Source organism: Neofelis nebulosa, chromosome 7 (genome assembly GCF_028018385.1).
Source record: "Neofelis nebulosa isolate mNeoNeb1 chromosome 7, mNeoNeb1.pri, whole genome shotgun sequence".
Classification (NCBI taxonomy): Eukaryota; Metazoa; Chordata; class Mammalia; order Carnivora; family Felidae; genus Neofelis; species Neofelis nebulosa.
Window position 1 is genome coordinate 4985476 of NC_080788.1, and position 281932 is coordinate 5267407.

The window sequence follows — 281932 nt, forward strand, 5'->3', positions numbered from 1 at the left end:
CTCTGACTCTCCCCTGACTACCACCGACCGTTCTTCCCGGGTGGGCCTGCCGGTTTTATACACCACGACTCACTCGGAAACATTTCCTTTCCATCTCACTGTGCCCGCAGGAGCAAGTTTCATTTTTCCAAAGGCTGCATCCAATTCGCTTCACTCCGTGACCGTGCGGTTTTGTGGAGGGCCTGACCCACCACAGGGGCTAAACATCGGCCAGCTTGTGGGCCGGGAGGCGGTGCTTGACTGTCTCCCACAGGAGAGTTGGAAAGATGGTCGTAAGGGTGGGGACTTTTGTCAGCCACCCCACCTCGAGGGAAGGGAGAAACACCAGGGTCTCCCACCTCGGAGGAGAAGAGCAGTGAGCGAGCGGACCCAGGGACAGATCCTATAATTCCGAGAGATGGTGACGACAATGGCACCGGCTGAGGGCTTCACGTCCGGGAGTGTGGCATGTGCCAGCCTGTGCTAAGAGTGCTACCTGCACTGTCTCCATTAACCCTTACAATAACCCAGCGAGATACTGGTCACCGTTGCCCCCTCCCTGTCCTCCATGGGGTGTGTGAGGAGGGAGCCAGCACCATTAAATGGAACAACCATCGAGAAGCTGAATGGCCCGAGGTAGAACCGGGGGCCACTGTGCTACGTGTTCGCATTTGGGAGCTCTGAGCCGGCCCTCGAGGTGCCCACCCGGTGTCTCCACCTCACCGACTGCTTGGCCGACGGGATGGATCAGAGTCTATGCAGTGGGACACCTGAATGTCTTCGGTACATTCCTTAGTTTGAGATGGGGATTCTCGTCCGAGGGAGTTATGAGGGGGAAGGGTGGTCTTGGCAGAGGGGAGGGAGGAAGGGATACAGAATCAGGCAGGGGTGAAAAAGCAAAGAGCATGGTCTTGACTAGAGTCTGGCTTTAGTTTGATCCCACAGCAAAACTCTGGAACACAAACTTGCCCATAGGTTAGTCACACCTTGAGGCCAGGCCTGGCCAGGCCAGTCAGTCACGGACCAAGGACAGGGAAGGGATTAGGAGGGATTTTGCCTCTCAGCTGAGGCGACTTCCTTTCGACTCAGAGCACTTCTTTGGACATGGGGTAGTGGTGAGCTAACTAACCCACAGCCCCTGGGAGATGGGTCCCCACAGAAAAGGGGGCCTGGGCAGGGCCCCAGAAGCATCCACTGCAGGTGAGACACGATTGGCTCTGTGGCACCCCTCACGCCCAGGCTGCTGGAAGCAGGGTGCTGGCCGCTGTGGAATGCCCCAGGCACGGGCCCATGCCAAAACGGAGTCTCCTTTCCATAGGTACTCTGCCTGCCTCAGGGGGGGTCTCAGGACCCTGGGTTTGTCCACAGCCTTGTCGCAATGAGAGTTCTCATGGCAGCGGGGTGGGGTTGGTGGGACCAAAGACGTTTAGTGTGAAACCAGGGTGTTTTAACCTGGTCAGAAAGGATAGCCAGTTGAATCCTCAGGGATCCATCCCATACTGGACCCGGATGTTCTGTTCAAGTCATTAAACAGCCAGTGGCCAGAGGAGTTGACTAGACCACTGCCTCAGGCCAGGAACACAGACACTCATCTCCTGTTGTGACTCTAACATCTGGGCATGCGTGGCAAAGGCCAGGAGTGTCCTTCGTCTGCATGGGTGGCGTCTCCTGAGGCTGAGTGTGTGGTATAGCTACTATTCCTCAAGGAAGGAGCCATTTGTGACCCACGTCAGTTCTGAGGTCAGAGGACAGCGCCTCTGGTGTCATTGGGGGCAGGGGGGAGCGCCTCCTACCCTGAGCAACTCCAGCTAGGCAACCACGCCTCCTGCACACAGATACTCCCGGGGGCTGATTTCCACCAATGTCATTTTAGCATCGTAATCCAACAGTGGAAATCAAAGTTGCCCGGCTGGATGGGATATGATCCAATTCCTGATAGGCGGTTCCTGAGGCAGAAGGAGTTGGGGTCCCTCTGCAGGCATTTTTGCGTCAGGTAAGAGCCACATTAATGACCAACAGAGTTAATTTATTTTATTTTATTTTTTTTTATGTTTTTTTATTTTATTTTTGAGACAGAGAGAGACAGCATGAACAGGGGAGGGTCAGCGAGAGGGAGACACAGAATCTGAAACAGGCTCCAGGCTCTGAGCTGTCAGCACAGAGCCCGATGCGGGGCTCGAACTCACAGACCGCGAGATCATGACCTGAGCCAAAGTCGGCCGCTTAACCGACTGAGCCACCCAGGCGCCCCCAACAGAGTTAATTTAAAGGAAGGTCACCACCGGACAGTCTCAGGGAGACCAGTGCCACCCCACCCCCACCCCAGACAACTGCAGACAGACCGTCCTTGTCTATTGACGTCTGGTAGCTACGTCTACGAGTAAAATAGGTGAATGATAGATAAATGAATGGGTAGATGGATAGATAGATGATTGACAGATAAAAGTATACAGATGCTATTTTTTATTTTCGACTTCAGACAGTCTCTGTTGACTCTGCTATAGAAAACCCAGATTCGGTTCTCCGATGCTTGACGGCTGCATTACCATTTTGACTCTTCCTTTCATGCCGTTGCACTTGGGGTCAATTACTACCGCTTGAGTTAGCAGGGCAGAGAGTTGGAGGAGAGCTTTGACATCATCCTACAGCTTCCATGCCAGCCCCGGGTGGACCGTGTCCAGATCTCCTAATGCCCACGGCCTTCTTCCTGAGGAAGAAGTTGTCTTGCTTAGGACTGCTGTCACATGAGGCCTTCTCTGTTGTGTCCATAACAGCGGATCCTAACCGATGTACCACTGCTCTCAGCGTCCAGTGCAAATGTCCCTCCCTGGCTTAGCCCTGCCCCTCTCGGAGCCTCATATCGCAATACCACAGTCCTCTTTACCAGGCACTAGCCACATGAGCTTTCACTCCATGCCTCTGATACGAGCCGCGAGGAACTACCAAGCCACTCAGAGTGGCTCCGGAGAGCCCCAGTCTCACTTGGGTCCCACATCCTGCTGGCATTCTCTTCCATTCTTCTGCTTGGTAGTTCTCCACACATATATTCGCCATTACACATTTATTGGTGGGTTTGTTGGAGGTTTGCCTCCCCCACTAGACCGTAAGCTCTCTCGGGGAGGAGTCTAGGTCTGTTTTGTTCACTTTGATGTACCCAGAACATAGAATTGTCGCATATAATTGGCAGTCTCTAAGCACTAGTAAAAGGACTCAAACAACAATGAGGAGCTCAGTTCAGAGAATTTAAGCAAGATGCTCCAACCCCTATGGCTAGGAAAGCTGGATTTGAACTGAACTTTGTCTTACGTGTTTTTTCTAAGCCTGTCAAACAACTTCTGGGAATCTGGTTTCCCTTGAGCGACTCTTCCTTTCAGAAGAAGGGAAGAATTCGCTTTTCAGCTTACCACAAGTGTCCCGTCTCCCGGATGGTTAAATTTCTCATTAAAAATTAGCGAGGGGCACCTGGGTGGCGCCGTTGGTTAAAGTGTCAGGCTCTTGGTTTCAGCTCAGGGCATGATCTCATAGTTCATGCATTTGAGCCCCGCGGGGGACTTTGTGCTGACAGCGGGAGCCTGCTTGGGATTCTCTCTCTCTCCCTCTGTCTGCCCCTCTCCCTGCTCGTGCACGCTCTCTCTCAAAAATTAATAAACTTTAAAAAAGTTAGTGAGATGGGTTTTCAGTGTGCAAATCTCCTTTTCCCATAAATGAGACAGCCTCCCTGAGTTTTATCTCAAGTCACTGAGACCCAAACCCTGCCTCACATTACACTGTCGATCTGCCAATAACCAGAATGCACGCTCAACATAGCTCCGGGGACGCGCAGCAGAGTCCGGTCGGGAAAAAGAAGAGATACCCCCAGAAGAAACTGTATGAACTAGCTAATATGCCTTGTCAAAAACCATAGGGAAAATCTATGGGGACTTTTAAAAGGCTTTTGGACCAAGAGAGGTGGAATATAATTGTGGTTCAGGTGATATTTATTGATATGTTTGCTCACTGGAGATTCTACATTGCATGTAGGAGCCCACACAGCTTGATACGGTTTTTATCCTTAGGGGGTGGTGGAGGTGGGGGGTGAATAATCCAAGTCTGGACCAAATGTTGAGCCATGCTGAATTATATTTTTCAAAGGACCAAATATCCGAGAAAGCAGGAAATCACAGATGTCAGGAAACAAGAATGCTTTATTGGGTCCCTTGCATGCGTCCAGCCCATCCATCCTCTCACTGTCCCCTGACAGGCCCCAGAAGATGGTCTCGCTCCTTGCCATGAGAAATACATGTGCGGGGCGCTCCTGGCTTTCCTCTCTAGTCTGGAAGGCTGGTTGGAAGAGATGCTGTGAAAACGAGCTTCCTGATCTCAGAAGCAGAGATAGATACAAGGAACAAAGTAGATGAGTCATCAAAATGGTCATGGGCATGGAAGCCAGACCCCTGGCTGTGGCTAATCGATCACCGGGTCCCAGGAATGAAAAAGACCAGACAGTCCCTAAGATATCACCTAGTTGTTACCGTAACCAAAGACTTCTGGTTGGGCAGACAGGTCTGTCTCAAGCTGCCAAGGTCACGTCAAAACCTCCTACTAATTTCCAGACCTTCAATGGAGAGCAAGTCAAACATCTTGGAAGGGAAACCTTACTTTGACACTTAGATATATATTGCGAGCCTTCCTTGGCCTTCCCCAAAGGGATCTGTGTCCATTTATCTGGGAACTAGACAAGGAAAGGGAAAATATCCAAACGTGGGGAGAGGGGTTCTGTAAGACACTGGCTCCAAGCCATGGCCATTTTCTGGGGACAACAGAAAAGTATGCGACCTGTCAACCAATGGGGATGATTACTAAACCAAATTTGCACCAGAGTAAACACACTGGAACCTCAAAGGCAACCAAGGATTATTTTGAGTGAAGAGCTGAAATGGATATGTTTTTGAAATAGGCATCGCTCCCACACTGGCGCTCTGATGTGTGGGGTGAGAGCAACAGAATAGGACAGGACAAGCACAAGCCATTGGAATCCCCCTCTCTACCAAAACGGTAAATCGAAAGCAGGACCGCATTCCTAGGGGCAATGTAGAAATTAGTGTAGCTATCAAGACCTTGAGGGGGAAGTCATAGCAATGCCTACCACAGGTCAGCTGGGCCAGTGCAAAACACCGAGAGGTCTCCGGATTGCCTCAAGTTTTAAAAAGTGATGTCTCCAATGGCAGGTGCTGTTCCAGAGACGGTCTTCCTGCTAAAGCAAGTTCGTCCAGCACTTGGTATGAATCCTTTGATCTAGTGAATTCATGGTTTTCTTCTACTTTGATGAACAAAGAACGTCAGAAACGATTCATCTTCACTTGGCCTGGGGTATATTGCTCTGCTGTCCTGGCTTAAAGGTACAGAACATCTCAGCCGTCCAGCTCTGTGGCTCAGCCAGCTCACAGGGACGCTGCCCTCACCGCCACCACATTCCCTCACACTGATGGCATCACGCTGATAGAGCCTGGAGGTCAGCAGTGTCCCTACGTGCCTTGAGAAGACATATGTGAGTCAGAGGTGGGAGACAAATCACGTGGAAAAAAAAAAAAAAGGTCTTGATAAAGTTCCTGGGGGTGAAGGGGTCTGATTAGGTCAGAATATTTTCCCCCATAGTGTAGAACAAGTGAGTGCATTTCGAATCCCTTACCACGAAGACCCAATTCCAGGCGAAAATGCCATGTTAGGGCATCTTGTTCCAACCCGCGTGCTCACTGACCCAGAAGGCCACCGGCTTTGGGGTGGGCCCCGAGCAGGTTCTCCGGTGGGGAGAGACTTTAGTACAAATGGTTCTCCTACCAGGCCACGTGACGGGACAAATGTCGTGCCTGAGGTATCTGTCCGTCTGTGGTGTATTGGGGAACCATGTGGGGCCTGTGGCCCAGCACAGCATAATGATGCTTCTGGCAAGTCCTAACAAGCATGGCAGGGGAACCCAGGGTTCAGAACCAAGTGTTGCTCTGGCCAATAAGTAACCCTTATCCTTTTGAGACAGGGTCCTCCGGCTTGCCACCAGGCTCTGGGGCAGCCTAAATGCTCAGCTACAGCATAGCAAGTGGCCTCACGAACCGGGTTATCTGAAGCACCCAGCCATAGTGAGCCATGTCCAGAAGCACTCCATCATTAAGGGGATGCTCTGAAGGCACAAGTGTGGCCGCGTGTGTGAGTGCCTCACTCATCCTCCCACGATGCCCCCTCCTGCCCTGCTCCTCAGGTCCCCCTTCCCCCCCCCCGCCCCCGGTCTATACCTATCACCTCAAGGGGGCAGGGTTTGTCTTGACCACTATGGGTCCTTCATATCCGGCTTTGCATTGACTTTCCTTCTCCAACATGCCTCTCTTACCGTCATCACCCATGGAATTCTCGAATGCTGTAAACGTCACTGTGGCATCCCCACACAGTGCCTTCAACCCAAGGATGCACTTTACAGCAAAAGTAAAGTAATGGGTTGATGCCTGTGGCATTCCCTCATCTTGTCGGGGTCCCCACAGTCCAGAAGCAGTCAGCTTCATGATATGGTGAGATAGTTTGCCGAAAACTCAGTGATGGCCCGGGTTGAGAAACGATACCTTGAAAGGTTGGGCCAGACCCACAGGATGTCGCATAGGCTCTGAACTGGCAACCGAGTCATGGTATTAGGTCGCTCTCACAGGCTGGGAAGCAGGGTGGAGATGTGCTGTCACCACATCTCATTACTCTTCACATACCTGAGCTTTGGGATGAGGCTTTAGTCTCCAAGGAGACACATCCTCAAAATGTCATAATAAGCTGAATTAGAAGCTAAGGCACCTGATCATTTCAGGCTCCTTAAACCTCTGAGAACACATAACAAGAGGTTGTGGGAGTCATAAGATGGTTAACGTTATCGAGGGAAAATACTGTCGCTACATAAAAGGAGGCGGGGGCACAGGTGGATGTGGGGTGAGTCCTAGGGTGCCCCCCCTACTGCCAGGTCCTATGGTAAATAAACGCCCACCACGCAGGCAGGACCACCGAGGAGCTGGACTTCTGAAGTTTTGGGTCACGCCGACGGGCAAAGCAACCCTCGTCATGAACACTTGTTCTCATGACCTATTCTGGAAATGGACTGCAGCCTTTACCCATGCTTCCTTTCTTGCTGGGTCCAAGGACTTGGGTTGAATACAGTTACCTTCACCACTTAATCCACAGGTCACAGAATTTCAAAATGGAATTATATAAAAGAGAGAAGAGTGTCACTAGTGACGCTGGACTTGGGACAATGGTAGCCCTGGTCACTACCCCTTGGACTTAGTCATTGGATGTGACCTTGAATGGTCTCCCCAAGCAGAGAGGAAGTTGTTCTTGGTTGTATATGAGAGAGTCGTGATACATCGGGTGGGGAAGAACAGTGTGTGTGTGTGTGTGTGTGTGTGTGTGTGTGTGTCTTTGTTGCTGCCACCAAGCCTTTCCTACCGTTCCATTCTCCACCATCCTTCTGGTAAGTATCCCTATGCTTTGGGAAACTGCCGCTGCCCTGCTCCATGATGCCCTGAGCTCTAGGACAGGAATCTGAATCTTGCGTGAAGGGAATCCCATTGGAACCAATGGGTGGTTGGTGAGTAGAGTAGCTCTGAAGCTACTCCTCAAAGCCAATCATCAGCTATTCCTTTGGTTCTTGGAGCTGCCCCAACACCTTTCCCACAAACCCCTTCTCCTTGCTTAAGTTGGTCAGAGTCCATTTCTGTGGCGCAAAATCCAAGAAACCTAACGCAAAGAGGCTCCTTTGATACCCCCTCATGTATCTTTGCCTCCAACAGCGGTCAACTCAGAGTCTGGCACAAAGCAGGTGCTCAGTGTATGTCTGTTGAATGAATGGATGAATGAATAATATTCCAACTCTCAGTTCACCAAGGTGGTCTGGATATACAGACTGGGAGGGTTGGGGGCACACTGGGACAAGAGGAAAAGGTGGGGAGAGTCACCTGAGCACAAGATGAGGTAGAGGTCAGAAATGTCAAAACGGAGGGGCACAAATGACAGGCAAGAAAAGGCCTAGGTGGTGGCATGGGGTTGTTTGAGAACAAGAAGTCTCTGCACCTGGGGAAGCAGGAAACGGTCAGCGGGCGGCTGAGAGGCGGATGCTGGTTGTGTCCTGAGCTGGCCTCGTTGCCGTGGAGAGAGCCAGACACACTGGGCATCTCCCCAAGGCCTCCAGTTTTGTTCTTCCTTCCTGGGTTCCTTCCTTTGTGTTCCTCTTCCAAAGGAAGGAACAATTCCAAAGGCCTCAGTCCCCAGGACCCTGTTCAGGGACACAGCCATCAGCCTCGTCGTGCAAGAAGCACAGACTGTCTAGCCGTGGCCACAAAAGGCTGAGACTGAACGTCAATCCAGGAGCCAAACCCTGGGTTCATCATTCCAGAGGGCCCAGGGGCTGCAGGATCCCCTCAGAGCACCTGCCTGGGGAGAGGGGACCCTGACTCCGTATACCCACAACCACACCAGATAAGGGCAAGTGGGGTACACAGTTGCTGCCTTTATTGCATTCCAAAGGGAGCAGACTAGCATCAGACCCATCCCGCCCCAGGCCTCAAGGAGGGGCCCTCGGGAAGGACCCAGGGTGCTGGGCTGAGCACAGCAGTTCCTCGGGGGCCCCTATGTGAAGCCCAGAGCTGGAGCCCCAGGATCGAGAGCTAATGGCTGGGGGCACACGTCCTGGTTCCCAGGCACAGAGACTCCCCTCCACCCCAGCACGCGGGTGGGCTTTGCCCTTCCTGCAACTCCCAAGGGCGTTCCCCCCACACCACCCCCCGGAGAAGAGCCTAGCCCTCCGGCCCCGGTCTAGAGGGGATGTGAAATTCACTGTGACTGCGTCTCCTTTCCGTATGGAGCACAAGGTCCCTCCAAGTCAACACCTTCCCTCTGGCCACAGCCGATGACGCAACCCTCATGCCACTTCTCGCCTCACAGGCAAGGGGTCTGGGAGAGGCTGGGGAGGAATCTGGCTGGTGGAGCCCCTGGGCATGGGGACGCTCAGGGAGGCAGCGGAGGCAGGACGGCGGGCTGTGACAGGGCTCAAAGCTGGGGATGGAGATCGGGGTGCGGGAGCAGAGGATTCAGGGGAGTGAGTGTCTGCGTGCTGGGAGAAGGAAGGGCATGAACACACGTCACCAAAGACCACGGCACAGGAACACGACAGGCTCTGGAAGGGCACTGAGCCCCACGTGGGCTCAGTGACCGGTTAGTTGTAGGACAAGCTGGGAAGAATGAAGCCACGTAGCTGGAAAGAGAGTCACCAGGCCAGACACGGCTGGGGCAGTCTGGAACCCCGAGGACAGGTCGGGGCCAAGCAAAGGAGAAGGGTAAAGGCTGGCCCGCGTGCCCCCAGGGTACAACATTCACCGCAGGGTCCGGCAGGGCGGGGGGCTGGGTGCGGAGCTCATGCAGAGGACTCGGGAGCCTCCGGCAGTGGCCAGTGTAAACTTCAAGAAGGGCCTGGGCCACCAGACACTTGGGGCTGCGGTCTGGGAGCCTCGGGTGACGCTGGCACCAGGAGAGGCCACTGGGTGCCACGCACAAAAGCCGTCTGCTGAGGAGCGGATCGAGGAGAGGCTGCCCAGAGAGGCCCCCGAGTGGTGCCTCCCCGGTGCACCTTCCCTGGTTAGTTCCGTATTGGGCAAGTCTCCATCAGTTCAAGCTGCTTCCTTGTTGGTCTGCTGCGGGGCGGAGGCCCCGAGCCTCCCGTGGGGGGCTACCGCATGCCCTGGGCCTTGAGGCCGCCCTCTTGGATGGGAGGCTGTCCCAGTAACTGGGTGGTGAGTGCCTCTGAGGCCTGAGGGGCGGCCTTGGAGCTTGGAGTATTCTTCCGGGTGCCCTGGGGACTGGGGGGGCCTTTCCTCTGGGGCTGAGGACTCAGCTGGGCGCCCTTCCTGCCAGTAGATGGACTCTTGGAGCCTTTGGCCTTGGCTTGAGGGTGGGTGGCCTCGGGGCCCTTGAGGGGTTTTAGCCCCAGCATCTCACAGAAGGTGTTGCACTGGTGGGAAGAGGCAAACTGGTCCAGCAGGGCCGGGAAGCAGCTCTCCTTGAGGCCTTGGTATCTGCAGCCAAACAGGAAGAGCTGAGTGGGAGCTCCCCCCAGAGTGAGAGCCCTTGGGGGGCCTACTCTGGGGTGGCCAGGGCCAGGGTGTCACGCCCTACCCTTTCAGGGGGGCTGGGAGTCCAGCTGGGCACTACCTCACGGGGCAGCATCCCAAACCTCAATTTTAAACTGAGGCCTCCTTACGCCGCGGCCCAGGAACTCATCACGTCCACGCTAATCGGTGTGCGGATGACCTACCTTTTCAGTATTAAGTAGAGCAGACTCCACATCACCACTTTCCTCCCAGGGCCCTTCTCATCTGCGCCCCGATGAGCTTTCTCAAGCGAGAAGAAAGAGGAGCCCGGGGCTGCAGGTGAGCAGGTGAGCCTGTGTGCGGGCGTCAGTACTGCTGGTCCAGGGGCACCTGGGGGGCTCAGTCGGTTAAAGCGTCCGACTTCAGCTCAGGTCATGAGCTCATGGTTCATGGGTCCGAGCCCCATATGGGGCTCTGTGCTGACCGCTCAGAGCCTGGAGCCTGCTTCCGATTCTGTCTCCTTTCTCTCTGCCCCTCCCCCACTCATGCTCTGTCTCTCTCTCTCTCTCTCTCTCTCAAAAATAAAATAAATGTTAAAAAAATAAATTTAAAAAATGCTTCTGGTCCAGACCTGGGGTCAGGGGCACGGGGGTGGGGGACGGTCAGCAGTCCCTGGGACATTACTATACGGCCGCCAGGGCAGCTAGGACCATTCGGCCACAGGCCCAGTACCTCAGGGATGGAGAACCAGAAGACCTTTGACAATTTCACACCCCGAGAAGATTCTCAGAGGGCCTCCTGTCCCCGAGAACCACTCACCCTCGTAGTTTGGTAGCAATCTGCACATCAGTCATCTTCCAATCAACCCCTGGAAAGAGAGAGAGCTGGGAGTTGAGCAGCCCGGGCCGGTTCCAGGGCCCCCACCTCTCCAAGATGGGTATCATTGGGCAGGAACTTGCCAGGGTTCAGGGCACGCCATCACCTCTGACCTGTATCACAGGCGGTGTGGGCAACTCCATGTTGTTAGTGGCAATAATATCCCATTTTCACGGGTGAGGAGATAGACTCAGAGGTAAGGGACCAAAGCAAGGTCACGTTCATTCATTCATTCGATAACTGAGCACTGACCATGGGCCGTGGCCACTGGGTCAAAGTAAAAGTTCAGTTTTTCTTACTCCTAGATCCCAAACTCTTCCAGCTGTTCAATCCTGCCCCAGTTGGATCACCCTAGGCCACAAACTGGGCTGGCCTCTGGCTCTGAGCTAACCGTTGCTCCTTCCTCTTACCAGATTGGCCTGTCTGGGCAAGAGCGAGGAGGCGGAACATGAAAGTCAGTCAGGCTGGCCCAGCAGAAAAGTAACACTGGATGAGACTGGCTTCCACGTACTCACACAGACAGCAGGCAAGCATCCACACAGGACTAGAGGAAGGCAGTGTTGGGAGAACAGACACGGAGGAACGGGCCCCACCCTGGCCAGTCCACCCAGCATCCCAGCGTCCAACGTTAGAGTAGGAACCTCTCCCCACTTTCCAACTGTCTGGTCACACCCTTGCGGGAACCCGCCTGTCACTAGCAGGGCTCAGTGCTGCATGTGACAGAGGGACACATGCGTGGGCCTGAGAGGCGGGCACACCCAGACTGATTTCAGCCCCATCCCTTCCAAGCTGCGAGAACTACCTCCAACCCTCAGCTGTAAGAGTGGGGCAATGCTGCCCACCTCGCCGGGGTATTGAGAGCATCATGGGGTGTGCAGGGCTCTGATTTAGTGTCTGAAACACAGGGGTCATACAGGAGGCGTTAATCTGTCTGTCATTTCTCTCTCAGGACCATCACCTTGCACTCTGCCCCACACTAGCCATGATCCCTTACGTTGGCACAGAATTTCAGTTTGCAGAAGGTGCCCGTGGACACCACCTCACTCAGGCCTCGCAGCCAGTCTGGGAGGCAAGGAGGATACTGTCACCCCTTGGGGGGGAAAGGGTGGTGAAACTCAGGGAGATTAAGGGGCCCACTCTGTCTGTGCTTTGGCTTTCCCTTGAGTTTACAGAGACCAGCAGAAAAGCCATGAGGTGTAGACTAAAGCCTAATTTCTCCGACCCCCAGCTCTTCCTACTACATTGCATGATCATCTATACTACTAGAAACTAGTATACTTATCACAGCTTCCTGAGGACAGTAATGATTCCCCATTCGCCTTTTTAGCTTCCCGATGTTGGGTAGATGTTGGATGGATGGAAGGAAGGATGGATGGAGTCAACAAACAGAATGAATGACAATAGCTTAATGTGCTACCAGTACCCCCCCCCCCCCGCAATATACAGAATTATATATACAATATTTGCAGTGCAGTTCAATCCCAACGAAAAGCACACTTGAGCCGGTTTTCTGTCTCCGGCCCTTGGTTTTCTCACTAATGCACACTGGGGACTAGATGAGGTCATGTGTGATATTCCCCGCATCCCTTTCCTCCCACTGTAGAGAAAATCTCTTTTCCTCCCCCCTGCCTGGTTCTGGTTAGCGAGTAAGTAGGCCTGGGAAGGACTGATCAGGAAAAGGAGGAGGATTTGTGCTTTGCTGGCCTTTGTTGGAGGGGGAAGTCTGAGTAATGGGAGAGATAGAAATAAAAGGAAGCCAGAGAGACTAAGTTGGTTCACATCATAAAGAGCTAACAAAGTAGAGGAGGAAGAGGAGGAAGAGGAGGAGGAGGAAAGGAAGAGAGAAAGGAGTAGGATAGGAGGGGGGAGGAGGGAGAGGGAAAGGAAAAGGAAGAGAGGGAAGGAAAGAGGAGGGGGAGGAGGATGGGAAGAGGAGGAGGGGAAGGAGGAGGAAGAGAGAAGAGGAAGAAAGGAGAGGAAGGAGGAGGAGGGGGAGGAGGAGGAGGGGAGGGAAGGAGGAGGGGGAGGAAGAGGAAAAGAGAAGGAGGAGGAGAGGAGGTGAGGGGGAGAGGGGGAAGGGTAAGAGGAAGGGAGGAAAGGATGGAGGAGGAGGAAGAAAAGGAAGAGGAAGGAAGGAGAGGAAGGAGAAGTAGTGAGAAGAGGAGGGGGAAGAGGAAGGGAGGGGAAGGAGGGCAGGGAGGAGGAGGAGGAGGAGGAGGAGGAGGAGGAAGGACGGGAAGAAAGAGGAAGGGAGGAGAGGAAGGAGGAGGGGAAGGAAGAGGAAGAGGTGAGAGGGAGGAGGTGGGGGAGGAGGGCGCAAGGGGAGGAGGGGAAGGAAGGAGAGGAGGGAGAAGGGGCAGTAAGCTAGTGAGCGAGGATGGAGGGGAGAGTTTGGGAAGTAGGAAGAGGGGGAAAGTCCAGAGCAAAGCTGGAGGGAAAGGAGGACGGGAGATTCTGAAAAGGTGGTCGTGGCGTTTTAATTAGCCCCCACATAACGTTCTTTGAAATCCATTCCTTTTTCATTTTAACGGGAGCCTGGAGCCTGCTCCTTTATGCCCCTGCCCTTACAGAGCAGGCTGCGCGAGGCCCGGCGGGTGTCAAGGCCGCCCACAACACGGCGCCTGCCGCGTCCTACTCCACGAGGTCGCGGTGAAAAGCCAAGGCGAAGAAATAGGAGAGCGCATGCGCCGGCCCCGCCCGCCCTCTTGCACCCGCGCAGGCGCACCCCCCCCCACGCGCTCTCCTACCTGCCAGATCCGTGACGAGGAAGCTGCCGTTCGTCCACAGGTAGAGCCAGTGCTGGAAGGTCTGGCATTTCTGCCTGACCTCAGAGCTGCTAGGTGCCTCCGGAGCCGCGGCCGGAGCCGCGGCGCAGCCCCATTCCCGCGAGCAGTAGGGCTGCAGGGGCTTGCCCAGATCCTCCTCCAGGGTGGCATACGGGATATTGTTTGCGGGCCGGTAGATGAGATACAGTGGGAGGATCCTAAACATAGTTCCACTGTGCTGTGAGCAGGAAGGATGGCCCGAGAGACTCCTCCCTCCATCTCAGCTATCTTTACCCTTGGATCGCAAAGGAGGGCCCTTCCGAGAAGGGAATTGTCAGCCCTGACGCCAAAGGACAGAAAGAGAGCGGAGCTCCGCCCTGAGTTCAGGAAAGGAAATGGGGGCCGTTGGCTTCAGAGTCCTTGTCCGTTCTCCGAGGTCAGCGGGGTTAGAACCCAACGGTGCCATGGCCCCAGGAGGACGGGCTTGGGTGAGGGACCAAGACCAGTATGTGTCAAACGGAAAGGATCACCTCCAGAGAGGATTCGGCCAGACTGCTCAGCGCCAACCAGACCCCGGTATTCGAGTCAAGAGTTCAGGCCTCAACATGGAAACGATGACCATTTCTAGCTGACTCCTACGAGGCCCTGCACTGACGCTGTCTGCCCACCCAACAGTCCTGGCCAGGGTGCCTGGAAGTCTGGCCTACCCTCTCCCCTTCCGAGAGTCCCAGAATCTGCTGTGTGGAATTCTGCAACCCAGCCAACAGGGTGGGGAGCTAAGGGGTGGGGAGTTCTGCAGAAGAGCAAGCAGAGGCTTTTCTAAAGTGGGCAGTTAATCTGGAGGTGTTTATTTCTAGATTTCGTGGGACCATTGAGCAGAGCGTGGGGTTAGATGAGGGCCCATTTGCACAAGCCCCCCACCCCCACCCCCCAGGGGCCGTGAAATCACTGTTCTGGGCCGAAGCTCCAGTCAATGGGTCTGAGACTGCATGACCCCCTCTCTGTGTACTTACTCGGGCACCTCCCCAAAGCCGGGTGCCGCCTGGGCTTCGGCCGCAAAGATCTTGCAGTACTCCCGACTCATGTTCTGGATCTTGCATCCCTGTGGATTGAGGAGAACCAAATCCGGTCAGCAAGGAAGCTCTCCTGTTCTCCATCATGTCCGGCTCTAAGCGGGAGGGCCGCCCACCAGAGGACTGCAGGGAGGATTCCAGGCCTGGGGAGGGGGGTGGTTCATGCCTCCCCTGCTCCCTACTCTGCAGCTCATTGTTCTCATTTGCAAAACAAGAGGCCTCAGGCCTGTTTTCAAAGTGGTTTCCAAACTGCGTTTCCCGGAGCCAAAGGTGGCAGGGCCCCGTGGGCCACGCTTTGGGTTGTGAGGGAGACCTAGACTGTCCACCCCACCCAGTCACTCTCCTTTCACCTCACACACAGGCTCCCATGCAAGATATGTGTGAGGGTAACAGGAAAGGTTTCTGCTCCAAAAATATGGTTTGAAAACAATGGCCCCAAAGACAGAGCCTGGGCTAAGTCTCAGGCTCTCCTCAAGACCCATCCCAGGAGCCTCATGAGGTTGACGCTGAGATGGTCTGTGCCCCACACTGGGCCTCCCAACAGGACCTGAGCCGGGAGGGGGAGGAGGGGAAAGAGCGGAAGGAGGGAAGGGGGATGGGGCGCAGTACCTGGATGGTGACGTCGTAGTTTCTGCCCAGGAGAGAAGTCTCGCTGCTGGGCCCAAACACAAGCAGGCTGGACACCTTGATGATGCACGTGCGGCCTGACTCGAAGATGGGCTCCAGCCCATAGATGACCTTGGCCTGGGAGGCCTTCCGAAGGCCATACCCATGTCCACCCCCTCGTAGCTCCTCGCTCACCAGGCGCCCAAAGAGTTTGTCCCCCCAGCAGCCCGAGTCGGCCAGACCCTTCGCAAACACCATGGGGGTCATCTCAATCTCCTCTCCAACTGAAGGGGAACAGGAAACGTAGAAAACTGGAAGTTCCCGCCCAACTGAGGTCGCCCTCTTCTGCAGGGCAGGAAGAGGCCAGAACCATCTCCTGCCCACCATGCTGGCGCGCCCACTCTCCGTGCATTCCTGCTCTTGGGGTGTATGCACGCCACGGGTCCCAAACCGGACCGTGAACCCCCGAGGGCAGGACTGTGTCTGACACAGCCCCCATTGTGTAACAGTGCGTGAGTGTACCCACACATCACAAGGACTCTGTCAGTGTCTGGAGGGGAGGGGGGTTCCGTGGACATCACAATTGGTACACGATACCAGAATTCCTTTATTTTGGAATTAGGTGTTTTGCTCAAATGAAGAAATGTCTCCATCTCAAGCAACATGTTTGACTGGAACAGAAAGTCTGCAGGACCAATCCAGCCCTGGCGCTCAAACTGTGATCCCTAAAAACCATTTCCCTCTAAAAGGAACCAGAGCTCCCTAAAGAAACAGTCGATTCCAGGTCTGTGGCAGGAAGGATACTCGACGGACCTGACCTACCTTGTCCGACCAGAGAGCAAAGAAGCTACAAAAATGACCGGAGGCCAACCTCCAAGAAGGACACAGGAGCCAACCTCCCAAAGGGGCTTCCATTGGCCCAAATCAGACAATCTTACCAACTAAACACAATGGTTTATACAATGTGGTGAACGTACCAAATATGTTTTAAAAATACTCATAATTGTAGTTTAAAAAATACTCATTCCTCCCTCAAAAAACCCCTCGATCTCACTGGTGACCTTTGGGGGATGCTAGGACACCATCTCAGGGCAACCAAATAACAGAAGAAATCAACTGATGAATGAAGAAGTGACAGAATTAAAATACTCTAGCTGTAAATCCTAATGAAATAATGGATTTAGGTAATAATTGGTAATTGCAAAAACCCCTAGGTAACAAGTATCGGGTACAGTTTTTAAACTTTTCCAAGGGACAGATCAGGCAGAAACAACTGAATGAAGGCAGGAATCAATGTTACTAAAGTATGACAAGCTTTCTGTGCCTCCAGATAGGATGCGAAAGGAAAGACACGGCACGTCTATGAAGTGTTCTTACCCCCTCCCCCCAAAAGTGCACCTGAATCTGACCAAGCTCTTGCTCTAATTACAAGTTTTTGTGGGTTTTTTTAATGTTTATTTTTGAGAGAGAGAGAGAGAGAGAGACAGAGTATGAGTGGGGGAGGGGCAAAGGGAGGAAGACACAGAATCTGAAGCAGGCTCCGGGCTCTGAGCTGTCAGCACAGAGCCCGATGCGGGGCTCGAACCCACGGACCAAGAGATCATGACCTGAGCCAAAGTCGGGACGCTTAACCGACTGAGCCATCCAGGCGTCCTGATCTAATTATAAGTTTAAGGGAAGCACATGAGTAGAAGAATGTGTGAAATGGTGTTAAATCAACAAAATCTAGAGCGTAAGCAACTCTACGCATCAAGCAACTTCAACAAATAAATGGCAAAAAAAAAGGGGAACGACGAAGAACAGTCCTATATTAAGAGACTTAACATAGATCAGCCCAAAGTGGTGAGTGGTTCCTAATCCGAGTAAACCAACACCTGGGAGACAACTGGGGAAACGCAATCGGATGTTTGAGGACATTCAAGAACTACTACGAAGCTTTTAGGTGTGGGGTTGTATTTGGTACCGAATAAACTTGACAACGAACAGAGGCACTAGTTCAGTGACTGGCTGATCAAATGAGTGAATGAATGAATGAATGAATGAATGAGTGCACTCGGTGGCAGTGAAGCTCTAAACACCTACCATCAGCTGCCTTTGCAGTGCTGACCCTTAGTGCGTCTCGGACAGAAGCCTCACAGACTCTTCCCCTCATGTTTGGGGAAATGCCTTATAACTTGGGGCCGTCACAATCACCAGACAGCCTACTGAAAATGCAGTTTTCCTGGGTCCTTCCGCAGACATTACGATTAAGGGTATCTGCGGCAGGGCCCAAGAAACTGAAACGTTAGCAGCCGTGCTGTGCGCATCCGATGCAGGGACCCACAGAGCACCGTGAGAAGCTCCGGGAAGGGAGCAAGCAGGCTAAGGTATGTCCTAGCGGCCAGTCCTGCCCTTGATCAAGGGCTCCGACGTGGGCCAAGGGCACAAGGCTGGATTCATTTCCTGTGCAAGGGCCTCTTAGCCACTCCTCCTCCCCACCCCATCTTCCCCACCCCACCCCACCCCCCTCCGGAGCCCTATCCTAAACTAGGAGGCAAAGGGCAGCTGGTGTGGAGGTAAACTTGACATTTGGAATGGATCCCGCGTATTTAAAAGAAGGCCCTCCCTGTGGACCGCAGGGGTAGGGGTGAAGGCCCGCCCACTCCTCCCCTGGGGTGGGGGCACCATACCTTCGCCTTCTTCTCTGGAGACGAATCCTGACAACACTGGAGAAAAAGAAGAGGAAGCAGCCACCCTTAGGCTGGCTGCCTGCACCGTCTCTACAGAGATGACCGTCGCCCTCCCGCAGGGGACGCACCGGGCCGGGAGCCCAGGAGGGGCGCGCTCACCCTCGGGGCTGAGGCAGAAGTCCGTAGAGGCTGAGCCGTGCTCATTGTGGATGGTGCATCGGTACACGCCGCAGTCCACGGGGGACGCCTGCACGATGGCCAAGGCCGCTGGGCCCTCGTCCCCTGCACTGCAGGGAGGGAGACCCTCCCCGTGAGGACCATGGCCACGCGCAGCCCAGGGCCAGACTGTGGTCCCCGGGACCCTCCCACCCTGCCCTCAGACGCTGCCGGGGACCCCGGCACCGAGAGCTCAGGCGGGCGGCCAGACGTGCCGCGGTTAAGAGCTGGGCCTGGGTCACACAGGTCTGGTCCGCAGTCCCGATCCTTGCTAGCTGCGTGACTATGGGCAAGGGACTTAATACTACTGAGCCTCAATTTTCTCCTCTCTGCTAAGGAAATACTAGAACTCCCCCCCACCACTGGGTTACTGTGAGCAGAAGATGGGGGGCACAGACCCAAAGTGTGAGGACGATGCCCCACCCTGCTAGCGCCATAACCAGGGAGTCGGTCAGTGGAGGCACTACCCAGCCGGCTCACCTCCTGCCCACCTCGCCCACTGGGCGCTGATCCTTGGCCCAAGTCAAGACGGAGTCACTCAGAATGTTGAAAAACTGACACCAGAGCTTCAGGCTGCCGGAGGCATCAGGAAACTGCTCTACCCGAATCTTCCGGATCACCTGTGGGGCTGAGAGCAGGGGCCCAGTTGAGAGAGACAAGCCACTTCTCCTCGGTTGTGCCCTCGCTGGTCCCACGCCAGCTTCCCTGGCCCTACGCACCTGTCCTGGTGGGACAGGTGAGGGAAAACAGGATTCAGGCTTCCACACAAACACACTGCTTCCTGGTCCCCAGCTGCGTCCCTCCCCTCCTCCCCCCCCCCCCAATATTGCTCTGACTCCGAATCACACAGCCGAACTGGAAAGTTCCCACTTCTGTGCCCCTCCCCCAGGCCTGGGGGAGCCTCAGAGCGGAGGACACACAGCAGTTAGGAGAGGACCCCGCCCTCGTGGGGAGCACAGCATAATGTGCATTCTTGAATCACTGCGTCATATACCTGAAACTCATGTGACGGCGTGTGTCAACTAAAATTACAAAAAAAATTTTCTTTAAGTTTATTTTGAGAGAGACAGCATGAGCTGTAGTGGGGAGGGGCAAGAGAAAGAATTCCAAGCAGGCTCCACGGTGTCAGCGTGCAGCCCGACGTGGGGCTTGAACCCACGAACTGGGAGACGGCGACCTGAGCCGAAACCACGAGTCGGACACTGAACCAACCGGGCCACCCAGGCGCCCCGGGTGTCAACTAAAATTTTAAAAAATGAAAAAACAGAAAACAAAATCCATGAGAGATTAAACAGATGAATGGAAAGCAGAAACAGAAAACCCAGATTACCAGAATCAGCAATTGCCATACCAGAATCATGTCCGTACAGAGCCATCAGATGGTAGACACTATGGCAACTGTCTGTCTGACAGGTGAAAAGGGAGAATTCACTGGAGGGACACTAGCTGGGAAAGCCCACTCAAGAAGAAACAGATTTTACACGAATGGCCTTAATATCTATTAGAGGAACTGAGTTCACTAAAAACAGCAAAGAAACAAAACACAAAGTTTTTTTCTCAAAAGCTCTTGTGGCATTAAAAAAAGAGAGAGGGGGGCACCTGGGTGGCTCAGATGGCTCAGCGTCCAACTCCTGATTTCAGCTCAGGTCACGATCTCACGGTTCATGAGTTCGAGCTCCGAGTTGGGCTCCGTGCTGACAGCTTGGAGCCTGCTTGGGATTCCCTCCCTCCCTCTCTCTCTCTGCCCCTCCCCCACTTGTGCTCTCTCTCTCTCTCTCTCTCTCTCTCTTAAAATAAATAAACTTTTTTAAAAAGAGAGAGAGAGAGAAGAACTTCAATGTGGGCTCTAGGCCCGCCTCTGAATCCCAGCCCCTCCTGCTCAGGACTCATGTGACAATTCTGCACAGAGGGGATGGTGGGGATGTTGGCGCTCCACCTAGAGCACCGTGGGAGCCAGGCCCCATCTGAGGACCTGATTTCTTCTATCCCACTTCCCTCCCGATGGTCCACAGCTGGTGCTATTCCCAATCCCGAGGGGCAGAGCCAGGACAAGAACGAGGTCTCTAGGACTCCACGACCGGTGGGGTCATTACAGGAGAACGCCCTCAGTAACCCCTCTGGGGCTCGTGTTCCCCCCTGCGGGGCGCTCTCCCCGCATCACTCTCCTGGGAGGCCGGCCCCCACCCTCCCCACTGCTCACCTTTTAGCAGCTCTTTGGCTTTCCTGGCTTTGGCCGGGGTGTCCTGCTTGCCTTCCTCCGGGGCCAGCTCTGCGTCCAGGCCGCTGGCCTCCTCGGGCCGCGGCACCTCCAGCATGCCTGCCTTCCTGCCCTGGGTAGGGGAGCGTTTCTCCCGCCCGGGAGTCCCCGGGGACCCGGGCGCGAGGCCCTTCCTGAGCCCCCGGGGGGAGACTGTGGGGCTCTCCCTTTCTTCAGGTTTGGCCGCCTCCCCATCTCCTACCGCTCTGACCTTGGGGAGAAATCTCTTCCTCCGGGCCCCCAGAGCTAGTTCCTCGGGTGTGGCTGCAGGGAGACCTGTCAGAGCCTCCCCTGGGGCCTCCTCCTCTCGGAAGGCTTCCTGGGCCCCTCTGTCTGCTGAGAGTGGTCCCTGACCAGAGGCCGTGTGCCCACCTGCCTCCCCCAGCGGCCCCCCCATGCTGCTCTCCTGGGACGTCCCCAGGAGCCCAGGCCCCTCGAGGGAAACCTCTCCCTCGCCCTCACTGGATCCTTCTGAGGCCAGCCCAGGGCCCTCCTCCTCACCCACCACGATGGCAGGGACGGTGAGGGTGCTGGGCCCAGGGCCCCGGGCTGCGGCCAGGGCCTGGCGGCCGGCCTGCACCTCGCGGTCCAGGAGGCCGGTGAGGCGGCGGGAGGTGCAGGGGCTCAGCATCAGGGTCTGTGCGCTCTGCACGAGATGGTTGTTCTCCACGCGCTCCAGGATGCGCCTGGACGTCCTGGGGCTCAGACCAGCCACTTCCACGTTGGGGACCAGAGTGGGTGAGGGCACCGGAGCCCCGCTGGCAGCCCCCTCCTGGGACTCTGCGCCCCCGCCCCCCGTCTCTGTGCTGGATAGCTGCAGCAGCAGGAGCAAGTAATTCTTCAGGGAGTCTATGAGGCCAGGGTCGCAGCCGCGGGGTCCTGGGGGCCTCCCCTCCACATCTGGCCCCTGGGCGCAGGCCCCCTCGCTGTCGGCTGCCGCGGTTGCTTGTGGGTGACTCTGGGCGGGGGTCCCTGGCCCCAGGTGCAGTGGCGGGGCTGACCTCAGCAAGGCCTGGTCCCCAGAGGGCGGGAAGGCAGTGGCACTTAGGTGCTGAGAGGTCGGAGTGCCGGGCCGTGCCTCCTGAGAGCTCTGGGTCAGGCCCGGCCCCGGGAGAGAGGGCAGAGTGGGCACCTCCGGGCTCCTGCCAGCCGGAGGACAGCCACCCACATCCACAGACGGCACTGCCCCCGGCTGCTCCTCCTTGGGGCACGGGATGAGACCATCCTCTGGCTTGCCCTTGACCGGGCCCGACCACTCAGGCCCTTGGCATCTCACCCCTCCCCGCTGCTCCAACCCCCCCTGGGGAGGCTGCTGTGCTGGGAGCTTGGGGCCACCTGCTGGGGCACCCGGCACAGCCGTCTCCTCAGATCTGAGCACAAGACCAGGTTCTTCTGGGACAGAGGACCCTTCTGGGGTCTGTTCAAAACACTCAATAATCTGGGGAGACTGCGGACCCTCTGAAGGTGGGCGTTCAGGGGCTCTGGACTGTGGGCTGAGGCTGGTCACGGATCCCTTCTCTGACTGACCTTTTATGGCTGCGGACATGCTCCCCTCTGACCGTGTCCCCTTGTCTTCCTGGATCCTTCTCTCTTCCTGCGTCCTCTCGTCTGCCTGCGTCCTTTCCACCTGCGTTCCTTCCCTTCCCTGTGCCACCACATCCTCCTGGGAACTCCTGGCTGACGCCGTCCTCTCACTGTCTTGTGGCTCAGTGTCCACCTGTGGCTCCCTATCTGCCTGTGTCCTCTGGGTCGTTTGTGTTCTGTCTCCCTGGGTCCTCCTAGCCACCTGCCTCTTCCCGTCCGCCTCTGTATTCTTCTTGCCTCCGGCTTGCTGGTCAGCAGATGTCATCCTCTGATCCACCCGGGTCTCTGTGTCCATGGGCTCGATGACGCCCTGGCTTCTGGAGGAGACCGTACTGGCGCTGTTACTGGCCAGCATGGTAGGAGCCGGGTTTGCCTGGGATTCCGGGACCTGAGCAACACGGACAAAAGCGAGAACTTGGCTACATGTGCCTTAGGATCCCTTTCACCCTGGCCTCCCAGCCTGCTCTGACCTCATCCAGAAGTGCCCTGACGGGAATCCCGCCACCTGCTTCCTCAGGCCTGCTAAGCACACGTGATCAAAGTCCCAAGCCCGCCCACCCCGATCCCTGACGCCAAGAGTCTGGACCAAGGAGTATCCAGAATCCAGGTCTCGCTCTGGCCCTTCCCACCTCTCCCCAAAGAAACCCTGCCTTTCCCGAAAGACATTGCTCTTGTGTCATCCCACCCCTCACCCCTGCCATTTGGAGGAGGGTATCCTCTCTCCGGGGCTTCTGAGCAATCGATCTGCCCCTCTTTTTTGGCACTAACGGCCAGCGAATAGAATTATGGGAAAAATGGGAGGGAGCCAAAGGGTCTCCCCATAGTGGCCTCAGTGACAGCATCCACCATTAACGCTGAGCGAGTGACATCCAGACAGAGAAGGTGAAAGTAAAGATGAATGCCACCTGTGGCAGAAAAGTCAGTCAAACATTGTGCTATTGCCCTTTTGAACACCCACTATTCGCAAAGCACTCTGCTAGGTCCCTACTTATTATATACATATTGCCTCACTCCTCACAATATGAAACTGTTGTGAGCATTATTTCCATTTTAGAGATAAGAATACTAATGGCTGAGGGAGAAAGTGATCGTCCACTGTCAGAGAGTGAGCAGGACAGGTTAGCTGAGAAGGCGTGTCTAGCTTCAAATCCCACATTCTCGTCTCTGAGACAGGAATGGTGCCCAAATAAAATTGAAGGGTTTCTGGTCTAAACATGGTGGCGTCAGACAGTGATTTGCCTCTTTTCCTCCTGATTACGATCAAAATCAACAAAGTGAACAAGAAAATAAAAGCAAACTTCATGCTGATTCATAGGGGCACATGTACCCCCATGTCTCTAGCAGCACTTTCAACAATAGCCAAATGATGGAAAGAGCCTAAATGTCCATCAACTGACAAACGGATAAAGAAGATGTGGTTTACATACACGATGGGATACTACCTGGCAATGAGAAAGAATGAAATCCTGCCATTTGCAGCAACGTGGATGGAACTGAAGGATATTATGCTGAGTGACATAACTCAGGCAGAGAAGGACAGATATCATATGTTTTCACTCATATGTGGAACTTGAGAAACTTAACAGAAGACCATGGGGGAAGGGACGGGGAAAAAAATAGTTTCAAACAGAGAGGGAGGCAAACCATAAGAGACTCTTAAATACAGAGAACAAACGGAGGGTTTATGGGGGGGGGGGCGAGGGAGAGAGGAAAATGGGTGATGGGCATTGAGGAGGGCACTTGTTGGGATGAGCACCGGGGGTTGTATGTAAGCGATGAATCACGAGAATCTACCCCCAAAACCAAGAGCACACTGTATACACAGGGAACGGAGAGTAGAACACCCCATAGCAGCAATCTCAGACAACACCAGCAAAAACACGCTGCTGAAGCGGAATCCTGAACATCTCTAGGCTCGGAGAATGGCTTTTGCACACACAGGGATTTAAGGAATATCGTTCCCGTGAGCCCCGCTGGAGGAAACTACCAGAGAACACATTGCAAACCAAAAGGTGATTAGGGAAAGAACTGGTGGGGAGCATCAAATACTTATTAACCATAGAACCGAGACGAAAACCGGAGGGGTTTAGAGTAACAGAGCAAAATGTGAGTGCTGCATGCCCAGACCCGGCAGAGATTATATAACGCGTACAAAAATGGAAGGAGGAAGAAGGTGAGTGGATAAGCTCCTTGACTGTATCACCTACACAAACCAGGAGCCAAAGGTTTACTCAGAGCTGAAAAACCAGGTGATAGAAATACAGGATTTTTAACTAAACAGAGATAATCACCACAGTAAAATGTGGGGGCTAATACAAGATAGAAAATGACAGGGGAAAAGGGTAATGGAAACACTTTATCATAGCTCATCATAAAAAAATTAAGACACCGGGGAATGCCTGGGTGGCTCAGTCAGTTAAGCGTCCAACTTGGGCTCAGGTCATGATCTCGTGGTCCATGGGTTTGAGCCCCGCATCGGGCTCTGTGCTGACAGCTCGGAGCCTGGAGCCTGCTTCTGAGTCTGTGTCTCCCTCTTTCTCTGCCCCTCCCCTGCTCACGCTGTCTCTCTCTGTCTCTCAAAAATAAATAAATGTAAAAATAAGAAAGAAAGAAAGAAAGAAAGAAAGAAAGAAAGAAAGAAAGAAAGAAAGAAAGAAAGAAGGAAGGAAGGAAGGAAGGAAGGAAGGAAGGAAGGAAGGAAGGAAGGAAGGAAGGAAAGAAAGAAAGAAAGAAAGAAAGAAAGAAAGAAAGAAAGAAAGAAAGAAAGGAAGGAAGGAAGGAAGGAAGGAAGGAAGGAAGGAAGGAAGGAAGGAAGGAAGGAAGAAAGAAAGGAAGAAAGAAAGAACCTTCAGTTAATTCCTGGTGTTCTAGGAATTAGGAACCACTAACATGGACATGAAAACTATAAAGAAAATGCTAACTTTTCACACAAGACTGATGAGAACAGAGCTTTCATGTTTTTCAGAACAGATTTTATTTTTTGGTAATCTCTACACCCAACATGGGGCCCGAACTCACAACCCCAAGCCCAAAAATCGCACGCTCCACCAGCTGAGCCAGCCAGGTACCCCCAGAGGTTTTGATTAAAGTTATCTTCACTCCCCCATCCCCAAGCCTGATCAGTCCCTGAGTCCCAGTGAAGCTACTTCCTCGGTGTCTCAATATCCATCGCCTTCTCTGTCTCCACTGCCGACTGCCTAAACCACGCTGCCAACAATTCTGTCTCGCCTAGACACCTGCAAAGCCTCCTGACTGGCATTCGTGACCCTCGCCTTTGCCTCTGCTCAACACCTACCCTCACTGCAGCCCAAGTGATCTTACCAAAATACAAATCGGATTGTGACACTCCCCTGCTTAAACACCTCTCAAGGGCTTATCATCATTTACAGGATAAAGCCTAAAGCCCGTGCCTCAAAGAGCAAAAAGTTTAAGAACATTCTGTTGGCCAGGGAAGGGGGAAACAGGTGTCAGCACAGCCTCTACGGACAGTGATTTGGCATCATCGAATAAAACTAAAAACGCTTATACTCTTTTAAATTGCTTTTTAATCTTTATTTGTTTTTGAGAGAGAGAGAGAGAGACAGAGAGCGAGTGGGGGAAGACATAGAATCTAAAGCAGGCTCCAGGCTCTGAGGTGTCAGCACAGAGCCTGACACAGGGCTTGAACTCACGAACCGTGAGATCATGACCTGAGCTGAAGTCGGATGCTTAACCGACTGAGCCACCCACATGCCCCGAAACACTTATACACTTTGACCCAACAGTTCCATTATGAGGAATTTATCCTATAGCTATACAAGATAGATACATAAATGCAGATGGACTTATATACAAGGATATTCACTGCAGCACAGTTTATAACAGCAAAAGACTAGAAATTACCTAAATTCCATCCACACAGAACAGATCCAGTGAATTATGGTACATCCATATTCCAAATAAATAAATATCCAAGTAGAGGGGTGCCTGGGTGGTTCAGACAGTTGAGTGTCTGACTTCTCGTTTCAGCTCAAGTCATGATCTGGCAGTTCATGGGTTCAAGCCCCACATGGGGCCCTATGCTGTCAGTGCAGAGCCTGCTTTGGACCCTCAGTCCCCCTCTCTCTGCCCCTCCCCTGCTTGTGCTGTCTCAAAAATAAATAAACATTTTTTAAAAAACAAAAAAATAGGGGCATCTGGATGGCTCAGTCGGTTAAGCATCTGACTCTTGGTTTCAGCTCAGGTCATGATCTCACGGTTTGTGAGTCTGAGTCCCACATTGGGCTCTGTGCTGACAGTGCAGAACTTGCTTGGGATTCTGTCTCTCTGCCCCTTCCCTGCTATGTTCTCTCTCTCTCTCTCTCTCTCTCCCCCTCTCCCTCTCTCGAAATAAATAAATAAATAAATAAACAAACAAACAAATAAGAAAGGAAGGTGTGGACAGAAGGTACAATATGCAATCTTTTTGCAGCAAATATACAGACACACACACATATTTTTAAATGCATAGAAAATAGTTCTGGAAGGATGCCCAAGAAACCAGTTCTGGCAACTGACTTCGGGAAGAGGAACAGGATGGGGGGGGGGGGGTGGCGAGGCAGGGAATTGAGGAAGACCATATTCTCCATATACCTTTTCCACTTTTAAAATTTTATACCATGTGCACATGACACGTATTTCAGCAATTTTCAATTTAAAGCCAAAATAAGTAAATAAAACCTCGCGTGATCAACGATGCCCCTCCTTCCGCAAGGATCCCATCTCTCTCTCTGGGTTCATCTCTTGGGTCTCTCTGCCCAACACCAAGTTACTGTACTGACTACAGGGTGGTTTTGTAACTACTTTGTGTATTTGTTCTCTAGGGGACAGTCTCAGCCTTCTCCTCACTCACCTGAAGGACTTCTCATCCTTGAAGACCGCGCTCAAGTTTCTTCTCTTCTTTGAAGACTGCGAGTTCCCTCCTCCACCTCACCCCACCCTCCAAAAAGTTAGTGGCTTCCTACCCTAAGCACCCATGGCAAACATACCTAATTTATCAGTATGCCCTCATTCTGCGTCGTACTTGTTTGTTTCATGCATGTGTCACCTGCTAATGTGTAAACTCTTCCCCTCTGAAGAGGTGGACCCAGCAGTGTCTCAGAGTTAGAGACTTGGTGCTCAGTAACTATATGATGAATGATCAGTTGGATACTTTCTGGACACTTCTGCAAAAGCTGACCTCTCTAAACACTGTGGGGTGTGTGTGTGTGTGTGTGTGTGTGTGTGTGTGTGTGTGTGTGTCTACATTTGGAACTATGTGGAGATACAAGGACTGTTGTGTATTCCTTTAAAATAACCACTGTGTGAGCAGTGGCGGACCCAGCCGGTTCTGTGTGAGCTTCTTCACCACAAAGAACATCCGTAGGTTTAATTTTCCATCCTTACTGTCTTCCTCATAAATTCTCAGAGATTAAGGACTCAGTCTGATTCACCTTTGCATCCTGCACAGACTCAAGCACATAGGAGGATCCAGGAATCAACCACTGACTGAGAAGTACTATAGATTCTAACCCTCAAGAAGGGGCGTGGCCCTGGAGCGATGGTTTGGGGAAGCCAAGGGCGGTGGGGAGGGGCGCAGAGCAAAACCAGAAGGTTAACAGGAATGGTGAGGGCAGTGCCTAGGATCTGGAATCTCCTTCTCCTGAAACCCAGACCCAGAGCTGATACTGAGGTTTCATCATTTTTAAACGTTTGGTAGAACTGCCAGTAAAACTATCTGGCCCTAACAATTTCTTTTTTGGAAGATTTTTGACTACAAATTTTATTTCTGTAACAGTTGTAGGGTTATTCAAGTTGTCTCATTGTTTGCATGAGTTTTGGTAGTTTGTGGTTTTTAAAGAACGGGTCTGTTGCATCTAAGTTTTTGAACTATGTGCACAGTTTTTCATAGTAGCCCTTTATTATCTTTTCAATAGCTGCAGGGTCTCTCGTGATACCACCTGTCATTCTTTGATTATTACTATTATTATTATTATTATTATTATTAGAGAGAGCGAACACAAGCAAGCCTGGGAGAGGTGCAGACGGAAAGAGAGAGAGAACCTCAAGCAGGCTCCAAGCTCAGTATAGAGCATGCCACGGGGCTCAATCCCACATCCCTGGGATCATGACCTGAGCCGAAATCAAGAATCGGACGGTCAACCCGACTGAGCCAGCCAGGCATCCTGACCTTTCATTCTTTTTTTTTTTTTTAATCTTTATTGAGGTATTAATTGACAAAAATGCTATAATTTAAGGTGTACAGCTTATTGTTTTGATACACCTACATACAGCGAAAGGATCACCAGTCAATCAAGCCTTTCTTTCATTCTTGGTGCTGGTCATTTGTGTCTTCTCCCATTTTTTTTCTTTGTGAGTCTTGCTAGAAGTTTATCAATATTATTGATTTTTTTTTTCAAATAACCAGATTTTGGTTTAATTTATTTTCTCCACAGCTTTTCTGTTTTCAATGTCATCATTTTTCTGCTCTTTTCTTTATTATCTCTTTCCTTCCTGTTTCGGGTTTACTTTAATCTTCTCTTTCTAGTGTCTCAACATGGGAGTTTAGATTTTGACTTTAGACCTTTCTTCTTTTCTAATATAAATATTTAATGCTATAAATTTTCCTCAAAACACTGATTTAGTGGCATCCAAAATTTTGATGTGTTGTATTTTCGTTTTGATTCAGTTAAAAATATTTTCCAGGGTGCCTGGGTGGCTTAGTCAGTTAAGTTTCCGACTCTGACTCAGGTCATGAGCTCACAGTTTGTGGGTTCGAGCCTTGAATTGGGGTCTGTGCTGACAGCTCAGAGCCTGAAGCCTGCTTTGGATTCTGTGTCTCCCTCTCTTTCTGTCCCTCCCCAGCTCATGCACATGCGCTCACTCGCTCTCTCTCTCTCTCTCTCAAAAATAAATAAACATTTAAAAAAATGTTTGATATTTTCCAATTGTCCTTAAGACTTTCCGCTTTGCTGTGAGAATGTATCATAAATATTTTAAAGTGTTTGGAGACTTTCCTATTATCTTTCTGTCCTTGATTTGTAACTTAATTCCATTTTGGTCAGAGAACATACTTTGTATGATTTCAATTATTTTATATTTGTTAAGGTTTGTTGATGATCCAGGATATGATCTACTTTGGTAAATGTTTTACATTCACTTGAAAAGCATGAGTATTCTGTTGTCACATGGAGTATTCTAGGAGTCTGTTAAACCCAGTTGGTTGATAATGCTGTTCAGCCTCTTTTCTATTCTTATTCTTACAGATTTTCTGTCTACTGTGATTACTGAGAGAATGTTTAAGTTTCCAACTGTAATGGCTGATTTGTTTGTTTTTCCTTCCAGCTCTTCATATATTTGGAAGCTCTGTTGTTAGAGGCAAACACATTTTTTTAAATTATGTTTTCTTGAATGGACCTTTTTCTCATTATGTAATTCACTATTTTGCCCCAGTAATTTTCTTTGCTCTGGAGTCTATTTTGTCTGAAATTAATATGGTCACTCCAGTTTTCAACTGATTACTGTTTGTGTAGTGTATATTTTCTATTATTTTACTTTTGACTTACTTATATCATCATAATTGAAGTCAATTTCTTATAAAAAGCATAGAGCTGGGAATGTTTTCGACCCATTCTCTCAATGTCTTTGTGTGTTTAGACCACTTATATTTAATATAATTATTTATATGTTTGCATTTAGGTCAACTATGTTATTATTTGTTTTCTATTTGTTTCCTCTGTTCTTTCCTTCCTTTGTTTCCCCCTTCCTATCTTCTTTTAGATTATTTGAACATTTTTAGTATTCCACTTTAATTTATATACTGTGAATTTTTTTTTTTTTTAAAGTAGGCTCCATGCCCAGCATGGAGCCCAATACAGGGCATGAACTCACAACCCTGAGATCAAGGCCTGAGCTGAGATCGAGAGTCAGATGCTCAACCAACCGAGCCAGTCAGGCACATCTATTGTGGTTTTTACTATATTTCTTTGTACAGTACTTTAATTGCTGCCCTAGGGCTAACAATATATATACTTAACTTCTCAGAGACTAGAGTCAGTATTTTACCTCTTCAAGTGAGATGTAGTGATTTTTGCCACCATATAGGTCCCTTACTTCTCCTGTTTCTATTGTATGTCTACCCAGACATTTAGCATTTCTGTTATTCTTCTTTCTTTCCTGATGATACACGTTCCCTTCTGGTACCATTTCCCTTCCATAAGAAAAACGTACTTTAGCAATTCTTTTAGAACAGGTCTGTCAGTGAGTTAGTCTTGTAGCTTTCTCTTATCTGGTACTCTTTACTTCACCTCCAATACTGAAAGACATTTTGACTGAATGTAGACTTATAGAATGAAAGTCTTCTCATTCAGCAGGTCTATTATTCCACTTCCTTTTGACCTCCATGGTTCCTAATGAGAAATCTGTAGTCATTTCAACCATTGTTCCCCTATAAATAATGTGTTTTCATTGATTACTCTCAAGATTTTTGCATTGTCTTCACTTCTCAGCAATCTGATTACTGTTTCTTAGCAGGGAATTCTGTGGGCATATCTTTTTTTTTTAATGTTTATTTATTTTTGAAGGAAAGAGAGACAGAGTGTGAGTGGGGGAGGGGCAGAGAAAGAGGGAGACACATAATCCGAAGCAGGCTCCAGGCTCTGAGCTGTCAGCACAGAGCCCGACATGGGGCTTGAACTCACAAAGTGTAAGATCATGGTCTGAACCAAAGTTGGACGCTCAACCAACTGAGCCACCCAGGCGCCCCTGCAGGCATACCTTATTTGGGATTAACTGAACTTCTTGTCTGTAGATTTGTGTCTTTTGCCAAATTTGGGAAGTTCTCAACCATTTTTCATTCTTTTTTTTTTTTTTTTTTTTATGTACCACACTTTCTTCTCTCCTTGGTTTCCAATGACACAAACATTAGATGTTTTGATATTGTACCACAGGTCCCTGAAGCTCTATTTATTTCTTTTTCCTATCTTTTCCCCCTCTCTGTTATTCACATTAAATAATTTCTGTTGATGTATCTTCAAGGTCACTGACCTTTTCCTGTCATCTTCACTCTGCTATTATGCCCAGCCAGGAAGTGTCTTCATTTCAGTTATTGCACTTTTCTGCTCTGAAATCAAAATTTGGTTCTTTGTACCCTGTATTTCTTTGCAGAGACTTCCTATGTTTCCATTTATTTCCAGAGTATTTACCCTTACATTTTGTCACATTTTTATAGTAGCTGATTTTAAGTCAGACAATTCCAACAGTGCTGCCATCTTGACATTGGCATTCTGTAACCCTCTTTTCCCAGGCAAGGTGAGATTTCCAGGCTTTTCATAGGCCAAGTAATTTTCATTGTATCCTAGGCATTTTGAATATCATGAGACGCTGGTTCTTATATAAACCCTATGGATAATGTTAATATTTGTGTCTTATCAGATGATCAATCTACTTGGTTGTGTTCAGGCTGCAAGTTCCATTCAGCCTTTTGAAGTTCTAGTGTCAATGCCAGTTCCATTTATCAAAGCCTTTGCAGGGCTATTCAGATCTATCTGGTGGGTATGCCACCCAGTGGCCGGTCTGGGATTTGAATGATAGTTTTTTAGTTCCACTGTCAAACTTTTTGATACACGGGCCAAAACTAGATCCATGCATGCACGAATAGCTTGGGAACAAGCCCAGGAACTTATAAACAGCTTAAGAAGTCACTTCCCAAATGTTCCTTCTCCATGATTTCCCCTGTACTTCCTGGGTCCATAGGGCCCCCTTTTTCAGCCTTCTGGCCAGATAGCTGGGGCTTCATTTTCTCCTCTCTGTCACATATTTGCACAAAGGAACCTGTGTCCTAGGCCAGGAAGAGACTCAAAAGAGAGCAAGAGGGAGAGCGAGAGAGAAAGCAACAGAAATTCATCCTACCCTCTTGGAGACCACAGCTTCTCTGAATAAAGGAAAGATTCCCCTCCCTCAAAGTTTGACACCTATGGCCTCTTACTGTCACTACCAGCAGATTCCTTTCCTATTCCTCAAGCCTGATCTCGAGTAGAGGGCTTCTCCTAAAGTAAAGCTGATGCTTACTTCTGAGCTTCTGATTGCATTAAGACCAGGCCAGAGAATAGTCGACTTAAGAAACAAACAAACAAACAATCAAACAAAATAGTAAACACTGCTGGTTCTGGGGTACTTTGAATTCTGGTCTTCTTCCCCAATCTACCTGCTCCTGTTTGCTTATCAAAGGCATCAAATGGTCCCACCATGCATTCTGTCCAAGTTGTTAGCTGTATTCAAGGGGAGACACGGGGTGAGTGTGTTTGCTCCGTCTCATTCAGAACTGGAAGTGCTATACCCATAACAACTAGCTTCATACTAGTCATTGTATTTTTCAGTTCTGGATTTCTAGTTGGTTGGTTTTTAAGTCTATGCCACTTTTTAAAGTTTCTAGTTCTCTGAAATTTTCAATCTTGTTTTTTTGTTTGTTTGTTTGTTTTACCTTCTTTGAATACAGGAAAAAGAGTCTTAGTTTTATAGTTCATGTCTAATAATTCCAAACGTTAGAAAAGTTGGAACCCCCATGGACACATTATATTATCTGCTGGTTTTGCTACTTCTTTTTCACATTTTCCTCTCGTGGTGTGCCTGCTTATCTTCATTTGGAGGCCAAGTGTTAATTTTTTTCACATTTATTCATTTTTGAGAGTGAGAGAGACAATGCATGAGCAGGGGAGGGGCAGACAGCAAGGGAGACACAGAATCAGAAACAGGCTCCAGGCTCTGAGCTGTCAGCACAGAGTCCGACGCAGGGCTTGAACTCACAGACCGCGAGATCATGGCCTGAGCTGAAGTCGGACTCTTAACCGACTGAGCCACCCAGGCGCCCCAGTTGCCAAATATTATATTTGAAGTGCTTTTTAAAAATAATTTGAGGCCAGGGGCGCCTGGATGGCTCAGCCAGTTAAGCATCTGACTCTTGATTTTGGCTTAGGTCATGCTCTCACAGCTTGTGGGATTGAGCCCCGTGTAGGGCTGCACACTGATGGCACAGAGCCTGCTTGGGATTCTCTCTCCTTCTCTCTCTGCCCCTCCCCTGCTTGTGCTCACTCTCTCTCAAAATAAATAAATGAACTTTAAAAAATAATTTGAGTCTTAAAGTGATACTATTGTCCTCCAGATGATTTTCGCTTCTTCCAGGTGCTTGAAGGCACCAGGTGTCTTGAATCACCTTAACCTAACTTCAGGGATTGGGATATGTGTTTGTCACCTGAGTAACTTAGAGCTAAACCTCAATCCCTGTGTGGGTAATTTACTTCTGGCTCACTGTTCCTTCAGGGTCCCAACCCAAAGACCAGGGGGTTGACCAGGGCTACTAGTCTTGAGACCACAGATGCCAACCTTTGTGTCCCTAGTCCCATAAGGCTGTGTCTAAAACACTGCTGAGTCTCTCATTCTCCTCTCCTGGAGTGGCAAACAGCTGCTATGACAAACACTGGGTTTGTCACCATTCTGGATTTCCATTTTGTCCCATATCCTGGGTTGCTAACCCTTCACTTTGTCCTTTACTTGCTGTCCTCTGTAGGGAAATTGGTCTGAACTAGCTAACCTAGCACTACTGGAAGCTGATATTCAATAAATGTTAGTTCCCCCTCCTTTCCGTCTCATGCTCGAGCCTAGGTGATGTTACAGTTCATGCTAAACCAACCAAAGCAGAATACAAGACAGAAGAGAAGAAAAAGTGTTGAGACGCTTTGAAAGCATCTGGGCATTAAGACTAGGATAGGAAGAGCTGCATTCCTGGGCTAGCCCACCATCTTACTTTTGCTTCATGCTCCCTGTCCTTCCCAGAATGGCTTCCTTCCTCTCTCCCACCTATCTGAACTCTTTCAACCTGGGGATATCATAGACACTCTTCCAGATCAGAAAAATTCTAGCTGATGCTTTTCTACTATGGTATTTCCAGCAATGAATCCTGTACATGCTGCCAACCAGCCTGGCCACGTCCCAGATGCCTTCCCTGGTCCTACTTCACCCTCCTTCCCTGGAAACCTACTGCAGTAACCATTCACCACACCCTCTGTCCTTGTGGTTTGGTGTAAGTCTAATGCCCTCGATTCACCAGATAATTCCTTGAGGCAAGGATCATGCCCCTCCTCAAGTCCCCCCTCTCAGAAAATACTTGTATTCACGTATTCTCTGAAAACCAAAGATGCCTGATTATGGGAGGGGAGTTTCCAAATCTCGGTATGATCATCCCCAAGTCTGAGATCGCAAGATGTTCAGCAGTGCTCTCCCATGTCTACACTGTCCCCTCCAAAGACCTGGGAAGATGGGGCATTCCACCATGTCCCCACACTCCAGTACCTCAGCTCCAGAGATCTAAGCCAGTCTCAGAAAATATCTCAGGTTAGGGCACTAACAAGCAGCCTTTGAGGATACTGGAGGCCAGTTCCCACTCATTAAGTACCTTCAGGGAAGATTGCTTCTGCCTGGGGAAAGAGCTGTCTACACAGCATTACTGGGCTTAGGGGCAGGGGAGCATGATGTCTAGACATTCTTAACAACCCAAGAGGCCTCAGTCCCAGCACCTGCTCCTCATCCATATCCAATATGGAAGCCTCATCTAAACTGTCAGAGATGTCCCCTATCTCCAGGAAAGGAAATCAAGACAAAGAAGGGGAGCAGTGGCATCAGAGCCCCGAGTCAAGATCCTTCAAGCACTAACCCTAACAAGAGACATGCTGAGCCCGTATGAAGGAAACATCAGAACTTAAAAAGAGGTATGAAAGAGGCTTGAATAGTGGAAAGGAATACCATGCCGTCAGGTGAGAAAGCTAAATATTAAGATATGGATTTTTCCAAATTAATTCTTATACTTACTATAATCCCAATCAGAATGCCAATGATATAGAGACAGAAAGCACGTTAGTGGTTGCCTGGGTCTGGGGGTGGGGACACGGGTAAGCTGCAAAAAGGAACAGGGATCTTTTTGGGCTGATGGAAATGTTCGAAAATGGGATTGTGGTAATGCCTGCATAACTGTAAGTTGTGTATATTGCACATTTGAACTAGGTGAATGTTATAGTATATATATGACATCCCAATAATGCTGATTAAAATATATATCTAGCAAGTTTTACTAAAAGATCGTTCCAAATGCAAATTGCACTTCCGTTTTCCAAGATTTAACAGGCTTTTGATCTTGTGAAAAACAGCTTATCACTTTTTAAAATGTGATTTAAAAAAAAAAAAAGGTAAATATAGAGGTACCAAAAAACTGGTATGTGGGAATTTAAAGAATTTCAAATAGTGATTCTATAGTTTTCCTAGAGGAATGAACAAGAGAGAATAGCTAAGAAAATTTTAAAAGAAGTCTAAGAGGGTTGCTTTGCCAGAAATTAAAGCTACGATCATTCAAACAAGGCCATTCGGTTGTAAGAATCAACAAACACATTAACAGATTAGGATGAGTATATACACAGGAACTAAAAGCGGCCTTAATGTGTATAAAAATTAGTATGTAAAGAAAGAATCACAAACTAATAGCTAAGAATTAAATATTCCACAAATGATACTGGGGGAATTACCTACTTGCTAACTAAAAATCGAGCTGGAAACTGATGCTATGTTATATACTCAAATCAATTCCGGGTTAATTTAAAATCAAATGAAGACATTCAAAAAACAAAAAATTACTTGAAATGTTGACGAATACTTAATGAACCTTAGAACAGGGAAGGAATGCATAACCTATGAAAGAAATGGTTAAAATATCCATATTGTGGCACATTATTGCAACCATTAAAGTTTTCTGGATAATTTTTAGAAACCATGAGATGCTCATGAAATACTGAGAAGTGAAGAAACCAGGTTATAAAACTGACTCAGAAGAACAGCACACATTACATTTTAAAAACAATAAAACTACATATACAGAAAGGTTGGTACATACACCAAGAGGCTTCTGGGTGCTGGAACTATAGGTGAATTGTTACTTTCTCCCTCAAACTTGTAGGGTTCCCCCCTCCCCATATTTTTCACCATGACCATGGGTTTCTTTCATAATCAGAAAAATAAGGGTTTTTTTTTAAGACTTGGGAGAATAAGAATATGAAAAAACATGGGGCGCCTGGGTGGCTCAGTCGGTTAAGCAACCGACTTTGGCTCAGGTCACGATCTTGCAGTTCATGGATTTGAGCCCCGCATGGGGTTCTGTGCAGACAGCTCGGAGCCTGGAGCCTGCTTGGGATTCTGTGTCTCCCTCTCTCTCTCTCTCTCTCTGCCCCTCCCCAGCTCATTCTCTCTCTCTCTCTCTCTCTCTCTCTCTCTCTCTCAAAAATAAACACACATAAAAACAAACAAAAAGAATATGAAAAAACAATCAAATTCGGCCACTAAAAAGCAGCAGCTTCAACATGCACATAGATGTTAAATGTGTTTCTCACATGTGTGATCTATTTCACAAATTTTTAAAGCACAGAAGAATGAAAGGCACACAAGCATTTTGTGGGAACAGTGGGACTGGTGCACCTGTCCCTCCTGAGAGGCAAGGAGGGCCCTGCCAGGAGGTGCAGCCGGCCCGGCTGTGGCGTCCCCACCCCTGTGGGCGGGGAGGCCACCTTCACTCAGACTTGGCTGCGGGCCTGGTCACTTCCCAAATGAGCTCCCTCGGGGCCCCTGAGGGCCATCCCTGCAGCAAGGCCCTCCTGTCCAGCCTGAGGACTGTCAGGCACACAGAGTAGCCCTGGCTGGGCCACTAGGAAGTCACCACACCGGCTGCCAACATCTCCAGAGACCAAGCATGAGGGATGAGTCATGAACAGACTGAGTCTGGTTTGAGGTTCACTCCACCCCCAAACCCGCTGAACTACTGTCCCCACAGACTCACTCAGCACCACTGAAAGAAAACCAGTTCCCCTGATCACCCTTAAAACTGATCTCTCCCTGGGGTGCCTGGGTGGTTCAGTGTATTGGGCATCTGACTCTCGATTTCAGCTCAGGTCATGATCTCACGCTTCATGAGTTCGAGCCCGATTCAGGCTCTGCGCTGACAGCATAGAGCCTGCTTGAGATTCTCTCTCTCCCTCTCTCTCTGCCCCTCCCATGCACCCTCTCTCTCTCAAAATAAATAAATAACTTAAAAAAAAAAACCAAAACCTGTCTCTCCCTCCTTTCCCGATGGAAGTTCTCTCCATGGGAAAGGCAGCCCCCACCCAACCCCGTTGTCCGTGAAGCACCCCTTCCCTGTGCCCTCCATGAGGTCTGGGGGCAGGTGGCTTGTCCCTTCTGTCGTCTGCCCTGGCTTTTGAAACGCCCTTCCTTTCTGCCACTCAGAAGGAATACTGTTCACTGTAAAACCGCCTGCCGAAACTCCTGTGAAATAGCAACTGCCCTCTGCTCCCTGAAACAAGATTAGCACGGACCAAATGGGAGAGTTTCTTCTGTAGCGCCTCTCAACCCTGTCCCTCCCCGGTCCCCAAACTCCTTAATGCTGTCGCCCCCCTGCCTCTCTCTTTGAAGAGTGGATACCCCCATCCCTACCTCCACACAAAACATCACCTTCCCTCTGCTGGCTACCCGACCCCTGAAAATGATGGCACTCCTGTTCCCACATGGAAGAGTTAGCATCTATATCCCTCATGGTAGTTATCTTTTATCTCCTGCCATTTATTTAGTTCTTAATATGCATCCGGCCCTGTGCTGAGCACAGACTCTCAGTAGCCTTATGAAGCAGGTAGTATTTTTATTCTGATTTTACAACGTGCCCAAATCACAAAATGTTAAGCATATAATCAGCTTAAGCCAGAATTTCCTGGACAGTTGCTATATGTTTTTTATTTACTTATTTTGAGAGACAGCAAGCAGGGGGAGGGGCAGAGAGAGGGAGAGAGAGAATCCCAAGCAGGCTCTGCTCTGTCAGCACAGAGCCCAGTGCGGGGCTTGAACTCACCAACTGTGAGATGGTGACCTGAGCCGAAGTCGGACACTTAACCGACTGAGCCACCCAGGCGCCTCTGATATATATTTTTTTAATGTTTTTTTTTTAAGTTTATTTATTTATTTTTGGGAGAGACAGATACAGTGCAAGTGGGGGAGGAGCTGAGGGAGAGAGGGGGAGGGAGAGAGAGACAGAGACAGAGACACAGAGAGAGAATCCCAAGCAGGCTCCGAGCTGCCGGCACCTATGCAGGGCTCGAACCCACCAACAGTTGATATTTTTAAAAATCTTCTGCTAAGCATCCAGGTCGAGACCCCCTGCACACTACAGTGCCCTCCTGTTCCTCAGTCTCCCCACGAAACGCTGCTGCCTCAGTATAGCCCACAGAAAACTCTCCACAGGCTCTTTCCCCACCAAAGAACATCATTTTCCTATCCCTCCCTCTGGGACACGGTCCCTTGGCCGTGAGCCCCCATGCTGTCAGAGGAGAGGGTCAGAGTCAAGCTGTGCTGCCCTCAGGCCTGGCATCTGGAGATTGGCTGGAGTGAGGGCCAGGCCTGTGGTCCCCTGCTCCTGGCGGGCACTCCATCACCACCTCACCCCCTTCTATAAATAGCCCACTGCTCGCTGGCCGCCGAGCTGCTGGAGCAGGAGTTTCCATGAGGTCAGCTTCCCAGAGCAGCCTCTAGGCACCCAACACCCACACTTACCTCTCCTGGAGTCCTGTGGCCTCCTCGCCCCTGCAGGGGGCTGTCCCGGGTGCCGTGTCTCCGCCGGGCAGGGGGTGTGGGCACTTGGGCAGAGGCCTGAGGTGAGGCCTTGCCTAAGGGTTCTGGAGCCTGGCCCAGCGAAGAATCGGGCATGCTGTCGGTGGCAGGCTCCTCTTTGGGCTTTGGCGGAGCAAATCTCCTCCTGTTGAAAGGCCTAGTCGGCTGAGGGGCTGAGGATGGGGGCTGGCCAGGGGCAGCAGGCCCCCTTTCACCCCCGGCCTCGCTGGGTACCTTCCCCGAGGACGTCTCTCCGGGCGCCCGGCCACTTGGGGCCTGGGGCCCCTCCTTCCCCTGAGGCCTGCCCCCCCGGGTACTCTCCAGATACATGTCCTTCAGGGAGAAATACCCTTCCTGGTCTGCGCCTGGGGCGGGGGCCTTCTGGGCCCGGTCCGGAGTGCCCACAGCCGCGTCTGGCTTCCTGGGGCCATCCACTCCCGAGGACGCAGGCCCCCGTGCAGCCCTGCCTCTGGGCCGGGTCTGAACCTGCTCCACGTTCACGGGCCCCTGTGTCCCCGGGGGCTCAGGCTTGTCTGAACTCGGGGCACGGTTTTCAGAAGAACGGTGGCTTCGAGCTGCCTTCTCTAACTCTGGCTTCCGCAGACCTTGCTTAGGTTCCTCGTCTTTCTTTTTCTTCTTGGCCCCAGACTCCTTCTGGGGGGCTCTCTGAGGCGCCAGCTCCATGGCCTCATAGATGTACGTCAACAGGCCGTGCTCCCCATCCTCCCCGTTCTCCGGGACAGCCTCCCCGTTGGTGGTCACCTCTCCGGGCACAAAGCTGTTGATCAGCCCCAAACCGGGGTGCCCACCAGGCTCGGTCTCTTCCACCTGCCACGCCGCCGGGGTCCCGTCCTCAGCCTCCTCGGTCGGGCCCGGGGGCACAGGCACCTCAGCCCCGCTCAGCCGCCGCTTCCGCTGGAAGCGGTCGGGGCTGAGCTTCCGCAGGGTGTCGGCATCTCCCGCCACCTCCTTCCTGGGCTTCCAGCTCTGCTCGATCTCCCGCAACTTTGCCGCAGCCTTGCGCTTCAGCTTGGCGAACCAGCGCTGGTGGATCTTGTACTCGGTCATGGTGCCAACCTCCAGGACCCCCGAGCAGGACACGATGCCCTTGGTGTTCCGGGCAGACGCCTGGTAGATGGCCGCATCTTCCTCCTGACACCTAGACATAGGAGCAGGAGATGCCGACCCGGCCTTCCTGCCAGGCGAGAGGCCCCACGCCCCACAGCCAGCGCCTCCCGGAGCTGAGCACGCTGCCCTGCCCCCCACGGGTCCCGCCCTGAGCGCCACTCCCCCCCCCCCCAGACATCACCATGTCATCCAACGTACAGATAGGGAAACCGAGGCCGGCACCAGGGAGGGAGCTGGCCCAGGTCATGCTGTTCCAGGAGGGGATTAGACTTGGGGCCTAGGAGAGCTCCTTCAGAAGCAGGTGACCCGCATAGCCCCCTTGTGAAGTAAGGATGACACAGGAGCCTTTTTTTGGCAGCTGACCTCATGGAAAATGTTTCTACGGGGCAGGACCTCCTCTGGTTGTGCTCCACTCTCGGGCTGTCAGAAACGCTCCTGCCCCGGCCAGAGGGGATCCCAGGCACCGGTGGGCAGACACGCCTCGCCAGCAGCAGGTTCGACTCCGCAGCAGAAACCACCCCCACCCTCCTCCACCCCTGGATCCCGCCTGGGCATCTGCGTCCAGGTGGGCCCACTTCTGACGGGGCCACAGGACCCTCAGGCAACCTGAGAGGCCGCTTTCCCCTCACCTGTAGAGCTGCAGTGTGTGACGGTTGCCCTGATGCATGATCTCGTATTTCGGCAAGCCACAGTAGCGATCTAGCTGGACGTCATCCTTGTACCAGGTCACCTCCGGCTCTGGGTATCCTACGAAGGGGGCAGGAGACCGGGTTGCGGGAAGACCAGTTCCAAAGCAGCAGAAGGGGAGCACAGAATGCCCCGGCTTCCCTGGACCACCGGAAGCACCTGGGCTGGCCCGCCTGCCCCACCCGCCGGAAGAGAAGGGCTATCATTTGGCTTAACTCATTTGCAGAAGCCAGGCCACGTCAAGGCTGAAAACTGTGCCCGCTTCAGCAGCTGGAAGGCAAAGAGGGAGGAGAAACTTCCTCGCTTCCTGGTAAGAAGGGAAGCAAGAAGTTTCCAGAAAGCCTTGGCTGGTAGAGATAAGCCTCCTTCCTTCAGCGTCCTGTTCCACATCCTCAACCGCGGTCACAGCTCTATCCTCAGAGATGCCCCCGCCAGTACCCCAACACCAAGAGCCCTCCTACTTCCTGCCCAGGTTGCTGAGCTGCTGGTATTATTTGATGACACGGCTAAAACACACCCATCCACCCATCCATCCACTCATCATCCATCCATCCCTAACTCCCTACCTGCTCCCACTGCCGTGAGGCTGACCAAGGTGTCTCCCCAGCCCCTCTCCCGGCAGGGGGGGGGGGGCTTCTGGGAGAGCTTCCAACTGTCAGAGTCACGGTCCCTGCCTCCATCCCCACGTGGCTGAGGGGTCCGGTGATGGACACCAATCAGCTAATCCAATCCAGTTATTTGACCTAGGTTTTAGGAATCAAGACCTCGAGACACTCTACCCTTGGGTCTGGAACTGTAACCTCAAAGGAGGGGGCAGCCCCGTTGTCCTCACAGACCAGCCTAGAGCAAGATGGAAAGATGAAGCTCGTATTCAGAACAGAATAAGAGATCAGAGACAGACAGACAGTCTCAACACCCTTCCAAATATTGAGTCCACGCCTCACGTGGACACAGCTGCACTCCTCAGTCCCACAAGAAGCCCGTCTAGCCTTCCGTGAACTCGGCTTCATTTTTTTTTTTTAATTTTGTTTAAAGAGACAGAGTGTGAGTGGGGAAGGGGCAGAGAGAGAGAGAGAGAGGGAGACATAGAATCTGAAACAGACTCCAGGCTCCAAGCTGTCAGCACAGAGCCTGAGACGGGGATTGAACCCACGAACCGAGAGATCATGACCTGAGCCAGAGTCAGACGCTTAAAAAACTGAGCCACCAGGCACCCCGCCTGCTTCATTTCTTAAGCTGACGCCAAGTGATTTCCACTATTTATGAGAACTCAGAGACCCCTAACACACACGCCCTCCAACATATGTATTCTGTGTGTGCTGACTGCCAAGAGAGGATTATAAAGATATAGAACGTCACCACCAGGGTCTCTGCTCTCTGGGAACCCACCGAACAGTAGAAAAGATCACACGGGGCTCACCTGCTCTGTCTGCCCTGCCGTCTCCGGGTAAACTGCCCACACTCCTACCTCCAGCCGACCCCACTGGATCCCATCTCCTCCTGCCTCGTCAAGGACATCTCTCCAACAGTCGCTCCTGCCCCCTCCCGTGTCATCGAACCATTCCCCTCTACTACACGACTCCCGGAGGCATGCAAGCCTGCTGTATGGATTTCACAGAAAAGTGCTCGGAAGTACCATCCGAACTCTGTCTCCTCTCCCTCCCCATCCAGTTGGGCTTCTGTGCTCCCAGGCGGCAGCAAAACTGTTCCTGTCGAGGTCGCTCACGACTCACACATTGGCCAAATCTACCGGCAATTCCTTTTTTTTTTTTAATGTTTATTTTTGAGACAGAGAGACAGAGCAGGGGAGGGGCAGAGAGGGAGACACAGAATCCGAAGCAGGGTCCAGGCTCTGAGCTGTCGGCACAGAGCCCAAAGCGGGGCTTGAACTCATGAACCGTGAGATGGCGACCTGAGCCGAAGTCGGACGCTGAACCCACTGAGCCCCCCCAGCCGCCCCCAACTGGCAATTCTCGTGCCTCATCTACCGAATCTGTCAGCATTGCCCCCCCACCCCCGCTCCATTTCCTGAAAACTTTTCCTCACTCTTATGGAGTGCTCTTCCTCTTTCCTCGTCTGTTTCTTCTCCTAGACCCATGTCCCATGAGGGCAGGAATCCTATCCTCTTTACTGCTATATCACCGCCACCTAAGATCGTGCCTGGCACGTAATAGTTACTTAATAAAACCCTGCTGGATGAGTGAGTAAAGGAGTGAGTGAGGACACGAGCAAACAAACAAGCAAGGGACAGATGGGGAGGGTGTGCCTGACGTAGGAACCGTAACAGTACGGTGTGGGGGTGGAAAGCAGAGGACACGCCGGGGAACGTACAGGAACAGGGAGCAAGGGAGGCGAGGCGGCAGCTGAGGCGGCCAGGAACAAACTCTGGGCAACCCTGACTGTAAAGTGAACCCCATGTTTCCACTGTGAGCTAAAGTCCCTGGTTACATCACCGCGTGTGGCCGGGGCCAGCACAGGTGTCCTCACCATCCTGTGTGATGATCTCATCCCTCCGAGAGCCCAGCTCAGAGCCTCCCTGCCCCATGATCTGCCCAGTAGGGCCTCAGGGTCCAGGGCACCTGAGTCCAGTCAAGCTGGGGCAAGGAGGGAGATACTGAATGGGCCTCACAGCCCGAAGGCGGAGGCCTCAGCCCCCGTGCCGTCCTTGGGGTGCCTCTTCGAAACACGGGGGCCAACCTGACAGCTTAGGGCTCCCTGGCAACAACGGGTTTGGACAGAAAACATCTCCTTGTCCCCTGGATGATACGAACTGTCTTCCAAAACACACAAAGGCAGGAAAGGTCCTTCCTTCCGAGCGGCCCACGCGTGTGCCCACAGGCAGGCATGCGCACACGGATACAAGCTGTAGCCAGGGACACCCCCTCTCCCCCCGCTGTGGTGCTGCAGGCCGGGACCTCTGCCTCACAGCCGGCAGGCCCGAGTCTGGAACACCAGCCCGGGGACTTGCAACCTTGTCCCCACCATCCCCAGTTTGAGAAGCTCAGATTGAAGAGAGAAATAACGACGGATGTCAATGTAGAGTTTTCAAAGAGCTTTCAAATGTAGTTTCGTTTGGCCCTCCTGTGAAAACAGCTGCCAAACATTTATTGAGGACTTTCTCTGTGCCAGCTACTGAGCTGAACGTTCTTCGTGCGTCATCTCGTCGGATCCTACACAGATCCTACGGGAACGTACTGTTATTAATCCCAGGTGTAAAAGATGAGGAAATCCAGGCCCGTGAAATTAAGGCCTCTGCCCCAAACCATCCAGCTGATACGCAGAAGACCCAAATTCAAATCCCTCTTTTCTACAAAACAGGCAGGTCAGGCGTTTCAACCCCTGTTTTCCACAAGAGGAAGGTGAGGCTCTGGGAAGCAAAGGAACTTAGCCAGGGTCACAAAGTTGGCACATGACAAGGCACGTGGCTTTTCCATTTCCTTCTACCAGCGCCCTTTCCAGTGAGGACTGCGGGACCAATATGTAAGTGTTTATCCCCAGGAGTCATTACACTGGACTCATTTCTCTACGAAAGGGCCTTTTTCAGGAATGTGGTTCTGTCTAAAGGCTCAGTCCTCTTCCTCCTCCTGCCCCAACGTCTGTGCGTGCACACACACACACACACACACACACACACACACACCAACATAAAATCCAGAGTCGGGGCACCTGGATGGCTCAGTTGGTTAAGCATCCGACTTCAGCTCAGGGCATGATCTTATGGTTTCTGAGTTCGAGGCCTGTGCCAGGCTTTGTGCTGACAGCTCAGAGCTTGGAGCCTGCTTCAAATTCTGTCTCCTTCTCTCTGCCCCTCCCCCGCGCGCGCACGCTCTCTCTCTCTCTCTCTCTCTCTCTCTGTCTCTCTTAAAAATAAATAAACATTTAGGGCACCTGGGTGGCTCAGTTGGTTAAGCACCTGACTTCGGCTCAGGTCAAGATCTCACAGTCAGTGAGTTCGAGCCCCGTGTGGGGCTCTGTGCTGACAGCTCAGACGACGATGGACAACCTCAAGGACACCAGCATTCTGGCCAGAGGGGCCCTGGGGGAGACAGCAGCCAGAAGGCCGAGTCAAGGCGAGCTAAGCCCCCATACGCCCACTCTGAGGGGGAAGAGCCTCAGGGCTGTCCATCCCTTCTCCAGGACCCCGAGGGCTTCCCTCAGAGCTCCACGAGCAGGACAACCGGCACAGACCCCTCTCCCTCACGTGCTGTTAGGTTCGGACCCACCGGAAAGTATCACCTGTCCCTGGCAGGGCCCTGGTGGGGCTGACTCATCACCACCTAGCTCAGGGGATGCCAGCAGCAGGGTGGGAGGCAGACAGGCACGTGTGGTCACTCCTTCCCCACACACACCAGCCGGGAGCACCACACGAGTCCCACAGGGAGGCCAGTCTCAGCCATAGGTCTATCCACCATCTACCTCTCCAGGTTGGGAGACCCAGCCCCTGTCTCCTTTGTTCTCTGATCTTTCTGCATCCCCCTTTGCCCTCCCCTTTCTTCCCCATACAGTCCACATTTTCTCCTTGCTCACTGGAAATAGGCTTACTTACTACGGTGATCGCAGAGACCCCTTCCCTAATCTGCTACATAAAACTCAGGTGACCCGAGATTGCTTGGGGGGGAAGGGGCAACAGCGGGGAGGAGGAAGTTAGTTACAATAGAGGACTGAGGTATGGATGTTAGACACAGCTAGAGCCCTGGAAATCCCACAGCCCCAAGTGGGAGCACTGTAGACCCGAGCATGACAGGTGCTCCCGAGCAGAAAGGAGACCACGGTCATCTGGTGGTCTCATGAGACATGGATGTTGTCTCAACTGAGGGGATAAAAGTTTGCTCCTTTGGGTGGGGCTTAAAACAGGGCAAAGCCTCGTGATGACATCGGAGGCACTTAATAAAATGCCCCAGGAGTCTGTAAGTCAGGATCCTGTCTGGCTTCTCCACTTTGCTCTCAGAGTCCATGGCTCCGAAGGGCAGAATGGAAGAGGGAGAGGAGGGAGAGCCGTCCCTGGTGCCAGCCCCTCTCCGGTGGCCCAAGGCCCCTGCAGCAGCATCCGGGCTTGCTCCAGAGAGACCCGGTGTGCTAGCTTTGTGCTCTACCCTCTCAGATCTCACAGGCTTCTTGGAGGGAGAGATGTGCGAGCAGGAAAACAGATATCACCAGAGCTCTCGGTGGAAGTGCTGGAGATGATGTCCTAGAGGATAAGCCTTTTGGGCTGGACTTGGAAAGATGAGAAGGAATTTTCCAGGCAAAGGAGTAGGCTTCTAGGTAAAAAGACAGAGTGAAAACTCTGTCTACAAAACCCACTACAAGTACTCTAAAGAGATTTTGTATTAAAAGATGTGAGACCACAGGGACGGGGAGAACAGGTGAGGCGAGCAGAAGGAGGAACAATAGTTTGAAGGTCGGAAAGCAGATGGACAAGCAGAAACTGACTCCGCAGACCCGGGACAGCTGGCCTCTTAGGCAGCAGCGGGGGAACGGAGAGCTACCCTTTGAACACGGGCGCATAAGTGCTGGCAACCACTTGCGGGGAAGGGGAAGGAGGAGAGATTATAAATTGCTTGAAAAGCGATCAGATCTCTGGATCCCCTCACCCCGTCCATACCACCCAGGTAACGGCTCCTCCCCCCTACGCATGGCCAAAGGTGAGCTTGATTATCTGGAAAGGTAAAACTTTAGCCTGAGGGTAAGCCAGCACTGCTGAGGGCATGACTACTCCAGGGAAAACAGAAAAATGTGATGACTGTGCATAAAATAAATGCTCTCTCGCGAGAGCCCACCCAACCCTCTAATCTGAATCTGCACAGTTCCCGGAACATCTTTACCCTCCGGGCAAGATACGGGAAGAGCATTCACTAGGGACTCTAGCCAGTCCACGATGAAGGAATTAAAGAAACTTACTTTGTCAGTTCCAATGCTGCCAGATCCCAACCTACAACGAAGCCCCAGGTTTTCAGGCCCCTCCCACTTGCTCAGAACTACCAGCTTTTTAGTCTTCACTCTTAACCACTGCCTGACAGCCAAAGACCCCTAGGTATCTAGGAAAGCCTATACATAGAAGATGAAGGACCAAAACCATTAAGTTAAACTAAAAAAAAAAGCAAATTGGAAGAAACCCAAGCTATGCAGGGAGAAGGAAATTTTAGAAAGCCATCATTACTAGTCTCAGAGATCTAAAAGAAGACATTACATTCATAAAGAAAATACGATACCACAGTAAGAAAATTTTTAAGGAGCTCTTAGAAATTAAAAACCCAGTGAAAGGGGTGCCTGGGTGGCTCAGTCAGTTGACCGTCAACTTTGGCTCGGGTCATGACCTGGTGGTTCTTGAGTTCGAGCCCCAAGTTGGGCTCTGTGGTGACAGCTCAGAGACTGGAACCTGCTTCAGACTCTGTGTGTGTGTGTCTCTCTCTCTCTGCGCCTCCCCTGTTTGCATTCTTTCTCTCTCTCTCTCTCTCTCCCTCTCTCGTTCTCTCTCACTCAAAAATAAATTCAAATAAGTAAACATTAAAAAATTATAAACATTAAAAAAAACAGTGGAAGAGTTGAAAGATAACACTGAGGCAATCTGGAAAGTGGAGCAAAAAAGACGAATCAATAAAAGGGGGAAGAAAGAACAAGAAAATAAAAGAATGAGTCTAGGGAAGCAGATATTCACATAACAAGAGTTCCAGAAAGAAAGAACAGAGAAAACAGGAGGAAGAAACCAACATCACAGTAATCTCAAATTTCCCAGAACTAGAGGCCATTGGTTACCAGATTGAAAGTGTCCAAGCATGCTCCAGGATGAAAAGACACCCATATCAAGATACATCATTCTGAAATACCAGAACATTCTTACAAGCCTCCAGAGAGGAAAAATAAGTTTCCTGCAAAGAGTGAGGAATAAGAACCGTCTTCCTGCTCTGAATGCTAACACTGGGAGCAAGAAGGCAATGCAGCAATGTCTTCAAAATTCTGAAGGACAATTATTTTCAACTTAGAATCTAGACCCAGCCTGTTAAGTTTCTCAGGACCCATGATGGGGGGTGGGAGGGAGGGGAGGGTGGGTGATGGGCATTGAGGAGGGCACCTGTTGGGATGAGCACTGGGTGTTGTATGGAAACCAATTTGACAATAAATTTCATATATTTAAAAATAATAATAATAAAAATAAATTGAGTGTTTAGACCATACAAAAAAAAAAAAAGAATCTAGACCCAGCCAAACTCCCCATCAAGAGTAAAATAGAAAGAGGGGCGCCAGGGTGGCTCAGTCAGCTAAGCGTCCGACTTCAGCTCAGGTCATGATCTCATAGTCTGTGAGTTCCAGCCCCACATCAGGCTCGGTGCTGATGGCTCAGAGCCTGGAGCTTGCTTCCGATTCTGTGTCTCCCCCTCTCTCTGCCCCTCCCCTATTCACATTCTGTCTCTCTCTCTGCCTCTCAAAAAATAAATGTTGAAAAAAATTTTATTTAAAAAGAGTAAAATATAAAGAGGGGAAAAAAAAACCATCCTCAGACAGAAGTTGTCTAACATTTACTTCCCACGTATTCTGCCTAGGAAGCTACCAAAACAAGAATGCAAATCAAGAAAAACATGGAATATAGAAAACGGGAAACCCATCACAGGAGAGAGGTAAAGGGAATGTGTAGGATGATGGTAAAGGGAGATCCCAGGATGCCAATCTGCGTCAGATGCCCGGAACAACTGTATCACCCTGGAGCAGAATGGCTCAAACGAGAGGCAGGTGGAGGGCTCGCCATCACCATGCCTCCCGCTGTCGTGCCACCCGGGGTAGAACAGCTTTTTCACCTGATGAAACTACTGGAGGATGTAGGTCAGTAAAGCCGGAGAGTAAACCCAGAAAAAAGGATGACATGGGATCCAGGAACCTGACTCAAACCCAGGAGAAAGGCCAAGGGAAACCCCGGGATAACAGCTGGGTATGGGACCTAAAAGGCCGCCAGTTCAGACAGAAGAACGGTGATCTCCAAAAGGGGTGTCCCCAAGGAAAGCAGCTAACAAGAGTACCGATGGCACTGACCTTGCAGAAAAGTGTTTTGGGTTTTTTTTTTTTTTTTGGTTTTTTTTTGGCAGAAAAGTGTTTTGTTGTTTTTTTTTCAATTTTTTTTTTCAACGTTTTTTATTTATTTTTTGGGACAGAGAGAGACAGAGCATGAATGGGGGAGGGTCAGAGAGAGAGGGAGACACAGAATCGGAAACAGGCTCCAGGCTCCGAGCCCATCAGCCCAGAGCCCGACGCGGGGCTCGAACTCACGGACCTCGAGATCGTGACCTGGCTGAAGTCGGACGCTTAACCGACTGCGCCACCCAGGTGCCCCAAGCAGAAAAGTGTTTTAAGAGGCTATCGGATGGGATAAGAAAAAGCAGCAATACACAGCAAAAAAACCAATTCGGTGAAAAATTAAAGAAAGTACTAACTTGAGTAAAGACAAAAGAAAGTAACATAGTATACTACAACGTTGGTATGAATAATATCTCATAGAAACAAGATAAACAGTAAATATTCACTCAAACAAAAATCATGATACAACCACGTTGAGAAGGTAAGTGAAGAGAAACAGAAGAAATGAAGATAGAGAGAGCCAATTCGCTATCTACCATAACAGGAAGACCAGACAGCAGGAAACTCCGAAGTCCCCAAAGTAAGCCGTGGTCACATACTATTCAGCATCGTGGAAATGCAGACACCAGAAGAAACAGCTGAAAGGTGAAAACGGTTGCTTCTGGAAAGACAAGTTGGGGCGGGGGGGGTGGGCGGATCTTTTGTATTTTGATACGTGCCTTTTAGTATAACGCAAACACTTACACTATGTGCTTGTATTAATTTGATCAAATAAAAATTAATTTCCTCTGAAAGGAAGGATTAAGGACTTTCTGGAGGGGGAAAACAGCTCATGTAAGAGCACAGATCTGTGAAAGAGTCGGGTTTTTCAGAATACCGTCAGTATCACGGTCACGTAGCAGGCATCAGTCAGATGCCTTAGAGAGCAGTAGTTACCTCCTCCTCGCACGTCACCTAACCTACTTTGGCTTCCTTCTCCGTAAAACTTGACTAATAATAGCACTTATTTCACCAGGTTTTGTCAGAATCCAATGACAATGGAGACAGATGAATGTTGCAAAATGTGTTACGCTGTACAAAGGTAAGGAATAGATGCACACCTCTGTGTCCCCTGGAACAGACGGTGTTCTCAGCCTGGCGCTCAGAGGGTTCTGGGTAAGGGTGGGAACTGCCCAGCAGAAGCCGATCCCAGAGAAGCTGTTTAGCTGCTGGCTGGGCCAGACAGGTGCCCCGGAATCAGGGCACGTCACAGTTGGAAACCACCAATGCCCTTGATTTACTGGGAAAAAAAAAATGGGCTCTCGGAGGGAACCTTGACCTGGGCCCGTTGGCAGACGGCTGCACAGCTGGGAGGGGTAGTCCTGCAGGCCCGCCAGCAGGTCAAGGTGGTGCAACAGGAGACCCTGCTGGGAGGTCTGGAGGAGAGGCACTCCTCAGAGACGGCTTTCCAGTACTATCACCCCACCAGCCTCCTCTTCCAAGGAGTATCACTCTACTCCCTGTTCTGCCAAGTCCCACCATGGAGCTCAGAGAAACGCAAATAATAATAGGCTTAATTTCCAACACTTGTATGGTACTAACTGTAGCCAGGCGCCATTCCAAAGATCTCGCAGGTCTTGACGCATTCGGCCCCACAATAACCCTAGGAGGTTCGCGCTGTGGTCATCCCTGCCTCACAGATGAGGCGCTGAGAGGTTACGCAAGGTTAGGCAACCTCTTCGGTATCACATAACTGGAAAGGGGATGAGCCAGCATCCCAGCCAGCCGGTCCCTCTCCAGGGTCTGCAGTCAGAATCGTGATACATCACCGTCTCTCAGGCTTGAGATTCACAAGCCTCAGACTACTCAGCTTAAAATGGGGATCTTTGGGAAGATTGCCTCCAAAACCTCTTTTGGAGTGTCTGGGTGGCTCAGTCGGTTGAGCGTCCCTCTCTTGATTTTGGCTCAGGTCATGATTTCACAGTTTGTGGGGTCGAGCCTCACATTGGGCTCTGTGTTGGCATCGCGGAGCCTGCTTGGGATTCTCTTTCTCTCTCTCTCTCTCTCTCTGCCCTCCCCTTCTCTCACTCTCTAAATAAATAAATAAATAAATAAATAAATAAATAAATAAATAACCTCAGGGCACCCTGGTGGCTCAGTTGGTTAAGCATCCGAGTTCGGCTCAGGTCATGATCTTGCAGTTCTTGAGTTCGAGCCCCACATCAGGCTCCCTCACTCACACGCTCACTCACTCTCTCTTTCTCTTAAAAATAAATATTTTTTGGGGCGCCTGGGTGGTTCAGTCGGTTAAGCGACCGACTTCGGTCGAGATCAGGTCATGATCTCATGGTCCATGAGTTCGAGTCCCACGTCGGGCTCTGTGCAGACAGCTCAGAGCCTGGATCCTATTTCGGATTCTGTGTCTCCCTCTCTCTGACCCTCCCCCGTTCATGCTCTGTCTCTCTCTGTCTCAAAAATAAATAAATGTTAAAAAATAAAAAAAAAGCGAAAAAATAAAAATAAACATTTTTTAAACATTAAAAAAAAAACCTCTTTCAATTGGACAGCTTCTTTCCTTGGAGCTAAGATTCATTAATCGTATGTCTAAGGGTAACGAACTACACTGAAGGTAGGCTTTTGAAGAGAAGCAGGCTGTAGATGTGGCTCCAGAATGGGAGGAGAAAGGGACCCCAGCTGACGCGGGGAGACTAAGCTGGAGAGAAAGCTAAGAAACAAATGTCAACTTGCACAGTTTTGTGCACACAGCCAACCCCCTCCACGCCCGTCCCCACAGCCCCTTTGGACCCTCCTGTGTGCTGTGACCCTGGTGTGGCTCGTACGGATGGCCTCATTACCTGTGACGATGCAGGTGAACCTGACGTCGCTGTCCTCGGACACAGCCCGGGACTTGAGCGTGGTCTCGAACAGCGGCTGGGTCTCCTCTGTTAGCTGCGCGATGATGGAGCAGAAGGTGCTCCTACGAAAGGCAAAGAACGATTCAGAGCGGCTCTCCCCCCGCCAGCATCTCCGCTGGTGTCCAATCTGGACCGGTGTTGTCCAAAGCAGCTTAAATCTTACCACGTCCATCCACCATCCTGTGGCCACGGCCCCAGTACCTGAGCAAGTCTTTCTTCAAGGGAGCCAGATCTCTTGGCCACACTGGGGACAGGGGTGGTACCAAGGGGCTGAACAGAATCCCGATACAGACCCATTCCAATAGGCAGGCTTCTGACCATGGGCCAGGATCCTAAGCATGCCAAACCACCAGCCCTGCCGTCCCCTTCCCATCCTTATCGGAAGGCCTTGCTTCACCCTCGACCATCTATCTCCAGGAAAGCTCGCACACGGGGGAGGCACACACATGGATAGGTCCGGCCTCAGAGACGGGGACCCCAGCACAGCAGAGCTTCCATTCATGCTAAAGAGGGAAAAGCCAGTCAACTCTCAAGGACACACAGCTCAGGGGCCTCTCCTAAAGGTTGCGCTCAGAAGAAAAGGCCCTGAATTTATGAGCAAAGACCGGAGTAGAGGAAGAAGAAGCCAGCCAATTCCAGGGGTCTAGACCCAAAGGTAGACTCCAATTCACAGGGGTGTCAGGAAAGAGAGTCCGCTCTTGGGGTCCATCCCCGGACACCACGTGCTCAGGTGAATACATGGCGGCCAGCTCCAAGACCGACCAGCACGACCGCCAAACCATCAACAGATCCGTTCCTGCAAAAGCCAGGACATGTAGTTCCATAGGGACAATCCGCCTCCCAGAATTCAAGGGCATTTGCGGGCTCGCTGAGTCCAGCACAGACTCACCGACGCTGCTCAGCATGTACGGTCCTCTCCTTCCTGGGCACGGGAAGCAAACCACTGTGCCAAACCCTTTCACGGGCCAGCAGAGACACAACGCGTCCCGAGGCGTGAAGCGTAACCACACGGCCGGGTTGTGTGGTGCACAAGCCGTGCCCAGCCCCCCCCTCCCCCTCCCCCTCCCCACTCACACACCCCGTGGTGAGCAGCAGTGAGGACCAGGAGGGGAGAAGTGAAGAGAAGCAGGGGGAACTGGAGACAGACAGACAAAACATTCAAAGCTGTCTTTCTCTGTGCCTCGGAGGAGGGGCAGCCACCTGGGCAATGCGTCTGCCCGCGACCTCTCCGCCAGGGGCAGGGGAGTGTCCGTGGGAACACGGCAAAGAGGACTTTTGCGGGGAGGGCGTCCACATTCAACTCAACATTTCTGTGGGTGGCATTCTGGACTAGAGTTTGAGGAGAAAGGTGATATCCCAGGAAGAGCATCCGGGATCAGGTAAGATTCTGGACCAACAGGGGTCCAGCCGTGGTGTCTCCAGGGGAATGCAGACACCTGGGCCTCCGGGGAACTGACGGGAGCCCTCGCCCACAAAGACTGCCCAGAAAGGGGACCCTAAGCTCTCACGCACCTGAACGCTTGAACTGGGTGTGCGGTCGGGGTTCCGTAACACCCGCTGTGATACTCTCATCTGGACCTCCCCTATCGTGCTCTGCCTTTCCCTTTACCCCACTCCGGTACAGAGGGCCCTTCAACTCCCTGACACTCAGGAGACACAACATCTGAACACGGTTCTTGCTGTTCTCAAACCGACCGCATATTTCTGGCTGGGGAATACCAAATCGCAACCAACCGTTTCCAGAGGAAAGTGCCATGCCAAAAGGCATCGGGCTTCCAGGCTTCTGCAGCTAATTCAGAACATCCCTAATTACGTCCTCCCTGCAAAACCAGAATCCTATCTTACTCAGAAGCATGAGCCTGGATCTAATGCTCAGCTTAGGCTCTTAAGGATGAAGCTACTTGGGCAAGTCTAAGGAAATAAGCTACTGGAAAGAGAAAAGGAGGAAATTATGCTTCAAGGAAATTTTCTTCGGGTGTTCATGCTAGATATTCAGTAGCAGGTAGTTATTTGATTTCATTACTTCTCTTGAATGGGGAAGTACACTCATCTTCCCAAGGCCACTAGGTTCTAAGTTATATTAGAGAAAATGCTTGCATTGGAAACTCATGCATAACTGCCAAAAGGCATGACTAGATGAACACCCTCTGCGGGGTGGGGCTGGGGTGCGTTAGGGCAGGGAGAGTCACTGCATATGCGGTCAAGGTCCACCCGCTTTCTGTCCCCATCCTTCAGACCACTTGGAGAGACTCTGAGCAGGGCTGCTTCCAGTCTCCTGGAAAGCCAGAAGTCCACACATCTGGAAACAGTCTGGTCCCACCCTGACACCTCCAAGTCCTTCCAACTCTGTGACTTCATAAGGATAGCACAGCCTAACTAATCACGTGTTTCTAAAGAACACCAGAACCGTGGGCTTATCACAATGCGCAAAGGACCCTAACTGCGCCCTTAGACTTGGTTCTTTATCTTGCTTTAAAGAAACTTCCAAGGTCCTTTCTCTGTTAGCACTCACCGCTCCCCTCTGAGTTGATTGTGATCCCCTCCCCTCCTCCCCCTCCAGATCATCAACCAACCCAGAACAAAGGCTCTTTGACGTTCTCCTATATCAAAGGAAACTGTACAGGGTAGGCGCTAATCATGTCGGTAGACATGATTAGCTACTCAGAGACCAGTTGCCTTCTCAGAAACCTTTCTCTGTGTAAAGAAACCGTAGGCAACTCTCCCCAGACCTACCAGAGTCTGGGATGGGGCCCAAGGGGTGGGAGATATCCAGGAAATGTTCCGACTTTTATGATAGAAGTCAGTTCAGCCCGTGGGAGAAAGCTGTCCCCAGCTCGGGAGGCAAGAGAACAGGCACTCGATGGGCGAACCCCGACTGTGAGCCTGATGCTCAGGTCCTGCCTGGCTCTGGAGCAGATTCCGAGACCAGGCGAAGGTAGGCATACGCTAACGTGGTATTCCCGGACCTCAAAGAGTTCATAGTCTCGCAGGGATGGAGAGAGCCCAAAGGGAGGGAAATTGGAGAGAGAAAGAGGTGGTAGAAAGAGAAGAGACTGAGAGGGAAACGCTGAAGTCATTAGCCTTGCGTCAGAAGATAGACAATGAGGTGTCAAATCTAGACAGCGGATTACAAACACCGCAGACACCTAGGATGGGTCAGTGGGTCACATGGCTGGTGGCTCTCTGTCCTGGCCCCATGGTGCCTCTCCCGGGGGCACAGACATACAGTAACAGGCATCTGGGGAAGCCTTGCCTATTTCTGGGTCCCAGGAAGCCTTTCAGCGGTCCATGCAGGCGTCAACTCTGGCCCCTGTGAGACCCACGCTCACATGAGTGCCCTCTCACACCTCCCCCCCTTCCCGCCCTCCGGCCCTCCCCTCACCCCATGCAGCCCCATTAGTGCACAAGCAGTCACCCGGAGGCCCTTCAGTGCCCAGACCCGAGAGAAAAAGGCAGTCAGAGAAATGTAATGCAATGTGCGTTTACCTTCCAGAGCTGGGGTGAGACAACCGGTTGCTTGATAAGCTAAGCGAAAACAGCAAATGGAATCATTAGGCCAGAAGAGCAAGGAGAGGAGGCAAAACCAACAACAGTTTGCAGGGTATTAATTGGCCACCATCTGGGGCCCGGAGGCCTTTCTATTAAAAGGGACCAGCTGTCTTAGTTGGCCTGCTCCAGTTAGCAAGTGGCCTCACCACCAGGCACACCGGTGTATCTGAAACGGAGAGCTCGTTAAATGCGGCAGAGTCCAGGGGAATGGTTAGGCAGGAAGGAAGGCCCCGTGGGGCTGCGCTTGGAGAAAAATGTGTCCCAGGCCACTTGGGTCACTGCCCCCAAGAGAGGGGCTCATGGCTGCCTGGAGCGTGTCCCCACCCCACAGCACACCAGCCTGGGGGCAGCCAAAACACACTTTGGCTTTTGGGGGGAGCAGAGCCCCCATTCCTAGAAATCCCCTAACGGGCTAGGAAGGAGACAGGTGGCTTGGAGGACGCCCATTAATAGGTTAAAGTACAGTTAAAGGGGCCACACAAGGCAAACCAGCTGGAAGAGAGAAGAGGAGAAAAACAAAGCAGTTAATTCAGCAGGAGCCAGGAGGCACCCAGCTCGGTCAGACCAGCACAAGGGCCCATTATGTCTAGGGGCCCTGATCACCCCTCCTGCCCCGGGTGGCTGAAAGGGGACACTAGCTGGGGGCTGCGGATCCACCCAGGGAGACCACCCCACCCGCCCCTCCCTCCACCTTTCTTCACACAGACACCTCCAGGCGAGGCCACCCCCTCCACTCTGAATTGCCTTCAGCTGCCCCTATGAGGACAGGGATGGTCTGTCCCCTTTATAACCCAAAACCCAACCTCAACCTCTACCCCAAATCACGGCTTCCTCTCAGGGTGTGTGGCCACCTCCAGCATCCTCCCAAACTCCAAACCGTAAATGTGCCATTTTGGACCCCTCCCTCTCCTCCAGGTCCCAAATCCAGCCGGTCAACAATTCTCGGCCCTGCTTTCTTCCTTTCGCTCTACCCCTGCTGTCGTGTTCTGATCGAGACCCCCACGGCTCCAAATCCGATGACCACCTCAGCCCCCTTCTCCTTCGCCCCTCATATCACAGCACTTCCCTGAAAAAAATGTGACAGTCCCCCCCGCCCCCCGCCATTATACATTACACTGAGTCTCAACTCCTTAACTGGGCGTGCAAGGCCCTCCCTGATCTGCTCACACACCCCCTATGACTATCGTTCTCTCCTTCCCAATACCATGTTCCACTGGAACCAGACCTGTCCCTAACTGCCACGGACATGTCCACGCCCGGCCTCTGAGCCCATCCTTCTGGCCTCCTTGCTTGGAAAGCCCTCCCTCCTTCCTGCTGCCCACCGAGCCTTCAGACCTAGCTCTTTTTGTAGCTTCCATACTCCTAGCACAGTGCTCAGCTGACCGCAGCCATTCAACAGCTGTTTTGTGGAAGGGAGAGAGAAGAGAGTGAGAGAGAGGGCAAGAAGGTAGAGAGAGGGAAGGCAAACACATCTCTCAAAAAGGAAGGGTGCCGCCCCCCAGAGGGAGCTGCTGCTCCAGAAAAGATGGAAAGAGCGAGAACGCAGCTGCCTCTGCTCAGAGCTTTAAAAATCCTCTGGAGGCCGCGTGGGCAGAACCTCTCATGGTTCCCAGACACTGGCCAAGTCCATCCTTTCCTGACCATGAACTTCCTTTGCCTTTCACCTCATAATTGAGAGATTTGTCCTCTGGTGGGTCTGGATTTCTTCCCTGGGAAGGAGAGGGAGAGAATCAGCTCTCTAATTCCAAGAGGAGAATGACAGGTGCCACCTGCAAGGAGATAAGGGACTGAGCTGCGATGGTGACCCCCTCCCTGGCTCTCTCTAGGGCTGCTCTGTTCCCTGTCCTGCGCTCTCCGGGCTTCACCCCTACGCTGTCAGCCAGATCCGGCAGGAGGAATCCTGTGCCACGGAGGCAGCTTATCTTCAGAAAGTGGGAGCGCTGCCCATGCCCTGCCAACTGGGCCAAAGCTAGGCTTAGGGCCCCATCCAGGCAGGAAACTCTCCCTTTACCGCCTGTGAGGAGGTCAGAATCAGGGGCACCAAACGCTCGTGCAGAAAGCCCTGGAACAGTTCTTAGTGCCACCTTCATTTTACAGGATGGGAATTCAGGGCCCAAGAAGGAAAGGCCTCTTGGTAGAGAAGGAAAAGTGAGCCTGGAGGGAGCCAGGACTGGCTGTGGAACCCGGGGCCTCCCATTCTTCTTGGCTTTCACATATTCTGGGATGTAAAAGGCCCTTGGAAAGTCCTAGCCTGATGCCTCAGTTTCCCTGAAAGCCTGAGACAACCTGCCTGACCTAAGCGGGACAGAAGAGGTGTTCCAAAGCTGTCTGTAGCAAACACCATAGCTTCTGCTGTTCCTCTGAGCCCCCTTGGGCCAGGGTCTCCAAGAAACGGGGGGACAGAGACTCCTAAAGCTTCCGAGTGTCTCTCGGAAGGTAGTTAGTCATAACTAGACCCACCCGACTATACCTCCTTAACCTGCTCCAGCCTACCCCTGCCCCATCTTCTACAGGGATGAGGCCCTAGGGGCTGGACGCCCTAGGAGGCTGGGCCTATAGTTTGCTGGGACCGTCCACATGCTGGAACTCTGCCCCCAGCGGGCGTTACAAATATCCTTGAGCTGACTACTGACTGGAAACCACTTCAGGGCTGTGGATTCAGGGGAGGGGAGGTATGCGCAGGGATCCAGGCTCTAGACCTGGACCAAAGCTTCCCGTGGCCCAGCCCCCAGCCCAGCTGTCCATCGGTCCCCAAGGGGCAGCCCGTCCTCACAAGGGCCCGTGAGAACAATGCCTCGTGAGCTCCATGCATAGAGGGAGACCCAGAAAATGGTGGTGCCAAGAGTGAGTGGAACAGAACTTGCCTCTCAGTCAGGACTCTGGGATAGTCAGGGTTCATGTGGGCTGGAGCCAAGGACAGCTGGCAAAGTCCTCAAGGGACCCTCTTTCTCCTTCATGTCTTGGGCCCTCTTCCCATCCCCAAGGCAGTCAGGCTGTTCTGAGGGACAGAAGACTGCATGGCTGCCTGCTCTAATGCAAGAATCAGGCCTTGCTAGAGAAGTGGGAACTGCCGCCCCTCCTCTCCCCAACACAGCCCCATTCACATCCACACTCTCCCCTCTTTGGCCAGAGGCTTTTCCGGAGGTGAGATCAGTCTGGCCCTCCTTGTCCCTCAGGACCTGTCGGGGTCTGTAGCCAGCTGGCAGGGGCAAAACCGGGTCCACAGGCCCGGACTAGAAAACCCTCTCTCACACCGCCCCAGCCCTGCCTCCTCCAAATGCTTGACGCAAGGAGTATCCTTTTAAGAGCATTCTCATTTAGGTTCAGGGGGCTTGAACCAGTCACTCCCATCCCACCTGCAGTTCTCAGGCCGGCCCACTGCTTTGTACTCATGGGTTAGGCAATTAAAATGTATCTACCATCAAGGTAGGTGTCCACTCTCCAGCTTTTTCTCTAACAGTCCAGATCCACTGTCTTCCCCATTCTGCCTGGTTTTCAAGCCGCCCCTGCTTCCCTCCCTCCCTCACTGCCTCTCTTCTATTTGTTCTGCCGTATTGACAAAGGCCAGATGCAGGAGGCAAAGCCCAGGCAAGTCACTGTGACAAGCGGGAGACAAGAGTGACGCTCCTACAAGCAAGTCAGCTTCCCCCCACAGGCTGGAGTAAATGTCCCAGGTTCATTCCAGCTTTTCCGTAGAGTCAATGGTTAGGAGGAAGGGGCATTCTTTCCTGGCAGCCAGGGGCCTTGTCCAGTCTGACTCAGTCACCGATGCCAGCCCTCAGCCCTGCCCCAGACATGTGACACCATTTGACGAGTTTTATGCAGAAACCGGTTCCGGTTACATTTGAACTTTTCCAACTCCAAGGTCAACAGAACTCAGCCAATTCACGAGGAAGCGCCTGGGACTTTTCCTGAACGTCCTTGATGCCTGTTTTGGTGCTGTTTTAGGAACGGAGGACAAGAGGTCCCCAGACAGCTTCTCAGAGGAGTGGCTGTTTTCTGCATAACCCACAGGAAGCCAAGTTCTGGGGCTGTGACACAGCCACTGTCCCAACAGCCAACCATCACGGTTCCCTTTGGGAAACAGGCTCCAGAGTTGGAGGGAAACTGACCTGCCCAGAGGGGGCAGGAAATGTCCGTCTCCATGGCAGTACATGTGTCCCTGGGTGTCCACCTGCCACGTAGTGCTCCTATGCCTCTCTACTGACCGACCGTGTGTCTTTGTCTGTGGGTAGTCTAGCTCCTAAAACAAAGAGAGCAGCCACACCTCTCACTCTTGACAGAGGAGCAAAGGGCTCATGGCCGGACCCCTCCCTTGGCATCCCGCTCCCCCAACCTGGGCAGGGCAACTGGCTCCCCTCGGAACCCCAAGCTCTGACTCTTCAGACAGGGCCGACCTCACCCCACCTCATCCCCCCGCCCCCCTTCACCTCACCAGCCCCACAGAGATCCTGGGGAAGACCACAGCCCCGGGCCCAGAGGAAGAACCCATCTGCCCAGAAAGAAGAACCTTAATTTTTTCCTGGTGAACACCACCCCCAACACCACCACCCCGAGCTAAGTATCCCCCACTGCGGGGGTCCCCCTAGCGCCCCCCTCCCATCTCTCCGGTCCCCCCACCCCCTGAGTACTCTCCCCACCCTTCTAGCCAGGGAGGAATTTCAGCCACTCCGGTCCCTTATCCCCTTATCGCTCACTGTGGAATCCGAGGCCAGGGAGGAGCCGGTGCGGGGTGAGGGTGCGGGTGGGACCGTGGGCCCCGAGGGAGGAAGGGAGGGGACAGAAGGGAGGCCTTCGGGGCCCCGCGAGACCTCCCCCTGAGTGGGGCCCTGCTCCTCTCTCTGCCCGAGGCCCGTGGGCCCTGAGGGGTCAGGACAAGAGGAGCCGCGAGGGGCCTCAGGGCCACTGCGCCTGGACCCGAGAGGCGGGCGCCCGGGTGCCATCGAGGGTCCCGCCGCCGGCCCCCCACCAACCACCCCACCCCCACCCCCCGGCGCGCCGCTCACCTGGTCTCGGGCCTCACGCTGAGCAGGTAGCTGCGGCTGGCCGGGCTGGGGATCCACACCGGCCCGTCGTCCTCGCCGTCGCCGCCCGCCCCGGAGCGCCAGCCCGCGCCCCAGCCGTGGCCGGGGTCCCTGCGCGACCCCATCCCGCCGCCGGCCGCTGCCGCGCCCCGCTCGCCAGGCCCCTGCCCCGCCGGCCGCCGCTCCCGCCCGCGGCTGACGCGCGCCCCTATTTATAGCCCCGCGGCCCGGGCCGTCGTCACCTGCTGCTGTCCCTCCCCCGGCCCCGGGCCGGCGAGCGCGGCCTCCGAGGCGCAGGGGGGCGCCGGGCCTCGCCCGAGGGCCCGACGCCTCCCGGCCCGTCCGCTCCCCGGGTCCCGGCCCCGCGCGCGCCCCCGAGCCGCCCCGGCGTCGTCGGGGCCCGGCCCCGGGAGGCCTCCCGCTGTGCCCCAGCTCCCACGCCCCGGGACCCCGGCTTCCCGCCAACCTTCCTTCCCCGCCCCCCACCCCCCACCCCTTCGCAACCCTGCAAGCGCGGGCTCCGCCGAAGGTGCGGACGCCCCCGGGGAGCTGCGGGCCCGGCAAGCGGCGTGGGCGCCCAGGGGGTCCGGGATCGGCCCCCTTCTCCTTGCTGACAGCCCGGCTGCCCCTCGCCTCGGACTGCAGTCCCCCCCCTTAGGCAGACCCACCTGTCTCCGTCGAGTGACCCCGGGAGGTCAGAGCTCCCCCGGGTGCGTCTTGTGTTCCTGTCCATTATCCAGCATGGACGAAGGGCTCAAAACCCACTGGCAGAATAATTGCAGCTCCTTCTCCACCCAGCCTCGGTTTCCCAGCACCCGTGGGGGGAATGGCGGCGTCCTGACGCCCAGAACACAATTTAACCGGGCGGCGATTCCCAGAGCAAGGTTGTAAGCACTGCCTAAACCTGGTTCTAAATGTTGGGAGTGACCAACATTTATCCATCCTTCTTTCTCCTTTTTCCATGAAAGCACTTTATGGAGGAAGTGCCTGGAGCTGGATGGCTATGGTCATTAGGAACTTGGAGCAAAGGAGGGGGGCGCCTGGGTGGCTCATTCTGTCAAGCGTCAGGCTTCCGCTCAGGTCATGACCTGACGGTTCATACTTCAGCTCGGGTCATGACCTGACGGTTCATACTTCAGTTCAGGTCATGACCTCACGGCTCATGAGTTCGAGCCCCACGTAGGGCTCTGTGCTGATAGCTCAGAGCCTGGAGCCTGCTTTGATTTCTGTGTCTCCCTCTCTCTCTCTACCCCTCCCCTCCCCCAGTTGTGCGCTCACTCTCTCTCTCTCAAAAATAAACACTTAAAAAATTAAAATAAAATACATTTTAAAAAGAAGTTTGGAACAAAGGAGTACAACCCCTCTGTCCTAGAAGCTGCATCCGTGTACCTTCCCCGTCCTTTTGGAAATGGCCCTTCCCCCACTCTCACTGTGTGATTCCGAGGTGAACCCATCCCTGGCCTCAATCGGCTGACGCAAGCCACCCTATTCATGGTACCTATCTCCCTGACCACAAAGGGAAGCATCACACCCAAGCCAAGCCAAGCCGATCAGGGCTCTTCACGAAAATGTTTTTAACTGGAATTGGGAGAGAAGAGCAGTCTCTCTGTGCTGGAAAGCTGGGAGCTGGGAGGTCTCTGACAGAGAGAAGCAAAGCAAGGGGCTCAGAGTCCTGGCGGCTTCCAGGTACATTGTGTTCCTGAGATCCGGCTTTGTCTCTGGCCTTCTTGCGGGTTGGCAGTTCAAACATTTCTCGGAATCGGGGTACCCAAAAAGCTCTTCCTTTGCTCACGCCCCTTCAAACGAGGCTTCTGTTGGAATGTGAGTCCTGACCAATACCAAGGCGGTTTCTCCTCGTGAGCCCAAGTCCATCTCCCAGCCACATGTCCCCATTTATCCTTGTTGTTGGCTCTCCCTGCAGGTGCACATATCAGAATCTCTTCAGGCAGCTACGGGACGCTCCTCCAAGTCTTTGGAAGCTTGCTGGAAGTTTTGGGTCATTTGTTTAAGCTGTGTGAACACCTGTGGATCAGGCTAGGGCAGTGTGATGCAGGCAGAAGCCACAGGATCCGTGATTCCAGGAACCTTTTGTCAAATAGGAAAGACTGGCATATGGACAAAATGCGGTGAAGGTGAAATGCACAATTATAAAACTAGGCAGAGGGGGAGCATAAAAATATAGAGCAAAGAATGGGCTGCCAGGGGTTTGGGTTGGGACAGTTTACGAGGCAGTAAAGCTTGAGGATTTCGAAAATTGCATCGGTGCTCACCAAGTCGACTGGGGGACAGCAGAAGGATAGACAGACGAGTCCAGATGGAGGGACTAGTGTGGACAAAGATAGGGAGGTGCACAATAACCCGGTGGGCATGTTGCTCAAGTGTAAAGGAGATGGGGGAAATGGACAATTAGGCAGGGCCAGTTCCAGAAGTTTCCGTCTGGTACACTGAGGAACCTAGACTTCCCTTCGAGCCCATCTCTCACAGGACCACGGATGTGGTCCCGCTAGTCACCCTGGTGGCCCTCCAATTTATCAATTTCCTTTTGAAGATGTGACCCACACAGAGGTCACCCCACAGCAGCCTAGAATTGAATTAGCACCTCTCTGGGTGTGTGCCCCACGCCCTAGCAACGGCTTTGCCGCAGCCAAATGATTTCATTGATCCTGAGCCCGTGCATGTTCAGCGTGAACCACCGCTCACCTAAGTCCTTCTTCCCACTCCTGCTTGTAAAGTCTTTTTTACCCTAAGGGCAAACTTGTACCTTTTTCCAGTTAAAGCTCACCTTCTTATTCTTAATCTCGCACTCCCTCTCCTCCTTGTCTGAACCGTTTCGGGTTCTGTTCCTGCCATCTGGTGTCCTTCCAGCTTCTTGTGGCTGTCTGCCAATTTAATAAGCAAGACTTTCATGAGGATGGGGGCAGAGCCATGGAAGGGGTGCTGACACACCCAGGGATGGAGAGGTCAGAAAGGCACAATCTCTTTCCTCTCTAAGCTTACAGTCTAGCCGGAGAGAGAAAGGGCACGTCGAGCGGTGTCAACCAAGTCCGAGGCTGGGAGTCCAGCCTCTCTCTAGCCGGGAGGCTGGAGACTCAGGTTCTAATTCTCCTCTGCCGCTGAGTGTGACCTTGGGCAATGGCTCCCCATCCCTGAGTGTGAGCTTTCCCCTTTGGAAAGAGAAGTGAGGCGTTCCCTTTACGATCCTGGAGGTCGTAGGTGTTCATTCAGCAAGGGTTTGCTAAGTACATGCTGACTCCTGCACTCCAGGCATCGTGCCAGGCGCTGAGGGTACAGGGATGAATGTTCTAGTCTGGACCCTGGAGAACCTCTCCAGCGGAAGAAAGATAGAACCTCTGATAGAAGTTTGCACGTGGTGCTGAAAGAGCACAGAGAAGCTCATGCCGTGGTTTTGCATCTGGAAATAACTGTCATCCAAGGTTTGCTATTGGATGCGCCCTGATGAAGTGTTGCAGGAATCTGTTAGTGGTGCCAGGATCCTCTCACCCGGTTGTTCTGAACTTCCCGGGGCCCTAGAGTAACCGGGTGCTTGCAGTAGGAAAATCTTGGGCTACTGCTTTTTTTGTTTGTGTTTTTAACGGTTTTTTTTTTTTTTTTTCATTTTGAGAAAGAGAGAATGCAAGTGGGGAAGAGGCAGAGAGAGAGGGAGAGAGAATCCCGAGCAAGCTCCACAGTGACAGCGCAGAGCCCGACGCGGGGCTTGATCTCACAAACCAGGAGATCATAACCTGAGCCGAAGTCGAGAGTCGGGTGCTTAACCGACTGAGCCACCCAGGCGCCCCTTGGGCTACTGATAATTAACGTTTTTAGCTCAGCAATGATGGGGGAAGTTGTTCCCTGTCCAAGAATGGCAGGGTCTCCCAGGACACTCTGACCCAATTACATTAGCCCCTCTCATCGAGGCGTAGAAGAGTTTGAACACACCTTTTGTTCCGACTTAGTTCCACTTCTTCCCCTTCTTACTCAGCTCTCTTTCTTCCAACACTGACAAAAGTCAGAGAGAACAATCCACTCTCCTTTGAAGCACTGGCCAAAAGCACACATCACCCAACATTTATTAGCTATCAGGACACCATTCCACACTCCTCACCATCTTCCCCCTGAACTTACTGAGCTCGGGCCACCGCACGGTGAGTGTCACTGTGTACCAGGCTCCGGTCCCCTGCCATCATCCCTGCCTTTCTAATAACTCAGCCAACACACTGGCAGCAGGTCCGCCTAGCTCATCCTCTCAGAGACCTTCACCCTCACTTCCTGTAGCAACCCAATCAAATGCCATACCTTGAACCCAGTCAGAGGAATTTCTCCAGCTCTAAAATGCCGTTTTTGGGGCGCCTGGGCGGCTCAGTCGGTCAAGCGTCCGACTTCGGCTCAGGTCACGATCTCGCGGTCCTCGAGTCCGAGCCCCGCGTCGGGCTCTGGGCTGACGGCTCAGAGCCTGGAGCCTGTTTCAGATTCTGTATTTCCCTCTCTCTCTGCCCCTCCCCCGTTCATGCTGTGTCTCTCTCTGTCTCAAAAATAAATAAACGTTAAAAAAAAAATTAAAAAAATAAATAAATAAAATGCCATTTTGTTATTATCTTTCCACCTACGAAGCCTGCCCTCTGCCTTAGGGCAACTCCAGACTCCCAGCCCCCCCGACTTCTCCACTCATGAGTTTCTTCTTGGCTTCTTTATCCTCCTCACCCCATCCCTGTCGACACACAGGCATAGCATGGGGTAGACAATAACTTCAACTACAACTACACTCTCCTCAGGGATCCCCTTTCCCTTGCCCCTTGACCTTCTACTCACTCTCCCTTGCTGGTTCCTAACCTGGGATCTGGCCGCGGCTTCTTGCTCCCAGTCTGGCCAAACTTTCTGGTTTCCAACCTGAGTCTGATCTCAGGCAACTTGGCAATCCCTTCCCAATTCCCCAAGCTGACCTTCTCCTTTCCCTACAGCCATGGTTCCAAACAAGCTCCAACCTCCCCATCCCCCTCCTCGCTTGCAATGGTCAGCAGGGAAAAGTGGGAGCATCGGACAAGAACTTCAGCTTTGAAGGAGGGCAGGCTATCTCCATCATCTCTGAGTCATACTAACCTCTGCTTCAAAACGTATATTGTTCTTTCCAGGGCTCTCGAACTTCTGCTCCGTCAGCTCTCCCTGCCCTCCCCCTGCCCGGCCTCCTTCCCCACCACCCACGAGGGCGACAAAATGTTTGCTTTTCCTGGACATGTTCACCCCAACTCTCCCTTCCCTCCCTGCCTCCGCATCTCAAAAGAGCTCGAAGGAAATCAGGCGCATCATCAAGCAGTAACGAGTTGCCAGAATTGGGTTATAAAGTGCAAGCTTTGGCCTTCTGGAGCGGACACAGACCAATGGCCGGAGCCAGGCCCGCCCAGCAAGAGTGGCCAGATGCCAGTCCCTGAGTGCGACAGTGGTGCTCCTGGGGGTCAGAGCCGGCTCCCTGGCCTGGAGCAGGGACACGCCTGAGTGGCAGAACATGTGGCCCCAGCCATGTGGAGGGGAGGAAACGAGGGAGTGGGGGCAGGGGGTGGGGCGGGGATTACCCAGAGTCGGCAGGAAGGGGACAGGGTCATCCTGTAGTAACCCCTCCACCTCTCACTGGGAATACGCTACTCCTCAGGCAGCCCGTTTCATTTCCAAGAGGATTTTCCTTTTATCGAGTCTAATTCTGTTCTGCCCTCTGAGGCCACGCAGAGGAAGTGTGACTGGTCACAGAACACTTCTTGACGAGATTTCGAGTTCCTTCAATAGCTCCTTGAATGAGATGGCACCGAGGGCCCTACACCAGACTGGGTGCTCCCCGCTGCGAACACGCCTGCTTTGCCAGAGTCCACCTTAAGCTACCGTGCCGTTAACCTTACGCCGCACACGTGAGCTCTTCCGGGCTCCGTACCACCATCACCAATGTCATTCTGCTCAATAGACTGTCAAGATCTTATTTTGCTGTATGGACTCAGGCTGAAGTAGCCTTTCCCACAAGCCATGGCACAGGGATTGAGTTCAGAGGTCAGTGAGACCTTCCTTATGAAGCCACGTCGGCTTCCACGCCGTGCTTCCGAGCCCCCCAGGCCTGTGGCCCCTCTTCAGGGCAAGTCATTAATAGCACGATAAGTTAATCGAACACATGTCCACCCCTCCAGTTTCTTCTTTCTGTTTTTCCTTCCTTTGATTCCATTCATTTTAAAGGTCTTAGCCCTGAGCTCAACAAAGCCCTGGATTGTGGCTGGTCCTGCCCTCCCGTGAGGCCCTATCGCTGAAGCTGTCCTTCCGGCAAGCCAATCTGCAGTGCTCTGGATGGCTTGTCTGGCCTTCCCCCAAGGGCCCTCAGAGCTCCCATCTCAGGCAGTTGAGCCCCTGACCCTGGAGGGTGGAGATCCTGGGCCCTCCATTCCTGGGTGAGCTGGCCACTCTGGCTGGCACTCCAGGGACTGGAGAAGTGGCCACATCTGCGCTGGAGTAAGTGGACCCCAATTAGAGGATTACTGGCTACAAGAAGCCACTCCTGATTCTGGTTTGATTGGAAGGGGAATTTGGGACCTGGGTAGAGCTGCCCCAGCAGGGTGCCCTCCCCAATGCACCTACTCTTATTCCACAGCAGCCCTGTCCAGGATAAGGCAATCACGAGATGAGAGGGTGACTCTGTGGTCAGGGGACAGGTCACTAAGGCCCAGGACACAAACGCCACACCTTCAGAGAGACCAGGAGAGCCACCGCACCCACCCCACCCCCACCTCCAGCCCAGGCCTTTCCTGGTCTTCTTACAGCAGGAGCAGGTAGGTCCTTCTCCTCCCCTTCAAGTCTTTCTCTAAGGAACCTCGTGTGTCTCAGCCAGCCCTCCATTCCACAACAGCCACATCTCACCGTCCATTCACAACTGTTACTACCTCTCAGCAACAGCAGCTGCCAGGACTGCTCACCCACGGGACACCACGGATCATTTTTAAGATCATTTTCCAGCTTGCTGGCACCCACCATGTTTGCCTGTAATGGACCACTCCTAGTGTGTGAGCCCGTCACCACCACCACCCTTGCCCACCCGCAAAGTCAAGTGCCATCTCCAGGCTCTAAACCCTCCAGCTGCCAAAACTCTCCTGCCTGCCCTCCACAACTTTCTGCCCTTTCCTTGCCAGCCCCTCCCCCTTCCCCTCCTCAGCTGCCACTCCCCACCCCTCCCAACCCCACTTGGAAATCATATTCAAAGCCCTCCTCCATAGACAACAGAGCTTCTCAGGACGCAAAACCTACCCTCCTCCTCAGATACAAAAAATATTCAGTCCTGTCTATGCACCATGGGTCCTAGGGAGAAATTCCAAGCAAATTGGTCTAAGGACCAGAAAGTCCCAGAGGAAAATGGGAATTGTATACACAGTGTGCCGTGGGCTATAACTGAAAGAGGGGGGCTGAGAAACAGTGGAGCTTCTCAGTTTCATAAATGAATGCCCCATCAAGGAGCAGCTGAACCACTCTCAAGCATCAAAGGCATGAACTATCCCCATCTTCATAGAAAATAGAGGCAAAAGACACACACACACACGTGTATATATGTATGTAAACACACACATATATATACACTACACACACACGTGTATATATACATACACACGTGTGTATATGAATATATATATACACACGCGCATACACACATATATACACACGCATGCACGTGTGTGTATGTACATATACACACGTGCATATGAATACATATATACACACGCATATGAATACATATATACACATGTGTATACACACACGCATACACACATATATACACGCGCGCACACACGTGTATATACACATGTGTATATACATGCATACACACACACATATATACATACGTATACACACACGCGTGTGTGTATACGTACATATACACACACGCGTGTGTATATATGTATACACACACAAATACCACGCCCACCTATGAAACGATGGTGCTGCCGGACCTCTGTCATGTGAGCACATGCCAGGATGGGGGCTTTTCCCAATCAGAACTAACCTAAATGGCTTTATCATCCCTTTGCCCCATTTTCCATACAATCAATCATATAGATATTGACTTTTTTAGTATTCATGCACTAAAAACTCAATTTCAATTTGCAATAATAAATATAAAAATAAGAGCATTTTCAAAGGCCAATGCACTACACAATGAACTAGCTCAAGAACTCATCTGCACCTAGGTCCCTAATGAAAAGACACCTAGGGAACAGAGGGATCTGAAGATGCTTCTGAATTATCACGTGAATGGTTCAAACTTGGAAAGGCCTGACAAAAGCCCAAAGAAAGATACTTAGAGAAGAGCCAGACTCTGTCTGAAAAAGCATAAATCTGATGGAAATGATAATAGAAACAAATGCAAACAAGTGATACTGCCTTTGAGGGGAGAGGGTGGAGAGGGATTTCCATTTTTTGTGCGTGACTAAGGACCAAAAGTCAATAAATAAATAAAACAATTGAAAAGGAGAAGAAATGCAGTTAAGAGTTCTTGCCTTTAGGGAGCTCTCCTCTCTTTGATATAAACCTATAAGGAACAAGAAGGTAAAATCTAGCCCAGCTCAGGATCCTCAGAGATTTAAGCCACCACCCCCCCCCCCCCATTTGACAGATGGGAGTATTGAGGCCAAGAAAGATCAAACAACTTAGTTATAGAGCTTCTGGTTTCTAGTCACTGGCTTTCTTCATTCTAGCACATTGCCAGGGGGTTCAGTCAAGGAAGTAGGGGTAACCCCCTGAGGAAATAATTCTGCAGAAGCAAAAGTCTGTATGCCCGGGACTCTTCCTTGCACTGACGAAGAGGGAGATTTATTAAATGTTAAACAGGAAACGGGTTAAGTAAATTATGTTGATTTGAAAATGATTACAATGATTGAAAATGAGGATTTAAGGGCTATGTAGAAACACGGAAAATGCCCAGATACAATGTTAAGTAGAAAAAAGTAGGGTACAGAATCAGAGGCAATGTGGTGCTGCTCACACCTGAGTGAATCCCAGCATTGCCTGCAACGAGCTCTGTGGCCTTAGGGAAATTACTCAACCATTCTGAACCTCCAAAGAATCCCAGTGTTTTGAGTTTTGAGCCTACATAAGAGAATGAATGGAAGAATAATGTCTGTCATATGGAAATTTTCAATTTCCGGTTGTTACCATAATCATATCATATTCAGCTATGAGCTGAACAAGAGTCCAGTTGGAAAAGCGGTTGGAAAGAACTGGAAACTGATAAGGCAGTAATAAAAACAAATGCAAAAGTAAGATGGGATTATAAATACACATGTTTTTTATTTTCTCTAACAATGTGATGTCATTTTCCAATAAGAAAAATGCATTTAAAAAAAAGAAAGAAAGAAAAGATAAAGGCATTTTAAATAGGGACCTCAAAAAAAAAAATCCTATTCTTGGGACCTGGCTCCAAGTTTGCTCCTTCCTCCAGAGGGGCCCAAGGTTCCCAACACCTGGTTCCTAAGGCTGCTGTGGCATCTGTTCATGGAAAAGGTCAAGAATGGCCTGGATCCCTTGGAAAACACGGCCCCGGGGAAGGAGGGCGGGTAATTGAAGGGGTGATGACACGGCACATCCTAGAATCTAGAACATTCTGTCTTGCTCAGAGTAGACCCTGAGACAACTTTGTAGCGACCAGTTGAATCAGACTCTTTCATTCCCACGTGCATACGTGCGTGTACTCACTCACTCACTCACTCACTCACTCACTCGAACACTCTTGGGACCGCTACGGTTTGCAAGGAACCGTGTGAGGAGCTTTCAAAGAATTAGACTGACCCACTGGATGAATTTGAAACAATCTCCATTGCGGAAGTGGAAAAAAAAAAAAAAAAGCAAGCTTCAGAACACTGCATAGAATGCTACCATTTGTATTAAAAATAGATATATAAATATACATATTTATAAACTTGTAAATGCATAGAATTGCTCAGAAAGGGTACACAGGATCTAGGTAACAGTGATTAGTTCTGGAGGCGGGCTGGGGAACTGAAGGCTGACCTCCGATAGGAAGCTTACTTTCCATTGTATACTCACTCTTTTGTATTGTTTGGATGTCTTACCGTGTAAATGTATTAATTTTTCAAAACAACAACAAAAAATTTAAAAACGAGTTAAAGAAAGTGCGCCCAGAGCGGAATATACAGTGGTGAACAGGGCAAGCAGGGGTTCCTCTGTCTCAGGGAAGGCAGAGTTTGTCGAGAACTCGCTAAGCCACAACTGTGAAGTTTTCAAAACCAGACTGTTTACATAAGGTAAGGGAACAGTTCTTTCTACACCAATTATAGTAATTCAGCACATCATTTTACAGAGATAAAGCAGTTGGAAAATAAATACGAGTCATTTGTCAAGCCTTAGAGTGTATTAAGTTGTAGTTTCTACAAGGGTGGGGCTCTTATCTGTTTAACTTGATCGGCAGAGTGTTCACTCCGGCTAATGTGCAGATAAGTGCTTGTTACAGCAAGCGTTTTCTGATGATAACAAACGATATGATAGCACACCCATTAAAAACGTCTGAAAAAAAGAAAAGATCGGAAGATATTGGACCCTGAGGGAACCATGTTTTCTGGGATGGTCCCCCCGGCCCGCCCCGAAAAACAGTCTTCAAATGCAAGATGTACCCCAATGTGAATGGAAGGTCGGGGAAACACTGCCTGGGCTGCAGAACGTCATGCACGGAAGTTTCGTGCAGGGCTCTCCTTGGGGTGACTTGGCACAGACTGACTGCAAAGAGAACCTGGCGCTCCGTGGGGTACCCGACCACAGGGGAGGTAGGAAGACAGGTGTGTGGGTGGCTGCGGAGTGCCACTGAGCTGGTGGCCAGCCAAAGCAGCCGGGGCACTGAGGAGGCACAGGGATCGACACCGTGGACTTGAGGATCCCGTGGGCTTGACTCGGCACCAGCACTTACAGGCGGCCCAGCGGGTTATTTGACCTCTCGGAGCCTCGGTTTTCTTTCTGTGAGATCCTCGTGAGGACTAGACGGAAACCACCGGAAAGTATTTAGCAAGATGCGGGGCGCGCTAGCAGGGTCTGAAGTGCCATCGTTGTCAGTGTTGCTACATGATGGATACGTGTCCCGGGCAAGTTATCGCTGACCATCCGCATCCAAGCCTGAACAGCAGGTGAGGTGCGCCCCACCCTCCGTGCCCTAAAGGCAAGAATCCCTTACGTTCATGTAGTGTTTCACGAACTTAGAAAAGGTCCCACAGTCCTCATCCCACAAAAGCCTGTGAAGCGAGATGGAGGGGAGTCACCAGGACTATTTGGAAGCGGGGTGGGTTTGCTAAGAGCCGATTAGGGGCGGAACCCAGGCTGTGGCCCAGGCTTCCTGGCGAGCAGCTCGGTCTTTTCACCACACACCACTCCTGGGAAAGAGAGCTGGATGTGGGTCAGGACAGGTGGTCATCGAGGCTGCGAGGTCACTACCCCCTCCCCCACTCCACCCACCGCTACTTCTGAGCAGGAAGAGAGGCAACAATCCATGTCAAACCCTTCTCAGGGCCTCCTCTGTGATCCGTCCCTGCGAATGGACCATGGGGGGCAGGGCGGGCCCCGCAGCGGAACCAGGAAAGGGATGACAGCCCACATGGGGTGGCCTCAGTGTCTGCAGGTGGCTGGATCGGGCCCAGCTTGCCTCACTGCCTGCCTGGGAAGCAGGGACGGCAGGGTCTGAAAAGGAGGCGGGCTCTTAGCGGTTCCCCGTGCCGTTCACATTTCCACCGGCATCTGACAGAAAATGTACCTTTTTTCAATTGTGAAAGGTCAGGCGTATTTATCTGACAACTGATAGTGCCTCCCTTGAAAGAGCACCTGTAAGAACTCAGCCAGCACCCACCTCCCTCTGCTGCAATGGACGCCACCGGACCAGCCCCACACCCCGGCCGTGCAGGGCTGCAGCCACGGCTTGGGTCAGAGCTCAGAGGTCGCCTCCACAGGGCCCCGACTCTGCCAGCAGTGAAGAGGGCCCAGCCTCCCGTCTGATCCCGAATCTCCACACCAGAGAGGTCCCTGTGGCAGCAGCAACAGCAAGGCCTCCCGAACACAAGGTAACTACAGAACATCCCCCACCCCCACCCCTGCTGTCCTCCCCACCCCCCCCCCCCCCCCCCCCCGCTCCGCCCCACGGCCACCGGTTTGTAGGAAAGAGAGAGGCGCCCGGAACATTTCAATGGGCCCTAATGCCAAGGCTGCTGACCCCGGGGAGGCCTTGCAGGTGACGCCTGACCAGTACAAAGACCCTCCCCTCACACCCTTGCAAGGTTTCTAGAGGACCAAGTTCCGAGCCGCTGGTTTCCTAACCACGGCTCCAAGAAATCTGGGGCGGACCTTCCTGGGACGGCAGGACACTGCTCTCCCCCAGAGATGGGACAGTGACAGAAGTGTGGGAGAGACTCTTACACGCAGCAGGGTAGGGCCAGGCTCACCTGAAGAGGAATACAAGAGCCCACCTGCATGGTAAGAAGAGTTTTTATTTGAAATATAGTCTGAGCAACATGAGTATAGCCAGGAGGAGGAGGGGCCGGCCTGCCCAGAGCGGCGGCCTCTCTAATGGCACAGGAGCGAGAGTACAAAGATCCCAGTGTCCGTGTGCCCCCAAGCCCACTTGTCAGGAAAGGCGGAACAGCAGCAGAACAGGGGCGCACGGCTCCTTCTGAAGGGGGTGTGCCTCTCGGTGCCTGCCTGCCTGGGCCGCGGCGCCTGCCCTCCCGGGGTCCAAACGCCAGTGTGCTGCACAACCTTCTCCCACCCGCACAGACAGGAGGGGCCCGGGTGACAATTCTCCAGGACCGTTTTTGGGGGAAAAGAATCCGAGAAGACAGGAAGGAAGGGCAGGGTGATTGAGAGCCCTCCGCAGGCCAGCCCGGGCGGAGCTCCCCAGAAGGACCGCGCCGGCAGCCTCACCCCCTCCTCCGGCTCCGGCTCCGGCTCCGCTGGCAGGAAGCAGAGCGGCCCGTCTGCAGCCCGCGAGAGCTCCCAGGAGAGCCCCGGCTGCAGGCAGCGGGCGGGGACCTCCCGGAAGAGCACAGCGCCCAGGGGTTTCAGGCCAAGACGTATGCGGCCTGGGGTTGGGAGGACACAGACAAGAGCTGGGGTACCAAGAAGCAGCACAAAGCCATAAATAACAGAAGCAAATTCAGAGCTGTCAGCGTCCCGGGTGACCGCACACTGCCCGGGGCTGGGGGACACCCAGACCCCACAGCTCAGGGCGGGCACTGCTCCAGGGCACACCGGGGCAGAGCCTCATATCTCCCACCGTCCCCGTGGCAGACGGAGGACGCCCGGGGCACCCCTCCGGCCACGCACGCTGCCACGCCTCTGGTCACACCTGAGGGGATGGAGCGTGGCTGTCCTGGTCCTGAGAGGCCTGTGGTTGACTCTGAGCGTCCTGGGCTCCGTCCTCCTCAGGAGCCGGGCCTGGCGACCTCGCCTCTGTGTCGCCCAACAAAGGCTCTCCGGCACCTTCTTCCAGTCCGTTCTCCCTGGTCTCCATGGACACTTCCTCCCCGGAGCCCTCCTCTGGCTCCGCGGCCTCCGCCACCGCCTCCGCGTCCTCCTCCTCCTCCTCCTCCTCCTCCTCCTCCTCCTCCTCCTCCTGGTCTCTCACCTTGTGGACGATGTAGAGGTGGCGGCTGAGGGAGCTGGCAGAGGTGTAGCACAGGCCGCAGAGGAGACACTGGGCCGTGGAGCTGTCCGCCTGGTGCTGAGGTATGTGGCTCTGAAACTCGAGCCCCGAGTCTGTGGCAAAGCTACATTTCGCACACTGGAACAGGGACTTGTGCCTTTTGGTGGAAGAGACGGCCGCGCCATTGCTGGTGCCCGGAGCGTCCCCGGCTCCGCTGCCCGGTCTCTTCAGATGGCTCACCTGGAGGGGGAGGCAGGGTGAGTGGGGTCCCAGCCCAGCCCGAGCCCCCCAGAGCTGAGCTGCACACCTGAACGGTGCAGCCCCCACACTCGCAGAATCACCCCCCCCCCTCCCAGGCCAGGCTCGCCCTGGCCCCGAACTCGGTTTAGATCTGGTTTCTTTCAGGTTTTTCTGTTGGCTGGTGCTTTGTCTAATGTAACGTATGTGTGCGGCCCCACATTCCAAAGATACGGGACGGGCATGTTCTCTGCTCTCCAGAGAACACCCTGCCACCTGGCTTCTGAGGCCCCTCCAAGAGAGAGTCTCTGTGTGCACAAAGATAAAACTGTCATCTCTGGGGCACCTGGGTGGCTCACTCAGCTAAGCATCAACTCTTGGTTTCTGCTCAGGCCATGATTTCAAGGTTCATGAGATGGAGCCCCACGTCGATCTCTCCCTCTCTGTCCCCTCCCCCCACCACCACGTGCTCTCTGTCTCTCTCTCTCTCTTTCAAAACAAATGAACATTTCAAAAAGTTTTTTAAAAAGACTGTTGTTTTCTACAAAATGATAGCACTACATGCACACTCTTCCTCCCCCTGCTTTTTCTACTTAATGACACGTGTTGGCCATCGTCTGCATGAGGGCATACACAGAGCCTTCCTTCCTCTAACACTGGCAATGACGAAGCGTCCCCGCTGGCAGACATTTAGTTGTGTCCCGTCATTATCACTGCACACAGCCCTGCAGCGAAGATCCTTGCACACACCTCCTCAGGCGCGAGGCCGAAGCTACAGGGCAGACAAACCCTAGGGACGGAATGATGGCTCCAAGGGCACGTGCATTTGGAGGGGGGGTGTGCGTTTTAATCACAGGCAGATGTTGCCAGAATGTCAACTGACACCCCACCTGCTCTGTGCGGAAGGGCCTGCCGACCAACGCCCTCCCTGAGTGGCCGAGAAGGAACGCCCTGGAAGTCCAGGTGGCTCTCAAACTCCCCCCAACATGCCTGACCCTCTGAGGAGCAGCCCTCCCCACCCTGGAGCAGGAAGGGCCTACAGTGGAGGGGGACCAAGCGGTTCTAGAAGTTCAGCAGAAATAATGGGAATAGGGCACGAAATGGGGGCAAGGTCACGGGACGAGGGCCCAGGCTGGCAGGGGTCTGCACCCAGCCCCTCCCACAACGACTGTGTGTGTGTGTGTGTGTGTGTGTGTGTGTGTGTGTGTGTAAGAGAGACACTCACTGCCGTCCTCGCCTGACAGGCAGCCCTGCCCTTCCCCCTGACCCAGGACTAGTGGGGCAGAAACAGGACAGTGAGTGTGAACGCACTCCAGTGTCCACACAACATGACACACAGCTGAGGAAAGCATCCCAGTGACAGGGAAACCACAGGAACAAAAGGCTGATGGGCGGTCTCACAGATCTTCGTCCCTGTCCTTTACCTGCATGCAGTCTCCAGGTGGGTCACGCGTGACTAGAGAATGGCCTACATTGAGGGAAGCTGTGGCTGCTGGTTGCTCCCCGGAGCCCTCCTGCTGGCCCTGCAGCTCAGGGGGCTCACTGAGCAGGCGCCTCCAGGGGCAGGGGCCCCCGCACTCACCTGAGGGGAATGTCCACCCGGAGGTCTGACTTTGGACGTCTGGCTCAAATCAGGGTTTCTGATACCATGCATAAGGCTGATGTGGCTCTCCAGAAGGGAGGGCCGAGGAAAGCTGGGGCTGTCCTCTGTGCAGTACCTGCAGCCGAAGAGACTGTGTAAGAGGACAGGCTCCGAGCACCCCTGGCAGGAGCTGAAGCTGCTCCTGGCTCCAGGGGAGAGTCTGGAGCAGGCAGAGAGCTGGCTGGGTGGTCATCGGGCTGGCTGGGCAGTGCTGGGCTCCCAGAGAAGGTCAGCTGACGAGCCGGCCAAGGTGGCAGACAACAACAGCAGGTCTCACAGTATCTGTGCTGGCCCTAAGCCAGGTCAGCAAGGAAGAGGCCAGGCTATGTCCCAAAGCACAGACACGATGCGGAAGCCTCTCGGCCAGACGGGGCACAGTGACACCGCCAGCCCTCCGTCAGAGCAGCGGGCAGTGCAGCCCAGGGTCAGGGAGGTACGAAGGGGGAGGGCTCAGGGGCCAGCGGGTTCTAGAAGCTGGTTCCCTACCGGCCCTGCCTTCTGACTTAGCCACAGCGTTTTCCCATTAGAAACCCGCTCATATCATCTTGCTTCAGACCCCTGATCTCACAGCAGAGAAAAGCCCTGGACAGACTTTTTGAATTTCAGGCCTCCCGGCTCCCACCTCCAGGGACTCACCCGCAAGTGTAGACTTTCTTCACGGTGTCGTGGTTGTTGCGGATGTGTTTGCGCAGGCTGTTGGGGGTGTGGAAGGACTGCTCACACTGCCGACACGGGTACCGCTTCAACGTCTACGGGAGATGACGGGATGCAAAGCATCAGAACCGTAAGACGGTTCTGGGTATATCTTTCTACTTGGGTGACGCAGGCAGAAAGGGGGTGCCCCAAAGACCTCGGGATCTGTGGTACCCACCCTGCCCCAAGCACCAGGAACCCTAAGGGGTCAGCCACACAAGGGGGCTCTGAGCCCACAGACGTCCAGAGAGTCCTGGCACTGCACTGTGACGACGTGACGACACTGACCCGACCGTGGCTCTTCTTCATGTGGGACACGTAGTTCTCCCGATCAGGAACCCACTCCTGACACTCCTGGCAGGTCCAGCCAGTGTTCCTCAGCCGGGGCCTGGCCTCGGTCCTGCGATGGGCCTCGGGCCTGCCCCAGCGGCCGGAGGGCAGGGAGCTGCCCCGAGCGGCCACGCTGGCGGCCGGGGGCTCGGTGGGAACTCGAGAGCCAGGCCGGCTCGAGGCCGTGTCCGACGAAGACTGGAGGCTGGACAGCTCGTCCACGTTTCGGGGAACACCGTGGGTGCTCTGGGGATGGGGAGAGCGATTACTGACTGGGCGAGGGGAAAGGTGCACAGAATCAGACCCCCCGGCCTGAGGAGCGTGTCCTCCTCCCCAGCCTCCTTCCCTAGGGCACCCCACCTTGACGTGCTGCATCAACTCCGGCTTCTGCAGGAACAGCAGTGGGCACTCAGGGCACTTGAAGACGCCCACCTGCGTCTTGCTGGCATTCTGATAAAAATGCTGCTGAATGTGTCTCTTCTTGTTGAAGACCATTTCACAGGAGCACTTATAAATGAGCCTGATGAGACAAGCCCCAGGGCGTGAGGTGGCCAGGCTCTTGTGGGCACAACCTCCACCCCCACTCTGCTCTCTCTGAAACGGGGTCCACTCCGGGGAAACACTACTCTGAGCCGATGTGGATGCTCCCCTGCCTCAGGATGTCTTCAGTGACCTCCAGGCACCTCTTCCGCCAGCCCCGGCTCCCTGGTCCGTCCCGGAACCTCCCCCCCACCGTAGCACCTAGGCCACTGAGCTCCACCCCACGGGCCTGCTGACCCTGGAGCTGCACTCACTGGGAGGGTCTGTGGGGCTGGGTGGGGTGCTGAGAGGCGCTGTGGTCCGCGGTGCTGCTGGCAGTCTTGAAGGCCATGGGGCAGAATGCACATTTGTGGAAAACCTGGCAGTGTCGCTCCTGGATGTGGCTTTTCAGCAAGGCCAAGGTCAGGTGGACGACCCCGCAGTGGATGCACCTGGATGACAGGAGGGGGCGGGGGTGTCAGACCCAGAAGCAGCACTGGTAAGGGAGGGATGGAGAGCAGGGACAGAGCCATCTCCGGGACTCTCTGTGTCCCCCTCCCTTGGGCACTGTCTTCCATCCTCCACACCTATGTCCTGAGAGCCTGCCTGCTGCCATCTGGCACAGTGCGGTCACCCAGGACACCCAAGCCCAAGGCTGTGCCTGGTAGAGAAGGGGGGAGAAACCCGCCCCTCCCCTCACCGGCCAGAGGCTATGCTTGTGCAAACCAAATGTCTGAGCCCAGCTGAGAGAAGCTGGCGGGAACGGAGAGGGAGAGGAATGGTTCCAAAAGGACATAAACAGCATCCTTTGAAGTGTGACACGACGGCAGGGGTCCAAGGGAAACTTCGGGAGGAGGCTACAGGAAGCCTGTGCCTTCCCACAGGCTGGTACCCAACGTGCAGGGACGGCCACTTAATAAAAAGTGCAGCTAGAAATGCGGCGCTCAGCACGGCAACAAGCACATTCAAACACACAGCCCTCAAAGCCCAGGACGGAACCCTCCAGAGCCTGTCCGGGGAGCTTCAGGGGCGGCGGGAACGCTCTACGCTGTACTGGCCACATGGCAAGCGGATCTAAATAAAATAAAATAAGACACAGTGGCCAGTCACGCTGGCCACACGTCAAGGGCTCCACAGCCAGATGTCGCTGGTACCATTCTGCGTTGTGGGGCTCATGCCTGTCACAGTGTCTCCTTGGTGGCACAGTGGATAACTTTTTACTTCTTCTCCCAGGTTGTATTTCCTGAGCTTTGTTGGGTGAATATATCACTTGTATAATGAATGAACAGTCTTAGGCCATTTTTTCTGAAACGGGGGCATTCTGAAACTTTCAACTTCAAAACCTCTCTCTATAAACACCACCTCTTCTTTTCGCAGGATCATGGGACCATGTGACCTCCATGCATCCTGCATCCATTCCAGTCCCTAGGCACACGCCCAGGTCTCCCCTCCATGAGAAAACATCTTCCCTGCTCCTAGCCACTCCTCTCAAGATAACTTCTCTCTTCCTTTCGTTGCAGTATTTCCTGACCCCATAACGCTGACATCCCCGTAAGCACTAGAAGAGAGGCTATTGCTTTACTGAAAAGAAGGACATGGGGGTGCCTGGGTGGCTCAGTCGGTTGGGCGTCCGACTTCGGCTCAGGTCACGATCTCGCGGTCCGTGAGTTCGAGCCCCGCGTCGGGCTCTGGGCTGACGGCTCGGAGCCCGGAGCCTGCTTCCGATTCTGTGTCTCCCTCTCTCTCTGCCCCTCCCCGGTTCATGCTCTGTCTCTCTCTGTCTCAAAAATAAATAAAACGTTAAAAAAAATTTTTTAAAAAGAAAAAAAGGACATGGCTTCACTTAAAAATTCTTTGGCTCCCAAATATAACCCCTCAGTCCAGTACGTTAGCCCATTTTCACAGTCCACATAAATCATCACAGAATCCTTTTGTGTGCATTTAGGGGGGTGGGCGGGAGATGGGACCACCTTTGCGAGCTTAATCAGTTACGAGAAGCAACCCAAAGAACCAGAAAGCTGTTGGCAGTGATCTCTGAGGTGCACTCACTAGTAAATCTGTACATTCTTTAAATTGTTTCTAATGCAAACTACTGAATTATATTTTCTTTTCTCTCCTGCTAAACAAAATAGTGACCAACTTCTAGCACACAGAAGTACTTCCATACCATAAGGCATCATAAGGAGGAAAAAAGTCCACACATTTCCAAATTCATCCAAAGTGGCCGAGTATACCTGACATGTAGAAAGAATCTTAAGTAACCATATTTGTGCAGTTTGACCAAACTTCAGCAGGAGGAATATACTCTTCAAAAATGCAATGGAAAATCCATTCTATTTACCTTATAGACATTCTTCAAAGAAACCTCAATGAAAGTAAAAACATGAAGGTTTAAAGGGACATACATCAGCTTCAGTGAAAGACTGAATCAAGTAGGGTTTACAAATTGATGAAAAAGCACTCAGAAGACAAATCTGACCCCACAACACAGCTCTTCACCAATTTTTTAAGAGAACATAGATAATTATGGAATCATATGTTGCGAAATATGTAAAATTTTTCTAAATTTTTTTTTAAATTTTAAATTTAAAATTTTTTTAATTTTTTAAATTTTAATTTTTTTTTAATTTTTCTAAAATTTTTTTCTAAAAACAAAGAGTAGTAAAATACTTAATTGTCCTAATAATCACAAATAAGAAAATGACATATCATTAAGAACAATCTAAATTTGCTCCTTTATGACATCATTGGTCGCTCTCCAAATTTTCAACAAAGAGCAGAATAATTTATATAATTCTAAAATATGTATATAATGTATATACCCCTTTTACATAAAATACATACACATAAAACACATACAAAATGTACAGGACTTTGACAATGTCTTCAAGAAAAAGCAAAAATAATACAAAACAAAGTAATATTGTAAAACCCAATGAAATGGAACATAGTAGGTACATTTTCAGAATTTACTAAAAAATATAATACCCACACGATGGGAGAAAATATTTGCAAATCATGTATCTGACAAGGGACTTTTACCCAGAGTATACAAAGAACTCTTATAACTCAACAGTAAGACAATTAATAATCCAATTTAAAAATGTGAAAAACGGGGGCGCCTGGGTGGCGCAGTCGGTTAAGCGTCCGACTTCAGCCAGGTCACGATCTCGCGGTCCGTGAGTTCGAGCCCCGCGTCAGGCTCTGGGCTGATGGCTCGGAGCCTGGAGCCTGTTTCCGATTCTGTGTCTCCCTCTCTCTCTCTGTCCCTCCCCCGTTCATGCTCTGTCTCTCTCTGTCCCAAAAATAAAAAAATAAACGTTGAAAAAAAAAAAAATTAAAAAAAAAAATGTGAAAAACGACATTTCTCCAAAGAAGATACACAAATACCAAACAGAAAAGATGCTCAACACCACGAGCCATTAGGAAAATGGAAATCAAAACCATAATGAGACACCACTTTATACCCACAGGGATGGCTATCAGAAGTCAGACCATAACAAATGCCGGTGAGGATGCAGAGAAACCAAACATCTACCCTGCTGGCAGGAAGATAAAAATGGTGCAACCATTTTTTAAAACAGTCCGGCAGCTCCTCAAAAAGTTAAACGTAGAGTTAGCAGTTGACCCAGGTATTCTAGTCCTAGGTATATACCCAAAAGAACTGAAAACGTATGTCCACACAATAACTTACAAGGGAATGTTCATCAGCGGCATTATTCGTAACAGCCAAAAAGGTGGAAACCCAAGTACCCATCAACTGGTAAACGGATGAACAAACTGTGGTGTATATACATATACAATGGAACACCATTCAGCCACAAAAAAAGAATGAAATGCTGATATATTACAATATGCATGAATCTTGGCTAAGTAAGACTACATATTATATGATTCCATTTCTATGAAATGTCCCAAAGAAGCAAATATAGGAGCAGAAAATAAATTAGTGTTAGGGGTGGGGGAATGGAAGGGTTATGAATGTAGAGTTTCTTTTTGGATGATAAAAATGTTCTAAAATCTGTGGTGGTGACTATACAGCTCTGTAAATATACAAAAAACCATTGAGTTGTACCCTTTAAAATGGGTGAATTGTATGGTGTGTGAATTATGTCTAAATAAAGCTAATACAAAAAATATATGTGAATAGTTGAAGATCTTAAGTGCCACGAATACTATGTTAGCATACACATCTTCTGAGTTCAACCACGGATCACCGAAGATTTTACTGTCAAAACCGTCAGTAAGCCATCTGGCTGAATCGCATTACATTTGTGTCTGACATTCCTTACAAGAAGGCTTGATAAACTGAATTGCTTTTGAGACACTATGTTTCCTTTTAGTCTTACAGAAGAAAGTAAAACAAAACATTGAATTAAGAGACAAAAAAAAAAAGCCATGAATCCATCGATGCTATTAGAAATGCCTTGGATTTAAGATTCAAGGACAAAAACCCAAGCATTGCTTGCATTTTTATTGGGCTGGATTTGATCTTGGAGCAAGCAGCACACGCTGAAGTCAAAGTTGGAAAGGTGTTTTCAAATGTTACACCACACTGTAAAAACACACATTCAGGTGTTTAGTTTAACAATGTGGCCCGGGGGGCGCGTGCCTGGCTGGCTCATTGGGTGGAGCACACAACTCTTGATCTTGGGGTCGCGAGTTCGAGCCCCACGTTGGGAGCAGAGATTACTTATAAGAACAAAAATGGGCTGGGAGCTGCCGAGCACTGCTCCTCTGCAGCATGGTGGTGAGGGCTGTGTGACCCCCTGCTCTGTCCCGCTCCTCCGGCACAGCAGCTTCTCCACTTCCCTAACGTGCACGAGAAACTACTCCACATTTCAACATGCTTCCACCAAGACAGAAGCCTGGGAGTCGCCACTCGCCCCTCCCCACTCTCAGCCCGGTCTACCAGCTCCCATCAAGCTCTAATGCTTTACTCCCTAAAGCCTTCCCGGACCCATCTTCTCTCTGTCCCCACAGCCAGAGTGCTCGGTGCTTCATCTGGACTATCACACTCCCCCCTCAGCCAGCCTCCGGGCTCTCCCCTCTCAAGCACACACGTCAGCTCCCCAGAGGGATCTTCCTGAAGCACAGGCCTGCAGGGACCACCGCCCTGCTACAAATCTATCTGTAGCCCCTCACTGTCCCCTGGAGAAAGTCTAAACGTCTGCCAAGGAATATAAGGTCTTGCCTGGGCCTGGCCCTTCCAATGCGTTAGTCTCTTTTCTCTCCCCCTCCCCCGCCCAGTTCATCTCCACCCCGCCTCTACAGAAATGCCTTCTACAGGACGCATGGTCCCTGTAACCTTCTCTGTGCTGGATAACACACGGAGACGCTCTCCCCTTTTCTTTGGCCTGAAAACCTCCTAATATCTCCACTCTGAGGCTGTCCTGACCGCTCCTCTCCTGGGGCACTTCCCGTTCTGAGTTATAGTCACCTGGGCAGCTTTGTGACCCATCAGACAGAAGCCCCTGGGTCCTGAGTGTCTGGCATGCTAGTAAAGGCAATAATAAGTACTCAGAAAGAAAGTTACTAAATTAACTAAATCAATATTTTTTTTTACTACCAAAGAGAAGAAAACCTTGCTAAATTGGTGCCGAACTAACTTTCAGATGTGAAAGTTATTAAGTAAACACATCAGAAGATGTAGAAACTCTCAAATGCAATAAATCAGTAAAGGGGGCCCAACTGAGCTGATGTAGAAGTTACAGACCGATGAGTCTGGGAGGGAGTATTCTTCCCCATTTTGATCTTTTTCCTGAAAATGACTTCTTGCCTACATTTATTTGACACATGGTGGGGGGGGGGGGGTGAGATTCAGTTTAAAATAGAGTTTTCTTGGTTTTACTTTGAGACTGATCACTTTTTCCATCGTCAGGTTTTGCTGGTTTCTAACAAACTGACAAAAACTAGTCAACATAAAGACACCAGAGCTCTTTGGGTTTGGTGTCTTGCAGTTCCATTTGGTAATGGAAATTGAGAACATCTGAAGTACGACAATTAGGAAACGTATTATCATGATGGCACTGTAAATTTAATATGCCAAACACAGAAGCTTTATCAGCAAATCAACTTTATATACTTTTAAAAAGCAAACGAGGGGCGCGCCTGGGTGGGTCAGTCAGTTGGGCGTCCAACTTCTGCTCAGGTCATGATCTCGCGGTTCGTGAGTTCGAGCCCCGCGTCGGGCTCTGTGCTGACAGCCTGGAGCCTGGAGCCTGCTTCGGATTCTGGGTCTCCCTCTCTCTCTGCCCCTCCCCTGCTCTCTCTCTCTCTCTCTCTCTCTCTCTATCCCTCAAAAAGTAAATAAACATTAAAAAATAAAAGTCAAACTAATCTCCCCAAAACTTCTCCTTTAAAGCTACATTTTAATGTTTAATTTTAGCTCTTTATTCTTGTCCCCCTTTCTCTTCTTGTTCTCTACCACATGAAAATGCCTGTCTCTATACCAATCGACATCACTGTCGGATGAGGTGGGATCCCAGGCCCCTGAAGACCGAAGGTCATGCTGGAGCACGCTCTGGCCCAGGAGCAGGACCAGCGCGGGGCAGCACCCACCTGTAGCCCACCTTGCGGGCGTAGTGCAAGCAGTTCTCCTTCACGTGGGTCTGGAAGTAGGCCGAGCGACAGAGGGCCCCGCACTCCGGGCAGCAGTAGGGGGACTTGTGGGCGTGGATCCGCTGGTGGGCACAGAAGCTGCACTGGTTGGGCAGCAGCATCTGGCACACCTGGCAGGTCTAAGAGAAAACACCAAGAAAGCCGTTCACGCGGGTGCCGCAGGCTCACGGCTCTCCAAGCGCCGCGGTCTGGCTCCCCTGCAGCGTGGGTCAGAACAGCCCCCTCCCCCCGCCGGGCTCTCCTCCCACCGTCCTAGGACCCTCGGGGCCCCTGGGCCTCGTGACAGGTGTCGACCTGACGCCCAAGCAAGCTTCGCCTCTCACCTTATTCGTCAGAGACAGGGCTGACGCTACATTCCCACAGACCAGTCCCGCTTCTAGGACTGCGAGTGTTTCTTCCCTCAGGCCGAGCAGAAGACCAGCTTTTCCCCTCCAGAGGCCAAAGGCGCTTCCCGAAGCCTCAGACCCCACTACGCTCCCAGAACCGCCAGGGCCTCCGCCCTCGCTCAGCAGAGGCAGTTCCTGCGTGACACCGCTAGCCCGTTCAGGGACTTCCAGAGCAGACCTGATGGGCTCTCGGAAGCCCCCGGGCCAGGCGGCCGAGTGGCCTTGCCAGCGCCCGCTCCCTCGGCCGGGTTCGCCCGCGCAGGCGCGTGTCCTGAGCCGCAGCCGACCACACACACCTGCGGGAAAGGGCAGGACGGGCAACGGCTCCTTCGCTCCCAGACTCGGGAGAGAACCTGGGGGGAGGAAAGTCCTGCGGCCGCCCCCTGACGCCCTCGTGGGCACAGCCCCTCTAGTGGGCACAGCCCCGGGGGAAGCAGCAGACTGAGCTGGCGCCCGAGGCAGGGGCCCTTCTGGGTCGGAAGGAAAGCGCCGCACTCGCTCCTCGCTGCGGGGGGCCACTGACCTGGGCCCAGAGTTGTTCAGAGGGCCAGGTCGTTGGGGAAGACAGGAAAACCAAAATCCAGAACGTGGAGCCTCTACAGGACATACCACCCAGTTTTTTCAACAAACAGATTTCAAGGGAAAAACAGAGAGAGAAAGGGAAGTTACAGATTAAAAGAAGTTTAAGAGAAATTTTCAAATCGCAAGGTAGAGCACTTATTTGGATCCTGATTCAAGCAAGCCAACTGTAAAAGAAATGAGACAATCAGAGAGACTTGAACACTAACTTGGTGATAATATTGGGAAGTTTGACATTTAATATTAAAGTTTGATAAGAAGAAGAAATTATCATTATGATTCATTTTGAGATGTGATGATATCATGTCTGTGGTTTTGGGGGAGGAACCTCATGTTTTATAGATACATACTGAACTATTATAGATATGGTGATGCTGGGATTTGTTTAAAAATAATCCGGGGGGGGGGGGTGGTTAGAAAATACATAAAACAAGATGGACCAGGAGTTGATAATTGTTAATACAGGGTTCGTTATGCCATTCTGTCCACTTTTATATGTGTTTGGGACATTCCATAATAAAAAGGCTTTAAAAAAATTTTTAAAGTATTATTTTCGATGTAGAACAGTAATTAAGCTGCACCCTTCTGTGTAAGAGACGGAGGAAGATGACCTCACACACACACACACACACACACACACACACACACACACAGGCACACGCATGCACACGCACAGACATACCGATACGTATTTGTAAAACAGAGCCATGGAAAGATAAACTGCAAGTGAACAGAAATGGTTACATATGGGGCAGGAGGGAACAGAGTGAAAGGGACAGAGACAGACGCAAGACTTCAGGGTGGACTCTGTCATACCGTTTTTAAGTTTGGAATCACAAAAATGTTTTACATAGTTTTAAAATAATAAAAAATTAAACTAAGTAAACAAAAGCATTCCCTAAAAATTGAAAATCAGAAACGAAATAATCTAACAATGTATCAAGCTGGTGACATCACCACATAGAAAAAAATAACTGTTCCCAGTGTGACCTTTAAAACACAGCATTGGGGCGCTTGGGTGGCTCAGTGGGGTAAGCATCCAACTTCGGCTCAGGCCGTGATCGCACAGTTCGTGAGTTCGAGCCCCGCGTCAGGCTCTGCACTGATAGCTCGGAGCCTGGAGCCCGCTTCAGATTCTGTGTCTCCCGCTCTCTCTGCCCCTCCCCCCCTCAAAAACAAATGTCAAAAAAATTTTAAACACAGCATATTGACTTATACATCTTAATGTGATCTAAGAGCAAAAAGAACTGGAAACACATCTTCAATTTTATTCGGTTGTTCTAACATTAGAAATAATATTGGTATTGATATTTTGAACTTTATGTGTATGTATGTGTGGTAGGAAAATCTTAGGAACCAAGATTTTCCGTATAAAATCGGTTACGTAAAAACTCTGATTTGGGGCACCTGGCCAGCTCAGTCGGTAGAGCACACGACTCAATCTCGGGGTCATGACTTCGAGTCCCACGTAGAGTGTAGAGACTACTTAAAGAAATAAAACTTTAAAAATACATGCATACTGACAACCATACAATAAAAAAAAACATATACTTCTTAGCTCAGGCCACAGCAAAAGCCTAGTAGCAGATGTACCCAGCGAGCACCTCTGGCGTCCAGAAGGGGACTCCTAAGCACCATTCCTCACTTCGAGATCCCTGGTTCCTCAGAAGGACGGCCGACTCCTAGTTCAGCACAAGAAACGCGCCCAGTACATCTTTTGGGGGCTGAAAGTAAGGAAGCTTCTCAGGCTTTACGAGTTCACGTCCGGAGGGTGCAGGAACCAGCCTGACGGGGCCCCACGACCAAAGACGTGGAAAAGTGACTGACCCCAACATACCAAACACGTGAAAACCACTGGTTCCATGACAACGGCAGAGGAGGCCACCTCACACCCACTAGGACGCCTCCCATCAAAGGCAAACAGACGCACAAACAAAACAGAAAAAGGTGTTGGGGAGGATGTGGAGAGACTGGAACCCTCGTGCCCTGTTGGCGGGAATGTGAAATGATGCAGCCGCCATGGAAAATGGCATTGGGGGGGGAGGGGGCGGGGATCCGTAAAAATTCTGAAAGAGAGTTTGCCCCTGGTCTAGCCATTCTACTTTTTTTTTTTTATTTTTCTTTTTAATGTTTATTTATTTTTGAGAGACAGAGAGAGACAGAGAATGAGTGAGGGAGGGGTAGAGAGAGAGGGAGACACAGAATCTGAAGCAGGCTCCAGACTGGAGCTGTCAGCATAGAGCCTGATGTGGGGCTTGAACTCATGAGCTGTGAGATCACGACCTGAGCCGAGGTCGGACGTCCAACTGACTGAGCCACCCAGGTGCCCCCTAGCCGTTCTACTTCTGTGTACACACCCAAAAGAACTGAAAGCAAGATCCCCGAAAGATGCGTGTCCACCGCGTTCACGGCCGCGTTCTTGCCGATAGCCAAGAGGTGGAAGCGGCCCGAGCGGCCGTCAGGGGATGAACGGAGAGACAGAGGTGGTCTAAACACACAGTGGAGGGCCAGGCAGCCTCAAAAAGGAAGGAAACGCGGTCACGTGCTACAATACAGCCGAGCCTTGAGGACACCATGCTAAGCGCGGTAGGTCAGCTGGGTAACTGAAAAAACCCGTCCTGTGTGATTCCATTCGTACGAGGTACAGAGTAGTCGAATTCGTAGAAACGGAGAGTAGAAGGGTGGTTGCGAGGGGCAGGTGGGAGGGGGGAAGGGGGAGTTGTTTCGTGGGCATAGAGTTTCAGTTTCGCAAGATGAAAAGAGTTCTGGAAATTGATTGCACCGCGGTGTGAACGTACTTAATGCTACTGAACTGCACACTTAAAGAAAGGGGTAAAGATGGTAAACTCTAGGCTATGTGTGTTTCACCACAATTTTTTAAAATAACAGAAAATCGTGGGGCGCCCGGGTGGCTCAGCAGGCTGAGCATCTGACTTCAGCTCAGGTCACCATCTCACGGTCCGTGAGTTCGAGCCCCGCGTCGGGCTCTGTGCTGACGTCTCGGGGCCCGGAGCCTGCTTCCCCTTCTGTGTCTCCCCCCACCTCTCTCCCTCTCTCTCTCTGCCCCTCCCCCGCTCACACTCTGTGTCTCCCCCTCTCTCTCAAAAATAAACAAACATTTTCACAATCTCGCGGTCTGTGGGTTCGAGCCCCGCGTCGGGCTCTGGGCCGACGGCTCGGAGCCCGGAGCCTGTTTCCGATTCTGTGTCTCCCTCTCTCTCTGCCCCTCCCCCGTTCATGCTCTGTCTCTCTCTGTCCCAAAAATAAAAAAAAATAAAAATAAATAAAAATTAAAAAAAGTTGAAAAAAAAAAGAAAAAGAAACAAGCATTAAAAAAATAAAAAACAGAAAATCTTAACACCCTACTTGAGATTGTTTGGGCATCCACTCACTACTGCAAATACTGTTAACTAAGGGAAACAAATTAAGTATATATCCCATTTTCCAACATAAGCTATATTTCAAGGTAACCAAATAGCCCTCATCAAAGAGGAAAAGATACTTCATACAGAACTCCAGCTAACAACTGAGGAAGAAATAATAAAATTACAAAACACCCTAATGCAACTCCTAATAAAATGACTGACTCCAGGAGCAATTGTTAATGGATACTAAAAGAATTACACGAAGTGTAGGGAACGGCACAATGAAGGCATCAGAGCATCGCCACCTGGACTCACTGTTCATACCGAGCATCGTCAAAACAGAGGCAGGCAGGGACTCTGTGCCTCCCTGAAGTCAAGAAATACAAAAGGCACGGTAGTCCCCTCCTCAAAACTGCCAATTTCTAGTCTACCCCATAAGATAGGGCATATTGAAGAACAAATTAATTGTATGAGGAAGCACCGGTCAAAGCCAGAATTGTCCTGGAAAATTCCCAGGGCCCAGGGACCTGTTTCTTCAGGAAATCAGGGACATGAAAAGTAAGTGGGGGAGGGGGTCTGGGGGGGTGGAGTGGGAAACAGTGCTGTTCTAGAGTGAGAAATGTAAAAGACATAAATGAATGTTAACACGTGGGTCCACGTTTGGATCCCCATTCAAAACAAGCCCAACTGTAAAAAGACAGTTTTCGATACAAAAGGAAAATTCGCGTAGGCGAATGAATGTTATTCATTTTGTTAGAGGTGACAATGATACTATAGCTACGTAAAAGCTTAAGACCAAGAAAAAATAGTCTCTCTGTGCTGACATCCTGCCCAACAAGGCCACATGGAACACCAGAAGCCCTCTGGCCCCGCAGAGGCCGGCACACCCAGGGAGAGCTCGCAAGGCCCTCCTGCTGCTCCTGCACCAGTGAAGCCCGTCTCCCCCCTCCCCGCATGTGGCCTGAAGCCTGGCTACTGTCTCGGGAGACTCAAGTCCCCCAGCCAACAAGGCTAGGTTTGGATCCCAGACCTCAAACCTTACCCTCTGCCTAAGACTCGGAGACCACACTTAACGGCGGGACTCCTCGTGAGGGATTTGAGCTGGGCTGAGAGAAGCCCGACGGCCTTCCTGGCTACCCTCTCCCTTCTTGTCCGGGGGACCTCTGGTCCAGCTCCCACCAGAGGAGAGCGACACACAGAAGAAGCAGGATGGGAAGGATGTCAGCCGGGGACCCTATACCCTGACGTCTTCCTGCACGGATTTTAGAAGGCGGGTGAAGAACAGTGTGGAAAAACACCAAGCATCAGAACTCTGCGGAAAATGGTTCTGATCACATGACCTAGAAGAAGAGGTCCTGGCCCGAGTCAGCCATGTGGGGACAGCCAGAAGACCAAAGCCCCCGGGGAAAGGGGCCGGGGTCGCCACACTCCATCGGACTCACCAGAAGCAGAATGCAAACTGAGGGGAAAAGGCACAGAGGAGAGACAACAGCCACCCCACAGCACCTCGCTGGCCCCGCCCCGGGGGCTGCAGAAGGTCGACAGGCCACCAAACTCCACCACTCCTCTCCTCCGGCCACTGAGCTGAGCGCACTTTGCACTTTCTGGCACCTTCGTTCCCAGTACTCGGAACACCCCGGCCCCTCCCCCTCCTCCAGACTCTTCTCCAGGGTCCAACTCAATCCTCCTGTCATTCCCCACGGCCCCCGCCCTCTGCCTGGCGCCTCCTCGCGTCAGTCCCTCTCAGGCACTCTGTGCAACCTCGTCTACAAGCCTGTCAGCCCCAACCTCCGTCTGCCTCTGCCTCACATTGTAGCAGGGGTGAGCCCTGCCCCCGCTGAGCCGCGGGAAGCCCTGGAGGAGGGGTGTGACTCCCTCCCCACCCCCCACAGCACCCCTGTGCTCCGCGGGGGACGGGGCGCACAGTGCGCACAGGGAACACCTGTAGAGAGCTCGTGGGCCACCAAACGGGTGTGCGGCCCCTGCTGGACTAAAGTAGAAAGAGCTGCTTTGCTCTCCTCCCAGGCCTCTGTGGTCCTGGCTTAGGGAGGCTGGGTGAGGGGCTGGGCTTGGCTAGGTCGTGAAGGGAGTCACCTGGAGGAGGAAGGAGAGAGCCTTCTGGAGGCACGTCTGGAGGCCTGCTTTCACAGGGCCTCGTGAACACAGACAGCCACCGACACAGCCCAGACAAACACCACTCTCGTCAAGAGCTGGAACACGCACGTACGCGTGGCTGCTCTCCTGGAGTGGGAGGACACAGAAGGGAGAGGCCCCAGAAGCTTCTGCCACAGCCTGCGTTCCGGGCCACTCTCCTTCCCCAGCCCGACCTTGGGGAACAGCTCAGGGGTGACGTGGTTCCGAGAGCACGGGCCGTGGTACCGGGCGGCGAGGCCCCCACGCGTCCCCAAGCTCTCCGGGCACGTGAGAACACTGTGTGGACCCCTCCCAGGGACCTGGGGGCCGCCAGCAGAGACCCACCCAGCGGAGGGGGGGCTGAGTGGCCACAGATACAGCGGGCAAACCTTCAGAGTCTCCCCGGGGGGGGGCGGGGGGGGGGGACCCTTCCCCCAATAAACACCAAGCACTATGCATTCAGGAGGGTCACTAACCATCAGGCCAGACGTCCTCTTCTAAGACTCCTAAGATGCCACCAGTGCCCCCGCATCAATGAGCTTTCCTCCATGCCCAATCATGGAGCTCGTGTAAACCAGGGGCCGACGGCCAGCGCAGGAAGGGTCTGCTTACCAGCCCCTCGGTCTCCTCCGTCGTTCTCTGGAAATGCGCAGCCATGGCCATGTAGTCGCGTATCTGCCTGTGACACTCGAGACACTTGATCCCGTGCCGGATGAGCCTCACGGGGTCCGGGTAGAGCGGCAGAGCCGGAAGGGCCGGGCCGGCACCGCCCGGAGCCGGGCCGTGTTTGGGGGAAGCGGGGGCGGCGGGGGCGGCGGCGGGGGCGGCCGGGGCCGGGGAGTTCGCGGGGGCGGCCGCGAACATCTGGTCCACAGAGATGGGCTTCACGAGCAGCTGCGAGCACTGCATGACGAGCCCCTTGCTCTTGTGGTCGCGGGCGTGCCGGAGCAGGCTGCACTTGTTGAAGAAGAGAAGCGTCTGGGAGCACAGCGTGCACAGCACCTCGATGTGGACGCTCCGCCGGCCGTAGTGCTGGCTCAGGCTCTTCTCTAAGGCAAACGCGTCCCCACACTCCAGGCAGCAGTACCCGCTGGCCGGCACGTGGATCCTGCTGTCCGCGGGCGGGCTGAGATTGGGCGCGTAGAGGGGCACGGGGTTGGAGCTGTGGAGGACCTTGTTGAAGACCTCCACGGCCAGCGGGGCGGCCTTCTTCACCTGGTGGACCAGGGGCACGGACATCTGCGTGAGCTGCGGCTGGCTCCGCCGCTGCGCGGAGGACTTGGCCGTGACTGACGCGGCGACGCTGTGGGGGACCAGGTTCAGGTTGGCCAGGTGCACGGCCTTGGGCAGGAGGCTGGCGGGGGCCGGCGCGGACGCCTGAGGCGCCGCGCTCTGCTGCTGCTTCCTGCCCGTCTGCGGGCCGGGGGCAGCCCCCTTTGGGGCCCGAGCCCCGGAGCTGCAGCAGGAAGACGAAGATTCGCTGGCCTTCGGCGCGCTCTCGTCCCCCTTCTTGTCACCCTGGGGGCTCCCGGCGTTTGCGCCCGCCTCAGGAGAGCGCTCCACCGCCGGCAAGGCCGTGACCTCATCCTCTGGCACCTCGGGGGCCTCGGCAACGGCACTCCCTAGAGGGGACCCAACGGGGGACTTACTGGGATCGTCAGGGTCCGGCAGGATCCTCGTGACGGTCCGTTTGATTTCCCCCGATGACGTCTTAATGGTTTTGATCCTGACTTTGGGAATTGCTGGTGGGGAGCTGGCAGCCACCGAAGGGGAGCCTTTGCTGCTGCTGTCACTGCAGATGCTCCGAGGGCTGTCCGAGGGCTTGATACTCTTTCTAGTGGCCTCCAGGGGGCTCCGGGGACTCTTTGGTGACTTGGGCATTTTGGGGCTGCCTTTGGAGCCCTCTTTAGCGGGCCCTGAGGGTTCCTTTGTGTGGCCAGGCTGATCCTCCTTGGTGACACTGGCCACTCTTTTGGCCTGCAGGGCCACCAAGGCTGCGACACAAGAGGACAGCTTGGAATGAGCTGGCTTCAGACGCTGCCTAGGGGGGACTGACGAGCAGGTGCCGAGCTCCAGGGCAAGCCCCTTAGGCTCTCCAATACTGTTGCTGGGGTGGCTGTTGAATTCCAAAGCTTCCCCAAAGAATCGACTGGCATCCAGCTCCTTGTGAGGCTCCCCCACCTTCTGCCCACCTCGCTCGTGTTCCTGCTGACTCCCCAAGGGCAGAGGTTCTGGCTTGGGCTCTTTCTTACAAAAGTGATCAAACATATGCAGCTCTGGGACCGGAAACTTTGCCAGAGCCTCCAGGACTGGGCCCCCCACAGGCCCACACCCAGGAGGGGGTGGAAAATAACCGTCAGAGTGCTTGGGCTTCATTCCAAACCCATTATCTTTGATGGCATCCTCAGGTTCTGGGCTGGAGATTGGACTGAACTGGTTAAAGGTCGGTAACGGCTCTGACTTGGAAGGTTCTAGCTTGCCGGGGAAACTCCTGGCACTGTCGCCATTCATGAAAGTTGAATCAAATTTCCCACAGTTGTGACCCAGGTTGTGGGGATCTGGAGGCAGGTCTGAGCCCCGGAATCCATTGTGGAGGAGGCTGGGAGCGATGTGGTCCTTCTCTGCTTCGAACGACTCCTGGCGGCTGGTGTTCTTGACGATGACACTCACGGCCGGCACATCTGAGGCTGATCCTGAGTGAGACAAGGACACGCTCTCATCCATACACATGCCTGCGGGTTTGAGGGGACTCTCATTGTCCTCACTGGGGGTCTGGATGGCCTCCTTGGCATCAAGGCTGGTGGGATCTGGGATGTCAAAGGCAGCCAGAAGGTCATCAAAATCTGGAGTTTTCATATCCCCCATGGCTGGATGCTGGCAGGGGCTACAACAGAAGCAGAACAGGATCAGTGATCCCCGGGCTCCCCCTGGACTCTGTTCGGCATCATCTTCATCACACGCCCATCACACTAACACACACGCACACAGCCGGGGTGCACACACGTGAACCCCATGGCTGAGTTTTACCCCAACAGGTTTCCAAAATGCTGGGGACATTGGGGGACGGATGGAAAGAGAAGTTTACACGCAGTGACAAGGCCACCTGGCCGGCCCTAAACATCAATACCTGGAAATTCCTAGCTGGTTGCATAGCCAAAAGGAGAAAACGCTCGTATCGCGCCCCTCAATTTCTCAGGGACTAGCGTGACTCCCTAAGCACGTGCGCTAGTAAAAACCCAATCACCGAGACCTAAAAACAAACTAAAAGAAAAATCGAGAAAACAAAGGTATGGCTCAGCGCCTCCTTTCTTTAGAAATCTTCCGATTCATATATGAGACTTGGCGAGGACTTCTGCTAATTTGCCTCCTACTATTTAATCATGAATTTTGTATAGCTTTGTGTTTTTTGTTGCACGAATTCAGTCAAATCTAAGATGATTTGCTACTGCCAGGATGTATGCTGTCTCATAAATAAACTAAACTCCAGCAAATTGTATCACCTCTCAGGCCCTTTTTTCTCTAGTTAGTGTCTGCTTGCCGTAATTTTCACCTAAAACTGTTATTGGCTGGTAGGTGGACCACTAAATGTGAGGTGCAGGATGACTCTCAAAACGGCAACCACATGGTCCTCAGATGGGCTGGAGAACAGTCTTGGGGAAGCCCCAAATTTCATTTTAACTTAATACTCAAAGACAAGATCCACCTGTCTCCTTCATGCTCCGGAGAAGGAAAACTATGGCCCTGCTGTGACAGGAAACCCAGGGCCCTAGGAAAGAGGCCCTCTGTCAGGACATCACTGTGACACTCACACTCAGATGAAACAGAAGCTAGCTGGTTCCCACCTGCTGGAAAGAGGAAGAAAAACCCCACCATCTCCCTTGTTCAGCCCACAACTCCCGCGTCTGCTTCGGCATCCCGGAGCCTCGCTTGCCTGCACATTTCTTACACGTTTATACTGAAAACCTGTCTGGATGAAGAGAGACATGATTCTTAGCAAGCAGGAGAGTAGCTGCACAGAACCAGTTACGTGACAAATCCTCGGGTCCAGGGACCCCAAGGCCCATGTTCTTATCCTCACAACAAAAATTCCCAAAAGCTGTATACGGAAATATGCAGTATGATTAAAACAACACAAAAGGGACAAACACGCACAAAAGAATCTAAATGTCCGAGAACAGAGGGTGATTAAATCATTGACAGACTATTATGGCAGCCAATAAAAATCCTAATTATGAAATTCATATAGCAACATGGAAAACTTAGTGATAGTGTTGGAGCCCCTGTCTGGCTCAGTCAGTGGAGAGTGCAACTCTTGATCTCAGAGTTGTGAGTTCAAGCCCCATGGTGGGTGTAGAGATTACTTAAAAAGAAAAAATCTTTAAAAAAATTACTTGGGGCACCTGGGTGGCTCAGTCAGTTCTAAGTGTCCAGCTCTTGATTTTGGCTCAGGTCATGATCTTGCAGTTCATGAGTTCAAGCCTCACAATGGGCTCTGCGCTCACAGCAAGGAGCCTGCTTAGAATTCTCTCCCTCCCCCTCTCTCTGCCTCTCTCCCTCCCTCCCTCCCCCAACTCTCTCTCAAAATAGATAAATATACTTTTAAAAAATTACTTACAGTGTTGTTAAAAAATTAATAGAAAATGCTATTAATACAAAGTTAAAGTTAAGTTAAAAACTTAATACAAAAATGCCGCTAGACTATAGCCATGTAAAACTAAGTATGCAGTTGAGCCAAGATTAAAAGAAAGAGAAAAATAATTTGTAGGGTGGTGGGATTACTGGCGGGTTATTTTTTCAAAACTCTTTTTTGTGCTGATAGATTGCATTTATAATTTTAAAAGTGGGATATAAACAGGGCAGCGGGTGACGGGGGGGGGGGGGGAATACTTAGAACCATGAGGGAGCAGGTGGCATAGCACAGGTGTATCTGTTACCACCTCCTGGGACCCACAGTTTCGCAGCTTTGGTCTCTTGCCCCTCCCCCAACCCCCAACAAAACATATCTGCCTACTTGAGAGTTCTTACAGAAAATGAAAAATACCTTCTGCTCTGGGAATATATCTAATTATGGTAGATAATAATAAAGTGAAATACCAATTATCTACACTAAATATGGGCTGGCGGAATATCTTTCAAATGTGATGTAAAGTTCCTGGACACAAACGACTGTCTCCTGGAAATAGGAGCCCATAAGCAAGGGGAACAGACTGGGTACTGTGCAAAGCACTGGCACCCCAATACCAAGTCCCCCACTATGCAGGCTGGTGCTAACTGTAAGGAAACACCTCTGTGATGTCCGTGTGTGTTTATTTCCTTCCCCCTCCCACCCCCACCCCCACTTTGTGCAGTCTAGAGGGAAAAAAAAAAAAGAGATGGAAGGAGAAGGGCAGAATAGACCGGTCTTTTTACGGAGCTGAGACCAGCACACGAGGGAGGAGAGGAAGTGGTTGGTGGTGTGTGTGAGGGTAACGTGAGGTCACAGGAGCTTAAAGCAGAGAGAGATTACATCAGAAGAAAGCCAGGTCCTCCACATCGGGGAATCTCAGAGACGGGCTGAGATCGGTCAGGGGGAAGGTGAGGTAACTTTTGCAGGGAAATGGGGTGGCTGCTCGACAGCAGAAGCAGGAAAAACCTTTATAACCTTTGGACCTTAAATACCAAAGCTGACACTTTTAAAAGCCAAAGATCAAGTCCTGTTTTCTATTTACTTGTAGTAGGGAAACCAAAACCAGCAGCAATCAGTAACGGTGAATAAGGGGCTAACGGTGTACCTGTTTCCATTTCTCTAAACCTTGCTCTAAAGTAAGCATCACATTGCTTATAAGTAGAATATAGAAACTAATCAAAATGTAACCTATCATAAAAGCAAAGGAAGAAAAAGACTACCAACAAAAAGTTCTACTCGCCAAAAACCTGCCAGCACAAGGTTCAAAGACAAACAACAAACCAGCAGGAATATGTGCAACACAACAGTTACCATCATTAATGTCTTTACTACAGAAAAGGCTCTTACGAAGCAGTAAGTAAGAGATAAGCAGCCCACTTAGAAAATGAGCAAAGGTGGCGAGCACATAATGAAGAAAAACACAAGTGGACAGCTATTCCATAAAAAAAAGCTGCTACTTCCCAAGAAATTAGAGGAATACAAATTAAAATAATGAGAAGCCATTTTGGCTTACCAAATTGACCCAAGTTTTAAAAAATAATAATTCCCAATATTGGCAGAGATGTAGCAAAAGAGGCATTTTGAAGGAAGTATAAATTGATACAATTTGTCTTAGCAGCAAGTTAGCGATGCCTACATAAGGCTCAATAGTTCCACTCCCAGGGGCGCCTGGGTGGCTCAGATGAGTGTCCGACTTCGGCTCAGGTCATGATCTCACGGTTCGTGAGTTCGAGCCCCAGGTCAGGCTCTGTGCTGACGGCTCAGAGCCTGGAGCCTGCTTCCGATTCTGTGTCTCCCTCTCTCTGCCCCTCCCCCGCTCATGCTCTGTCTGTCTCTCTCTCTCTCTGTCAAAAATAAATATTTTTAAAAATAAAAAAAAAACAGTTCTACTCCCAGAAATGTGATATTTGCATGTCGCAAAGATAATCATTGCAGAATTTTTTATAACAAAAGTATTTCATGACAAAAAATGAGACACAACCAAAGTTCCAACAACAGAAAGCTGGTTCAATAAATTACGGTATATTAACACAATTAAATACTAGACATCATGATAAGACAATATTTATGTCTATGAGAAATGCTCCTGATACAACGTGGAGGCAGGGGAGGACGCTGTAGTGTATACATGGTACAATCTCTACTTAAAACAAAAAATTTTAACGTACGGTTTTTATGAAAAAGGCTAGAGAAACATTCTAAAATCTTAAAAGTATCTCAATAGATGATGAGATTCTTTTCTTTCATTTATCTGCATTTTCAAATTATTTATTCAAACTATTTCATGTTGTACTGCTTATGTAGTTTCATTAAATTACATTTTTTAATATAAAAAAGAAGAAAAGGGACACCTGGGTGGCTCAGTAGGCTGACCGCCCAACTCTTGACTTCGTCTCAGGTCATGATCCCAGGGTCGTGGGACTGAGCCCCATATGGGGCTCTGCACTGAGTGTGGGGCCTGTTTGAGATTCCCTCTCCCTCCCTCTCCCCACTCACACGTGCACTCTAAGCAAAAATAAAAAAATAGGGGCGCCTGGGTGGCTCAGTCAGTTGAACGTCTGACTTTGGCTCAGGTCATGATCTCGCAGTTTGTGAGTTCGAGCCCCATGTTGGGCTCTGTGCTGACAGCTCAGAGCCTGGAGCCTGCTTTAGGTTCTGTGTCCCCCTCTCTCTCTTCCCCTCCCTCGCTCAAGCTCTGTCTCCCCCTGTCTCAAAAATAAGTAAACGTTAAAAAAAAATTTTAAAGGAAAGATAAAAAATAAAGAAAGAAGAAATTAGGGAGGCCAAAACACTTGAGAAGCTTCTTACAGAGGACTCCAAAAATCACTAATATAAAATTCTCGAAGCACATCTGGCATGACTCAGCAGGGGACTGCCAGCTAGAAAACTGGTGAAACAACTTAATTAAAATAGAAAGTGTGGTCAAGACGTAAAGCATCGGCGTGCCGGCGTCTGCAGCCCATCTCGGGCTGGGAAGCGCAAACCTCAGACCTGCTCTGCCGGGGGACAGCCTTTGGGACCAGAGCCTGGTTATGGCCTCTGCCCCGTGTCCACCAACACCAGCCCAGACACCTGGCGCGGCCCAGAGAGCACCGGCTGGGCTCACCGCGCAGCATCTGGACGGGCTAACGCCAGGCCTGGTGAGCCCACCAGTTCTCTGTGGCCTAGGCTAACCGTGCGACATTATGTGCAATCCCGTGCGGGTAAAGAGCAAGTCCAGGACTGTCAGACTGACGCCATATCCTCTCTAAAGAAGTTTCTCCTCAGGAAAGTAAATATAAATCCCCATTTTTTTTTTTTTATTATAGGGTCTACTACTTGACCAAGAAATTTTATCAAACACTTAAGTAAATATGTCAGTGGATGAGAGGGGGAACACCTTAACCCTGGAAGGGCCTCAGGAGGCCTGATCAGCCTATTAGAATTCTTTGAGGGGATATAAACAATATGATTATGGCAGAACTAGTAGGCAGAACCCCTATAGACTTTAAACGCCATATTTCACCAAAAACAATTTTAAAAACCGAATGCCATAGAACTTGGGTGAATGAATGTTGTATGCGTGTGTGCTGTGTTTGTGATTGTCATTTATGAGGAACCGTGAACAGTGGAGTTTCTAACCCACTGACCAGTTCAAGACAAGCTTAATGCTTTCATAAATTACCTAGAATGGTAGATCCCAACCCACAGGTAGTCCCAATGACCGTCATATCCACACAGGTAGTCCCAATGACCACCCATTAAAAACACCACCACGGAGCACCTGGGTGGCTCAGTCTGTTAAGCATCCAACTTCAGCTCAAATCATGATCTTGTGGTTCATGGGTTTGAGCCTCACATTAAGCTCTGTGCTGACAGCTCAGAGCCTGGAGTCTGCTTCAGATTCCATGCCTCCCTCTCTCTCTGCCCTCCCCCGCTCACACTCTGTCTCTCTCTCTCTTTCTCAAAAATAAACATAAAAAATAAAATAAAATAAAATAAAATAAAATAAAATAAAATAAAATAAAATAAAATAAACACCACTACTGAATGAGGGTATGTAAAAAATTAATTTAACTTCATTTATTTATTTTGAGAGAGAGAGAGAGAGAGAGAGAGAGAGAGAGAATCCCAAGCAGGCTCCACATTATCAGCACAGAGCTCAACATGGGCCTTGATCTCATGAACCATGAGCCAAAATCAAGAATCAGATGCTGAACTAAGCCACCAAGGAGCCCTGAAAAAATTAATTTAAAAAGGAGGTCTCAAATTAAAAATAGACCTACCCTATGACCCAGCAGTAGCACTGCTAGGAATTTACCCAAGGGATACAGGAGTGCTGATGCACAGGGGCACTTGTACCCTAGTGTTTATAGCAGCACTTTCAACAATAGCCAAATTACAGAAGGATCCTAGATGTCCGTCAACTGACGAGTGGACAAAGAAATTGTGGTTTATATACACAATGGAATACTATGCGGCAATGAGAAAGAAATGAAATCTGGCTATTTGCAGCAATGTGGATGGAACTGGAAGGTATTATGCTGAGTGAAATAAGTCAGGCAGAGAAAGACAGACACCATATGTCTTCACTCATATGTGGATTCTGAAAAACTCAGCAGAGGACCAGCGGGGAGGGGAAGGGGGAAAGAAAAAGTTACAGAGAGGGAAGGAGGCAAACCATAAGAGACTCTTAAAAACCGAGAATAAACTGAGGGTCGGTAGGGGGTGGGAGGGAGGGGAAAGTGGGTGATGGCCATTGAGGAAGGCACCTGTTGGGATGAGCACTGGGTGTTGTATGGAAACCAATTTGACAATAAATTTCATGAAAAAAAGAAGAAGAAAAAAAAACAAAGAAAAAGGACATCTCACTGCAGCGCCTGGGGAGCTCAGTCAGTTAAGCATGCAACTCTTGATTTCAGTTCAGGTCATGAGCTCACAGTTCATGGGATTGAGCCCTCCATCAGGCTCTGTGCTGATGGTGAAGTGTGCTTGGGATTCTCTCTCCCTCTCCTTTCCCTCTGACCCTCCCCTGCTCATGCCCGCGCTTGCTCTCTCTCTCTCTCTCTCTCTCAAAATAAATAAATAAACATTTTTAAAAATTTCTAAAGGAGGTCTTAGGGCACCTGGATGGCTCAGTTAAGCATCCAAGTCTTGATTTCAGCTCAGATCATGATCTCACAGTTTGTGAGTTCAAGCCCTAGCATCGGGCTCTGTACTGATGGTGTGGAGCCTACTTGGGATTCTCTCTCTCCCTGTCTCTCTGCCTGTGCTCTGTCTCTCTCCCTCTCTCAAAATAAATAAATAAACCTAAAAGAAATAAAAAGGAGGTCTCATATTCAAAATGCTTTGGGAACCAATGATCTAGCAGAATATTAGGCTATAAGCTTCAGGAGGGAAGAGGCCTGTCTCATTAATCACTGCATTCTCCATTAGGTACTCAATAAATATATTGTGAAGCAATAAAGTGAAACCTTCAAGATTGTAAATAGCCTTAAAACTGTTCCAGAAATCAAAATCAAAATTAAAAGACAACAAGTTCTCAGGAGGCTGTATGAATGGGTGAAATTATGGCAAAGGAGCATCACTGGAGGCCAATTTGGTGAAGGGACATTTAGGAAAATGCAACCTTAATGACACTTTTAGAATAATGGGTTCTAAGCTAAGCAGTTCGATAAAGAGGCTTGGCCATCAGCTCAGACTATTCCCTGAAGACACCACGTTGCATGTTTTCTCACCAAATGCCCAGAAAACATGGGGCTTTATTAGAAAGAATACTGGGAACAACACACAACTTGTGATCTCGCCCTTTTTCAGAACCGCCCGGTGTCCACAGCTCCATGTGCTGTTCAGTTGTGGTTCCCTTTCTTAAGAAAGGCATACCAGAGTCAGAAAAGGTCCTAAGAAACAAGAACGAAGTTATCAAGTAGATAGAGGAGCTTTCTAGTAAGAGCTTACAGATTAGAACTCTTTAATTCTGGAGAGACGAAGGTTTGGGAAAAGGGGGAGGATAAGTCACATACAGATTTGTTCATCAAACCTTAAAATACTACAGAGGAGAGGGGCACCTGGGTGGCTCAGTCAGTTAAGCATCTGATTTCCGCTCAGGTCATGATCTCACAGTTCATGAGTTCGAGCCCCACATCGGGTGAGCCCCACTTCTCTCTCTCTCTCTCTCTCTCTCTCTCTCTCTGCCCTTCACTCACTTGTGCGCTCTCTCTCTCTTTCACAAATACTAGAGAGAAGAGAGAAGCATTCTGAAGTTTGAAATAAAAGATATAGACAGACAAGAAATAACTGCCCACTAGTCAGAAACATACTGAAGTTGTTATAGGTAAAATATATACATGTAGTAACATCCATACTTATTTGGATCTAGAAATTTAAAAAAAAAAAAAAAAGGCTCTGAGGAACTAAGAAGAAGGGATTGTCACTAAACCTATGAGCTTCCTTTCCCTCAGCACCAACGCTTTTGAATTTCAAATTAACATTAAACTTGGTCATCTGTTTCTTTTAACAACACTAAGTTCAGTAATGGTAGATTAATAAAAGTTCAGAAACAGGACACCCAGGGGGCAGAGGCACTCCAAAAGCATTATGAAAAATTGGATCTCGGGACACCTGTGTGGCTCAGTTGGTTGGGCCTCCAACTCTTGGTTTCGGCTCAGATCATGATCTCACACTTCGTGAGATCAGGTCCCGGGGTTGGGCTCTGTGCTGACAGAGAGGAGCCCTATGTGGGATTCTCTCTCTCTGCCCCTCCCCTACTGACACACACACACACACACACACACACACACACACACACACACTCTCTCTCTCTCTCTCTCTCTCTCTCTCTCTTTGTCTCTCTCAAAATAAATAAACTTAAAAAAAAAAAAAGAAAAGAAAAATTGGATCTCTAGTCAGTATATCGTTTAATGAGCCAAGGAAGCAAATAACATGTTCCAGATTTATACAATGAAAGTTAAAGGCAGCAAGATTCAAGGAACATTGGACTGGGAACCACAAATTCAGTTTCCTCGAATTTGCCACCGCTTGTTGGATGATGTCTAGAAGGATGGATGTGTGTATGTTTTCCAACCTGTGGGTAAACTCTTTATCCTGCTTCCACATGACTGAATGTGGCTTACACGCTGATATAATCTGTGTTCAATCACTGTTATAATGGTTTAGAGTTTACAAAGGGGTAAGTGGAAGTTACCCTCAGCTTTCTACTTTAGAAGGAGCATTCCAGAGGAAACGGAGCAAAGACTAATCCAAGCTGTCTGATGCACAGAGAAAGTGCGTGCGGCCACGCTTACTCAGGACAGGCTGAGACCAGAAGGTACCTGAGCTGGTTGCCAGACGGGGGAAGTTCTGTCGCAGGAAAGGAAGCTGGGCAAGGGGAAAGAGAACGAGCGAGCGAGCGAGCTGCTGCTCCTGGGGTTGTCAGAAGCTTTAGTCTGGACTCAGGTTAAACGGTGATGAGAGAAAGACACTGAGCCCATGGGAGGTAGAGAAGGGAACTCAGGGAAATCTAATGACCTGGGAAAGGTCCCACATTCCTGGACCCAGAATGAAGCCCCAGGCCAGGAACAGGAGAGCTAAAAGAGGAACAAACTGGGAAGCATGAGAAGGGCTTTCACCCCTATCCCATCACAGTCACCCAGGAGGAGATCTCAGGCAGGCTTCAGTTTATGATGTAAAATTAAACTAACTCGAAGGATCTCTGAGTCCCCTACAACTATTGGATTTCTACACAAAACTTAGCTCCTAAAGTGGACCAGTGACTCTCTACCATAGACCTGTCACTGCCCTCCCGAACACGGGTCTCAGCGATCCCAAGGCACAGATGTTCTGAGTCAGTCAGTAGCCAGTGTCTCATTTCACGAGACACCTGGTATTTGAATCATCAGCAAAGCACAGCCCAAAGAGATGCTCAGCAGTAAAAGAAAGCAGGTGCCAGCGGACGGTGGACCCAGGCGAAATGGCAAAGCTTTTCACTTGTCTTCTTCTTCATCTGGTCTTAGCCCCCTTCAACGCACACTCCACCACAGCGGTTGCTGTGAAACATCTATCTGATCACAGAGACGTCCTGCTCACGGTGCCGGTCACCTGCAGGAGAGAGCTCCAAGCCTCCGCCCAGAGGGAGAGCCCACTCCCATCTGGTCTGCGCCCACCTCTCCAGCCACTTCCCAGGGTGGTTCTCGCAGACTCCCTCCCGACGACAGAATACCTGATGGCCCACCGCACTGGCCCCAGACAGTGCCTGAGCACTGCTCTGCCCCAGGAGCCCCTCCTCTGCCCGCCTCCTCTGAGAGCTGTGACTCCAGACCTCTGCCCTCCTCCTCCTCCTCCGCCCCCCTTCCGCCATGGCGGCACTTCCCGCAGCGGGATGGGGTCCTGGGTTTACTCATCGGTCTCTAAGCCTCTCCAGAGCTAGGGTCATGTCCTTCACCTCTATTTCTGAGACCCCAACACAGCTGGTCCGCAGGGACAAGCAAGCTGTCACTGCTCACTCCGGCCCAGGACAGGTCCTCAGCGCCTCCCCAAACCCCGCTGGCCCTGCCCCGAGGCAGCTTCCCCTCCCCCTCCAGGCCCTTCCGCCCAAGCAAAACTCCCACTTCCCGGGGAGAGAGTCATATCGCAAACATTCTAACAGGACTCACAGGATGTTAGAGCTGAAGGGGACCTCAGAAATGATCTGGTCCAGTGGCTTCCAAATACACGTCTGCAGATTGCTCCTGGACTGACTGCAAAAGAATAACATGGGGAGTGACTTTAACACAGAGTCCCAGGCTCCTACTAGGAGACTGCGACTCAGCAAGTCTGGGAGGGATCCCCGCGTGTTTGTGAAGCCTCCCGGTTGACTCCAGCGCCCTGGCCTCGTCCACCCTCTTCATCTTTACGTGGACAACCTGGGCTCCGAAAGGAAAAGCTCAGGGCGCCCAGCTGGCTCGGTGGAGCAGGCGACTCTCCACCTCGGGGCTGTGAGCTGAGCCCCAGGTTGGGTGTATGGATTGCTTAAAAATAAAATCTTGAAAGGGAAGGAAAGGAAAGGAAAGGAAAGGAAAGGAAAGGAAAGGGGAGGGGAGGGGAGGGGAGGGGAGGGGAGGGGAGGGGAGGGGAGGGGAGGGGAGGGGAGGGGAGGGGAGGGGAGGGGAGGGGAGGGGAGGGAAGGGAAGGGAAGGGAAGGGAAGGGAAGGGAAGGGAGAAGAGAAGAGGGGAGAAGAGAAGAGAAGAGAAGAGAAGAGAAGGGAAGGGAAGGGAAGGGAAGGGAGAAGAGAAGAGAAGAGAAGAGAAGAGAAGAGAAGAGAAGAGAAGAGAAGAGAAGAGAAGAGAAGAGAAGAGAAGAGAAGAGAAGAGAAGAGAAAAAAGAAAAGAGAGGGAGGGAGGGAGGGAGGGAGGAGAGAAGGAGAAGTTCACACACCAAACATTGACCCAATGCCAGGAATGGTGCCTGGCACTGAGGACACAAAGGGAAAGCCCAGACCCTGCTCTTGAGTGCCCCCACACACGACCCACTGGAAAGCCCGGCCGCCATGAAACTGGGGGTGCCACGGAAGGCCAACAAGGGCACTGCTTTCCCACTGGCAAGGAAGGGAGAGGGACTTTGTCTGAGTGGGGTCACCTCAGTGCGCTCCCCTGGGCTCCCTTCTGTGTCCCTCACTCCTTTGAGGGCACAATTTACTTTTGCTGTAGTTATTTCAGTAAATATTCCCTCTTCTGCTGTCTTATAAGCCCCTCAACAGGCACTCACTAAATTATTAAACCAATATCCTCTCAATTCAAGGTTTGGGTTTCTCCTTGGATAGGCATGTCAAAGATAATATGTCCAGAGTCTAACTCTCAATTTCCCGTGGCTTAGGTTGGGCATCCGTGAGTCCTCTCACCACCAGACCCTGCAACCAATCCAAGAGCAAATCCGGTCAAATGTTCCTTCAAAACATCTCCAAATGCAACCGTTTCCTGCCTCCAGCCAGATTGCTGCTCTAGAAACACCCACCAGGGGCGCCTGGGTGGCTCAGTCAGTGAAGCATCTGACTTCAGCTCAGTCATGATCTCAGGGTTTGTGAGTTTGAACCCCACATCAGGCTCACTGCTGTCAGCACAGAGCCCGCTTCAGATCCTCTGTCTCCCTCTCTCTCTGCCCCTCCCCTGCTGGTGCATGCACTCTCTCTCAAAACTAAACATTAAAAAAAAAAAAAAAAAAAACCATCAGATCACATTCCTCCTGTCCTTGAACCCCTTCAACACGGTCCCATCTCACACAGAGCGACCTCCGGCCATCACCGCAGCCTCCATGGCCAGGAGGGTCTAAGTGCCCCGTCTCCCACACCTGTCTCTGTCACACAGTTGGCTCGGGCACACACAGGCCTCTGCCCTGTTCCTCAAACACACCCCTGCTCAGAGCCTTTTAATCTACTGTTCCCTCTGCTAGGACTGCCCTTCCCCTCAGATCTTGAGAGGCTCACTGCTCACTTCCATCCAGTCTTTACTCAAATGTCCTTTTGTCAGAAGCCTCCTGTGACCAGTGTATGTAACGTCCCAGTCCCCACCCTCACGGTCACACCATCAATCTCTGTCCTTTACTTGTTTTTTCTTCAAAGCCCTTCCCACCACCTGACACACCGCATAATTGCTCATGTCTTCATTGTCTCTTTTTAAGGTCCAGTGTGTTTACTGGAAGGTAATCCACCATTAGAAAGGGGGAATGATTTGACAGGCTCATCCGTCCAGAACTCACATTGCTCAAGGAGAGCCATGGAATCCTAAGCAGGTTTATTACTAGTCAAGAAGTTGGCAAGTTTGCAACGTTATTTGTGTTTCACTTTTTAAAATTCCTTCATAAACAGAGAGACCTTGAGCGGTTGGTGGGGCCTTGCCAGTGGGAAGGGGTCTGCCCAGAGTAGCACGTGGCCATGAATCCTGGGCTCCTACATGGCTGATTAAGTGAAAATGCTGAATCGGTGGAAGGGGTCTACTGGCCAACATCCCCACAATAAGGTCACTCATCTTGAGGATGGAAACAGTGTGACATCAGTAGAAACGGAGGGCTACCTCTGGGCAGGGCACAGGGTAGACTTAAGTCTTAAGAAAAGGGGACACAACTCTGTGAATATACTAAAAATCATTCAGTTGTGTGCTTTAAATGGGTGAATTGCATGGGGTGCCTGGGTGGCTCAGTCGGTTGAGCATCTGACTTCAGCTCAGGTCATGATCTCACGGTGTGTGAGTTCGAGCCCCGCGTCGGGCTCTGTGCTGACAGCTCAGAGCCTGGAGCCTGCTTCAGATTCTGTGTCTCCCTCTCTCTCTGCCCCTCCCCTGCTCATGCTCTGTCTCTCTCTGTCTCAAAAATAAATAGAAACATTAAAAAAAATTTTTTTTTAATAAATAAATAAATGGGTGAATTGCATGGCATGTGAATCTTATCTCAAAAAAACTGTGGTTTTTTTTTTTTTTTTTTTAAGATAAAAAGAGGGGATAAAACTGGAGGGAGTCGGGATTAGGCAGCACCCGACAGCTCACTGAGATGATAGAAATGGAAACTGGGGCGCCTGGGTGGCGCAGTCGGTTAAGCGTCCGACTTCAGCCAGGTCACGATCTCGCGGTCCGTGAGTTCGAGCCCCGCGTCGGGCTCTGGGCCGACGGCTCGGAGCCTGGAGCCTGTTTCTGATTCTGTGTCTCCCTCTCTCTCTGCCCCTCCCCCGTTCATGCTCTGTCTCTCTCTGTCCCAAAAATAAATTAAAAAACGTTGAAAAAAAAAAAAAAAAAAAAAGAAATGGAAACTAGGTATAGACAAAAACAAAGTTTAAACGGAGCTGAGAACTGAGACAAAAACTGATACTCTGTAACCTGCGCCCCCTTTCCCTTTCATTACTTGCAAAGAGATCTCAGCACTAACTGGGCACTGCATTTTGTTAGAAAGGAACAGAACAGAGACTAAGAAGCAAGAGGGACAGGACTCCTCCTTGATCACACGGCCTCCTCCTCAAGGAGTCCCTCCCACTGAGTTTTGTAAAAGCATCATCTCCTAGTAGTAGGGACGCCCAAAATTAAACAAAGAGCTGGTAGCCTCAGACCTGTTGGGAACCAAGCCTCCACTCCCTGAACAAAAGGGCCCCAGCCAAGAAAACGTGGCCATTCTGCAGGATTACTTTTTCCTCATTTCTGGCACCCTCGTGTTTGGGGGCTCTGTGTATATTCTGGGTCTCATCTACCACAAGCAAAGTGAGGTCCCAGAGATTCCAAAACCAAAAGGTTTTCAGGGGGCAGGGGTGAGGAGGTGGGAGCAAGGAACATGCTATTACTCTTGGGGTATCTCTGTGGTTCCCTTCTCTCTCTCTCTCTCTCTCTCTCTCTCTCTCTCTCTCTCTCTCTCTCACACACACACACACACACACACACACACACACACACACACACACATCTTCTTCCTCCCTCTTCTCTCCTTCCCCTCTCAACAGAGACCAGGTGGGGGCACCTGGGTGGCTCAGTCGGTTAAGCGGCCGACTTCGGCCCAGGTCATGATCTCACAGTTCATGGGTTCCAGCCCCGCATCGGGCTCTGTGCTGACAGCTCGGAGCCTGGAGCCTGCTCCAGATGCTGTGTCTCCCCCCTCTCTCCCCCTTCCCTCTCCCCTCCCCTGCTCATTCTCCCTCTCTCTCTCTCAAAAATAAATAAAAACATTAATAAATAAACAAACAGAGACCGGGTGGGCTCTTTCACCATGGCTCCTCAGACCAAGGGCAGTCAGCCTTCTTCAGGAAAGCGAGGCACCAGCCAAGGCAGCTTTTTACCAACAAGGCAATATGGCAACAGATCCGACATCCGGGTGCCCAACGGTGTGCCTGCTGTATGTGCCCCTGACATTCCAAGGGGACAGCAGAGAACAGGTATCTAAAGAAACACCTCTGTGTGCCTTTCTACCACCAGACAAAATGGAATATTAAAATTCCTTATCTTTTTAAGACACGTAATAAAATATTTACAGACAGAATGATGTGATATCTGGGATTTGTCTCGAAATGACACAGAGCAGGAGGAAAGGGCAGGGAGGGTTTTTATGAATGAAACAAGATTTGCCACAAACAACTCCTGGATGTGGGCGAGGAGCACATGGACGTTTATCTGTTATTTTCTCTATGTGTGTATACTTTTGCCCTCTCAGGGCCAGACCCTTGCCTAGTGGACCCTGTGAGTCCAGGTAGATAACCACCAATGTCACACCCACTAGGATGGCCATTATTTTAAAAAAGAAGGAAAGAACAAGGGTCGGCGAGGGCGTGGAGAAGTTAGAACCCTTGTGCGTTGCCGGTAGGAATAAAAAAAGGTGCAGCCGCTAAGGAAAACAATACAGTGGTTCCTAATGAAAATTAAACATAGAATTACCATGCGATTTAGCTACTCTGCCTCTGGGTATATACCCAAAAGAACTGAACGCAAGGTCTCAAGGAGTAATCTTTATACCCACGTTCACAGCAGCATTGTTCACGATACCCAGAAAATGAAAGCAACCGTGTCCATCAATAGATGAATGGATAAACCAAATGTGATATAAACAGGCAATGGAATATTATTCAGCCTTAAAAAGGCTTAAAGTCCTGACACATGCTACAGCATGGATGAACCCTGAGGACATCATGCTAAGTGAAAACAGCCAGGTGTAAAAGGACAAATAGCGTATGATTTCGCCTAGGAATCCAGGCTCCCTAGAGTAGTCAAGGTCATGAAGGCAGGAAGTACGACAGTGCGTACCAGGGGTTGAGGGGAGAGAGGACAGGGAGTTAGTGTTTCATGGGTACAGGGTTTCATTCTGGGATGATGAAAGATTCTGGAGGGTGGTGATGGCTGTACCATCGTGAACGTACTGGAGGCTACCGAACAGTGCACTGAAAAATGGTTAAGATGGTCAGTGTCTTTACGTATATCTGGCCACAGTTTAAAAAACAAAACACAACACCGAGGAACATAAAGACGTCACTTGTGTCTCTTCAAGGCCAGCTCAGGTCAGCCTAGACATCATACCTCAGAGAGGTTCTCAAAACAAGGGTGTGGTGAGCGTTGCTGGGAGTGTGGAGCTATGGAGAAAGGCATAACATCTGCCTAGGCACATGTTTTCCAAACACTACCTAAGGAAAGAAACAAAAGAAGATGTTTTTTAATAGGCCTGACGGCAAATGTCTAAGTTAAGGTGCTAATCACAATAATAAAAGTCTAGGTCAGACCCTGAGAAAACTCTCCAAACGTAAACTCAAAGCCCCATACTCAAAGATAAAACTTCTGCGGGCCCCAGACCATCTGCCCTCCCCGGCCATGATGTGGTGGTTCAGAGCACAGACTCTGCCCGGGTTCCAACCTCAGCCACGCTCACTAGCCATTTGACCTACGGAGGTTTGCTCACATCTGTGTCCCAGTTTCCCCATATGTAAAATGGGAAACTGTTGTAGGGACTCAGTGAGTTAACATTTGTAAAGTTCTTACAACACTGCCTTCAACACAGCAAATGCATGTGTTTGTTAAGTATTATGCCACAACGTCAGAGTGCCCCAGCAGGCTGCTGGATCCCCAAACGTCAGGCTGCTTGGAAGCACACACAGGGGACAGAGACAAGGGAAGGGAAGGCCGGCTACCCCTCCACACAGCTCAGGAGGCCTGCTGGAGCGGAGGAAGAGGGCCCAGGAGTGGGCAGAGGGACCGCAGCAGACATGTGGGGGGGGGGGGGGGACAGTCACAGGTGGGGAGGAGCAGGAAGGGCAAGCACTGGGGAGGGGGAAAGAATGACAGAAGATACCAAAAAGCTGGCAGAACCCATTTTTTTTAAACTCGGTGATCTTCACGGTCACCGAGCATCAGAACCACCTCAGAACTTTAGAAACTCCTTCACGCTCGGCCACAACACCCTGAAACGTGGGTTTAATCGGCCAGCGGGGAGAAACTGGGTACTGGCCCCTCGGCTCTGTGAGCCCACAAATGACAGAACGAAAAGTCACATTTCAAATTCTGCTCACGTGCACTCTTAATTCTGCATTCCCTCGCTTGACTTCATTTCTGTCTTAACTTTGAAAGGCTAGCATTTACTTGGGATTCTAAAGAGAGATAGAGACAATATTAATGGAAAAATTTAGAAGGGAAAGGAGGGAAACGCACTGTCTCAATTCTACAGAAGGGAAACAAAAACTTTCCCCCCTGAACTTTCTTTTTCTTATTGGAACATCACAGTTCAAAACGTAAACTGAGAAGCAGACACTGTGCTACCCCAATGAGGACAAAGGTCAGAGACCGGGGCGCCGGGTAGGTGGGTGTTTTACACAAGATGTCCCAAGCAAGTTAGCTCCAGGGTGCCCCCGTCAACGTGCCTGGTCATTCACTCCAGGTTAACCTTAGCCTGCAGCCACTGGGTTCTGTCAGGTTACTCAAACTGTCCCCTGTAGCCAGGAACCCAGTTGGCTACAGAGAGAGGCCGGCAAACCCCAGCATCAGGCTTCACTGACCCAGGCTGGCTGCCCCCTCCACCCCACCCCAGTCACCCTACAACCCTTGGATTTACAGAAGCTTTACAGTTTATAAACCATGATTCCCACTTCACAAGGAACCCACCAGTGAGTGGCAGAGCCAAGAAAAACGCTCAGGCTCCCGTCCGCCCCCCAAGGACCAAGCTGTCCTTCCACCGGGAACTCTGAACTGGGAGGTCGGATTTCACGTTTACATTTTCCATCGCCCTCTCTTCCCAGGGTGCCACTGGAGATGGCGCACGTCTCCCTTCAACCTGCCGTCGAGACATTCGCTGCGACCCTTGCCGTAACTATGGCGCACCTGAGGGTGTTGTAAGACCCAGATCAGAAAACGGTGTCCTAGAACATCGTTCTCATTAGAGGGTCGTCCAACTCCAACACCTGAAAGATTAGGAACTGCCAGAGCCAGAGAGACTCCAGAAAACCATTAAATTTAAGCCACTGACTCTACAAGCAAGGAAACCAAGGCCAGAGAGGTAAGGTAATGAAATGAGATAAAGTACATAAACCGAGGAGTTTTTATTACTGTGAAAGATTTTTGTTGTTCCTGGCAAGGGGACTGGCCCTCCGTCCAAGAGGGCCTCGAGTCTCTCACTCACAGTTACCCGTTCCAATGTCTCCATCAAGTACCAGGGACAAGGCTTATTTAAATATCCTTAAAGGAGTGATTCTGGGTCTGGATGCACATTAGAAACACCTTGGGAGCACTGCTAATCCTAAAGCCCACATCAGGCCAATTGAATCAGAAGCTTTAGGGGCAGGGCCAGGCATTTTTTAAAACCACCACAGGGTGACAGGTGTTTCTGGGGCTGAGAACCATGGTCTGTGGACCAAAGCATGGTCCCGACTTCTGGGCCTACCTGGAAATGGACTACGTAGCAGTGGAGTGAGCCCAGGAACCTGAAGCTGTGACAGCTACCTGGTGGTTACAGAACAATGGCATCGGCCTCACATGAGTCCTAGAAATGGCACATGTGCTCCAGGTGACCCCAGAGTCCTAGATGGACTAGAAGCTGGCCCGAGAGAGGCTTCCAGATGATTCAGACCCCCAACACCCACTCTTAGCCAAGAGCCACTGCAGAAGCCCCCCGGCCTCAATACTGGCAGCCAGGGTGACGCTTCCAGAAAGAAGGGGGAGTCCGCCGTGGCTCTGCACAGCTACTCCAGGCCTCCCATCTCATTCAGGTCCCCAGTAGGATTTACAAGCCCAGTAGGACCACTCAGGCCTCCTCTCCCATACTTTCCCCACCTCACTCCGGCCCCAGCCACACTGCCCTCCTTGCTGCTCATCCTGAAACCCCTCAAGCTTTCTGGGGCTTCAAGGACTTTGTCTCTTGTTTTTCTCTCTACCCTGCTTGCTCCTCCCTCAGATATCTGCATGGTCCTCTCTCCCACTCCTGCAGATCTCTGCTCAGGTGTCTTTTTATCAGTGAGACGTCCCTGACTTCTGTATTTAAAACAGAAAATCTGCCTCCACACCCAAACCTCCATCCCTGCTTTGTTTTTCTCCATAAGACTTTTCACCCTCTCTCATACTTTATTTTTACTTGTTATCTATAAGCCTACACACACTAGAATATGAGCCCCATGAAGGTAAGATTTTTGTTTGTTTCCCAGGGCCTAAGATAGTGCCTGGCACATAGCAGGCACTCAAACACTTATTCTAGGAATGAACACATCAGAAACGCCAATCTCAAAACATAACTTGTACCAAAAGATCTCAGAGAAGCTGATGATACCAAAATCACTCCTCCACTGATCTCATCTTGGCAAAAGCCTTTTTAAAAACAGGCTAGAGGCCTAATGAAACAGAAACCATTTAGAAATAAGTATTTCCAGTCAATTAATTCAATCCAAATGGGTTTGTGAGTCAAAGACAATTTGTTTTGAGAAACAGATAAAACTATGGAGACAGAAACTGAACTTGAAAGAAGGTGATCGAACAAATGGATTTCAGATACTCCTCTGGTATGTGTGTAGTTTCGGAAGAAAAGCCAGGAGTACGGACAGCCACTCTCAGACAGCAGAGCAGGAAGAGAAGAAAGGCTCCAGTCCCGGGTCACAGCCTGTGAGCGCAGGCCCGGTGCAGGATACGACCTCACACCACCAGGCCCATCGACCTCCTGAACCTAAGGAGGACCCTTCCCTTCCCCTTTCTCCTACTTACACCCACCTGCTTCCAAAACTCATCTGAAGCAACGGACAATACTTTGAGCTCTACCAAGTCGGGAGTGCTGGACGCCCTTGTCAGGGCAGCCACACAGAAGCTGGGGAGCATCCTGCCACGGCCACGTCTCCCTGAGGTCATCTGCTCCACATCCTTACCCTTGTCGCCTCTTTCCTCACCCCCTCAGACGCTCCCAACGGTCGTCCCGCGTGTCTCCCGAAGACCAGTCTTCCCCAAACACCACTTTCCTCAGGTCACTCACTTTTCTCAACAGCCTCATGTGGTTTCCTCTAGCCTACCACAGCTCCAGCCTCGGGCCAGGCTTTTGACAACGTTCACGTGCTAGGCCGAGGCCAAGTCGACCGACTTTATATTTCACCAGGTGCTTCTGCACCTGCCTCAAACCACCAAATCACGGCCTTCCCCTTCAACGCAGCAGTAAGAGAGAAGATTGCAGAGACCGATCAACCTGAATCAAGTCTCTAATCAACGTCCCCGCCAAGAGCATCCCCACTCTCCACACCATCCACGCCCGTTCTTTCCCTCCAGCTTCTAGCCACACCGTCCTTTCCCGCTCCATTTCCACCACACACACACACACACACACACACACACACACACACACACACACACACACTGTGCTCACGCATGCACACGTACTCATTCCGTAATAGTAACTGTGCACCTGCTATGTGCCAGGTCCCTGCCCATGAGGTGCTGACATTCCACAGGATGGAGACACACAGACACTGACAGGCAGATGCATGATGTCAAGGAGCCCTACAACCTTCCTCAACAGGAGCTCCTCAACTGAAATCAGAAATCGGAGTAACTGCATTTTTAATTCTGAAAAAAGTGAGAGAGCAAGCCACATGAACAGTGGGGAGAAGAGGTTTGGGGCAGACAGAAGAGCAGGTGGAAAGGCCCTGAAGCAGGAAAGTGCCTGGCGCAGGCAAGGAGCCCACACCAGAGTAGAGGGAGCCAGAGGAGACGGGGGAGGAGGCAGACCACGGAGGGCCCATGGCAAGGGCTGACTCTTGCGCTTGGAAGGAAGGTTTCGGGAGGACGTGGGGAGAGGAAACACACTCTGACTTACCCTGGAAAAGAATCACCCCCCCCGCCCCCCGCTGCCTCTCATTTCAGCCATCTATCACGAGGAATGAAATTATGGCAGATTTGTTCTCCCCTTGAACGTTCCAAAATTTTCCAGTGAGAATTGTATTGTTTTTTAAATGAAGGAGAAAACAATCTTCCCAACCCTTTAAGACTCAGCCCAAAGTCCATGTCTGCCTCAAGGCCCCCCTGGCCCAGGGCTAGGACTGTGCCCATGCTGCCCCCTCGGCCCCAGGACGACCGGGGTGACCCCATAGTTAGCGGGACCTACACGCGGCAACTCGTGTGCATGGAAGTTTCCGGTGCTGCCCTCGCTGCTCTCCTGCCATGTGGGAGTCTGTCCCTTCGGACACTCTTGCCCCCAAGTGCCTGCCTGGGTCCCAGTCTTCCTCTCAGTTGACTTAATTAATTCTTGGTAATTAAAGCTACTATTTGGTGATGAACCGCTAAGAGTCTGACCTCTCCCAGGGGGGTGTAAATATTTTAAAAGGGGAGTCCAAGTGGAAATGCAAAAGCCTTAGACTCGGAGGCCTGGGGCTGTAATGATGGGACGACAGCACTGGGTGCATATTTTGTGGGTAGCTGGCTACCTTCTCCTGAAGGGTTCAGGTGCTTGGAGAAGCAGCAAAGGGAGACAAGGGAAGAAATGAAAGATGAGACTACATCATCGCCGCCACCTCCCTCCTCCCAGAGGGCCATCCAATCCATTTTGGGTACCAGAGAATGTTCCCCAGAGGTAACCCCAGCCATCTCAGAGGGGTGGCCTGTGTGAAAGTAACCACCACCCTCAGAAAGAAAAGCCCCCTCAAGACACGTCTGGTCTGGAAGCAAAGTGTTCTCTAATTGCTTTCAGTGGGGTAACTCCTTGAGGGCAAAGTTCATCTCACATGAGTCTTTTATGTGCCACAGGGCGCCCAGCTCTGGGTTGGACCCAGGGTAGGCCTTTCATAAGCAACTGGAGATTACTGATCGATGATGGCCCAGTTGCAGAAAGACTCCACAGGATTTTAAATACAAGTAAACATTCTAATTAAGAATAATGGTAGAATTAATCACACATCTAATATTTTTAAGGGCCTGAAGATTTATAGCCTTAATGAAGTCGCAGACAGTGAAGTGGTTTTTACAACTCGGCCGGTTCAGCTCAGGTCTGCAGAGTCTGTGTAACAAGGCAGAGAGCAGCCCCTGCCCATGCAGACGAGAGCCTCGACTGGGCCAAGCCCCAGAAGAATCTGAACAGCTGCTCACTGCCCACCCCTGGGCTCCCTTCTCTGAAAATGCCAAACCTCTGCCTCAGACGTGTTCTCAGGCCCTGGAATAACCCTGAGAGGCCTGCAGTTACAATGGACACCTGCCTTCAAAACCTCTCTCGGGTCTCACTCTGCCCTTTGGCTTGCTAAGAAACAACTTCAACTTTAGCAGGTGAATTGGCAGGGGGGAGTAGAACGCTGTAAACCGCAGCAAGCCGGGGAACACAGGTGGAGCCAGAACCCACTCCACCAGCTCACGTTCAACTCCAGCCTGCCAAGGGCAGCGTCGGTAAGATGCTCCTATGCTCAAAGGCTGGATGAAAATGAGGAAGAAGAAGCCACCCCTCCCCCGCGTCACACCCAGAATGACCTGAACCCCCAGAAGCAGGGAAATCCTAGGAATGCACGTGAGGCTCACACACGGGAACCCCTGTCTTTACAGTTCCATGACCCCCACCCGCCGGCCCCGGTCGTAACACCAAGGCCTCGAGCATCCCCCCCCCCCCCCCAAATAGACATGCGGGAGACTGAGCCTGTGGACCACGGAAGAAGGCCTGGAGGCCGCACCCAGAGGAGTGATTTCTTTAAAAGCATTCCTGAAGAGGGGACTCCCTCCTTTCCTTTCCGAATCTCCTGGACACTCACTCCGTCTGTTAATTGTGCTCTATCTTCAATAAACTCTGCTTTCACCTCCAAAAAAATAAAAAATAAAAATAAGAAAATAAAAGCCCTCCTGAAGAAAACACCCAGCCAAGTCACCCTCCAATCACTCCTCCCAGATGGCGCGGCCCTGGCCCTCAGGGCTCAGGGCCCCTCCCAGTCAGAGGTCCCAGCCCAGGTCACCTCCCCTCTAACAGAGGCACCGGCCCCGGAGTGAGGGGGGGGGGGGGGGCTTGGAGGGACACAGCCCCGGGGAGTGTGAGTTTTTGCTTTAGGGCCTTCAACGTTTATCTCCCAAGTGAAAATAGACTCACTGATTATTTGTTTTTGTAAAGATGATCTGTAAATCTGTAGAAAATTCAAGTGACAGGCAAAACTAGAAACAAAAGTAAAAAACCGCCAGACCCCACACCACTCAGAGGGAAGGAGATCTCACAGTAAACTCTGCTCTGTGGACAGGAGGGGGGGTCCATTCTGAGGCAAACTAGAGGGTGGTAGGTCTTGATTCTCTGGAGAAGCCCGGAGATTTAGTTGTGCCCAAGGCCCTTAACGCCACCTCTGGACTTCTCGGAGCATTTTCCGGGGCAGGTGGGGAGGGCGCCCTCCAATCACGGTAGAACCCTCGCAAATAGAGGTAACAAAGTTATACAGACCTGAACCCCTGCATCCCCACGTGCTGATTGGAGGCCTGGAGTTAATCTGTCCAGCAGAGGTACTCCTTTTTCTCACTCAATATTGTGGCAGTCTCTCCACAATCAATCACCAGCATAGACAACATCAGCCTTCTCGTCCCCTGGAATGTGTCAATGAGAAAAGCGGCCACGATTCCTACTTGGTGCAACACCTTCAGAATCTCAAGCAGAGAGTGTAAAGGACTCACCCAAAGTCATACAGTGAACAGAGGACAGCCCAGAAGTGCTGACGGGTTTGAAGAATGACTTTGTGGTGACACCAAACTCGAAAGGTGTTCATTAACTTTTCTTCGAGTCATAAAAAGGATCAGATATGTCATTTCAACACACATACACACTTCCCACTTCAAATAAAAGTCAACGGTTGGCTGAGGCAGCACTCTCGTCTCCTAAAACATTTCTTGAAATTAATTAGCTAATGGATCTCACGCCCAACACTCCTAGAACATGAAGGGGGAGAACACTGGACCAGATGCCCAGAAATGGAAACAGACACAGATTTTCGTGTACATGCAATCACTTCACCTCATGGATGTCAACACTCAGAATTCTCTCCTATTCAGGATGTTCCTAATTTTGTAGCCAAAGAGAAAGTCAAAACCAAGTTACGTAGAAAGACAGAGTTGGAGACAAAGATATAACACAAACACTAAATTATTCAAATGTTAACAGTGGTTCTAGGTTATAGGATTTATCAGTCAGTTCTGTTTCTTTTGTATACCTGCGGCCCCTAAATTTTCTACAGGAAAGTGCTTGTGTAATTATTTTTAGAGTTTTAAAATAAAAATAATTAGTCCACAACCTAGGTTGGTCTATTTGGATTTTATTTTTCACTACAGAAAAGCACAAACTCAAAACTCGAGGGGATCCACCACTCTTCCCAGTTTTGCACAAGTAGAGACAAGTGTGAGGATGAGACCCAGGCCCCGCGAAGACTCACTCCGGTCCAGTAGGAAAGCTCACCGTGACCAGGCGGAGTAGAGGGCAGGCATTACCGCTTTCTTTTCCGTCTCCAACGTGTAGGGAAGATGAACATTCTAAACTAATCTCTCCTCAAGTGCAACCAAGAGTTCACAGACCTCTGCCCCCAGAACAATTTCCAATGCATCTGTCCACAACCACCCTTTAGTTTCAAGACTACCCACACCACTTAGAATCTGCATACCGCTTCTAAGGAACCCCCTTTTCCGGTATTTTATTTCTAAAAGAGTTATTCCTCCTCTTCCTTAAGATTCACTAACGTATGATCCAACCCACAGGATACAGAATCATCCATTCTATCAATGAATAATCATGGTCGGCCATGCTGTACGGAGCTTAAGTAAAGATTATGTTAACAAAAAGGATGGGTTTTCATGGGCCTGAGGAAAACAGACAGGAATTGAGGAGCAAGATTTTGTTAAAATGTCTCAGCCCTGGCCAGAGGGGGTGGGGTGCGGTGGGGAGGGAGGTGGCCAGAGGACAGAACATCTGTCATTCTGCAGTTTCATTTCTCATGGCCAGTTAATACCCTGAGTTTATGCATCAGTCTCTTCCAAGTTTGGTTAGTGAGTCAGTCTGCCTGGATCCAATCAGCTCCAAGTGCCTTACAAAACTGAATTTCGGGTCTACAAAACTGAGAACCAGATCCTGAAACATAGTGATCCCACTGAAATAAAGCCACCCCCAGGATGACATCTGTCTCCACTCTCTAACTCCAACACCCGTCATGGTGTGTATTTGATGTGTCTAATACTCTCTGATGTATCTAATACTCATCTAATACCCTCCATGGCTTGTAGGATAAAATCCAAACTTGACCCGCCTTTCACAGCTCCAACTCAGCTTTCCAGCCTCCTACCCAAACAAGCCAAGCCTCTCAAGGCTCCATGCTTTCATACATAGCTCTCTCTACCTAGAATGTCCTTTGGCCAGTCTTACTTGCCTACAAAACTCCTTTGCTTCCTCCAAAGCCCAGTTCAAAATTCACTTCTGCCCTGAAGCCTTCCCTACTCCCCCAGGCATTTAGTTCTTACAGCTTATAACAGCTAACTACAGGTGCGTTAGAGAACTTAAGTACATTGTGCTTCATCTGTTTCAATATCTGACCTACCTCTGGATACCCTGAACTTCTGCAGAGAAGAAACTCACTTTGTATCCATAAGTCCTAGCACAGTGTCAAGAATGAAAGGTGAGATCAATGTTGAAAGGTTGATCAGGTGGAACACTGGCATTAAGTCGTTTGGAGGAAAAGGGAGGGGAAAAGAGTCTCACAAAATCTGAGAATTAAATTATCCGTATAGTGAATCTCATCCAAAGTGACCGCAATATGGTTAAGAGGCAACATGAAAGTTTTAAAAATTTAAGTAATAATAGCAACTAACATTTGAGATGAGTGCTATGGCTTGGTTAATTTGATGCACACAACAGTCCTGTGAGGTAGGTACTTTTATCTGCATTTAAGCTGGGTAAAGCTTGAGGCCTTTCCAAAAAGGAAACTGAGGCACACAAGAGATCAAACTCAAAATCATTCCCTTAGCAAGTGGCAGAAGCAACCAGTAGTCTGGTTCCAGAGCCACTGGGCTCTGGGATCAGGAAGACCTGGGTTTGAATTCAGATTATGTTACAAATGTGGTTTCTGGATAAGTCATCTAACCCCTCAGGAATTGTTTCCTGTCCCTTCTGCGCTCGTGTCTGTAAAGGGGCAGGACAAGCCCTTTCTCTCAAACTGCAGAGGAGTAAGTCAAATATGATGTTTGCCAAAGTCTCCCAAATTGTTTCTCCCGTCTAGCAGGCGCTCCATAAATGCTAACTCGTCTTCCTTTCCCTTCCTAAAAGCTGCACAAAGTAGACTCTGAGGGAAAAGCTCTCTCCTAAACTACTCTGAAGGCTTTTCGCTTTTCTGAGGCAGATCAAATAGTTAGGCCCTCAACACAGAAAGCCTCTCCTTACCTGCTTATCTCAAAGTCCATTCCCCAGACAGAGGCCAGAGACCTTTTAGAATGTAAATGTCATCATGTCAATCACTTAAAACCCTCCAAAGGTCCCTAATTTCACTGGAGATACAAACCAGAGTTAGAGGGGGGAGGCATTCTGTCCGCAGGGCCCCCTGTGATCTCCCTCACCTCTCTACAGACTTACCTCCCCTCTCCTTTTCCCCCTCCAGCCACGCAGGCCTCTTTCGCTTCCTCCAACTTGCCAAGCTCCGTGCTGCTCCACACATGGTTAACTCTTAACCCTCCTTCGGGTCTCACCCCAGACGTCACTTCCTCAGGGAAGCCCTCCCTAAGCCCCCAAATCAAATCAAGGCCCATTACTCTTACCACTCTCTTCATCTTTCCTTCCTTGTGCTCATCACTGTTTGAAATGATTAGTTTACCACTTCCTTCAGAGTTGTATTCAAAAGACACCTTCTTAGAAGGCCTTCCCAGGGTACTTGAATGCAAATTCAACCCCCACCCAACATCTCATATCCTCCTTCCCTATTTTCTTTTTATCCTTTAGCATTTAGCCCCTTTTAACAGGCTTTTTTTTTTTTTTTTGAACTATATCCTTTACTTTCCTGTCCTCCCTCCCCCTCTCCCCTCTCCGCCCTGAAATGAAAGCTCCAGAAGGGCAGTTATTTCTGCTTGCTTTCTTCACAGCATCGAAAACAATGCCCGGCACATGTTTGTTGACAAACATTTGGCGCTGAATGAAATTTCAAGATTACTTATTTTTGGGCTTTCTCACTAGGCTACGAGCTCAAGCTACAACATATCTTTCTGCTTTACCACCGTCCTCCCAACACCTAGTCCCGTGCCCGGCACGTAATAAGTGCTCAATAAAAATTTACTGACTGAATCAAAGCCACGACCATTGGGGAAAAATGGGCAAAATATGTGTGCTGGCACCATTAGCTTCCTCCTCTCTTTCACTGTGTGATGTACCTGTGAGTTTGAGGAAACAGACCCATGAAATCCCAGCAGGCACCCACCAGGCCAGGCATCTGTCTGTCCACATCCTGTATGCTCAGCCACACTGTACACACAAGCAGATGCACCCTACAGGCCGTACATGAACACAGAGCTGAAGGCAAGGGGGCCAACCCTAGGCCCAGCACCCATCTCACCCCCAAGTCCTATTCTAGGCTAGTCCTGGGTGCCAGACATGCTTCCCTGGGTGGGCCGGTGGATTTATTCCAATCCAGGACTTTTAATGCCACCTCTGGCCTACTCAAAAAAAAAGTTAAAAATCCCTGAGCAGCTCCAATAATCCTGGGGTTCTGAGGAACAGACATACCTAAGGTCGTATGGACCCCTCCCCCTCACACACGCTGATCCAAGGCCAGGAGGCCATCTGTCCAGCAGACGCTCCCCTGTCCTCCCTCGGGTCACATTGAGCCTCCCCCCCCCCCAACACACACACACACACACACACACACACACACACACACACACACAGGTTGGCAGGAAGAGCCCCTGCAGAGAGATAATTTCCACCCTGATCAACAGGCCTGGTCGCCCCTTGAGGACCCCCAACTCTGGAGCAGGAATACCTGTCTGCTCCCGGAGAAGCCTCCCCCAGGATCAGAACTTGGGCGGAGGTGGGGGGCAGGGACTGCGGGGCGCCCCAGAGGGTCGGTCCCCGAAGTGTCCGCCCCAGGACGGCGCCAGCTCTCGGCGCGGCGGGGACGGAAGGGCTGACAGGGCGTCCCGGCGGGGCCAAGCGGCACCGTTATCCGCGCCCGGGCGGGGGGCCGCGGGCTGTGGCCGAGGGCGGCCGCCCGTCCCGCGCAGGGGAGGGCAGCGGCCGTGCCCGGGGCGGCGGCGCGGCGGCGGCGGCGGCGGCGGCGGCGGCGGGTCGCGGCGGCAGGGGGCAGGCGGCCCCGTCGGCCGGGGGCGGGGTGGGGTGGCGGCCGCGGCCCGCCAGGCGGCGGTCGGGGGAAGTGGCTGCCTGCCTCGCCTCGGGCGGCGCGCAGGGTCCGCCCGGCTGCAGGGCCGCGGCGCGGGCGCGGGCTCGGCCCCGGCTCGGCGCGGCCCCGGGCGCGGGCTGGGGCGGCCTCGGCCTCGGCGGCGGCGGCGGCGGCGGCGGCCCCGGCCCGCAGGCTCCCCGCCCGGCCCGGCCCGCGGGGGGCGCTTACCTGGCGGCGGCGGCGGCTGCAGGCCCCGGGCTCGGCCGCGCGCGTCGCCAGCGCCGGCTGCGGGAGCCACAACATGGCGACGGCGGTGGCGGGCGGGGCTGCGGCTCCGGGGGCGGAGCGGGGGCGGGAGCCGGCCTGGCGGCGGGACCCGGCTGGGGCCGCGGGCGGGGAGGGGGGGGGGGGGGGAGCGGGCGGAAGGCGGCTCGGACCTGGGCGCCGGCCCAGGGCGGCGCGGCTGAGGGGGCTGCCCGGGCCTGGGCCCGGCCTCCGACCTCCCGCTCACGCCCCGCGCTCCCGCCCGAGGCGGGCTGCGCGGCGCGGGCCCGACGGCGGCGGCGGGGCGGGCGGGGCGGGGGCGGCGCCAAGCGGGGCCGGACCCCCGACCCCGCGCGCCCCGGCCGGGCCCCCCCCCCCCCCGCCCCGCCCGCCCAGCCGAGCACCGGGGAGGCCGCTCCCCGCGCCCTGGGCCTCTCGGCCTCCGCCGCGCCTCCCGGGCGGGGGCCTTGGGCAGGCGCCGCCGTCTCCCGCTAGAGGGACCCGGGCTGCCTCCGCGGCCGTGTCGCCCCAGCGGACGGCGAGCGCCTCCGGAGCCCGGACGGCGTCCTCGTCACTTGGGTCCGGCACGTAGTGGGGCCTAGCGAGGGGCTGCACATGGAGGGACGCCGCGGTGGCGCGGGCCAGGCGCTCAGCGGGTGCGCCCCAAGGGTCTGCGGGCCGCGGGGACTTGCTGGCGGGCCTGGAGGCGGGGGGGAGGGGGGGGGCAGGCTGACGCGTCGCCTCTGGGAGAACCGGGAGACCCGCGGCGAGCAGAGTTGAGGACCGGCCAGCGGGGCGTCCCGGGGCTAGACCTGGGAGATGTCCGAGTGACTGGGGGCGCCCCGGCCGTGCAAGGTGAGAACTCAGAGACGCGGGCGGAAGGCCAGGCGGGTGACCGGCGGGACCTTCCCAGAGCCCAGCGCACCTGGGAACAGGCGGCGTTGAGGTGGCAGCTAGGTCAGGGTGTCTCCGACCGCGGACACCCACTGCTGAGCACGGAGACATTCCTTCTGAAGAACCAGGAAAGAGGTGCCAGTTTGCGAGAGGGGCGGAACTAACTTCTAGCCGGGGCCCGCTGTGCGCCAGGCACCGAGCTGAGCGCTCGGATAAGGAGTGCGCGGCGGCGAAGCGGTGAAGGCAGTAAAGAGTGATCTTTCCAGACGTTTGGCAGTGAGCCGGAGAGGCCTGTAGCTCAAGAGGTAGTAAGAGCAAAGGAGACAGGTGATTTCTTTCTCTTTCCCCCACCCCAGCCCCCTCACCCAGCATGACGTGGAGCTCTGAAAAGAGCTGGGGGGGAGGGGGGAAGGGGGGGATAAGAGATGGGGTCATTAACGGCGCAAGATCTCAGAAAAGGAAAATGAGGAAGGGGTGGTGGAGAGGGAGGAAGAAATCAGAGAAGGGACACACCTCTTCCTACAAGACTTCAAGGATGCATGCATAAACAGAAATATTTTGAGATGGGGAGGAGGCCTCCTGAACCCTGCATGTTTCCATGCATCAGTTGCCTAGATGACCCTAAAGTCATCCATAGGTCTTCTGAGGTTACTGCCCTTTCAGACTTCAGCGCAACTGGCTCAGATCCCTATTCCTCTTAAAGTGGGAAACCCTGCCTACCTGCCAACATTTCCAATTCTCCTAATTATCCTATTGCTCCAACTGTTTCTCCTAATTTACAGTTCTCGTAATTATCCTATTGGCCCCAATTTTCTATTCCCGGTATTCCACTGTGCGCTTTTAGGAAATTTGTCACTATAGCCTGGGTACCACCCCATCTATATTCCCCCCAGATATAGCACCATATGTGAAAACAAAGCACCCAGTGTTATATGACTGTTAAATAAATTATGGTTTATTTGTAACCATTAAAAATCATGTTGAAGAAAAAGATCGACGATACGGAAAATATCAGCAATTGAAAGGCACATCATAAGATAATACTAGCTTGTAATATATACACATACTATGCATATCACGTATAGATATCATGCTAGATTTAAAAAATGGGATTTTTATTTTCTGTGATGTCTTCTTTTTCTTGTTTTTACAGTACATTACTATTTCTCTTTAAATCAGGAAAGATGATATTTTAAAGCATTTTTAAGAATTTTTTTTTTTTTTAAGATCTTTGCGGAGTTGAAAAGAGTTATTAGGAATCAAGAAAGGAGGGGAGCCTGGCTGGCTCAATCGGAAGAGTATGTGACTATCCATCTGAGGGTCATGACTTCAAGCCCTACCTTGAGCATGGAGCCTACTTTAAAAAAAATGAAAAGAGGAATCAAGGAGATTGGAAAGGGATCTTGAAGGATGGAAGGGACTTAGGTCAGCACAGATGGGCTAGTTGAGGAGGCTGCCTTAGGCAGGAGGGACACAAAATGAGAACTGGAGGGAATAGTCCAGTAACAGTAGCAGGTCAGTTTCGTTGAAGCATAGGATTCAAGGGAGAGAAAAGTAGGAGACCCAGTCTGGAAAAATAAGATGGGACCATAGTCCTAAATGCCAAGCTGAACCCTTTGTGATTTGTGGCTGGCAAGAACCACTGGACCTTGAGCTGTGCAGGTGATAAATGTCAAAGTAAATTTTCCTGTAACATCTTACTTAATGAGGTTCTGGATCTCAGCCCTTCTATCGTAATGATAGTTGGACATGTGATTGACTCAGAGCAGTGAGGCAGGGGCAACCGTATTTTGCATTCCAGCTGCTTACAGAATGAGAATTGGCCCTTGCTTCTCTGCCTGTTAATCACTACAATTTTTATTCACAAGGCACCAGATTTTCAGAGAGAACAGATTAGCAAAGAGCGAAGCTGAAAGCAAGAAATGTGCACCTTAAACCAGAGCTTTTAAAAAAAAAAAAGTTTTGGGGCGCCTGGGTGGCGCAGTCGGTTAAGCATCCGACTTCAGCCAGGTCATGATCTCGCGGTCCGTGAGTTCGAGCCCCGCGTCAGGCTCTGGGCTGATGGCTCGGAGCCTGGAGCCTGTTTCCGATTCTGTGTCTCCCTCTCTCTCTGCCCCTCCCCCGTTCATGCTCTGTCTCTCTCTGTCCCAAAAATAAATAAAAAAACATTGAAAAAAAATTTTAAATAAAAAAAATAAATAAATAAATAAAAAAGTTTTTTAGAACTTTCTACGAGTTCCACAGATAAATGAGATCACACAGTATTTATCTTTTTCTCTGACTTATTTCACTTAGCATAATGCCCTCAAGGTCCATCCATGTTGTCACAAATGACAGTATTTCCTTCTCATATTGCTGAATAATGTTCTTTGCCAACGTTTTTGACTCTGACCTTCTATACGAAATATATTGCACATCTCAACCCAGAATATACACACACATGTACACACCTCCGAGAAGTTTCATGAAGTATTACTGTTACTTTATGCACTGCTGGCTGAGACTTTCAACTTCATGATTTTTATTTCTTTTGAAATACCGGTCAGAACCTACTACATTGAGTTTATAACCCACTACAGGGTTACAAAATGCTTCAAAGGATGTTGAAAAGAGGCTAGACTATTCCCTGCTATGTTTGCAGTTCTCATTTAACTAGCCATACAGACTGTGACCTTAAGTTTGCCATGTTTACATGTCCCAGAAACCAACAGGACAGGTGAGACTCTCGGGATGTGGTGGGGGTGGGGATAGAAGGATTGACACAAGCCATGTTTATATTCCTCTTCCCTTCTTAGCAAATATTTCCTGACACCAGCATCTCTCAGCAGCTGTAAATGTGTTCTTCTTTGTCTAGCCTGAGATACAGATTGAACTTCAGACAAGGCCGGACTACCCTGTAAACCAGAGACAACTTTTCATTTGAATGAACAGAATCACAGACTACAATGAAAGGGGGAAAAAATGTATCTTGACCGTGACAGTACATAGAAGCTGTCTTACTCACCACTGTTGGAATATCATAGAGACAGTAAGTACCACCCCTTTCTTCAAAGTCCAGAACCAATGAGGAGATGAAAATAACTCCATCACCAACAGAGCTGAACTGAAGAATGTGGCTTAGCTGATGACCCGTAGGCTTTTTAAGATTCCCTGAATTAAAATTCTCTCCCCCAAAATTCCAACCTTCACCTTGAGGGGGCCTAGCCACTTTAACTGTGTCTGCTTAGAGAAGATTGCACTCTCTGAGGGCAGGCAGATCCAAATTCACCAATTAGGTAAGTCGCTCCTTCTGGAAGACCCAGGATAAATTCTCTCCTACCTGACCTCCTATGAAAACAAACAAGCAAACAAAGTTGGGGAATAAGGATTTATCCCTGCCCAAACAAACTGGATCTGACTCATTAGTTTGGCAGTTGAATGGGAAAGTGTATTAACGCAGCGAATTATAAAAAATGGCAAATACATGCCTTAACATTTCATTTTCACTTAAAACCTATAAGGAACACCCATTTGCCAATCTTTTGATGCGAGCCAAACCTTTTCTTTGAGGAACAGTGCTGATTACAGTTTTCTTGAGCCCTATCTCACATAAAACCTATCTGTGGTATATTTTCTGTGCTTTCCAATTTGTTTCTTTAAAGTTGACTAAGGACTTGGGACGCCTGGGTGGCTCGATCTGTTAAGCGTCTGACTTCTGCTCGGGTCATGATCTCACAGTTCATGGGTTCGAGCCCTGCCTTGGGCTCTGTACGGACAGCTCAGAATCTGGAGCCTGCTTCAGATTCTGTCTCTCCCCCTCTCTCTCTGTCCCTCCCCTGCCTCTCTCTCTCTCTCTCTCTCTCTCTCTCTCTCTCTCTCTCTCTCAAAAATAGATAAACATTAAGAAATAATTTAAAGTTGGCTAAGGACTTAAAACATCTTGAAAAGCAATATAAGTGGAGGCTTCTTCTTTACAAAAAAAAAAAAAATCCTTTGTAATTGTCTCACCCATACCTGGTTTGACAGTTTTCAACTGGTCATTAGCTAAACCTTCAACTGACATTTCATAGAAACAACTCTTTCTCTTTATACACACGCTTCATCAGTTTGTGTAACTTAAATTAATTACACTCTGGCATACAGTTGTCATAAGCAAGTTTGGGACCAAACACAACAGACTCCCGTTAGGCATCTAACTCAACTAGTAGGAAGAAGTGTGTTGGAATTCTACAGATGAACTCATTAATCCAAAGCGTTCAGCAGGTCACAGGTAGTAGTCATTATGTTCAGTCAGAGGGAATGGAACGTGTTGATTCCAGAGAGTCCATTAAGAGAGCCATTAATGCTCATAGACCAGTATGACCGACTCTGTATGCGTGTATCTTAACATTCTTCTTCCGTCATGGATCCATTTTATAATCCCCTCAAAATCACTGTCCCTCCATTCCCATGTGGCTAAACATGGCTTTAAATGGTTTAAGATTGGCATGGCTATCAAAGAAATTCAAATGGTAACATCACATACTGCATTAGCAAACTATATGTATCTTAAACACTTTCCAGTGCTAATAAGATGGTGTAATTGTATTCAGAAAAAAAGCTGTGGCAATGTGAATTGGTATAATCCTTTTAAGAAGCAGTTGACGCTACTTCTGAAGAGCCTTAAAAGAGATATGGCTCCCTTTTGATTCATCAATACCACTCCTAGAAACTTTTCCTTGGGAAGTAATCCTCCCCCAAAGAGAACGTCCACACTCACAATATGTGCTACTGCCTTTTTGTGATGGTGAAAGTTGAAGTAATTTACGGTGTGTAACATTGTGTAACTTACCACTGAGTAAGCAGAAAGGGGTAACTTGGAAAACACTTAATGACATATTATTTGGAAAAAAGATACAATTTGTTCTACCATACTAAGAACCTGAAACGGAATTGTATACTTTAACCGGGTAAATTCTGTGAATCATATCTCAACTTTTTAAAAAAGATACAATTCTGTATTTTTGCTTTTGTATCAGCCAAGATCAGCAGGAAACAGATGGCCTACTCTGAAATGTGTAACTGAAGAGAGTTAATGAAGGGACAGTGTGCAAAGATGTGGGCACGTTTGAGGGAAGCCAACAAGGGGCAATGAAGCACCCCAGGGCTAGCAAAGAGAGGAAACCCAGGGCTAAGTGAGAACAATGGCTGATGGAAAGGGAAGGCCAATAGGAACGTACAGGAATACAGCCCTACCCCTGTCTCTCTCTTGCCCTCAGATCTCCTGTGCTGCCTCCCACTGGCTGAACCCAAGAGGAAACCTACGGGCAAGTGAGCCCTGATGACATTGTCCTTCAAGGCCAGCCTCCAGAAAATGATGGAGGGTAAATCTGGAAGGACAAAGGCACAATATCTAGCAGGTATGTGATCCTATAACAACGTAAGAACCGTCTAAGCATATGGCCAAGGATCTTAAGGGAACCCAGAAAACCAGGGTTTCCAGAGATAAAAAGTGAAGGTAGCTAGAGAGCAGGGAGGGTAGGTGGAGGGAAGAGGAAAGGTTGTTAACTGAGGCTGAGACAAGGATGAGAGGCAGAAGCAGGCACATCTTATTTTATTTATTTTTTTTTTTTGCCAAATACTTAGCTGGAGACTGAGCTCTGGAAGAGATTAAAAGGAGAGACAGGAGCTAAATTAGACTAGAGTGCTGGAAATTCTTCCCCTATTGGCTATTACCCTGTATTTCTCCTTCCTAGCTAAACTCCATGCCTTCGACAAATAATTGTTTAGTACCCATCATGTGCCGGGAACTGTTAGGCCCTGGGGATTGAGGAGGGAACAAAATTTACATCCTTGCTCTCTTGCAGTTTACATCCTGGTGGGGAGGAAAACGGACCATAGATAAGTAAATATGTCAAGAGTGATAAGTGTTATAAAGAAAAACATGGGAGAGCAGGGAAATAAAATTCTGCCCATTCCACATCTTAAAAACCTCTTGGTTTAGACCACACACGCCCCTCCACACACACCAGAGCTCCTGAGTTTATTAAGCCGTGCGCATCTCTCACCTGGACAAAGATCGTGACACCTTCCTGCCCCCAGCACCTTCCAAGCAGTCCTCCACTCTGCCGTGAGAATCTTCCTGAAATGAATCACGTCAGTATCCTGCTTAAAACCCTCCAAGGCTCCTGTTTGCTTACGATGTGGAAAACCATCTCACCTCCTTACAACGACGGACCTTTTTGAACCTTCTCGGTCCTTCATGCGCCTCTCCCTCTCCCGCTCTCCTTTTCTACCCACACTAATTATCTGTCACGCCACACTGTCTCTCATTCCCATATCTTTGTTCATGCTGCTCTTTCCACTCACAATGCCCTGCCATGCCCTCCACCTTCTCCCAAATTTGGCAACCCTGTCCTGGTTCTTTTAACCCCATTAGCTGTCACGTCTTGGGTCAAACTTCCCTGCCCTTCCCAGGTGTGAGGGAGCATCTCCTAGCTCCCTCCTTCATGTTATCAGTGTATCTTATAGGTACCTACGAATATATTTATTATACCATATAATCTTATTTCTTAGACTTCAAGATGCTTTGGTTTAAATATAATCCATGGGTCGAACCCCTTCATTGGTTCATGCCTGACCCTCTTTTGTTACTGATCATCCACTGTAAAAGTTAGAATTGACAACTTACACATATCCCCCCCCAAACCCAATGGTTAATCTTATGTTTATTATTTTCTTGCTCCTAAAAATAGTTTTATCTAGAAAATAAATATATTATCAAAAATTAATTTTAAAAATTACCCTGACTCTGATATCATGTCTATGTGAAATCTAAAAAACAATAGATGAACAGGGGCGCCTGGGTGGCTCAGTCGGTTAAGCATCCAACTTCGGCTCAGGTCGTGATCTCACAGTTTGTGAGTTCGAGCCCCGTGTCGGGCTCTGTGCTGACGGCTCAGAGCCTGGAGCCTGCTTCAGATTCTGTGTCTCCCCCTCTCTCTGCCCTTCCCCTGCTCATGCTCTGTGTCTCTCTGTCTCTCAAGAATAAATAAATGTTTAAAAAATGTATTTAAAAAAATAGATGAACAAACAAAAAGCAGAAACAGACCCCTAAATATAGAGAAGGAACCAGTGGTTGTCAGTAGGGCAGGGGGAGGAAGATGGGCAAAATAGATGAAGGGGAGAGAGAGGGCCAGGCTTTCAGCTGCGGGATGAATAAGTCATGGGGACGAAAGGGACATAGTCAATGGCATTGTAATAGCCCTGTGTGGTGACAGATGGTAGCTACATATTTGTGCCGAGTGGAGTGGAGTGTAGAGTTGTTGAATCACTATGTTGTCCACCTGAAATTAATTTAACACGATGCACCAGCTACACTTCAATTTTAAAAATTACCCCAGCTTTATAAAAGTTTAAAGTTAAAAAGTCTTGCTTTTTACCAAGGTTTGAAGGGCGCCTGGATGGCTCAGTCAGTTAAGCATCCAACTTCGGCTCAGGTCATGATCTTACGGCTCTTGTGTTCCAGCCCCTCCTCAGGCTCCCTCTTGTCAACATGGGGCCTGCTTCGGATCCTCTGTCTCCCCCACCTCTTTCAAAACTAAATAAACATTAAAAACATTTTTTAAAGTTGAGATTGAATGTGTTTATATATACTTAACAGCTATGTATATTTCCTCTTGTGAAATATCTGTTTGTATCTTTCTGCCCATTTTCTTTTTTTTTTTTTTTGTCCTTTTCTCATTAACTTTCCGGATTTCCTTAGTTCTTTTAATAATCCTTTGCAGTTTTTCCCCCCTTAGAATTCAAGTACACAGAACAAGTTTAATTTCTAGAAATTTATGTCTATATATTTACATAAACACTTAAGTATATATTTTTGTGTATGCAAACCCGCATGCATATTCCCAAAACATGTATTTTAGTTATTTTCTTTACTTTTTTTAATTTTTAAAAAATACTTATTTTGAGAGAGAGAGACAGAGACAGAGCGCAAGCGGGGGAGGGGCAGAGAGAGGGGGAGACACAGAATCCGAAGCAGGCCCCAGGCTCCAAGCTGTCAGCGCAGAGCCCCATGCGGTGCTTGAACCCACAAACTCTGAGATCATGACCTGAGCCACTCTATGCCCCCCGGTTGGTTTCTTCATTAAAGAGCATTGTTCCCTACATAATATCCTGGGACTTCTTTTTTACTTTCCGTGTTATTTTGTTAAGATTTATCTGGGCCTGCTGCATGTAACCGAGTTTATTTGCATTGTGGCCGCTGTAGATTGTTCTGGAGTGTGAATATAATAGTATGACTTTGCCTCTCGATGCAGAGGCTCTTGGCACCCTGTGTTCTTCCCCTTGGCCCATCTCAGGTTTTAGGCAAACATGTGGTGGCCAGTTTCGTGAGCTCCCAACACTGACAATTCCCGATGGGAGCGTTAGGCCTTGGGTGTCTCCAGTTTCTGCTTCAGGCCCTTCTGTGCCACAAGAGCCTTCTCGGCAGCCCTGCAGGTGCAGCCTGAAAGTGAGGAGAGCTAACCCTCGACCAAAGGGGGATGTGAGCCAAGAGATAAATGCCCCAGGCTCCCATCCTTCGGATGAACAATTCTGGGAGGCATTCTGTACACCTCTCAGAGGCGTCCGTGGAATCTCATGCCCCGTATCAGCCTCCCTTCCTGCTCTGCCTCACCCTTCTCTCCTTCCCTCCCGAGGCCCGAGATCACTTCCCAGATAAACAACCTGCACCCGAGTCCTCGACCCCATCTTTGCTTTTGGGGAACTCAAACTAATACAACCGATGCTCTGATCATGGACGTTCGCGTTGTTGCAGGTTTTTGCTTTCGCAAAAGTGCTGCCAAGAAGATGTGTGTAAAACCCACGGGTGCACAAGTGTAGGAACTTCTCTTGTGTATTTATGTAAAGTAGAAATGCTGGGTCAAAGGCTAAAGTCAACTTTCAACTCTGCAGCTTCAATTCCAAACTGTTTACCAAAGTGCTTTTTACCGATTCACAGTTTCAGCGTCATCTATGGGAGCCCATTGTTCCCCCACATCCTCGCCAACACTTGGGATTGTCAGATTTCTTAATCTTCACCACCCAAGTGGCTATCAAACGGAATCTCACTGCAGTCTCAATTTTTACTTCTTGACGATTCATGAGATTGAACCTGTCTTCATATATTTATCGACCATAAATGTTTCATCTTCCGGGAAATGTCTATTTTGCCCACTTTTCTACTGGTTGATTGTCCTTTCCTCCTTAATTTTACTAATTCTTTTTTTTTGTTGTTTTGTTTGTTTTTATCTGCTGACATAATCTCTACCCCCAACGTGGGACTCAAACTCACAATCCTGAGATCAACAGCCACACATACCACAGGCTGAGCCAGCCAGGTGCCCCTAATTTTACTAATTCTTGGACAGTTACAGTCCCCCCTTGGCACTCAGGTGCTCCTAATTGAATTAATCATAGTCTTTACCTGATAAGACCTTTTTCCTGGTTACAAAATTAAGGCATGCTTGTTGGAAAAGAAACACGTAAAGAATACAGACACGTTGGGGCGCCTGGGTGGCTCAGTTGGTTAAGCGTCCGACTTCGGCTCAGGTCACGATCTCGCGGTATGTGAGTTCGAGCCCCGCATCGGGCTCTGTGCTGACTGCTCAGAGCCTGGAGCCTGTTTCAGATTCTGTGTCTCCCTCTCTCTCTGACCCTCCCCCGTTCATGCTCTGTCTCTCTCTATCTCAAAGATAAATAAATGTTAAAAAAAAAAAATTTTTTTTAAATAAAAAAAAAAAAGAATACAGACACGTTGAGCTTAGAGAAAGTCTGCTTTGTATTGGCTCCATCCCACCTCTAAGTGGGAATAACTCCCACAAATGTGTCATCCCTTATTTTGGGGACTTTGTTTTCACATATGTCTCCCAAACTAGACAGTTTCCCACAAGTAAGGACTCTGTTGTAGTCATCCCTGTATTCTAAGCCCCAGGCAAAGTCCTGGCTTAGATCAGGAATGTAACACATCCTTGTCGGAGGAGCTGACGAAAGTGTGTTCGAACAGAAGTTTTAAAGGTACAAGACTTCAGCCTGGCTGGACAGGTGATTCAAGTCGGAGAAAAATGGAAGAGAGGTACTGGTAAAACGTCCTGGGGTTTGATTACTTAAAGTCTCAGCCGTTGGGCCGAAGTGTTTGATTCTTATCTTGGAGGCAGCCAGCTGAGGAAGCACTCAAGCCTTCTTCAGGTGCAGGGAAGTTATTTGTTCTTAAGTTTTTATCAGCAGCAGAATTAAAACATTGACAATCGAGTCATCTAACGGCAGTGCACCAGACATAAGGGAGGCATTTGGGGAAAATAAAACCAAAGACAGAGAAATGAATGAATCAAGAAGTTATGAACTTTTTTTTTTGGGGGGGGGGACAAAGACTCCTATGAAAAATTCACAAAAACTACACCTTCCTTCAGAAAAATAGACATAGACCTCACCCCCTGCCCTTTAAAAAAGAAAAATAAGATTTTATTTTTAAGTAATCTCCACATCCAACGTGGGGCTTGAACTCACAACCCCAAGATCAAGAGTCGCACACTCCACCAACTGAGCCAGCCAGGTGCCCCTGGCCCCTGCACTTTATAAGAACCTTTGATCAGTGGGTGATTTTTTTTTAATGTTTATTTATTTTTGAGGGGGGAGGGGCCAGGGAGTGGGGAGAGAGAATCTGAAGCGGGTTCCACGATGATAGCACCGAGCCCGAAGCGGGACTGAAACTCACGAACTGTGATACCATGACCTGAGCTGAAGTCGGATGCTTCACTGATGGAGCCACCCAGGCGCCTGATGATTCGTTGGTTATTCTCAGAGCGAGAGATTAAGAACCTGAACCATGGCAACAGTACGTGTCCATTCATTCAAACATGGTGGTCCGTCTCCTACTATATGCGAGGCACCGTAGTGTGCTGGGCACACGCACCATCCAGTTTGAGGCATGGAGTAGCGTGGCATGGGGGTCAGCAGCACAGACTCTGAGCCCCGCTGGCTGGTTTCAAACCCCTGCCGGGTGACCCTGGCTAATTTGCTAAATCCACCTGCACCCTGCAGGTGTTTCACAGAGATGGTACTATCTTCACCCTCATCATTAAGAGAATCCTACATCCCAATAAAACACTTAGAATTCAAGGCATGGAGGGAGCCCTCGGCAGAGCCTTAAGGCAGAAACCGGAGCGGAGAGTAAAAGGAGGAAGCAGAGCATGGGCTCGAATTCAAGATCTTTGGCCAAAATGGAGGAAGGAAGAGAAAGCAGTAACTAGAGGGGGAAGTGAGGGCAAGGAAGATTTTTTTTTTTTTTTTTTTTTTTTTTTTAAGATGGGCGAGATCCTAAATGCTGCCGGGAGGAAATAGTGGAGTGGGAGAGGCTGAAGCCAAATCACTGATAACCTGTTCTTTCCCCTAAAGGTGCCCAGGTGGCAGAGAGGAAGGTTCCAGGGCGGAGGTGGAGGGTCTGGCTTTAGCTGGGAAGCCACTTCCGCTCATGCGCTCATGCGCTGGAGGGGAGGAGTTTACTGCGGTGTGGCTGCAGGTGCAGGCTCGGCCAGGGAGGAGGAGTGTCACCATACCACCTGTGGTGGAGGGGAGGGGAGGGGAGAAGGGGCTGGCAGGAGGTCTGAGGACAGAGGACAAGTCGTGACTTTATTTTAAAGAGGGGACAGGCAGTGAGCAGAGCAGGTGACAAGATTGCCAGAGATCATTCAGGGCTCATGACTTTATAGGGATTCTGATCTGCCTGGTTGGGAAACTTCGGGAGGTCATCAGAGGTACAGGGCGAGAAATGCATCCAAAGAAGGGGCGGCGAGGGGCGCCTGGGTGGCTCGGTCGGTTAAGCGTCCAACTTGGGCTCAGGTCATGATCTCACAGCGCATGAGTTCAAGCCCCACATCAGGCTCAGCGCTGACAGCTCAGAGCTTGGAGCCTGCTTTGGATTCTGCGTCCCCCTTTCTCTTTCTGCCCCTCCCTCATTTATGCTCTGTCTCTCAAAAATAAACATTAAAAAAAATATTAGAAAGAAAGAAAGAAGGGGCGGCAGGTGCTGAGTGAAGTCGGGAAGAACGGGACGGACAGGCGACCGCTGGATTTGCCAACCGACCGGTCGCTGCTCAAGCAGTGTCTTGAGGGTCACCATAGCGTCAGAGCACATGACACATGACAGAGAAGAAAAGAAAGAAGAGCAAGGCAGTAAACTACCCGCGATCCAAGAACTGACGCTGAAATGAAGGGGAAAGTAAGACATTAACCAGAGAAAGAGTCAAATGAGGCATATTTTTCTTTCTAAAAGTCAGGAAAGGTACACATATTATATACATATATATACATATTTTATATACATATACATATATATAATTTTTTAAGGCAGCTATTGTAGGTGCTGGCAGGAGAGGGAGGAACAAGGCCCCAGGCCCCAGAGGTATGATCAAGCATAATATGGTAATAAACAGCTCCTCTGGGCCAGGTGTTTTCCGTAAGACCATGTTACCCCCCCATACAGAGGCTCAGAGAAGTTAAAGGCTCCCCTTGGATCGGGGAGAAACAGAGTCTCGAAGTTATTCACCCCAAATCACACTGCTAGCGTGTGACAGAGCCAGGATTTAAACCCAGGTCATATGACTCCAAAGTGCCAACACTTACTGACCCTACACCACAGACAGGAAGAAAAGCTGAGACTCCTGAAGAGGAGGAGTTATTTCTGCCAGCGCCGAGGAAAGGAAAAGACTTGGAAGAGATGTGTGTGCTTGAGATTTGTGTTTATTTAGAATTCTTATCCTTCCCACTCACATGGAGAAGCATAGAAGCATATGGACTTTTAAAGTTGGCACGATTGAAAAAGCCTCGCTTTATACATAGAGGAAAACTTGAGCCAGAGAACTGAGCCGACCTTTCTGTAGCGAGAGAATTCGTTGGCTGTGGCCGAGAAAGTTACAGTTGAAGACCCAGGACAGTTGTGTGACCAACTGATTCACCCAACCCTCTACCCAGGTGGTTGCTTCGTGGAAGAAGCGATCCTCCCTTAACTCGGGAGAACGGAGGGGAAACAGTTTGCATATGTTGACAAGCTGTTTATTACAGTTACCGACTTGAGGCATTTTGTGGTGTCTTTTTCATCTATCAATATTTTCTGATAGGTGATTTCAAAGTAACTGCCTAAAGGACAGACCTCGTTTCTTTTTGCCAAACTTCCACATGCGGGGAACATGGAGAAAACCAAAAACAAACCAGAGCCCAGAGGGAAGTGTGTAGAGTTATGTTCAGGTCGCAAGTCAGGGCCAGAGACAGAAACTGAGAGCTGTGGTAAGTATCTGGGCAAACAGGACCCAAGGTCAGGACACAGGGAGCAGACCCTGCTGCCTCACCACAGTGCTAGCCCCAGAGGTCACACCAAAGGCAGTGGAGAAAACGCCAGGGTTCAAAGGCATCTAGCAAACCAGGAAAGCACTGAAAAAAACAGCTCTGAGCAGAAAGGAGGTAGCCGCCCGACCCCACTTGCAAACTAACCTCTATATGCCCACAAATGCAATTTAACGAAAAAGGTTTTTTTAATGTTTATTTTTGAGACAGAGACAGAGAGAGAGAGCATGAGTGGGAGAGGGTAGAGAAAGAGGGAAACGAGCTCCAGGCTGAAGCAGGCTCCAGGCTCTGAGCTATCAGCACAGAGCCCGACACGGGGCTCGAACCCACAGACTGTGAGATCATGACCTGAGCCCAAGTCGTACGCTTAACCTACTGAGCTACCCAGGCACCCCCGCAAATGCAATTTTAAATCATCTAGAAGCCCTATTAAAACCAGTGAAAAGAAACAAGTTAAATCAAATTTAATATATTTTCTTTAACTTAATATATCAGAATTACTATTATTTCAACTTGTAATCAATACGACCAATAGTTTAAATTCCTTTTGTCATGCTAACTCCTCAAGATCCAGAATGTGCCTTGTACTAATACATCTCAATCCAAACTAGCCCCCCTTTGAGTGCTCAGTGACCCATGTGGCTACTGGCCTTTGTGTCAATGAACACAGGGTTAGAGAAAACCATACTTAACATTCTGGCATTGACATATTTTGCTTATATCGTGTTTTTTTTTCTTTTACCTTTCTTTCTTTTAAAACATGTTGAATTTGGGAAGGGCTGGGTTTTTTTCTAAGTCTATATAATTTGAGAGATAGAGAACATGCACAAGTTGGGGAGGGGCAGAGAGCGAGAGGGAGAGAGCGAGAATCCCAAGTAGGCTCTGCACCATCAGCAAGGAGCTAGATGTAGGGCTTAAACTCACGAACCGTAAGACTGTGACCAGAGCTGAAGTTAGATGCTTAGCCACGTAACCGACTGAGCCACCCAGGCACCCCAGGGCTGGATTTTTAAGGAAGTGGGAGAAAACTTAGATCCTGAGAGTCTCTAGTTTGAAAATTTTTTTTAATGTTTATTTTTGAGAGAGAGCATGCGTGAGCAGGGGAGAGACAGAGAAGGAGGGAGTCACAGAATCCGAAGCAGGCTCCAGGCTCTGAGCTGTCAGCACAAAGCTAGACACGGGGCTCAAGCTCACGAACCATGAGATGGTGACCTGAGCTGAAGTCAGACGCTTAACCGCCACCCAGGCACCCCTCTAGTTTGAAATTTTAAAGGTTTCCATTATGGTTCTCCTAATCCATTTCCATCCTATCCTTGAGAGATGACTTCTTTTTTTTTAAGCCCCATGGTGCAGAGAACTCCTTAGAAAGATAAAAAGACAGGAAATGTCATGCAGGTGGATACCTGCTACCAAGCATTCATTTCTTCTGTTCATTCACTAGTTCATATTCGTTCTTAACAGTTACTACACATCGACTATAGGTCAGGGACTGTGCCTGGGGTTAGTCTTCCAGGCATAGTCCCTGGCTTGTGAGAGAGACAGTTTAGCAGAAAACCCAGAGAAAACATTACAGTAAAATGTACTAAGTGTTGGGGCTCCCGGGTGGCTCAGTCGGTTAAGCATCCGACTTTGGCTCAGGTCACAATCTCGTAGTTTGTGAGTTCAAGCCCCGCGTCGGGCTCTGTGCTGATGGCTTGGAGCCTGGAGCCTGCTTCGGATTCTGTGTCTCCCTTTCTCTCTGCCCCTCCCCCACTCATGCTCTGTCTTTCTGTGTGTCAAAAATAAAGAAACATTAAAAAAAAAATTTTTTTTTTGACGTAGTGAGCATTGTGATAGGGGAAGTATGAGGAGCTGAGTGGCCGCCTGGGAGAATAATGGACTCCATCTCCGGAGATAAGGGAAGGCTTCAGGGGTGGAGGAAGGAAGGAAGATTGAAGGAACCACAGGTAAGCAACAGGGAGAAGGGAGGGCTGAAAAATGCTCGGGACTGAAAGAGCAGCTGTAGGGAAGGCCCAGAGGCCTTTTGTGGAACCGAAAGCGGTTCCCTGTGGCTGGGGCCTCTGGGGTGAGAGGGGACACTGGCATCAGGCATTACTCCTCGGGGCTGTGCGGTTAATGGTGGGAGCTACGAGGCAGGATGTTGACAAATTGGGAATAGGCCGGTCCAAGACAGGAAGTACTCCTCCCTGAAAATATTCCTTCACCAGTTCAGTTCAAGTTCACTGGTTACACACTCAAATGGGTTAATGAGCTATTCTTTCTTTCTTCTTCTTTTTTTTTTTTTTACTCTTTGTGTTTTCAATTCCAGTATAGTTAACATACAGTGTGATATTAATTTCAGGTGTGCAATAGAGTGATTGAATACTTTCATCCATCACTCAGTGCTCATCATGATACGTGTACTCTTTTTTTTTCTTTTAAGTTTATTTATTTACTTAGAGAGAGAGCGAATAGGGTAAGGGCAGAGAGAGGGAGAGAGAGAACCGCAAGCCGGCTCCACATGGACAGTGTGGAGCCCAATGCGAGGCTTGAACTCACGAACTGTGAGATTACAATCTGAGCCAAAACCCAGAGTTGAATGCTTAACCAACTGAGCCATATAAGCACCCCTCTTTTTTTTTTAATGTTTATTTATTTTGAGAGAGAGAGAGAGGGAGGGGGGAGGAGCAGAGAGAGAGAGAGAGAAAGAGAATCTTAAGCAGGCTCTGTGCTGACAGTGCAGAGCCCGACACAGGACTCGATCTCACAAACCATGAGATCATGACCTGAACAAAAATCAAGAGTTGGATACCTAACTGAGCCACACGATACACATACTCTTAATCTCCTTAACTATTTCCCCCACCCCTCCACCCCCCTCCCCTCTGGTGACCACCCGTTCATTCTCTATAGTGAAGAGTCTGTTTTCTGGTGAGCTGTTCTTTTTTTTTTTTTTTTTTTTAACGTTTATTTATTTTTGAGACAGAGACAGAGCATGAACAGGGGAAGGGCAGAGAGAGAGGGAGACACAGAATCCGAAACAGGCTCCAGGCTCTGAGCTGGCAGCACAGAGCCCGACGCGGGGCTCGAACTCACGGACCGCGAGATCATGACCTGAACCGAAGTCGGACGCTCAACCGACCGAGCCACCCAGGCGCCCCTGAGCTGTTCTTTATAAAAGCAAGAGTTTCTCGTACAGCGATTACTCTCTTGTCAGATTATGTCAGGCTATGAAGACTTCTTCTTGATTCAGAAAACTGAACCCGGTTGAAGTCCCGTGTAATAGAAGTCATATAAAAGTACATATAAAATACAGGCGTGGAACAGTGAACGGGTGTTAGCTCTGCCCCGGGGAGGTCTGGCTAGGCTTCCCACAACAGATGACACTTAAACAGGGTCTGGAAGAAGAAGCATAGTCAGGCCTCCAAATGGACGGACATTCTGATAATGACAACAGTATTTACTAAGTGTCAGGAACTATTTTTGTGGTTTACATTCTAAGCTTACTCTACCTCCAAAATAATAATAACATAATAATAATAATAATAATAATAATAATAATAATAAAACACTAGATACCACCATCCCTGTTTACAGGTGAAGAAACTGAGGCACAGAGACGTAAAGACCCTCTAATGTGACTTGTCTAGAGTCACACGGTTTGGAAGGGGTATAGTGTGGCTCCAGAGTTTACCTCATTAACCAACCCCCCCTCCCATCGTATTTGAACATGCCTGGATTATAGGGTGAGGGATTAGCAAGGAACGTCAGATCAAACCGGTGAGGGAAGCAGTGGCCACATCAGGCAGAGTTTCAGCAGCAGCCCCTTGAAGACAGGTTACATAGCAGCCTTTAGGTAAATGGTTTTTTTTTATGACTTGAGTGCATATATAAATGATTGCTAATGATCATATTTTTGAATGTGGTTGCATTAAGAGAACATTATATCCAAATCCAGATTTACACAAACCGCATTTCCAGTGGTGATTCACTGCCTCAACAGAGTCCCATAGGATCCTTTAAAACATCAAGAGGATGTAGGCAGGCCGGATCGAAGGATGCAGAGTGGGTCCCGCAGGACCAGCCAAGAGGGTCTCTGGCTTTGTGCAGGATAGAAAACAAACACGGGCCGGGAGGAAGTAAAAACAGAGTTTACCGAATAGCGTAAATGACAGAGTATAGCAGACGAAGGTCTGGGAGAGGCAGGAAGGAAAGGAGAGGGAGTCTCTTCCTCGCTTGGGTTTAGGGGTTTAGATTGGAAAGGGGTCCGGGGCACATGTTCCTTCAGGAATCCAGGGAAGGGACCGCTCAAAGCCAAGTGCAGGTGGACAATAGGTGTTATTTCATAAATAACTGGAGGTAGGGGGTGTGGATGCCACCATCGGCTGAGGTTTGTTCGAAGCTAATGTCCTGGAACGTGTTTGGGATCCAGGTTTTTAGATGTTATCAGGCGTTTGGGGGCCTAGGACAAAACTCAGAAAATGATTAACTTTCTTGCTTCCCTCTCCGAGTGGGAACGCAGCTTCTTTGGTTGATTCGGACGCAAGGTGAGATATGGAGCATGAATAAATAGGGGCTAGCAGAAAAACAGCAGAGGGAGAGCCCTTCTAAACATGGAGTCCCTCTGGTTTCCCCATGATTAACTGTAAAACTGCAGAAGCTCAAAAGGCAGCTCATCAGCGACGGAGGAGGTGTGAGCCCTCCTTAGAGGAGAGGGGCTCAGGTCGTCCCCACACTCTCAAATCTTCACCCGCAGGACCTCCACAGTCACAACACACGCTCTCCTATCTGAGAACCAATAGAACAAACAGCAAGCTCCCTTTCCTCGTTTAGCCAGGGCACAATGGCCAAACAGGAAACTGGTGTCCCCCCCACCCCTGCCCCCACAGCATATACACGCCTACCAACTCAGAAGGCTGGCATTTCCTTCTCCCAGCTGCCCCAGCAGCTGTCCAGGACTTTTTAAAGAGAGCTCTCAAGGGGCGCCTGGGTGGCGCAGTCGGTTAAGCGTCCAACTTCAGCCAGGTCACGATCTCGTGGTCTGTGAGTTCGAGCCCCGCGTCAGGCTCTGGGCTGATGGCTTGGAGCCTGTTTCCGATTCTGTGTCTCCCTCTCTCTCTGCCTCTCCCCCATTCATGCTCTGTCTCTCTCTGTCCCAAAAATAAATAAAAAACGTTGAAAAAAAAAAAAAAAGAGCGCTCTCCAAAAGCCTCCCGGGGAGATGTGACTGACTCTAGTAATCTCTCTGCATAGAAGGCACCTTTAATTCGGGGGAATGAGATTTCTTCCCAACAGCCCATGTTGCACAGAACCGCTGCATCTTTTAAAACCAGGCTTTCTGATGTCCAGAGCCACCAAGCAGAAAGTCTCCTCTCTTTAGCCCCTGACTTGACCTAGAAGAGGCTGGCTGGGTGTGTCCTTCCAGCAAACCCAGAGATATCCTTTCAGGAGGTGGCACCAGGGAAGAGCCAGGCCACACCGAAAAGTGTGGCCTGTGCACTGGTTTGTCTAGATACTCCTGGACCACTTCCTTTCCTGACAGGGCTATACAGGAACCTTCTCCTTCCACCCACCATTTCCTTCTTTGGAAAGGTCGAGGAGAAACTGGTAAGATCATGGTTATTTTGGGTGGTGGCCTCGGAGGGGGGCTCAATCAGTTGAGCGTCCGACCTCGGCTCAGGTCACGATCTCACGGTTTGTGGGTCGGAGCCCCACGTCGGGCTCTGTGCTGACAGCTCGGAGCCTGGAGCCTGCTTCGGATTCTGTGTCTCCTGCTCTCTCTGCCCCTCCCCCATTCATGCTGTCTCTCTCTCTCTCTCAAAAATAAATACACATTAAAAAAAGAGAGAGAGTTAACTTGGGGCCCATAGCTGGCTCAGATGGAAGACCATGAGACTCTTGATCTCAGGGTTGTGAGTTCGAGCCCCACTTTTGGTACAGAGATTACTTAAATAAATAAATACAAATAAACTTAAAAAAAAAAAAAAAGACTTAACTCATTGGCCCCAAATCACACAGCTAGTGAGTGGTTGATCTGTGATTTAAAGCCAAGTGGGTCTAACTCAACTTCTATAAGAAGATGTTTCCTTCAGGCAGGCCGGCAGGCTATATATGAAAGAAAATACCAGCCATGCCCTTGTGATTGATGGGGTCTAAAAGACTTTTATGTTGGGAAGATGTGCAGCCCAGTGAGGAGCGAACATAGCATGTCAGAGTCCCTCATTTGGAAAATTTAATGCCTTAGGCTTTATGTCTTCATCTCCTCTGGAATCATCTGTCCTAAATATCTGAATCATTTTCATAAGACACACTGTTTCCACTGTAACACTGCAGGGAAACTTCATGAAGCGTTTCCATACCCACTCAGTTTATTTTATTTTTTTTTTTAATTTTTTTTTAACGTTTATTTATTTTTGAGACAGAGAGAGAGAGAGAGAGAGAGAGAGAGACAGAGCATGAGCAGGGGAGGGGCAGAGAGAGAGGGAGACACAGAATCCGAAGCAGGCTCCAGGCTCTGAGCTGTCAGCACAGAGCCCGACGCGGGGCCCGAACTCACGGACCGCGAGATCGTGACCTGGCTGAAGTCGGACGCTTCGCCGACTGAGCCACCCAGGCGCCCCCCCACTCAGTTTATATTATTCTGTCTAGGTCCTGTTCCTCCTTACCAGATTCTTTTCATCCCAATTACTTGTTGCTCAGTCTGTCTGAGCAACAGACTCAAGACCATAAGCTCCCAGGAAGAAAGCACCCCACACCTAACCCCATTTCTGGTTTGTGCTGGACATTATGTTTCCCCTTCCACGTGTGATGCTGGCCCAACTGTGGCCCAGTTGAAAGTCTCCTTTGACCAAAGCAGTGTCTGAAAGATCCCTTCTCCTCTCTGACTTTCTATAGAATGTATAGGCTGACCGTTATGCCTTAACTTTTTGTTTCCTTTCTTCTTTTTTAAATCTTTATTTGTTTTTGAGAGAGAGAGAGAGAGAGACAGCATGCACACAAACTGGGAAGGGGCAAAAAGACAGGCAGAAAGACACAGAATCCTAAGCAGGCTCCAGGCTCTGAGCTGTCAGCACAGAGCCCGACATGGGGCTCAGACCCACGACCTGTGAGATCATGACCCGAGCCAAAGTCAAACGCTTAACGGACTGAGCCACCCAGGGGCCCCTTGTTTCCTTTCTTAAAGATACCTTTTATTTTTACCTTTTTTTTTTATCCTGCTGCAAATGATACTGAAAGTTCTTCAAGGACTAGGACTATTCTGCTTTTCACTTTGATAAACTCTCTTTCAGCCTTGAGCACACGTTGTGAGCCAACATCCCCATCTATCTGAGGGAAGGTGATCTTATCCTTAGAGTCTGGCTTGATCCATCTGTCTCTGGGTGAGCTGAGCCTCCCGGGCCTTAACATCTCCATTCATCATTTGACAATTCTTTTGTGTGTTTATTTCGCATAATCTTCCGGGGGCAAAAAGATAGGTTCAAGGCCCTTGCCCCCAGGAAACTCATAGTCTGGTGAGAGTGACAGGTACATAATTAGATGATGAGTATGCACGAGCTCAACTTGAAAGGCAAGGAGGAATAAAAAGTGTTGGGTGAGATAGAAGACTTTCCAGGCGGAGGAAGCTGAGGACACAAAAGCAAGAGTATGCAGCATTCGGGAAAGTACATACTCTCAATTGTGAGGAGAGTGAGACCAGAGGGAAAGGTAGGCAGGGGCCAGAACACAAAGTGCCCTTTGTAGCTTGCTAAGGAATTTGACCATATCCTGAGAGTCAGGAAGATCTACTGAAAGGTTTTATGTGAGGAAGTAACATCATCGAACTTACGGTTTGAACAAAGGACCCTGGCTGCAGTGTGGAGAAGAGACTGGAGTGAGGCAAGACAGGGGGGCAAGGCTTCAGTCTGAAAAACTGGTTAAGCGTTCATGGCAACCGTCAGGAGGAGTAGAATGAACCAAGGTAGTGACAGTGGAGTCGGAGAAAGTGGATGAATAAGAGAGATATTTAGAAAGTAGAATAACAAGATTGGTGACTAACTGGATTTGGCAAGTGAGTGAGAAGGAGGAATCAAGGATGACAATTAGATTTCTTACTTTTGTGATTGGGTGGTGCCCAAGAACAGGTCTTTTTTTTTTTTTTTTAATGTTTATTTATTTTTGAGAGAGAGAGAGAGACAGAGAGCACGAGCTAGGGAGGGGCAGAGAGAGAGAGAGAGAGACAGAATCTGCAGCACGCTTCAGGCTCTGAGCTATCAGCACAGAGCCCAAGGTGGGGCTCGAACTTATAAACTGCGAAAATCATGACCTGAGCCGAAGCCGGATGCTTAACCGCCTGAGCCACCCCGATGTCCCAAGAACAGGTCTTTTGTGGGAGAGTAGTGAGGATGGGAAGATGTGACATTTGGTACACAGTGAGTTTGAAGTGTATGTTGGACACCCAAGTGCAGATGTCCAGAAGCAGTTGACATAAAAAGTTGACATCCAGGAGGAGATCAGAGCTATGGATATTGGAGAAGTGAATGCATAGAGAAGGTAATTGGAGTCATGAGAACAGATAAAATCACCCAGAGGCGTCGTAGGCTGAGAAGTGGTGCAGGATTTCACCGTCGAAGAAGTAAGCTAAAGAGTCCATGAAGGAGACTGAGAACAACAAGCCAGAGGGGCAGGAGGCAAACTGAAAGGGGGACGCAACAGGCCGAAAGGCATTTTAAAAGGTTATTTTATGGCGTTCAGTCACAGGATGGGGGCAGAAACCAGGTTTCAGTGAATTGAAGAATATAGATGATGAAAGGGTATGTGTATCCTTTGAAATTCATCAAGCTGTATGCATACTGTGTCACGTTTTACTATAGGTAAGTTATACCTCCATAAAGCATTTGGCCTAAAAGTCTTTTAAGATGTATGTGAACATGATCATATACTAGGAAAATAGAAAGTTAAGGGGAAGAAATTGAGGGAGAGAAGGAGTGATTAAGGGGGAAAAGTTTTGAGGAGGTGGAAGAGATAAACTCTGGCCGGTGGAAAGATTAGCTTTAGACAGGAGGAGGGGTGCCTCTTTCACTGACGGAGAAAAGAGGAGGAAGGGGTGTTTACGGAAGCAGAGAAGTTGGATAGGGAGTATGTTAGGAAGTCGAGTTTCTCTGTAATACTTTCTTTTCCGCATGAAACTGGACTCCAGACGTGATGGTTTAAAAAATACGCCCACAAATTCTTTGATACTCTTCCCTTCAAAAGTAGAACTTAATTCCCCTTCCTTTGGGTCTGTACTGGACTCACTGAAGATGGAAGAAATGATGCTATGTCACTTCAGAGATTAGGCTACAAAAAACACTATGACTTTTGTCTTGATAGAGCAACCAACCATCCTGCTTTACCTGGGACCAAAGATGCAGGAATTTCAATGCAAAATCAGGATGCGTTGGTGATCCTGGTCTTGAGCTGGTTCTTTCTCTCTTAGATCATTCGCTCTGATGGAAGCCAGCTGCCATGTTGCAAGCTGCCCTAAAGAGAGGTCCCCATGGCAAGAAGCTGAGGGAGGTCTCGAGTCAACAGCCAGCTAGGAACTGGGGCTTCAATCCAATAACCCAAGAACAATTGAGACCTACCAACAGCCACAGGAGTGGAGCTTGGAAGCAGAACGTTCTTCAGTCAAGCCTTCAGATGAGACTGCAGTCCCTCTGGACGGTTTGACTATAACTTCATGTGAGACTTTGAGTCCAAACCACCCAACCATGATGGTCCCAAGTTTCTGACCCATAGAAATTGTGAGATATTTGTTGTAATTTTCTTTTTTTTTTTTAATTTTTTTTAACGTTTATTTATTTTTGAGACAGAGAGAGACAGAGCATGAACAGGGGAGGGTCAGAGAGAGGGAGACCCAGAATCTGAAACAGGCTCCAGGCTCTGAGCCGTCAGCACAGAGCCCGACGCGGGGCTCGAACTCACGGACCGCGAGATCATGACCTGGGCCGAAGTCGGCTGCTTCACTGACTGAGCCACCCAGGCGCCCGTGTTGTGTTAATTTTCTAAGTTTGGGGGGTAATTTGTTATGCAGAAATAGACAACTAATTCATCAGATCACTGAAAATGAGGGGGAAATAATGAGAAAGGTTTCCAGGTCCTAGCATGGTTGGATGACTTTCTCCAGCAGCCCTCGACAACTCCACACAATGTGCTCATCCACTTTCTATACCATCGATATTATGCAATGTCCAACAGTATCTTTTTCCCCCAATGATATCTTTTGATAAAGGAATTTTGCCAAAAGCTTATTTAGCTTTCTTACCAAGCAAATTTATCATTATTAACATTATGACTGACTGTAAAAGCTTCTTAGCCAGAATGTGACTGTTTTGGCTTTAAAAAATGCAAACTTTAAGGATGCCTTTATAGTTTTGACCACTTCTCCTTATGTTTAGGGGTAAATGTTATCAATGTCATTAGGAAGCACTATTCTGTGAGCTCTTCTTCCAGAAAAATTTGTTTTATCAGATTGGCCACTGAGGTTTTCTTAACAATGGCACTACAGGGCACCTGGGTGGCTCAGTTGGTTGAGCGGCCGACTTCAGCTCAGGTCATGATCTCATAGCTTGTGGGTTCGAGTCCTGCCTCAGGCTCTGTGCTGACAGCTCAGAACCTGGAGCCTGCTTCGGATTCTTTGTCTCCCTCTCTCTCTGCCCCTGTCCTGCTCATGCTCTGTCTCTGTCTCTCTGTATCTCAAAAATAAATACACATTAAGAAAAAAATTTTTTAAATAAGTAAATATTTTTTAAAAAAATTTTTAATGGCACTATGACTTCATTGGCTTTGTGCCACTATTTGACCAAGGTTTATAGCATAATATACTGGGAACCAGGGCAAAATAGATTACCAGTTTAATAAAACATATGTCTTAGAGGTTTATCATATTTCTTATTAGCAATTTTCCCATTCAGCTGCTCATCATAATTCATCATGCTTGTGGATTACCCAATCCCAGCATAGACAGAGTCACCCTGTGTATTTATTTGCACTGGATTCCTGGTTAATGTTTCACTTACAACGTTCTTTTCCACCCCCCTGAGTTTAAAAGTATTCAGCATACTGATTTAATTAACTTTCAGCTAACTAATTGAATTCCTGAATTGTATTACTGATCTACTTTTGCGAATTTAAAAGACAACATAACACAATACATTTCAAATTTAACACATAAACAATAACACATATTGTGAAACAACATGTCCACACCCTACTAATTGCACATTAGCTGAGACAAACTGTAGAGCTAACGCAACCTAAACCTTAAGAGCAAAATGATTATTGAGAGTATAACAGGATTTCTGAGAAAATCGTACTTAACATGACATCTAAAGTTTGTGAAATAGGTGTGAATAAAGATTCTCATCCCAATAAAATAGCCTGTAGACAACTTAATGGGTCCCTGGGTCCAGAGACCACATATTGGAAGAAGGCTGATAGATGGGGAAGAAAAAAAATATATATCGCAGAGTCACGTGACCAGAGGACTCACTGAAATACAAAAAATGTAAATGGATGAAAAGGCGAAAAATTGAAAGGAAATGTACAGTGTGATCCCATTTATGTAAAAAAGTGAGTGTAAATTTTAAGCACATAGGAAGAAAGCACTGGAAGGAAAAATTGTTATCAGTGATCAGCCTAGGGAGGGGAGGGGCTAGGAGAGCAAAGGGAACCTTCATGTTCTACTCTATATGCGTTTCTTTTTTTTAATGTTTATTATTTATTTTTGAGAGAGAGAGAGAGAGGAAGAATGCTCAGCAGGCCCTGCACTGTCAGCACAGAGCCTGCCACGGGGCTTGAACCCACGATCCATGAAATCATGACCTGAGCCAAAATCAGGAGTCGGACTTATAACCAGCTGAGCCACCCAGGTGCCCCATGTATGCCTCTTATTAATTTCAAATTGTGGTCAAATACACATAACACAAAATTTACTAAACTACCTTTAAGTATAGAGTTCAACAGTGTTAAGTATATTCACATTGTTGTGCAACCAATCTCTAGAACTCTATCATCTGAAAAAGTTGAAACTCTTTACCAATAGCAACTTCCAATTTCCTTCTTCCCCCAACCCCTGGTGACCATTTTTCCACTTTCTGTCTCTATGAATTTGACTATTCTAGCTCCCTCATATAAGTGGTATCATTTCAATATTTGTCCATTTGTATCTGGTTTATTTCACTTAACATAATGTCTTCAAGGTTCATTCATGTTGTAGCCTTTATCAGAAATTCATTTCTTTTTAAGCCTGAATGATATTCCATTGCATGTTTATTCCACATTTTGTTCATTCAGTCATTCATTCATGGACACATAGGTTGCTTCCACCTTTTGGGTGTTGTGAATAGTGCTCCTCTGAACACAGGCGTGCAAATACCTCTTCAAGACCCTTTTAGTTCTTTTCGGTATGTACCCAGAAGTGGGATGGCTGGATTGCCTGTCTTGTTCTGATCTTTTATGATGAGAATGTACTCGTGTATTATTCATATAGTTCAAACATACAGAGAAATGAAAAAGAAGTCACTATCAGAGTGTGAGTTATGGGCATACAAGGTTTCAGAGGTAGAGTAGTACCTGAACGTGGCCCAAGTACGAATTGTGTATATCCAACAAATGACGTCTTAGGCTTGCTCAAATTTCCTCTGTGGTAAGAGAGCACCTACAGAGCCAGCTAACCCAGTTCCTTAAGGTATGGGCAAAGTTGGAAAAACCAAACTGGATTATTCAAATGTATTTTTCAGTTTCCTGCCCCTACACCTTTATTGCCTCAATTCCCTCCACTGGGTATATCCTTCACCTGCCAACTTGACCCAAATGTCCTCTCCCTTCTGAGGCCCCTTTTAACCTCCCCAACGAAATTGACTCTTGCTACATCTGAAGCCCCACAGGGCTTTGTGCCTCTCTTAGGGCTCTTTTCTTCACAACACAAAGATTAAGTGAGGCTCATACCCATTAAGATGGTTATAGAGCCTCATCTTTCGACTTGAATTCAACATTCACAAGCGTAGGCCAAACGCTGTATTAGCCAGGATTTAGGTTAGAACCCATAGTCAACATTTATTGACAAATACTTAATAAGTATTTGCTATGAGTTTGGCACTATTATGTAGTCCCTGCCCTCATGGGGTTTATGTGTATTTTCTTCCACAGGCCTTCCTATTTTGGAAAAATCGGGAATTCATTTTCAACTCAATAAGTATGGGTACCTAAGGGCAGCAGTGGGAGATGACACATGTACACATCCATACATTTGAAATTCAACAAATATTTACTGGGTATCTAATACGTGCCAGGTTGTACGTTCGCCACTGGGAATTTAACAATGAACAAATCATCGATGCTTTTTCTTTCTTTTTCTTTCTCATAACAGCTTTATTGTAGTATAACTCAGACACCATACAGTACCCCAATTAAAGTGTACAATTCAGTGGTTTTTAGTGTATTCACAAAGTAGTACAATTATCACCAGTATTTTCAACACCCTTCAAAAGAAACCCCCTAACCAGTAGCAATCACTCCCCGTTTCTCCCAACCCTCAGCAACCATTTCATTCTCTCTCTCTATTTTTGCCTATTCGGACATTTTGTATAAATGGAATCATACAGTTCACGGTCTTTTGTGACTTTTTTCGCTAAGCCTGACATTATCAAGGTTCATCCGTGTTGCTGTATTTCTCTTTACTGACAAATAATATTCCATTTTACGGCTAGACCACATTTTGCTTATCCTTTCATTGGTTAACGCATATTTGGGTTATTTGCACTATTTGGTTTTTATGAATAATGCTGTCACGAGCATTCGTGTACAAGTTTTTGTGTGGACATGTGTTTTCAATTCTCTTGGATATATACCCAGGCGTGGACCTGCTGGTGAGTATGGTTAATGTAATAATTCTATAGTTCCTCCTTTTGAGGAGCTACCAGTCTATCTTCCAAAATGGCTGTCCCATTTCACATTCCCACTAGCAGCCTACGAGGCTTCCATTCTCCCCTAAACTTGCTATTATCTTTTTCATTATAGCCATCTTCCAAAATATTTAACTTTTTATCGTGAGATCATCTTCGATGCATACCATTGCAAAGATAGTGCAAAGTAGATCCTGCACTCAGGTTCCCCTAATGTGAGATCACCAATCTTTTGGAAAAGATAGAAATAATAGTTCAGAGGCCAGCTCTGCTCCTTCTCGTCCTAGGTGCATATTAGCAGCTTGGACAAGTCAAGGCAAACTTTGTACAGAGTCAGGGTCAGCGAGAAGAGGGTCACATTCAGGTGCCCACGGTAACAAAAGCAGGAGGCAGAGTTCCAGGAGCCAGCAGATCCTGTTAACGGGGTCACGTTCGGGGCGGGGAGACGGGGAGTAAGGGGCTTCCTGACACCCCGCACCCCTGGTGGTCTCATCACACTGTAGCACGCTTTGGTTTTTTTTCTCCTGCACCAAGAGTCTTTTGAACTCCGGAGAGCTTGAGGCCGTGCTTTGAAGGGCTCTCATATCCTCCGCCCTTACCCGTAAAACACTTAACGAAACCACCTCGGCCGCCTCCTCCCATAGCGCGGGAGACCAACCTCGCACCCCGCCCCCCGCCCCTCCGAGAAGGCAAAGCCTGGCCACAAATCCAGTGCCACACCCAGACTCGGGGCCCGGCTGCAGCCGCCGGCCACTCAAGGGCCGCCGCTGCCCCCGGACGCAGGAGCCCGGCTCCCGATTGGCCAGGCGTGCACGAGAGCCCGCCCTCCGGAGGTTGCCGGGAGGCCTCTCGGCTCCCCCGGGTCGCCGCCTCCGCTAGGGGCCGGTAGCTAAGTGCGGGCACGGGGCTCCGGTAGGTTCTGTGCAGGTCGGGCGTGGGAGCGCCCTGTTACCGCCACACCAGGCCGGGAGGCTACATTAGGAGAGACGAGAGTCCCTTTGTCTGCTCTCCGCAGCGACGCGCCGGGCGCGGGGAGGGAGCGCCGGTTCCCGCCCCGGAAGCGGAAGTGCGGACGCCGCGGGGTCCTGTCCAGTGCGAGCCCGGCCGGTGCGCCAGCCATTCCGCCCGCCGGTCACATCGCGCCCTCTCCGCTGCCCGTTTCCCCCGCTCGACGGCCTCGCCATGCTGTCTCTAGATTTTTTGGACGATGTGCGGCGAATGAACAAGCGGCAGGTGAGGATGGCCTCCCACTCTTTCCTGGGGCTCCCCTCTTCTCTCTGACGCTGCCACCGCGGGGCCGGGCGGACCTCTGGCCCCCAGTGAGAGGGCCCGAGGAGGTCTGACGCCTGGATCATTCCTTCTCTTGGTGGAGCGTGTGGCCAGAGGTCGCTTTGTCCGCCCCCTAGTTTTAGCCCCTGGCTGCGTCTGGGCCTGCTCGGGGCGAAGCGGGAAGCCGGGGGCTTCACGTTCCATTCCTGCTATCGAGGCAGGAGAGCGGGTGGAAACCGCAGGGCGCTAAGTGGGAGTTGGGGTTGCCTGCTATTTTAGGCTTGGGAAGGCGGCAAACTCGTGTTTTCTGCGATCGCAGCGACTCCCGGTCAATTCCGGCGACTGGGTTTAGCAGTTCAGTGCTGCTCCTGGCTTCTGGAATGCTCGGGAGGGCGGCTGTAGGCCCCCCAAGAGCCGTTTGGCTGCTCTCAGGCCGAGGCAACCCTCCTGCTGCAGCCGGACCCCAGCGGGCTGCAGGGCCTTTCCCTGGAGCGCCTCTGAGCTCAGAGTTGGAGCTGCAGTGCTACTTGCCGTGGAGTCCTCTTAGCAGTAAGGTGGCAGCTCTCAGAATCCTCGGATTTGCTGCCCAGTAGTAGTGGCACAGGGATCTTGAAATTGAGATCTGGCGATGTTTGTCCCTTAAACCTTACTCCATCTTGAACTTCTAGACCTTTTGCCAGATGGTCCTGGCAACACTGTTGTAATTATTTAGTCATTAGGAAAGGTCGCTCCTTTTTGTCTTCTGCACGAAGTGTGTTTGTAGAGCCTAGTTTTGCTTGCCTTGGACCTTTTTTTTTTTTTTTTTTTTTTATTAATGTTTTTTATTTATTTTTGGGACAGAGAGAGACAGAGCATGAACGGGGGAGGGGCAGAGAGAGAGGGAGACACAGAATCGGAAACAGGCTCCAGGCTCCGAGCCATCAGCCCAGAGCCTGACGCGGGGCTCGAACTCACGGACCGCGAGATCGTGACCTGGCTGAAGTCGGACGCTTAACCGACTGCGCCACCCAGGCGCCCCCGACCTTTTTTTTTTTTTAACGGTGTTTAGCTTTTAAGAATTTAACGTGTCACTATTTTTTTTTTTTAACTTTTAAAAAATGTTTATTTATTTATTTATTTTGAAAGAGAGCGGAGTGGGGGTGGGGCAGAGAGAGAGGGAGAGAGCGAACCCCAAGCAGGCTCCGGGCCGTCAGCGCAGAGCGGAATGTGGGGCTCGAACCCACAGACGGGGGGAGATCCTGACCCCAGCCGAAATCAAGAGTTGGTCCCTTAACGGACTGAACCACCCAGGCGCCCCTAACGTGTCACTGTTAAAGATGCTCTTTTGGACTTGTATTCTACAGTATTCATAGTTACCGTCTAAGGAAGTGGATATGTACCCTCCGCTTAGTCCGCTTCAGACTTTTCCTAGCTCAGTGTCACCTCTTTTTTTTTTTTTTTTTTTTTTTTTTTTTTAATTTTTTTTTTTCAACATTTTTTATTTATTTTTGGGACAGAGAGAGACAGAGCATGAACGGGGGAGGGGCAGAGAGAGAGGGAGACACAGAATCGGAAACAGGCTCCAGGCTCCGAGCCATCAGCCCGGAGCCCGACGCGGGGCTCGAACTCACGGACCGCGAGATCGTGACCTGGCTGAAGTCGGACGCTTAACCGACTGCGCCACCCAGGCGCCCCCAGTGTCACCTCTTAAACACGTTTCCTAATTCCCTCAGTCATAATTGATCATTCTTTTCAAGTTGCACGAAGTGCTGGTCTTTATGGTAACACTTCAGTGTCTCACTTGTACAGTGCTGTCTTCTTCATATCTGGATTTCTAGGTGCCATAGACATTTCTCCGGAGAAATACTTAGTTTGGACCTACTGGTTTTTGTTTTGTTTTGTTTTTGTTTTTGTTTTTGTTTTGACTTATGCCAGGAATCAGACGCAAAGGTCAATGAGACAGACAATGGCTTTGAGGAACATAAATGTGTAGAAAATGACTAAGGCAAATAATAACTATTTTGCACCCTTGCTGTGTGTGATGTGTTTATTTACCTGAGAGGTAGGTAACGTCACTCCCATACTGCAGATGAAGAAAATGAGCAAACTCCCAGAGGTTGTTAGGGGGACGTGGCAAGGACTGAATAGCATGGCAGTGGGGTGAGGGCAAGTAATGAAATGAGGCTTTATCCGTACATGATATCTGGGGGAAAAAATTGACAGTGACTCTAGACACTGAGAGCTGATCGGACGAAAAGGGTAACTCGAAGTTTGGTTCTTCTCTTCTAAAATTGCTGTCATTTGCATAACTTTTCCACTTATCCTTAAATATCATCAAATGTCTGGTTAATTTGTTTGAGTTGTCATTGTTCTTTTTTCTTATCAGGTTCATAGAGGAATACTTAGTGCAATAAATTTCATCCATTTAATTTTTTTTTTTACATTTATTTTTAAATTTTTTTTTTAAACGTTTATTTATTTTTGAGACAGAGAGAGACACAGCACGAACGGGGGAGGGGCAGAGAGAGAGGGAGACACAGAATCAGAAGCATGCTCCAGGCTCCGAGCCATCAGCCCAGAGCCCGACGCGGGGCTCGAACTCACGGACCGTGAGATCGTGACCTGAGCTGAAGTCGGACGCCCAACCGACTGAGCCACCCAGGCGCCCCACATTTATTTATTTTTGAGAGACAGAGAGAGATAGCATGAGCAGGGGAGGGGCAGAGAGAGAGGGAGACACAGAATGAGAAGCAGGCTCCAGCCTCCGAGCTGTCCGCACAGAGCCTGATGCGGGGATTGAACCCACGAACCGTGAGATCATGACCTGAGCCGAAGTCGGACGCTTAGCCAACTGAGCCACCCAGGCACCCCAAATTTCATCCATTTAAAGTGTACCGTTTGATAAACTTCCGGTTAACTACGCCCATCACAGTCAAGATAACTGAACATTTCTATCACCCGCAAGATCCCTTGTGCCCCTTTCTGTTTCGTCTGTTAGCAGCTGGCAACTACTGATTTGCTTTTTGTTAGTATAGATGGACTTGCATTGTATTTTTTTTGTTTTTATTTTTAATTTTGGACTTGTAGTTTATATTCTTTTGAGCTTTGAGTTTTGATTTTTTAACACCTTACTCAAGACTTGTGTTTGTTATATGTAATGCAGTTTTTTTGGTCAGCCTCACAGTTGCCAGAAGTAATAAAGTGTTTACCTTCCCTGACTCCTATACATTGTTGCCAGATTAAAGGCCTCTCTCCTGCCCTCAGACCTTCAGCTCCTCATTGCCTTGTAGGTAGTGGCCTAGACCCTTAGAATGGCATTTGCAGTAAGCCACAGTCGTGTTACAGTCGCCGTTTCTCCCCGCTTCAGTTTACTTTTTCTACCTGTCTCGTCATTGTCTCTGAACATTGTTCCATTCAGACCTTATGTACTCTGCTGCCTTAAAACTCTTCTTGTATTCTTTCCAAGTCTTTGTGGACTGGCCCAGAACATTCAGTGATCTCTACAGCCCTGTTAGCGGTTATATACTATTTTATTTGTTTTCTTCCCTTTGGAGTATGGCTCCTTTACTGAAGTATCGGATCGCTGTTTTCCTGCAGCTTTTCTTAATCCATGAAGACCTGATCAATAGAGTTTGACTGTTTCTGCGGTGTAAATACACCCAACATGGCTGATTTCATGCTACCAACATGACATCTCTCAATGTGGAATTAAGAAGAGCTGTGGTAGCAGGCACCTGTTATTTCCACTTTACAGATAAAATAGAAAAACATAATCTCAAGAACACAGATAACGAGGGGAAGAACAAACATAGATAACGAGGGGATGCCTGGGTGGTTCAGTAAGTAGGTTGAGCTTCATGCTCTCGGTTTCAGCTCAGGTCATGATCTCACAGTTCATGGTTCGTCGGGCTCTGTGCTGATAACATGAAGCCTGCTGGGGAATCTCTCTTTCCCTCTCTCTCCGCCCATCCCCTGCTTGCTCTCTAGCTCTTTCTCTCTCTCTAAATAAATAAATAAACAAACATTTTAAAAAAGGACATAGATAACGATAAAATGTAGTAAAATAGTCGGGAACTGATGAATTTAGATTATTTCTTTGTGGTTGTTTTTTTAAAATGTAATTTAATTGTACTGATTTTCAATAACACTGTGCTTGACACCCAGCTTGCAAAACTCCTGAAAAGTTAGCAAATTGGCTCCAGCACACTGCTGGTATAGGTTAGGTTTTTTATTTTAGTTTTTAGTTTTTAAATTTTTATTTAGTTTTGAGAGTGTGGGTGAGTGGGGGAGGGGCAGAGAGAAAGGGAGACAGAGGATCTGAAGGGAGCTCCAGGATGACAGCAGAGAGCCCGATGTGAGGTTTGAACCCACAGACCGTGAGATCATGACCTGAGCTGAAGTCTGACACTTAACTGATTGAGCCACCCAGGTGCCCCCAGGTTTTTTTTTTTGTTTGTTTCTTAAATGATTTTATCTTTAATCACACCCATTGTGGGGCTCAGATAAGTTCGAATGCTGTATCAACTGAGCCAGCCAGGTGACCCTGGATATAGGTTCGTTTTTTGATGCCCATTGGGATGGCCTTTATGTCCAGAAAGGCCTCTTTAAAATTATCTTTTAGTTTAAAAAATAATTTTCAGCTTGTAAAAGCTAAAACTTTAAAACTGAGTTCTTAAGCTTCTAGAATGAGTGTACAAATCTTATTTAAAGGCTAGGAAATTAAAAAAAAAAAAGTCTAGGAAATTTTAACAGACATTTTTAAGGCCCTTTGAATATTTGGGCTAATTTACAAACAAACACCTGAAAAATATTATAAATTTAAAAATTTCTTTTGTAAAGGGTGCCTGAATGGCTCAGTTGGTTGAGCATTCGACTCTTGGTTTCAGCTCAGGCCCTTATCTCATGGGTTGTGGGTTCAAGCCCCACATCGGGCTCTGCGCTGTCAGTGTGGAGCCTTCTTGGGGATCTCTCTCTCCCTCTCTCTCTGCCCCTTACTCTCTTATGCTTCTGCGCACACGCTCTCTCCCAAAATAAGTAAGTAAACTTTAAAATTTTCCTTTTTAAGAACATCATTCAGCAAACATCACTGCATACTTACATCATTTGTATATGTCTGGGACTACTTAAGTTCTCTGAAATGTTTCGACACTGTGTAAATAGTAAACTTTCTGCTTAAAATCATAAATCTACAACAATTGATTATATATTACAAATTGAAACTACAAACCTGACCTATTACTTTAATGGGCCAAGTTCTTTTAAATTTTATAAATACTTAAAATACCAAATATGCACAGAGTTTTTAACATAAAAATATTAACACTATACATAATTTCCTTTAAGAATTTTTGTTCTTAATTATAAATTTTACTGGGGTCAGAAGTTGTTTACCCACTAAGAAAAGAAGTATGTCATGCCAAGTAGTTTTCATGCTACTTTCACATGTAAAATTTGAGATTGTCCCTGTTTGCCAAGAATTCTTAATGACCAGAGGGTATCGCCCAGGATGTGACTAGATCCATATTTGAGCCCTGATGGGATTGGTCCAACTTCCACAGACTTTGCTTATTAGCTCCTCCTTAGGCCTCTTACATTACTCGGTTTGAGTTTTGCATTTCTTTGGGTTTTAATTATCTGTATGTCTTCTTGCCTAAATCTAAAGATCTTAGGACTTGGCACAATCCTTCAGTCTTTTTCTTTCTTCTTCTCTCTTAGGATCACTCAGCTCCTAATGGCTGTGGTAATGATATCTGATTGAACTCTAGATACCTGTGATGATTTTTGTTTAAATGAATTGGTCCCCCAGTGAGGCACACAGAAGCCAAGGAGATTTTTCTTAGTCTTCGACCTAATATCAGTAAGTGTGCAGCAAATAGGAGGTACATATAGCAGAGGACAGGTCTATCCAGATTTTTGAAAACTCATATAGTCTTGTTTAGGATGAGGAAAATGTTACTGACAAGGTGTCCGCATTCAGTAGTTAGTTGCCAAGTTTCAGTGTAGAAATACTAACGTCAGGGGCACCTGACGTTAGGGTGATTTAGTCGGTTAAGCATCCGACTTCGGCTCAGGTTGTAATCTTGTTCGTGGGTTCGAGCCCCATGTCGGGCTCTGGGCTGACAGCTCAGAGCCTGGAGCCTGCTTCGGATTCTGTGTCTCCCTCTCTGCCCCTCCCCTGCTTGTGCTCTGTCTGTCTCTCTCTCTCTCTCTCTCTCTCTCTCTCAAAAATAAATACTAAAAAAAAAATTAAAACTGAGACATGGTGAATCAGCGAGATGTCACTAGCCAGCACTGTTATGGGTGGACAAATCCAAGCTTTCCGTGGCATCCACGGCTGGAGTCCACATCTGGTTGATGGATTGGGACCACACCAAAGGAGAGTAGATGCAGTGTGTGGAAAGCTGTTGCTTCTCCGGCTAGGCTCTGTTGGTCAGCCAGAAGAGCTAGACATGGAACAGAAGAGAGCAAGGACAGACTGCATTGAGCCAGGCCCTTGATTTCTCGCCGCCTCTAACCACAGCGACCTCCAGCATAATAGCAGGTCCTTCCTTTTGACCTTCTAGATCTTGGGCACATTTCTCTTTTTGACCAACTTTAACCCAGAACCCTAGAGAGAGGGGATTTGGGGATGCCTAGTTAGTTGTAGCTTATCCGGGTTGGCAAAGTGCAAAATTACTGTAGTCAACTCGGCAACGATACACACGTCTTCTAATTGTGTTTAATTTTTTTTAATTTTTATTGATTTTAGGGCGGGGGGGAGGTGGGAGGGGTAGAAAGAGAAAGCGAGACAGAGGATCCAAAGGGGGCTCTGCACTGACAGCAGAGAGTCTGCTGTGGGGCTCTGACTCATGAGCTGTGAGATCATGACCTGAGCCGAAGTTGGACACTTAACCCACTGAGCCATCCGGGCACCCTTGTATTTAATTTTTCAAATAAAACAAAATTATGCTTCTGTCTACTATGTAGCTATCCTTTGTTTTTGTAATTGTTCATGTGGTTGTAGCTGTATTCTTTCTTTCATTAGCCATTCCATAGTCCTTCTGCTCTCGGCCAGAACCCAAGTTGGTCATAGTTTCTTGCCTGGTGGAGTGACCCAAACTTCATTACTAAAGGGTTAATGTCAAGAGTAGTCCTGCCTGAATTGGACTGTCATGGTTTTCACTAACTTTTATCCCAGAGCATAAGAGAACTTAGAGAACTTCTCTGTGTAGTCCAGGATTCTATATATAGTCCAATTATACTCGCTTCCCTCATTATGTAGAAACAACCCTATCTTCTGAACGTCAGGATCAGTCACGCTTGCCAATAAGTAACCCTCTATTTGCATTTTGCTTCACTGGCATGAGGAGCCCAGAGTGGCCGGGTAGTGCTCTCAACTTCCGGTTTCATGGAATCATCGTGTCCCCCGATGGAAGGATATCTCCTGTGAAAATGAACATGTCTAAGCCAGCAGAATCCACAGTTGTGAGAACGGAAAGCAGAAATTTCACTAGCAGATTGTTAGGGGTGATAGTGAGAGCTCATTCCCATTCTCATCCTTTTCTTCCGGACGAATGGGTAGTACCTGTAGAAGAAGTAATCTCGTATATTGGTTGCTGATTCAGAGCAGGTACCACATACCGGAAGGCAGTAGACACTGTCCCAGCCCCACAGAGTGTTGCTGGTGACCAACTGGTGCACTAAGTAGCCTCCAAAGGCCATCTGTGTCACTCGGAAGATAGAAACCGTACCAGTGACTGAACAGGGAAACGTTTAATATGAAGAACTGCTAACTAGTAAAAGATGTTCAACTACTAAAAACGGGTAAAAGAGCACTCAAAGTTCAGAAATGTCACGTGCAGAAAAGAGCTACACCCTCTAGGATGAGGGAGTGAACGAGGAAAGAACCGCCCTCCCAAGCCTGAGATTCGAGACCTCTTTTGAGAGGGTGTGGCTCCACAGGAACCACACAGCCTGCCGCATGCAGTCTGCCATGGCAGTCTGCCATGGCGGTGACATTTGCCAGAGCAGTGAGCTGGGGCGGCTCCATAGAACTGGCCTGCTGGGCGGCTGAGAAATTCGCCAGAGATCGCGTGGGCAGGAGCCAGCCTGTGATGGCCAGTGACGAACACTGCCAGACCTGCACACGGATCCGCTCACTGCCATGTGAAATAAAAACATGGAACGGAGGAGAGAAGCCCCTTCCTCCCTCACTTTGCAGTGGCCCTCTCGTGCCTTTTATTAATAAATCCGAACATGACTGAGCCAGTTGGAAAAGGAGACTTTGTGTAGGTAACCCAAGAATGGATTTGGAGCTCGGAGGCAAAACATTGATAACTGGCCTACTGTTCCACTGTTATTTCCGGCCAGCCACTCCCAGACGATGGGAGACCCAGTAAGACCAGTGAATTCCATGACCTGTACGGCCACTGCTGTACTTTAATTATCCATGAAATAAGTTCCCTCATCACAATGTTGTATGGAATACCATGATGAGGAACTAAGGCATTCTGTAAGTTCACGGATGGTGGTTTTGCCAGAAGGAGAGGGAAGACATCCCTCTCTAGAATATAGTCTAGTAAGGAGAAGTTGCTGTCCGTCCCGTGACAGAAGTAAACCAGTATCAGGAACGGTATCATTGTTGATTTTTTTGCTGTTGCCAGAGTAGACACTCATCATTGGCCAGAAGCAGATTGGTTTTGGTGACTGAAAATCCACATTGCTAACCATCAGCTTGGCTGCTTACAGACAGCCACTTTGACCACCAGCCCGTTGGGCAAGACGAGGGTAGCTGGATGTCTGACTGACATCCAGAGAGTAGGTAATTTTACTTAACTGATTATTTTAGTATGTGCTGCCGAAACGAGCACTGCTTAGCTGATTATTAAGATAACTCCTCTGCTGGGACACCTGGATGGCTCCGTTGGTTAAGCGTCCAACTCTTGATCTCAGCTCAGGTCATGATCTCACAGTTGGTGAGAGGGAGCGCTGTGTTGGGCTCTGTGCCAACTTGCGGATCATGCTTGGGATTCTCTCTCCCCATCTCTGCCTACCTCTCTCTCTCTCTCTCTCTCCCTCAAAAAAAAAAAAAAAAAAAAAAGACTTCTCTGATGATATAATTCTTTGGTGAACATTTATACGGGACACAGACATATCTTCACATTCTAAATACCTGCTTGGAGAGTTCCCTCAACATACCACTGACCCAAATGCCTTGTCTCCGGCTTTTCGATAATGTCCCTTCCAGTCCCCAGCCAGCCAGCCAAACCGCCGTTCACTTTTGAATCAGTGTAAATCCACACCTGTGGCCACCTCTCCCTCCAGGCAAAAGGAACCACTTCTGTCACTCAAAGTTCTGCCCAATGGGGAGATTTCCCTTAATCACGGTCCCTCGTGGTCAACCGTGAATGGGCATGCAGTGCCACAGCCGTCTGTTTTCAGCTGGTGCTAGGCGGTTCATGTAGAACCGTCTAAAAACCAGGCCCGACGTCGTCCTTAGTCACCCGGTCAAAGGGAGCTCCCGTGAGGCAGTAGGTATGAGAGAAGTGAAGCAGTTTAACCTGAGTAGAAGCCAGGAGTATCTGAGTCACTTGCTCGTACAGCTGTGTCTTCAGACCTGCCCGAGCCCGGTCTTAAGTAGCCTGCTTCTGCTTGATGGTGGAGTACTTCCGCGAGCCGACGCACAGCTTCGTGGCTTGGTGTATCTGGCAGTTCAAGCTGGGGAGTTCAGGTCACGTGGTAATTTGGTGACACCCCCCCCCCCCCGGTCAAGTGTTTGGTCTCTGCCAGAACCCAATAGACGCCAGAAGCTGTTACTTCAGAGAACAGTTCTCCAAAGTATAGCATAGCTTTGCCCCCAGATCCACAGGTGTGTGCTGTCATTGACCCCTAGAGAATGGCCAGAGGCTCCCCATCTGTCACAAACACTTCAGTCATCGTCTGGGTCTGATGGCCCAGTTGCTAGAACAGCTTTCATGGCAGCTTGGACCTGTTGTGGAGCCTTGCTCAAGACCGGCTCAAAATGGGTTTACTAGATACGGAGATTGGACTAGCTCACCCACATGAGGTATATGTTGCCTCCAAAATCCCAGGAGGCCCGCTAGGCTTTAAGTTTCTTAGTGGTATCGGGAACCAGATGCAGCAACTTCCTCTTTGTCTTGGAGGGGATGTTTTAGCAGGGACCGCTGGACACCCAAGAGTTTTCATCAGGAGGAGGATTTTTGTGGGATTTATTTCCCACACTCTGGCCACTTGTGTATTTTTCTTTTTATGTTTATTCTTGGAGCGAGAGAGAGAGGAAGACACAGAATCCAAAGCAGGCTCTAGGCTCCGAGCTGTCAGCCCAGACCCCGACACGGGACTTGAATTCACGACCCGTGAGATCATGATCTGAGCCGAAGTCAGACGCTTAACCGACTGAGCCACCCTTGGTATTTTACCAAGGGGTCTAGGTCACAAGGTTCAACTACCAAGTGCAGTCAGCACTATATTGATGTCATCAACATAGTAAACAAGTTTACTCTGGAATGGAAGGCCAATCAAGGTCCCTGTGGCTAGATTACGATCGAAAGCTCTAGAATTGATGTAGCCCTCAAGTAGACCCTGTCACCAAAAGCATACCTAGTGGTCTTATTTCTCTTGCTGCAGGGGTCCTCAGACACAGGAAATTGTCAGGAAAACATGCAACGAGCCTCTTTTAAGTTGATGTTGGCTAGAAACTGCGGATTGTCTTGCTAAGACAGGGTACTCAACCCCCGATTTTCATCATTCAGACTCATTAAGGATGTGTACCTTTTAGTTCTGATTATGGCTACGTGTAACAGTGTTAAGGGACTGTGACATACAGCATTATGTTTATGGTTATGGGCCTGGAATATCACTTGTAGCAAGAAATAAGACTGGAGAGGTCAGCGGGGCCCAAATCATGGAAGGCCTTGTATACGGAGGAGTTCAGACGTGGTAAGTCGTGAGAAAAAATTTGGAGCAGACAGTACAGTAATTTCACTTTGACTTTATAAAAGTAATATACAGGCAGATGAGTTACATGGATGCAAATCTAGAGGTAGAACTGTCAGATTATTTTCATAGTCTTGGTGAGAGGAAACGAGACCTGAATTCAGGCAGTAGCCGCAGGAGTAAAGCCAACAGGCTGGATGTTAGAGATGTTGGGGGGGGTGAACTCTAGAGGCCCCATGGCGGATGTTGGGACCACACTGGAGAGTGTGGAAAGAGGAAGCAATTTGAGGAAAAGGGTTGAGTTCAGCTTTGGACATGGGTGATTTTCAGAAGGTAACTGTATTTACCTAGAGGATATAAATGGTGTGATACAAAGAGATTTCAGTGTCATCAGCGTAGAAGTTATAATTGAAGCCGTGAAGAGACAAGATTGCGTGCAGAATGGGGAAGGACAGGGGCAAAGACGATCCTAGAACACCTGTCTTTCAGGGTCTGGCATAACAAACCAAGGGATGAGTGGGTTATAAGAAAGTTAATCGAGGGGCGCCTGGGTGGCGCAGTCGGTTAAGCGTCCGACTTCAGCCAGGTCACGATCTCGCGGTCCGTGAGTTCGAGCCCCGCGTCAGGCTCTGGGCTGATGGCTCGGAGCCTGGAGCTTGTTTCCGATTCTGTGTCTCCCTCTCTCTCTGCCCCTCCCCCGTTCATGCTCTGTCTCTCTCTGTCCCAAAAATAAATAAAAAACATTAAAAAAAAAAAAAATTAAAAAAAAAAAAAAAAAGAAAGTTAATCGAGTGCTAAATGCCTCAGAAAGACAAGTAAGGTGGTTGAAATAAGTTTATGGGCTCACCCTCCCCCCCCCATAATGAAACAATGAATAGTTTAAATAGGTGTTATATTTACATTGCTCAAAAATTAAAAAAGGGAAAGTGACTTTCCTATAGCTTTGCCAGCATTGTATGTTTCCAGACTTTTAGATTTTTGTCATTCTAGTAAGTGAAGACTGGTATCCCAGAATAGTTTTACTTTATATGTCCGTTATTATGAGTTTGGTCGAGCATATTTTCATGTGATTTTGGAGTTGTTTTTACTTCATTTTCCAAGAACTGGCAGTTCATAATCCTTTGCCTGTTTTCTTTTTTGGGTTATTTTCTTATCGATTGCCAGGAGCTGTTTCTAGGAAGATGAGTCTTTTGAATGTATATATGGTAAATACTTTCTCATAGTTTATCATTTGTCTTTTGACTTATAATTTGCCATGCATAGTGGTGGGATTTTCTTAGTTATTGTTTGCTTTTTTGTTTTGTTTTGGTAGTTACCTTTACCTAGATTTGCTTCATAGCTTCTGGATTTCAGGTCAATTAAATAAGACTGTCTTTACTCTGAGGCCTTTCCTACTCTGTTTGCTTCTATTTTGTATGCTTGTGCTTAAAAAAAAAAACAAAACTTTATTGACATATAATTTATAAAATTCACCCGTTTGAAGTGTACAATTCATGTTTTTCAGTAAATTTATCCTTCGCTGGATAGTTTATATAAATGTAATCATCCAAAATGTAGTCTTTTGCAGCTGGCTACTTTCATTTAGCATATAATTTTTTAATTGTAAAATACCCATAAAATTTATTGACTCATCCATTTTTTTTATGTTTATTTATTTTTGAGAGAGAGAGAGCGCGCACATGAGCAAGGGAGGGGCAGAGAGAGGGGGAGAGAGAGAATCCCGAGCAGACTCCACGCTGTCAGCACAGAGCCTGACGCGGGGCTCGAACTCAGGAACCATGAGATCTGTGAGAACTGTGAGACCAACCATTTTTTAAGTGTAGAGTTCAGTCAGGGTGCCTGGGTGGCTCAGTTGGTTAAGCAGCTGACTCTTAATCTCACCTCAGGTCTTGACCTTAGGGTCGTGAGTTCAAGCGCTGCATTGTAGGTGTGGAGCCTACTTAAAAAAAAAAAAGTGTAGAGTTCAGTAGTGTTAAGTACATTAACACGAATGTACAACCAATCTCCAGGACTCTTTTCACCTTGTAAAATTAAAATTCTGTGCTCGTTAAAAACTCTCCATTCTCCCCTCAGCCCATCCTCTGGCAACCACCCTTCTACTTTCTATCTCTATTTGACTTTTATTGATTTTTTTTGTTTGTTTATATATTTTCTGTCTTATTGATTTGTGCTCTAAACTGTATTTCCTTCCTCAGTTGCTTTGTGTTTAGTTTGCTATTTTTGTCTGGTTTCTTGAAGCGGAATCTCGGGTTATTGATTTAAGATCTTTTCTGCGGCGCCTGGGCGGCTCAGTCAGTTAAGCACTCGACTGTCGATTTCGGCTCAGGTCATGATCCCACAGTTAGTGAGTTCGAGCCCCGTGTTCGGCTCTGCACTGACAGCGTGGAACCTGCTTGGGATTTTCTCACTGCCCCCCTCTCTCTGCCTCTCCCTTGTTTGTACACACGCGCTCTATCTCTCTTTCTCTCTCTGAAAATATTTTTTTTTTTTTAATTTTTTTTTTCAACGTTTTTTATTTATTTTTGGGACAGAGACAGAGCATGAACGGGGGAGGGGCATAGAGAGAGGGAGACACAGAGTCAGAAACAGGCTCCAGGCTCCGAGCCATCAGCCCAGAGCCTGACGTGGGGCTCGAACTCACGGACTGCGAGATCGTGACCTGGCTGAAGTCGGACGCTTAACCGACTGCGCCACCCAGGCGCCCCTCTCTGAAAATATTTTTTAAAAATTTTTTAAATCTTTTCTAATATATGTATTTAAAGCTATAAATTTCCTTCCAAGCAGTGCTTTAGCTACACTCCATAAATTTTGATATATTGTGGTTTCGTTTACACTCAGTTCTCACAATATTTTATGATTTCCTTTTGACCCGTGGATTATTTATAAAAATGTTTAATTTCCAGATATCTGTGGATTTTCTAAATTTCTTTCAGTGCCGATTTCTAATTGAATTCCATTGTGGTTGGAGAGCATAGTTTGTGTGATTATAGTCTTTTAAAACTTGAGGCTCTTTTTTATTGCCAAGGGCTGGATCTCTGGAGAATGTTTCATGTGTGTTTGAAAAGAATATGTATTCTGCTGTATTGGGTGGAGTGCCCTATAGGTGTTTAGTTGGTTGATGGTATTCAGTTTTTTATACCGTTGATGATTGTGTCATTCTATCAACTATTGAGAAAGGGATATTGAAGTCTCAAACTTTTTATCTTGGAATGAATCCTACGTGGGTATGCAGTGTAAGTATTTTTGGATCTGATTCGCTAAAATGTTGCACATAATTTTTGTATCAATATCAACGATCTGTTCAGTGGTTTACTTAAAAACAACAGCAACAACAATTTTTTTTTGGAGAGGGGTGGCTGCATGGCTCATTCGGTTGAATATCCTTATTTCTTCTCAGGTCATGATTTCATGGTTGGTGAGTTTGAGCCTCACTTGGGGCTTGATGGCTGCTCTCCACATGAGCCTGCTTTGGATCCTCTGTGGCCCTCTCTCTGGCCCTCCCCATGCACTCTGTCTCTCTTTCAAAATAAATAAATAAACATTAAAAAAAAATTTTAAAGCTAGTTTTTTTTTTTTAAGTTTATTTATTTATTTTGAGAGAGAGAGAGAGAGAGAGAGAGAGTACGCTTGCATTGGGGAGGGGCTGAGAGAGGGAGAGAGAGAATCCTAAACAGACTCTGTGCAGTCAGTGTGGAGCCCAACGCAGGGCTTGAGTTCATGAACTGAGAAATCATGACAGCCAAGATCAAGAGTTGGTCTTTTAAGCAACTGAGCCACACAGGTGCCCTTGTTAATAGTTTTCTCAAACCGTGTTTGGTCTGGTTTGGTAATGCTGGTCTCATAGAATGAATTGGAGAGTATTCCCTCTTCTGCGATTTTCTGGAAGAGTTGGCGTAGAATTGTTAATGATTTTTTCATTAAGTGCTTGGTAGAATTCACCAGTGCATGCCATTTAAGCCTGGAGTTTTTCTTTTTGGAATGTTTTTAAACCGTAAATCCAATTTCTTTAATAGATATTGATCCATTCAAGTTATCTTTCTTCAGTGAGCATTGGTAACTGTCTTTCAAGGAATTGGAAATATATTAGCATAAAGGTTTTCATAATACTTATTATCCCTATAATGTTTGTATATTAATACAAATGAATAGATATTACTCTAGTGATGTCATCCTTCCTGATACTAGTAATCCATATCCTCCCTCCCTCTCCCTCTCTCTCTCTCTCTCTCTCTCTCTCTCTCTCTCTCTCTCTCTCTTTATCCTGATTAGTCTGGCTAATCGATCTTCTTGAGGAACCAACTTTTGATTTGATTGATTTTCCTTACCGTTTTCCTGTCTTGTTTCATTTATTTCTCCCCTTATTTTTAGTATTTACTTTCTGTGAGTTACTTTGGGTTTCATTTGCTTTTCCTAGTGTTTTAAGGTAGAAGCTTAATTTAGGAAATTCACAAATATTTGGAAATTAAACAATTTCTAAATAACCCATGGGTCAAAGGAGAATCAGGAGAGAAGTTACGAAATATTTTGAACTGTGTAAGCAAAAATACAACATATAATTTGAGACTTTTCTGTTTTAATTTTACTGCTATAAAATTCTTCTGTGTAGTATTTTAAATGCATCCAAGGGGCGCCTGGGTGGCGCAGTCGGTTAAGCGTCCGACTTCAGCCAGGTCACGATCTCGCGGTCCGTGAGTTCGAGCCCCGCGTCAGGCTCTGGGCTGATGGCTCGGAGCCTGGAGCCTGTTTCCGATTCTGTGTCTCCCTCTCTCTCTGCCCCTCCCCCGTTCATGCTCTGTCTCTCTCTGTCCCAAAAATAAATTAAAAACGTTGAAAAAAAAAATTTAAAAAAAAAAATAAATGCATCCCACAGATTTTGATGTATTTCCATTTTTATCCAGTTCAAAATACTTTCAATTTCTTTTTTGAGTTCTTTTACCATGGGTTATTTAGAAGCCTGTTCTTTGATTTTGAAATATTGGAGGGAGTTTTCAGATACCTTTCTGTTACTGATTTCTATTTTCATAACATTGTGATTGGAGAATGCAATTGGCATAATTTCAAATCCTTTTCTATTTACTAAGACTTGTTCTGTGGTCCTGAATATGGTCTATCTTGGTAAACTTTCTATGTATACTTAAAAGGAATGTGTATCTGTTGTTGGGCAGAATGTTCTGTAAATATTAAGTCAAAGTGGTTGGAAGTGCTGTTCAAATTTTCTCTAATCTTACTGATTTTCTACTTTCTTCCTGTATCAATTATTGATAGAAGGATTTAAAAATTAGTAACTTAACAGCTTTGGATTTGTCTGTGTCTCTTGTAGTTCTGTCAGTATTTGCTTTCTGTATTTTGAAGCTAAGTTATTAGTTGCATAAATGTTTAGGATTATGTCCTCGTAGTGAACTCACTTGTTTATAATTATGAAATGACCCTCATATCCCTTGTAATATTATTTGCTATAAAATCTGCTTTGTGTGATACTAACATAGCCACTCCATCCATCCATCCCTCCATCTGTCTTATCTTCAATTTTCTTTTGAGTACGATTAGCATGATATGTTTTCCTGTCTTTTTACTTTTAACAACATTTGTATCTATATTTAGAGTACATTTTTTGTAGGCAACATATAATTGGGCGTTTGTTTTTTTTTTTCTAATTCAATTGGTATAGTATATAGGTAGTTTACATTTTATGTGATTATTATGGTTGTGTTCAGGAATCTCCATCTTAATTTTTTTATTTCTCCCATTTGTTTATTATTTGTCATTCCTCTTTTTTCATCTTATTTTGGATTAGTTGAGTTGTGTTTTTTAGGTTTTTTTGGATTTTTTTTAAGTTTCCATTTTATTCCTTTGTTAGCTTGTGAGGCATACCTTATTTGTTTGTTTGCTTTAAGGTTTATCGTGTGTTTTTTTTTTAACTCATCTCAGTCTATCTTCATCTTATATTTTACGACTTCATGTATAGTATGAGAGCATTCCAATAATACATTTCCATTTCCCCTCCTCTGCCTTTGGGTTCTTGTTATATATTTTACTTCTGTATATTTTGCCACAATACTTTATTGTTATTTTTGCTTTAAATAGTCTATTGTCTTTAAAAATTTTATTTGAAGGGGCACCTGGGTGGCTCAGTCGGTTAAGCATCCAACTCTTGATTTCGGCTCAGGTCATGATCTCACAGTTCGTGAGTTTGAGCCCTGTGTCCAGCTCTGCACTGACAGCTCAGAGCATGCTTGGGATTCTGTCTGTCTGTCTGTCTGTCTGTCTCTCTCTCTCTCTCTGCCCCTTCCCCCACTTGTGCACACACTCTCTCAAAATAAATAAAGTTTAAAAATATTGAAATAAAAATTGTTTTAAAAAGAAAAGGTGTATATGTATTTACTGACATCTGCTCTTATTCCTTTGTGTTGATCTAGATTTTATTTGGTACTTTTCCTGGAGGACTTTTTTTTTTCTTTTTAATTTACATCCAAGTTAGTTAGCATGTAGTGCAATAGTGATTTCAGGAGTAGAATCCAGTGATTCATTCCCTACATGTAACACCCAGTGCTCATCCCAACAAGTGTCCTCCTTAATGCCCCTTGCCCATTTAGCCCATCCCCCCTCCCAGGACCCCTCCAGCAACCCTCAGTTTGTTCTCTATATTTAAGAGTCTCTTGTTATTTGTCCCCCTCCCTATTTTTATATTGTTTTTGTTTCCCTTCCCTTATGTTCATCTGTTTCGTATCTTAACTTCCACAAATGAGTGAAGTCATATGATATTTGTCTTTTTCTGACTAATGTAGCTCAGCATAATACCCTCTAGTTCCATCCATGTTGTTGCAAATGGCAAGATTTCATTCTTTTTGATCGCCCAGTAATACTCCCTTGTATATATATACACATCTTCTTTATCCATTCATTTGTCGATGGACATTTGGGCTCTCTTTCCATACCTTGGCTATTGTTGATAGTGCTGGTGTAAACATTGGGGTGCATGTGCCCCTTCGAAACAGCACATCTGTATCCTTTGGATGAATACCTAGCAGTACATTTGCTGTGTCATAGGGTAGTTCTGTTTTTAATTTTTGGGGGGACTGGTATTTTTGCGTGGAGGACTTTTTAAAAAGATTTTTTGTGGTGTAGGTCTGCTCACGATGAAGAAGTATTTTTTAGGGGTGCTTGGGTGGTTCAGTCGGTTAAGTGCCCAACTCTTGGTTTTGGCTTAGTTCATGATCTCATGGCTTCGTGGGTTCGAGCCCCTCATTGGGCTCTGTGCTGGCAGTGTGGAGGTTGCTTGGGATTTTCTCTCTCTCTCTCTCTCTCTCTCTCTCTGCCCTTCCCCCACTCGTGCTGTCTCTCTCTCAAATAAATAAACTTGAAAAAATTTTAAAGAAGAAGTATTTTTTAATTTTTGTATGTTTGAAAGGCTTTATTTTGCCTTCCTTTTTGAAAGAAATTTCTCAGATAGAATTTTAGGTTGATAATTTTCCTTTTAGTACTTTTAAGATGTTGCTTCAGTGACTTCTGGCATGTGTTATTTTCAAAGAGAAGTCTGCTGTGATCTTTGTTCCTCTTTACATAATGTCTTTTTTAAATCTGGCTGCTTTTACAGTTTTCTCTTTCTCATTGGTTTTAAGCAGTTTGATGATTATTTTAATTTTGTTGTAGTTTTCTTCAAGTTTCTTTTGCTTGGAGTTTGTTCTGGTTCTTGGATATACAAGTTTATAGATTTAATCAAATTTGGGAAAATTTTGGCCATTATTCAGGTTTTTTCCTGTCTTCCCCTTCCTCCTGACAAATCCCATTACTTGTATGCTAGATTGCTTGATGTTATTCCTCTTCTGCAATTTTTCTAGAAGAGTTGTCATTGAATCGTTATGATTTTTCATTAAATGCTTGGTAAAATTCACCAGTGAATGCCATTTGAAACTGGAGTTTTTCCTTGTTGGAAGGCTTTAAACTATAAATTCAGTTTCTTTAACAGACATCGATCTGTTCACATTATCTGTTTCATGTTCAGTGAGTTTTGGTAGCTTATGTCTTTCAGTGATGAGAAGATAGTGTATATCGGTATAAAGGTATGTTTGTAAAGATGTGTTTTCTGTGTCAGATTTTTAATCTTTTTTTTTAAGTTGTATTTATTTAAGTAATCTCTACATCCAACATGGGGCTCAAACTCATGACCCCAAGATCAAGAGTCGCTTGCTCTTCTGACTGAGCCAGCCAAGTGTCCCATGTGTCAGATGTTTAAAAGATATAATGGGCTTGTCTTAAATGAAACTTACCTTACTGTTATTAATATTATGCCTGTTTAGACTATTCCAGATCTTTTGTTATCCTCATTTAAGGTCATCACTGGGACTGTCAGTGACTTTACTGGACCATAATAACAGCATCTATTCTGAACACGTTCAATTTTTCCGGCACCATCTGTATGACTTCTAGCTGCTGTCAGGATATTTGCCTCTAATATCCCAGCTTCTAAGCACTTCCTCTTTCGTGAGTTAGACAGCAGGAGAATTGTGGTTCTGGACTGATGAGTCTCTTAGTTTGAGGTCTTAAGAGGAATTGAAGACTTAGGCCAACTGTCATTTTGTAGCCCTGAGACACATTTTGCTTCCATGGTCGCTTCTGTCTTTGCTGGAGATTGCTAGAAGTGTGACTTCTATGAAAATACCCTATGTGTTGAACTTTCAAATCTCTTTTGGAAGAATAAGAAATACACTGTGTCTTTGATAACTATAACAGATAAACGCACACACTATCTAAACGCACTATCTATCTTCTAGATAGATTATGGCTGTTAAAAATTTACCAGCTTTTATTTTGCTGAATTTTCTTGAACTCTTGTTATGTATTACTTACAGTGTATTTTATTTGGTTGTTTATTTAAGTTTATTTCTTTTTGAGAGAGTGCTCATGTGCGTGCCCGCAGGTGACACCGTTTACCGACTGAGCCACCCAGGCGCCTCCAAGTGTCTTTTTGTTAATGAAAATCTTTCCATTGTCATCTTTCCATTTTCAGAAGGGCACCAGTGTAGCATTTTCAGAACAGGTGTGGGGGATCTAATAAAGTATTCTTTAAAAGAAACATGAAAGACAAAAATTACAATTTCCTTTGTCCCTGCAAGGTCACTGTTCCACCCATAACCACCCTTCCCTTTTTCCTCAGACTTGTAATACTGCCTTTCACCATAGAGTCATTGTTGGGAAATTTATCTAATCACCAAAGTCACCCCCATCGTTCTTATTAAGGAGGAAAAGGTTAAAAGTCCCCCGCTGTGTATAACTGGTATGTCCCTTAAAAGGCTCCTATACAGCTAAGTCAGTCTGTGGCCGAAACCTAGGCAGAAGCACACTATCTGAGCAAAAATTTGAAAACTGTCATGTTCTTCTCCCTTTCTTCTCTCGCCCCTTTTTCCTACCAACAGCCTTACTCAAAAGAGTAAAATAAAAGAGCCTCCCTAGCTCCTGCTTGGGATTTGCTGTCTCTCCCTCTCTTTTTCTGCCCTTACGTGTGTGCACTCACGCGCTCTCTCTCAAAATAAGTAAACATTAAAAAAAAAAACAACACCTCATTAAAAAAGATACTTGAACTGATAGACGTGGCTATTTTTAGATTTTATTTGTTTCAGTGTGAATTGTTTAAGTTCTGCCACAGAAATATTAACATGCTTGATTTGGGGATATTGCCATAGACCCTGCTAGGGGTGTTATGTAAATGTATGGTTCTCGCAAGGATTACCTTTTCAAAATTTGGCCGATTTTGAAATATGACACCTTTCTGACTCCTGAATAAGGGATAATGGAACCATATTTTACATTTGGTAGTTTGTGTGGAATCTCACAGAAATTCGGGATTGGGGCGTAGAATCTATTGTTCTAAGCAGTACTGTAGGTGATTTGTTTAGTATCAAAAATTTGGAAAATACAGCCTTTAGCTGGATTCCTGACTGTTTACCCACTGGTCGACGATAATCACTTCTTAGAAACTAGTTTTCCTACTTCTAGCCTCTCCTCCATTTCCTCAATTCTGTTTTCTGAATCAAAGGACCATTTTTTTGGTCTTTTCAGAAGCTACCCTCTCAAAGAGGTAGAGTTTAGGAGACCTGAGTTGTAGTAGTTACTACTCTGCCTGCCAACAGCTGTACAGCCATGAGCACATCACATAACCTCTCCGTGCCTCAGTTTCCCTACCTGTAAATGGGAGTGTCAAACTGTATGCTCGTATTACGCCAGTACTCAAAGGATAGCAGATATTTGTGTCTGTTAGAAAATGTTCATATTTTCTTCTTTGAGGATGATGTTAATGGTATCCATAGAGCACATCATATTCCATAGGGGTGTCAGAATTTAAGTCATATTTGAGTTTCCCCAGTTGATCCCAAAATGCCGTTTCAGAATCGTCTCTACGTCTAATGTGGGGCTCAAAGTCACGACCCCAAGATCAAGGGTCACATGCTATACCGACTAAGCCAGCCAGGCACCCCCCAAAAAGTCTTGAATAGTTGGGATTTTTTTCCTACGAGCATGTTTTTGTTTTGAACAAAGATCCAGTCAGAATGCATTGAATGCATTTGGTTGTGTCTCCTTAGTCCTTTTTAATCTAGAACAGTCTCCCACCTTTATTTTCATGATGTTGAGTTTTGAAGACTAGACCCGTTGTCTTGCAGCATGTCCACGCGCACATATATTTTTTTAAGTAACGAAAATGAGTCGATCATCCTCTCTGCTTTTACCCATTATCCGGTCTCAGTCTGACACAGTTAGCTCACATTATTTCCCTCACACGAAATGCCTTTTTGGTGTTGTATCTGCTTCTCCAAGTCCTAGAATTTGACGATTTGTCGAGTAGTGGAAATTCAGCAAGACGGAAAAGGCTGGCCTTCGAGTCCTAACTGTGTGACTGACGAGCTGTATGACTTTGGCGAAGTCATTTCCTCCCTCTGAGACTAGGTTTCCTCAACCATAAAATGAGGAGTGCGGTCACAGGCCATCAAATAGCCCACGGTTATCAAGAGATAAGTGTTGTGGGGAAGTACGTCCTGAAGGAGTTCAGGAGCACTGGTATGTTACTATCTATCGGCTGGTGTGTATCATGGATGAAATTGGACTTGAGGGGAACTGTCCTGTAGCCTAAATGAAATAACGTCTGTTGAAAGTTCTGAACATAAGTTTCCTGTAAGGGTAGCGTGTTTAGCAAACGAAAAGGAGACAGGTTGTTGGGTGGTAGGAGGGCTGTTCCGGGATGCCGATGTATAATCGTGACAGTATTTTAAAGAATGTTTCAGAACTTCGGCTGCCCTGATGGTACTGCTTGAAATGTTTTAAATTGACACTACTCTCGGTCGCTTTCTTGAGCGGGGATAATTATGGATCTGATTTTCCTCTCTTTTGTTTTTACAGCTGTATTATCAAGTCCTAAATTTTGGAATGATAGTTTCCTCGGCACTAATGATCTGGAAGGGGTTAATGGTCATAACTGGAAGTGAAAGTCCGATCGTAGTGGTGCTCAGGTAACAACTTCTTTTCACGGCATAGGGTTGCACGGCATTACTTGAGAGAAAAATGGACTAACTGAATAACCGTTGTATTATTGTTCTAGAAACTACATTTTCCCAGAAGAGGGCCTGAAAGAAAGTTAGTTCCTATTTTTCAACTGTGAGAAATGCACAGCCTTGTTAGGCACTTACCATTCAGACCCCCGAGGGCTCATGACTTTTCTATGAAACAATTACTCTGTTGTGAGTTTTCTTTTGGGCACATCTCTTAAGAAAGTGTTTCAATGTACTGTGTTTTCCTGAAATTCTTCTGTCTTGGTACGCTCTTCATTTTGATAAGTCAAGACTGATACTTAGTTGTTAGTTTACTAGATTATGTATCCTCTCCACGAATTAAGAGTTTTTCTGCGGCACTCAGTGTCAGTACAGAAGCATCACTGATTATTTCCGTGTTTCCTGCTGACCTTTAAATATCACTTCTAAATAGACTTCAGGAATTTTGAAGATACCAATGCTGTCTCTTAAAGTGACAGATAGTACTGATTTTTTTTCCACCGTTCCTCTTTCTCTACCCTCGTATTCATACTCTAGTGCTTTAAAAAAAAAAAAAACTAATTTAGTAACTAACTCCTTCTGGGAGAATTACCACTTGATTATTGAATTGAATCACTATAGTTCTGTCTTATTTGGGGTTTAATTATGTAAGCTGTTTTCAAGTCTTTTCTGGAGATAATGGTGTGTTAATATAAAATAAATCACTAATGTGTCAATTCTAGGTACTAGTACATTACTGTTAACGAGATCAATTTGATTCCTTCATTGTCATATTAGGATATATGAATTTCAGGGGCGCCTGGGTGGCTCAGTCAGTTAAGTGTCCGACTTTGGCTCAGGTCACGATCTCACGGTATGTGGGTTTGAGCCCCGCATCAGGCTCTGTGCTGACAGCTCAGAGCCTGGAGCCTGCTTCAGATTCTGTGCCTCCCTCTCTCCCTGCACTTCCCCCACTTGCGCGCGCGCTCGCTCTCTCTCTCTCTCTCTCTCTCTCTCTCTCTCCCAAAAATAAATAAACATTAAAGAAAAATTTTAAAGAAAGAAAAGGATGTACACATTTCAGCAACAAGTGGTTCCAGCACCAGGGCACTGGGTCTCCAGTGTCTCACTCTCACCTTACTTGCTCTTACGCATACCTTTGTTCTTTTTTTTTTTTTTTTTTTTTTTAATTTATTTTTGGGACAGAGAGAGACAAAGCATGAACCAGGGAGGGGCAGAGAGAAAGGGAGACACAGAATCGGAAACAGGCTCCAGGCTCCGAGCCATCAGCCCAGAGCCTGACGCGGGGCTCGAACTCACGGACCGCGAGATCGTGACCTGGCTGAAGTCGGACGCTTAACCGACTGCGCCACCCAGGCGCCCCCGCATACCTTTGTTCTATGTTTCTTAACAGTCACACGGAACTGTAATTTTAGAGATCCAAAGGCATGGATTTTATTAGCTGGGAAAGCATTTAATGTCCTAGTCTGGGAGTATAGAGACTTCGCCCCAAGTTCCCAGACGGTTTTAGACTCAGTGGAGAGCTTCAGTTTCAAACACTGACAGGAGAAACCACACTAATTGGCGCTGTGGGGAAAAGATGTAGAGAGAGAGCCCGGGGAGGCTTCTTTTCGAGAGTCTTCTGGGATTCTTTCATATTGAGTTCCCTTCAGTGGAGCTGCTTAAGGACAGTCTCATGACCCTTAAAATGGAGATGTTGGAGTGAACAGGGGATTCAACTAAGGCCCTGCTCGACACAGTGGTGGTCCTGCAGCTAGAAAATTTGTAATATCATTTGGGGCTTAAAAGTGGCATTGGGATAAGTTATTTTGCAGCAAGAGGTTTATTTATATACTAAGCTTTTCCGATTAGCAGTGTGAAATAAGGAAAGGAAATTAAAAGAGACCAGGTCCTATTGGAAGAGAATTTGATCAAGGCTGGAAGGAGCAGTCATTAGAGAAAGGTCATGTATGTGATTGGGTGGCCAAGTAAAAGCAGGTGGCCCAGGTTTCATGTAACTTCGAGGAATATAATTTTTATGTGGAACCAAATATGCCTCAAAGGACTCAGGCTAACCGAGAACCCGCCTTTAAGACTTTTGTGAAGTCATTGGGGATAAAGACAAATAACTTTTCTTTGTTAATAATTTTTTATTTATTTTTTAAATTCCAATATAATTAACACGCAGTGTTATGTTAGTTTCAGGTGAAGACAAATACTTTCATTAACTGAGTTTCAGGGAACTTTCAAAACTTTTTTCCCCCTTTTATAGAGCTGAAGTCAGTTTAAAAATATTTCAGTGGTTTATATATAACTTTTTATAAAGTTTATGATTGATGTATTAAATTTTTTTTAATGTTTATTTCTGAGACAGAGAGAGACAGAGCAGAAGTGGGGCAGGGGCAGAGAGAGGGGGTGACACAGAATCCGAAGCAGGCTCCAGGCTCTGAGTTGTCAGCACAGAGCCCGACGCGGGGCTCGAACCCACGAGCTGTGAGATCACGACCTGAGCCGAAGTCTAGATTTCTAGATTTTTCTCTCTGAAATCTAGACTCTTGTTTTCACCCTACCCTGGACATCTCCATCTGAATGTTGACCGGGCACTTGAAACTCCACGTAATAAAAGTAAAATTCATCTCCTTTCCCACCCACCTGTTCTTCTTCCCCCTGTTTCTGTGACCGTCACTGCCATCTGCTCCATTGCCATTGTTGAAAACCCCGGAGTCATCCTTGCTCACCCCTTTCTGTCATATCCGATTGGCCATCAAATTTGTTGTTTTCCCTCTCTCTTCTACTCTTTTAATTGTCTCCCCTGCTGTTGTTCTATTTCAGGCCCTCAGCATTTCCTGCCTGGGCTGTTGTAGTGACCTTTAAAAATATGCTTTTATAATCAGAAAAAGTTAATATATTTTCATTGTATGAAACATTGAAAACACAAAGAATCTAGATGAAGTGAAGTCACCCGTAGTTTGGGATATAATGAATATTACCATTTTAGTCTCTTTTTTCATGTATATTACTTCCTACATAATTGAAGTAATTCTGTATGTGCATCCTTTTCTTTATTTGTCCCCTTGTGATTCTCCCGTGTCCATATTTTTAATAACACTTTTAATGGTTGCCAAGTAATAGTTTGGACAACTGGTCTCCCAGTCTACCTTCTGGTCTTTTCTAGTTTACTCATTATCTCAGTAAATATTTGAATGTCCTGGGGCGCCTGGGTCGCTCAGTTGGTTAGGCATCCGACTTCGGCTCAGGTTATGATCTCACCATTCGTGGGTTCAAGCCCTGCATCAGGCTCTGTGCTGACAGCTCAGAGCCTGCAGCCTGCTTCCGATTCTGTGTCTCCCTTTCTCTAACCCTCCCCCACTCACATTCTCTTTGTCTCTCTCTCAAAAATAAACATTAAAAAATTAATATTTAAATATCCTTTACTCTGTAGCTTCTGAAGTGATGTTTCTTTTTTTTTTTTAATTTTTTTTTTAATGTTAATTTATTTTTGAGACAGAGAGAGATAGAGCATGAGCAGGGAAGGGGCAGAGAGAGAGGGAGACACAGAATGTGAAGCAGGCTCCAGGCGCCGAGCTGTCAGCACAGAGCCCGACACGGGGCTCGAACTCACGAACTGTGAGATCATGACCTGAGCTGAAGTCAGACGCTTAACCGACTGAGCCACCCAGGTGCCCCAGAAGTGACGTTTCTTAAATGCAGTATGATTATAATACTCCCTAAAATTCTAGTGTGGTTCAGAGGCAGTTTAGCACAGTGAGAGTAGATTCTGTTGGACTCCCTGTTCAGATCTCCTCTGTATAATTTTTTTGGTTGATAACTTTGTACCTTTCTTAGCCTCAATCTCCTTATCTATAAAGTTGGGGTAATAATAATGTCTAAATCAGGGGCGCCTGGGTGGCTCCATCGGTTGAGCATCCAGCTTTGGCTCAGGTCATGATCTCACAGTTTGTGGGTTCAAGACCACATTGGGCTCTGTGCTGACAGCTCAGAGCCTGGATGGAGCCTGCTTCAGATTCTGTGTCTCCCTCTCTCTTTGCCCCTCCCCCACTCATTTCTCTCTCTCTCTCTCTCTCTCTCTCTCTCTCTCTCTCTCTCTCTCAAAAAAAGTGTGTTAAAAAAATTAATAAAAAATAATATCTACATCATAGAGTTGTTCTGAAGATTATTTAAAAGAAACAGAATAGCACTTTGTATACAGTAAATGCTCAATAAAAATGAACTATTAAACCATAGCAACTCAGCTTTATTCTGTTTTATTTATATAATTTTCAAGCAAGGTTTTATTTGAACAAAGGATGTCACTGATTTTAAAAAGCAATCAGTAAAACCTTGAAAACTACATGTCTAGAATACTTTCTCTAACGTTTTCACCAAACACCTGTCCTGTCTTCTGCCTGAACATCTGAAAAAGGGAACACTCATTGTCCCCTGAGGAACCTTAACAAAAGTGTTGAGAATAAACATGTCCTGGAAAATCCATGTACGTAGCGGTTCCCAGATTTTACTATACATTGGAATCACCTGGGGTCTTTACAGAATACTGCCGCCTGCCTCCCATTCCCAGGGATTCTGCTTTATATTGGCCAGAGATACGACCTAGCGTGTGGAATTTTTTTAAAAGTTCCCCAGGTGATTCTAATATGCAGCAAAGTTTGGGAACCACTGCTATATTCTCTTATGAGGTCCCAGAATCTCCATAAAGACATGTTTGGACTTTGTCATTATTCTTATATTAGATTTTAATCCTTATCTATTTTTCTCTTACTAAATCTATTGTTATTGAGCACTGGAGTTCGAGTTTCAGAAAATAATACTGATGGGCTATTTCTTCATAGCAAGAAAAGGTTCGTTAATTAGTACAAATATCATAGGACCTTTGAAGAACTTGGTACAGGGTGGACCAGAGGAGAGGTGAGAAGACGCTCTAGAAGTTTGTCTTCACTAATCACCATGGCATTGAATCCTTTACTCGTTTCTGAAATTCTTAGACAAAAATCCCTGCTCTCGTTCTTGGTTTTCTTTCTTGTGTCTCTTTTTAAAATAAGTAAGTGGAAAACAGAAGCATTATCTTTGTAGCTGACTGTTCTTTGACTTGATGGGCTGTTTTTCCTTCTAAATGGGTCGAAACCGTAAGGTCATCTTGGTCTATATCTTTATAAATGGCAGAAGATGACCCAGTTCTCATTTGAATATATTTTGAATAATGTTTAGCGTTTTCAAATGAGGTGGGAATAAGGGCAGTGTTTATAAAGTTCATTCTTTTATATTCCATTTGTCACTTGAAATTTTAAAAGGTTAAGGAATTAGTAACATTGCCCTTTTCAAGATTTAAGCTCCTTTGAATAGCAATGCTTGAAATGGATCTAGTTAGTAAAGGCTAAAAACTAAAGAAAGCTTTGTATAATTCATTAGTCCGTGGAAACCATATTTTGAGAGTATACATTGATGTTGATATATTTGTTAATAAGGTATTGAGTATATTCCAAGGGTGGTACTTTTGATTGTTTTGTTGAGTATCTAATTTTGAAAGTAATTTTAATCTCACACTTTCTTTTTACTAACTTCTTTCCCTCATAGTGGCAGCATGGAACCTGCATTTCATAGAGGAGATCTTCTCTTTTTAACAAACCGAGTTGAAGATCCCATCCGAGTGGGAGAAATTGTTGTTTTTAGGATAGAAGGAAGAGAGATTCCTATAGTTCATCGAGTCTTGAAGATTCATGAAAAGTATGTGCAAACTATATTTTCTCTGTTTTAAAATGTTTTCATGTTTTAGTGTTTTGAGTATTTAATTTTGATGGCCTGAAGATTAAGAAGTGTGGGGAGCACCTAGGTACTTCTTCCAGTCCATTTTTATGAACACCTGAAGGTTTGGTAGACATTTGGAAAACTAAGTAGTTATTTATTAATTCATTTATCTCTCTGAAGTTTTTTCTGGAAGTTTTTCTTGGTTGCCTTTTACTTCACAATCAGATCCATAGCCCTGTATATCATCCCCCAGAGCACATGACATAACAGATGGTCCCAAATAGAATCTTCTTTTTTTTTTTTTTTAATGTTTATTTTTGAGAGAGAGAGAGCACGCAAGCACAGGAGGGGCAGAGAGAGAGGACGACACAGAATCCGAAGCAGGCTCCAGACTCTGAGCTGTCAGCACAGAGCCCGACGCGGGACTTGTACTCACAAACCGCGAGATCGTGACCTGAGCCGAAGTCGGATGCTTAACCCACTGAGCCACCCAGGCACCACCCCCCAAAATAGAATTTTCTAATGTAATTGATGAAGTAGCCCTCCTTAATCTTTTGAAAAAAAATCTTTAAGGCAATCTAATAGATATGTCAAACAAGAATAAATTTATCAACTTTTTCAAATTCCAAAGAAACTTTCTGAAATATAATTACTCTTTTAAACATAGACCCTTCTTGCATTTCAGAATTAGAACGGGGCAGGGCGGGGGGCACCTGGGTGACTCAGTCGGTTAAGCATTGACTTGAGCTCAGGTCATGATCTCACAGTTCGTGAGTTCAAGCCCGAGTCTGTGCTGACAGCTCCGAGCCTGGAGCCCGCTTCAGATTTTGTGTCTTCCTCTCTGTCTGACCCTCCCCCACCCTCACTCCGTCTCTCTCTCTCAAAAATAAATAAACATTAAATTAAAAAAAATTTTTTTTTAAAGATTTAGAGTTAGAAAGGACGTATGTAAAACCTTTAGAATCACCTGGAGGTAGAGGTGGGGCATAACAATGAGCAAAAAACTTTACCTCTCTTGGTGGGCTTCTTTATCTGTAATATTAAGAGGTTTTGGAAGATGAATTACAAGATCTGTGAGTTCTGAGCCTGTGCTTCCCTGTCCAGCTCTGTATTCCTCACCCCCTCCCTTCTAAATGTATGGTACTTCTAGCTTAGGAATCATTCAGGAGGGAAGGAAAGAAAAAAATGAAGGAAAAAGTAGGTGTCCTGGAGGACACACAGAGGACAAGTAGAACGGTGAGCAGGTGATTTAGGCTCTTGGGAATGAGGGGGAGCCCTAAATAAATATTATCTTATTCTTACCCACCCTCTAGGGTAATTTTTTTCTCCACTTAAAGAGGAAGGACCTGTCAACTGTTGCTTTTCGACAATCCCCTAAACATTCTAGTTTAACAGAATTCCTTCTTCACTGATGAAATGAAGATCTGACTGCTCTTTTTTTTCAAACTTCAGTCTATATTTTGAAAGATTATAATTTTAAAACAGCATTCTGCTATTGACTAGAAAGGAATGAGTGAATTTTTTTAGAAATTTAGGGGCGCCTGGGTGGCGCAGTCGGTTAAGCGTCCGACTTCAGCCAGGTCACGATCTCGCGGTCCGTGAGTTCGAGCCCCGCGTCGGGCTCTGGGCTGATGGCTCGGAGCCTGGAGCCTGTTTCCGATTCTGTGTCTCCCTCTCTCTCTGCCCCTCCCCCGTTCATGCTCTGTCTCTCTCTGTCCCAAAAATAAATAAAAAAAAAAAACGTTGAAAAAAAAAAAAAAAAAAAAGAAATTTAGTTTGGGGGCGCCTGGGTGGCTCAGTCACTTAAGCGTCCGACTTCGGCTCAGGTCGTGATCTCACGGCTCATGGGTTCAAGCCCGTGTCAGGTTCACGCTGATAGTGCAGAACCTGCTTGGGATTCTGTTTCTCTCTCTGCTCCTCCCCTCTTGCGTTTTCTCTCTCTCAAAATAAATTTTAAAAATTAAAAAAATAACTTTAGTTTGGAATTAGGAAGGTTTATTCCGTACAGGTAGTGTTTTCCAGAGTCTCAGAGTTAATTTGCGGCATTTGTTCTTAGCGTTGCCTTTTGTAAGCAAAGCAGAACCAACTGAACTTAGCAGAGAAAATCAAATTAAACTCAGGCCCTGCTTTGGGTAGAGCAAAAGTTGTCCATTTTCATATGCAGTCCCTCAAAATTGATTGAGTTTTTTATTTTAAACAGTTCATCTTGTTTTAGAACAGGTTCATTGACAGATATTACATCAATTACAGTCCTTAAAATTTAAAAATAATTTTAACAGAATGCTGACTATTTTAAGGTTGGTGATTCATTTTGGATTCTGGAGATGCCTCCAAGTTGAAGTCCTGTTTAGATAACAGATCCAGCTAATATTCTGAAGCTTCCAATTTCCTTTTTTCTTTTGGGGAGACTAAAATACTGATTGTGATAATCATTTAAATTTTTTTCTTAAATTTTTTTTTTTTTTTGAGAGAGAGAGACAGCAGGAGTGACAGAGGGGCAGAGAGAGAGAGGGAGACACAGAATCCAAGGCAGGCTGTAGGCTCTGAGCTGATGGCCCAGAGCCCAACGTGGGGCTCAAACTCCCGAACTGGCAGATCATGACCTGAGCCAAAGTTGGATGCTCAACCAATTGAGCCACCTGGGCACCCTGATAATCATTTGATTTAATAGTGTTAATACTGTTATTAAATGTGGGACCAAATGACAACCAGAATGGATTGTTTGTGGTAAATGTGCCCTGAACCTTTTCAGCCTGATTTTTGTACTGTTACTCATTTCTTTCATCCCAATATTATTTTAAGAAATAAAATCCTGGGGCGCCTGGGTGGTTCAGTCGGTTAAGCGTCCGACTTCAGCTCAGGTCACGATCTCACGGTCCGTGAGTTCGAGCCCCGCGTCAGGCTCTGGGCTGACGGCTCAGAGCCTGGAGCCTGTTTCCGATTCTGTGTCTCCCTCTCTCTCTCTGCCCCTCCCCGTTCATGCTCTGTCTCTCTCTGTCTCAAAAATAAATAAAAATGTTAAAAAAAAAAAAGAAATAAAATCCTGAGCTTTGAGAACGATAGAGGTGGGAATTGTTCAGCCGACCTCTTTCTTTTATCTCATTTCTCCTTCTCCACCTGCTCCTTGTTTGCTGTGCCTTTGTAAATTTGTAAATATCATATAAAGCTCTTTTTTTTCATATATTGACTCTCCGTCTTGTGAACACTCTTATTACATGTATACACACGATCCTGTATACATTTAGGAAAGACAGCAAACAAAATCACCTGTAACCCTAGCACCCGGAGAGAATGTTAAATTTGGAGTCATCTTCTCTTTGTGTTATAAACACACATTTTCTCCCCCGTACAGCACTGGGATCTACTCTACTATCTTTTGTAACGTGATGATCTCATGAACATATGGTGGAATATACTGGTGTTACCCCGTATGCAAAGAATCCCTAAACTAAAAGACCAGCTGGCCAAGTGCCGCTTAATATGTTGGTATTGGGTCCATGAATTTGAATCTGTTCTTTGTGCCCTGTGTAGTCATTCCCTAGCCCTTCCTGTTCTTGAGATGACACTAACCGCGTGCACTGAGCTGTGTGACCGGGCAGTGGGAAAGCACACATAATCCAGTGCACCGCTGAGCTCAGGCAGAAGCTCTTGTAAAAAACGTTAAGAAACTTCCAGTATTTATAATAGAAGGTCATTTGGAAAATAGTGTATTGCGAAAAGGTGGTCAGTGGTGGTCTTTAAAGACTCCGCCACCTCCCGCGTTGACTGTGATTACTGTGTTTTAATTAAGTAAAACGAGGGGAGTTCTCACGCCTCACTCCTGCACGAGAGCTAGGAGATACGCTTGCTGAGGCAAACGGTGCCACAGCTCTTCTTTGAATACTCCTCTCTCCCCCTACTCTTCTCTTGTTTTCCATTTTCTTCCAGGTTAAATGAGTCACAAAAGAGCTAGCTCGTAATGATGGTTGTGTTTCCATGTAAAGAGGTGACATTGCTTTTAATTATCATCAGTCGATTTAATTCTCTTGAACAGTTCCTCATGTTAGCCTGTTAGTCGCTCTGAATGCTTATGTTTTTCTCACATATAAATTCCCACTCTGTCTTATTTCGTAGCGTACTCTCATGCGCATTTAGCGAGTGCAGCCTATTACAGAAGGTATAATTTGATGATGTTGAATACCGTGTGGTCAGGTGTTCGGAAGGAGAAATTTTTGCAGTTGGGACGACGGGCTTTGCTTTTCCTGTGCAGAGAGATTGTTTTGCACCCCTTTGGCTTCTGGGGTCTTTTTCTTATCCAGAAAGTGATTCAGTCCCCCGCCCCAGCATCACGGTATTATGCTGGTTGAATTCAGCCACACACACACTGAGCTCCTCGGAGAGACAGCATGCTAACTATTCGGTCCCTGTGCTGGTGAGGGACAAGCCTACGCGACTGTGTCTCCGGTCAGTGTTTGGGCCCGTGAGCCGTGAGGCGCTGGAGTGAGTCTTGACGGCCAGTGGGTCGGGAGCCGGCCGCCACCACTCCCATCAGGTTGAAGGGGACCCCTGCTTTTCAAGACCCCTCCAGCAGTCCCTGCGGACAGCACCTTGGACCCGGGAGCTCGGGTCTGTTTGTGTGTTTTGTTGGTAAGTTGGGTCTTTCAGAAGAGCCCGGATCTGCTGTAGCATCCCTTTCCTTTCCTGGGGAGCTTTCCCGTTCCGCCGTTCTCCTTTCCTCGAACTTGACTTTACTCCTCTGCCTCTGTGGGCTTGCTGCTGTTTTCGTGGTTGAGTGGACTCTTCCTTTCTGCGCTCCCGACTTTGACTCTTGCGACGGCCCCTCTCGGCACCTGCCTTCTTTCACTCTCCAGACTGTTTCAGACATTCTTTCGCTCACCGACTTGTCAGCTACACATTATTTTTTTTCTCTGTATATATTTGCATTTTTTCTAACCAGAATCTCATTTTTAGCATGTCTGTTTGCACTTAACTAGTTTTGGTGTTTTGCAGCACCTTCCAATTTAGTTTCATCTGCACATTTAGTGTCTAGTAAGCTAGTTTTTGGCTTAGCATCTAAGTGGCTATCAGTCGGTAGGAGGCTGAGGCTAATTTTCTTCTTTCTAATACAGTAGTTAACCCAAACTCACTTGAATTAATTTTAAGATAGTCTTTATCAAACTGTGAAATGTACTTTGCTTTCAATTAAATTTTAAAATTATTGGCAACCTCCTGTTCTTTAGCAGAATTAAACTAATAATTCCCTGATCAAGTAAAATGCTTTTCCTATAAACCCTGACATGTAAAAGCAATGTATGTTTGTTGGAGAAAGAAATAGAAGAAAAAGGTAAGCTAAAGAAAGCCATAGATGGCCACTGCTTTTACCTTGGGTATATCACTTCAGATCTCTTTTATATCGTTTTTTTTTTTTCTTTCGTTTTATTTTTTAAATGTGGAGCATTTCTGGGGCGCCTGGCTGGCTCAGTCAGTGAATCCAAAGGTCGTGAATCCAAGCCCCACGTTGAGTGTGGAGCCTACTTAAAACTAAAATTAAAATTAATTAATTAATTATGGAGACTGTCTAATGTGCACAGAAGTATACAACACTGTGTAATGAACTCCCATGTACCTGTCAGCCAGTCCCAGTAATTACTAATCTGTGGTCAGTTCGGCCCCACCTACACTACCTCTTCCTGTGTCCTGCCTGTGTGACTTAAATCAGATCCTAATGTCATGTCGTGTCATATGTACATATTTTAGCAAGTGTCTATAAAGCATAAGCAATGAGCTTTTAAAAAACGTAACTACAGTCAGCATGGTTATACCCCAAGAAGGAACAACTGTATGTTTGCATCATTATGTGTCCAGTCTTTGTTCAGATTCCCAATTGTGTCATAACTTTTTTTTTTTTTAGCAGTTTGTTTGACTTTTTGATTCAAATAAGGTCCTTGGTTGCAGTTGGCTTATATGATACGGCTTTATAGTCTCTTACATTTAACCTGTAAATTCTTTCTCCTGCTTCCTTTGTCCCTCACAGCTTGTTGAAGAAAGTCGGTTATTCTGCAGTTTCCCCTACTGGTTACTGCCGATTATGTCCTGTGAGGTAGTTTAATGTGTTCCTTTGCTCTTTGTGTTTACAGAAAATTGGTGGCTTGTGTTTATTTTAATATTTTTATGAGACTATACTGTCGATGCTCTTATGTAATCTTTTCTTCATGTAATAAAATTTGTATGATCTTCCAGTGTCATTAACTGTCCTTCTATAACGTCGTTCTCAATGCTTGCTTATTTCAACTCCTGAATGTTAGACTTTAGCCTGTTGCCAGTTTCTCCCTCTCATAAACACAGTTGTGAACATCCTTTTAGCTACATGGGTAATTATTTTGATATTGGTCATGATGGTCAAATACCACAGCTCCATTGGAGTTTTAGTTAACAAAAGCAGATTTGGTGCTTGCAAATGGCATGAAGGTATTTGATCATTTGGGTCTCCCGTACTCTTTTAAGGCAAAATGGACATATCAAGTTTTTGACCAAAGGAGATAATAATGCAGTTGATGACCGAGGCCTCTATAAACAAGGACAACACTGGCTGGAGAAGAAGGATGTCGTGGGGAGAGCAAGGGGGTGAGTACAGAGGGAGGCGTTTATTGAGATATCCGTGTCACATGAGACGTGGCCCTCTTTCCAGTCGTCTGATCGCACACAATTGAGTATAATGTTTTGATGCTGGTTCTACCAAATCACCCTGTGTCCTTTGAAAAAATATTCTTAGAATACATCTAAAACTTGAGGTACGTTGCTCCAGAGGGGAGGAAATGGGGTCCAGTGAAAGAATATTAGTGATGAGATGATGACTGGGGTGACAGTTTTAAAAATTCATCTTTTATTTAATTTGTTCAAGAAACATTACTGGACAGCTTCCATGTACTCTGATGTCTACACTGTCTAGTCTCTGGGGGTCCAGAGCAGTGTTCATCCTGCTTCATGAAACGTATTTCTTAAGTAGTTTCTTAAGTCAGCAACTTAAAGTATCCATCTAGATTAATTTTGTCATGTTTATTTCATGCTGTTTTATTTCCAGTCTTAAAACCATTGAGGTCAACTGAAATTAAAAAGTTATATGAAGCCTGTTTATTTCAGATTTTATCAGGAGAACAGATCAGTGGAGGACAGGAATTGTAAGTTGTTGATGTGAGGACATACGGAATTGTTACTACCCTCATGTTATTAATAGTATTAACAATAACTCACATTTACCAGGGCTTACTATGTGCCAGAGACTCATTCTAAAATCTTTACAAGTATTACCTCATTTTAACCTCAGAACAACCCTAATATTTCCATTCTACAGATGAGGAAACACAGACAAGTTAGGCTGCTTATCCAAGGCCACACTGACGATGGGAGGCGTCTGGCCGACTCTGGAACCCACCCTCTGGACCATCCCACCAAAAGTCCTGGCATAATGCTTCTGAAGTGGATAGCTGCCGGTTCTCACTATTTAGATGCCCCATGGGGCTCTGACCCCTGTCAGAACGTCCCCTCCTTATGTAGACACTGGGTTCACAGTGATTCCGCTGGAGATCAGCCACCACACTGAGGAGTTCCCTTCCCACAGAGAGTGCAGCGTGAGAGAGCTGCCTCAGCTGTAGCATGAGAGGTGTTGGTTTGGGGCCAGAGAGATTGGAGCAGCACAAGCACTGGTGTGTTTTGTCTCCTGTAAAGCTGTTTGTGTGCATGCCTCCAGTTCGAGGGAACTCCTTTTCCTATGTTGGAGCTAAGTATACCTTTTTTTAAAAAAGATTTTATTTACTTTTAAGTAATCTCTACACCCGGGGCGTCTGGGTGGCTCAGTCGGTGAAGCGGCTGACTTCGGCTCAGGTCACGATCTCACGGTTCGTGGGTTCGAGCTCCGCATCAGGCTCTGTGCTGACGGCTCGGAGCCTGGAGCCTGCTTCGAATTCTGTGTCTCCCTCTCTCTTTCTCTGCCCCTCCCTCACTCACACTCTCTCTCTCTCTCTCTCTCTCTCAAAAAATAAATAAACATTTTAAAAAATGTTTGAATTAATCTCTACACCAACATAGGGCTTGAACTCACAACTCTGAGATCAAGCATCACCTGCTTCACCGACTGAACCAATCAGGTACCCCTAAACATGTTTAAAGTATGTCTTTCTGAAGAATTTTTTTAAAAATCTTTATCTATATACAGTGTTATTTCTAAAATCCCAACATTGAGGGGCACCTGGCTAGCTCAGAGATTACTTAAAAGAGATTAAAGAGATTACTTAAAAGTAAAATCTTTTTTTAATTTTACTTATTTATTTTTTAAGTAGGCTCTGTGCTCAGCATGAGCCCAACATAAGGCTTGAACTCGTGACACTGAAATCCAGAGCCAGACGCTCAACTGACTGAGCCACCCAGGCACCCCCCAAAAAATACAATCTTTAAAAAAATAAAATAAAATCCCAACATTGAAAATACAGACCTTTTTGTAGCTTTTAATTAAGAAAAGGAATAGCCTGGCAATTTCTGAACTAAATAACTTTCCATCAAGTATAAACATCTGGGAGACAGCAGGCGCACAGACCCTTAGCTGTACAGATTTACTTGGCTTTGATTATACTGACACTTACCTTGACACAGTGGGCAGAGCACCACCTTTTGTGGAAATTTGTTTATAAAACACTAAACTGATCATTCAAAGTCAGACTGTACCCAAACCTTGAGGATAACTTTTTTTCAGGTCAGTCAGTGACTGGTACAAATGTCTTTATGCAATTAAAAAAAAAAAAAAATTTTTTTTTTTTTTTTCAAATAGTTGCCCACTAAAAAGTTGTACGCTGAGGCCTAAGCCCTAAATAAAAAGGTAAAACACTTTTATTGAGATAGAATTCACATATATTAGAAAATAAAGTTCACCCCGTAGAAGTGCGCAGTTCAGTGGGTTTTATTATATCCACAAAGCTACACAGCCGTCACCACTGTCTAATCTCAGAGCACGGCCACACTCCCAAAAGAAAACTCCATACTCCTCGGCAGCCAGTCCCCTGTCCCCTCTCCCCGCAGCCCCTGGCAACCGCTAATCTACTTTGTGTCTCAATGCATCGCCTGTTCTGAATGTTTTATGTAAACCGAATCTTATAATATGTGGTCTTCGTTTATGTCTGGCTTCTTTCACCTAGCAGAATGTTTTCAAGCCTTATTCATGTTATAACATGTAATAAAGACAACCCGTAGAAAGTGAAACTAATACTGAACCAACCAAGTATCTAGTAGGAGTGATTTCTGTCTAAATTCAGGATGTTGAAAAACACAAGGGGACCTTAGCCATAAGAGCAGAGAAAGACAAAAGACAGGCAGAAGCTGAGCAGTGGCATGTGTGGACAATGAAGAGAGACATAAACAGAAAGGAGCAGAGTGATTTAGCGCTCTGTTCACTAAAGTCAGTTTTAAGGACGAGGCTTTTCAAGTGTACTTTTTCCTTGACTCGAAACGTCATTCTGGAGTAGAGACAATGACCCTTTTAAAGTCAGCTCCCAGATAGAGGCCTCCCTTTTGACAGCTGACAAAATCATTTTCTCCCGAGTGTGAGCAGCTGGTCCGTCCCTCCCCAGCACCTCTGCTCCCAAGAACCCCAGGGACATGTGTTATCCGTCCCCTGCCTCCTGGTTGTTAACCTGGCACCAGCACCTCTTGGAGATGGCTTTCTGGGTGGCACTTGTCTCACTTCTTTTAAACCTTCTTCTGCTTATCATCAACTCCGCTTGAGCAGAGTTTCTCCGAGCAGAGTAGGGAAACGTGCGCCTGATGTGAATTTAAGACGACCGATAATGGTAGCCTTGTGCACTTGATTTGCACCTTTGGTGCCTCTGTCCGTGGAGGGAACCAGTGAGACAGAGAATTGAATCTCTTGTTTGACTTTGGGCTGCCTGACATATTATTTGCTTCCATTGCTTCTAAAGTCCAAGTTGCTGCCGTTTCACTTGTGTCGGGGCAAGGAAAAAACCAGCCTTAGGGGGGCAAGACACTTCCACGGGTAACCCACAAGCAGGCTGTATGATCACTGGGAGCCGAAGGCTCTTGGAGCATGGATAATGCGTGGAGGGAACAGCAAAAGTCTTGTCTGTGAGAATGGCTGCGGATTAATCATCAGACCAGAATAAGCAGCCTGGCCCTGGTTTAGTGGAAATCACGGGTGCTTTTATCGCATTTAGTCTGCATTTGACTGTGCAGCATCTGTCTTTACATCCTTTTTTGTTGTAAGCTTGTTTATTTATTCTGAGAGATACAGAGACAGTGTGCGTGGAGGAGGGGCAGAGAGAGAGGGAGAGCAAGAATCCCAACCGGGTTTCGTGCTGCCAGCATAGAGCCCACCATGGGGCCCAAGCTCAGGAAAACATGAGATCGTGGCCTGAGCCGAAACCAAGTCAGATGCTTAACCGACTGAGCCACTAGGCACCCCTGTCTTCACATTCTTAAATTAGATGATTCACCCCACAGAAAGCTATTGCTTCTATGAAGATGCTATAAATGAGACAAAATAATAACAGTTAAAACATTAAAAAGAAAAAATACGTATTAAAACTATAGAAAACCTGAATCTACCCTCCTGGAACTTAGCTCTGCCACCCTGGAGGGACTGTGAATTTTCAGCTCTTAGAGGTCCCAGGGGTTGAAACTAAAGCCTGGGCCCTAGGAGGGGTATTATTTGCCTCCACATGCCAGGTCCAGGCACCTCACTAGCTAGAACTGAGTCTCTGCTACCCGAGAGTGCAGAAGCACTATCTGGGCCCCACCCTCCATGGATGCTCTGACTCCACAAATCTGGGGAAGATCCACCACGTTTTAACAGGCTCTCCGTGTGATTCTGACAAAGGAGGCCTAGGTTTTAGGAAACACCAACTTATGGAGTGAGAGTTTGGGAATGGGGAGAGAGAGGGATGGGTCTGGTAACGCTGCCAGGACGGGGTGAGGACCGGAGACAGGAAGTAAGAGGAGTTCTTCAAAGGAAGTGAAGTGCACCAAAGACAAAACTTCTGCTTTTCAAGCTTGCCTTAAGGCTGCGATAGGGAGGGGTGATGTCAGAGGTCGTTGCCCATTGTGCACCTTTGGCATGGTGCACAGCCCTGAATAGTAGAAGCATCTGGGCTGTTTTAAAGTACGCAGAGTTCAGTCTCCACCTCAGTCCAGCCTCCCTTCTCTAGGACAGGCTCTGGGTCAGTATCATGGAGCCCACCCTGGAGTAAAAGTGGAGGCAGTAAAACAGGAGGAGAAAGAAGAAAGTTGTTCATTTGCTAACTGCCATCTCCTTCCACGTTGACGGCCCCTGCTGACCTTTTCTTTCTCCCCTGAATTCTTAGGAAGTTGAGTATTTTGCATCGAGGGGAGAAGTGGAGTCCTGGAGCAAATGAGGTCTCCAAGGGAAAGGGGAAAAAAGAGGCCTGGACATGCAAACATTCAGTCAGGCAGTATTTACTAGATGCCTACGACCGGTGCAAGGTGTTATGTTTGGCCTTGAGGATACACCGGGGAGCAAGACTGGCATCGTTTTTGTGCTTACAGAGCTTAGAGTCTCGTAGGAGAGACAGACGCTACCCAGCTAGTTGTGCAGCTAGTTTCATAATAAAAAAAAACTGGGGGGCTCAGTCTGTTAAGCGTTCGGCTCTTGATGTCAGCTCAGATCATGATCACGTGGTTCATGGGTTCGAGCCCCATGTTGGGCTCAGCGCTGACAGTGCAGAGCCTGCTTGAGATTCTCTCTCACTCTGCCCGCCCCCCAAATAAATAAATAAACTTTAAAAATATTGTGGTAGAGACTTCAAAGGAAATATATCAGGTCTATGAGATTATTTAACAGTGGTTTTACCTAGTTTTCAGGGGATAAACTTTAGGGGCGAGGGGAAAGAAAGACTAGTGAAAAAACACCAAAGGGATAGCAGCCAAGAGGTAGGTAGAGAAATAGATTTGTGGTGTGTTAGAGAAACCACGGAGGAAGGGGTTTCAGGGAAAGTTTGTGGTCCTCAAAGTCCGCTTCTGCAGACATGTGAAGGAAGATGGTTGGTGAGACCGGTCTGCTGCATATGGTGATTTGAACTGTTCTGGAAAAAGGTTCAGGATTAAGAGAGCCAGAGTACAGGTGGCGAACAAATGAGAGGGTGCTGAAGTCTTCAGTACTGTAATGGAGCTCTTTCGCTCTCTTTTTGGACATTTAATATGAAGTACCTTATAACAATCTGGCTGTGTTGGCCTCGTCTCCCCAGAGATATTGACCACTCCCTGAAGGTTATGACCACAAACCCAGCCCCTAGCACTGAGTCCGCATGTGGCCTGAGAGCCACCATGTAGAGGCCTGAGACCTTAGATCTGGTTCTGGTTCTTGGCCACAGAAGCCGTGGACCTCAGGCACGAGCATCTGTTTCCTCATCTATAAAATGGTGATATTCCTAACTTCCCTGTCACGTGAGTTGTTGAAAGGATCTTCTAGGACAGTCTGTGCGAATGGACTTTGTGAACTGAAAAATTAGTTTTCTGTGGAAGATAATTGAGAATATTTGGTTAATGAGAATGGCTGCTTGGGGAGTTCTGTGATGATCAGTTTTTTGTTTGTTTGTTTAGATTTGTTCCTTATATTGGGATTGTGACGATCCTCATGAATGACTACCCTAAATTTAAGGTAAGAGCCTACACTGTTTGTTTCATTAAAAATGGGGTTTTTTGGGGCTCCTGGGTGGCTCAGTTGGTTGAGCGTCTGACTCCTGATTTCGGCTCAGCTCATGATCCCAGAGTAGTGGGATTGAGCCCTGCGTTGGGCTCCGTGCTGAGCATAGAGCCTACTTGAGATTTTCTCTGTCTCTGTCCCTCTGCCCCTCTCCCTCTCCCCAGTCACACTCTCTCTCTTTTTCGCTAATAAAAAATATGTGTGTGTATATATATATATATATATATATATATATATATATATATGTATATGTATATATGATTTTTTGCTTAATTTTGGAAAACTGTTAAATGGATTACCAGCTAGTAGGATCATTTAGTAATTTATCATGGCCACAAAGACCCGCTTATTCATGAACTCCGAGGACCTGTAAACTTTTAAAAGCTTCCCTGACTTGTGATGTTCTGTGTTTATTTTCCAGTATGCGGTACTCTTTTTGCTGGGTTTATTTGTGCTGGTCCATCGTGAGTAAGAAGTCTGCCTTGCTGTTCCCGGAAGATGCCGTACTTTTCGTTACTGAATGTTCGGAGTAGATGCTGATCTGTGATTGGTGGAGTGGAGAATGCTCATGTCGGCGCTTCTTGGTAGCGATGGTTTGCATTAGCTTCTGTTTCCACGCCAGGGTATGTGTGGGCGGGTGCACGGGCACCATGGCGCGCTCTCGAGGGGACTCTCAATCACAGGATTTCATATGTTGTCATTGTCACACTTTCACATTTTTGTACATCAGTGAATTTTTTATATTAAAAGGTTGAGCCAAAGCCCCCAGTGTTTGTATTTTGAAGCCAAGCTTCACTTCTAAAGTGCCTACAGAGTTCTGTAAATTCATGCAGCTCTGCACGAGTCTGAACCCGTCATTCCTCCCTATGAGGTGGGAATGGCGTAGACTGAGGTGGTCGTAAGTCTTAACTTTTCAAATTTTAAATAAAAGACTTTGCATATCGAACCCCTTATCCCTGACTTGTGTTTGTCGGGAGAGCTTTGCCTTCCTCTGCCGGTTCTTAGCACCCTTGGGGAGATACAGGCTTTGATGTGAACAGTCCTTCAGCTAAGAAGGTTGTCCTGATACCAACAACTGTTTCTTGTTTGTGCGTGTGTTTTGTTTTTGTTTTTGTGGAGCAGCAATGCCCGTTGACATTCGTAGGAAATCTCTTAGCCATGAAATTGATTCTTCACTGGGGTGTGACCCAGATGGGTAGAGACGCGGTTTGTGTTGCTGGAAGGTTCAGAAAACCCTCACTGTGCTGTAAAGGCTCCTGCCCTTTTCTTCACTTGAGACTCTCAGCCCTTTCTACACGGTGGCAGTGTGTTTCGGCATCTGGAGGGAGCCAGAGGAAGGTGCTGGAGGCCAGGCATGCTCCTTGCTTTTTAAAGACTACTTTGCCTGAACCTGTTCTCTTAAGTGCCTGGCTTCGCTTTTCTCTGATGCAGACTTCAGGAAGGCAGGGTTTTAAAGCGGTGAATGCCAGGCCCGGTTGTGTTTTTCTTCTTCTAATATGGAGGCAGTTTGGGAAATGGTAGCGTAGGGTAAGCCAGTGTGTTTTTAAGTACAAAGTACTCTTGATTCTTTTTGTTCTCTCCTTGTATTAATGTGAAACCTGAAAGTAAGCAAATTTTCTGTGTGGGGCTAAATGAGCAGGTTCCATTATTTGCTCAGCTGAAGTAGGAATCAGTCCACACTTTAATGCTGATGGAATTATCATTAAAAAACAGAGTCAGTTTAAAAATAAGAACAGTTAATCTTCTGAAGCTCTCCCGTACAGGGAGTAGTGCCATCCTAAGTCCATTAACTAGGCTTTAGCCTTCAGACTTTGGATGTGGGCTCTTAATGATCTCAGCCGAGTATGAAACTTGGCAAATCCCTGCTAACAAGTGCTTCTTTGAATCTGCCCGTGAGGCTTATGTTGCACTTAGGTTTTCTCCTGCGCCACGAGAACGTGGCAGCAGTCTCCTGTGTGCAGAATGGTAGAAAATTGCCATTCACTCCATTTCTTCCCTCCTGATCACCCGCAGAGGACGGGGGTTAACTGCTTGGCCTGATTGCCCAGGCTCTGTTTCTGTAGCGTCCTCTGGGGGACTACCCTGGAGAAGCAGTGTGCTTCGCTGCCCCTGGGGTGCCTTGTGATCCTAGCCTGCCAGAGTGTAAGCGTCCTCGTACTTGTATCGTCAGCTGTCCAGATATCTTCTGCGTACACGCTTACGCAGTGAAGACAGTAATATTTCCCTCATTTGCATATTTTCACACCCAGTTTTGTTTTTGCTCCTGTGCTAGATGCTCTTGTTGGAGGCAACAGCTGAATTTGTCTGCGAAGCAATCAAATCATTCAGGAATATTTGAATTACTCTACCAGCCAAAAATAAAGATTATTCTGGGAGAGAGGTTTTATGTTATCCGTTTGTATATTGTCTAGTTTAGTGCTAACACCTAAGACTGACTTAAAGCTGGGCGATCGTATTATTAGTCGGCATAATGTGTTCTAAAAGCTCTTCGAGAATGGCTGACACACCAGAGATGTTCATTTTGGTGTTTTATGGAATTGTAAGCTCTTTGAGATTTGGCTAGGCTAGCGGGCAGTTCGGAGGGCTTGCCCGTTGTGAGTGTTGGGGATCCAAGAGCCATCAAGATCAATAAAACTTCAAGTGAGAATTTGATCTTGGGGTTGCCTCTCGGCTGTGACTCACCCAACTGTCACCAGCCCAGCGAGGAATTCTCTACAAGTTATTCTCAAATACCTGTCCTCACTTCTGGCCCATGTCTCTTTGTTCCCTCTGGATGCTTCCACTTGATTGTCCCCTCTTTAAACTTAAGCTCACAGCCATTCCTGCAAATTCCCCCTCCAGATTTCACCTTTTCTTCGCAGGAGTGGTCACATAGATTTTTCATTTTCCCACCATATTTATTAGTCACTTACAAGCCCTACATTTACCCCTGTCATTCCACTTCTCAATGCCATCACCTGAATCCAGAAACACAGTCAGTGGTTCCCTTTGCTTGGTGACTGTATGTCTCAGTTTCCCTGCCACATGCCAGTCTGTGCCTGTTCAAGATCATTTCCACTTGTTAATTGATTTTAGTGCCCTGTTTAAAAAGTGTCTCTTTTTGGACCATAAATGATGTGTAAGTTTGTGGACATGGCTGCAAGTTCCCCCATCAAATTTCAGGCTCCTCTAATACAGGGGCGCTGTTTTATAGACGCTGTACTGTGCCGTCCCAGTAACATCTAGTAGCTTGTTCTAAATGTTCAGCGTAACCATGCATTGGAGCCAGAGGCGGTAACTTAGGGCAGCATTATTGTTGAGCTGTTATTCTGGGGCAGAGCATATGAATCATTAAAGTGATTTGCACTTTCCTGTTATTTAGTAAGTACATTATCTTGTTCTTGCCAGATTTGAATCTGAAAACTTTCTCTCCCCGTGGTTCCATTTAAACAACATGTTCTCTTTCTAGAATTTTTTATGTTAATCCTGTTTTCTTCCCTTTTGTGTTCGTCCTTGGACTCTTCCTGCATTTTCTTTCTCGGTGGGAGAAGCATTGGTGTTTGTCACCTTTCTTAAGGAGTCCGAGGCTTCTCAGAGAGCCTAGGCTGAGAATAAGGGCTCTGTGACCTTTAAGTGCATATTTTGGTCATTTGCTCTGGTGTGTTACCAAGTCCATACAACCTCTGAGGACAATGTGTAGGGCTATCTCAGCATCTGAGGGCACCCTTCTTATGACATTTATCGCTGTTGAGCTTCTGGAATGATCCAGCTGATTCTAGCCAGTTAAATGGATTGTCCACCTTCCTCAAGATGCTCCTGTCTGTCAGGACGGCCTATTCAGACTATTTTCTGGCAAAGTATATCTTTGTTAGCATTCTCCCTTACTAGAACTATAAGTAATATCAGATAGACTTTTAGAAATAAACAACAAATATGAGCCTTAACACACAAGTGTTGAGTCTGGGCATAGAAGGAATTCTCTGTAACTAAGAAATGTTCATTAAAGAGTAGAATATGCAGGAATTATTAAAAAAAAAAAAAAAGTGAAGGGGGTGCCTGGATGGCTCGGTTGGTTAGGCGTCCGTCTTCGGCTCAGGTCATGATCTCACAGTTCGTGGGTTCGAGCCCCGCATCCAGCTCTGTGCTAACAGCCTTCTTCGGATTCTGTGTCTCCCTCTCTCTCTGTCCCTCCCCTCTGGCACTCTGTCTCACTCTGTCTCTCTGTCTCTCTCTCTCAAATAAACACTAAAAAAAAATTTTTTTTAATAGTGAAGACATTGCCTTCCGAGTGTCATATAGGATTTTTTCTCAGCTCTTCTACCCTTGACATTGGTCTCAGTGGATAGACATCTAGCCTTTGCTTATGCTGGTCGCTCCGCCTGGAGCACCTGGCTCACTTCTCCACCTGCTAACAGCTCTTGCACTCGGCAGACGCTTACTGAGCATCTAGTCTGTGCCAGATCTGGTCCTGCCCCTGGGGGTACAAAGTTGAGTAAGGCAGGGAACTGCTAGGAACTCCGTGCCTTAACCGGAGCCACATGTGAACACTTTTCCCACAGGGCGCCCGTAAGTGGGGTCACAGACGCGGAGGGAGCTCAGGGGAGGAGTGTGTTTCATTCTCTGCTAGTGCTTCTTGCTCGGTGCCGTCAGGACTTGGTTTGAGCCCTCTTTTTTCCTTTTCTTTGTGTCTTGTTTTCCCAGCCCGCCCCTCCCCGTTGTCCACGTCCTCCTAGACAGCGCGCTCCGAGTGGTGCGTCATGTGTGTGTCCCACATCCCGACGGGTTCCTGAGGGGCGTGGAGACAAGGCCAGCCTCTGGCTCATCCTTGTGTACCCTCTCCTCCCTGTCACAGTGCTTTGCCCGTTTTAGATTTATTGATCGATCAATAAATTGTTCCAGAAGGATTTGTTCCGGGAAGGGCTTGGAACAGCTTATCAAGATACGCGTGGTACCTACCATGGGATTAGATATAACATAACTGAAGAGTCCAGGGTGGGACCAAGTGTGGGAGAGGAAAGGATGAAATGGGAGGTGGCTTAGTGCTCACAAGACACATCAGACATTCCACCGTCGGCCGGAGGAGATCCGTAGACTTGGTTCGCAACTCCTTCCGGCAACACCGGCTGTAGAACGGTGTCCCTTAACCTTTTAAAGCTCATGGCCTCTTTTAAGAAACATAAAATCTCTTCCCTCTTCTCCATTCTGGCCAACTCCGCCTCAGGTCTGTTATATGCAACCTCCATCCTCTCCAGCAAAGAATCTTTTCTCTTGCTTTTTCTCGTTTTTGTTGTAAAAACAAGACTGACTTCCTTCTCATATGCTGTTACATTATACTGAATATGACTCTCATATACAGTTATATTATATTGAATATGTATACGTATCATATGTGGAGGGAGAGAATATGATTTTTAAACTATAAATCCCTATTCTACAAATCTTAGGAGTTTCTGGAACGGTACCTGCTCTTGGTTAAGAGTCATTTCCCTTTCCTTTAATTGGCCAGTTGATTTAGATGGATAAGCTGGATTCCAGCTTTAAATCCAGGAGTCTAGTTAAGAGAGTTTGTACTCTGGATCTGTGGTCAGGCAGGCAACTAGATCCCCGGCATGAGACTTGATCAAAGTGGTCAGCCTGACAACTTATTGAAGCGAAAAGAGAAATCTCTCTAGAGCTTGTCTCTTGGAATGGGCCAGAAGCTGAGGTCAATATGCTGGCCTTTTTAGTCTACCAGACAGCTTGCAGTGTAACGGGCGTTTTGCTGACTGTGGTGTCCGCACACTTTTAGAGGCTACCCGGGGACCCCTCCCTCCCCTGTAATGGGCTTCAGATGTGAGGCAGGCTCTGCTTTTCCCAGGACCCAGCTAATAGGACAGGGTACTTAGACTCTGCCGTGTGCTCTGCTAAGTGCTTTTGAATCTGTGACAGATTTGTATTTTCTCTCATTCAGTCTTCAGAATAAACTTGCATTTTACATAAGAGAAACCAGAAGTTCAGAGACCTGCCTGCTGCTGTTTTCATGTCACGCCGTTAGGGGTCATCACCCTGTCCTTCTGATGAGACCCTTTCATTTGGGATAGATCCCACGCCCACAGGGCTCTTGGGAATTCTTCAGAGGCTCTAGGCTGTCCCGTGGGCTTGCTCAGATGAGCGAATCGGTTAGAAATAGTGAGGCGCTCTGGACCTCAAGGGGTATTTATTTCAGTTACTGAAATGTCCCCTGAAGTACATGGTGGTTCCAGCCAGGTAACATGAGTGCTGGGCCTGGGGCCGCCCCCTCTCTCGGGTTTTCGGGACGTCCCTGAGCAGCAGCTGCTTTGCCCCCTTAGCCACCGTTGGGATTGCCCTCACTTTGTCAGATGGAGGTATTCTCTCTTTTTCTGAATATTGCCTTTAAAAACCGCTCTGTGTTTTGGCAGTTTCGGTTTCTGCAGTATTTCCTTACTAATGGTTAGTGTTCTGATTGTCTAGCTCATCTTTTTGTGCTCCCTCTGGCTGAGAAATTGCATCCTGCCTCCCTGAGTCTCCTCTCCTCTCCTCTCTTAAGGATCCTGCTGTTTTCCTGATGATACACTGCTTTCCTGAGCAGGACCTGAGATATAGCTCAGTGTGCTTCCCTTCAGCCTCCCGGCCCACACGGGCACAGATCTGTGCTCAAGAGTTTGCCACCAGTGCTCCTACAGCGTCCTTTTCTGAGCAGCTCTGGGTTTACTGTCCTTCCTTTTCACCAGACTCGTGTGTGTCTAAGTTTCTGCTTTTCCCTTCCTCCGTTGTCCTCTGCACCTTTCACGTGTGTGAAGTCCACTCTGGTTTTCTCCATCTGTTTATTAGTTTCTGTGTGACTAACTCGCTTTGTCCTTGCGTTAACCCATCTATAAAATGGGCGTCATACCAGTCTTTACGACGTCAAAATAGTGTTGGTGATCAAAGGAACGTGCGTGTAAGTACTTTTGGAAAACAACAACAGAAAAGATGCAGTTGTGAAAAGATGTAACTTGGAATTGATCCTAATTTAATGAAAATATAGCAAAGAGTGATCCATGTGTCCTTTATTCAAAGCCATCTTTGATTAAAAACCATGGTGCAGTTTAAATGTTTCGTCGGCATTGGTTATAACAGGATTTGCCGTGTATCGTTCACCCCTTAATCATCTTTTGGATTGTCCTATGAATCTTCTCTGCGCCTTCGGATATCCTTGAATGTTGTAGAAACCTGGGAAGGGCCAAGTGTGAGCACTGAAGAGCTTCTCCACGAGCCTCCAGGTGATTCACTGTCCGTCTTCCCGGTGGGATGGCAGCCCTTAGACTTCCCTTGCCGTCACAGGAGACTCGGGGAACAGGCAGCGGGCACTTGAGGTCCTCGTTCTAAACTCAGAGCCTAGCACACTCACTGGGGCATCGAGCTTGGAATTGTGGTCTTGGGCAAGCCACCCTCTCTGCTTGCCTAGTGCTGCTCATCCCTGGGACAGTGTTTTATGGCTGGCGGTGGGGCTGCTACCCTGCTTCTTTCTGCAGGGTTCTCAGGCCCCCTTGCTTGCTGTGCTAGCCTGACAGATAAAATGATCCCCCTGGGGGCACCTGGGGACAGTCTTGTAGCTGTGGACCCATGCTGTGACAGAGGAGGCTTGTCTGGAGTGTAAACGAACCTGTCAGAGCAGAACCCACAGTCCCAGGGTCACCTTTAGAAGCGAGGGCGAACTCTAAATTCAGTGCCTGCTCCCTTTCTCCCCTGAGAAATCTAAACCAGCTTTGAGATGGTTACACTTTGATGGTAAAATGGGAGTGGGTGTGGTTTAGGGAAATAGCATCTGCCCCGCATGACTTTGGGGGCCTGACAGAGTGATCCAAGCGGACCCGAAGTCTGATTCTGGTGTGACGTCTGGGCGAGTGACTCAACCTCTGAGCCTGTTTCCAGTTATAAAATGAGAGATAAACCTACCAGATAAGGTTCCAAATAAGGTTCCTCGTGTGTGTTCCCACTAATTTCTACATCCGTGGGCCAGAGGAGAGGGAGGGGGTCACAGAGGGAATTGTGATGGGAAGGTGATAAGAGCTATATCTGTACACCACAGCTAAACAGTGACAAGAATGCAGAGAGGTGTAAATGCCAGGGTGGGGGGTGAGAAGCAAGGAGATTGGGGGGAAAAGCCAGGGCCAGAAATGGAGTGTCCCTGTCCTGTATGTCATGCTCCTGGGAATTCAGCATGACAACCAGCCTCTCATATACACTTCCCCGTTTAGGATGGTGATCCATAGAGTTAGCAGCCCGTGCTGCTCTGGATACATGTGAGATTATAATAATACGAAGCAGCATTACTGAGCCACACTGGGGCGTAGGTTCTGTCACAGCCACACTGTGCAGTGTTTCAGGGAAGAGCCCAGAACCCCGGGTTGGTCTGCATTCACTCCTTTGGTGCTCTGTTTCTCCAATGAAACGGTAAACTCCCTTGGCAGCTGGGAATTACCCTCTGTCTCCCTACTGTGCCTACCTTCATGCTCCCGAACATTGGTGTTTAGTGAACCTTTAAGCACAAATAAAAGTATTATTCTGGAGCACAGTGTCTTACTCATTAAGTGATGCCACTGACCCAAAAGTTCTTTCCAAGACAGGTGTGGACTTGGGAGGAGGAGAGTGCTGGCTGTGAGAGGGCCGTCTGCAGGACTGCTGCTTCCTGCCACAACGTGACTGTGCTAAGAAATGTAAAATTATTAAAAACGGGGCAGCGTGGTTATTACTGTTTTACAGCCGAAGAAAGTGAGCTTCAACGAGGTCACACGGTTTGGTATATGAACTCTTGGTCTGGTGCTCTTTCTACTTCCCTGACCCAGAGATCCGCTTTCGGCCGAAGTGAAGGCTGGTCGCCCCCCAAGTAGAGCGTCCGTTCCTGGGGTGAGGGGTGTTCGCTATCCCCCCATCCCTTGCTCTGCATTGCCCACCCCAGCACCTGCTGTGGTTTCGACATCACCTCTGGTGAGAGCTGGCGGTGAGAGGGCCGAGAGTAGGGTGAACACGGGTCGTATTCCCGAAGAGGGAAGGGCTGGCAGGCATATTATGGCTCGCCCGGTGCCCGGGACTTTGCTGGGCACTGCAGCGCCAGTGTCCTCGCCCCCACTTCTACCCTTATAAATGAGAGACTCCCAAGAAGTAACCCCTCGTGGCCCGAAAACCAGTGGGAGCGGCGAGGGGGCGGCCAGGGGAACGGGCTTCGCCCCGCCCCCCCGCCCCGTAGTGGGGGGTCCTCTGCCTGAAGATAGTGAGTGGGCTTGGGCGCCCGCCCTGCGGACGCGGTACCCAGGCGGTGGCCCAAGCGACTGGGCGCGGCGCCTCGCATCTTGCGGGGGCGGGGCGGCCGCGAGCGCGCCGGGGGCGGGTTCCTCGGAGCAGGCTCCGCCCCCCCAGGAGCGCGGGTTTAAAAGGAGGGAAGGCTGGCGCCCCGGCCGTAGCGGCTGCGAAGCGCGCCGGGGCGGAGGCTCGGCGAGGGCTCAGCCATGACCCTGCGGGCGGGGGGCGCTCGGCTGCTAGGCGGCCTCCTGCTCTTCGCTCTGCTCGCTGCGGGCGCCGCGCCGCTCAGCTGGGATTCTCCGGAGCCCCGCAGCAGGGCCAGCAAGATCCGAGTGCACCCGCGGGGCAACCTCTGGGCCACCGGTAAGTCTTCGGGACCCGCGCAAGCGCCCTTTTCCGTGCTCTGATCCCATTTCCCTTCTCAGGCCGTTCCTCAGCCACGGACTCTGGTGTCTGCGCGGATGAGGACCCTGGAACCCGTCTAATTTAATAGATGGAAAACTTGAGACCCAGACAGTTCAGTGACTTGGCTGAGATCGCTCAACCAGTTAAAGCAGAACTGGGGCTGGATCCTAGATCTGCCTGCCAGCCGGTGCCCCTGGCCTTAGGCAAGAGTCTACTGAATCCTCTTCTGTCCTCTGGTGTGTCTTCTCTGCCCCTGCACCTGGCAGACACTTCTTCCTTCTCCGCTTTCCTCCTTGTCCTCGCCCGGCCCCTGGAAAGCAGGCAGCACAGCTGGCAGAGTTTCCCTCCTTCCAGCTGTGCCATTCTCTCCTGTTCAGGAAAAGCGGAGGTGGGCTTTGCTACCAACCCGGGGTGTTTGTGGCTCCTTGGTGAGGAGGAGGAGAGGGAGGAGGAAGGTTGCCCGTGGATCCTCCTGCCATGAGAACTGCAAGTTGGGAGAGATGGGGAACTTTCCCCCTGAGATGGGATCCTCTCTCCCCACCTTCCTTGTGCCTTGGCACCTCCTTTCTAGGTCACTTCATGGGCAAGAAGAGTCTGGAAACCCCCAGCCCATTCCTCTCGGGAACAGCTCCCCACATCTCCCTGAGGGACCAGAGACGGCAGCTGAGTCACGATCTGCCCAGGATCCTCCTGCTAAAGAAAGTTCTGGGCATGAGCCTTAGCAGCCCAGCACCTCACCCCCAGGTGAGCCAGGCTCCCACCTCAGGACGAGGAGAGACCCAGCTGCTCCTGGTTCCAGCACGGGGCTTAGGGTGTGACTTCTCCCCAAGGTATGATGGGCCCCAGAAAGCCAGGGATTCCAGGCTCTCCCCATGATCCAGAGTTCAAAGGGAGAAGACTTTGAAGAAAGGAAGCTGACCTTCCCAGTAGGGAAGAAGTTCCCCCTCACCGAGTCCTCAGTGTAAAGTCACAGCCTAGGATTAGCCAGCCTCTTGCAGCAGGACGTGCCCCCCACCCCCAGGCCTGCCCCACCCCAGCTGTCCACGTTTGCCGTGCCTCGGGGATACTTACCGCTACAGTTGGGACCCTGAGGCCCAGAGAGGAGGAGAGTCAGCATCCAAGACGGAGTCCAGACCTTGTTCGCCTTGACCAGTGCTCTTCCCAGTCACTCGTCTGCCTCAGTGACCCTCAGTGCAGGCTTTCTCAACCTCAGGACTCTTGACATCCTGGGCTGCATAATTCTTTGTTGTGGGGGCTGTCCTGTGCATTGTAGGAAGTTTGTAGGATCCCTTGTCTCTATCCACTAGAGCATCCTCCCCCTGCCCAGTTGTGACAACAGAAAAACATGCCTCCAGACATTGCCAGAGGCCTTCTTGTGAGGGGGTCGGGGGAGGGAGCCAGATTACCTTTGGTCATAAACCACTGACCTGTGAGATCCAAGGCCCCAAAGTAGAGCCAAGCCAGCTTTGGTCTCTGGCCTGGTAGAAGGGCAGCTCTTCATTCCCTGCTCCTGAGGCGGCCCCCACCCCACACAACCTTCCCGGTACTTTGTTACTGTGGGCAGAAGGCAGTGTAATGTGGTAGAATGTGGGTTCTGGGGACAGCGTGCTAGGCTCCTAACCTAACTAGTAGCTGTGTGACCTTAAAAATGTCACTTAACCCCTCTAAGCCTCATCTTCCTCATTTATAAAATGGGATTGATAGCGCCCATCTCACATTAAACAAGACCGTTTGTGTCACATGCTCAGCATGACGCCTGGCACATAGAAAGCACTTCGTAAACAGGAGCTATCAGCAGCACCTGTTACAGACTCCCCTTCATACCTCCACTGTGCCCAGCATATAGTGCACACTTTTTGAAGGAAGGGAGGGGGCATTCCCTAGAGAAGGTCTAACTCCAGCCCCAGTCAGCATGCCTGGTCCTCCTCATGCACAGAATTGCCAGCCCCTGGGGACCTCAGATGTAAGGGCCAGGAGCTTGGGCGGGCTGAGTCTGAACGGAGATGATGTCACCTCTGGCTGGGGCTGGTGGTCTTGAAGGCCTAAAGCATGCAGACCAACTAGCAAGTCTCAGAGGAAGCAGTACCTAGCGCTAGAGGATGGGGCTTCAGAAGTGAGGTCTGGGGCAGAGCTGAGGGCGGGGGAGGGAAGACGTTGACACCGGCCCAGGGCCAGGCACGCACATGGCCTTCACTTCTGTGATCTCCTTGACTGTCACGATCACTCTGAGGTTGGGCGGTCACCGTGGGAAAACCACCACCCGACCCCTCCCACCTCTTCTTCTGGGAGAAAGGTGCTAAGAGGTTGCCTAGGCTAAGAGCCTGCCCCTGCCTGCCTCTGTGGACGCCTAGCACTTAGGAATGGCAGGATGCCCCTGTCATTTCCCCCCTCCACCCAGGTCAGTTCTTCTGTGTGTTCCCCTTCAGTACAGGAGGCTGCTGGTGCAAGTGGTGCAGAAGTGACACCATTAATGAGGAAGATACGACGACGTGGCTTGGACCGTGCCCTCCCAGGGGAGTTACTGAACGGGACCCTGGCAGCGGCCCCATCTGGACGTAAAACCTGGCCTCAAATCTCTGTGACTCCATTAGTGTGATTTCTGGTTGTGTCGCCAGGAATATTGCCAGTGCAGACACAAATTATGTCCCTGCTGTATTTCTTGCTTCCCTGTTGAAGTTGTGAATAAAACCCAGCTCTTGATGAAGCATATCTGATCCTCTCCTTCCAGCCATGTTTGAGGGCATGGGAGGGAAAGGGGGGCCGGAAGACTGGAGGACAGGATGCTCAGTAAGATGGAGCTGGCTCCAAAAAGCCAAGAAAACTTCACGACACCAGCCTCCTGAGGACTCCTCAGTCAGTCGCTCATTCAGCAAGCAGGTACTCAGGGCCTGTCATAGATGCCCGGTTCTGTGCCAGGCGCTGGGTTCTTACTCACCTCTGCCACCTGCTGGCACAGGCAAGTCTCATGTTTCCTCTCCTGTAAAAGGGAGCTGCCTACACTGCAGGATGGGGTTTTGCTTACCGCATTTCATTTCATTCCCACGCCAAGCTTCGAGGGGAGTGCTCAGAGCATGCAAGAGAGTGAGCCGAGCTAGGATCCAGCCCTCACTGTCTGCTTACTCTCTTCTCTGGCCTTGGGTAGAGTTGCCAGCCAAATAAAAAGAGGACACCCAGTTAAATTCTGATTTCATTTAAATAATCAATAGTTTTGGGGCGCCTGGGTGGCTCAGTCTGTTAAGCGGCCGACTTCGGCTCAGGTCATGATCTCGCGGTCGGTGAGTTCGAGCCCCTCGTGGGGCTCTGTGCTGACAGCTCAGAGCCTGGAGCCTGTTTCAGATTCTGTGTCCCTCTCTCTGACCCTCCCCTGTTCATGCTCTGTCTCTCTCTGTCTCAAAAATAAATAAACGTTAAAAAAAAAAAAAAATAATAATAATAGTTTTTTCGTATGAGATGTCCTAAAGACTGCATGGACATACTTATAAGAAAAAAAAACTTGTTTATCTAAAATTCGAATTTAACCGGGCATCCTGTATTTTCTCTGGCCTTGACCCTTTGCTCTACAAATATCCTGTCGTAAAACGGGCGGGTATTAGGTCCCTGAGGCCACGCCCGGAACTGACATCCTGGGAACCCCGGATTTTACGTCATTTTCCCCGGAGCTTTTGCCGGGAGAACCCCGGACCCAGCCGGTCAAGGGCACCGCGCGCTGGTGCCGGCGGTCGGACACCTCTCGGCCCCGCCCCGCTGGCGTGAGCCACGCCCCCAGCCCGAGCCGGCCGCGCCCACTTCTCGCGAGAGGTTCGCGCCAGGAAGGTTCTCAGAGGCGGAAGTGGGGTAGCGGAAGCGGCGTTGCCATGGAGTCAGCGGAGGACTGGCTGGTGGAATCCTTGCGCTTGTAAATCCTGTGGGCCTGGGACGTGGGACCCGGGCCTGCCGCTGGCGGCGCGCGGGACGGGTGCGGGCTGGAGCGCGTGAGGAACCCTGGGGTGGGCGCGGGGGGCCGACACCGAGGACTCCGCCTGGAAGTCGGCTCCCGCGTCTCGGAAGCGGCACCCGCCTATGTGCGCCGTTGTGTGGGGTACTAGGAAGCGCAGTGCTTGCGGAGGAGAATTGATCACACGAGCCACCAATTATTTTGCGCCAGCCGGAGTGGATCTCTGAACAGATGATCTGTCTCTCTGCTTCCTCACATCAACCTTGGGAAGGAAGTCTGGGTACTCTGGGAATCCCATTTTATAGATGAGGACCGAGGCTCAGGGATATTGTGACTGGCCTGGGCCCAGTCACACGGGGGTTAAAATGTGCAACAAGACCTGCTCCCAGGTCTGCCTCGCTCCAGAGCCTGGGTCCCTTACCCACCGGATCACAACGCCCTCTGAGTTCTTGAACAGCTGTAGAGTGGTGCGCACCATGTGACATTGTGTCTTTATCATGCAGGTACCAAGATTTCCATGCATTCGACCTTTCCGAAGCCACACGAGTCCTTGAATGGATTGATGACAAAGGTGATGTGCCCTACCTGGCCCTGAAGGAGATGGAATCTTCCTTCTCAGGCTGGGACTCTGAAGCTCAGCCCAGAGGGACCCAACCCACACTTCTGGGAATCTGAGGCCTCTTCTTGGTCTCGTAGCAATGTTCACACTCCGTCAGCGCTTATATTCCTCTTATTAAGGTCTAAGTCTCTTCCATTCCCCAGTACAAGGCTGCATACCAATGGCAGAGGAATTTGTCTTTGCTTTGGGGGATTTGCCGGAATTTCTAGACCCCAGCCATGGTCCAGAATCTTCCTAGCAGTTTGTCACAGCTCCTTCTTCTTTTTCCAGGAGTCTGTGTTGCTGGCTATGAAAGCCTGAAAAAAAATGAGATTCTTCATCTGTTACTACCTCTCAGACTTTCTGTAAAAGAAAACCAGGTAACTAGAAATATAAATGCTGAGCATGTGTGTCTCCTTTTGTTGAACCTTTAGGGAGTTCCTGTTGTCTAGTAGGTATTGCCCTGGACACCAGAAAGAGAGAGGGACAAACACTGGTCCTCCCCTTCTAGTCTAATAGAGGGAGGCAAGTACCCACAGAGAGGAGTGCTACAGAATGTCTGAAATTTACGGGGGCTCCCAGAGGAAGAGGGCAGTTTAACGTCATCAAAAAGAGATCCAGGGGCACCTGGGTGGCTCAGTCAGTTGGCAGTGTGACTTCGGCTCGGGTCATGATCTCACAGTTTGTGGGTTTGGGCCCCACATCGGGCTTTGCACTGACAGCTTCCAATTGGAGCCTGCTTCCAATTCTGTCTCCCACTCTCCCTGCCCCTCCCCTGCTCACACATTCAAAAATAAACATGAAAAAAAATTTTCTTTTTTTTTTTTTTTTAAATAGATCTAGAGAGCCATTAGGGTATAGAGGGTGGTGGAAGCCCTTAGAATGGTTGAGATCACCTAGGGTGACTGTAGTGTCTCAGGAATAAAAGCAGAAGGTGTCCAAAGATAAAACTTCAGGGAATACATGTAAGGAACGGTTAGAGGAAGATGAACCCACAACACCTACTCAGAAGGAATAATAGTCTTCGAAGTAGGAGGGGTGTCAGAAAAGGTCAGTGTTTCAGAAGCAAAGAGAAGAGAACATGTGAAGAAGAAAAGAGGTGGTAGCTGCCCGGGGTTGCTGCGGAATCACTCAGACCCATCTCATAGGGCAGCCTGACCTTTGTTTCCCTGGGGGGAAGCTTCCTGCCTAGTGCTCTTGATGCCCCCCCGCCCCCCGATCCCCGCCACTCAAGCTTGAGCTGGGAGCTCGCTCACCCATCCTGAGCCTTGATGAGAGGCCTTATTTACCTCCTGCCTCACCCCTGGCTTCTTTTGCTCGTGGCCACCTCCCTTCCCTCTTCTTGAGGTTGCTCACGTGGAGATAGTGGGGATGGTGGCGTCTGGTGGCCGAGAGCATGAACTTTGGTCAGACAGACTTGGGTGCAGATTCACGGCGTAATCCCTGTGTGACCTTAGAAAAGTTGCTCAAGTGCCCTGTGCCCAAGTGTTGTCACTTTCGAATCGGAGTGACTGTGAGAACCTACGTGACGGGGTGGTTGTAAGAATTCAATGTGATAATGTAGAAAAAGCACTAAACACAGTGCCTGACACAGCGAACACTGGACAATTGGTGGCTGTTGCATTTTTAGCGTTAGAAGAACCGGGGCGCCTGGGTGGCTCTGGTGGCTAAGGTGCCCCACTGGCTCAGGTCACGATCTCACGGTTTGTGGGTTTGAGCCCTGAGTTGGACTGCCAGCACAGAGCCTGCTTGGGATTCTCTCTCTCTTTATCTCTCTTTCTCTTTCTCTCTCTCTCTCTGTCCCCACCCCACCCCACCCCCCACCCCCAGAGTTCATCTGAAACGTTCCTTGGGAAAACAGGCTCTCTGACCAGCCACCCCTTTGCATTTCAGGGCTTATTCCCAGAAAGAGATTTCAAGGTACGCCACGGAGGATTTTCAGACACGTCTGTCTTTGATCTGAAGCACGTGCTGGACACCAGGTATGGTCAGCTCCGTGACCCAGCCCTTCCATTTGGGGTGGAGCGGCTAGAAACGTCCGGGGCGTCCTGCCTCTTGATCGCCACCTCTGCCCCTACCCTCTCAGCACACAGGCGCGCCCACACATCCGGATTCACAATATTAAAAAACCATCGTTCCGGTAGCTTCATGTCCCTCGCAGACCTGGGGACGAATGTTCCCCACAGAGCACCAGAGCTGTTCCAGGGAGTGCAGTTTGTCAAAGAGCTGGTGCTGGGTAGCGGGGACTAATAGCCCCAGTCGGCGGGGGCGGAGAGTCTCTGGGTCAGGGCTGCGTGTCCCGGCTCCGTGCTGGTGTCCTGTGAGGACCCACCAGGCCACATAGAAGCCTGGGCTCAGTCCCGTGACTCCCGTGAGTTCTGGGGCTGTCCCTCATCTGTTACATGGGGGTGACTGGTCTTGATGACCCCTTCCTGCAGGAAGCTCTCCCGGTGTGGGGAATGTAGGGATCCCAAGCTGAGGGTGCGTGTGGGGGGTAGGGAGGTAGGCGGGGTTGCGCCCCACCGTCTGGACTGATACTTCCTATCTGGTTTGAATAGGTTGCTGGTAACCAGTGGTCTTCCAGGTTGTCACCTGCATGTGTGGCAGGTGACAGAGGACAGTGGTGAGTGAATTTGACGTGGTGGGGGCTGGGCTGTAAGAAAGCCTGATACTCCTACACCCCTGCCCCCAATGTAAGCCAGTTAAGAGGAGCCTCAGGGGAGCCTGGGCGGTTCAGTCGGTTGAGCCCCGCGTCAGGCTCTGTCCTGACAGCGCGCCTCAGGTCCTCCATCTGCCTCTCTCTGCCCCTGCCCCGCTTGCGTTCTATCAAAAATAAATAAACGCAGGGCGCCTGGGTGGCTCAGTCGGTTAAGCAGCCGACTTCGGCTCAGGTCATGATCTCACGGTCAGTGAGTTCAAGCCCCGTGTCGGGCTCTGTGCTGACAGCTCAGAGCCTGGAGCCTGTTTCAGATTCTGTGTCTCCCTCTCTCTGACCCTCCCCCATTCATGCTCTGTCTCTGTCTCAAAAATAAATAAACGTTTAAAAAATTTAAAAAATAAATAAATAAATAAATAAATAAACGCTAAAAAAGAAAAAAAGCATTCTCGGAGCCAGGCGGGAATGAAAATGCAGTATCTACTTGGTCATGGGCAAAGATGCATTAGCTACCAGAGTCCGGCTTACAGCTCCCAAATGGAGCTTCCTGTAGCTTGCTCCAGGAACTGAGTTTGCCCACCCAGTCGTGAGCAGAGCACCTAGTGAAGCGGCGCCTCTCCCCACAGCAGGGGCGGCTGCGAGGGCAGAGCTGGGGCCGCTCAGGTGAGCTCGCCTCTTGCAGGGGGTGGCGGCGGGGGCAAAGAGGTCCCCTTTCTTCGTGGCCATGGAAACTTAAGGAGCGAGCAGGAGGCGAGGCGGGGCTGACCAGTCTCCCTCTTAGGTCACTCTGCTCCCTGGCGGGAACAGGAAAAGGAGCTGGAAGTGCTGATCCCGTTCCCTCACGCGGAATAGGGCTCCTTCCGGCAGTGGGTTTGCGGGTTCCCATCCGGGAGGCGCCAAGAGCTTGCAGCCCTGATCCAGCCCCTTCCATCCTCCCACCGTCGGCCAGAATGGAGACGTGCCTCGGGGGCTCAGGACCACTGTTGGAACCGGCCCTTTGCTTGTGTGACCCTCTGTCCCCGGTCCCCACGCCGCCTCGCTTAGTCGCTTCCCAGAAACTGGCTGGCAGCTGTTGGCTTCTCCCCAAGTTTCACTGGTACAGAACGGCCGCTCTTGTGCTCATTTGCTTTTCGAAGTCGCTGACTCAGAGGGCTTTTCCCTCTTTGTCACTTGTCACTTGTCTAATGTTGTAGCTGCCAGTTTGTATCGTTTCCTTGTACGTATGATGATTTTTTTACAATTTTATTGAAATTCACACATTGTAAGTGGACGGTTCTGTGATTTGTAGTACATTTAAGAGTTCTGCAGCCGTCACTATAAATCAGTTTCAGGACATTTTCATAACCCCAGTAACATCTCTTGTGCCGTTTACTGCTAATCCCCATGCCCACACCTGCCCCAGGCAACCACTAACCTGCTTCCTGTCTCTATAGTTGGTTCGCCTTTTCTGAACATGTCCTGTCTGTGGAATCGTACAGTATGCAGTCTGTTGTATGTGGCCTCTTTCGCTTCGCACAGTGCCTTGAGGTCTTCCGTGTCACACCTGGTATGGCACCTGGTGCCCCAGACACTGTCAGGACGAACGGCAGTGATACATTGTGAATCAGTGGTTCCTTTTTGTGGCCGACTAGTATTCCACTGCGTGGATCTATTCTACTGGGCCAGCCTTCACCAGTTGATGGATCTGATTTTTGGCTATTATGAAGAATGCCGCCAAGAACATTCATCTACGGGTCTCCGTGTGGACATAAGTTTTCATTTCCCTTGGATAGACAGGAGTGGAATTGCTGGGTCAGGTGGTAAATTTATGTTTGATTTTTTAAAGAAACTTCCAAAGTGTTTTCCACAATGGCTTCTTTGTTTACATTCCCCCCAACAGTGTGTGAGGGTTTCTATTTTTCCATGTCCTCATTAACATTTGTTTTTGTCTTTTTTGTTAAAGCCATCCTATTGAGCGTGAAATTGTTTCTGCTTGTGGCTTTCATTTACATCTTTTTAATGACTAATAATATTGAGCATCTTTTCATGGGCTTATCAGCCATTCATATATCTTCTTTGGTGAAATGCCTATTCAGATCTTCATGAGACAGTTTTGTTGTTTTTTTTCCCCACCCTCAGCAGGCTGAGATGGCATGCTGTCCCAGGCCCTTTGATGTTCTGGTTTCACTGTACGTTTAATAGATACTTGCTCAAATTAACCAATAATCTGTACAAGGTGACAGTAATATTAATAAGTGTATTATACTCCAGGCACTGTACCAAGTACTTTCCATGCATGATATCATTATATTCTCAGAAGTCTGAGAACAGAGTCTGTCCCAGAGAAGCTAACTTGTTGAAAGTTACGAAGATAGTAACACGGCCTGGTCATGGGTCTAGTCTAACTTCAGGGTCTGCTCAGAACCATGTCAGGGTCTAAGTATAGTTAGATGATAATAATTGATCTCAGTACAGGTGTACGGGCTCTGAAAAAAAGTGGTAGGGTACTTACTGAGCAGCAATGTGGTCCTTGCCTCCATTTTGCTTTGAGCTGGTTCCTGGAGGCAGATTTGTCAATGAAAGGGAACATTTACGGGGGTACCAGCTGCCTCAGTTTGTGGAGTTTGTGACTCTTGATCTTGGGGTGATGAGTTTGAGCCCCACGTTGAGCATAGAGATCACTTTGAAAAAAAGAAAGAAAGAAAGGGGCACCTGGGTGGCTCAGTCGGTTAAGCGTCCAACTCTTGGTTTCAGCTCAAGTCATGATCTCACGGTTTATGAGTTTGAGCCCCATGTCAAGCTCTGTGCTGGCAGCACAGAGCCTGCTTGGGATTCTCTGTCTCCCTCTCTCTCTCTCTGCCCCTATCACATCTCTCACTCTCAGAATAAATAAATAAACTTTTTATTTTTTTTTTAATTTTTTTTTAATGTTTTTATTTATTTTTGCGACAGAGAGAGACAGAACATGAGCAGGGGAGGGCCAGAGAGAGAGGGAGACACAGAATCGGAAGCAGGCTCCAGGCTCTGAGCTGTCAGCACAGAGCCCGATGCGGGGCTCGAACCCACAGACTGTGAGATCATGACCTGAGCCGAAGTCGAACGCTTAACTGACGAGCCACCCAGGCGCCCCTAAATAAACTTTTTAAAGGGGAACAGTTATGATAATTACTGTTACTATTATTTGTAGCAGTAGCGAACATCTCCTCATTCAGTCAACAGTTCCTCTTTGTGCTCTTTGGATGTGTCCAGCTGGGGATACAACAGCAAAGCAAAAACAGAGATGCTTCTTCTTTTCTTGGTGCTCATATTTGGTCACATATTTTGCCCAGTTTTTGATTTACTTTTTTGTCTTCATTGAGTTGTAAGAGTCCTCTGTACATCCCACATACAAATTATTCGCCCGGTACGTGTTTTGCTAATATTTTCGCCCAGTCTATAGCTTGTTTTTTCACGTTCTTAAGAGTGTTTTGAAGCATAAGAGGTCTCCATTTTAATGAGGTCCAGTTTGTCAGTGTTTTCTCTTAAGGACTGTACTCTTAGGGTCCGATTTAGGAAATCTTTACCTAACCCACAGATTGTCCCCTCTGCTTTGTTTTATTTTTCTCCCAGAGTTTGTTTTAGCACCAGCATTTAAGCCTGTGATCTCTTTCGTGTTCCCTTTTGTGTATGGCTTGAAGTAACAGTCGAAGTTCATCTTTTTGCGTGGAAATATCCAGTTGTCTCTTCCCTGTTTGTCAAAAAGCCTCACCTTTCTCCGCTGATTTGTCTTGATGCCTTTGTTGAAAGTTGCCTAACCATAAATACGAGGATTTATTTCTGGACTCTCAGTTCTGTTCCACTGATCTTTCTGTCTGTCCATAATTATGCCAGGAACTTGTAGTTGTTTCTTTATCTTTGCCTAAAAATAGGCCATGTGGGGTGGCAGTTGTTTAGAGATGAGTGGGAGAGGAGTCTCACCGTGTGGAGGCGCCTGTTTGGTACCAGGTGCCAAATAGGACCTAAAGCCCCAGGCCCAGGAGAGCTACTGGCCGAAGGGGGTTGCTTTGACATTCATGTGGGAATGGGACATCAGATCAAGACTTACCTTCCCCTAGATATTAGAGCAGAATATTCCAGAGCCTAGGGAAGATTGGCCAGCTGTTTGCCTAGAAGCCCAAAAGCGTAGCATTACCTAGGTGAATGTTCCAAGGTCCAGGTTTTGACCCACAGCTTTGTTGTCTCAAAAACTTGATATTGTTACCACGTCCTAAACTAATCTGTTTATAGAGGCAGACGTACTCAGCAGACTCAAAAGACTGCCATGAGTATCCCTAAACGTGGAATATTCCAGGTCCTTATTCTTTGCCTATAGAAGATGGAATGTAATCAAAGACTGCGTGCTAAATGAAACCGTAACAAGAGGAATCAGCTGAGAAGTTTCCAGATTGTGTTTTTGCAAGTTGTCTTAGGCAGAAAGTATAAAACTTGAGAAGGCTCCGCTGGCCAGGCCTCACTGCCGTCCGTGCCCCTGGTGAGCGCCCGAGGCCTCTTCTTTCACTAGGGCTGGGGAAACCATTGAGCTGGATGAATACATTTCGAAAGGTCTCAGCTGAATTTCACCTGCTGTATCCACTCTGAAGTTCAGTATTCAGTCTGGCGTGGCCCCTCCTGCCCTGGACAGACCCCAGTGTTTTCTTTGTTCCCATGGCTGGACAGCCCCCTCTCAGGGACACCACCGTCCTTTAGATCACCGTTCATCCATTTGCTCAGTGTTGCAGGTGAGGGCGCCATTCTGACTCCTTAGGAGTGTGCCTACCTCTGCTCTGACCTACTCTGTGTTGGGTTAATCCTCAGCCACAACCTTCGTTTATTGCCAAGTTCTTGGAGGTGCCTCACTGTGTCTTTTGCTTTGATTTTCTAGTCATTTCTCTTCTGTTTGGGGCTGGCTTGCTAAATGTGGTGTGGATTCCCTGGAGGAGAGCATTTTACCACTGGCTAGAGAGAGGAGGAGGAGGAGGCCTGCACTTCTTTCTGAATAACTATAAAGTGATTCTCCGGTCAGGAGGCTCCGAAGCCTTGTTTCCCACCCCATCTTTGAAATAGGTCTCTGACGGCTCTCCCGTGGCCGCCTCCTCTCCCCCATCAGAGGACGGATCACGTCTGAGCAGCAGGTCCTGGGGAATCTGTTCCAGGCTCCTCAGAGGGTGTAGAAAGGGAAGAGGAGGGGCTCACACGTGGCCCGGGAGAGTCAGGCAGGCTCTCCTGGGGCCGGTTTGAATCCCCGCCCCGTCGGTGGTCCCCAGAGACCAACGCTGGTCCTGAGGCTCAGCTGTTGTGTCTGCTCCGAGCCTGCTCAGCTCCTGTGGAAGGAGCGATTACGTTCAACAAGTCTGGGGCAAGGCCACCCAGAGCCCGTGGGCTTGAGGAGCAACCCACAAGGGATGTCTGCATTCTAGCCCGGCCGGACACGGCCGTGAACCCCTGGGATGGAAATGCTCTCTCGCTGCCATGTGCTCGCTTGACAAGCCACGTCAGCGTTCCTTCTTACCCGTTCCTTCCTCAGGCTGGCTTTCACCTAGCCTGCGGAATTTAAAGAATAGATAGGTCTCCGTTTTCTTCAGAGAATGCGGAGACCAAATAATGAGCCTGTCTCGGGGCAAGAAAACATAAAGTGGGAAATCTGCGTCCCCCATTAAGTAGCGTGTGCAGCAAACTCATTGTTCTCAGCCGAGTCCAAAACGGCTGCCATTAAGAGAAGCAGCAACCGTAGCAGGTGGCCGTGAGAACCAAGCAGGCTGAGACAAACACAACTGAAATTTCCTTCAACTTGAGGTCCGGCGACTCTTCTGTTCACAACGTCGTGGGCCTTCCCGCCCCATTTAGGTCTGAAGACGACATCTGTGTTGTAACCATTACTTGTTGGGCTTCAGCAGATCGCTGGAGGTCGTGGAACGTGCGTCTGAAGAAATACTATTAGTTCGTGACCTCTGTACCGTTATTTTCACCTATGATGAAAATAGGTGAAATGACATCATCGGGGTGCTCTCTGCTTTCTTCTATCTTTATTTGTTCTTTGCAAAACTATAAAAAGCCCCAACTGCTCTTGGGGTTCTGAGGTGGCTACTATGGTTCATTATCTCCCCTTTGCAGAACCGTGTGTGACAAATTGGGAAGAGACGAAAGCACTTGTGACCGTTTCAGAAATGGGAGCGGAACACAGTGCTCGTGTCTCACATCCTCCCTTGCCACCTGTCAGCTCCCTTTCTCTTCCTTGACCTCCTCAAGGCACGAGGGAAGACTGCTGGCCGGCCCTCACTTTGTGAGGTCTGGAGACTTCCTCACCGTCCCGGGCTTCAGCCTCTCCTCCTTTCCCCCCAGATGTCATTCAAGCTGTCAGCACCATTGCCGTGCAGGAGGAGGAGGGGAGTCTCTGGCCTAGGGTGGCCATCTTCTCTTCGATGGCCCCCGGAGTCCTGCACGGGGCGAGGCTCCGCGGTCTGAAGGTTGTGGATCTGGAAACTCAGAAGACCACGTACTCCTCAGGTACCGCAGCAGCTCGGCCCTCGCCGGCCTCTCCTGGCGGCCCCCCTCAGCCGTGTGAAGAAGAGCGTTCAGCCGCGTGTGCCAGGTGCTGGGGAGACCAGGTGGAGGCGAGGCGGGCCCTGGCCTCGAGGGGCTCCCGCATCGGGGCTGGAGGAGGCAGGCCCGGGACCGGCACCGACCCAGCTGGGCGGAGCGTGGCGAGGTGCCTGGGGCCAGAGGGAAGCTTCCGGAGGAAGGGGCTCGGACCCGGCCGGACTGCTGTGACTCCAGCAGCTTTTCTGTGTCGCCGTGTGTCTTCCAGGGGTCGGTGACAGTGAGGAGCTGAGCAGCCTGCAGGTCCTGGACGCAGATACCTTTGCCTTCTGCTGTGCCTCGGGCCGGCTGGGGCTCGTTGACATCCGCCAGAAGTGGGCGCCGTCAGAGAATGCCGGCCCCGGCCCCGGGGCCGCTGCAAGGAGGTGGTGTGCCGAAGTTGGGGGCCGACGCCGGGGCCCTGGGCCCAGCATTGCCAGCCTTGGCTCAGACGGGCAGCTCTGTCTCCTTGATCCCCGGGATCTCTGCCACCCTGTGAGCTCGGGGCAGTGCCCCGTGTCCGCACCGAGCCCCGCCCCAGAGCTGCTGCGAGTGACCTGGGCCCCGGGCCTGGACGACTGCCTGGCCATTTCAGGTACCGCCGGGCATCCTTTCGTGTCTGTTACTCGATCCCTCTCTTCCAGAGGACTGTGTGGTGCTCAGGAAGGAGCCCGCAGCCCCGTAATACACATGGCCCGGAGCTGAAAGTTTGAGGTCAGCTTTCCAGGTGCTTCTGTGGCAGGCCCTTCCCCATTCTGGCTACTAAACCTCCACATCGGTAGCAGGTCTTTCCTACCTGGGCGGGAGCTCGGAGCCGACGTTGGCCGAGAGGCCTGCAGAGAATGAGGCAGCAGGGTGGCCCCGGGACGGCTCCAGGAAGAGCTGAGGGTATGGCAAAGTGCTTCCCAGCCTGCTTGCTTTTCGAATCATAGCAGGCCACCGGGTCCGTAGGCTCCCGGGTCTGGCCTGGCAGTGTCTAGCCGAATAAGGGTGTTAAGGAGCATCTCTAAAAGCCAGTGGGAAGGATCCATTGAAGGGAGAGGTTGAGAGAATAGTCGAGAGATTAAGAAAAGATCGTTGATAATGGCAGGATCCGGAAAGGGCAGAAGGAAAGAACCGAGCTTGGTGGAGGAACTGGCTTTTTGGTAGCAAGTAGACAGTGGGCTGGAGTGAGTGTGGGTAGAGCTAAGTCATGGGGGACAGGAGGGTGCTTCTCTCTAAAGCCTTCCATATGCCTACCAAGCAGGAGGCGAGGCCATCTGCTGAGAGGGTTCACGTGTGGCAGGACTGGAATTTGAGGCAAGACTCAAAAGACTCTGAGGCCTCAGTTCCCTGGTTCCCCAGAGAATAAGAGTACCGTTTCATACAGTTCTGAGGATTAAAAGAATTCATGTCTAGGATTGGCCTCACACCTGGCACATAATAGATGAACAACAGAAATACGCCATCACATGCCCTGTGGAGCCGACATTGAGGACAGAGGATATGTGCCCTTCGGTTGGCTTCAGGCACCTTTTCTTTTTTTCAAGTAATTTCCACTCAGTGTGGGACTCAGAGTCATGACCTTGAGATCAAAGAGTTGGATGCCATACCGACCGAGTCAGCCAGGCGCCCCTGGCCTTAAGCATCTTTGTTATCTGACTTTTCATCCTATAGCCTGTTTTAGTACCACAGAGCAAACTATAAAATTACTTTAGGGGTGGGGCGCCTGGGTGGCTCAGTCGGTTAAGCAGCCGGCTCTTGGTTTCTGCTCAGGTCAGATCTCATGGTTCGTGAGTTCGAGCCCCACATTGGAGTCAGCACTGACCGTGTAGAACCTGCTTGGGATTCTCTCTCCCCTTCTCTCTCTGCCCCTCCCACACACTCACGTTCTAAATAAATAAATAAACAAACAAACAAACTTTAAAAAATTACTTTAGGGGTGCCTGGCTGATTCAGTCAGTAGAGCATGCGACTCTTCAACGTTTTTTTTTGTTTTGTTTTGTTTTTTTATTTTTGGGACAGAGAGAGACAGAGCATGAACGGGGGAGGGGCAGAGAGAGAGGGAGACACAGAATCGGAAACAGGCTCCAGGCTCCGAGCCGTCAGCCCAGAGCCTGACGCGGGGCTCGAACTCACGGACCGCGAGATCGTGACCTGGCTGAAGTCGGGCACTTAACCGACTGCGCCACCCAGGCGCCCCTAGAGCATGCGACTCTTGATCTCAGAGTCGTGAGTTCAGGCCCCACGTTGGGCATAGAGATAACTTTTTTCAAAAAAATGAAAAATTACCTTAGAGTTTCGGTGTCAATCCTCTCTTTTCTTGTTCTTCCTCAGGTTTTGATGGGACGGTCCAGGTCTATGATGCCACATCTTGGGACGGAACGGGGGGCCAAGTAGAACCTGTCTTCACTCACAGAGGTCACATCTTCCTGGAAGACAATCAGACAGATACTGCGCCACTGGTCACTACCCACACCTGGCACCCCCACAAGCCGAGGACCTTGTTATCGGCAGCAAGCGACGCCTCTCTGCACGTGTGGGACTGGGTGGACCACCGTGCGGCCTGCTGACTCCAGCCTCTCCCTGCCCAGGCCTCTAAGAAGAGAAGGAGCTACCGGAAAGCCAAGGTACTGCCTTAGGACTCAAGTGACCACAGGTCCCTGTTCCCAGCCCAGTGGCCTCGGGCTAATTAACCAGCTTCTCTTAGCCCCAGTTTTAGTGATAACCGCCTCCCAGGGTTGTTGGGAAAGTTAGAAGCAATGTATTAAAAAATAATTGGCAAGATGCGTGGCGCAATAAACACTTGGCAGCGACCGTTTCGCCCTCACCCCACCCCCCGTGTAGAGCGGCAGTGTTTCCTCCCTGTCTGTATTCACAGTATCAGAGTGAGAACCAAAACAACAGAAAATGTTGTAAACCAGTTTTGCGAACTTTTTTACAGAACTCAAATTGTATATGGGCCGGTAAACATGAAAAAAAAAAGAGTCAACCCCAGGGGCGCCTGGGTGGCTCAGTAGGTTGGGCGTCAGGTCAATGATCAGGTCACGATCTCACGGTTCATGGGTTTGAGCCCCATGTTGGACTCTGTACCGACAGCTCAGAGCCTGGAGCCTGCTTCGGATTCTGTGTCTCTCCTCTCTCTGCCCCCCCCCCCCCCCTCTGCTTGCACTCTTTCTCCCAAAAATAAATAAAACATTTAAAAAATAAAAAAAAAAATTGGGGGGCAAATAGTTCTCAGGATGCTGAGAGCCAGGGTGGGGAGACAAGCCTTGTCCCCAGTACCCCCTGCGGCCCCCGAGTTCGGGCAGAGGCTGGGACTCCACCCCCACCCCCTGGTCCGCCGTGGAACACAGCCTTCACCAGGGTGGCACCTTGCCAGACCAGCCCCCGCCCTCCCAGGGGAGTAGGCCCAAGGGACGTTTGTTTTTGGCAGTCCGGTCCGTAGCAGATATTAAAGTGCCGCTGCATCCCCATCACATAGAATTTCTCACTGTCCCACTTGTTAAAGAATGTTCAGCCATTTTGTTTTTGAAATTAGTTGATTACTAGTCACTGTTTGGACTCTGAGTTCTTAGAAAATAGCTTTATTGACATAGAATTCACACCCTGTATGTACAGTTCACACACCATACAATTCACCCATTGAAAGTGTATGACTCAGTGGTTTGGTATATTGTCAATTCCTAAAGATTGTGGGGAGCATCTGGGTGGCTCAGATAAGCATATGACTTCAGCTCGGGTCATGATGTCACGGTTCGTGAGTTCGAGCCCCACGTTGGGTAAGCTTGAGCCCTGCTTCGGGTGAGCCTCCTCCTTCTCCCTCAGTCCGCTTCTCCTCTCTGCCCCTTGCTCACTCGGGCCCATTCTCTCTCTCTCTCTCTCTCTCTCTCTCTCTCTCTCTCTCTCAAAAAAGAAAAAGGAAAAATGATTGTGGTAAAATACATATAACAATCTGCGGTCTTTTTTAGTTTGAAGCATACAATTGCACAGAATGAAGTACACCCACAGCATTGCACAAGCATCACCGCATCCAATTCCAGAATTTTCATCACCCCGAACAAACGGTGACCATCACGGCTCTGGTTTTCTGGCTGTGGGGAGGGCATACTTGTATTCCTCAGCTCCGGCCGCCGTAACAGAACCCCACAGACTGGGGGGCTCAAGCAGCAGAAACTCAGTACTCACAGTCTGGAGGCTGGACGTCCAAGATCCGGGTGGCGGCAACTTTCATCATGAGGCCTCTTCTCTTGGCTTGAGGGAGCCACCATCTCTGTATGCTCACATGGCCTCTTTGTGTCCCTGCAGAGAGGGCTCTGGTCTCTTTCCTCTTGGAAGGACAAGAGTCCTTCAGTCCTTTCAGATTAGGGCCCCAACATTATGACCTCATTTAACTTTATTTACCTCTCCTGGTTTTTTCATGTTTATTATTTATTTTTGAGACAGCATGCACACAGGAGGGGCAGAGAGGGAGACAAAGAATCCCAAGCAGGCTCTGCACTGGCAGCCCAGAGCCCCACGTGGGGCTCGATCTCACAAACCTTGAGATCATGACCCAAGTCAAAACCAAGGGTCACATGCTCACCTGATTGAGCCACCCAGGCGCCCCCTCCTTATTTATCTTTTAAAGGCTTCATCTCCGAATACAGTCACATTGGTGGTTAGGATTGTAACGTAGAAATTTGGGTTGGGGGCACAATTCAATTCATAGCACTTAGGAATTATTTTGAAGTGAGAAAAACCTAATTTTCAAATGAAATTTTTTTTTTTTTTTTTTTTTTTTTTTTTTTCAGTTTAACAGTGAAGTCGAGGGAACATTACATTTTGGAGTTTAAACTACACAGTTTCAAGATGTGATCATTTTTACCATTTTCTGAAGTCTTCTACTCATTTCCCCCACACCCCCTCGAGAGCTGATTCTGTTCTCTTCTCAGCCCTGTTCAGTTATGTCACATCAGTAGTTTGAAAATGGCCAAAATGGAAATATTTAAACCCACAGAAATTGGCAAATACTGCAGCATACCACTGTGTAAGCTATATTATGTCACCAAGTAAAAGCAGAAATGAGTTATTTTAGAAAATAGTAGAGTTAATGCATGAATTGAGAAGCTGTTTTGCTGAAAAATCCTGATAAAATGCATATCAATCAGTCATCGTCCAGCCAGAGAGCCAAACACATCGAGTAATTCAGTTGTGGGGATTTAGTTACGAGGCATCTGAAAGCGGCTGCGAGGGAAGGTGGGGCCCGCAACGTGAGCCACAGCAGCAAGTTACACGGAGGGTTACAGAGGGGTGGGGGGGACGGGTGACCAGAGCTGAACGGTCGGGCCTCCCAGTGGGGAGGGGAGCGCAGTAATCTTGCTGGGGTGGGGGTGGGGGGGAGGCTGGAGCCACGGAGCAGGAGCGGGGACCGCCCAGGCGACCACGGGAGAGTGCAGGAAGTACAGACAGGCCGAGTCCCCTGGCTTCTCTCCTTCCGCCGCCCAGCATCCTGCCTGTGCCCAGGACCAGAGGACCAGATGTGACAGGAGCTCGTCCGTAGGGGAGCGCAGAGGGGCAGCCAGCAGGAGTCTGCACCTGCAGCATAAAGCAGAGTGGACGGAACCAGGATGGATCTGAAGACGGAAGGCTGGCACCACATCTAAACCTCTATGAATTAAGGAAGAAAAAGGAAAAAAAGAAAATAGGACAAAGACTGTAAAAGACTACTGTGTACAATTACATGTTAATTTGAAAATCTCAAGATACTGTTAATTTTCTTTTTTTATGTTTATGTTTTGAGAGAGCATAAGTGGGGGAGGGGCATATAGAGGGGGAAAGAGGACCCAAAGTGGGCTCCATGCTAACAGCGGCGAGCCCGATGTGGGGCTCGAACTCACAAATCATGAGATCATGACCTGAGCTGAAGTCAGACTCTCGACCGACTGAGCCACCCAGGTGCCCCGATACTGTTAATTTTCTTAAAAACATAGATATTTATAAACTACTAGTTTAGTAGAAATTTGAAATGACCCAATACTCAAGAAGGAAAAACTGGGATGCCCGGGTGGCTCAGGTGGTTAAGTGTCCAACTCTTGATCTTGGCGTAAGTCATGGTCTCACGGCTCATGAGATCAAGCCCCACATAGGACTCTACGCTGACAGCACGGAGCCTGCTTGGGATTCTCTCTGTCCCTTTCCCACTCTGTCTTTCTCTCTCTCAATAAATAATTTTTTTTTAAGTTTAAATAAACATTTAAGAAATAAAATGTTTAAAAAAAAACACTTCAAGGAGTAGCACCAAAAAGAATGGGGGTAGGGCAATTTTGTGGGTACATTTTTTTAAACTGTATTTTTTTTTAATATTTATTTGTGAGAGAGGGGCAGAGAGAGAGGGAGAGAGAATCCGAAGCCAGCTCCAGGCTCCAACCTGTCAGCACAGAGCCTGACGCGGGGCTCAAACCCGTGGACCATGAGATCATGACCTGAGTTGAAGTCTGAGGCTTAACTGACTAAGCCACCCAGGCACCCCCATTATTTTAAACTTCTAAAGAACAGCAAGTTCCCATGCCGTAGAGACGGTTTCATTAAAAAACAAAAAACTGGAGAACTAGCTGATTTCCTCTCATGAAGGTGCTATAATCATATGATACCATATATAATCGTATAATACCAACACATGGCCCAGAAACCGGGTGTGCTCACAGACATGCGCACACACAGACACCCTTGCTCAAGCTCGATCATTAACACTAGACGGTGGCCCTCAACACTGTCAGCCCCAGCATGCCTTCCGTGAGTACCCCTTTTCTGCCCTGAAATAAAATTTTACAGGGAAAATGGATTACTTACAATTTCAGACCCAGTGTGAATACAAAAGAATATGTGTTTCAATACATAAATGTTCATACGTGTGTAAAATCATCGAGAACAGGACCGCTCCAAGTACGGACCAGTACAGGTGTGTGCCGTATCTGTGACTCACGCACCAAGGAGTTGAGGACGTGACTCTTCGGAACTGGCGAAAACCTCCTTGGCAAGTTCTGAACAAAAGAATGTGCCATTTTCCCTAATTTATTTTTTAAGTTTATTTTGAGAGAGAGGGAGTGTGCACGTACAGGGGAGGAACGGCGGGGGGGGGGGGGGGGGGGGAGGGAGAGAGAGAATCCCAAGCAGGCTCCGCGCTGTCAGCGCGACGCAGGGCTTGATCCCGCGAGCTGCGAGATCATGATCTGAGCTGCAATCAAGAGTCAGACGCTTAACCAACCGGGCCACCCAGGTGCCCCTATTTTCTCTTGTTTTCTATAGGAGTCGAGTTTCCGGGAAATTCGGATCTATTAAAACCGTGCAAAGCTGTCCTCCCGTAGATGTAAAAAGTTAGGGTCTAGGCCCACCTGAAAAAGGCTCCCCTCCATCACTGGTTCTCCAACTTTCACACATGTCAGAAGCACCTAGAGACCTGGTTCAGGTTGCTGGGCTCCACTCCTGGAGTTTGTGACCAGTAAGAGTATCAGCCAGGGTTTAGTGAGAGAGGCAGGCCAGCCGGGGCTACTTCACACGCACGCGCACACAGACCTGAACTTACGGACCTGGGGGAGCTGGGCCTGGGGCCCGCGGGCGGGCAGCTGGGAAGGGAAGGTGGGTGTAGGAGGGCAGAGCCGGGACCACCTGGAGCGGGTCAGTTCTAGCTGTCTCCAGTGTTGACGACGTGGGTCTCCTGCGGGAGGAGCTGGCACCCTTCACCACGGAGCTAAGCCCACCCGTGGCTGAGGAGTGGGAGACGCTGGAGACAGAGCGGCCGCATGCAGACCGGCGCCGGGATGAGCTGCAAAGGCACCGGCCCCACGGCCCAGGCATCAAAACAAAATGGCAGCCACTTAACTTCCTCCACCTCCAGGTCTCATCCCACAGTGACCCTTGTGGCTCGCTCTACCTGGAAACATACAGGGAAGGGAATTCTGGGGGAATGTGGTGGTTCTACCTGGCCGAGTCACCACATTATAAAGCCACCTCAAGTTTGGGGGTGCGGCTGGAGAATTTGCACTTCTAGGAGGTTCCCAGGTGATGCCCTTGCTGCACGTATGTGAGCCACCCCGAGTCCCTGCACGTCCAGCAGCACGTGCGTTGGTCAGGACTGTCTCAACAATCGCATTTCGTCTGCGTGGCCCCGGCCACCAAATGCCAGTTGAGCTTCCGATTTGTGGGACAACTACACGTCCTCACCTCCAGTTTCCAGAATGCTCCTGTGGGAACCTACACAGTCCCCGGGAAGGAACTCCTGGGGTTCTCTCAGCAATTCTAGGAAGATGCCCGAGAGAATCCCTAGAGGGACCTGCAGATACCCAGTCATTTCACACTGACATCAGCACAGGACCCACTCCAGCTCTGGGCAAGGAGAGCGGAGATTCAGCAGCACGGAAGGGAGAGAATGTTCGGGAACGGTTTCGGCCTCATAAAAATTCAAGAACTAAGAGAAAGACTAAGCAGCAAAACGGAGAGAAACAAAGAAATGGCACTGCAGCTAAGGGGAGTATTTCAGTTCGGGACCGCTGTGGCTCCTGCGTGAGGCTGGGTCTCGGGGGGACAAGGATGCGAGTCTGTGGAAGGAGCCCTGGCCCGGGGCATGGACACCTGTGCAGAGAAGAGCAGGGGCGAGAAGGAAACCGCAGCCTGAGACAGATGGACAGGGAGGGCAAGGAAAGGGAGACAGAGACAGGGCACGGTAAGGTTTGCATGAAGGCAGGAGGCATGAACGGTCCCTCCCGTGTGTCGTTGCCGTGACCGGTTATTATGAACGGGTCCGGTCAGCGGGGCTCGCAGGTGCCCGCAGCTGTGGGAGGTGGAGGTGACGCCACAGGTTCCGGTCCTCGCCACCGCGTTTACTGAGCATCGTACCGCGCTGGCCGCTGGGATAGGAGATACAGAGATGTGCCAACCTGGCCCCGCTGGCGGGGGACTTGAAGGACCCACGTGTAAGGGGAACCAGTCGTGTGTTCTGAGGGCACAGAGGGCCGAGTATCCACCCCTGCTTGGTGAGAGACCAGGTGTGATCAGGAAAGAGGATATTTGAGTTGTATCCTTCCTTCAGGCCAAGGAGACGGTGGGGTGTTCCAGGCCGAGGGAACCACGTGGGAAGAGACAGAAGTGAGAAGAGCCACAGGCCCAGCCTGGGAGGCAAAGCAAGTTGGAAATACGACTGAGAAAATGGGCTGTGGCCAGTCAGTAACGGCCCCGCGTGCTGGGCCGGAGAGCCGAGCCCGGAGGCTTTTGAGTGAGCAGATCCGGGCGGGGACTACGCGGCTGTCTGGAGGAGGGACGTAGGCCTCCTCCAGGCCAGGAGAGCAAGGATGTGTGACAGGTGCCCACCTGTGCGGCAGCCCGTCTTTATATGCCCGTTCATCGTTTGCGATACGTTTCCTCTGGGAAGTATAACCGGTCAGCGGGCGGTTTAGGTTTCCTCTGCCCCGCACCACCCCGTGGACTCGGGCAGAGTGGGCGCCAGGAGGGAAGCCAGACACGAGGGACGAATGTGTGAATCTGCTTAACATGAGGGACCTGACAGGCCAATTCACGGGGACAGAAAGTAGAACTGTGGTTGCCAGGGCCTGGGGGGAGGGGAAATGGGGAGTTGGTGGTGAACGGATATGCTTTGAGTTTGGGCTGGTGAAAAAGTTTTGGTCTTGGATGGTGGTGATCATTGCACAGAAATGCAAATGTCTTCGATGCCCTGAATTGTACCCTTAAACATGAGAAAATGGTAAATTTAATGTTGTGTATGTTCTACTACGGTTTTTTTTTTCAACTTGAGTTTTAAAAATTAATTTATTTTTTGAGAGAGAGAGAGAGGGCACAAGTGAGCAAGGGGCAGAGAGATAGAATCCCAGAACGGGCAGAGGGAAAGAGAGAGAAAAGTGGGGCTCACCCAAAACGGGGCTCGAACTCACCCAGTGCAGGGCTTGAACTCATGAACTGTGAGGTCGCGACCTGAGCCGAAGTCAGGTGCTTGCCACCCAGGCGCCCCCCCCAAAAAAGTTTTTTGAATGTTTCTTTCTTTATTTTGAGAAAGAGACACAGAGCACGAGTAGGGGAGGGGCAGAGAGGGAGGGAGACAGAGAATCCGAAGCAGCCTCCAGGCTATCAGCGCAGAGCCCCACTTGGGACTCGAGCCCAGGAACCATGAGATCGTGACCTGATCTGAAGTAAGAGTTGGACACTTAACTGACTGAGCCAGCCAGGCACCCCTGTTTTACCACAGTTTTCAAATGTGGGTGCCAGGGCCCAGTGCTTTAGAGGGCCCAGCCCCATCCAGCCCTCCTCTAGCTGTGTCCTCCGTGGCCGGGAAGTCCGCATGGCCAAGGCAGTGCGCCCACAGATCCCACGTTCCTCCTCCAGGCCATCTTCCGGGAACCCGGGACCCAGAACGTCCTGTCTGAATGGCCTCTTGTCCATTCCATCCTCTCAAGGACAGACCAGGCAGTCGGCGTGTGCACTCTGGGCCTGAGAGGTGGCCAGAGCGGCTGCTGGCGGGAGCACGGACAGAGCAGGAGCACGGACAGAGCCCACATGCACAGAGCTGGGCACCTGAGCACTTGCAGGGGAGGCCTCACAGCGCAGAGCGGGCAGGGCAGGGGCGGCTCCTCCCACACCGCCAGGTTCCATCCTGGGCCTTGCAGGAGTCCGCAGTTCTTTCTTTTTTTTTTTCTTTTAACATATTTATTTTTGGGGAGAGCACAAGCGGGGAGGGGCAGAGACAGGGGGCAGAGGATCTGAAGCAGGCTTTGCGCTGACAGGCTGACAGCAGCGAACCTGCTATGGGGCTTGAACTCCCGAACTGGGAGATCATGACCTGAGCCAAAGTCAGGCCCTCAACCAACCGAGCTACCCAGGTGCCCCAGGAGTCCCCGGTTCTAAATTGAAAGCCTGGCTTCATCGCCTCACAGCCTCCAGGATGGCTAGAATCAAAAAGACAGAACAGGGATGCCTGGCAACTCTTGAGCTCGGGGTTGTGAGTTCGAGCCCCACGTTTGGGTCTAGAGATTACTTAAAAATAAAATCTTAAAAAAAAAAAAAGAACCAACTATACCCAGTTTGGGGAGAGGATGTGGAGCAATGAGAACCCTCATATACTGCCAGTGTCACTGTAAAACGGTGCAGCCTCGGGGCGCCTGGGTGGCGCAGTCGGTTAAGCGTCCGACTTCAGCCAGGTCACGATCTCGCGGTCCGTGAGTTCGAGCCCCGCGTCAGGCTCTGGGCTGATGGCTCGGAGCCTGGAGCCTGTTTCCGATTCTGTGTCTCCCTCTCTCTCTGCCCCTCCCCCGTTCATGCTCTGTCTCTCTCTGTCCCAAAAATAAATAAAAAATGTTGAAAAAAAAAAAAATTAAAAAAAAAAAACGGTGCAGCCTCTTTGGAAAAAGTAAGTCTCGCAATTTCTCCAAAGGTTAAACATCGAGTTACTAGAGGACCCGGCGATTCCACTCCTAATCGGAAACGCGTCCACACAAAACGTGAAAACGTGCACATGAATGTTCACGGCAACATGATTCCCAACAGCCAAAGGTGCAACGAGCCAATGTCCACCCGCTGATGCAGGGTTAACAAAACCTGGGCTGTATCCAGACGACGGGACGCTTCCAGGCTGGACAGGGGAGTGAAGCACTCACACCTGGTCCACGTGGATGAGCCCGGAAAACACGAAGCTGAGGGAAAGAAGCCAGTCACAAAAGGCCACTTTTTGTAGGATTCCATTTATGTGAAATGTTCACGCAGGCAAATCCGCAGAGACAGAAAGTGGATGAGTGGCTGCGAGCGGACGTGGGGCGGAGGGGCGGGGGGCGACTGCTAATGGATACGGGCTTTCCTGGGGTGATGAACATGTTCTAAAATTAGATAGTGGTGACACTTGCAGAATTTTCTGAATATCCTGAAAATAGCTGCATTTTAAACTTAAAAAAAAAACCCGCACACACAAATCTGATGTTCCACGTCATACTGAAGTATACTTGTTAAGGGGAGACGCTAAGAATATGAGTCTGTTAGCTTGACTTGGAACCCTCAATATTTAGACGACTGTCACGGCCCGTACTCTGGCCAGCGTCTCACAATGCTGGGGTCCGGCCCCGGGGCTGAGCTACAGTTATGTGTTTTAAATGATGGTAGGGTGTTTGGGGCATCGGACCCCAGGGTCAGGAGCTCTGCAGATGAGAACACAGGGCACAGAGAGGGGATGTGGCCTAGACAGGAGGGCGGTCATTAGTTAAAGGGACGAGCTGTCCGGAGCGGTTTTGGGAGACGGGGTCCTGCCGCTACTTCCCGCAGGTTTTGCCCCCCACCCCCGTGGGCCTTCAGCACATCAGCATCTCACAGGCCTGACAGAGACGCTGTCCTTGCTAAGGGGCTGTGGCAGGGACTCTCAAGAGTCATTCTGGGCACACACAATCGTTCCCTTACATGCCGACGTTACAGCCCAACCCCCACAGAAGCCGTGGCTCCCAGGAGTGCACATCTGGGGACTGATACGACAGGATCATCGAGACCCCCCCCCCTGTGGCGGAGGCAGACAGATCAGGGCCGCAGTCCCAGCTCTGTGCGTCTCCCCGCACCTCAGAGTGGCCGAAATGGTCGACACCCTACAATAAAGTGCTTAGCGTGGGGCCTGCCTCACCAAATACGCAGGGAACCAGGGAACAGGGGCTGGTGTTGATTCGCTCTGCCTTCCACTAGAGGACTGGCGGAGCTGTGCAGAAGGCCTGGGGAGCCGGGGTCCTGGAGAGAAGTAAAGGGAGAGGGTGTTGTTCTCTGCAAGCCGAGCAGTCAGAGCCAGTGAGTGGGTCCCACATCCCGGGCTGAACAGAAGGGAGGCCGGGGTCACACGCACCTCAGCGGGGTTTGGTGCTTGTGGCCGTTAGAGTCTCTTGGACTCTCCGCCCTGGGGCTGAGTCTGTGATCACTTGATGAAAACGGCTCACCCTTTGGCCATCGCACTCACAGGATTCGCTTGGAATTCGCTTATGTAATGGGTTAATATACTTGCATCAGCTTCGGCTACTAGGATTAGTGCCCCGAAACCCAACTCCTGTGTTTCTCGCTCTCTGTACGTGAGAATAAGAACCGGTATTTCTGCTATGCGCCTCTTCAGTTAAAATTTTGCAATGCATAATCTGATTGTCATCTATTGCAACTTTTATACTAGAGGTGAATTTCATGCATTCCCCGCTATCACTTCATTATTTTTCTCTGGAGGGGATTTCCAAGTGAACAGCTTCCCAAAGCCGCCCTGCTTGCCTGGTTCAGAAACTCTGAAGCCGTGATTATGAGCTGGAGCTGGAGGTGAGCTAAAAACTAAAGCCCCAGAGCTTTGCTCATGCCGCGTCCCGAGGTAGGCGAAAAGGCAAATCAGAACGCTCTGGAGCAAGGGAATGGATAACTAGTTTCAAATCAAAATCCAGGCACTGTAAAAAGTACATATTAAGTTGGGTTCACTGGGAAACCTCTCCACGTGATAGTCAACTGGTGAAACTCAGTGCTCTAGTCTTCCACTGAGAACTATGCCAACATCACTTGGGAGAGCCATCTCACGTGTCCCAGTGCTTCACGGACTGTAAGACCCCTATGAAATATCTACAGTCTCCAGCTCAGTTTCCCCCTTGCTTTGCTAAGGGGAAAATACACGTGAGATGGCATGGTAATGGATATTACATCTGAATCTCCGTGTTCCATTCCAGAAGTTTCCAAAAGGGAATGTGGTTATTTCCAAACTCTTTTTATAACGCACAGCTATGTTAATTTTAGTATCGTGAATTTCCACCCACGTAAAGATTTTCTCATTCAAAATAGTAAAATGATTTAAAAGAATACATATCACATTTATTTCCTGGCCGTATAAAAAAAATTCTGAACCCAGATTTCTGGGATACCTCTTTGAAAACGATCTCCCAAAACAGGCTCTCCGAAGTGTCCTCAATGGCAGCAAACTGACATCCTTCGAAGGACTTCTGGCTCCAGATAGCAGATACTGGGCAGAGACAAGTCTCACGGATAAGAGAGGCGACCAGGCCAGATAACAAACACGCTGTTCGTTCTGCCAGTGTTTATTAAGCCTTTCTTCCATGCCGGACACTACTCTGTGCTGGAACTACATCGATAGGAGGCCTTCTGAGGTGGTCTGAAGACAATTCTCAGAGGAAAGCTCAATGTTTTCAGTAATGGCAACAACAAACAGAGTTCACAGCCCGTCAGAACGGCTGCTTTTGACGGACAACACTTACTTGAATAGGTTCTTTTATGTTCGTTAGAAGACTCCTTACTTAATCGTATTCTATAAATCTAACGATATGAAACCGTGACATGTGTAGACTGTGCTTTGTTTTATAACTGGTGGGTTTCTGGAAGGTTGGGGGAAAATATTTTCAAGCCAAGTGCACGAAGGAGAAACCAGAACAAGAAACCGTATCCCGTTTCTTTCTAAGCACCATCGGCTGCATGTGTCAGAGTCCCTCCAGGGGCTGTGCTCTGCTCACTCAGAGACACCCCAGACCTCCAGGACCCGTGCGCCTGCACGCGGCCTCCCCTGAGGCCGGGGATGGAGCGGTGGCTCCTCCAACCCGGCCTCCTTCTTAACCGCTGCCAAGGTTAGTGGTCGTTTCTCTGGACGTACTTGCAAACGGAAAAGGCTTTCCCCATTTCATCATCCTGTTCGTGATCTCCTAGACCCGGTGTTATGTTTTTAGGGCACTGCGTGGGCCATAGGGCTCGCCGGCAGCACTGCTGGCAATTTGGAGCGGTTCTACCCTGCGAGACGTCTGCTTAGGTCAAGTCCTATTAATTGCTGGTTCTATACCTCAAAGATGCCAGTCTCCTATGGCTCAACCTAACATGTCGAGAGGAAGAGTAGGTCATGGTTTAGAAAGCCAACCCGGAGCACTGACCTTTCCTCGTCCAAATGACACGACAGAGTGCTCTCCTCTTGGGTAAGAAGCACGCAGAGAAATGGAGACGGTTCGCGGGCCCCACCCTCCACAGGGAGAACCGTGGAAGACCTTGAAAAATGTGCTCAGTTAATAAATCCCCGTCTAGCTGCCCAGTGCTGAGAAGAAAGAGCTCAGCCACTACCGGCCCTGTGGCGGAGCCGGCCACCGTTAATGCCATGAGCACCGCGGGGCGGACCTCCTCTGTCCTTGAAGGGGGGTCTTGGGGACAAGAGTCTCACCCTCATATTACCAAGCTGTGGAAGTTAAGGCACAGAATCCTAATGGATACCTATCGTGATGGTGATACAGTCCAATTCAGAATGAGTCTCTGAATTCTCTGGAAATTAGCTTCCACTTCAATAGTGCGGATAAGCAAGCCCTGAGTAGTATTCCGTAAGCCAGCTGAGTTTTCAGTGAGAGAAACACAATGACCTCTACCGAACTGGGACCTAAATCCCTGGTCTCCTGTGGGGGTCATGGTATAGAATCAAGGACCATACAGACCTTTCTTAGAACAGATTCTGTGGTGCTTCTAGATTTGATGCTTCTTAAAGACGTTTAGAGCCTCTCGCCCACATGGGTTCTCCGATGCGCGCTGAAATGCGAACTGTTGTTAAATCGCCTCCCACAGGCACCGCATTCGTAGGGCTTCTCTCCCGTGTGGGTCCTCTGGTGTATGATGAGACTTGAGCTCTGATTAAAGCTCTTCCCACATTCGCCACACTTGTAGGGCCTCTCTCCAGTGTGAATGCGCCGGTGGGTAATGAGGTTTGAGCGGTCACTGAAACTTTTGCCACACTCGAGACACTCATAGGGCTTCTCTCCTGTGTGGATCCTCTGGTGGCTGGTGAGCGTGGAACTCTTACTGAACTTCTTCCCGCACTCAGGGCACTGGTAGGGCTTTTCGCCAGTGTGCGTTCGCCAGTGCGCACTGAAGTGCGAGCTATTGGTGAAACTCTTTCCACACTCACTGCACTTGTGGGGTTTCTCTCCTGTGTGGACTCTCTGGTGCATCAGGAGGCTGGAGCTCTGGTTGAAGCTCTTCCAGCACTCTCCACATTTATAGGGCTTTTCTCCAGTGTGGATTCTCTGGTGTGCTGTGAGGTTAGAATGATCACTGAAGCCTTTCCCACATTCGGGGCATTTGTAGGGCTTCTCCCCGGTGTGGGTTCTCTGGTGGCAGACCAGGTGTGAGCTTCGGCCAAAGCTTTTCCCACAATGGCCACACCTAAAAGGTTTCTTTTCTCCGATGTGGGCTAACTGGTGGACAGCTAAGTGGGAGCTCTGGCTGAAATTTTCCCCATATTCACAGCATGGATAGGATTTTTCTCCTACGTAGGTTCCCTGAGGACCTATGAATTTCCCTGCGTCTCTTTCTGGAGGGGAGAGTGACCCTCGTCCATCTTCTAAGGGTACCTCCCATTGCTTTTCTGCCCCATATTTGCCTTCCCAGTCTCTCCTCCAGGCAAGGTACTGGGAAACATCCACCTTGGGTCTTTCTAATAATGCCCCCGGCAGTTCTGCTTCCTCTGAAATGTTCTGGCTTGAATTCTCCTCATTCTCTGTCCTTGTTTCAAGATCTGAAAGAATGAGGTGAAACTGCAAATGTAGCGTGTTTTCTGAGCTCAGAAGAACAGAACCGATGCGAAAGCGGCCCTACCGGACGGTCGGAAACAAACTCTTGCCGGTGACACATAGAACACAGTCAGTTTGCCATTAACCAGAAACCAATCATCTGGAACAGGGCTGAACCTCGTTCAAGACAGCAGACTTCCAGATCTCACTCCCTCCCCCAGCTTCTGAACAAGAAGGTCGTGGGGAGGAAGGCTGAGGAAAGGGAGGAGGGCAGGACCCAGACCCATTTCTTCCTCTCCCCGCCAATCAGATGCTCTGCCCCCAGGCGTGGCCCCTCTTCTCCTCCCCACCCACCCGTGTGCTGGCAATCGGTACTAAAAGGCTACCTTTCTCTTCCAGGCTGAGGGACAAGCCTGAGAGTGATTCTGGCCTCTCTCCGTCCCCTTCCTTGCAAGTGGGAGGGAGGACTTCTTTGATGAACAAGGAGCTGGGCCCCGTGGCTCAGAAGACCAGCAGTGAAGCCTCTATCCCTGCGGGGCGAGGCTGTGGCCATCCCCTGCTGCCTGTGGCTCCAACTGGGTTTCAGTGAGGAAGCCCACCGTGGCCACCCATCTGAGCCACACTGCCCAACGGCTCTACAGTTAGAAAGCTGTCATTTGATCTCAACGTCTTACTCTTACGCTTCTTGGTTGGTCTGGAATCTGAGCGGGGGAAGAGCAGTACTATTTATCAGATCTCCTAAACTTCCAACAAAATAACTGAGCCCAACCAAGGAGGGAAGCTCATCTTAACCATGAGAAATTCACCCCTGCAATAAGCTAAGGCTGACTGTAGTTTAATTTGGGGGTGCCAGGGCTCACTTTTTCTATTAATCTAGTTAAGTGATAGTTAATTATAGTTAAAACTCTGATAGAAACTTAAGAGGGAGGGGCGCCTGGCTGGCTCAGTCGGTAGAGCATGTGACTCTTTATCTTGGGGTCATTAATTCGAGCACCACATTGGGGGTAGATGTTTACTTAATAAATAAAGGGGGCATTAAAAAAAAAAAAGAAATTTAGAGGTGCCTGGGTGGCTCAGTCGGTTAAGCCTCCGACTTTGGCTCAGGTCACGATCTCACGGTTCATGGGTTCGAGCCCCGCGTCGGGTTCTGTGCTGACAGCTTAGAGCCTGGAGCCTGCTTTGGATTCTGGGTCTCCCTCTCTCTCTTTCTGCCCCTCCCTGGCTCGCTCCTGTCTCTGTCTCTGTCTCTGTCTCTGTCTCTCTCTCAAAAATAAACATTAAAAAAAAAATTTAGGAGGGAAATCATCAACACTAAGGATTTGTTTATATCTATCTAGAAGCCACGGTAACTCAGGAGAGCAGGCTTTCCTGGCTGCCACCTGCTTTTCTATTCTCCCCACATCCTGTGGCTTCAGCACCCCTGCATAATAAACCGGGAAGGCCAAGCGAGTGGGTTCCTCTCCCAGCCCTCGCCCAGTGCTGCCTTGTCCGTGTTCGGAATTCCAGATGACTTCCTTGTTGGTGCAATACTAGCTTTTGCTCATTTTCATTCGTTTCCCACCTGCACAGGAAGTTTTCCGGAAGTCCCGGGGATCGTCATTCCAAAGCTCTTCACTTCTCTCTGGCCTCGAGACCCCGTCTGGCTGGCGGGCTGGAAGTCCTACTCGAGGAGAATCAAGAAGGGACATGGAGTTCTTATGCACTTTGCCTTCTGTTCTTATATCTGGACGTGGTGGGTGAAATGAGAATGGAAACACCTACCAGAAAGATCTGGTTTTCAGAAGAAATCGTTTAGGGAATGACTCAGGAAATGTGCCCCCTTAAGTGAGGAGTACAGGGCAAGGTGTTCATCTATCTTAACAGTAAGTACAATGATGGTGACAATGAAAAGGAACATTTGCTGAGGGCCAGCAATGTACCAGGATCCTCATGACAGCCCAGTGAGCTAGATACTATCACTCTGTCCATTTTACAGATGAGACAGTGGAGGCCTAGGTGTTTAACCAGTTTGCCCAAGTACAGAGAAGTCTTTAAGTGGCAGACTGTTGTATGTAATACGCACAGGGTATGTTAGATGGAAACAAACAACTGAAACTTTACATCACTCGGACCTCTCTTTCCTCTATAGTGGTTACTAAATATTATTTCTAGAATGTTGTTACTAAAAGCAGACAGGGAGCAGGGCAAGACCCTCAACGTTGTCTTTGTGAGTCACCCTGCACTACTGGCTAAGAAATCGGTCTTAACCTGAGGAAGTCACTCCAGAGTGATAGACAAGAAGCATCTCTCCCGCTTCACAGTCCCTAATGCTTCCCTCGGGCCCTCGTCTCTCCCACGGTCTGTGGCCGCTGTGGGGAGGAGAGCTTACCACTGGGATTCCCCCTCAGAGCCTGGGGGCCACGGCTCTTGGGCTCCTCTCGGGGCTCCTCTGCCGGTTCGCTACCGTCTCCCGTCACACCTTCCAGCACGGCCTTCCGGTTCTCTTCGGAGCCCCCTCTATTCCGCAGGAGGCCTCCTGCCACCTCGAAGGCATCATAGGTGCTGGCAAGGGTCCAGGGGCTCATCAGGGCGTCCATCTCACGATAGAAGGGGCAGGTGCCCGGGGCGTGCGTGCTCCTGGCTTTGCGGTAGTGGGTCTGGAGGTTTTTGAACCGGTAGCGACACTGTTCCAGTGTCCGCGGGAAGCCGCGCTCCCGCAGCCGCTCGGCCACCAGCCGGTACACCTGGCGGTTCCGATGGCAGGTGCGCAGTTTCTCGTGAATGTAGGGCTCACCGAGAATCCCCAGGAAAATTTTGGTTTCTTCGTAGCCCCAGTGCACACCTGGAGGAGAGGTACAGAGGTGAGCTGAGACGGTGCTGCTGGTTGTGCGGAGGACAGCGGGAGACCCCCCACTCCCGCCACAGCATCTCGGTGATTTCCGGAGAAACAGTCAAGTGGGTTTTCCTCTGTGATGGGACTTGATCCGACAATATGCACACGTTTATTTTTACACTTATACACATGACTCTTACATAATGGTTCTTCTTTTTCTCGACTGCACACAGGAACAAAGGGCTATCCCATTTGCACATAAAAATAGCCTTTCCTTGCCCTTTCCAGACGACTACAGTGTGCCCTGAATCCCCACGGCACCCCCGAAATAACCGGTCGTGGCAAGCTTTTCTCCAAACCCCGCTGACAGCGAGGGCCTCCCAGCTTGCTCATGACAAGGACTTACCAGCCGGACTCCGAAACAGGGCTGGGATTCCAGGGCTTCCAGACACTTCTTCGACCCCCAGTTCTTCCCCCTCAGAATCCTCTGTGACGGCTCCTAGATGCCCTTCTTCTACAGATGCTGTTGTGTGGCCGGGGTCCGGCCCCTGCTTCTCTGCCCTGCCTTCCAACACAGCCTCAGCCAGCACTGCCTCCTCCTGTCCCCAGCGGCGCCCCTGAAGCTCTGCATGCTCCACATCACAGGCCCTGTGCCCAAGAAGAGCCCCTGCCACCTCTGGAAGGGGGGTGGTGGCCCGTGGGCACATCAGGGCGTCCATCTCACGATAGAAGGGGCAGGTGCCCGGGGCGTGTGTGCTCCTGGCTTTGCGGTAGTGGGTCTGGAGGTTTTTGAACCGGTAGCGACACTGTTCCAGGGTCCGCGGGAAGCCGCGCTCCCGCAGCCGCTCGGCCACCAGCCGGTACACCTGGCGGTTCCGATGGCAGGTGCGCAGTTTCTCGTGGATCCAAGACTCACTGAGAATTCCCAAAAAAGTCTTGGTTTCCTCATAGCCCCAGTGCACCCCTGCCACCTTCTCATCCTCCAGGCCCTGCAACTCCAGCTCGTCCCACATCTTGGCTTTTCTCAGGACGGGCACGTGGCCAGGCTGGCCTCTCCCCCCACCCGCTGCGGAGTCGCTGGCGTTCTCCTCTCCGGGACACTGAAGATCACGCCTCCGTGGGTCCTCCTCCTGCTCCACGTGGGAGCTGACACTGCGTAGGGGGGTTGGAAAATCTGTTTGCAGAGGGAGACACACAGAAGATACAGTGGTTTGGTGACTCTAATCCCAACCACTTCATATGCCAGGGAGGGGAGATACTATTAATTTTTTTTTGTAAGTCTGAAGGGATTCTTGGGAAGCCTCAGTAAAAGTAGTATTCAGGCTGCGAGGGAGCAGTAAGAAAAAAATCCAGGCCCAAATCTAGACCTACACATGCACGTACATCTGTCCTGAAACAAAATTCAGGCTCCCACCAGAGGCTTTACTGACCGTCTTCCTAAGATGGTCAGTAAATGTCAATACAATATTCTCTCTGGGTTCTAGAAACTCATCCTTGAGAGCACTGACTTTGGTATTAGATTATGGGTCTCTTTTCAAGCAGAACTGAGGGCTTTGAACAATATGATCCCAAAAAGGTCTGGGGTAGTGAACACTACGGATAACGCCACGGCTAACTTTGTGCAGGAAAACGGCGCTCTTACCCGGCGAGACCTCACTTGCAGATTTCTCCCAACTTCTTTCCAGGTGGTTCCTCCATCCAGGTCCTGGCTGCCTCCGTGCCTCCTGGGAGATGTACACGGCCACATCGCCGAATGTCACCAACTCCTGGGAAAACATAACACCCTGTTCAAAAGGTGCTGCCCTGGGACAAAATGCCTCCCTATATGGCCTTCATCAGAGGGCAGGTGACAAAAAAGGCCGAGGAGAAACTAAAAAGCGAGTTTTCTTTGACTTTTAAAGGCAATAAAGGACGGGGAGGGAGCCGGGGAGAGAGAGAGAAGCCAGAAAGAAGCTAACATTTACGGAACACCAGGTGTGCTGTGCCAGATATTTTCACACTTGCTCAGTTATACAGTCAGTATGTGGCAGATCCAGGGTTTGAACGCAGGACTTTCTGACCCTGAGGCTTTTGTTCCCTCCACGCCTCCACAGTCCTGCACACCATGCGGGCACGACTCGGATATGGAAAGAAGGAAGTAACTATTCCTTTTAAGGCAAACGTGCAAACCAGCACGATCTTACAATCTCGGGCTCAAGGAAAAGAATGACTTAATACCATTCCTCACCGCCTCAGCTGTGGTGCTGCCTTCCATACGGAGGGGGGTGTCAGCAACATCTTTCTGGCTGGTGAAATTCTGGAGCCTAATCTACAAAGTTACTGAGAACCCCCTCCACCACCACTGGGTAAAATTCTCTTGGCATTTCTGGTGAGCAAAAGAGTTGGTGGCAAAGGGCCCCCACTTGAATAGTGAAAGGTGTCCTAAGTAAGAGAAAGATCTGGCTCACCTGAGGGCTGTGCATCATCCCCGGGTCACTGCCGCCCTCCTCCAGAGAAACACCCAGAGTTCCAGGACCAGGCAGGGCTGTGGGGAAGAAAAAGGAGCAGTGAGGAGACCATGTTTCTCAACTCCTCCTGAGGACGGGCCCAACTTAGTTCTGAAACAGAAGAGTCTTCCCCCTTCTCTTGGTGTCTGCTCTGTCCCAGCAAAGAAAGTTGGTGAAAAACCAAAATGAGGAGAGTTCCCAATTTTCCCCTTCCATATCCATCCAGGTTACTGATGCAGTTTCATGATTTTCTTCTTCAGTTTTGATAACACATCCGCATCATCCAAATTGGTCTGGGACACACGTACCTGTCCTGAGAATTACTGTGCTTTGATTTGACCCCACCTTGTGCTTTCTCCACCAGCCAGACCTAAAATCTGTGCCCAACCTACTGGGACAGTAACCTCACTCACACAAGGAGAGGTACCACAGGCTCCGCTGGGTACTTTTACAAAACATGCCAACCGAGGCCCTTCCTCCCTTTGGAGGTACCTGTCGAGGATCCCCCAAGCCTCATTTCACCTGCCCCATCCTCCCACCTTCGGCACTCTGAGGGAACTTACCCACCCTCTCCCCACACTGCTGCTGCTTACCGCTCCTGTGCAAGGCTGGGAGTTCCTCTTCGGGACTGTGATGCCACTGTTCATCCGGTTCTGGCTGTGAGTTCTTCACCACTGCCTGTAACAGACACATGAATCCTGTCTGTGCTTGCTTGAGATGGATGTCTTGGGAAGCTAGTACTGATCCTAAGCGTTCCTTCTCCTCTGAGCATACCTCCTGTCCCTGTTCAAGGACTAGAGGGGTCGAAATTCTGTAGGAACCAAAACTTAACTATCCCAAGATGCAAAGAAGCAAAGGAGGAAATCAGTCTCCTGCAAATCACTGCAGTCCAGTAAGGAGTGTGGATGTGCAAAAGACTAACAGATAAGGTCTGGATCCCAGGCTCACTGCAATCTGCCCACCAGCTCTCCTGAGGCAAGACTCAGCCAACCAAAAATATAGCTGTTTTTCAATAGGACCCAAAGGTGCAATACTGGCCATAAAGACCAGTGAAGCCACTTGCGTCAGGCTGGCTGCTGACGAATGAGAGCTGTTCTCCAAAAAGAAACCAAAAACCAACCCACCCACCCACCCACAAACCCTAGCTTTTCTGTCCTTCTGTGTGCTCCTCCTCACCCGGAGTGGTGTTCAAGCCATTTTAAGCAATTCTCCTACTTAACGGCAGGGCCCCACACTCAGAGCAAGCGCTGTTAGGCATTCTCTGAAGAGTCCGTCTGAGCGTGGAAGGAAAGCCGTAGCCACCAGGCCCAGGGAATGAGCAAATGCCACTTTGCCACGAACAGCAAAGTACGGCACATCACCCACACTGCTGGCAAACCAAGGGCACGCTCCCACTTCCTCCTGCTTTACCCAGAACAAGGTTCTCGCTTCTCACCTGGAGCCCCCGTCTCCCAGGCTCTTTCTGCAAGTCTTCCACCAGGGCCACGGCCTCCTCTCCACTCTCTGGATGCTTCTGTCTAACCCAGACCTGGATCTCCCGAGGAAGGACAGCCAGGAACTGTTCCAGCACTAGCAACTCCAGGATCTGCTCTTTCGTACACTTCTCTGGTCTCAGCCACTGATGACAGAGCTTCCGGAGTTGGATGAGGGCCTCCCGGGGTCCTGATGCTTGTTGATAGCAGAAATGCCAAAACCGCCGGCAGGAGGTCTCTGGTCCAGGGTCGCTCCTTTGGGAAATTTCCTGCTCCCAGTGGGAATCGTCTTCCAGCTTCACTCTTTGAAGCTCTTCTTGCGCTCGAGGAGTCTGGACTTGTGGGTCCCCAGCTACAGCCATCGTTCAGTTCACGGAAGAACCTTGCCACTGGGCTCTGAAGCTCAAAGCCCTTCCTTTACCTCAATGGGGAGCTACCATCAGATAGGAGTCACTAAGTAGAACTCGAAATCCTAGAGCCACGGATAATACATTACAGAGTGAATGCTAGTGACCATCACAAGTGTCAGCCCAGCAGGACTGAGGTGAAGAAAAGAGCCTTCGTGTCCTCCCCTCCCCATGTCCTGGTGCCCGTGGAGTCTGGCCCTGTGTCACTGGGGAAGCAGCTCCAGAAGTTCAAGAGGAGGGTCAAGAGCGGGTGATCTGATTGGAAAGTAGGGGGGCTTGAGGCTGTGTTTGCACAGCAATTTACTTGAGGCCGAGAAGATGTCACTCATCCACACTGACGAGTGAGGATGGACTGGAGAAGACAATGGGGACAATAAGCCGCCCACCCTCCCAAGCCACTGGTCTTCGGAACTAGAGTGTGACAAAGTCAATGTGGCAGGACAAGTACGAGAGGGCGCACAAGGTAGCAGCACCTTGGAGAGCAGCAGCCGGGTGGAGCTGGCTCTATCCAACCTTTCAGAGATTCAAAGGGTCCAACCTCTAAACTGCCCTCACCTCTGGCTGGTCACCCCACTCGGGATTCCTCAGCGCTGGAATAACTCTCTCCCAAACAGGGAGATTTACCCTGGCTAGGATTACAAGCGTTAAGAGCAGAGATACTAAAAACAGACCCATACGGGATGTCAGGGCTGGCAGGACAGTTAAGAAATACTTGGACTTCAACTCCCTCAAAGCTGGGCAATCGTGGCTCAGAGACCCCCAGAGACTTGCCCAAGGTCACATGGCTGGTGTTTGGCAGGAAATAAACAGGGGCTCAGCCCCTTGACCGTGGACTGGGGGACTGGCCCGCAGAGCGTGACTTACACCGGAAGGCTACTCTGCTCCGCGGGCGACCTTCTCTGGAAGCCTTATGGGGTAAATGCGGGCCCTGGGGACGGGGTCGCCTCGGCGGCTACAAGGCCAGGGTCCTCCCCGCCGAGTCCGGTGGGCGGCGCGAAGGAGGGCGCCGCCAGCACGAGGGCCGCATCTCGCCCGGGGGCCGCTCGCGGGGCGGCGGGGCCTGGGCCGGAGGCGGCGGGACCCTGGGTTTCGGTCCGGTCACGCCCACCCGGCGAGGGCGGCTAGGGCCCGAGGTGACAGCCGCGCGCGCCAGCCGAGGCCCTGCGACGCCGGGGGGCCGGGGCCCGTGGCACCTTCTCCGCGGCCGCGCAACGTCCCCAAACGACCCTCGAACCCCCAGCCCGGACCCGGAGTCCTGGCGTTCGGATGGCCACTAAACACCGGAAGCGGAAACGCGATCCCCAGAAGGACTGGGTTTTGCCAGACTCCATTTCCCATAGGCCTCCGTGCCCGCAGACTGACAACAGCACTAGCCAATAAAATGTGAGAACGGCCTAGACGCCTGTGTTTCAGACGAATCACTGATGAGGGGTGGGACTTTACTGCACGCGGGATCTGGGAGTTCAGAACCACAGCCTGGAGCAGACCCAGCGGAGGTGGTGTGGTCCTACCGGCTCCCCGACTGCTGGGGGCCCTGAGTGAGAGAGAGGGAGAGCCTTTGGGGGCCCGGGGTCTGCGAGTGCGCCGCCGAGACTCCAATTCAGATTTTTCGCCACTTAAGAAAGTACTTTTCCGGCATGGTTGTCCACTATGGCAATGCTTTACCACCACCACCACCCCTCCGCGCACACACACGTCCACCACACACCCTCATTTCCTGCGTGCACAGCCCTGGGAGATTTAAGGTGAATACTTTGACAAGATGAATACTATTGGCGCTTATTCATTCCAACAATCAGCCGTGGAACATTAACTTTGGCCCAAGCCAAACACTCCCTCCTCCTAAGGAATGCAGGCCAGCAGAGGATGCATTTTTATGTATTTATTTTTTAATTTATTTTTTGTATCTCTAGGTCCCACTTGGGGCTGAAACTCATGACCCGAGATCAAGAGTGGCATGCTCCAATGACTGAGCCAGCCAGGCGCCTCTGGTGGATGCAATTTTAAAATGCTGCCCTGAACAACCCACATATCTCCAATGCAGTGTGGTAAGTGCTCAAAGGTGCCTTCAAAGAATGTGGCTGGAAAGAAATACTGGAGAGCGACTGGGAGAGCCCAAGAGGGTAGAAGGTGCGGCCTCAGGGGAAGGGGGCAGGAAACTGCATTTTATTGAGCACTTACATTGCATATTTTCTCTGGTTTGGATCTGATAATAAATCCTGCATAGTAGGCCTCACTCTCTCTTTAACAGATGAAAGGTCCAAAATTCAATTAAAGGTGGGTGAAGCGGTGATTATTCCCACAGAAGGGGCAGCCTTGGGGGGGGGGGAGGGGCAGGCAAGGGAAACACAGGGTGGCAAGAGGGGCTTTCCAGAAAGCCCTAAGTCCAATTGTGAGTCTGGGCCAGGAGAAGGCTTTGGGTTCCCACCATCAAGTCATGGAGAAGCTTTGCTTTTACGCATTTTCTATTTAAGATTTCCCTTGAAAAGAGTTTCCTCTGTTGTTGTTGTTTTTTTTTAACGTTTATTTATTTTTTGAGACAGAGAGAGACAGAGCATGAACGGGGGAGGGTCAGAGAGAGGGAGACACAGAATCTGAAACAGGCTCCAGGCTCTGAGCTGTCAGCACAGAGCCCGACGCGGGGCTCGAACTCACGGACCGCGAGATCATGACCTGAGCCGAAGTCAGCCGCTTAACCGACTGAGCCACCCAGGCGCCCCTCCTCTGTTTAAAAAAAAAAAAAAAGGAAGAAAATTGAAGATTACTAATCCACGTCCCTGCCCAATTACCTTAACTCAGGGAGCTCCTGAGCACATGGAACTTTGACTGGAAGCAAAATCAAGCAGGGAGAGTGTAGCCCCAAACACAAGTCATATCGACCATCAACACCACATCCAGTACTTGAAGGGAGAAGACACGCATACGTGTCCTCAAGCTGTGGGCCACGCCCCTGAAAGAATGGGACTAAAGGACCCCCAAAAGTCTACACACATGAGATACTTTCCCACTTGTGGCCTCCTGGTCCCTCAGAGGACAGTTGTCCTCAGAAACCTAGACAGGTGCGTTTTTTGGTGAAAGCAGGCTACGTCTAGGTCAGAGTTAGCAATATTACCACGGATAGGATTTTGGTGTTCTCTGCCATACAGAGTGACCGACCTCCTCCAAGCAGCCTTCTGGAGTGGGCACAGCAAGCACTGTCATCAGTTTTGCAGATGTGGAAATGAGGCTTCCGGAAGTGATTTGCCTCATCATAATGCTGGTTAGTGGCACAGGTGTGTCTAGAACCAGGTCTGGCAGGTCTCTAGGTTTTTTAAGTTTATTTTGAGAGAGAGAGACAGAGAGCACGCTTTGGGGGGAGGGGCAGAGAGAGGGGGAGAGAGAGAACCCCAAGCAGGCTCCACGCTGTCCGTGCAGAACCGGAAGCGAGGCCTGATCCCGAGAACGGCGAGATCACGGCCTGAGCCAAAATCAAGAGTCCGTCATTCGACCAGCTGAGCCACCCAGACGCCCAGCAGGTCTCTTTGGCTCACAACCCACCATCCACTATGCCACAGATGCCAGGACACGAGTGGGAGGGAGACACAGGAGCCAGTAACTCTGAAGGCAGCGCCATTTGGGACAGCTAGGAGCGGCAAATGTCTGTACGTCAGTTTCAGCAAGCGTTTGGTTTCTGGATCCCTGATGTATTTAGAAAAACACTGCACAGAGGTGTTCAGAAGCAGTGCATAAGGGGACAAGGATTTCCAGGTGAAGGAGATAAAAGCTTATCCTCCAGGAATTCGACAGATGACAGCCACATATAATGAGTGGAGACTATATTCCCTAGGCCCACTGGACCATCCATCCAACTCATTTAACCAGTGATACTAACTTACCTGTGCAAGGAGACCTGTCCAACAGGGAAACCTGGCAGAGTTAACAAGGCCATCTTGGGCACTGATGCCCAAGACATCATGATTTGATGTGCCCTTGGACACGGATAACAAGTGGTTTTGAAGCCCGGCATCTGTCCCCGGAGGGGCTCATGGCTGGCGTCTGCCTGTCCCTCACATGACCGCTTCCTTTCATGTCCGGCTGCTCAAGCACTCTGTAATCACAAAGCCACCATTGCAGTCACTCAAGACCAGGAATAAGGGGTGCTCTGAAGGAGGCTTGTGATAGGAGATCCCCCACCATAAATTAATAATTGGAGTTCTAGATTCTCTTGGTCTCTTGGAAATTGAGTTAGCAGGAGCCTGCCACCCAGGGTCCGGTCACCTCTAGGTAACTGGGGAAATCCAGTCTCTGCACCAGAAAGGCTGGGGACCAGAACTCTGCGGTCAATTGGCCAAAGGTGCCCCCGCTGAGGCCTCCTGGCAGGCACGCCTGCCCTCAGACGCCAACAGTGTAAACAGGCAGTGGAGACGCTGTGTCTGCCAGGGCCTGGGAGCTCCAGGGGCCCGGGGGGTGTTTCCTTGGAGCCGGACTCCCCACCCCACAGCCGTTCCACAGCTGGCTCGGGCCTGCGAAGGGATGGAGAGTTCTCAGAGCTGGGACACTGGGAAGAGCCAGCAGGAGAGGGGGAACTGGGGGCAGGTAGGCCCTAGAGCCACAGCCCCTGCTGACACCAGAGGCACGAGCTCAGTTGCACCAGTGACTGGGTGGAGAGCCAAAGGGGATTCGCCACCAGCCGTCACCCCCCACCAGGCGAGGAAATCCTCTGTCTCAAAATCTGACCATTGTCCATACAGTCCTACTTCGACTTCCTCTGGGGCCTGGGGCTATGTTATCAAATCATGAGAGTAGAAAAAGGAAGGGCCCTAATATTCTGTCCAGAAATTTGAAAATACTTAACAGGGCCCGCCCGGGCAACAGGGGAGGTTAAAATGGCCGTGCGTGTGAAAAAACTCCAGGGCTGTCCCGGAGGGACTGTGAGTGCGAGCCCAGCACCCTGGGTCCCTGCTGAGCTCCCTGTGAGGAGACAGGACTGCAAAGTCAGGGATAAGGGGCTGGGAAGAGCCACCACTGGTCACGTGGCCCCGTGCAAGGCAGGACCAATTTCAGTTGTGGGATCTTCTTGCTACCAGCTACAGGGAAGCCTCGTAGCCGGTGTTGTTTGCATTTCAGTGTTTGATTCTTTTCTCCATCTTTTCCCATGGGTACTTCTCAGGGCTTTAATAACACAGTGAAATAAAGCAGCAGGTGCCGGGCAGGTTATGCACCGGATTCCCCTCTGAGCCTCCACTCCCCCAGCCCCGAAGCAGGGATACGGACCTACCTCACAGGGTTGTCAAGATCAAGTGAGGCGTACGTGTAGAACGTAGCACAGAGCCTGTGCACAGCAGCTGCTCCCTGGGTTGTTGCTGTAGGCTAGTGTGGCTTATCATAAAGTATAAAAACGCAACCCAAAGGGAAGAAAAATTCCATGAAAAAAAGAAGTCTCTTTATGACTTGCCTCATATTGTAAAATGTCTACTAAAAGCCGGGGGCGGGGGGGGGGGGTTGTGATTGGTGGCCCAAGTGTCTAGAACCAGGTCTGTCCAGCTCCCAACACTCCCTTTACCGTGCCAAACATGAGAACAGGGACAGGGTGACAAAGTACTGCTGGGCGTGGACCTGAGGGGCCTCTGGGATGTGGCGGTGCTGTTTCTTGATCTGGGTGCTGGTTACATGGGTGTGTCCAGTTTGTAAGAGTGCCATGAGCATACACTTTTGTGCACTTACCTGCGTTTTGTATTTTAAAATGGATATATAGGGGCACCTGGGCGGCTCAGTCGGTTAAGCATCCGACTTCATCTCAGGTCATGATCTCCTGGTTTGTGGGTTCGAGCCCCACGTTGGGCTCTGTGCTCACAGCTCAGAGCCTGGAGCCTGCTTTGGATTCTGTGTCTCCCTCTCTCTCTGCCCCTCCCCTGCTCACATTCTGTCTCTCTCTCAAAAATAAAATGTATATATTAAAACGGTGGGGGGGGGTCTCAGGATATGTCATATGAATGCACTAGGATCAAAGGGTAAGAGTGAGATAAGATACAGTCTCTTGATAAGATACATTGCTTGTCCAGACAAGAGAAACATTGTGTACTAGACTCAGCTACAGGAAAGAAAATGCCTAGTTTCCCACTGGCTTCTGACACCTGTGACATTTCAAAAATACGAGTTGTTTCATTAGGATACTGGTTAGCTTGGGGTTTTTTTATGTTTAGATTATTTAATTTAATATTTATTTATGGGTTTATTTTTAGAGAGACAGCACACGCTCATGAGTGCTAGCAGGGGAGGAGCAGAGAGGGAGAAAGAATCTTAAGCAGGCCCCACAATCAGTGCAGAGCCTGATGAAGGGCTTGAGCTCATGACCGTAAAATCATGACCTGAGCTGAAGTCAAGAGTTGGAGGCTTAACCGACTGAGCCGCACAGGTGCTCGTTTTTTTTAAGGATTTAAACAAAAAAATTTTTTTAAGAGGGAGTGAGTACACAATCGAGGAAGAGGGGCAGAGAGAGAGAGAGAAAGAAAGAGAATCTTTGGCTCAACACCCAGCGGGAAGCCCGATGTAAGGCTTGATCTCACAAACTGTTACATCATGACCTGAGCCAAAATCAAGAGTTGGACACTCAACCAACTGAGCCACCCAGGTGTCCCAAGATTTTATTTTAAGTAATCTCTGCACCCAACGTGGGGCTCGAACTTACAACCCTGAGATCAAGAATTGCACACTCCGCTGACTAAGGCAGCCAGGTGACCTGGTTAGTTGATTTTTATAGATGCCTTCGGCTGTGACTTCATTCACCAATAGCAGTCAATCCTAACTTAGGCAAGAGGCACTGAAGTTAAAACTCACTAACGTGTATTTATCATCGTATCAAAGGGAAGTGTGGGGAGCTGAGTCCATTTTCCAGGTCAGAGTTTCAGGTTCCCCCTGCCTTTTGCATTTCCGTATATCTCCGAGAAAGGAACTCAATTAGCAAAAAGTGAGTTCCTACCACATACCAAGTCCTGAGCTGGGTGCCAGAGATCAGTACAGGTGTGATCATAACACATAGAAGGCAGAGGAGCAGAATCATGTCTGAGGCTCTGAGGTTGGACAGTCCTTGGGTGCAGGACGCAGGGTGAGGTCTGCCAGAGAAGAGCAGGGAAGGCCTCACGAAGGAGACGGTACCCAGACTGAGTTTTCAGAAATGTGCAGGTGTGCCCTCGGGAGGCCAGGCATCCCAGAACAGAACAGGGGACAGCGGGAAGACAAGGCAGGCCCTGTGGAGCACATTCAAGGGGAGCGGCCAGGGGGCGAGGATGGTCAGGGTACAGAGGTTCCTCAGAGGCCCGTCAGGAAGACTTCATCTGTGCTCCAAGGAACACAGCCTTTCTGTAGGATGGGGAGCCCTGGGGGGGGTTAAACTGGGTAGTGAAGGGCTCACACTCAGGCTGGCTACAGTTGAGGATGAAGAAGGAGGCAGGGAGGGAGCCTGCGGGCTACTGCAAGCGGAAGGGTATGAACTATGCCCTGGGGGTGGGGGGAGGAGGGAGAGATGTTAAATAGGCTGAACTTGCAGGTCCCCAACGGCTCTGAGGGAGGGAGGGAGGGAGGAGTCTTGGGTGACTCCCAGGTTTGGGGTTGAGTGGGGCCACGCGATGGCAGTGCTACTCACAGAGCAAACACAAGGGAGGCCGGTAGGGAGGGGGCCTCCTGGACATGCTGGGTCTAAGGCTCTAGGAGACTGGAAAGCAGGGGTGGGGGAGTGACTGAGGGGGCGAGGCCCTGACCGGGAGAGAAGCGGCCGCTGGCGCAGGTGGAGATGGTTTACTGCTACCCTGAACGGTGGCTCTTGGCTGAGCCTGGAGGAAGTGAGGGTGCCACGGACAAGCTTGTTGCTCTGGGGCCGGGACGCTGAGGGAGGCCACACCGGACAGGTTCGGGGTTCTCAGGGAAGGTGAGCCAAGCTGGGTCTGGGAACGGCCGAAGCGTGCAAGGAGGCCCCTGAGGGCCCAGGAGAAGGGAGTGAGCAAGTCACGGAGAGGACCTGCTGAGTTGGACATGGGGGACTCCCCAAGGGTGAAGCAATTGCTTTTTTTTCTTTCACCATTTATTCTAAATTTGAAATTTGTCCCTAAATTTGTAACTGTCCCAAGGCTGTTCCCATGAGACAAACATGATAAAACCTCAATCCCTAAATGCATGTACATTTAGGGGAAATAGCCTTTGTTACAGAGGTGTGACTGAATCACAGGCAAAGACATGGCCGAAGGAAATCTGCCGGGGGGCCGAAGTAGTCCCCCCAAGGGGCCTGGGGCTTCCTGACGCCTTCCAGAGAAGAAGGCTGTGCCCTTGCATCCCACACGGAGCCGCACGAAGGCCAGTGCATGCTAAGCCCCCTCTGCCTCCACAGATCCGCTCCAGGGGCAGGCAGGACAGGAAGTGACAGACTCTCAAGCTTTCTAGGACCACAGACTGTCATCTCCCAACCTGATCGTCTGTCCCTTTTTTTCCTAAGATATTTTGTGTCCCTACTAGGTAGAGAGGAGTAAAAAAAAAAAAAAAAAAAAGTTTTGCAAAGCTTAATATCAGCTCTTTTCTTGAGATTTAGAGGAAGAGAATGCTAGTATCTTCTACGACCCAAGTCCCAGAATTTGGTATCAGCTGGAAAACCACCCTATCCATCCAGACAGGTGGGATTATTCCTCCTACGGAAACTTTATGGAGTTTTCCTAGAACCTAGTACCCAACACCGTGATGGTACTTAAGCCCTCAATGTTTGCCAAATAAGTGAATGATGGGGATTTCATGGCCTACGTGGCTTGGTTTCACAACCATCACTGCCTAGTTTAGAAACGTCCTCCTTGTGTCTAATCTAGTTGCTTCTGGATAGAGATGATTCCCAACAGCCTCCTTAGGAGGCCGCTGGCTTCTTAGCCAAACCTGCCACTCCATCTTGGTTGACAGACCGGATGCAGAGTCGGCAAAGGACGGTGGACAGGTGTGTGCACCGGTCAAGCACTCAGATCTTGGTTCACCCAAAGGTGTGTTCTTTGAAGCCACTGACTTTGACTCCCTGAAGGTCTTGGGCCACTTTTGGCCTAGGGCAGGGACAGGAGGTGAGTGGGTGGGAAGTGAGGTGTGTGGGTTTGCTAATAGTCCGGTCCACATCAGAAGGCAGACACAGGAAAAGAATGAGACTATTTTATTAGGCAATGTTGAGCATCCGTTCTCTAAGAACCAAGGCCCGTGGTGAGCACAGGCTCCATGCGCTGGAGGAGGTGGTTTCGCATTTCCCAGAACACTTTATCTGCTCTCCCCTTCCTCGTAACAACCCCCTGACCTGCTACCATCCCCTGGTCTCTACGGTTTCGAGGCTCGAGGACCCAACCACAAAGCGCTGGTAGCACCCCCAGACCAAGGATGACACCTGTCAGAACAGCCCTTGATTCAAGCTCACATCCCTCCGGGGCACAGACTGTGTGTCCTCAAAACCAACACTTCCTTAAAAATATGAAAGTATACAAAAGCTACCAGACAGAATTCTATCTCTGCATATAGAACATAAAAAAGAGAAGAACGGGAATGGCCAGTGCAGAGAGATGATCTGGGGGCTGTTTATCTGTGGGGGTGAAGACACAGGCCCCCCTGAAGAGCACAGGGCTGTTCCACCCCCGATGAGACAGAAACCACCATCGGCCAGGGGTAGGCAGTGGGGGTCCCCGACTTCACTTCCCACTCAAAAACCAAAACTCCACAAAAACCAGTGCATTCCCCCGGCAGCCGACTTCCCACGGGACAGTAAGCAGAGACACGGGCAAATGTGTACATCCCCGTTTATACCCTTCCTGGCAGGCCCTGTTCAGCTCTTAACCAACGGAAAGCCTACCAGGATGCTGGTTCCAGGGCATACAGCCTGGTGTTTAGGTGTTCCTGACGCTTTCTACAAACAGAAACGGCCTTTGCCTTCACGTGGAGGACCCAGAGCTGGACGAGCCCATCCACCCTGACCTGCAATCAAAGCCCAGGACCCACGCCAGGAAGAGTGGGTTTGGACGGGGCGCCCTGGCGTGCCAGCAGCTCGGGGTCAAGGCACCTCAACCCAGCGAGGTGGGGGCGAAACCACCAGCACCTGTGGACCGTATTTCCGAGGACTCAGCCTGGGCTGGGGGCACGCGGTCTTCCGTTCCACATGCGAAACACCCCACCCCCGCCCCACCCCGTCCCACTAGAGCGGGGACCGAGGCACAGAGTACCGGGACGCAGGACGCCAGTCGCGCCTGGAAACGAAGCAGTGAGAAGACCCGACCCTCCGTCCCTGTGCCCTGTTCTGGGGGTTCGCCTGCGACCACCGAGGTGTGTTAGAGATGGGGACGGGGGGAGGGCGAGGTCCCCGCAAAAGTCCCCAGAGACCGCTTAGGGAGCATGGCTCTCCCGGAGGGACCTCGGTGCCCCGGGGCCCTTGTGCCGCCTCAGCCCAGCTTGTCCTTCACGTGAGTCCTCTGATGGGTGATGAAGTTGGAGCTGTTGCTGAAGCCCTTGCCGCAGTCGGGGCACTTGTAGGGCTTCTCCCCGGTGTGGGTGCGCTGGTGGACGATGAGCACCGAGTTCCAGCTGAAGCCCTTCCCGCACTCGGGGCAGCGGTACGGCTTGTCGCCCAGGTGGGCTCGCTGGTGCATGACGAGGACGGAGCCGCGGCTGAAGCTCTTGCCGCACAGGACGCACCGGTAGGGCCTCTCGCCCGTGTGCGTCCGCCGGTGCGCCGCCAGCTGGGAGCGCTGGCCGAAGCTCTTGCCGCAGTCGCCGCAGCGGTGCGGCTTCTCGCCCGTGTGGATGCGCTGGTGCTTGACGAGGTTGGAGCTCCAGCTGAAGCTCTCCCCGCACGTCAGGCACTCGTAGGGCTTCTCGCCCGTGTGCGTGCCCTGGTGCGCGATGAGGCTGGAGCTCTGGCTGAAGCTCTTGCCGCACTCGCCGCACTTGTAGGGCTTCTCGGGCAGGTGCGTCCTGCGGTGCGTGGCCAGGTTGGAGCTGCGGCTGAAGCTCTTGCCGCACTCGCCGCACCGGTAGGGCTTCTCGCCGGTGTGCGTCCTGCGGTGCGTGATGAGCGCCGAGCTCTGGCTGAACCTCTGCCCGCAGTCGGGGCACCGGTAGGGCTTCTCGCCCGTGTGGATCCGCTGGTGCCGGATCAGGTTGGAGTTGTAGCTGAAGCTCTCCCCGCACTCCTTGCACGCGTACGGCTTCTCGCCGGTGTGGATGCCCTGGTGCGTGTTAAGGCTCGAGCGGTTGCCGAAGCTCTTCCCGCACTCGGGGCACGAGTAGGGCTTCTCCCCCGTGTGGGTCCGCTGGTGGGCGATGAGGTTGGGGCTCCTGCTGAAGCTCTTGCCGCACTCGGCGCACTGGAAGGGCTTCTCCCCCGTGTGGATCCTCTGGTGGGTTATGAGGTTGGCGCTCCGGCTGAAGCTCCTCCCGCAGTCCCTGCATTTGTAAGGCTTCTCCCCCGTGTGGGTGGTCTGGTGTCTGCTGAAGTTGGAGCCGTCGCTGAAGCTCTTCCCGCACTCCCCGCACTTGTAGTACTTCTCCCCCGTGTGGGTCCGCTCGTGCGTGATCAGGTGGGACTTCCGGCTGAAGGTCTTCCCACACTGCGGACACTCGTAGGGCTTCTCCCCCAGGTAGGTGCCCTGAAGGCCGATGAGCCTTCCCACCTCCCGGCCCTGGGCTGCCACCTCCCTGCGGCCCCCGGCCGGGGCCCCTCCCCGGCGCCCCCCAGGGCCACGGTCTCTCTCCAAGTCGCCTTCCCAGTCAGGCCGCTGAGTGCCCGCCCCGTCGGGCCTCTCCGGCAACATCTGCCCTGATTCCGCGTCCTCGAACACATCTTGATTGCAGTTCTCCCCATCCTCGCTCTGGATCTCAAAATCTGAAACAGGGAAGAAAACCACGTTTCTTCAATTTGTACTCAACCTCCTGTAATGATGAGGAAAGGAAAGGAAAGCAGAGTGAAATCTTTTACGAATTAAACTTTGTTTTCAAAGCAGGCTCCACGCTTGGGGCACCTGGGTGGCTCAGTCAGTTAAGTGTCCAACTTGGGCTCGGGTCACGGTCTCCCAGTCCCTGAGTTTGAGCCCCACGTGGGGCTCTGTGCTGACAGCTCGGAGCCTGAAGCCCGCTTCAGATTCTGTGTCTCCCTCTCTCTCTGTCCCTCCCCTGCTCACGCATGCTCTCTCTCTCTCTCTCTCTGTCACAAAAATAAACACTAAAAAAATAAAAATAAATAAAGTAGATTCCATGCCCAATGCGGAGCTCCAACTCACAACCCTGAGATCAGGAGTCACACGCTCTACTGACTGAGCCAGCCAGGCTCCCCTAAAATTTAAACTAATGAAAATGAAGAGGCCAAGGAATACTCAAAACTTTTAAAAACCACGTGGATTTCTGGGGCGCCTGGGTAGCTCAGTCAGTTAGGTGTCCGACTTCAGCTCAGGTCATGATCTCATGGTTCGTGAGTTCGAGCCCCTCGTTGGGCTCTGTGCTGACGGCTCAGAGCCTGGAGCTTGCTTCAGATTCTGTGTCTCCTTCTCTTTCTGCCCTGCTTGCGCTCTGTCTCTCTCTGTCTCACAAAAATAAAAAAAAATGTTAAAAAAAAAAGAAAAAAACCAGGCTGATTTCCTTTCCTTCTGATTATCTGGTTGTCAGACCTCGTACCCATGTGGTAATCACCCAGAATTTCTAAGACTTAAAGATTCGGGTCCCACATCTATATCTGTTTCTCCACTGGGAAATGAAGTCAGGCGGGGATGTGAAAATCCTAATCAAGGGAAAACAACAGGGAACACAATGACCCCCAAAACTCACCAAGGTGCCATATGCCTAACAGGTGCTCAATTAAATTTGGTGAATGAATGAATACGTTTTTCATTGGTGCCGGAGAAATTTCCCTAAAATTCAGTCTCTTTTCAGGGGTGCCTGGGTGGCTTAGTTAAGCATCCAGCTCTTGGTTTCAGCTCAGGTCGTGATCTCATGGTTTCATGAGTTCGAGCCCCGCGTCAGGATATTCTCTCACCCTCTCTCTCTGCCCTTTCCCCACTCACGCTGTCTCTTTCTCTCTCTCAAAAATAAATTAAAAAGCTTTAAAAAAAAGATTATATACTAATCTCATGCATCACACTATGGTGTTAATAATCTAACTAGATTTTAAGTAAGACAGACGAGATAACAGGGCCTCTGCAAAAAGGACTTCCAGGTGTCTATATAGATAACTGGAAGCAAGTAGGCAGTTAAAAGAGCCCTAAAATTTCTCTGCAGTAGAATGGATCTCCCATCGGTAATACAAAGTATCTACCTTCCAGAAACTTGTCAAACTACCGCCCAGTACTTATCCAACATTTGGGTGAAAGAAGTCATTCGGGAGGATCCCCGAAAAGACATGCATTCCCTTCCTTAACAGAGAGACTCTGAAGTCTATCCCAGGATCAAACCAGAGCAGTGGAGAGCCATTAGCCTGGATCCCACTGTTCTGATCCTCGCAGAACTGAACCGTGTGTTGATTTAATGACTCTGGCAGATAGTCGAGCAGTCTGAGAAGCATCATCAGAAATTAATGGCTGTCGGGAACGTTGACACTGCCAGGAAGTTGTTGGCAACATTGTTTATACCACACAATGTCCTCTTGATGAGCGAGAAGGAAATTTCGCTGTAACCGAAATTCCCAAAAGAACCACTCTCTGATCAACACATTTGTGTTTGCCTCACCCCTCTGGTTATGGCTCCCCCTCTCTGCCTTGCCTGCTTGGAAGCTTGGAGTCAAAAGCTCAGAGAAAGAATACTGGATGTTTGTCCCGCCCCCAATCTGTGTTCTTTCATCTCATTTTCCCCTCCCATTATTTTCTTTTTTGCTATAATTTCCTTGTGCCCCTTTCTTTTTTCTTTCTTTTTTCTGTTCTTTCTTTTCTTTCTCCCTTCCTTCCTTCCTTCCTTCTTTCCTTCCTTCCTTCCTTCCTTCCTTCCTTCCTTCCTTCCTTCCCTCCCTCCCTCCCCTTTCTTTCTCTCTCTTTCTTTCTTTTTGGCTAATCTCCGTAACGTTCCAATTTTAGTATATGTGCTACCGAAGGGAGCACCCTTGTGCAGTTTCTGTAAGTTGTCTTTAATTCTTTTTTGGAATTCTGTAGGGTACAGAAGTAAATCAATGATTTATTGATAAGGATGATAGGCTGATTATCCCTAACACCTAACTTAAGACCTCCAGAAAAGAGCAGATCCATCCAGAGCAGGGAAGACAATTAGTAAAATAATTATACAAAGTCCTAGTGACATTCCCATGACTGAAGCTAAGAAATCGTTTATTTTTTTTTTAACGTTTATTTATTTTTGAGACAGAGAGAGACAAAGCATGAACGGGGGAGGGTCAGAGAGAGGGAGACACAGAATCTGAAACAGGCTCCAGGCTCTGAGCTGTCAGCACAGAGCCTGACGCGGGGCTCATGAGATCATGACCTGGGCCGAAGTCAGACGCTCAACCGACTGAGCCACCCAGGCGCCCCAGAAATCATTTATTTAAAGTTAGATGCTTGATTCCATGATTATGAGTTTCTGTAAGGTAAGGTAAATTTCCGTGTGTGCACATGATCAAACCTGCCACACATCCCTCAGGGAGAACCCGGGTTCCAGCCGTGCCATCAGTCAATACTGGCTGAGACTGTATTTAAACTCACAGGTAGACATAAGGGTACATTTCATGCTCACTAACACACACTCTGCTGGTAGTGTGTGGGCCCCTACACCTGCCCTCTGGCCCCAGGTCTCCAGGGACCGGTGCATGTCCCACGCGGCCAGGACCAGGAGTTCTGCGCGTCCTCGGCTTCCTGCAACAGTTTCCCAAGGTTCTAGCACAGAGGTCTGCCATCACCACTCTTCTACAAGGTCCTCCAGGCAGACGCCCTGCCCTGGTTTATTTTCGGCAAGCCAACACTACCCAAGACATGTTTTTAAAATGACTTTAGTAGTTGTTCTCTTCTGAACAAGGACACTAGCTCATAAGCTTTTCCGCTGTCTTAAAATCAGAACTGGTTGGTGTGTTCTGCAATGAGCTCAGAAGCAACAGGGAAGATGAACAGAACCCAAACTCCATTTGCAGTGAGATTAGGGAGCAGATTAATCTGCAGACACCAAAATACATACAAGGGCTTCCAAAAACAGCAGAGACTGGGCAGAGGCCGAGGAGGCAGGAAGTGAAGAGAATAAACATGGAAAGTGGGTGCGGGGGGAGTGGGGGGGGGGGGGGGACTAAGGGCAACTGGTCTCAGTAAGCTCAGAAAGTCACTTCCTGAAGGTAAGGGACGCACCCTCAAGAGCAACAGTGCATGTGGGACCTGGGCAAGCGGGGCTGGCTTCGGGAGGTCAGGCTGCAACCAGAATCACCCACATGAGCCACCTATGCAGGGACAGTCTGTTTCTGCGAAGCGGAGAAGGAGAGAGCCTCTGACCCTCACATTAATCATGGGAATTATTCCTGAGAAGGCGACATAGGTCACGCGTTAAAACAACACTAAGCAAAGCAACTGCCCGTAGGAAGGCCGGCTGCGAAGTGAACGGTCAAGAAAGAGCCGGAGCGGTGGCGGCAGGGCCCCGGGAGGCAGGGGAAGTCTGGAGACGAGAGGACAAGATGAGGACACAAAGGGAAAGAGGCAGATGGGAAAGCTCAGAAAGGGGGAAGGGGGACCCAAATGAGAAAAGCAGTGAAAAGAAGGGGACAGAGAGGACGAGGGGATTAAAGAGAAGGGCAGAAACGGACAAAAGGAGAGGCCACACGCACAGAACTGGAGTTAGCGAGGAAAGAGAACTAAACCAAGGAACAGGACAAACACTAAAAGTGTAACCGATGAAGCTACAAGGACCCTTGAAAGGTGCGCGGTGTCAGGAAAACCAGCCCAGAGTGGTTAGCGACGAGACAGGGGACGACAAGGCCCCAATCACTCACATGGGGGAGGAGAACCAGCTGGGCTGAGACTTCTCCACGGGGACATTCAGCGCCTCAGGCGGCAAGAGCCGCGAGGCAGCCCAGGAAAGCAAAGGTGGGCCGGGGATCTCGTGTTCAACAAAACCCCCAAGGATCAGGCCTGCAGGCAAACAGCGCTGAATCTGCACTAAGTCACAGAATGTGGGTCCTGGGAGCCCTTCTTGAAGAAACTACCAGGAGGTGAGCTTCGGTCAACCAAGAGATGAAGGCAGCCCTGGAGCAAAAGGGCTCGGGATGAACGCCTGATAGCAAGTCTCACACTACTAGGGCGATTACGGTGAGAAAAGAGAACGTCAAGTTTACAGAGCGGTGCAGAAGTGATACTCTAGCCAAAATCGGGGCTGAGAGAAGGTGGGTGGGAGACGGGACGTGTTCACTGATTGCCTCATCTGGATACCCAGGAATTCAAAGCGCATCACTAAAAATTGGCAAATTGTGCACTCGAAGTGTGTCTTTATCGGTACAAAAACGGGCGCCTGGGTGGCTGGGTAGGTTAAGTGTCTGACTTCGGCTCATGTCATGATCTCGCAGTTCGTAAGTCAGGCTTTGTGCTGACAGCTCAGAGCCTAGAGCCTGGAACCTGCTTTGGATTCTGTGTCTCCCTCTCTCTCTGCCCCTCCCCTACTCGCCCTCTGTCTCTCTCAAAAATAAGTAAACATTAAAAAATTTTTTTTAAATAAATAAACATTAAGGAGCGCCTGGCTGGCCCGGTCAGTGGAGCGTGCGACTCTTGATCTCGGGGTTGTGAGTTTGAGCACCATGTTGGATGTAGAGATTACTAAAAAAAAAAAAAAAAAACTTGAAAAAATCTTAAGATTACTGACTAAAATCAGGGGTGGGGAGGAGAGGGACTATCTTTGCCAGATGTTAAAACCTATTACCAAATCTCAAGAATGAAAATATAAATTGACAATAAGACCAACGAAACAACACAGTAACTCTAGAAATAGACTCAAAGGACATGTGAATTCAGAATTTGATGCAGGTGTCACATGGAAAGACAGACGAGTGGAAGGGAAACAAGAATCCGTATAATGACTCTGGGACTTTAACGTATGATAAAGGCAGCCTCTCAAATCCGTGGAGAAGAAACACGACATCGAGTGAGTGAGGCTGGACGACTGGTTAGGCCACATGCAGAAATCTGAGTTGGATCCCACACCAGGAAAAATCCCAACTAGATCGAAGATTTAAATGTACACAAAACAAAAACAGTGTCAAACAATTAGATGAAACTATGAGAGAATTCCCTTATAATAGGAAAGCTTTTAAAAGTGATGCTTAACTTTATGTGATTATCTTCTGTCACCTCATTACACCCCCTCCCGCCGTCTGCAGCTTAAGAACCAGTCCTACCCCCCTTTACTAGACAAAGAGGCAAGACTGTGATATTCCAGGAAAGGCCAAAGGAGGGACGGGAGTTCTTTAAAAGCTGCTCTCTGACAGCAGAGACGCACAGGAGACATTCTGAAAGACATAAGAGTGGCCCTTCGAGTGCTCTGCCCTCACAAGGGCCTCCACGGGAAACACGATCACCGAGGTGGGAAGGATGAAGGATCCTGGCCCCTTCCGAGCATCTCCTCAAGAAAGACGGGCACGGGTGAAGTCAAAAGAGTACAAAGTAGGGGTGTCCGGGTGGCTCAGTCAGTTAAGCGCCCAAGTCTTGACCTCAGCTCAGGTCTGGATCTCAGGGTCGTGAGTTCAAGCCCCGCGCTGGGTTCCACACGCTGGACATGCAGCCTACTCAAAAAAAAAAAAAAAGTACAAAGTAGAGTGCATTTGAGCTCAGGCAGCTCCCTCCTTTTTTTATTGGTGGCCAATGAAGAGCATGAAGATTCAGAAACAGCTAGGTCAGGGGCGCCTGGGTGGCGCAGTCGGTTAAGCGTCCGACTTCAGCCAGGTCACGATCTCGCGGTCCGGTGAGTTCGAGCCCCGCGTCAGGCTCTGGGCTGACGGCTCGGAGCCTGGAGCCTGTTTCCGATTCTGCGTCTCCCTCTCTCTCTGCCCCTCCCCCGTTCATGCTCTGTCTCTCTCTGTCCCAAAAATAAATAAAAAACGTTGGAAAAAAAAAAAAAAAAAGAAACACCTAGGTCAGATGCACGGGGAGTGTCTTCGCCAACACGTGATGCGTGGGGCGGGAAGAGCCGGTCCGGGCTGGGAATTTTCTTTCCAAAGGAACCTCACGAGTCGACGTCGTATCTTCTATTATAAGATGCCAAGAGGAGCATATTCTGCGGATGTGGCTGCAAAGAGGGAGGCTGGCGGGAAGGAAGGAGGATGTGGTAGGAAGGCCCAGATCTCCAGGACAGAAAACTCCAGAGATGAGTCAGGTGTTAAGGAAATAAGGAAGAGAGGGTCACATTTTCTAAATAACTTCTCTCCCCTAAAACTACTGAAGTAGCAAAGAAGTTACTTTATCTATGTGGAGACTTTAAAACGAAGGTTTTGGACTGTCCTGTGCAGTTTAAGAACTGATGAGCCTCACATACACTCTTTATTCAAATTATGCTATTTTCAGACAGTGTGAAGTACTATGAAAGCAATAAAATAGGGTTAATGTGAAAGCCAGCGACCAGAGGGCCCCTCTGAGAAGCTGATATCTGGCCAAGATGGGACCATTGGTCTAACTGACTTTTTCTTTTTTGATATTTATTTATTTGGGGGGCGGGGGATGAAGAGAGAGAGGGAGACAGAGGATCTGAAGCTGGCTCTGTGCTGACAGCAGAGAGCCCAACATGGAGCTCGAACTCACGAACCATGAGATCATGACCTGAGTCCAAGTCGGACACTGAACCGACTGAGCCACCTAGGTGCTCCTCTGAGTGACTTTTTTTTTTTGTAAAAAAAAAGAAAAAAAATTTTTTAACGTTTATTTATTATTGAGAGACAGAGAGACACAGAGCATGAGCAGGGGAGGGGCCGAGAGATGGAGAGACACAGAATCTGAAACAGGCTCCAGGCTCTGAGCTGTCAGCACAGAGCCCAATGCGAGGCTTGAACTCACGAGCCGCGAGATCATGACCCGAGCCGAAGTCGGACGCTTAAGAGCCACCCAGGCGCCCCTGAATGACTTTTTCTTAAATAAACTTTACGCACAATGTGGGGCTCAAACTCATGACCCTGATATTAAGGGTTGCATGCTTCAGCAGCTGAGCCAGCCATGTGCCCCTCCTACAACTGACCTTAACAGTTATCTATACAGTATCGACCCAGTTGATTTATTCATATGCTTCACTGTAAACACAATTAGCAAGCTTGTTCCTCTTGGATATAGCGCTTAATTACCCACTTACTAACAGCGCCATATATATTTGTCTGTGACTAACTTCAGGTTTTAGAAAGTATAAAAAGATTGTCAAAAATGCACCCCTGAGGGGCGCCTGGGTGGCTCAGTCAGTTAAGCATCTGACTTCGGCTCAGATCATGATCTCACAGTTCGCGAGTTCTAGCCCCGCATGGGGCTCTGCGCTGACAGCTCGGAACCTGGGGCCTGCTTCGGATTCTGAGAGTGTGTGTCTCTCTCTGTCCCTCCCCTGCTTGTGCACACCTGCTCTTTCTCTCTCTCAAAAATAAATAAATAACATAAACTTTTTGAAAAATGCATCCCCAAGACAGACTTCAAATTTATGGTTCTCTCCCTGTGCGCTGCTGGTGGGAATGTAAAATCATGCAGCCACTATGGAAAACAGTGTGGCGGTTCCCCCCAAAAATTAAACATAGGATCACCACATGATCTAATAATTCTACATCTGGATCTTTACCCAAAAGAACTGAAAGCAGGGACGCAAATAGGTATTCTTACATCCATGTTCATGCATTACTCATAACAACCAAATGTTGAAAACAACCCACACATCTATCAACAAATGAGCGAATGAAATATTATTCGACCTTGCAAAGGAATAAAACTCTGACCCATGCTTCTACACGGATGAACCCTGAGGACATTGTGCTAAATGGAATAATAAGCCAGACACAAAAAGGTAAATGTTGTGTGATTCCTCTATATGAGGTTCCTGGAGGAAGCTTATCATAGGGGCAGAAAGGACAATGGTTGCCAGGGGCCGCGGGGGAAGAAGGAATGGGGTGTTACTGTTCAATGCGCACAGAGTTTCAGCTCGAGAAAAGGAAGAAGTTCTGAAGATGAATGATGGTGGTGACAATTGTACCACAATATGAATATATCTAATGTCACTGAAGTGTACACATAAAAGTGATTAAAACGGCGGGCCACCTGGGTGGCTCAGTCGGTTGGGCGTCCGACATTGACTCAGGTCATGATCTCATGGTCGTGGGGTCGAGCCCTGTGTCAGGCTCTGTGCTGACAGCTCAGAGCCTGGAAGCCTGTTTCAGATTTGTGTCTCTCTCTCTCTCTCTCTCTCTCTCTCTCTCTCTGCCCCTCCCCCACTCGCGTTCTGTCTCAGTCTCTCAAAAATAAATGAACGTTAAAAAATTTTTTTTATGTGGGGCGCCTGGGTGGCGCAGTCGGTTAAGCGTCCGACTTCAGCCAGGTCACGATCTCACGGTCTGTGAGTTTGAGCCCCGCGTCAGGCTCTGGGCTGATGGCTCAGAGCCTGGAGCCTGCTTCCGATTCTCTGTCTCCCTCTCTCTCTGTCCCTCCCCCGTTCATGCTCTGTCTCTCTCTGTCCCAAAAATAAATAAACGTTGAAAAAAAAAAAAAAAAAAAAATTAAAAAAAAAAAAAAAAAATTTTTTTTATGGTTAAAATGGCAAATTTTATATTCTGTAAATTTTATCACACTAAAAAAAAAGAATATATGGCTCACCTCTATCAAATTTAAAATAGGTGACATTAACTCCTAATTCTGAAGTTAATTTTATTTATTTATTTTTTTTTTTAATGTTTATTTTTATTATTTTTTTGAGACAGAGAGAGACAGAGCATGAATGGGGGAGGGGCAGAGAGAGAGGGAGACACAGAATCGGAGGCAGGCTCCAGGCTCTGAGCCATCAGCCCAGAGCCCGACGCGGGGCTTGAACTCACGGACCGCGAGATAGTGACCTGAGCCGAAGTCGGACGCTTAACCGACTGCGCCACCCAGGCGCCCCTGAAGTTAATTTTAAAAGATTAAATAAACGCTCAGAAAGGCAGAGAATTCTCAGAAACATGCTATTAAGTTTCAGATGGTCCAGTAGGCAAAAGAACAGTATCTTGTTGTAATGAGTATTTCCCTGATCATTCCTAAGGTTGAACATCTGGTTTCATAAAGTTACAATTTACTTTTCATTTCTAAATTGCCCGTTCATATCTTTTATTTATTAATTTTGAGAGAGAGAGAAAGAGCTCACATGCATGAGCTGGGGAGGGGCAGAAAGAAGGAGAGAGAGTCCCATGCAAGCTCCAAGCTGATAGCTCCACTGGGGGTGTGTGTGGGAGCCTCGATCCCGTGACCCACGAGACCATGACCTGAGCCGAAATCAAGAGTTAGACGCTCAACCGACTGAGTCACCCGTGCACATCCCCGACCATGCATATCTCTTAATTACCTTTCATTGTTCTGGGTTGACTCTTCTTATGATTACAGAACCTCTCACAGATCAAGGATCTTGGGCGCTTATCTGCTACACCGCAGACTTTGCTGCAAATATTTCCAGTTGGTGCACTGTTTTTTAACTTTGTGCATAGTACCTTTTTTACACAAAGGACTTTTCTGTTTTCCTGTGTCCAATCCATCTTTGAAGATTGCTGTCTTGCTTAAGAAGGCCTTCTCCACCACAAGATTATAAAAAGATTCTCCTACGTGTCATGCCAGGTCTTTTAGAGTAGAGAGCTAGAATCCATCTGGACTTTATTTTTGTCACTTGTGAGGCAGTATCTATTTCTGTGTAAGTTATGAAATGAGGATCCAATTTTGTTTTTTCAAAATGGCGAGACCACCGTCCAAATACCATTCACTAAACAGTTCTCGAATTGCCATATGACCTTTTTCTTCCCTTCTGGGTTACTGAACAAAAGCTGCAGGCCAAGCTCAGGAGAAAGCAATGGTTCCTGGATTTTCCCCTCCAGGACACAGGCTCTAGACTCACGTGCACAGCACATCCCCGCTGGGGTTCAAGGGCCGTGCGTGACCCCTGCCTGGCCAGACGCCTCCTCTTTCTCTCTCACACCAGAAAGCATAACACAGCGAGTGTGCGGAAAACCGCTATCACCAGGGAGATAAACTTGAATTTACTGTAATTCATTTACAACAATGAAATAAATTAGTCACAGGCTTTGGTACTTTAGCATGGGTTAGGCTTCAAATTCTGGTAAAGCCCCTCCCACCTGACTGCGACACACCAGTGCCTCAACACCACCGTCAGAGCCATTGGTCGAAAACGCAGGCGTTGACTGGGCTACAGCTTGGGGCCCAGTCGAGCTCCCCCCATCGGAGCGCTGTCCTGGCAAGCCTGGCAGGAACCTGCTCACGCCTGAGCGACTGGGAGCGCTGTTTCTGTTTCACCTGCACTCTGGCCGCTTGAAAGCTTAACCGTGATAAAACCGGCAGTGAGCTCTGTTAGCAGTTTAAACGAGTGACTGCCGAACATCCTACAGGTATGACATTCCGTCTAAGAGCTCTGTGTGGTACACATTTCAGGTATTTACGTGAATTACAGGTGATTTTTGTTTTGAGGCTGAGAATCGTAGCTTTATTTATTTTTTTACTTTTTAATGTTTGCTTATTTTTGGGAGACAGAGAGACACAGGGTTGAGTGGGAGAGGGACAGAAAGGGAGGGAGACACAGACTCCGAAGCCGGCTCCAGGCTCCGAGCTGTCAGCACAGAGCCCGACATGGGCTCAGACCCACAAACTGCGATATTGTGATCTGAGCCGAGGTCAGCCGCTCAACCGACTGAGCCACCCAGGCACCCCAAGAATCGTGACTTTAAAAAGACACCTTCTCTGCTCTCCTTCTTAAGAAAAACGAATGTATTTGCTCTGTTGTCATAAAGGGAGCATTTTGCTGTGGCAGAAAACTCAGAACAGGTCACCTGTTGCCTGTGCTCAAAAGCCAGATGATTCTAAAGATGGCTGGAGAGGTCAGCTGTGACTCTGGCTCGACTGTTGGACAAGAGTAGGTCTGAAGTGGACAACCTCCAATGCTCTCTAAGCCAGAGCAGTGCCTCTCAAACTTCCAAGTGCAGACGAACCACCTGGAGATCTCGAATGCAGATTTGGCTTCACTTGGGTTGGGGTGAGACTGAGTGTACCTTTCTAACAAGCACCGGGTGATTCCAGTATCTTTGGTCCACGGACCACACTTTGAGGAACCAGGCTCTAAGCAGTGGTTCTGAAATTTTGCTGCATCTTAGGACCACTCGGGAGCTTTCAAAACTTCCTTGCCTGGGCCACACCTCATGGCAACTAAATCAGAAAATCAGAATCCCTGGGAGTGGGCTCTGGGACCCCAAGTGGTTCCCAAGTGTGGTCAAGTTTGAGAACCAGAGGTGTAGCATGGTGGCCCGCGCAGTGGAGACAGCATGAGGATCGCTCGGGGGGCTTGTTAAACCCCCCATGCTCAAAGTTTCCGGTTCCATCGGTCCGGGGTGGGGCCCAGGAATTTCGTTTCTAACACATTTCCAGATGACGCTGATGCTGCCGGTCCAGGGACCACACATTGCACTAATGGTCAGAGGACTGATCTATGAGGAATTTATCCATCTTGAGCCCAATAATTTCCCTTTGCTCCCCTCTCATGTCAGCAGTCTCTTTTTTGGGTGATGGAGCTTCTGTGGGATAAAATCTATGTATCAGGAGAGAAGCATTTCCCCGTTCCTCCGATGCAGCACCAACACTGTAGTGGGGAGTCTGGGGAAGGCCACCGTGGCATGAGTCCGCCAGTCTGCAGGCTCCAACAGTGTCTGCTTACCTCTTACAGAAAGTTGGATGAAACCTGGGTGAAGCAATTACAGAACAGCACCGGGTCAAACTGCCTCAATTCTACAGTGGCTAGGGGCGCTGGGGGGGCTTAATTGGTTGAGTGTCCCAACTTCGGTTCAGGTTGTGATCTCACAGTTGGTGAGTCCGAGCCCTGAGTCGGGCTCGCTGCTGCCAGCGCAGAGCCTGCTTCAGATTCTCTGTCTCCCCCTCTCTCTGTTCCTTACCCCGCTTCCACGCTCTCAAAAATAAATAAACATTTAAAAGTATAAAAATAAAACAAAAGCTTAGCACGGCTTCCTCAAGGAGAGGCAGAAAGCCTGGAATGAAGAAGCTGTCTGCCTCCTTCATGGACTGTGCAGGGGAGCGTCTCCACACCTGCAGATGGGCAGGAAGGATTTACTTATTCATACCAATAACACTTCGTGAGTTCCCATTGTGAGTGGGGCACTGTGCGCAGTGCTGAGGGAGAAGGAAGGAAAGGAAAGAGGGAAGGAAGGAAGGAAGGAAGGAAGGAAGGAAGGAAGGCGGGAAAGACAGAAGGAAGGAAGGAAACGAAAGGAAGGAAGGGTAGGACGGAGGGAGGGAAAGGAAAGGTAAGAGGTTCCATGCCTTCTGGGATTTTATAGGTTCCTAGAAGAACTAAGTCAACCCTTCACATAAATGGAAAACAACATGGAACATAATCAAAAGCTAAAGGACAAGGAGGTTCCAAACGCCCTGGGGGAGATGGTTTCTGGAAGAGATGATCAGGGACGCTCTTGGGTGGCTGGACCTAGGGACAGGAAGAGGGACCAGAAGTAAGGACAGCTTTATGGAGGGTATCTCCAAGGGTATGCAGTCAAAGGACTCCCGGGGTTTTCTCACACAGGGATGGGACAAAGCCATTCCAACTCAAGATTCAGGAGCACAGATGAATGCTAGAAAGCACCAGCTACGTTCAAGGAACAGCAAGATCTGGTGTGAATGGAGCAGGGGCAGTGACATGATGACCGAGGGCAGCCGCAGGGCAGGTCACACAAAGCCCCAGTCCCGGGCCGAAGAAAGAGGTTGTGCTGGATTTGGAGACACGGGGGAACTCACGACGAGTTTTCAGCAGGAGAGCGCCCGATCACTCAGGTGGGACTGGAACAGGGGCAGGGACGGGGAGGAAGCCATGCCTCCTACGGGGGTGCCGGTGAGAAATACCAAGGACCTGGCTCAGGGCTGTGAATGGGGACGAAAGTGTCCTTGGGAAACACAAGGAGAGATGAGTGTTACCACCTCAGCTATTCACACAAGTCCTGTCTTAACTGAACTTATAAGAACCTTCAAATGGGAGTACCTAGACGTGCCTGGTAGTGAAACATTAAATAACCACTGTCTAACCAGGCCTTGCAATGTCCGGTGCTGGATAAACGTGTCCAAAGGTCCCGAAGTGCACAAACAGAACGGAGGTCAAGTGGTCTTACGCTGAATAAATGAGAAAGGACGGAGATGATCACAGGTGTGCCTCTGAGTAATCACCGGGAGGGGGGGCGACGGGGGCAGGCGACTTTGTGAAATGAATGGAGACCAACACAGCCGATCGCAAGGGCAGAAGACAGAGGACTGAAGAACCCATCTTGGATGTTCTGGGGCTGATAAGAGGCACAGAGCCCTGCAGCAAGCCAGGTGGGGAGGGTCGTAGCAGGGGGTGCCTGTAACCACCTCAGACACCTGCCGAGACCTGACCCTCTGCTTTGTGACTTCCCCAACTAAACAACCCAGGGGTCACTCCTCAGCCCTCAACCCCTCTGGCCTCTCCACAGCCTCAGACTGAAGAGCCTGAAGTTCATCACAAGCTTGTCACATCTGTCAAGAGACAGGTAAGTTAAGTTTTTAGGATAGGATGACAGATTTTTGGTTTTGTTTTCTTAAATAGGAAGAGTAAAATCAAAAGTTATTTTTCAGGGCCAAAGAAACTCAGGTACTTCGCTTCAAATAAAACCTACCGAACACGAGGGTGTTCACTTTCAAGTGCCCCCGTCTCTGTAAAGACAGCTTTCATACTATTCTTCCTTTCGGGTCTTATACTCTAATATAAACTTCTGCCTGCTGCTCAAAAAACAAAACAACGCGAAAGAAAAAACTACGAAACACACACGGAAGCACACAGACCAGAGCGCGAATCCCGGCCCCAGCACTTGGCAGCTGTGTGCGACACCGACTAAGGCCTTGACCTTGTGGAGCTTCCATTTCCTCATCTGCAACAGGACAGCCGCCCCCAGGACTGCCAGTGAGATGGCCACGTAAGGTGCCCAGGGCAGGGCTGGGCTCACAGTGGGCCCTTGACATCAGCCCCTTTCTCCAAAAGACAGCTTTACTCATACCTCCCACGTCCCTAGGCATCGTCACAACCTCTGCTCCCAAACCACCTTCCTTTCCTTTCCTTCTCTCCTCCCCTCTCCTCTCCTCTCCTCTCCTCTCCTCTCCTCTCCTCTCCTCTCCTCTCCTCTCCTCTCCCCTCCCCTCCCCTCCCCTCCCCCCCTCCCCCCCTCCCCTCCCCTCCCCTCCCCTCCCCTCCCCTCCCCTCCTCTCCTCTTCTCTTCCAGTCTTCTGAATCCTCCGGACTAGACACCTCTGAGTCAGCCCCCTTTGTCTTAGTCCTCGCCTGCGTCCGCTCTTTCCAACCCCTCGCTGGGAACTATCGCTTTGCACCACATCTGTGATGAAACGCTTAAGAACGTGAACCGTGTCCTCAGACCCGTGAGTTCGAATCCTGATTTGTCCTTGTACTCACTGCGTGATCTTCGGGGAGTCACTCAGTTTCTCTGGTGATAACAATCCCGCTTCTCTCCCAAGATGGTGAAGGGTCTGTGAGTTTTGCATCGTAGATACCAGGCACAGGGCCCGGACCAGAAAAGACTCCATAAACGCTAACCAGTGTTACTCTCAGTTCACCTTAGGTGTGTCCGGTCTCCTCCCCTTCTCCAGCTGTCCCCACCTCGGCCCAGCCAAGGCCCGGCTGTTGTCCTGTCACCAGCGTCTCCCTACTCGAATCAAACCTACTTCCTGTTGCCAGACTCCGCTTCCTCCCATGCTTGGGCTCTAGTTCGAGAACCTGCTGAGGCCAGCGACATCCAGTCCAAGCCCACCCTGCCCCCGTGCTCCACATCCTACCACTTCCTAAAAACACACTTTCTACTCCAACCAGCGGGCCTCCCTTACTGTCACCTGAACCAGCGAGCTTCGTGCCAACCCCTCCCCGCCGCCCTGCACCTTTTCCAAATTCCACTCCAGCCGACGACCTCCTGCTCCAGTCCCACATCCTCCCTGACCTCTCCCGTCCTCTGCTCTCTCTGAACGTCTACGGTTCTGGGCAGTGCAAAGGCAGCCACGATCGACGGGTCCCGGAGCAGCCTAAAGGAAGGCATTTGGTAAGCAGGGAGCTCGGTCCACAACCGAAGCCCCGAACGGAGACAGAGTAGTGAAATGGCATGTCCACGTCCCAGAAGGTATCGCTAACACGGGAGACAAGTATGTTAACTGTTGCCAAGAGCCCGGGATGACTTTAACAGACAGTTCCTAGGCATTAGCTGGCTTACTCGTCACCGATCTTGGTTTCATAAAAATAATCACTCTTTGAACGTAGGATTATCTGGTTTTTCTAATTGCTGGCACTTCAAATATTTGAACATTTATTGCACAACCAAGGGAAGGTGCCAAGGGGGGTGGTTTACTCGGTCTCCAGCCGCCCTCCTCCCCCACCTCCACCGGCTTCCCACCCTCGCCAAATAAGCACAGACATAAAAACTGCGCTTACTGCACAGACAGAGCTCCGAGCGTAGTCCTGTGAAATTCTGGAATTGTCACTGCACACAACAAGGGCGTTAAACGGGGTGACAGCGTTCTGACCGCCTGCAGACAGAGCAGGAGAATGGGCTGCACCGGGCTCCGTCCTGGACGCCACGTTCTCCTCTGCCACAAACACCACACTCCCCCTCGTCGGAGGCATGTGCCCACCCTCCCGCTGAGGCCCGGCGTCTTACCACCGTCCCGAAGGGTCTGCGTCAGGTCCTCCACCAGGGCCACGGCCTCCTCGCCGCTTTCGGGCCGGTGCTCTTGCAGCCAGGCCTGGATTTCTCTGGGGAGCACTGTCAGCATCTGTTCCTTGGTGTGCACCTCCGGCCTCAGCCAGCGCCGACAGAGCTCCCGAAGGCGGCCAAGCGCACCCTGAGGCCCTCCAGCAGCCTCCCCGTGGGGGCTGCCCTTGCCGGCGCTCTCGGACTCAGGGCCACCCTCCTGAAGTACAGCTTCCTGCACCCAAGAGTCGTCCTCCAGGATCATGGTGGTGACCTCCTCCTGTTCATCTTCCTCGTGAGGTGCCTGGACCAAGGGGCTCAAGGGAGTGCTTACTCTCGGCCCCTCTGCAGCCATCATCCACTTTCCCGAGGCAATCCCGCAGGCTTCGAGCCTTGAACGTCAGTCTTCTAGAGCCAGGCTCGTCTGAGAAGACACCTCCGTCCTCAAATTTCCACAAGTCGTCTGGCTGAGAAATGAGAAAAGGGAACCACAATCAATAAGCAGACTGGCCTACAGGGATCTAACTCACAGCAGCCCAGGTCAGGCCACCAAGTGATTCTCGTCCACAGATCAACACAAGTTTCCTGCCTCTCTTAAAGGAAAAACGGCTTATTCCTGAAAACTTTTCTACGGCAAAAGATGAATCACAAGCACAAAAAACAAGCACTTTTCTTTCCAAAAGCAGGAGTATCAGAAATCCAAAGCCCGAAGAACCCAGGACTGAGTTACTCTGCCCTGAATCAGTTCAAACTTGGTGCGGAATGACCTTGACCTAACACACAACTTAGTCACTTAACTTCAGGGACCATCCTTCTTACGGGGACATCTTCAGGATTGGCAATGGATCAGGCGTGAAGATACTGTGAGCCTTGCTGGAAGGAAGGCAACACCTTAACTGCATTATTACCATAGAAGTATGAAGTTTTAAAAAATAAACAGCAATGCTTCGATTAAAATTATAAATGAGAAAAAAAAGTATGAAGTTTTAAAATGTTCATTCTCCTCAATGCAGACTCGGCCCCTCAGGAATTTATCTTTAAAAATAATCATCTTTGTAAAGAAAAATATATTTGCAAGGAAACAAAACCGTGGCATTGTTCCTAATTGCAAAACAAACCTGATGTTTTAAAAATCCAGCAGCAGAGGAATAGTTAGTGAATTATGGCACAGCCACACAGTAAAATATATTTATTTTATGCCAATTTTTTAAAAAATATGCTGATTTAATAATGGTTACCTTGGGGCAGGGGTACTGACTGAGAAGGGGCTCAAAAAAGCCTTTGGGGTGCTGGAAACGTTCTACACCTTGATTTGATGATGGTTGCACAAAACATACATATGAAATCTCAGATGTGTGCATTCTGCTGTAGTTTCAAATATTTTTAAAAATTATGCTGACAAAGATTATTATTAACCATTAATAATCTGGGATAATCTTCACAAATATGAAAATTATGGAAAAAAACACACCTAGCAAAACAGAAACACTAGACAAAGTATGACCCCAAATCCCTTTAAAAATGAACACGTACACAAGGCAAAAAACAAAACAAAACAAACACTTGGGACGTTAATTACACAAGATGTTGGGAGCAGTGAAATTACTACTCAAAGACTATAAAAGGGAAAATTATTCTTTAAAAATCATTACTATATCGTAAAGACTCATATAACAACCCTCCTCTCCCCCCCCCCAAAAAAAAGGGAAAACTGGGAAGGAAAAACTAAAAAAAAAAAAAAAGAAGAAGGAAAAAAAGAAGAAGAAAGCAAGCTAGTGGGAACACTGAAGCTCTCAATGTGTTATCTACCAAAGGGCTAGAAGAGGCACAGGTATAACAGAAGTCCTGCTTGGGAGCCCGGGAAAACTGCACCCGGTGAGCTCATTCGCTTTCGGACCCGGGCAAGACACGCCCCCTCGGAAGCTCAGTTTCCCCATCCGTGAAACCAGGAGCTGAGCGGGATGCCGTCCAGCGTGCCTTCCAGTCCCAATCCCGCGCCCCTGGCTGAACTTGCAGGCAGCTCACCGCCCGCGAGCAACGTCCGGGTGCGTTCGCCGAGCGGACCCCAGGCGTCCCACCCTGGGACCCCGGCCCACTGTCGCGGACAGCGCCCCCGACGCCCCTCCCCCAGCAGGACTGCCCGCACTGGCTCCAGGCCCGTTATTCCCTTGCTGCGGGCTACTTCCCCGGCCCGCGCCGCTCTCGGCCCGTCTCTCCGGGCTCACCTCTCGGGAGACCAGATCGGGCTTCCGCAGCCACTCCGCACGCAAAAGCGCCCCCGGGCACAACACGACCCCTCCGGATCCACCGCGGCTCGAGCCCGAGGGGCACCGAGAACAATGGACGGGAGAGGCCCGCCCCCCACCGCGCTTATTGGCCGCCGAGAACGGCCCCTGGAAATCCTGCTCTTCTACTGGTTCTCCTGAGGCGGCCGAGGGGGGAGGCTGGGCCGAGGGCATTGTGGGAGTCGTAGTCCACAGCGGCGGCCCGGGCCGCGGGCTGGGAGCGCCGCTCAGCGTGGACGGCCCTGGCAGTGCGGCAGGCCAATCCGCGGACCGGCCCTCAGGACCCCAGGGTGGACCAGAGCTGTGACCTGATGCGGGTCATTTCACTTCCCGAAGGCCTCCGCGTACTTGCCTATAAAAAATGAAAGTTGTGCGGAGGGGACTGCGTGGCAAGGCATGTTGTTAGGCGCCTCCGAAGGCTGTGCCCGGAGCAGGCGGGAGTCCGCCCGGGAAAAGCACCCCCCTCCCCGCGGCTGCCCGAGCCCGGCGCCCCCTCCCTCAACCTGCAAGTCCACGGACGCACCTGGCCTCGGCACACCCCTTTGTTTTCGCACGTGGCGTTCCTGCTGGAGGCAAGTCCCCGCCTCTTCTGCCCCCGAAGAACTCCCTTCTTTCGTCCACCTGGTCTTCTCGGAGCCTGCCCCATCATCACCTCCCCGGGCGCGGACGCCGCGCCCAGCACACCTGTTCCGCGGCTCGGTGTCAGTCACCGACGCCCGCGCCGCTCACCGTGGGTCTCAGCCCTGGGAGGTGAGAGTGGGAGATCCGCTTCTGTCCTTCCCACAGTTGGCGCCCTCGAAGAAAGGACTGCCCCAACACCGCCTGCAGGTGAGAAACCGTCTGGAAACCCAAGGGGGGATATGAGGATGGAAACAAACACGCTGTCAGTGGTCTGTGATAACGACAATTGTGAGTGCTTTTATTATGCAGACCAGTCACTGGAGGCGCACAAGCAAATGACTACATTTGTTGCTTTAATTTTTAATTTATATTTCATTTCATTTTTATGAAAATTTCATGAGTAGTTGAAAGATGTTTTATGTTTCTTTGGATAATTTTAATCTCCTTTTCTGTGAACTGAGAGATACCAGTGAAGAGTATCTTCCCATGTTTTTTTTTTTTTTTCTTTTTCTTTTGATCCAATAGTTAAGATACAATGTTCTGTGTTTCAGGTGTACAATATATGGCTTCAACGATTCCATACATTACTCAGCGCTCATCACGACAACGCACACCCTTTTTTAGAAGAGTTTTTTTGAAGCTTATTTATTTTGAGAGAGAGAGAAAGAGGAGGGGAAGGGCAGAGAAGGCCGGGAGAGAATCCCAAACAGGCTCCATGCTGTGAGTGCACAGCCCAACTCCAGGCTTGAACTCGCTTGAACTCACCAGCCATGAGATCATGACCTGAGTCAAAATCAGGAACACTTAACCAAGGCTCCCCATAACAAGTGCACTCTTAATCCCCATAACCTGTTTCACCCACCTCCTCTCTGGTAACCATCTGTTCTCTCTACTTAAGAGTCTGTTTCTTGGTTTGTCTCTCTTTTTTCCTTTGTTCATTTGTTTCTTAAATGCCACATGTGAGTGAGACCATATGGTATTTGTCTATCTCTGACTTATTTCTCTTAGCATTAAATCCTCTGGATCCATCCATATCGCTGCAAATGGCAAGATCTTTCTTTTTCTTCCTATATTTTAATTAAATTTATTTGTAAGAGTTCTTTATTAGTTTGTCACAGAAGTTGCTATTTTTCTGTTTGCTGTACTTTTTTTTTTTTTTGCCTTTTTTTAGCATAGAAATTTTTATGCTGTCCACCTTGTCTTTTTATAACTTCTGAGTTTTGTGTCATTCTTAGAAAGTTCTCTCCCCACTCCCAAGATTATTTGAGTTTCACCTGTTTTTCACTAATTAATCCTTTTAATTAGTGCAAGTGTAAAGATGCAGGGGTGCCTGGGTGGCTCAGTCGGTTGAGGGTCCGACTTTGGCTCGGGTCATGACCTTGCCCTTCAGAGTTTGAGCCCCATGTCAGGCTCTGTGCTGACAGCTCAGAGTCTGCAGCCTGCTTCAGATTCTCTGTCTCCCTCTCTCCCTCTGCCCCTCCCCTGCTCACACTCTGTCTCTTTCTCTGTCTCTCAAACACTAAAAAGAAATTTTTTTTAGATGCAAGGTGAGGTCCGGTTACTGACTACAACCTCCGTTTATTAGCCTAAACCGACCTCATGCAAATAGCACCACCTCCTGGCCAGCTTGAGAAGTTTGCACCACCTGCCTGTGAGGCAAAACTCCCAGCCTCCCCTCTAGTGGTCGGCATTCCTAGAGAGCCAGTTATGCAAAATAATTGAGGATGATAATGCTGGGGGATGATCTCGTATTACAAAGATCTGTTTCTCCACAGTTCCATCCCCACTAGGAATGGGAATTTACACAAAAGGGAAAAGATTAGTTTAGGTGGCGAGAGGGGGTGCACTGCTGAAGCTTTCTAACAGCCTACCAGTGCAATCTGCCCCTGCTGCTCTCCCAGGCCAACCCTGGACCACAGGAAACTGGCACTGTCTTGTCACAGGAGAATCCTGGAGCCGGCCGTCTCTTCCCTGTGCCTGATTCTCTGGAAGATGGTCCTGGCCAGTGTCAACTGTCCTGGGTTTAGATAGAAAGCAACTCACATTTAAGACCAGTTTATGGCATAATGGTCCTGGTACCCAAGCTAGAGCCCTAAGAGCATCCTGGGACAGCAAGCAAGCCTAGAAACACAACCCTGTTCAGTGAATAGGATTGTTCCTCCCAGTGAATCTCCTCTCCTCCTCTCCGTCGCCCAAACCACAGGGGTCACAGACGCTCTGTTCTACCAGTGGGCATTCCTGGTTAAAAGCTTCAGAGAACTAGTCTGGCTAAGTAAAAGGGACTTTGGGAAAGAATAGTAGAGAACTCACGAATAAATGGGAGCTGAAGAATCAGGCTTAATTAACAGTTGGGATCAAGAAACAGAGGCTAAGTAAGGCCCCAAGAATCGCAGCAGCAACCTCTTAGCAGAAACAGGCCAGCGTGCCCTCCCCATGAGCCCTGGCGATCCTGCGGGCATCTCTGTTAGCCTGCCTTCCTCTCAAGGTTCTGAGACCAGGGGAAGCGCCTTGGGTTGGCTGAGCCTGTCACCTGCTCCCCCCTCCCCCCCGCCCCTGCAACCCACCCGGGTGAGGGGATTGGATCTGGCTCCTAGTTTTCCTTACTCATAACCCCACGCAAAGACAGGTTCTCCACTCCAGCGATGGAAGGCCCGTTAGGGAAAAGTGAACGGGAAGAAACTACATGTGTCACCACTTGTCTTTAGATGCTGAGTGAGAAGAGACCTTGCCCCAGGGAATGCTCAACCTAAGGCTTTTGGGGGAGCTCCCAGGTCAGCTGGAAGTGATGAGATGGTGAGGATGGGGTGGGGGAACTTGATTTCCATAACACTCGGTCAGGATCAGGGCCACTGACCTCCGAGCAGACTCAGGCATTGAGGCAGGGCCTAGGAAGAATCTCCCCCCCCCCATGGGGCGCCTGGGTGGCGCAGTCGGTTAAGCGTCCGACTTCAGCCAGGTCACGATCACGCGGTCTGTGAGTTCGAGCCCCGCGTCAGGCTCTGGGCTGATGGCTCGGAGCCTGGAGCCTGTTTCCGATTCTGTGTCTCCCTCTCTCTCTGCCCCTCCCCCGTTCATGCTCTGTCTCTCTCTGTCCCAAAAGTAAATTAAAAAAAAAAAAAAAAAAGTTGAAAAAAAAAAAAAAAAAAAAAAAAAAGAATCTCCCCCTGCCTGAGACCCCCACCATTGCCTAATCGACCCCGTTTCCTCCATGTATAGGAAGGGAGTCTCTTCATTTGTGTGAACAATGTGTGTCTCATTTTTGCTAGGTGTGCCACGGAGCCAGCACCCCTATGTGTGACCGGGGAAGGATCGTTAAGTGAACAGTGCTGTAGGGTGCTGTAAGACTGGCCTAAAAAGAGAAAAAAATCTAAAGGGAGGCTCACTCATAGTAGGAATGCCCAGGGAGAAAGAGAAATTAGGGAATGATCGGGGAAACATTGATTTGATTTGATTTGATTTGGTTTTTAAATGTTTATTTTCTTTTGAGAGAGAGAGAGAGAGACAGAGAATTCCCAGCAGACTCTGCACTGTCAGTGACACAGGGCTCGAACTTATGAACCATGAGATCATGACCTGAGCCGAAACCAAGAGTCAGATGCTTAACCAACTGAGCCACACAGACACCCCCCCCCATGTTTAATTTATTTTTTAATGTTTATTTATTTTATTATTTTTTAAATGTGCATTTATTTTTGAGAGAGAGAGTGAGCGTGAGCAGGGGAGGGGCAGAGAGAGAGGGAGACGCAGAATCCGAACCAGGCTCCAGGCTCCAAGCTGTCAATACAGAGCCCAACGTGGGGCTCGAAACCACGAACTGTGAGATCATGACCTGAGGCGAAGTCGGATGCTTAACCAACTGAGCCACCCAGGCGCCTTGCGCGCTCCCCCCCCCCCCACCTCTTTTTTAAATGGTTTGTAGTTAGTGCGACAGAGGGGAGGCCCCTTGGTCCCTGTCTTTCTCTTCCTGTGATGCTGGTTTCTCTCTCTCAAGTTGTCCTGTTGGCCTGGGCTCCTTAGCCTCTTTGTGCCAAGAAGGAAGAGAAAGAATGGTTTCAGAGCCTCTGGCCAGTTCCCACGCCCTATTGTGAACCGCTCTAGTCAAGGATGTTTCTCAGAAGACACACGGGCGCTCTGGGCTGGACAGAATGACTCAGGAGGCGGCCTCTTGCAGAGCGGTGCTTGCCAAACGCAGAGGCGGGAGTGGTGCCAGGAATGCTTTGACATAGAGTGTGCTTCAACGGGGGATTTAGCTCCATGATCGCCAGTGTCCCCTCAGGTTATTACAAGCAAAGACTAATTATGAAGATAGGAAGAAAAGGGGCACCTGGGTGGCTCAGTTGGTTAAGCGTCCGACTTGGGCTCAGGTCACGACCTCATATTCGTGAGTTTGAGCCCCACATCAGGCTGTTTGCTTGGGAGCCTGCTTGCAATTCTGTGTCTCCCTCTCTCTCTCTACCCCTCACTGCCCCCCACTCAAACATGAATAAACATTTTTAAAAAAGGGAAGAAAAAAAAGAAAAAATGTAAATGCATGCATGCACACACACACTATATATACACGTGCATATATATATATATACACATACATATATACACACACATACAGTTGACATTTGAACAATGTGGGGATTAGAAGCACCGATGTTGCCCCCCATCTCCACCCCAGCAGTTAAAAATCTCAGAGCTTCTGACTCCCCAAAAACTCAACTACTAATAGCCTACTGTTGACCAGAAGTCTTACTAATAACAGAAACAGTCGATTAACACATTTGATATATGTGCATATACTGTATTCTTTCAATAAAGCAGAGAAAAGAAAACATTAAGAAAATCGTAAGAGAGGGACGCCTGGGTGGCTCAGTCAGTTAAGCATCTGACTGTGGCTCAGGTCATGATCTCATGGTTTGTGGGTTCGAACCCTGTGTCGGGCTCTGTGCTGACAGCTCAGAGCCTGGAGCCTGCTTCGGATTCTGTGTCTCCCTCTCTCTGCCCCTCCCCCCGCCCCCGCTCACACACTCTCTCTCAAATAAACATTAAAAAAAATAATAAAGAAAATCATAAAAGAAACTACATATACTATACAATAAATGTACCATATGGTATTTGTTGAAAAAAATCCACATTAGGGGTGCCTGAGTGGCTCAGTTGGTAGAGTATATGACTCTTGATCTCTGTGTCATGAGTTCAAGCCTCACATTGAGCATAGAGCTTATTTAAAAAAAAAAAAAAAAGAAAGGAAATCCACCTAAGGGGTGCCTGGATGGCTCAGTTGCTTAAGCGTCCGATTTCAGCTCATGTCATGATCTCACGGTTCATGAATTCCAGCCCCGCGTCAGGCTCTTGCTGACAGCTCAGATCCTGGAGCTGCTTCAGATTCTGTCACCGCTCTCTCTCTGCCCCTCCCCTGCTCATGCTCTGCCTCTGTCTCAAAAATAAATAAACATTTAGAAAAATTATTTTAAAAAATTCACATAGAAGAAGGCCCGCACAATTCAAACCCATATTGTTCAAGAGTCAGCTGTATATATAATCCCTAGGCTGCTCAGTTCATAGGAAGAAAAATCATTCCTGGAATAGTTGACCATTGGAAAGATTAAAAAACAGAAAAAAGAAAAATCTTGTAACCTGCAGTAAAAGCTTGCAAGGCACTTGGCATGCAGGAGAGGCTCCGGGACAAGTTCCCCGACTGGCTTGTCAAACCAGACTGCTGCTCCTATGCCAATATGGAAGCCACTGACTGAGATTGACTGAGCCACATGGTGTGGGAGGTAGAGACATCCCCAGGGAATGGTTTGGCCATAGACTTTAATGGTCGTTTACTTGTGTATTTGATTTGTTTCTCTGTCTCTCTCTCTCACACACACACATATAAGCAACCTGAATTTTTTTAAATTATAAAACAAATGCACTCAGACACAGCAAGAAAGAGAAATAAATTTGAACCCCCCAAATTAAAAACATCTGTGTAGCATAAAAGGTTAAAAATGAAGTCACATGACAAAGTAGGGGAAATATTTGTAACATGTAACAAATGACTAATTTATAATTTACTATGAATCCATACAGCTGAGCATGAGAAAGACCAACAACTCTATAGAAAAAGGGACAAAGGAGGGGCGCCTGGGTGGCTCAGTCCGTCAAGCATCTGACTTTGGCCTGGGTCATGATCTCACAGTTCATGAGTCTGAGCCCCACATCAGGCTCTGTGCTGACAGCTCTGAGCCTGAAGCCTGCTTCGGATTCTGGGTCTCCCTCTCTCTGCCCCTCCCCAGCTTGCGCTTCGTGTGTGTGTGTGTGTGTGTGTGTGCGCGTGTGTGTGCACGCGCGCGTGTGTGCGCGTGTGCATACGTGTCTCTCTCAAAAATAAGTATTTAAAGGGGCGCCTGGGTGGCTCAGTTGGTTAAGCGTCCGACTTCGGCTCAGGTCATGATCTCACGGTCAGTGAGTTCAAGCCCCGCGTCCGGCTCTGTGCTGACAGCTCAGAGCCTGGAACCTGCTTCAGATTCTGTGTCTCCCTCTCTCTCTGACCCTCCCCCGTTCATGCTCTGTCTCTCTCTGTCTCAAAAGTAAATAAACATTTAAAAAAATTTTTTTTTAATAAGTATTTAAAAAAAATAAAAAGTTTTCCAAAATAAATGAAACTAAAACCAAGCCCTAGACTCTGACTACTAAATTCGCCATTTACCCGCTTCTTGGAGCTCCCCCTTCTCCTGGCCTGCCCAGGAGTCTATGTAATACACAAAGGAGTCCCGCTCAAAACTGCGGGAGAAAAGCCTTCCTGTCCTAAGGTCTTCCTGTCCGCGCTGTGGCTGTTTCTGCAGTTGCTCTTTTCCACCACAAGGTGTCACTCTCCGGTGCTCCTGCTTGTTCCCACCAAGGGGACTGATGGCCAGGATGTTGGACACAGGGTCTGTTAGGTCCTAGGGAGGAGGGAGTCCACTCTCTCGGCGTCAGCTAATCCAGAGTCCTTTGCCAGCTCCCAAGGCCTCGTTTAGGTGTCCAGCCCTTTCAGCCCTCCACCCCCAGCACTGTCTCAGGATTGGCTCCAATGAAAAGCTGTGTAATTCTACCAACCGCTTTCTCTTTCTTGCATAGGTGTTTTCGACCCTTAAAACAGCTTGGGCCTGGGGCGCCTGGGTGGCTCAGTCAGTTAAGCCTCTGACTCTTGATTTCAGCTGAGGTCATGATGTCGAGGTTCGTGACTTTGAGCCCCTCATTGGGCTCTGTGCTGAGCACGGAGCCCGCTTGGGATTCTCTCTCTCCTTCTCTCTGCCCCTCCCCCGCCCCACGCATGTGCACTCTTTCTCAAAATAAATAAATTAACTGGAAAAAAAGTGAAATTTCATATAAAAACAAAACAAAACCAGACTGGGCTTGTTCCACTTCCCCCCTGGACCGCAGGGCTGCAAATTCCACCCTAGCCCCAAATGCGACTTTCAGTAGGCTTTCCAGGGATCCTATGCATTCTCCTTTGTGTACCCTTTCACACAAAAGGCTGGTAACTGGTCCCCACCTACCCTAACATTAGGGCCTGATTGTCTCTGGCGGGGGCCAGCCCTTCAAAACAGCTAAATTCTAGTTACCTCCCTTGAAGGAAGGAGACCTCATAGAGCATCTCCTCCCCAGAAGACTTTGTGGCATTCTTGTTGTTGTTGTTGTTGTTGTTGTTGTTGTTTTAATGTTTATTTACTAAGAGAGGGCTCATGTGTGTGGGGAGGGATGTAAGAGAGCAGGGGTGGGGGGTGTTGGAGGGACAGAGAGAGAGAGAGAGAGAGAGAGAGAATCCCAAGCGGGCTCTGCACTGTCAGCACAGAGCCCAGCTCACAGCTCAGTTCCACGAACCCACAAGATCACCTGAGCCGAAGCCAGGAGTCAGACACTCAGCCAACTGAGCCACCCAGGCTCCCCTCTGGCATTCTTTTCGTAGAGCAGTGACAGAACCCGCAAGTTACACCTCCAGCACAGCATCTATGACATATGAATATACGGTGCATATATTTTGTATATGGTTGTAAACGTAACCTATACAGATCCACATCCACTTTTCGCGTAATGTATCTTGAGCATCACCCCATGTCTTTATAAATTCTTCATAAACATTATTATTTTTTAAGATTTTAAGTAATCTCCACACCCAGACTGGGGCTCAAACCCACAACCCCGAGATCAAGAGTCACATGCCATACGGACTGAGCCAACAAGCTGTCCCTTGAACATTATTTTTAATGATTGAGTGATCTTTTCACCTTATGGTTCTATTGTAATTTTTTTAAAGTTTTATTTATTTAAGTAATCTCTACACCCGACATGGGGCCCGAACTCACAAGAGAGCAAGAGTCACAGGCTCCTCAGACTGAGCCAGCTGGTTGTCCCTCTTTTGTAATTTTTGTCGTGATTCGCCTTTTACTAGATACTGGTTATTTCCAATTTTTCACAATATTGAATATTTTTGTACATAACGTCTTGGAAGGTATTTCTTTTTATTTATTTATTTTATATTAATTTAGAGAGCTGAGTGGTAGAAAGGGGCAGCGGGGGAAAGAGAGAGAGACAGAGAGAGAAAGAGAGAGAGAGAGAGAGAGAGAGAGAGAGAGAGAGAGAGAGAGAGAGAGAAATCCCAAGCAGGCTCCACACTCAGGGTGGAGCCCAGCATGGGGCTCAATCCCACAGCCCTGAGGATCATGATCTGAGCCGAAATCAAGAGTCAGACCCTCAATCAGCTGAGCCACCCGGGCTATTTCTAATTATTTCCTTGTAAGAGACCTAGTATTAGAATTACTGAGTCAAAAACATTTGTAAGTCTTTTTACTCATGCTGTAAACAGAGGCCCTCAAAAACAGGTATCCGTGTGTCCTACCAGCAGTATGCAGGATATGGAATGCTTACCCTCCTGCACCCTTGTCCAAAGTAAAATGGTTTTTAAGACTCTCGGACCTAATATACGTGAAAAAGAGTTTATTTAAATTTGTGATTAATCACTGGTATGAATGGTTTTAAATGTATGTCTCTGCTTCTGTTGTGTGTTAGTAGCTTTTGCCCATTTATATGACTTTTAATTTTTTTCAGTTGGTTCACGTGACCCCATTATTTATTGACGATGCTCATCTATTGTCATACGTGTTGCAAATGTTTTCTCAGTGTAGTGCTGAACTGAAAAATTTATTAGTAACATTTTTAACATCCACAAGGTTTTTAAGCTTATTTTTTTTAATTTTTTTTTTAACGTTTATTTATTTTTGAGACAGAGAGAGACAGAGTATGAACAGGGGAGGGTCAGAGAGAGGGAGACACAGAATCTGAAACAGGCTCCAGGCTCTGAGCTGTCAGCACAGAGCCCGACGTGGGGCTCGAACTCACAGACCGTGAGATCATGACCTGAGCCAAAGTCGGATGCTTAACCGACTGAGCCACCCAGGTGCCCCTAAATTTTTGTTTTTAATGTTTATTTTTGAGAGAGAGAGAGAGAGCAAGCAGGGGAGGGGCAGAGAGAGAGAGGGAGACACAGAATCGGAAGCAGGCTCCAGGCTCTGAGCCATCAGCCCAGAGCCCGACGCGGGGCTTGAACTCACAGACCGCGAGATCGTGACCTGAGCTGAAGTCGGCCGCTTAACCGACTCAGCCACCCAGGCGCCCCCCCGTCAGCTTGTTATTTTTTAAGATTAAAACCATTTATTTAGTTACTTAGCTATTTAATCTCTACACCCAACATGGGGCTCAAACTTATGACCTCGAGATCAAGAGTCGTGTACTTTTCTGACTGAGCCAGGCAGGCACCCCTGAAATAATTATTTTAATGTAGGTAAAATATAAGACAATGAAATGCACAGACCTTAGGTGTACATACCAAAGAGTTTTAACAACCATATATATATATATATATATATATATATATATATACTGTGATGTACATGTTTTAAATCTTTATGTATTCATACTTCTTGGTTTTCTCCTCCAGTGGTCACTATTAGGAAAAAGCAAAAGACTAAACTGGACCAAATGAACATTATTGGGTGTCTTATCTAGAGGACCATCCCTAGTATCTTTCTCATCTTTGACCTATTTTACACCTCTGTAAGTTGTACAAAACCATTATTAATGCAAGTTATTCTTGTCCAGAGAAATGCAAATTAGTCATGTCTGGTGGAATGGAACTGATTACTGCCCTGTGGATACATACATTTGCATCGATTTATAAATTCCTTTTAGCATTTCTTATCTGCCTACGTGTGTGTGTGTGTGTGTGTGTGTAGTTCTTTGAATACTCTTGTGAACATCTTACTAGTTTCTTGATTAGTTAATGCATTCAATAAAATCTTTGACATGTATTCACTTTATATCTGCACGAGAATTGCAATCATGTTCTCTTCACAACATTACCTTTAGGGGCTCCCAGGTGGCTCAGTTGGTTGAGCATCCGACTTCGGCTCAGGTCATGATCTCACGGTTCGTGAGTTCGAGCCCCACATCGGGCTCTCTACTGACACCTCAGAGCCTGAAACCTGTTTCGGATTATGTGTCTCCCTCTTTCTGCCCCTTGCCCCCTCACACTCTGTCTGTCTGTCTCTCTCTCTCTCAAAAGTAAATAAAAACATTAAATTTTTTTAAATAAATAAATACAACACTACCTTTAAACATTGCCAGTATTGGGGTGCCTGGGTGGCTCAGTAGGTTAAGCATCTGACTTCAGCTCAGGTCACGATCTCACGGTATGTGGGTTTGAGCCCCGCATCAGGCTCTGTGCTGACAGCTCAGAGCCTGGAGCCTGCTTTGGATTTTGTGTCTCCTTCTCTCTCTGCCCCTCCCCCCCACCTCAAAAAATAAATAAACATTAAAAAAATATTGCCAATATTTAAGCTGAGGGTTAATAATAGGTTATGGCCTGGATTCATTCTGGAAACAGTTTCTTTTCTTTTTTTTTTTTTTTTTTTTATTTTATTTATTTATTTATTTATTTTAACAGTTTCTTTTCAAAATCAAATTGAGTGTATTTAAAAGAGTTAGGACAGGGACGCCTGGGTGGCTCAGTCAGTTGACCACTTGATTCTTGATTTCACCCAGGTCATGATCTCACAGTTTGTGGGTTCAAGCCCCACAAGCTCAGAGCCTGCTTGGAATTCTCTCTCTCCCTCTCTCTCTCTGCCTCTTCCCTACCTGTGCTCTCTCTCTCTCCCTCGTTTTCAAAATAAATAAACTTTAAAACAATTAAAAATAAATAAATGAAAGGGTTAGGACAAGACCAACAGTTTAATTATAAATCATCAAGAAAAGCTAGAGTTATTTCTTGTGCCTAGAAAACATAAAGAAATACATTCTTACACATTTCCAAATTTCCAGTAAAGAAGGTGAAGTCCGTATACTGTTGTCTTTCTGGGCATTTGTTTTTGCTTTTCTCATTTGCTACTTCAGCTTCTTCTCAAAGCATTAAAACTTGGGGAGCCAGTGAGCTGCTAGGGGCTTCCTGGAGGGCAAGCCCTGTTTTCATTCATTTCTAGTAAGAAGTTCCCAGTTGGTTCAAAGCATTTGTGAAATCGAGCAGTTTCCCTGGTGATGTGAAAGTTTTTAGGCGTAGGTAAGGGATCTGGGCCAGCCTCAAGGAGGAACAGGAGAGAGAAGAATCTCCCCCAGGCTGGCCAGCCCAGCGCACCGAGGCCCCACATTTCTCTCCCTCCTTCACCTGACCCATCTCCTTCCCACTCCCCAGGCCGGTCAGATGGCAGGACCCCAGACAGCTCCAGGAAGAAAAATGGCGGATGGCACTGTGGGGATTGTACCGCCTGAACAGGCCCCTCCGGCTGGGCCGGGTCAGGACCACTTCTATCCACCCGAAAGTTGCAGACGCAGACAGCAGGGAATTCCCCTTTGTGGGGAATGACACAGTGGGTAGACCGAGAAGCTGGAGAACAGGAACTCTAGGGCACTAGCAAGAACACGGTTGAGGGGCGCCTGAGTGGCTCAGTCCGTTAAGCGTCCAACCTCAGCTCAGGTCATGATCTCAGGGTTCGTGGGTTCGAGCCCGTGTTGGGCTCTGTGCTGACAGCTCAGAGCCGGGAGCCTGCTTCGGATTCTGTGTCTCCCTCTCTCTCTCTCTGCCCCTCCCCTGCTCTCGCTCTATCTCTCAAGGGTAAATAAACATAAAAAACTTAAAAAAAGAATATGGTTGAAGAACCAACTGTAGGGTCCAGACTGAGTGGACAGTAAGAGGAATAATAAGCAAGGACGCAAAAGAGGCATCAGTGAAGATAAAGAGCTGTCCCTATTGTTAGAAAGGAAGAGAGGGAATAAGGAGAACAGAGTTGAGGTC

At 49.3% G+C, this 281932-nt stretch overlaps 7 protein-coding genes and 1 long non-coding RNA gene across 28 annotated transcripts; 4 read left to right on the forward strand and 4 right to left on the reverse strand.

Annotated features, from left to right (window-relative positions):
• Positions 1 to 4145: 4145 nt before the first annotated feature.
• On the reverse strand, positions 4146 to 60344 carry ALPK3 (alpha kinase 3). 4 transcript variants are annotated; one of them, XM_058736470.1, is made up of 14 exons: positions 60125 to 60344; positions 55056 to 55094; positions 51510 to 51631; positions 40554 to 40671; positions 38740 to 39955; positions 20473 to 22501; positions 18753 to 18900; positions 18216 to 18343; positions 18057 to 18092; positions 15391 to 15671; positions 14722 to 14810; positions 13691 to 13926; positions 10887 to 10935; positions 4146 to 10052 (listed from the first exon to the last, which is right to left on the reverse strand). In XM_058736470.1, exons 1-14 carry the CDS (start codon positions 60265 to 60267, stop codon positions 9707 to 9709), a joined length of 4980 nt encoding a protein of 1659 aa, XP_058592453.1. In that variant the 5' UTR covers positions 60268 to 60344; the 3' UTR covers positions 4146 to 9706. The 4 variants fall into 4 exon arrangements, with proteins under 4 accessions (XP_058592453.1, XP_058592455.1, XP_058592454.1 ...); XM_058736472.1 differs by lacking the exon at positions 60125 to 60344 and adding an exon at positions 59231 to 59461; XM_058736471.1 differs by lacking the exon at positions 55056 to 55094.
• A 1355-nt stretch (positions 60345 to 61699) lies between these two features.
• On the reverse strand, positions 61700 to 121758 carry ZNF592 (zinc finger protein 592). 6 transcript variants are annotated; one of them, XM_058736479.1, is made up of 11 exons: positions 103592 to 103675; positions 90908 to 93179; positions 83773 to 83951; positions 77487 to 77663; positions 77053 to 77212; positions 76651 to 76938; positions 76306 to 76418; positions 75610 to 75745; positions 73773 to 74030; positions 62925 to 63021; positions 61700 to 62227 (listed from the first exon to the last, which is right to left on the reverse strand). In XM_058736479.1, exons 2-10 carry the CDS (start codon positions 93158 to 93160, stop codon positions 62935 to 62937), a joined length of 3651 nt encoding a protein of 1216 aa, XP_058592462.1. In that variant the 5' UTR covers positions 93161 to 93179; positions 103592 to 103675; the 3' UTR covers positions 61700 to 62227; positions 62925 to 62934. The 6 variants fall into 6 exon arrangements, with proteins under 6 accessions (XP_058592462.1, XP_058592463.1, XP_058592459.1 ...); XM_058736476.1 differs by lacking the exons at positions 61700 to 62227; positions 62925 to 63021 and adding exons at positions 108951 to 109054; positions 121421 to 121757 and having other exon boundaries at positions 72617 to 74030; XM_058736480.1 differs by lacking the exons at positions 61700 to 62227; positions 62925 to 63021 and adding an exon at positions 70020 to 70678.
• A 360-nt stretch (positions 121759 to 122118) lies between these two features.
• Positions 122119 to 149288, forward strand: LOC131515980 (uncharacterized). 3 transcript variants are annotated; one of them, XR_009263786.1, is made up of 6 exons: positions 122119 to 122311; positions 125205 to 125378; positions 127588 to 127728; positions 137507 to 137631; positions 145119 to 148086; positions 148832 to 149288. It is a non-coding gene; the product is annotated as an uncharacterized LOC131515980 (long non-coding RNA). The 3 variants fall into 3 exon arrangements; XR_009263785.1 differs by having other exon boundaries at positions 145119 to 149288; XR_009263787.1 differs by lacking the exons at positions 145119 to 148086; positions 148832 to 149288 and adding an exon at positions 138882 to 139203.
• A 1154-nt stretch (positions 149289 to 150442) lies between these two features.
• Positions 150443 to 192691, forward strand: SEC11A (SEC11 homolog A, signal peptidase complex subunit). Of its 4 annotated transcripts, XM_058736482.1 has the most exons (7): positions 150611 to 150819; positions 173158 to 173267; positions 178875 to 179024; positions 185529 to 185648; positions 186165 to 186202; positions 191643 to 191700; positions 192167 to 192691. In XM_058736482.1, the coding sequence occupies exons 1-6, from the start codon at positions 150769 to 150771 to the stop codon at positions 191666 to 191668; spliced, it is 495 nt and encodes a 164-aa protein (XP_058592465.1). In that variant the 5' UTR covers positions 150611 to 150768; the 3' UTR covers positions 191669 to 191700; positions 192167 to 192691. The 4 variants fall into 4 exon arrangements, with proteins under 4 accessions (XP_058592467.1, XP_058592465.1, XP_058592466.1 ...); XM_058736481.1 differs by lacking the exon at positions 186165 to 186202 and having other exon boundaries at positions 150618 to 150819; XM_058736484.1 differs by lacking the exons at positions 178875 to 179024; positions 186165 to 186202 and having other exon boundaries at positions 150443 to 150819.
• Positions 192692 to 201151: 8460 nt separating this feature from the next.
• Positions 201152 to 204115, forward strand: NMB (neuromedin B). Its single transcript, XM_058736486.1, has 3 exons — positions 201152 to 201369; positions 201983 to 202155; positions 203843 to 204115. The coding sequence occupies exons 1-3, from the start codon at positions 201213 to 201215 to the stop codon at positions 204005 to 204007; spliced, it is 495 nt and encodes a 164-aa protein (XP_058592469.1). The 5' UTR covers positions 201152 to 201212; the 3' UTR covers positions 204008 to 204115.
• Positions 204116 to 205199: 1084 nt separating this feature from the next.
• On the forward strand, positions 205200 to 240247 carry WDR73 (WD repeat domain 73). 5 transcript variants are annotated; one of them, XR_009263789.1, is made up of 11 exons: positions 205200 to 205306; positions 205849 to 205916; positions 206235 to 206323; positions 207837 to 207925; positions 208502 to 208566; positions 214936 to 215100; positions 215402 to 215767; positions 217489 to 217781; positions 233241 to 233533; positions 235470 to 235639; positions 236169 to 240247. XR_009263789.1 is itself a non-coding variant. In XM_058736491.1 (8 exons), exons 1-8 carry the CDS (start codon positions 205266 to 205268, stop codon positions 217722 to 217724), a joined length of 1119 nt encoding a protein of 372 aa, XP_058592474.1. In that variant the 5' UTR covers positions 205200 to 205265; the 3' UTR covers positions 217725 to 218074. The 5 variants fall into 5 exon arrangements, 1 of the variants encoding a protein (XP_058592474.1); XR_009263791.1 differs by lacking the exons at positions 233241 to 233533; positions 235470 to 235639; positions 236169 to 240247 and adding an exon at positions 220639 to 221421; XR_009263790.1 differs by lacking the exons at positions 233241 to 233533; positions 235470 to 235639; positions 236169 to 240247 and adding an exon at positions 219945 to 220451.
• On the reverse strand, positions 228120 to 238803 carry LOC131515981 (zinc finger and SCAN domain-containing protein 29-like). 2 transcript variants are annotated; one of them, XM_058736488.1, is made up of 8 exons: positions 238405 to 238803; positions 237563 to 237647; positions 236931 to 237007; positions 236126 to 236249; positions 234890 to 235657; positions 234040 to 234492; positions 233233 to 233331; positions 228120 to 231676 (listed from the first exon to the last, which is right to left on the reverse strand). In XM_058736488.1, exons 1-8 carry the CDS (start codon positions 238801 to 238803, stop codon positions 230655 to 230657), a joined length of 3027 nt encoding a protein of 1008 aa, XP_058592471.1. In that variant the 3' UTR covers positions 228120 to 230654. The 2 variants fall into 2 exon arrangements, with proteins under 2 accessions (XP_058592471.1, XP_058592470.1); XM_058736487.1 differs by having other exon boundaries at positions 233233 to 233334.
• Positions 240248 to 247982: 7735 nt separating the features above from the next.
• ZSCAN2 (zinc finger and SCAN domain containing 2) lies at positions 247983 to 269320 on the reverse strand. 3 transcript variants are annotated; one of them, XR_009263788.1, is made up of 4 exons: positions 268951 to 269305; positions 266693 to 267192; positions 248852 to 250708; positions 247983 to 248805 (listed from the first exon to the last, which is right to left on the reverse strand). XR_009263788.1 is itself a non-coding variant. In XM_058736489.1 (3 exons), the coding sequence occupies exons 2-3, from the start codon at positions 267081 to 267083 to the stop codon at positions 249267 to 249269; spliced, it is 1833 nt and encodes a 610-aa protein (XP_058592472.1). In that variant the 5' UTR covers positions 267084 to 267192; positions 268951 to 269305; the 3' UTR covers positions 247983 to 249266. The 3 variants fall into 3 exon arrangements, 2 of the variants coding, with proteins under 2 accessions (XP_058592472.1, XP_058592473.1); XM_058736489.1 differs by having other exon boundaries at positions 247983 to 250708; XM_058736490.1 differs by lacking the exons at positions 247983 to 248805; positions 248852 to 250708 and adding an exon at positions 266329 to 266561 and having other exon boundaries at positions 268951 to 269320.
• Between the last annotated feature and the right edge of the window lie 12612 nt (positions 269321 to 281932).

Coding starts and splice junctions, on each gene's coding strand:
- ALPK3 (XM_058736470.1), bottom strand. CDS start 60,267: ATGGGGTCGCGCAGGGACCCCGGCCACGGCTGGGGCGCGGGCTGGCGC. Junction 51,632..55,055: donor TCTCACCCCAGCTCTGGAAG/GTAAACGCACAT, acceptor TGCCTTTCGTAG/GAGCACCTTCTGCTCCATCA. Junction 18,901..20,472: donor AGCCAAAGAGCTGCTAAAAG/GTGAGCAGTGGG, acceptor CCCTGCTCTCAG/CCCCACAGGTGATCCGGAAG.
- ZNF592 (XM_058736478.1), bottom strand. CDS start 93,160: ATGGGGGATATGAAAACTCCAGATTTTGATGACCTTCTGGCTGCCTTT. Junction 76,939..77,052: donor AGTTGATGCAGCACGTCAAG/GTGGGGTGCCCT, acceptor CCCCATCCCCAG/AGCACCCACGGTGTTCCCCG. Junction 76,419..76,650: donor TGAAGAAGAGCCACGGTCGG/GTCAGTGTCGTC, acceptor CATCTCCCGTAG/ACGTTGAAGCGGTACCCGTG.
- SEC11A (XM_058736481.1), top strand. CDS start 150,769: ATGCTGTCTCTAGATTTTTTGGACGATGTGCGGCGAATGAACAAGCGG. Junction 173,268..178,874: donor CCGATCGTAGTGGTGCTCAG/GTAACAACTTCT, acceptor TTTCCCTCATAG/TGGCAGCATGGAACCTGCAT. Junction 179,025..185,528: donor GTCTTGAAGATTCATGAAAA/GTATGTGCAAAC, acceptor TACTCTTTTAAG/GCAAAATGGACATATCAAGT.
- NMB (XM_058736486.1), top strand. CDS start 201,213: ATGACCCTGCGGGCGGGGGGCGCTCGGCTGCTAGGCGGCCTCCTGCTC. Junction 201,370..201,982: donor GGGCAACCTCTGGGCCACCG/GTAAGTCTTCGG, acceptor CCTCCTTTCTAG/GTCACTTCATGGGCAAGAAG. Junction 202,156..203,842: donor GCCCAGCACCTCACCCCCAG/GTGAGCCAGGCT, acceptor CCTTCAGTACAG/GAGGCTGCTGGTGCAAGTGG.
- WDR73 (XM_058736491.1), top strand. CDS start 205,266: ATGGAGTCAGCGGAGGACTGGCTGGTGGAATCCTTGCGCTT. Junction 206,324..207,836: donor TTTCTGTAAAAGAAAACCAG/GTAACTAGAAAT, acceptor TTTGCATTTCAG/GGCTTATTCCCAGAAAGAGA. Junction 208,567..214,935: donor GCAGGTGACAGAGGACAGTG/GTGAGTGAATTT, acceptor CTTTCCCCCCAG/ATGTCATTCAAGCTGTCAGC.
- LOC131515981 (XM_058736487.1), bottom strand. CDS start 238,803: ATGGCTGTAGCTGGGGACCCACAAGTCCAGACTCCTCGAGCGCAAGAA. Junction 235,658..236,125: donor TGCAAGTGAGGTCTCGCCGG/GTAAGAGCGCCG, acceptor CTCTGCAAACAG/ATTTTCCAACCCCCCTACGC. Junction 234,493..234,889: donor CCTGTTTCGGAGTCCGGCTG/GTAAGTCCTTGT, acceptor CCTCTCCTCCAG/GTGTGCACTGGGGCTACGAA.
- ZSCAN2 (XM_058736489.1), bottom strand. CDS start 267,083: ATGATGGCTGCAGAGGGGCCGAGAGTAAGCACTCCCTTGAGCCCCTTG. Junction 250,709..266,692: donor GCAGACCCTTCGGGACGGTG/GTAAGACGCCGG, acceptor TCCCTGTTTCAG/ATTTTGAGATCCAGAGCGAG.